We start from the raw sequence: 278,434 nt of genomic DNA on the forward strand, positions 1-278,434 counted from the left end.
GCAACACTGGCCTGCGTGGGTGCCCTCCTGTCAACAACCAGGACACCTGTCATCCCCATCCTTGGTGGGACCTGGACCCCCTGGGAGGTGTGCCAGAACTGAGATGAGACTGGATGGGCCGAATCCACTTATTGTCGGACGAAGGACTGAATTCAGTCACCCAGCACTTAACTTCCTAAGTGATTCTCCTGGGCCAGGTCGGCAGACACTCTCTGGGAATGGATGCTTTCCTGAGTCGTATGCTTTTCAGACAAGGCAGGCAGGGTGACGTTCTAAAGAACGTGTTGAAGGGGGACAGCTGAGGCCTGTCGGAGGAGGCAACATTCGAGTTGAGACCTGATGGAATGAAAGAGCCAGCCAAGCAGATACCTAAGTGAAGAGTATTCCAGGCGCAAGGCTGGCAAGGGCCAGTGCAGACGCCCTAGGGCACGTGCCTGGGTGGCATGTTTGAGGACCAGTTAAGAAGCCAGTGTGACTGAAGCTGGCTGCAGTTGCTTCCACAACGGGCAGAACGTGTATAGAGAGCGGCCAGAGCATTGATGGGGGAGAGGGACCCATCCTGCAGAACCCTGGGCCCCCTGAAGGATTCCTGCTTTGGTTTGCAGTGCCACAGAGTGCCACAGCAGGGTTTGGAACTCAGGGTTGGCCAGATCTCAAGGAAAGGCGTGATCCAGCGGCTCGGGGTTGGGGGTGGGGGGAAGAAGGGGCCAGTCAGAGAGGGTAAGGGTGTAATCAGAGGGCAGGGGAACCCAGCAAAGAGGCTGATGCTGTCCCCACCTGAATGCCCAGCCGGGCTCAGGCCAGGGCTGCTAGAAGCGGCAGTGGCAAGGCTGGGGCGAGGGCGGGAAGCTGTTTTCGGCCAAGTGGCCTGAACGGCCTGTCGGCGGAAAGGACGATAGAGTGGGAGCTCTGAAGGCAGGTGGAGAGCCAAGGGCAACATGTGGGTGAAGAAACTTCTGCATGGCTGCCGCCGGTGGTGGTGCAAAGGCCCTGGGGTTGACCCTGTCAGGTTGCCGGCGGGGGTGGGGCGTGGTGGTTGCTGGAGCCGGCGGGAACCGGCACAAACGACCAAGGAAGGAGGCGGGGGCGGCCGGCGCGGGCCCATTGCCTTACAAGGCGCCCTGCAGGGCCGTGGCCGCGTGCTCGGCCGCCAGCGGGCCGCTGGGCCATGCGCGGAGGGGGCGGGGCTGCCGGGGCGCGGGCAGGGGGCTCGGCGCAGCACAGGGGCGACACTGCGGCTTCGCCCCGGCTCCAGGTGTGTAACGGGCGCGCGCAGGAGAGGGGGCGCGCGCGCGGGGGGGCTCGCGCAGGCGGGGCACGCGCAGGGGCTTGGGCCTTGGCCGGCGCGCGCACATCTGTCATGTTCGACGCGCCCCCGGCCGGCACGCGCGCGGCCCACGCAGCTCCGGACGCTGGAGGCCTGGGCTGCCGAGTCCCTCCCGCCGCGAGGCGCCGCAGGGCTGGGCTGTGCTGCGCGGCCGCGTGGGTGGCGGTGGCGGGCCGCTGTGCGCGGGGGTCGCAGGTGCCTCTCGGGCGGGTCGGAGCCTTCGGCGGGGAGGGGGGCCGTGGGTGGCAGGTCTAGGCCTGGGGGTGAGTGGGAGCGGTGGTGGGGCGGGCGGCCCGGGGGGAAGGGGCACGGAGCCTTCTGGAAGGCGGCCGATCGCGGCTGACTAGGAGGTGCGGGGGAGGAGGGGGGAGTCTGGGCGCTGGTCGCCGTTAGAGGCTGGCCGTGCGCGGGAGCGGGGAGGAGGGTGGGCGTCCACCTGGGCGTGCGGACCCCAACGGTGGGGGAGGGGCGGGCCGGGCCACGCCGGCCTGGGGGAGGGTGTGCGGGACCGGGGTTCCAGACTGAGGCTGTCAGTGAGGGCGCCCTGGGGTCACTGCTGAGTCTGGGATTGGGGGCCGGGGCTGCCCCTCGCCCCGGGGAGCCTCCCCCGACCTCGCCCTGCACCCCCAGACATGCTGCTGCTCAAGAAACAGACGGAGGATATCAGCAGCGTCTATGAGATCCGCGAGAAGCTCGGCTCGTGAGTGTGTGTGTGTCTAAGGGAATTTGTGTGTCTGCATGGGGGGGTGCCATGGGACCGAGAGGGCCTCCCCATCTCCTTCAGCTCAGGGGGTCCTTTCCTGTCCTCTCCCTCCCTGCCTGCCTGCCTCTCTGCCGCAGGGGCGCTTTCTCAGAGGTGGTCCTGGCCCAGGAGCGCGGCTCCTCACACCTTGTCGCTCTCAAGTGCATCCCCAAGAAGGCTCTTCGAGGCAAGGAGGCCTTGGTGGAAAATGAGATCGCGGTGCTCCGCAGGTGTGTTCCCTGCCAGGGCCGGGGAGTATTCTGGGCTCGAGCAACCCCCTCGGTGGCCCCAAGAAAGGCCTGGCCTGGGGCTCTGCCTGGCTGGACTGGGCCAGGCCGGGAGGAAGTAAAGAGGCTGCTGGGCTTCCCAGTGGCAGCCCACAGGGGACTTCTTTGTGCCGTTGCAGGGTCAGCCACCCCAACATCGTGGCTCTGGAAGATGTCCACGAGAGCCCTTCCCACCTCTATCTGGCCATGGAGCTGTGAGGAGGGCAGGGTCAGGCGGGGTGGGGTGGGGGGCACCAGGTTTGGGTGGTAAGCTGGGGCTGGGGGGGCCTGGGTCCACTGAGTCGCTGCTCTCCTCAGGGTGACAGGGGGTGAGCTGTTTGATCGAATCATGGAGCGTGGCTCCTACACGGAGAAGGACGCTAGCCACCTGGTGGGCCAGGTCCTTGGCGCTGTCTCCTACCTGCACAGCCTGGGCATCGTGCACCGAGACCTCAAGGTGCCTGCCCACCTGGGGCTTGCCCGGTGTCCCTGTGCCAGGGATCTGGGGAACCTGAGAGCACCCAGCTCCCAGAGCTGCACTGGGGCTCACCTGCCGTTCTTTCTGCCTTCTGTGCGTCACAGCCTGAAAACCTCCTCTACGCCACCCCCTTCGAGGACTCCAAGATCATGGTCTCTGACTTCGGCCTCTCCAAAATCCAGGCTGGCAACATGCTAGGCACCGCCTGTGGGACCCCAGGCTATGTGGGTGAGTGAGGGGGTGCCCCAGGCTCTGCGGGGAGCCGGAAGAGGGGGCAGGGGACCCTGTGGGCGCTGTGGTGCCCGGGGCAGGGCAGGCGGTGGGTCCACTAGGCCGCACTGAAGGCGCGGTGTGCGTGTGCATGGGTGTGCATCTGTCTATCTCTGGCCTCCAGCCCCGGAGCTCTTGGAGCAGAAACCCTACGGGAAGGCCGTAGATGTGTGGGCCCTGGGTGTCATCTCCTACATCCTGTGAGTGACCACTGGGAAGGTTCTTCTTCTGCCTGTCTGCCCCCGGTTGGGTTGGGGAGGTTTGGACAGCTGGCTGATTGATCTGTGGGCGCCAGGCTGTGTGGGTACCCCCCCTTCTACGACGAGAGCGACCCTGAACTCTTCAGCCAGATCCTGAGGGCCAGCTACGAGTTTGACTCTCCCTTTTGGGATGACATCTCAGAATCAGGTGAACTTGAGGCTGATCCAGAACTCAGGGAGGCGGGTAGGGACGAGGGCCCATGGGGACCTGGGGTGCTGACCCGGCCTGACCTGGCTTCCCGCTTCAGCCAAAGACTTCATCCGGCACCTTCTGGAGCGAGACCCTCAGAAGAGATTCACCTGCCAGCAGGCCTTACAGCATCTTTGGTGAGTGGGACCTGAACTGTCCAGGGGGAACCTTCAGAACCCCCACTGTCACTGACCTCCGGCCGCCCCCTAGGATCTCCGGGGATACAGCCTTTGACAAGGACATCCTGGGCTCCGTCAGTGAGCAGATCCAGAAGAATTTTGCTCGGAATCACTGGAAGGTCAGTGTGGACAGGGACCTGGGGGAACCAGCTCAAGGCTGACTGCTCCTTCCGTCAGCCTCAGGAGGATGGTCTGGGTGGCCGGTGACCTTTGTGGGCCTCCAAGTCTTGGGCCTGCAAGTCTTGGAGGACCTCTTTATGGGCCTCCAAGTCTTGGGGCCGAGACATGGTGGCCTGACGCCCCTCTCTCCTGGCAGCGCGCATTCAATGCTACCTCCTTCCTCCGCCACATCCGCAAGCTGGGGCAGAGCCCAGAGGGTGAGGAGGCCTCTGGACGGAGGGTGATGAGCCGCAGCCACCCAGGTCTCCCGACCGGCCAGCCCCCCGAGTGGTGACAGCCAGGTGCATGCCGGGAGATGGCTCCTTGGCAAACCCCGGAAGTGTCAGGCCCCAGGCAGTCTAGAGCTCAGTGGGCTGAGAGCAGAGAGCGTAGACAGGGGTGGGGGGGAGCCGGGGTCCCCCGAGAAGAGGGTGAGAGAGAGGTGGGGGGGCAGGCCATGCTGCCGGCTTGGATTCTTGAGGGGCCCAGTGGGCACCTCTGCTGAGAGCCTGGGCTGGGGGCCGGGGGCACAGGGCAGGTGATGGGGGGACCTCCTGAGTGTCCACTTTCCTGTGCTTCTCTCTTCCCCTCTCCTCCAGGCAGGTGCCCAGGCTGAGCGCATGGACCCTCAGACCCCCCTGCTCCACACCCTACCCTGCCAGCCCAGGGTGGGTCGCCACGGGGATAGTTCGAGTCCTGTTGGGTGGGGTGCATGGCGCTGGGGTAGGGTGTTTGCAGACTTCCCTTCCCCTGTTGCCACCACATCCTGGCTACGAGCCAAGAAGCCCCACGCGTGTTCTGTACTTCGCTGTGGGTGGTCCTGCTTGTGTCATGGCCCTCCGGATCCCCCACCCGCCTCAGTCTCCCCCAAATCAATAAAGACAGACAGAGCAGTGGGCAGTGGTGAGCTGGAAGGAGGGATGAGGGGTGGCAGGGCGAGGGTGGAGGGGGCTGGGTGTCTTCCAAGGAAAGGAAATCAAGGAGGCAGGTCCACTGCCGCGAGACTTGGCCCATTACCGCCTGAACTCCCGCACATAAGTGCCCGGTGGGCGAAGGACTTCCTGTCCCCACTCTCCAAAGTGCCATCAGGAGGCAGCCCAGCGGGCCAGCGGGGCCACCACTTGGGGTTGGCCTGCGTGTGGCTCTGGGGCCCTGGGAGAGAATGGGCACATCTCCTGCTGGCAGCGGGGTTGGGAGGAGGGGAGGGCTGTCTCCAGACCTCCAGGGATGGGCTGGGCCGGGCTCAGGGGCAACCAGAGTCCTGGGCCGTTTTCTGCCCACTGTCTGTTCCTTCCCCTGCTTCCTGGGGCTCTGGACGAACAGTGCACGCCCTGTGTTTGCGGGCAAAGGCTCTCCAGCCTCGGTATCCAAGGCTGAGGGAGGAGCCTCTGGCCAGTAGAGGGCGCCATGGGGCCCCCACAGTGTGCTGGATCGTGGCTTCGGCGCACCTGGGCTCCAGGCTCCACAGGGCCCTTGCCCTGTTTGTGCTCCTCACGGGAAGACTCTGAGGACCTTGGCCCCATCCGGGGCAGAGGGAGCACCCTGAGTTCTGGGCGAGCGGGCCACCCCTTTGTCCCACCGGCCCGTGCCAGCCTGAATCGCCCTGAGCAGCACCAGGAAAGGCTCTGGGCCCATCAAGGCGGGTCTCTGGAGCTCCGCCCCCTCCAGCCACCGCACAACCTGATGAAGACGCTTCTCCGTGTTGACATTTGGGCCCAGAATGGAGGCAGCGAGAAAGCCCAGAGCAGGGCTGGCCTGGGGCTCAGGGGTGGGGCTGGAACAGGGCATGGCTGCCTGCTGCTTCCCAAACCCCAAGTGCCTTCTCTGGCTTTCTCCTCCCCCTACTCATTACCTTCCATGTATATCTGTCCACGGGCAAGTCCTGTGGGGGGTAGGCAGCTTCGTCCTCTGTCACCACGGGCACTTTTAGGCTGTCGTTTGCTCCAGGCTTCAGGGTCAAACAGAGTTAAACAGTGAGGTCCTACCACACCAGCTGCCAACAGCCCAAGGGACCGTGGCCAGGTCTCCAGAGCTTGTCCTCTTAACCTCCAACAACCTGGCCTGCCTGCCACTTGGGGCCTTGTCAAAAATTATCCTGCCCCCACGGACGTCCACTTCACTGGCTCTCCTTCCCTGATTTCGGTTGTTCAAACCGTCTCCCCAGCGCACCCACGCTGTCTTGTTTTGCCGTCCAAATTGATGGGGCCTTTAATGTGTGCCAAGCGCTGGGCCCACGGGTCAAGGGTGCCCACCCTTACGCAGAAGGCCCTGCAGCAGAGGGAGTGGGCTTCCTCAGATGCAGGAGAGAGTAGCTGCTGGCTGCTTGCTGCTGGAGGTTTGAGCCGGCACACCAGAGCCAGCCTTCCGGAAGGAATGGTGCTCCTTCAGAGACACCCAGCCCAGATTGGTCCTCACTGAGGAGTCAGAGCCCTGGCTCAGGCTGCAGGAAAGTGAGGTGAAGTCACTCAGTCGTGTGCGACTGTTTGTGACCCCATGGACTGTAGCTTACCAGGCTCCTCTGCCCATGGGATTTTCGAGGCAAGAATACTGGAGTGGGTTGCCATTTCCTTCTCCAGGAGATCTTCCCGACCCAGGGATTGAACCCCGGTCTCCCGCAATGTAGGCAGATGCTTTACCGTCTGAGCCACGAGGGAAGTCGGGCCGCAGGGAAATACGGTGCAGTTTGACCTCCTGCCAGCAGGTGGCGCCACGGTCACGTGTTTTGTCTTCCCCCCGTTGATCCTTCAGCACTTGGGGCAGCTGCTCAGAAACACGTCTCCCCCAAATCCTGCCCTCTTCCGAGTCAGGCAGAGGTGGCATCTTTCCCTTCATCCCTCCAAGCCCTTCCCATCTGAGGGGCAGTTTGTGAAAAAAAGAAAGCTTTGGGTCACCCAGGCCTTGGGAGCATTTCTGGGCTCAGGGAACAGCAGGTGCTCAGGCACTGGGGCTGCTACTGGAGGGACCTGTCAGACTGGAGCCTGGCTGGGGGAGTCTTTGGCCAGTGATGAGCCAGCGTTGGGGTGGGAGCCAGACAGCGCCCTTGTCCACACTGGGCAGGTGCTGAGCTTCTGTGAGTTGGGAGTCAGCCAACTTTAGGATTGCCAGTCCATCCTAAAGGAAATCAGTCCTGAATATTCATTGGAAGGACTGAGGCTGAAGCTGAAACTCCAACACTTTGGCACCTGATGTGAAGAACTGACTCATTGGAAAAGACCCTGCTGCTGGGAAAGATTGAAGGCAGGAGGAGAAGGGGACGACAGAGGATGAGATGGTTGGATGGCATCACTGACTCGATGGACATGAGTTTGAGCAAGCCCTTGGAGTTGGTGATGGACAAGGGAGCCCCTGTGGGTGAGATGAGACGAAGCTGTCTCCCTCGTTCTGGGCCGCCCAGAGTGGGTCACATGCTCTGTCCTGGAGCAAACCCCTGGGTGTCAGGAGTTTCAGGGACGCTCAACATGGGGTGCCTCCCTGGGGATGGGGAGACTAGGGCGGTCGTCCTGGGAGCTCTTCAGAAGTCAGTGATGGAAAAAAAAAAAGAAGTCAGTGATGGGTTGAGGGTGGAGAATGAAGGAGAGGAGGTCTGGGGTGGCCCGTGGAACCATTCACCAAGAGGGGTTCAGCTGGGGTGGGTTTGGGGGAGAGACAGCGAGATTGGCTTTGAACATGGTGGTTTGGTGCTGCCTGAAGGGACATAGAAGTAGAACGAAAGAGACATGTTCCTCACCCTTCTCTGATCAGAAGAATTAACTCAGTGGCGAGTCTTTATTGAGCACTTACTGTGTGCCAGGCACCTGGATTAACGCCAGCCTCGACTATGAGGAAGTTATTCTCATGAGCATCACCCCCACTTTTCATACAGGTGGACCAACGCATTAGTTCAGTTCAGTCGCTCAATTGTGTCCAACTCTTTTCGACCCCATGGACTACAGCATGCCAGGCCTCCCTGTCCATCAACAACTCCTCGAGCTTGCTCAAACTCATGTCCATTGAGTCAGTGATGCCATCCAACCATCTCATCCTCTGTTGTCCCCTTCTTCTCCTGCCTTCAATCTTTCCCAGCATCAGGGTCTTTTCCAGTGAGTCAGTTCTTTGCATCAGGTGGCCAAAGTATTAGAGTTTTGGTTTTAGCATCAGTCCTTCCAATGAATATTCAGGGTTGATTTCCTCTAGGATGGACTGGTTTGATCTCCTTTCAGTCCAAGGGATTCTCGAGAGTCTTCTCCAACACCACAGTTCAAAAGCATCAGTTTTTCAGTGCTCAGTCTTCTTTATGGTCCAACTCTCACATCTGTACATGACTATTGGAAAAACCATAGCTTTGACTAGACGGACCTTTGTCGGCAAAGTAATGTCTCTGCTTTTTAATATGCTGTCTAGGTTGGTCATAGCTTTTCTTCCAAGGAGCAAGCGTCTTTTAATTTCATGGCTGCAGTCACCATCTGCAGTGATTTTGGAGCCCCCCCCTCAAATAAAGTCTATCACTATTTCCATTGTTTCCCCATCTATTTGCCATGAAGTAATGGGATCGGATGCCATGATTATTGTTTTTTGAATGCTGAGTTTTAAGCCAGGTTTTTCACTCTCCTCTTTCACTCTCATCAAGAGGCTCTTCAGCTCTTCTTCACCTTCTGCCATAAGGGTGGTGTCATCTGCATATCTGAGGTTATTGATATTTCTGCTGGCAATCTTGATTCCAGCTTGTGCTTCATCCAGCCTGGCATTTCACATGATGTACTCTGCATATAAGTTAAATAAGCAGGGTGACAATATACAGCCTTGACGTACTCCTTTCCCACTTTGGACCCAGTCTGTCGTTCCATGTCCATTTCTAACTGTTGCTTCTTGACTGAGGCATAGAGGCCATAAAACAGAGCTAAGGTCACACAGCCTTGTGCTCAACCTCCTGCCGGCCTCTGGGCAAGGACGATGGCTCCCTGGGAATAGGAAGGCCATATGGGGACTGAGAAGAAGATGGCGGAGCTCTTCCCTACCTTTCCTTTGGTGAGTGCAAATTGTTGGTGTGAGGACAGAGGAAGGACACTGGGCTCAGGGGGCACCCTGGATTGGAGTCTCAGCCTTGCAAGTGGTTCTCTTTCCTTTAACATCCTCTGTGCCTCTATTTCACTGAGTTAATTCAGTGAAATAGGAACCTGGGTAGTGGGGTCAACCCTCGGGGTTCACTGTGAGGGGCTACTGGGCAGTGGGGCAGGGCTGACACTTCTGGGGTACCATGTTGGGGGGCAAGGCAATAAATGGAGGGAGCCTGTGTCAAGGCAACTGAAGAAAGACAGGAAAGATGGAGGTTGGCAGTGGTGGACAGAACAGGGCTCTGTAAGGGAGTCTAGGAGAGAAGCAGACTGGTTGAGGAGATGAAGGGGCCAAGCCAGGCCCTCTGTCAGGACTAGAAGCCTAACTTTCCTGCCAGCCACTGGGTGGGCCCACAGCAGCCATGTTCTCTACCCAACCCCAGCTCTGCCCAGGTATCCTTGTCTCCATGCCTGTCTCCTCAGGTGGGCAAGACATGGAGTATGGAGTGTTTCAGGAAGAAGCAAATAACCCGATTTGATTTCCTGAAGGTGGTTGTGAAAAGTGGTTCAGAGATTGGCCAGAAAAAGTGAACTTTCTCAAGAGGGCACTGTGGAGCCACTGGAGGGCTGTAGGTAGGATAGTGACAAGATTAGATTTTTGCTTGAAGAGAGTTTTCCAGTAATTTTTGACCCTATCCGGCCCCTCTTGATAAATATAAAAATCTCATGTCTAGATTCCACCCCCGCCAGGCCCCATTGAGAGTTCTATAGTTCCCCTCATGCCAGGGAGCCAAGCCTGCCTCACGTGATGTTCCGAGTAGAGGCCCAGTTGCTCTTTCCTCAGTTGAGGCTTGTTTTTCAGTTGCTCAGTCGTGTCCAACTCTGTGACCCCATTGACTGCAGTACTCCTGGCTTTCCTATCCTTCACTGTCTCCTGGAACTTGCTCAAACTCATATCCATCGAGTCAGTGATGCCATCCAACCATCTCATCCTCTGTCGTCTCCATCTCCTCTTGCCTTCAATTTTTCCCAGGATCAGAGTCTTTTCAAATGAGTCAGTTCTTTGCATCAGGTGGCCAAAGTATTGGAGTTTCAGCTTCAGGATCAGTCCTTCCAATGAATATTCAGGGTTGATTTCCTTTAAGATTGACTGGTTGGATCTCCTTGCAGTCCAAGGGACTCTCAAGAGTCTTCTCCAACACCACAGTTCGAAAGCATCAATTCTTCAGCACCCAGCCTTCTTTATGGTCCAACTCTCACATCCGTACACAACTACTGGAAAAACCATAGCTTTGACTACATATGCCTTTCTTAGCAAAGTAACATCTCTGCTTTTTAATATGCTGTCTAGGTTGGTCATAGCTTTTCTTCCAAAGAGCAAGTGTATTTTAATTTCATGGATGCAGTCACAGTCTGCAGTGATTTTGGAGCCCAGGCAAAATAAAGTCTGTCACTGTTTCCATTGTTTCTCCATCTATTTGCCATGAAGTGATGGGACCGGATGCCCTGATCTTCGTTTTTTGAATGTTGAATTTTAAGCCAGCTTTTTTTCACTCTCCTCTTTCACTTTTATCAAGAGGTTCTTTAGTTCCTCTTCACTTTCAGACATAAGAGTGGTGTCATCTTCATATCTGAGTTTATTGATATTTCTTCCAGCAATCTTGATTCCTGCTTGTTCTTCTTCCAGCCCAGCATTTCACATGATGTATGCTGCATGTAAGATAAATAAGCAGGATGACAATATACAGCCTTGACGTACTCCTTTCCCAATTTGGAACCAGTCCATTGTTCCATGTCTGGTTCTAACTGTTGCTTCTTGACCTGCATACAGTTTTCTCAAGAGACACGTCAGGTGGTCTGGTATTCCCATCTCTTGAAGAATTTCCCACAGTTTGTTGTGATTCACACAGTCAAAGGCTTTAATGTTGTCAACGAAGCAGAAGTAGATATTTTTCTGGAATTCTCTTGCTTTTTCTATGACCCAATGGATGTTGGCAATTTAACCTCTGGTTCTTCTGCCTTTTCTGAATCCAGCTTAAACATCTGGAAGTTCTCGGTTCATGTACTGTTGAAGCCTGGCTTGGAGAATTTTGAGCATTACTTTGCTAGCATGTGAGATGAGTTCAACTGTGCAGTAGTTTGAACATTCTTTGACATTGCCCTTCTTTGGGATTGGACTGAAAACTGACCTTTTGCAGTGCTGTGGCCGCTGCTGAGTTTCCCATGTTTGCTGGCATATTGGGTGCAGCACTTTAGCAGCAGCATCTTTTAGGATTTGAAATAGCTCAGCTGGAGGTCTATCACCTCCACCAGCTGCGTTCATAGTGATGCTTAGTCCTAAGGCCCACTTGACTTCACACTCTAGGATGTCTGGCTCTAGGTAAGTGATCACACCATCATGGCTCTCTGGGTCATTAAGACCTTTTTTGTACAGTTCTGTGTGTTCTTGCCACCTCTTCTTAATATCTTCTGCTTCTGTTAGGTCCATACTCTTTCTGTTCTTTATCAAGCCCATCTTTACATGAAATGTTTCCTTGGTATCTCTAATTTTCTTGGAGAGATCTCTAGACTTTCCCATTCTATTGTTTTCCTCTATTTCTTTGCATTGGTCACTTATACATGAACGGGTATACGTATACATATATCCACTCAATTTTCGATTTCCATCCTATTTAGATTGCCACAGAGCACTGAGCAGAATTCCCCGTGCTGTACAGTGGGCTCTCATTAGTCACCTATGTTATGCATGGTAGTGTGTCTGCGTCAACCCCAGTCTCCCAGTTCATCCCGCCTGCGCCTCCTCCCTCAGTGTCCACATGTTTGTTCTCTCTCTCTGTGTGCTTGTGCTTTAGAGTCGACTTATACATCATAGTAACATAGCAACTGTACATTTCTTTTGGTGGATACTTGTCTGGCATATCTTGTTCAGTTCTTTTTCTTTCAAACTTAATTTTTTCTTTACTGAGATATAATTCACATACCATAAAATCCACCCTTTAAAATCAATTTATTATTTTTTAGTATACAGATGGTCCCTGACTTAAAATGGTTTGACTTACGATTTTTTGACTTTTACGCTGGAGCAAAAGCAATATGCATTTAGTAGAAACCATGCTTTGAATTTTCAGTTTTGATGTTTTTCCAGGCTAGCAATATGTGGTGCAATCCCGTCTCATGATGCTGGGCCATGGCAGTAATCTGAAGCTCCCACTCAGCTACTTGATCACGAGGGTAAACAACCGATAACGCTTATCAAAATTCTGTACCCAGATAGCCATTCTGTTTTTCACTTTCAGTTCAGTATTCACTTATATGAGATATTCAACACTTTATTATAAAATGAGCTTTGTGTTAGATGATTTTGTCAAACTGTAGGCTAATATTAGTGTTTTGAGCACGTCGAAGCTAAGCTATGATGTTTGGTAGGTTAGGTGTATTAAATGCATTTTTGACTTAGGATATTTTCAGCTTATGATGAGTTTATTGGGATGTAACCCCATCGGAAATTGTGGAAGACCTGTATTTACAGTTTATATCATCACAATCTAATTCCAGAACATTTTCATCACCCCGGGGGAAAATGCTGTACCCGTTAGTGGTAACTCTCCACTTCCCCTTTCCCAGCCCCTGGCAATGACTGATTCACTTTCTGTCTCTGTGGATTTGCCTGTTCAGATATTTTACATAAATGGAATCCTAACATGTGGCTCTTTGTGTCTGGCTTATTTCACTAAGCATAAGGATTTCAAAGTTCATCCATGTTGCAACATGTATCAGTACTTCATTTATTTTTACAGCTGAACAATGTTCCATTGTATGAATAGATCATGTTCTATTTATCCATGGATCCACTGATGGACATTTGAGTTGTTTACTCCTTTTGGCTATTGTGAATAATGCTGCTATGATCATTTCTGCTCAAGCTTTTGTGTGGACATACATTTTCAGTTGCCTTCTTTGATAGAATTCACCAGTGAAGATTTCTGGAGTTGGATTTTCTTTGTGGGAAGACTTTCAATTACTATTTCAACTTATTTGCTTGTTATAACCCTATTGAGATTTTCTATTTCATTTAAAGTCAGTTTTGGTCATTTGTGTCTTTGTCCATTTCATCTAAATTGTCTTAATTTGATGGCATAACGTTTGCCTTATAATCATTAACATTTTTTAGTTCAGTAGTAATGTCCCTCTTTTCATTCTAGACCTTGGTAACCTATTGTTGTTTTTTTTTTTTTTTTTATCACTGCGTGTTCTATGTTCCCCATCCAGGGATTGAACCTGAGCCTATGGCAGTGAAAGCACCAAGTCCTAACCACTGGACCACCAGGGAATTCCGAGGTAATCTTTTGTCCTTGATCAGTCTAGGTAAGATCAACTGTGTTGGTCATTTCAAAAAACCAACTTTTGTTTTCACTGATTTTCTGTAGTTTTCCTATTTTCTACTTCATTTCTGCACTTATCTTACCTCTGCTTGCTTCGGATTTAGTTTGCTTTTTTTCCCCCCTAGTTTATTAAGATTTACCATTCGGTCATTGATTTGAGACTTTTTTGTTGTTGGTATAGGCATTTAAAGCTCTAAATTTCTCTTGTAAACAATGTATATTCAATAGTTGAATCGTGTTTTTTTGAATCTCTGATTTTTGATTGGGGTGTTTAGACCATGAATATTTAATGTAGTGATTGATATAGCTGAATTTACATTTGCCATTTTGCTATTGGTTTATCTGTATCTTCTGTCTTTTTGTTGCTCTCTCCCTCCTAGACTGCATTCTCTTGTGTCAAATGTTTTTTAGTGTACCTTTTTTTCTTCTGTTGATTTTTAACTGTTTGCTTTTGAATTGCAGTTGCAGTACAATATATATCTTAAGTAATTACAATCTACTTCATATTAATACTCATTTAATTTTTGGTAAAATGTAGAGACTTTTCTCTAACATAGCTCCATTCCTGCCTTCCTCTTTTGTGTTATTAATGTCATATATATTACATCTATATAGATTATCATAGAAACTCAACATGACAGTGTTATAGCTATTGCTTTCTATCAATACAATCTTTCTTTTTATGAAGAAGTTAGGAGAAGAAATGAGGAATAATAAGAGAGATATTTGTATTAGCCCAGATAGTAATCATTTTGGTTCCTCTTCATTTCTTCTTGTGAATTCAACTTACTAACTGGTGTCAGCCTGAAGGACTTTTTAAAGTATTTCTTGTAAAGAAGTATAGTAGCAATGAATTCTCCCAGTCTTTATCAGGAAATGTCTTTTTTTAACCATCAATTTGTTAAGGGATAGTTTTGCTAGATTCAGATTTTTTGATGGATAGTCTTCTTTTCTTTCAACTCTTTGATTATGTCACTTCACTATCTTTTGGCCTCCATTATTTCTAATGAGTAGTTTATCTACCTTTGGTTTTTAACAGTTTGACTGTAAAGTGTCTATGACTATCTCTTTATCTTATTTGGGGTCCATTGAACTTCTTGGATCTGATTAATGTTTCTCATAAAATTTTGGAAGTTTTGGTCTTATTTCTTCAAATACTTATTCTGACCCTGTTCTTCAAAACCCCCCAATACACATATTTTAGAATGTTTGATGTTGTTCCAGAGGTGTCTGAAGTGCTATCATTTTTCTCTCCATTCTCCAGATTGTATAGTGTATATTAGTATTGTTGATTTATTTTCAAGGTCAGTAGTAATTTCTTATGACATCTTGAACCTACTCTTGAACACTTCTAAAGAAGTTATCATTTCAGTTATTGCACTCCTTAAAGCTATTTTCATTTAGATATCATTTCTTACTTTGTGTATCCATATTGAAAATCTCTATTTGTTGATTTGTTGTTGTCGTCATACTTTCCTTTAACTCTTTAAACGTGGCTTCCTTTAGTACTTTGAACCTATTTTCAATATGTGCTTTGAAGTTTTCATCTGCTAATTCTAACATTTGGAAACACTCAGAGACAGTTTCTGTTGACTTCTTTCCCTAATGTGGATCATACTTTACTGTTTCTTTGCATGTTATACAATTCTTTTGTTGAAAATCGAACTTTTTAACAAATATTTATTTATTCAGCTGTGCTGGGTCTTAGTTGTGGCATGTGTGATCTAGTTCTCTGACCAGGGATGGAACCTGAGACCCCAGCATTGGGAGTGTGGAGACTTAGCCACTGGGCAACAAGGGAAGTCCCCCCAAATTGAACATTTTAGACAATAGTTTCCATCAACTCTGGATTGTGATATTCCCTTTACCCCTAGAAGTAGTTTTCGGTGTGTGTGTGTGAACTTGTTTCTTTGTTGTGTAACTTTTTTGGACTGAGTCTGTGAAACTGTACTGCCTCCCATCCCCACCTGCAGTGTGCAGTCAGTGGTGTCTCTGTTGAGTTTAAAAAAAAGTCTAAAATGTAAGCCTGGTTTTCTAGGGGCTGCCGCATATCTGTCCAACTTAGTGGCCAGTCAATGATTGGTCAGAAACTATGTTGAAAGATCTCAGGCCACTAAGGCTTGTGTGCTCTGATGATCAATCTGTGTGTGGGAAGGGGAGTTCTTTCAATATTCAGGTTATTTTCAGGCCTTCCCAGGGTTTTCTTTCCCCTGACGCCTTTGAATCTCCTACATACATGTGTATAGCCTCAGTGTAGTCAGGAAAGCATGATTAGATTGGGACCTCTTCATTCTCCAACTAGTCAGGAACATGCTTGCCCCAACCACATTTACAACCTGTCTAGTAGAGCTGAGCCCTTCCTTGTTGGTCTGCCCCTGAGAAGTTTATTTCCATTGACAATGCCCCTGGGTGTGGATATTCCCCACCAAATTGACTTAGCCCCCTTCAAACATAGGCAGAGAAGCTGTGGTTTTCATGAGCTGCCTTGTACTGGTAGAACCTCCATGCCAAACCGAGCTGGGAAGGATGGGAGCAGCTCTAGGCCAGAATTCCACAGATTCTCAAAGTTCAACTTCTCATTTTATTAGATACCTTTGGTTGAGTTCTAGATCATAAAGGTTCTATTTGTCAGCTTTGTCCAGCCAGCTTTATTGTTTCTTTTTTTGAGGTTATTTGTTGATATCCTCATTTGGCCATACCTAGAAGTCCTGACTTTTCCATCTTTTCCTTTTCTGTTCTGTCATTTAGATGTACCACTTTTTAAATTTCTATTTTTATGTATTCTTCTTATTAGTTTTTTCTTTTACTGGGCTGCATGGCATGGGGGATCTTAGTTCCCCATCCAGGAATTGAGCCCATGCCCCTTGCAGTGGAAGTATGGAGTCTCCACCACTTCACCACCATGGAAGTCTCTAGATGTCCCTCCTGCAAGCCACTTATGGGTGGATTTTTAAAAATCTTGTCTTCAATTGAAGAATTTAGTCGATTTTGTTTAGTGATGTTTGGCCTAATTTCTAAAATCTTATTTTATGCTTTCTACTTATTCCAGTGTTTCTATTTCTTTATTTTCCTCTTTTGACTTCTTTGGAATTGAGATTTTTCTCCTTGTTATTATATGATATTTTCCTCTACTAGCTTGAAAGTAGTATACTCTATTTATATTCTTTTAGTAATTACTCTAGAAAACCTAGCATGCATATTTAACAAAGCTTAAAGTTAATACTGATATGGCCAAGAAGGAATAACATGGTCCAGAATTTCCCTCCCTCCATACATGACTGGTAAACTTGGCAGATATCCAAATCAACCGTTTTACTGTGGTGAAGACCTGGTAGTACCAGAGAGAAAGGAGACAAATGAGGTGAACTCCACCAAGACTTTCTGACTGAGAGAGAAGCATAAAAACGTAATCTGTAATGATAAAGAATCAGCCAATCAAAACAGACCTAGGGAATTTTCAGTCTCTGATCTTGCTTGTGAGGAGCCTGGAAGTCATCACTTGATGCCAACAACAAGAAAATGTTGAACAAACTCAAAAACCAACAACTGTTTTTAGATCCATTAGAGAACAGAGGTCAAATGGCAAAGTATTGCTCACAAAACTGAAGAAACAGACAGGTGGATACAGAAAATCACAATTTACCAGAGCAGAAACTTGTAGTGGGTACAGTGTTGAGGTAGGAAAACCTGAGCTTTAACTAATAATTTGCTGGAGGCTAGTGTGGAGAAGTATGAGAGTTAAAAACGGCAGGGAGCCTATTCTTAGGGAGGCTCTCACCTCCTACACATCTGTGAGTTTTACCTCTAGGAGCCCCATCAGGTTCTCACAATGAAGACTGGAAAACAATCTCCTCATGTTTCTGGTGCGGGGAGGGGGGAAAGTTGACACTTTGAAATACACCAGAGCATTCTGTTCTTAACAAAGTCTGCTCTGAAGACAAACCATTATACCAGAGTCTGATCTATTGGGGTTTTATTAGAATCTAAGGGACTTGGGGGAAGGGAAATATCCAACTTCAGCCCCCGCTAGCCATCCTAGCCCACCTTGGAGAGGGGGGAACTGATAAGCACTTGAAAAGGCCACAACCCAGAAACACAGGCTCACCAAAAGAATGAGAGCTAACCACTGGACTACAGAACGCTTCCCCTCCCACCATACTTCGACACTAGTAAGTAAAGACCTCCTTACTGCAGCTCCTTTACCCAGTACATCGTGCCTGGCTTTCAACCAAAAAACTGCAAGACACACTAACGGGTAAAACCCTCCACAGTTTGAAGAGACAGAGCAGACACCAGAACCAGACTCAGATATGGCAGGGATGTTGGAATTACCAGACCAGTCATTTCAAATACTATGATTAATATGCTAATTAATGGCTTTGATGGAGAAGCAGACATCATGGAAGAACTTGGCCATAATTAGCTACAAGGGAGGATGGGAAATCAAGTTTCTGGTTGGGAACCAAGATTCCCCATGAACCTTTGGAGATTTTACTTCTAAAAGGGGGAAGGTCAGAAATCCAACATAGATTTCACTGAGCTAAAATTGAGGTGTGGGCAGGGCTGCATTCCTTGAAGAGTCTCAAGGAAAGAATCAGTTGTCTTGCCTTTTCCATCTTCTAGAGACCACCCACATTCTTTGGCTGGGGGCCCCTTCATCTTTCTTCAAAGCCAGCAGTGTCGTATCTTCAAATCTCTCTGATTCCGACCCCTTTTCTATCATCACAGCTCATCTCACTCTCCTGCCGCCCTCTTTCCCTTATAAAAATGCAAATAATGGCATTTAGGGCCCACCTGGGTAACCCAGAACAAACTCCCCATCTCAAGATCTGTGACTTAATCACATCTGCAGAGTCCCTTTTTGACATATGAAGAGGATTCCAGGATTCCCGTGAGGCCATCTTGGGGTGGGGGGCAGGATACTGTGCTGAAGACACCTGTTGGGAGCACAGCACCACCCTTCGAAAGTCCTGGCTTTATGTGTGGGCCCAGGCCGTATCTCCCATCCCATGATTGGTGTCTGGAAAGCCATGGAAAGGTGTCCCAGGAGCAAGGATGGGCTCTGGCTCCTGGGTGTAGGTGCCCCTGGCTCAGGTGCTGGCCCCAGAGCTGACTCACTTCTCTGGACTCAAATATCCTCATCATTCCTGATCTTGGAGGCTTTCTATTTCCGTACCAGCTCAGCCATTCATGCAAACAGGTTTTTAGGTTCATTCGACGTTTTAGAGGTTCTGGACCAGGAGGGTGGCTCTGGACATGTGGGCCACATTGCTCATAGTCTCCAGTGCCTTCTCACACTGTGCTTGTTTCTGCCCACCCTCCAGGTCCCTGCCACTTCCTGCCGTGTCTCTGTCACCGGGAATCATGGCTTTAGAATGGCTGCTCCAGCTCCAGTGTGCATAAGGCCCTGGAGGAGGCCAGAGAGGAGCAAGGCCCTGCTGTTGCTTCAGGTGACCCAGTGGCCTCCGCATGCTCCCCCAGCCCCCAGCCCCAGCCTCTGGAGTCCCAACTCCATCCTGTGTCAGCCAGAGAGCTGCATGCCAGGACGGGCAGTCTTCCCACATCCCTCACCAGCTTGGGTCCTCCTGTGGCTCCATCTCCTTGTCCTGGGGCTTGGGTTTGACTCCGTACTGAGTCTTGGGGCTCAAGTGCCCACCCCTCACACCTGGGTCCTTGCTCCCCGTTTTCCACCCTGGGGACCTGACGTCATTTGCTGCGTCACCAGATCTCAGTGCCTCCCTCCCACTCTGGGAAGCTGACCGTGAACAGGAGGCCTCTGACTTGCAGCTGCATGCTAGTCTGCAGCCTGCATCCTAGTCCCGAGCCACGGGGCACAGACTCGGGAGTTGAGTGGCTTGTGAGTGCAGGAGGGGTTCAGCCAGAGGCTGGGCAACGTGGATGCTGGATGGCTCATGACAGTGGTGATGGGGTGTGGTGTGCAAGTCCCCCATGAACCCCCTTCCCAGGCCTCCCTCCCCACCCACCCCCAAACTCTCCAAGGTGCTCAGAATCTCAACAGAAACCATTTATTGAGGAACAATTAAAGAAAGTAACCACGCTGTGGATTCCCCAGGGTGAGATGGCCTTGCCACGGGGACTGCTGGTCCTGGGCTGGATCTGTAAGCCAGGAGGGTGTGTGCGCGAGTGCTGATACATGGACACACAGAAACACATGCACACAGGCTGCCCGTCAGGGAGATGGACTGCAGTGAATGACCATGTGTGTGTGTGAAATGTGGCCCTTTCCCCACCCCCCAATCCAACCAGGGCTGCGTTGGACCCACAACAGCAAATTCCAGGCCGTCTTCTCCCCCTCCCCCACCCAGCTCTTGCTTAGACCCCCATCTCCTCCGGCGGCAGTCTGACCACCCTCAGTCACAAAGAGCCCCAGTGATCCTGTCAAGACATCTGGGGGAAGAGGAAAAAAAAAAACATCTTTTCAAATGTCAAGTGGATAAACAGTCAGGGCGCCAGATGTGCGGCCAGGAACACGCCCAGCAGCTCCTGGCGAGGAGCGCACCCAGACACGGATGGTCCCCGTGGCTGTGGGGTGGCTGCTGAGTCTCTAAGGTCATGTCCCTTGGGAGTCCCCTCACCCTGACCCCCATCCCAAGAGGCCTCAGGCCCCTGTGGAGGAGCAGGGGGTGACTATGCTGGTGGTGGTGGTGGTCCAGCCGCGTGGCAACAGGGATGGAGCTGGGAGCAGGTCCCTGTGGCCATAAGAGGCCCACGCCCTTCCTGAACGGGAGACCCTGGGGAGGCTCAGGAGTTGGCCGAGAAGACATCTCCTGGGCCCTGGGAACCGGCAGCCACCTGGAATCGTCCCTCGGAATGGGAATCCACCCCCCACCCTCAACTACCCCCCCAAAAGAAAAGTAACAGTCGTAGAACAAGCAAGTTCTGGAACAGGGTTCCGCCCCAAAGTGGCGCGGGTCAGGCCGGTGGCCCCAGGCCTGGCCCGTAGGCACGTTTAATAGGATTCCCCGTGGATGTTTCTAGTGGGTAGGACAGGGCTGTCCCCACCGCCACCCTGGAGGGGGGTCCCCAGCCTCTGCCTTGTCCCACAGCCCCGAATGAGGTATTGTGCTCTCCCCCCACCTCCACCCCCCCACTTAGGCCAAGCCCCCTCTAGCCTCCTCCCCAGCATGCGGGTGGCTGGGCTGGGCACACCCACTGGAGGGTGCCCTGGGGCCCTATGTGGCATCCAGCTCGAAGACGCCATCGCTGGTCGGGGTGGTGAAGAAAGAGGGGGGATCAGAGGCGGCCGACTCCTGCCCCCCGCTGCCCCTCTCCCGGGCACGGCGCTCTTCCAGCTGCAGGCTGCGCTCGAAGTCCAGCAGCTGCCCCATGAAGCTGAAGTTGGGCGAGATGTTGGACTTCTTTCTCTTGACCAGATCGTAGGCGTCGTTGAGCGAGAGGTGCAGCTTCTGCATGAGGTAGGCCACGGTGACAGTGACGGATCGGCTGACGCCCGCCAGACAGTGAACGAGCACCCCGCAGTTCTGCGACAAGGCCTCGTCTAGTGGGGGCAGATGGGGGCCCCGTGTGAGATGGCGCATCGTGGGGATCGCATCCTCGGAGCCGCCCACTGGGCCATCCTGGGCTGGGCCCCAGGGGAAGGCAGGCCTGGGGGTGCTGGGGAGGGAGTGGGGAGGGCGGAGTGGACTCACCGATGAACGCGATGGCCTCCGGAAAGAACTGGGACAAGTTCTGGCTCCAGTGGTCTGAGATGGGGATCTGCTTGTAGTGAAAGTCGCCGTTCTTCTCAAAGAGGTTGGGGAGGTTGGGGGTGACATTGAGGATGTAGCGGATGCCCAGCTTGGCCAAGCTCTCCACGTTGGCTGAATCACGGGCACTGCCCAGGTAGAGGTTGGGCAGGATCTGGACGGGGAAGGATGGCAGCAGCCCCGCTGGGGGGGGCGTGGCGCCCTCCGAATCCAGGCCGCAGCTCATGGCATCACGGTCAGGCTCGGAATCCGCATCAGAGCAGTCGGAGCCCAGGCACAGGCCCCCCAGCCCCACCACTGGGCTGGGCAGTGGGGCCATGCTTGGGCCCCCCCGGCGGTCGAGGCTGGTCTCACAGAGGTGAGGGCACTCGGCCTGGAATCTGCTGAAGCCACCTGGGAGAGGGGGCGAGATGAGGGGCCCATTGAGGTGGCCTCCCGGGCAGCTGAGTGCCCTGGTTGGGGTTAGGGATCCAATCCTAGATCCTTCTGATGCCTGAAGAGGTGGGTGGGCAGATGTACCCAAGGGGCGCTCAGGAGTGAGCAGCCTTGACCTACATGATATCCCAAGTGGTGTGCTTAGCCCTGGAGCCGGGCCTCTGGACGGCAAGCCAAAGAGGATCTCACATGCCTGGGGCCAAGCCAAGGCAGGCCTGAGAGCTCAACACGCAGTGCCAGCCTTGGGAAGGACAGCGGGCATCGGTTAAAGACAAGGGAAGGTTCAGATGTGAGTTGTCTGCCTCGGTAATTCCCGAGATCAGGGGCCAGGGTGCAGCCACGTCTGTGCGCTCTTCAGAGAGCCCAGAAGAGAGTGTAGCGTGCCACCTGGATGATCCCAAAATGCCGAGAAGGGAACATCTCCATTTCCAAATAACTACTGTTTTCCCTGGGCGGGGGGGGGGGGGGTCGGCACTAGAAATCCAACATGTTCTATATTTCTATATCCCCACACATTCAGAATTGAGTAAGGGATGACAGTCCAATGACCCTCCTCAATGGGGAGAGGGGTCTAGGTTCCTGGAAATCCTGTCTCTATCCTGGATCTCTGGGGCAGGGGGGTGTGTTTGGCTTGGCAAGGAGCCAACATGCATGTGTCTGTCCATCACCTCCCCCAGCCCTGTGCTGACCATGGCAGGGGGAGAGGAAGCAAGGGAGGTCTCTGCCTTAGTAGCTTCTCTCCCTGTCTTCCCCTCCCCCTTCCAGACCCTTCGGTTAGCAGGGGGGATTTGTCCTGGGGCTCCAGCCTCCTTTACCCATGGCTGAGCAGCTGGGGGAGGAGGCGATAGGGACCCGCTGGGGTCCCAGGAGCCAGGTCAGATCAGATTCTCCCCATTTTCCAGGCTCAGAAACTGGGGCTCCCAAGAGTGAAGGGCTTCCCCAAGGTCACGCTCAGAGGAGGACACTCTCATCTCCACTTTGGACCACAGGAGGTCGGGCTCGCTCACGATCAGATGGATTCGGCTGGCCCTCCGAAGGTGGGGTCCTGCGCTCCCCGGGCAGGGGTCCTCCCCAGATGGGTGCCTGCCCGCCGCCCACCACCAGTACCTACCCTGTAGGTAGTAGGCCAGGTAACCTTCCTCCCGAAGCTTCTGCAGCAGAGTGCCCAGCACCGAGTCGGCCTCCCACTCCTCGGCCTCGGCCTCGGCGCGCCGGTGCCGGCCCCCGCCCTGGTCGTACAGGAGAACCGGGGCGGGCGGTGGTGGCTGCAGCGGCGGCCCGGGCAGAAGCGCTCGCACAGACAGGCTCCCCCGCCGCAGGCGGCGCAGCAGCAGCGCGGGCAGGGCCACGCTCAGCGCCCCGCCGATGCGCGCCGACTCGTAGAGCTCGCGGCTTCGGCAGTCGAGCAGCAGCAGCCGCGGGCGCGGGGGCGATAGCTCCCGGCGCAGCCACAGGCACGAGCGGCCCAGACCCTCCATGGCTTCGCGGCTCCCGGCACGTCGGGCTTCCGGAGCTGCGGAGAGAGGGAAGGCATGAGACGTGAGCCCGCGATCTGCACGTCCAGAAACAGGGAGCCTGGGGTCCCACGGGGGAGCCCCTTTATTGCCAGATCTTCTTCTCCTGCCTCTCCCACGACATGCCCAAAGGCACCCCCGTGAGCCCCAAGCAGCCACTTGAGTGCCCCACCGGAGAAGGGAAATGCGAGAGGTGCCCCAGCCTAGGAAGTCTAGGCGTCCGACGGCCCCCTTTGAAGAGTCGCTAGGGTCCTTCCTGGCCCCTCGCAAGGGCTCAGGCCCCTTCCTGTGTCTCTCACGCCCGCGATCACTTCCCGGTTTCCAGCTTCCGACTGGGGGGTACCGCGTGCGCGGGGTGGGGGGACTCTAGGCCGAGATCGTCCCCACGACCCGCCGGAGCCAGGGAGATAGAGGCGGTGCCCAGGCGCTGGCCCTCGGCAAGCGGGACCTCTAGGGGCTGCCCAACTCCACCCGGAGAAAACAAAAGGAGAGACCTGGAGCGTGATCCCGCGGCGAGCAGTCGCTCGCGGATGTCCCGGACACAGCCACCGCGGCTCAAGGGGCGTCGTTCCCGGGCTGGGTTGCCCCGGCCCCGGTCACTGGGAAGAGGGAAGGATGGCAGAAAGAGCGCCGCACGTGGAGACAAGTCCACCGCCGCCCGCGCGCACCGGCAGCTTCCTGGCACTGAGACCCAGCTTCCCACCTTGGAAGCCAGCTGCCTTTGGACGTGGAGTTGCCTTTGGAGGGGCGGGGCGGCGGGGGCGGGCTCAGGGGGGCCAGCGAGCCAACGGGTGCCCTCGAAAGCCGGTGAGTGGGCCCCCGCAAGTGGCGCGCTGGGCCGGGGCTTCCACCCAAGCGGGACAGGGCCAGGGGCAGAGGCCAAGGGCAGGTCAGGGGCCCAGCAGGGGACCAGCTGCAGCTCCCCTGGCCGGCGCCAGCAAGGCCCCTGGAGGCAGGGGGAGGGGTGTGGACAAGAGCCCTGTGCCCCCGCCCCAGAGGCTACCTCCAGCCAGGCTCACTTGGGGTGCCCCTGGACCATCTCCTCCTGGGACTGGACTTTAGTGGCTTCATCCATATAACAGGCTCATCACCACGGCTGCCAGGGAAATGGTAGAGGGGAAAAGGAAGCAGAACCACAAATCCACTGCTGCCTTCTGGCCAGAACTCGGCCCAGGGCTAGCTGTAAGGCTGGGCAGGCAAAGGGCAGCTTCTGGGCACCCTAGTAGCTTCATTGGCATAAGCCAGGCCAAAGGCTCCAAGATCCCTGCCCTACTGATCCTGGGAGTCAGCCTGGCTCAAGGTGTTTCTACCTAAATGTTTCTCACTTCTGTACTGTCCCCTCCGTCCCCTGTGCTGGCCCAGGTCGCTGTCAGAGCTTTCAAAGCCCTCTCCCCATCTCCAGGCCTGTTTGCCTCAACTCCCCTCAGCCATGCCTTGCATCAAAGGCCCCGTGGTGGCTTCCAGAACCTTCCGTGGACACAGGACGATGAACCAGCAGGACACACTTGGGCCCTTGCTTGCAAGGCACTCCCAGGCCAGTAGGACAGGTCAGTAATAAACCAAGGGATGGAACGAGAGAATACCAGGTGTGATAAATGATGAGACAATGAAATGAGGTGGCGGAGCTTCTGAAAAGTCTGGTCTATGTCCCTTTTTTTTTTTTTTTTTGCTTAAAGCCCTAAAGCAAATAGGCCAGTTGAAGGAAGGTGTACAGCAGATAACAGAAAGCTCATACAAATTAATCAAAAGGTTGAGACTCCTATAGGTACATGGGCAAGGAACCAGAAAAGACGGCATAAAGGAGCACATGCAACTGGTGCAAGGCATTTGGAGAAAGATACAACTTCAGACATGGGAAGGAAAACAAATTTAAAAGCCCAGCTAACAATGACAGAAAACAAGGTAACACTTCCTGCTTGTTACATTAGTAAAATGTTCTCATACTGAGAACACCCAGTGCTGGCATGGCTGCTGTGAGATGGGTGTGCTGCTCTGTTGCTGATTGCTAGAGGTATGCTGGTATGAATTAACTTAGTAATATACATCCAGAGCTGGGAAGAACCCCACACTGGGAATCTACCCCAAGGAACTAAGTAAACAAAGGTAGAGCTATGCACACAGGATGGGTACCATAAGAGAGGTAACTAAGGAGTGAAAGGTGCAAAACTGCTGGAAGGTCACTGATCAGAACATAAAGTAGGATGGGAAAATGCAGGAGGTATTGCTGGGGAGAGGGCAGGTCACAGAGAGCCAGGTTGCCTCAAAGGGGCCTCTGGTTGCCCCTTCCTTCCCTGCCTCCCTTCCCAGCCCAGTGGGCCACCAGGCTGGGATTTGTCTCCAGACACACTCCACCATGTCTTGGTCTCTGGGATGAGTCCCATCACCTGGCTCCAGGGGCCGTGGGCAGCTGGGCTGCCTCCTCTGCAGCCTGTCCTGATTCTATTCCTTCTTCACTCCCTCTCCCCCAGGTTTCTGTCTCCCTCTTCTGTGCTCCAGACCTCAGTTCCCTGAGGTTACCAGCTGGGCTGGAGCTGATTAGGGTGGTGTTGTGTGTGCACTTCGTTTCTCTCACATCCCAGTTCCCACAGGCAGATGTGGGAAGCCACCAGCCCTGGGTTGGTGGGTGGGGCTCCCTCCAGGCCTGCTGCAGCTGTGGGCAGGACCCCGGAGTGGGCCAGGCTTGAAGGCACCCAGGGGTTCCAGGATGTGCCAGCCTGGTGTGTCTGCCTTGGCCAAGTCGCCATAGTCGGGGTGGCCGCCCTGCATGTGGAGGCAGAGAGAGACACGCCTCCTCCGCTCCTGCCCTGTGCTGTGGTCGCAGGGGGTTGGAGAGAGGGTCGCCCACCCCGCGGGAGGCAGGAGCTCCCGCTGTGCCAAGGCCTGCTTTCTGGAGAGGGCTCTCTGGGGGAGGGGACCAGCGTCAGGCCAGGGAGGCAAATTATGCCCCTGGGCGGGGGTCGTGCGGGTCTGCCCCTTGCCCAGATCCCTGCTGGTCAGCCTCACGGGAGTGAACCTTCAGGGGGGGCGTTCAATCACCAAAGTGCTCGCTGCCCACCGCCAGCAGCGCCCGCTGCACCAGCAGCAGGAAGACATCCTGGAACCTGTTGCCACCTCCGCAGTGCAGGGCTGAGTGCCGCCAAGCCCCCCTCCCCCGACCCTCGCCGGGCCCCCCCGCAGCGCCGGCTGGGGTGGGGGCGCTGACCCCGGGCCCCGCACCCACTCGCCAGGCGTGCGCGCACGCGCGCGCGCGCGGGGCGCGCAAGGCCCTCGCCAGGCCCCCTCAAGCGGGCGGAGCTCGGCCGCGCGCTTCCCGTAGGGTGGGCGCTGCGCCCGCCGCCCGCCCCGCTCTCCTGCCGGGCGCCCCTGGCCTCTGCCCAGCCCAAGCAGTGCCCCTCGGAGGCCGCAGAAACGCCGCTGCCCATAGGCCTCGAGCGCGCTGCCCGTGCGCCCCTGAGGCCTGGAGCCTCCGGAGAGCGGCGCCCCGCCTGCCCCCCACACGACCGCCCCCACCCCCAAACACTCGGGTCCGCCGGCCCGGTGGCGGCAATTGGGCCGTCCGGCCTGGTTAGAACTCCCAGCCACAGCGCTCCAGGCAAATCCTGTGTCTTTTCCTCCACATCCACTTTCCACCGGGGATGGCTTTCTGCTTTGCCGGGTCGGCCTCCTGGCGGGACTGGGAGTTCCTCCAAGGCAGGAGCGGGTGTGTTCCCGGCCCGAGCTGGCCCCAGACCCCCAGGGAAGTGCCTGGCACGCGGCGCTCACGGAAGAAATGCTCGTGAACAAAGAAGGCATGAATGAATGAAACCAATTGTTGCACCAGGGAGCCCAGGGGGGTGGCCGCTCCTGCTTTCTCCCTCAGAGGGTCACACACTCACACACAGAAGCACACGTGCGCACGCGGTTCCTCCCCCCACCCCACCCCCCACCACACGGGCAGGCGGGCACACACAGACGGGTGCACACACACGGGCACTCCGACTCTTGCCTCCAGGAAAGCCACCTACTATGTGCGTGCCAACACCTGGGGCCCCTTTGGCCGCAGCTGGGTGGCCTCCATCTCAATTGCCTGCCTCTCCCTTGCCCTCCCCTATCTAAGTACGGTACCTTGCACCCCCAGTGCCTTCCTTATCTCTTAGGGACCAGGCCAAGTCAGTCGGTGAGGAGACTCGGGGCCTGTTTAGGGAGCCACCTGGGGGGGCCTCAGGGTGGCGAGCCGCTGCTGCAAAGGTGAGCCAGAGGCGCCTGGCAGAGATGCCACCAAATGCTGCAGCCTCCAGAACCCGTGTGCCAGGTGTTGGAGGGTGCTTGGTGGGAGGGACTGAGATGTGTTAGAGGACGTGGAGGGCTATGTGCCATGGGGGCGGGCCAGGGTGCCCAAGAGCCAGAATCCCACAGGTGTGCACACATGTTGGGGGTGTACGAAGTGCAGGCCTGGGGAGCCAGCTGGGCTTCAGGAGTGCAGCGTCGGCCTCTGGGTGGGGGTTCCTGTTGGGGCTTCGTCCAGGGGTGGGTGGATGGCAGCGTCTCTGGGCTGGGAACGTGGGTGGGGTGTCTGTGATGAGCATATGGGGAGTTGGAGATGGTGCGGGCCGGCGAGGGGAGCTGTGTTAGTGCAGGGGTGTGTTGGGTATCTATGTGTGTGTGTGCGCGTCTGTGTGTGTGTGTGGTGTGTGAACGCGCGCGCGCACGCTCGCACGCGCCTGGGTGTGTACTGAGGCGTGGCAGCGTCTGGGATGGGTGCTGGCCTGAGTTGGGGACAGTAGTCGATGGTGACTTAGCGGCTGCCGGGGTGTGCACTGCAGGGCCCTGGGTCCGCGGTGCACGGTTTGTTCATGCGCGTGTAAGTGTCAGGGGGTGTGCGTGGCCATGGACACGGGAGGTGCACAGGCGGGCGCACTGAGTGGGTCTCCCAGGGGCGCGTGCGTCGGCCTGGCGGGGTGCGCGCTGGCGAGACTTTGGGGGCGCAAGGCGGAGGCGCACACACGTCGGGGGGGCGGCCAGGCGGGGTGGGGGTGGGGTGGGTCCCCGGGCGCCGCGTGCCCCGCTCACCTCCGTTCCGCTCGGCTTCCTGCGCCGGCTCCGCGCGTCGCGGCCGGGAAGTTTCCGAAAGCCGGGCCGGCGGGAAGCGCTACTGCCGCGGCCGCCGCGCGCCACCGGAGCCTCGGGCGGCGGCCTCGCCTGGAGCCGAGGGACCGCTGCCGCCGCCGCCGCTGCGGAGGGAAACTCCAAATCCCGCCTCCGCCGCCGCCTCCTCCCCTCCCGCCGCCGTCTTCTCCGCCCCCTGCCCAGGAGGGGCAATGTCGCCTGCGGAGGAGCGAGAGGAGGGAGCGGGGAGGGGCCGCGGCCTGCCTGGCGTCTGCTCCCATCTCCCCCGCCCGTCTGCCTCCCACCTGCCGCCCGCGGCCCGGTCTGCCCCCGGCGGCCCCTCTCGGCGGATGCCCCCTGCAGCCCCTGCTCCCAGCCGCCTCGCCGCGGGGTCTCCGAGCCTGGGCCGCCGGAGTCGGGTGGGAGGCCCTGACCTCAGTCGGGCCTGGGCTGGGCTTCCTGAAACAGCCCGCCCTGGCACTCCTGCGGCCATCGAGGACCGGCACAGCTCGGCCTCTGGGCCCACCTCCTGATGCCCCAGGGGCTAAGGTGTAAGGTCCGGATGAGAGCATCCCAAGCGCCCAACCCGCGGTCCCCCGACTCCTCTCTTCTGCCACCCTCACGTATCATATTCTGGCTCCTGGAGCTTTGGGGCCTGAGTGCCTGGAAGGGATGCGGCCAGGACGGTGGGAGTGGGTCAGGGAGGGGGTGCTGTCTGCAGGCCTGGGGTGCTTTCCTCTGGCTCTCGGGCCAGGCCCCCCCCCCATCACGAGCCTCCTTTGGTTTTTGCACCCATCTGGGAGTTGGAGGAGACGGTTCCCCTGCTATAGCTAGGGAAACTGAGGCAGTGGGTTCTTGGGGGTCATGCCGCTGTGTGGTGACAGGGCCAGAGTGGAGGGGGACGTAGGGAGGGCTGGGATGCCAGCGGTAGCCTGAATTCCCCTGAGTCATCACCCCTGGGAAATAGAGGACAGAGGCTGCATGTTTGGGGATGGAGAGGACTTCACCATCTCGAAGGGCCCTCCCCAGCTTTGCAGCAGTCTCTCTCCAGGGTGTGGGAGCTGGGGTAGGGTCCAGATGCCACCAGCCTGGCAGGCCCAGCCCACCCTTTGGCCTCATTCGGCCCTCAGCACGTTCCTGCCCTTACCACCCTCCCTTCTTGAGTGCCTGGGCCTTTTGGGGCTATGCTCGCTGGCAGGTGCAGCTGTGGGCCGGGCTGATCGTTCACCTCCCATTCAGCTGCAGGGCCCCAGGGGCCGGCGTGGAATCAAACTGCCAAGATGATGGCACACAAGCGGACAAACGAAACCGTGGGCGGGTCCTGCCACTCTACCCCGTGCTTCTGTGCCATCCATGCTGCCAGCTGTCCTGGAGTCAGAGGGCCCTTTGCTAAGATATCAACCTGTGCTAAAAGGCATGCCATTTAGCGATAGGACCATTTTGGTCTGTCAAAAGGGCAAAATACATGGAAACCAGAAAAGATGGGGGCCAGCTCCCCTGGGGACCCTCCCATTTGGGGAAGACACATGGCAGCCATGCCCCTGGCCCTGGGCATTCAGCCCCCTGCAAAGGCTTGGTGAGCTGACTCACAGAGGAGTTTCTGGAAAGGTTGGAGAACTACCCCCCACCACCACCAATCCTGTGCTTTAGTGACTCAGGGCTGAACGGCTGGAGAAGGAACATTTGGACTGGATGATGCCACCCTCACCCCTGCAGAGCTGCTATCCCAGCCCTCCCACAGGGCCTCTGCACTCCAGGCAACAAGACCCACCCAGTGCTGGAAGCAAAGAAAGCTGGGCCAGTCCTGGGAGCTCCGAGGACACAGACCTGGTCTGCCTGGGGAAATGGGGCCACCTGCCTCATCTTCAGGGGCTTGGCTAGCCAGGCCTAGCCTGTGACCCTGTTGAGGGGTGAGCTGGAGAACCTTCTCGAAGAGGACTTGAGTGAGAGGCCAGCCATGTCCGAATCGAGGCTGTTTTGAAGGCACAGCTGGGCCTGCCTCTGAAGCAGTCAAGTCTGCATGCTCAGGTCCTAACAGAAACTTCAGGGTGGGTTCTCCTCTGTGGCTTCCCCGCTTCTCCCACTGGGAACCCCCCCAACCCCCACCCGCCCCAGACATGCAGCAGAAATCGCCTGTGCAGGGTGGAGGAGCAGAAAGCTGGGCGGTGGCCGGGATGCTCCCCCATACACCTGTGGCTGAAGGCAGCCGTACCTGTGAATATGCAGCTTTTCCAGGTCCTGATTCTGGGTCACTTTTCAGACAATCGAAGCTTCGAAGAAAGGCCCATCTCACTGGGTCCTTGCATGGAGCCCCTGGCGTCCCCAGAGCACCGGCGGTTGGGTACACGTACACGTGAGCCTTTATTTCTGGGCAACCATTGGGTCCCACCGAGCGCAATATCCTCTGCTGAAGCCATTTGCTCACATGACAACCGCCCCCCAGGCCGCTGCCACCCCTCCATCGCTGGGGAACAGGCTTCACTGCCCCTCCCCCCTCAGAGGCGCATTAGCCAGCATCTTCTGGACGCATCTCGTGCTACCAGTTGCCATGCCTCCGGGAAGCACATCCTAGGCCCTGTTCTGGGGCTCCCCACTTGCCTGCTGCAGCCCCCCTGGCAGGACCATCTGTGGGCATTGGAAACCAAATGACCCAGTGATGGCTCTCAGATTGGCACTTGAAGCCCAGGTGAAAGGGACAGAGGAGACAGGAGGGAGGCAGTGTGTGCAGCACAGCAGTGATTGATCTCTGAGGGGTCAGGACCTCGGGAGCCATTAACATCCCCATTCCGGGAGGGCTCCGGTTCAGGTTCGATAACCTGGTTATCAACCCCCTCTGGCCAGCAGCATGGGCTCCCGGTCCTTGTCTTCCCAAGAAGCTGTGCAGCGCGTGTGGTGGGATGTACATTTCAGATGATATAATTCTTTTACTGGGAGAGAGCCGGACTCCCATGCCCACTGACTGGACAGGCAAAGGGAGGTGGGAGGGAACTGGGGGCCAGTGGTGGGAGGGGATGAGACAGAGGGCTGAATGGGGCCAGGAGAGGGGAACCAGAAAGGTGGAAGGGACAGGCCAGGAGATCCAGCCCCTTTTAGCCCTGTCTCTCATCCCGTGCTGCCGGACCTGTCACCAACCGCTCTGATGGTGGCCTCTGTGAGTGAGGCCATCACCGGGTTCTCTGGCTACATCTCCGTGTCCTCCCGCCAGGAACATGGCTCTTGACTCAGGCCATCACCTCACAGGAAAGAATGTGTGAAACAGAGCAGTGGGTTCAGGCCCCTGGCTCAGTTGTCTTTGGGGAGGCCTGGAGGGGCTCCTGGGGACGCTGTGGGTTTTTTTCATGTCCTCATTCTCAGGGGTCTGCCTCCCTGTATCACAGATCGACCATCTCTCTTCCCAATATGGCAAGACCAGGCTGAGTCCCGGGAGCTCCTTGCACCTAGAGCAAGGCCTGCTAGCAGGCTGGCTGGGTCACTGTTGTCCTGGGGTCAGGGATGCTGAGCACAGCTCTGCACACGTCTCCTCCCGTCGTGGGAGCTTTCCACTCCAGTCCGGTCTGGGAACACCTCAGCAGTGACTGGGATCAATGAAGTCAGGAGGGGGCCAAGGCCCAGGTCAGGGACCTGCCCCTTGGCTATGGCATCAGTGCTGAAGCTGCAAGAGTCAAGGGGAGGGCATTGCACAGGGCAAGCCACTTGGACCCTGGAAGGGAGACTCGGGTGGGCTTTTGCTACGTCAAGTCACACTTGCTGCCCTTTGAAGCCTTGCTGTTACCAAGTTTGGAGCCGGCCCTCCTTGCTGGCCCAGAAAGCCCCCTCGTGGGACCCTTAAATAATGAGAACAGTGGCTTTTTCTGTTCGCTGTGCCAGGAACAAGGGCCACGAAGCTTCCATATGAGGAAACCGAGACCCTGAGAAATGAAGCTGAGGATCCCAGCCTCTGGTGTCAGGGCTCTGGTCCAAGCCCATCTTTCTCACAGATTTCAAGGTTTCACGGTGTCAGGAGGGGACCCAGTGACACAGCCCCAGTGAGGAATGACGGAGCTCCAGGTTGCAGAGAAACTATGGACAGTGGTCCACATGGCCCAAAATAGCGGCGAACGGCCTGTGAGGAGTCCCTGGTCTGCGAGGAGGCCCTGGTCTGCCTGTGAGTTCAGGCCCACCCTGGCCCAGATGAGGACTTCTGTTATTGTCCCTCGGCCTCGTCCCTGTCCCCAAGCACCCCTCCCCACCAACCCTGCTGCCGCCCCCTCCCTACTTTCATACTCAAGTGGCTTGCCACAAGGAAGGCCCAGGGTATCTCTGCCAACTCTGTGGGGATTTTTCCCGTCTAAATTTAGAGAGTAGCTATTACCCTGCCGTACCTGCTTCTCATAAAGAGGAGAGACAGAAGAGCGAGGGGAAGGCCAAGGCCTGATGGCGGCAGGGCCTGGGGAGGCTTGATCTCTCCCCACAGATGCCACCTCAGGCCCTTGAAGCTGTCCCTCTTGGCAGGAGGCTGTGAGGAGTTGGGGGTTCCTCGCAGGGCTCCTCAGAGCTGTCTCCTTCCAACATGGTGTGTTCACCCCTCCTCAGTACCTGCCACCTTCCCCCCGCCGCCCCCCACCCCCAACACCGTTTCACTATCACAGAGAGAAAAGCCAAGGCCCAAGGTTGGTTTCCTAGCCGTGGTGGCCTCTCTTCACCGCACCTCCATTTTAGGAACCCATGTTGGGGCTGGCGTGGGCAGGGACCATGAGTGTAACCTAGAGCCCAATGCGTCAACCTACAGGACTTGGTTCTTGGGACCTGTCTGGAGCCACGGGGACTGTGACTGGGACTTTGGCCTCCCTATGGCATCCCTGGCCTGAGCTGCCTGTTCTCTGCGGCCCCAGAAGAGAAGAGGGAATCAAAGATGGAGTCCCCATGTCTATAAGCCTGAGAGGACTCTTCCTAGTCAACAGAACAAAGTCCCCAAGGTCTTGTACTCTGGCTTTCAGTGACAGCTTGGGATGCTGTCTCTGTCTTACCCAAGCCTCCCCTCCCCACCTCTGTGTTCTCTCCCCCCACTGCTGGCCCTGTCCTTCCAGCACGAGCCTTGCCTCCACCCAAGTCTCTAAATTGCTCTCAAAGGTCCTTCCATGATACTTTGTAATAACATATCAGGAAAAACAATCTGAAAAAGAGTATATGTATATATATCTCTGTGTATATATATGTATCTGAATCACTGGGTTATATACCTGAAGCTAACATAACATTGTAAATCAACTATACTTCAATAAAATAAAGAAATATCTTGTGAAATTAAAAAAAAAAAGCTATGGCAAATAACACAAAATGTCTTAAAAAAAGCACGCCTGCATGTTCTTGCTCACTGCACCTCCCAGAGCCCAAGGTCGGTTGGCATCACCTTTCCTCTCAAAGTGATGGCTTCTAGATGTGACTTGTCCATCTTCCTGTTGAACGCCAGGAGCTTTGAAGCTCTTCTTCTCAATCAACCCACCTCTCACTCCCTGGTTTTGGATTCATTTCTGGGGCCTTGGGTCTGGGCTCCCACCTCTGTCCTGTCCTGTCCATTTGAACTGCTGCATCTCCAGGCTTCTCCCATAACCCTGGTCCCCTCTCCACTTGGTACCCTGAGGATCCCTTACTTTCTCCTGGCCACGTTCCTCTCCTACCATCCTCAGTGGCCAGTCCCAAGCTCCATCAGTCTTCTGGAGCCCAACTGAGGCCTGACACTTCCAGTGGGTACCTTTGCCACCCCTATGACCTGGCATCTTCAGGCCAATTGGGTGAGAGCTCCCTGGACTTCCTGCCCTTCCTGAGTCAAAGCCAGCAGCAGTTGTAGTCCCAGTCCCCTGGCATCCAGGCCCAGAAGGGCTGGGGTCCACTGTCCCATCCCCTCAGCTACTGTCCCAGATGTCACCTGCAGAGGTGCCTTTCTACTTCCCTCCCACCCCTCTCTGCCCTCCAGGTTTGCTTCCCACAACTCTGGCCATTTCTGTCAAGTTTGTCTCAGGCTCTGAGTCCTCTTCTCCCCCTGCGTGTTCCCCTGGGATGGCCTCCATTACTGTTCTGGGTGGGCTTCTCTGGTGGCTCAGACGGTAAAGAATCCTCCTGCAATGCAGGACACCCAGGTTCGATCCCTGGTTCGGGAAGATCCCCTGGAGGAGGGCATGGCAACCCACTCCAGTATTCTTGCCTGAAGAATCCCATGGACAGAGGAGCCTGGTGGGCTACAGTCCATGGAGTTGCAAACAGTTGGACGTGACTGAGAGAATGACCCTTTCATTTCAACATGTTCACCTCTCCTGGGTGATGACACTGTCATCATAGTCTCCATGGCTCCCTGGATGACCCATGGCCCTTCAGATGTGTTCTTTGCCACAGGGAACTCACTGTCTCCCTTCAGTTGCCCAGATCCCAGCCTCGGGGCCGTCATTCAGTTCCCTTTTCTCTCCACGTTTCCCACCTCGAGTTGCCATCTCCTGCTGGGTTCCCACCTAAAGATTGGGCACGTGCTGCCCTCCTGTCCCTGGCCAGACCCTGCCTCAGTCCTGCCCTCATCCCCATGGGGTGGGCGTGGTGACTCTCCTAAAGCAGAGACTCTTGCCACCTCACCCCACAGCATTGTTCAATGGCCCTGAGTGGCCTTGTGGACTTGGGGACAAAGTCCAAGCACTGCAGCTGGCTCACATGGTCCTGTGTGACCTCTTGCCTTCTAGCCCCTCTCTGTCAGGAATCTTCTGCAACCCCACTGCAGTTCCAGTGCTTGCCAGAATGTACCAGCTGTCTCGTGTCCACTGGCCTTATTCAAGATAAGCTGACACTCTGAGGCTCCAGGCACACACATGTTCTGTGGGGCCACTCTTCAGCCCGCTACAGTCAGCCGGCTGCCCCCAGTGCATGTCAGCCCATGTGCAAAATGCATTCTCCCACCCTGTCATCTCCTAAAGACTTCACCTGCCATACCACCGCCACTTAGTGTTGCAGCTCCTCATCGGCCTGGTGAGGGCACATTGTCTTTCTTCCCCTCGCTGGTAGAGAACAGTTGGGGACAGAGGCCACATCGTGTTGGTGTCCCTCTCCAGCATGGAGCACCCAGCCTCGCTCTGGGATGGGGCTCCTGTAGTGTGTGTGGACCCCAGGAGCAAATGGATCCAAGAACCTGTCTATGATTGCTAGACAACTGAACCGGGTCACCAGACCCTGATGATTAAGAAGCAGGAGGACAAAGCCGGCCACCAAGCAAGGGGCCGGGAAACATGGGCGTCACTTCCGGCAACCCCCATCCTGGCCGCAGGGGACCTGAGTGTGGGGCTCTGGTCCTCCTGGCGCCCTTTGGAGTCATGCGTCTGAACTCAGGCTGGCCCTGAACGCAGGTGGACACCACCAAGCCACTGTGGGCCCTTCTTCCTGACTGGCCTGGGCACGTCCTCTGGCCCTGGACCACGGGGCGCTGGGCATCCCGGCACAGCCGTGTGCTGACACCCACCCTGGACCTCCTGGGGGCGAGGCCGGCGGCGGTGGGTTCCGGGCCGAGCCTCTGTGAGACGACCGCTGGGCAGCTCCTGGTGTTGGGACCAGCCTAACCGTGAATGCTCAGTGCCCTCTGCAAGGACTGGCTGGGGGCTCCTGCCTGGGACTCCAGCTCTGGAGGCCCCCAGTCATGGCTGTGACTCTGGGTGGGAAGGGGGCGGCTTGGCCAGGGCCCCCAGCCTCCCTCTTCCGAGTAGGAGGCAGCACTGTCATCTCATTGCAGGGGGTGCCAGGCCTGTCCTCCCAACTCATCCCCCACCATCCAGCCCCTTCCTGGCTCTCAGCCTTAGTGGGCATCTGGCCGGGAGCAAGCCAGGAGGGAGCTCGGGGCACCAGGAAGGAGGAGATTTGGAACCCGGGAAAAGGCTGACCTGCGTCCCTGATGGACTGTGTTGCAGGGCTTCCCTGTCTGTCATCTGCTTCTCTGCCCGGTCAGCTGGTGAGCCCAGCGCCCCCATTGCAGGTGCCTCTGGGCTCCACCTCGCCTGTCATCGGGCCTGGGCACCACAGGCCCTCCACAGATGTCTCCTTAGTGAATGATGTGTAACCCCACATGGACCTTCCCAGCACCCCTGCCCTGGCCCACAACTGTCTGACCATGGGGCTGGCTCCTGCGGCTGTGGCCACTTGCCAGGGCCCCTCCCTGCCCCGGGTTGTCCTCCTCCTCCAGGTGAAGTCTGTGAATTCCTGGGGTTGAGCTCCGATGACTGTCTTGGCTCCCTCCTCTGTGCCTGGCTCTACCCACAGCCTGCAGGCTTGGTCATGGAGTCTGGATGCTTCCGCTGGCCTGGGTATCCCCACACTGCCAACCATCTCTCCCAGAACCCTCCAACTGCCCATGCATCCCTCTTCCAGTCCAGGCAGCTGGCCGGGGCCCCGGGGTGGCTCCTACCCACACCTGAGGGCCTAGCGTGTGCTTGCTGAGGATGGGGTAAGCCACCCCTGCCATGCCTGAAGGCCCTTGCTGGGCATATAATGCAGAAGAAAGGTGGGCAGGGGCCAGAAGGGGGATGAGTAGCCATGCCATCCTGTCTGCATCCCTGGGACACCTCTGCCGCAGGTTCTGTGACCAGTCATCAGCCTTGGTTACTGCAGAAACCGGAGCCTCGTGTGAGTGCTTGTCAGCTGCGTGGAAGCGGACAGGCAGAGTGCATCTCTCCAAGGGATGAGGGCCAGGACGCCCACAAGACTGCATGGAACCCAACCGGGTGTCCACCAAGACTCCGGCTGGCTTCCAGGCTGACAGGGCCCGGAATGGGCTAAGGGAGAAGGTTGGGGCTCCTGAGGCTCCCAGTGTCGATGCTGAAACTCGCTCCATCAGTGGTGCTGTGGTAATACAAACCCGGAACCAGGACAGTCACGTGGTATCCTCATGTGAATGTGCACAAGCCTTTATAGGGCATAAATTCACCTCCCCAGGGAGCCTGCCAAGGTTGAGATGCGTGTGCACATGCACACACTCGTATATAACCAATTAAGATTTAATTGGACCACATAAGGTGTAGCCAACAAAAGGGACAGTGATGCAAAAGACCAAAATGTTCTAATAGGACATTAGTGTAGGGCTTGTTTCAGGTTGAATGGTCCCCCTCCCACCACTCATATGTTGAGTCCTAACCTCCCTGTGCCTGTGAATATGACCGTCTTTGGAAACAGGGCCATCATCAATGTAATTAACATGAGGTCATACCAGAGTGGGGTGAGCCTCTCATTAAATATCAGGGGACCCCAGCCCCTAGGCCACAAACCGGGCCACAGAGGAAGAAGTGAGTGGTTGTCTTCCACAAAACCGGTCCCTGGTGCCAAAAAGGTCGGGGACAGCTGCACTATGACTGACATCCTTATGAAAGGGGGATATTGATTTCTCTGTTGCTGCAGCATGTGGGATCTTAGTTCCTCAACCAGGGATGGAACCCATTTTCCTTGCACTGGAAGCATGGAGTCTTAACCACTGGACAGCTAGGGAAGTCCCAAGAGGGGACATTTAGATACAGACAGTCCCAGGGAAAATGCTGTGTGGAGCTGTAAAACCAAGGGGCATCAAAGGCTGCCAGCACACCAGCAGGAGACAGGGACGGCCCCTGGGGCAGACCCTTCCCTGCTGCCTTCAGAAGGAGCAGAACCCTACACACAACTCGACCTGAGACCTTCGGCCTCCAGAGCTGTGACACAATAAATGTCTTGTTATTTTAAGCTGCCTAGTCTGTGGTGCTTTGTTATGACAGGTGTAGCAGACAAGTGGAGAGCCTTAGAGCTCTGGAAAGGCTTTCTCATCTATTGCATCATTTAAAGCTTAAAGATGCCCTGTGAGGTGAGAAAGTGTTAGGCACTCAGTCGTGTCCTACTCTTTGGGATCCCATGGACTGCAGTGCACCACGCTTCTCTGTCCTTCACCATCTCCCGGAGTTTGCTCAAATTCATGTCCATTGAGTCGGTGATGCTGGACACTCTGAATACATGCTAGTGATGAGGCAGATAGCCTTAGCATTTCTCAGATGAAGAGTTCAAGATTCAGCACACTTGAATGACTTTCCCAGAGTAATTCAGTTGGAAGCAGACCTGGGGCTCAGTGCAACTCTTCTGGTTTAAAATCTAGATCCAGTGATATGTAAAAGCGCTAAAGTCTCCAAGCTTCCTGATATAGTCAGATTTTAATTCTGTTGTAAACGATGAATTTCTGAACTTTTCGGCCTGACAGATACTGTTGATTGAATGAATCAAGACAAATTGTCTATCCTTACTCTATGCACTGTCCTACCTCTGATAAATTGATTCCTTTTAAGGGAGAGAAAGAATCTTTCTTCTTCTTCTTCTTTTTTTTTTTTGCTATAAGTATCCCTCCTCAGCACTGCTTTAGCTGCCTCTCACAAAATTTGCTATATTGGAATTTTATTTTCTTTCATTTTGGTATATTTAAGTTTTTTTCTTTAGACTTCATCTTTGCCCCATGGATTATTTAGATATATGTTTAGTTTCTTAGTGTCTGGAGATCCTTTTTTGCCATCTTTCTGTTACTGGTTTCTAGTTTGATCCTATCATGATTAGGGAATAAACTCTGCACGATCCAGTTCTTTTCAGTTTGTTGGGTTGTTCTATGGCCTGGGATATGGTCTGTATTGGTTCATATTTCATGGTGTTTGTAAAGAATGGGCGTCTGCTATTATTGGGTAGTGGTGGTGTGGTGGTGGTTTAGTCTCTAAGTTGTATCCGACTTTACAACCCCATGGACAGAGGAGCCTAGTGGGCTACAGTCCATGGGATTTTCCAGGCAAGAATACTGGACTGGATTGCCATTTTCTTCTCCAGGGTATCTTCCCGACCCAGTATTCGAACCCAGGTCTCCCGCATTGCAGGCAGATTCTTTACCGACTGAGCTATTATTGGGTAGAGTGTTCCATAAATGTCTATTACATCAGGTTTATTGGTGGTGGTGTTGAGTTCTTTTACATCCTTGTTGATTTTATCTTGTTCTTTTGCCAGCTTTTGAGAGACAAGTGTTGACCTCTCCAACTGTAACTGTGGACTTCTCTGTTCCTCCTTTTGGTTCTAGCAACTTTTGCCTCACGTGTTTTGCAACTCTGTGGTTTGGTGCATGCACATTTAGGAATGCTATGTCTTCTTGGTGGACTGGTCCTTTATCATGATAAGTTTTTATTGTTGTTGAGATGAATTTGTTTATTTTTATGCAGATGATTTTTTTTTTTTACCAGTTACAGTTTTCATGATTTAGGGGATGCAGCAGAATTAGAGGGTTTTGGAAAGCAAGGGAACTCATCTCAGAGGAGGTAGTTTTACTTTGTTGGCTATTCTAGACTGAAATTAAGGAAAAGGAAAGGAAGTCTGCACTCTTTTCTGCCCCTCCCTATGGAAAGGGGAGGCAGCCGTGAGTGGACATTGTCACCTGCTTGGGAATTCCAGCATAGCAGAGGTATGGATGGGGCTGGGCATTTTGATCAGAAATCACAAAGAGGTGTTTGCTTATTTTACCTCTGAGACAGACCCAGCTTTAACAAGCAGGAGCAATTCATAGTTGACATTGAAACAAGGTTCTTAATTTATATTTCTTTAAAAAACTGTGTCCTGTAGCATGCAGGATCTTAGTTCCCCAACCAAGGATCAAACTTCTGCCCTCTGCCGTGGAAGTACAGAGTCTTAATCACTGGCAGGGATGTCTTTTTAGCTTATTCTTAATTAATTGTATTCCTTTAAACCCTGCTCTAAATTATAGCTTTTCCCAAATATGCATCCCAACCTAGTAATTGATAATTAGTTATGTTAGCTAAGAGCTTATCTTTAGGGAGGAAGCATAATTTAGTTGGCATCTAACAAATGCCTGTGGAATAAATGAGTGAGCTGATTCGATTGTTTTCCAGGGATAATCTAGGTCTGGGAATGGTTACTGACACGGCAGCCGAGAAACCAGGAAGAAGTGGACTGCCTTCAACAAGTGGTCAACAAAATCCACAGGCTGGGAAAGAACAGGGAAAGCTCTGTAGAAGGTGGGCCCTGGACCCTAGTCTTGCAGTAGGAGCCCACTGGGTGGAGCAGGGAAGAAAGTGGCACCAGGCTGGAACAGCATGGGCAAGGGCAGGGAGGGAGGAAAATGCTGAACCTCTTCAAGGACTCAGAAAGACTCCCTGTGGCACGTATGCGTGTGTGTCTACTTGGGGTAAAGATGAAGCTGGAGGCATAGAAGAACTGAACGTGCAGAGCCACACAGCTGCCACATCAGAGAAGGGGACTCTGGGGAAAGCGATGCCCAAGACTGCCCCCGCTCCTTTGTTCAAGACCCCGAGGCTGCTTCCCAGATGCTAGCTTGTCTCCCAAAGCCCCTGGGACACACACACACATATTTTTGGGCCTTGATCACTCCCACCCCTCCCACACACTTCTGCCTGAAGTCATGGTACACGCACCCACATGTTCACAGTGTGAGTGCGAGGTCCTGGGTACTGCCTCACCTGCCCTGTACAGCTGCCCGCATGCACACATGCATGTGTACACACACACACACACACACACACACACACACACACACAGAACTCTTTGCCTCCACTGGGCGAAAAGCAGACAGACATGCCTGTCCTTGGGGCTGGACCCTTTAGCTAGCGGCCTCTTGCCGAGCCTTCCCCTTGCCCCCTCTTATGCCAGCTTCTGCTTCTCTATACCCTTCCAGAGGTGGGCAAGGGGAGTCAAGCACCATGCAGCATGACAGATCCCTGCGAGGGAGGCAAGATGTCTTTGCATCCCCGTGAGATGGCGGGCGGGCAGTTCGGTCCACGGATCAGCGGCTTGGCTGCCAGCCTGGGCCAGGCATAATGGGTCGCAGACAGGGGCGGGCAGAGCCCCGGGTGAGCCCGGCTCCCCCATCCGGCCCACCCCTGAGGCTCAAGCTCCAGTCACACCTGAACTTTGTGCTGAGTTGACGCATATTCTCTCTCTTCTGGTGATTCTGCCTCCTTGTGATGCGAACCCCCAGGGTGATGGCTGTCTAGGCTGGCTCCCACCCCAGGACCCTGCTTTCCCCACGCGGCCCTGGCAGCCACCTCGTGCCCTCACCAGCTCTGAGCTGGTCCCCTGGGGGACAAGGGGTTGATCTGTGAACTCAAGGCTCCTGAGTCGCTGCCCAGCCCTGCTGAGGACACTGCGGTGGGCTGCCGGCAGCCCCCAGCCCCAGCCACAATAAGGGCAGGACGGCCCTGTCTGGTGCTGGTTGGTGCATCAGCAGAACCTCCACCCTCCTTTTTTGCCACCAAGCCAGCGTGTCACCAACATCCACTTCCTGCTCCCGACAAAGCTGGCCCATGGCCTCCTTGGGCCTCGACTCCGCGGCCGGCCCATGCTCTCCTTCTTAAGGGGCTCGTCCACTTCCCACCGATGTCGTAGCTTCACCCTGGACCCTTTCTCTAGGTTCCTTCCCCAGTGGTGTCCTAAGGACCTGCTGCTGAGCTCAGTCAGTGCCCCCAGCGCCCCCTCTCCGGGGCCTCAGCTCCCTTGACTGCCCGTCCTGGGCTAGCCTCAGACAAGGGAAGACAGGATGGAGAGAGGGGAGCCCGGGGCAACCTCCCCCCGCCCCTCCCCAGCTCCCTTTCACCGCTGCTCCTTCCTGCCCCTCTGGGCCACCGGCCTATAACGGTCTTGGCCTTTTGGCCTGTGGCCTCCATGCGTCGGTTCGGTTCAGTCGCTCAGTCATGTCCAACTCTTTGCGACCCCATGGACTGCAGCACGCCAGGTCTCCCTGTCCATCACCAACTCCCGGAGTTTACTCAAACTCATGTCCGTCATGTTGGTGATGCCATCCAACCATCTCATCCTCTGTCATCCCCTTCTCCTCCTGCCTTCAGTCTTTAACAGCATCAGGGTCTTTTCCAATTACTCAGTTCTTCGCATCAGGTGGCCAAAGTATTGGAGCTTCAGCTTCAGAATCAGTCCTTCCAATGAACATTCAGGACTGATTTCCTTTAGGAGGGACTGGTTGGATCTCCTTGCTGTCCAAGGAACTCTCAAGAGTCTTCTCCAACACCACAGATCAAAAGCATCAATTTTTTGGCACTCAGCTCTCTTTATGTTCCAACTCTCACATCTATACATGAAACCATAGCCTTGACTAGACAGGCCTCCATGTCTGGTGAGCATTAACTCAGAGGCCAGTGGCCCCAGGCAGGTGGTTCGAGACTCGACTGTGGGGAGGAGACCTGGATCCATGGATGGACAGCAAGGACCCGGAACAGGGTTTTGGTGATGTGTACCCAGGGGCCAGGCTTCGTGGTTTTGAACACCCTCTCCTCCCTGCTCTTGTAGGGTGTGATGGGCCTCTTCATCCATTCATTCATAGTGAAGTACCACTGGCATGTCATGTACTGTGCTAGGAGCTGATAGAACAGGCAACAAAGCCAAGCAACTATTGTTGAGGTGCTGATATTCAAGCAGGGAAGGCAGATGGTGACTCAGATGAAAGGCAAGTTTCCCAAAGCTCAGGGGAAACCTGGGCCCAGGCACCCTCCCAGAGCCCCTTGGAGCCAGCATGGCTGTGCTAGGTCCCCTCTGGTGATGACTAGGCCCTGGGTGGCAGTGGCCTAGCAGCAGTGAGGCTGGGTTCAGGCTAGCACACTGTCCCCTGCAGCCCCCACCCCCATGGGGGAGCCCCTGGAGCCATCCCCTCCTTGTGCATCCAGTGTCTCTCTTGACTATAGCCTTCACTCCTGCCCGCAGTACTGTTTCTGCATTGTTCTCATCTTGGCATGTAAACCCAAGGAGGCCTCAGAGAACTGGCCTGCCTGGCTGCCCTGGGTCTCCACCACTCCCTTGCCCCCCATCAAAGCCAGGGAATACAGAGCTGAGGCTTCAGACAGACAGGCAGACAGGTCGATGGGCCATCAGGCCTGTAGGGAGGAGGGCCATTGTGGAAAGAAAGGAAAGGGCCAAAGTCACTGGCTTTGGTGACATGAGGGCCTTGGCCAGAACAGTGTCAGTAGACACTGGGTGGGTGGCCATCGAATAGGTGGAAGGCTTGGGGCTGGGGGAGATGGCTTGAGGGGTTCCCGTGTGCTGAGTCCCAGCTGCCCAACCTTCATGGTCGGGGGAATGACCTGGGCACCTTGCTGGGTCCAGCACTCTCATTGAGTGATGGCCACCAGCCCTTGCCCATGGTCGGGAGCATCAGTCTTCACCTTCCTGGTGCTTAGAGGGGCTCTTTCCCACACTCCCGTCTCCCCCGGAGGAGTGTCCTGGGGTTGCCCTCAGGGTCCCACGAAGGGGTAACGACCTTCCAGAATGTGCTCATCTCCAGAGCTTAACCTCATCACGTCTTTGTCTGATCAGGCCACATTCATAGGGCCAGGATGTGGACTTGTCTCTCGGTGGGGGGGTGCACACCATTCACCCCATCAGACCCACAGCATGTTACCCTCTCCGCTTCCAAGGGCAGTGACTTGCGGGGGGGGGGGTTCCTGGGTCCTTTCAGCCAGGCTGGAGGACCGGGCCTCCTGGCAGCTCTGCGGGGGGGTGGCCACCCTAGCCGCTGTCCAGCACGTAGCCAGATGGGAGTTCCGTCCCCAGAGGGGCTGCTGTGTTTGCAACTGGGCACGTGCTCAGTGCGTGACAGAGAGCAGGCCAGCAGGGAGGGGCCCAGGGCCCCCGTGGAGGGGCTGGCCTCACAAAGGAGCAAGGACAGGCCATCTGGAGGGCCAGGGGGTGGGGAGCGAAGGGCCATGTGGGTCATGGGGATGGCCAGGGTGGGGAGAAGGAAGAAGCATTTGGGAAGTGGGCCCAACTGTACCTTGAGAATCTTCTTGAAGGCCTCCCTCCATCCTGCCCCCAACCTTGGCTCACGAGGTCCCCTGACCCCTGCCCTTGCAACCCCCCACCCCCCACCCCATGCTTCCGGGCTTCTCTGTAGGACAAGGGTTCAGCTCTCCACCCCCCACTCCGATCCCCCCAGCCTTGAAAATTATGCAGCCACGTAAATGCCATTCACCGTTAAGCCAAGCACGCCATGGTTACTTTTCTCCTCTGCACAGCATTTTGTTTTCCCAGGAGTTAATAATTGTCCTCTGGCTGACTGTTTGCTTAGCTTCCCATGCACTTATCACTAATTCAACCCGAGACTTGTCCCGGTGTGTAAATGTTCTCTCAAGACGTTCAAACACAGCAGGCATTCAAGTGATTTCATCTTGAAGAAAACCTCTCATGGCAGAGCCCTCTGACTGGCCGTCTGGCTGCCCATGGCCCCGTCCCTGGGCACAGTGGGCACCTTGGGTCTCTCTTTGCCATCTCCCAGGGAAGCCTCCCATGCTGCAGCCCTCAGTTTATGGTCAATTTTCCCCTCCTTTTTTTTTTTTTTAATACAAGCATGTGCTTACGTACTGCTTATATAAAGTTCAAAAAATATATATTTTAAGAGAATGCGATTGGAGATCAGAAGTACTGTGATTCCATGTGGCCTTGAGAAGGCCTCCCTGGGTCTTGCTTCCACGATCTATAGAACCTCAGGTTTTGACTGTGGTTATTCATTAATCCTTCATGTATTCATTCAACAGACATTGGTTTAGCAGTGACTCTTAAGAAAACTGTTTATTGCGGAAAATATCAGCCATTAAGCAAAGGTGGAGAGAATCGTTAATGAGGCCCTGGGGACTGACCAGCCAGTGTCAACAGTTATCAACAACTGGCTTGGATTTTTCCTTTTGACCCTTATTTTTATTTCCTGGAGTATTTTTTGGAATTTATTATTTCAAAATAATTAGATTCACAGGAAGTTGCAAAGAAACAGGCAGGAGGCCAAGGCCCCCCTCCCCAGTTTTGTGTTAGTTTCTGCTGTAGAGCAAAGTGACTCAGTTAAACACACACACATATATTCTTTTTTGTGCTCTTTTCCGTTCTGGCCTATGACAGGATGTTGAATGCAGTTCCCCTGGGCTGCACAATGGAAGCTTGCTGTTTACCCGTCCTAGGTGTGCTAGTTTGCATCGTAACCCCATGCCCCACTCCATTCCTTCCCCATTGCTCTCCCCCTTGGCAACCAAAAGTCTGTTCTCTGTGTCTGTGACTCTGTTTCTATTTCATAGACAAGGTCATTCCTGTCATATTGTAGATTCCACACATAAGTGATATCATATGGGATTTGTCTTTGTCTTTCTGACTTACTTTACTTGGTATGATCATCTCTAGTTGCATCTGTCTTACTGCAAATGGCATAATTTCTTTCTTTTTTATGGCTCAGTAATGTTGCATTGGATACATGTGCCACGTCTTCCTTATGCATTCATCTGCTGATGGACATTTAGGTTGCTTTCATGTCTTGGCTATTGTGAATAGTGGTGCTATGAACACAAGGGTGCATATATATTTTTGAATTATAATTTTCTCTGGATATATGTGCAGGGGTGAGATTGCTGGATCATACAGCAGCTCTATTTTTAGTTTTTCAAGGAATCACCCTACTGTTTACATAGGGGCTGCACCAACTTACATTTCTACCTACAGTGTAGGAGGGTCCTCACAAAGTGGGCTTTTGACTGTGGAATAATTTTGTTGTTGTTTAGTTGCCAAATTGGGTCCAACTCTCTTGCAATTCCATAGACTGTAGCCCACCAATCTCCTCTGTCCATGGAATTTTCCAGGCAAGAATACTGGAGTGGGTTGCCATTTCCTTCTCCAGGGGATCTTCCAGACCCAGGGACTGAATCTGCATCTCCTGCTTGGCAGGCAGATTCTTTACCACTGAACCACCTGGGAAGCCCTGGGATAATTTTACATGAAGTTGCAAAGATAGTACAGAAGCTCTTGGGTTCCCCTCACCTACCTAGCTTCTCCTAATGTTAACACCTGGCCTTCCCAAGGTATGTTTGTCAAAAACGAGAAATGAACATTGGTACAATACCAGTAACTAAGCTCCAGACTTCATGTAGATTTCACCAGTTTTTCTACTCATGTTCTTTTCTGTTCCAAGATCTCACATCGTTTCTAGTTTGGATCATTCGAAAATAAATGGTAGACCTCACATCATTTCACACATAAAGACATATCTAGAAAACCCCATGGATGGAGCAGCCTGGTGGGCTGCAGTCCGTGGGGTTGCTGGGGGTCAGACACGACTGAGCGACTTCACTTTCACTTTTCACTTTCACACATTGGAGAAGGAAATGGCAACCCACTCCAGTGTTCTTGCCTGGAGAATCCCAGGGACGGGGGAGCCTGGTGGGCTTCCGTCTATGGGGTCGCACCAAGTCGGACACGACTGAAGTGACTTAGCAGCAGCAGCATGGATTTCTAATAGATCCTGGCTTCTAAAAACAACCTTAAAAATCATGATCACACCTAATGATCGATATTAGACATAGTCCTTAATGTCACTTAATATACATTTTCCTTGTCTGAAAGATGGCTTCTTATAGCTGGTTTGTTTAGATAGGTGCACCAGCAAGGTGATCACCTAGCAGAGAGTTGATTCGCCTCTCATCTCTTATAAGATCTTGAAAAAACCAAGTCCATCCTGAAGCATTCCTCACAGCCTAGATGTGGCTGATGATGGCATCCTTGTGGTGTCTACTGTGTCGTTTGTCTCCTGTATTTCCTATAAACTGGTAGGTAGAGCAAGACGTGTGATCAGATTCAGTTTAAATTTTGTTGGTAAGATGACACGTCAGGTGGGTCTGAGCACTTCACATCCTACGCCAAGAGACACACCTCATCTAGTTGCCCACTTTCAAAGTCAAGACGGACTGGTAGGTGCAGGTGGGGTCAACCTGATACAGCAAATGTCCACCCAGCAGTTTCAGTAGGCATTGATGATCTCCATCTAGGACCATTATTTTGAGCTATGAATGGTGATTTCCTGATTATATAATTCTTCTTGGACCTCCTAGTTGCCTTTTTGGATGTAGCGATTACGGTAGAGATTGTTGGTTGCTTCTGTGGTGACCGATCTTTAGCTGGGCCCATGACAGTCTGAGGATAACGCTATACTTCTGAGCTTCTTTTACAATTGAGTGTGGCCACATGACCAGTTCTGGGCAGTAAGATTAATTAATTAATTAGCTTTCCTTCTTGGAAATTCTTTTCAGAGGTGCTGGTATTCTCCTTGTTCACCCTTTTCTTTATTTTCTTCCTTATCTCTGTCTGGTGTTATGACTGGCTCTCTGGCTGCCATCTTGGATCAAGTCAATGAAGGCCACACTCCAGGGGGTTGGAATGATCTGGAAGGACTGTTGATTGCTAGTGATTTTGTGAAATATCTATACTAGTCATGAGTGTTTTACCTATTTACTTCATTAATACACAAGACAAATAAATGTCTCCCTTAGTTAAGCCACTATTAAGTTTTATCTCATATGTGTTCAGTTCAGTTCAGTTCAGTTCAGTCACTCAGTTGTGTCTGACTCTTTGCGACCCCATGAACCACAGCACGCCAGGCCTCCCGGTCCATCACCAACTCCCGGAGTTCACTCAAACTCATATCCATCGAGTCGGTGATGCCATCCAGCCATCTCATTTTCTGTCGTCCCCTTCTCCTCCCGCCCCCAATCCTTCCCAGCATCAGAATCTTTTCCAGTGAGTCAACTATTCGCATGAGGTGGCCAAAGTATTGGAGTTTCAGCTTTAGCATCAGTCCTTCCAATGAACATCCAGGATTGATCTCCTTTAGAATGGATTGGTTGGATCTCCTTGCAGTCCAAGGGACTTTCAAGAGTCTTCTCCAGCACCACAGTTCAAAAGCATCAATTCTTTGGTGATCAGCTTTCTTCACAGTCCAACTCTCACATCCATATATGACCACTGGAAAAACCATAGCCTTGACTAGACGGACCTTGGTTGGCAAAGTAATGTCTCTGCTTTTTAATAAACTATCTAGGCTGGTCATAACTTTCCTTCCAAGGAGTAAGCGTCTTTTAATTTCATGGCTGCAATCAGCATCCGCAGTGATTTTGGAGCCCCCCAAAATAAAGTCTGACACTGTTTCCACTGTTTCCCCATCTATTTCCCATGAAGCAATGGGACCAGATGCCATGATCTTAGTTTTCTGAATGTTGAGCTTCAAGCCAACCTTTTCACTCTCCTCTTTCACTTTCATCAAGAGGCTCTTTAGTTCCTCTTTACTTGCTGCCATAAGGGTGGTGTCATCTGCATATCTGAGGTTATTTGTATTTCTCCCAGCAATCTTGATTCCAGCTTGTGCTTCTTCCAGCCCAGTGTTCCTCATGATGTACTCTGCATAGAAGTTAAATAAGCTGGGTGACAATATATAGCCTTGACACACTCCTTTTCCTATTTGGAACCAGTCTGTTGTTCCATGTCCAGTTCTGACTGTTGCTTCCTGACCTGCATACAGGTTTCTCAAGAGGCAGGTCAGGTGGTCTGGTATTCCCATCTCTTTCAGAATTTTCCACAGTTTGTTGTGATCCACACAGTCAAAGGCTTTGGCATAGTCAATGAAGCAGAAATAGATGTTTTTCTGGAACTCTCTTGCTTTCTCCATGATCCAGCGGATGTTGGCAATTTGATCTCTGGTGTCTCTGCCTTTTCTAAAACCTGCTTGAACATCTGGGAGTTCACGGTTCACATATTGCTGAAGCCTGGCTTGGAGAATTTTGAGCATGACTTTACTAGCATGTGAGATGAGTGCAATTGTGCAGTAGTTTGAGCATTCTTTGGCATTGCCTTTCTTAGGGATTGGAATGAAGACTGACCTTTTCCAGTGCTGTGGCCACTGCTGAGTTTTCCAAATTTGCTGGCATATAGAGTGCAGCACTTTTACAGCATCATCTTTCAAGACTTGAAATAGCTCAACTGGAATTCCATCACCTCCACTAGCTTTGTTCGTAGTAATGCTTTCTAAGGCCCACTTGACTTCACATTCCAAGATGTCTGGCTCCAGGTGTGTGATCACACCATCGTGACTATCTTGGTCGTGAAGATCTTTTTTGTACAGTTCTTCTGTGTATTCTTGCCACCTCTTCTTAATATCGTCTGCTTCTGTGAGGTCCATACCATTTCTGTCCTTTATCGAGCCCATCTTTGCATGAAATGTTCCCTTGGAATCTCTAATTTTCTTGAAGAGATCTCTTGTTTTTCGTATTCTATTGTTTTCCTCTATTTCTTTGCATTCATCACTGAGGAAGGCTTTCTTATCTCTCCTTGCTAGTCTTTGGAACTCTGCATTCAGATGCTTATATCTTTCCTTTTCTCCTTTGCTTTTTGCTTCTCTTCTTTTCACAGCTATTTGTAAGGCCTCCTCAGACAGCCATTTTGCTTTTTTGCATCTCTTTTCCATGGGGATGGTCTTGGTCCCTGTTTCCTGTATAATGTCACGAACCTTCGTCCAGAGTTCATCAGGCACTCTATCTATCAGATCTAGTCCCTTAAATCTATTTCTCACTTCCACTGTATAATCATAGGGATTTGATTTAGGTCATACCTGAATGGTCTAGTGGTTTTCCCTACTTTCTTCAATTTAAGTCTGAATTTGGCAATAAGGAGTTCACGATCTGAGCCACAGTCAGCCTCTGGTCTTGTTTTTGCTAACTGTATAGCGCTTCTCCATCTTTGGCTGCAAGGAATATAATCAATTTGATTTCGGTGTTGACCATCTGGTGTTGTCCATGTGTAGAGTCTTCTCTTGTGTTTGTTGGAAGAGGGTGTTTGCTATGACCAGTGTGTTCTCTTGGCAAAACTCTATTAGCCTTTGCCCTGCTTCATTCTGTGCTCCAAGGCCAAATTTGCCTGTTACTCCAGGTGTTTCTAGACTTCCTACTTTTGCATTCCAGTCCCCTATAATGAAAAGGACATCATTTTTGGGTGTTAGTTCTAAAAGGTCTTGTAGGTCTTCATAGAACCGTTCAACTTCGGCTTCTTCAGCGTTACTGGTTGGGGCATAGGCCTGGATTACTGTAATATTGAATGGTTTGCCTTGGAAACGAACAGAAATCATGTGTCGTTTTTAAGATTGCATCCAAATACTGCATTTCAGACTCTTTTGTTGACCATGATGGCTACTCCATTTCTTCTAAGGGATTCCTGCCCACAGTAGTAGATATAATGGTCATCTGAGTTAAATTCACCCATTCCAGTCCATTTTAATTCACTGATTCCTAGAATGTCGACGTTCACTCTTGCCATCTCCTGTTTGACCACTTCCAATTTGCCTTGATTCATGGACCTAACCTTCCAGGTTCCTATGCAATATTGCTCTTTACAGCACCGGACCTTGCTTCTATCATCGGTCACATCCACAACTGGGTATTTGTTTTGCTTTTGCTCCATCCCTTCATTCCTTCTGGAGTTATTTCTCCACTGATCTCCAGTAGCATACTGGGCACCTACCGACCTGGGGAATTCCTCATTCAGTATCCTATCATTTTGCCTTTTGATACTGTTCATGGGGTTCTCAAGGCAAGTATACTGAAGTGGTTTGCCATTCCCTTCTCCAGTGGACCATATTCGGCTGTGGTCCACGTGATCAGATCAACTAGTTTTCTGTGATTATGATTTCAGTGTGTTTGCCCTCTGATACCCCCTCACAATACCTACCGTATCCCACGACCAAGGTAAGAGAAACCCATATCTCATATGTGTAACTGAACCTAAATGCTAACTGATGTGTTCCCTGTTATTACCTAGTCTGGAGACAGCCATTTGGTGACATTGTTATTATCATTATTATTATTATTGCAAAACTATCGATTAAAGAAAAACACAAGGCTATCCCTTAATATTCTTGCCTAGAGAATCCCATGGACAGAGGACCCTGGCGGGCTACTGTCTATGGGGTCGCAAGAGCTGGACACGACTTAGCGACTAAACTACTACTACTATCTCTTAACAAAAAAACAAGAATGAGAGAAAGAGAAATTCATCTTAGAAGAATTTATCCAGATTTTTGCATTCAGACTACCAAGAAGGAAGCCATTTTTATGACAGAGTACATGCAAGGTTTGTGATCTTTCAAAAGGTGTAAGTTGATTTCTGTTTTTTTCAGCATTATAAACTAGATGCTCTGTGTGACCTTTCTGATGAAAATAACTAAAGTCACTGAATAAAAGATCTAAAAAATCATCCTTTAAAATGAACCAATTAGATGGCAAAAGAGTAAGGAATCTCAGAGTCCAAAATTTCAATCAAGACAGAAACTCAGAAAGGGAAACAGAATGCTGAGGCCAGTCTTGAGAACATTTGTGGTTCCTAGTGACGTTGAACTTCAGTTTTCATGATGTCATGGATTGTGATTCCACATATTCAAATGATCAAATATAAACTTGAAAATAGCTAAGCATACACTGTTCAAAGATATAATTGACAGTATTGGTAATTATGGCAGGGAACTGGAGCTATAAAAAGAGCTACTTAAAAATTCTAGAACTAAAAATGACAGTAACCAAAAGTGATAAACAAATGGATGGGCATAAGAGCAGACTACGTATAGCTAAAGAGAGTATCAGTGGACTGGAAGGTAAGTCAGAAGGAACTATGCAGAATAAAATAGGGAAAGACAAAGAGATGGAAACTAAAAAAAGAGGGAAAGAGAGACAGGATACAGAGCTAAACAAATGGATAATTAGAAGAGGAGAGAAGAAAAGGGACATGACCAGCATTAAAAGACCTAATGGCTGAGAACTTTCCAAAAATCGGCGAGGGTTACCTCAAACTACAAGTTAAAGAGGGCTTAGAAACTACTTGCAGAATAAATGAAGAGAAATGTTCACCTAGAGATATCTGGGTAAAACAGCTAAAAACCAAATTACTTAATTGTGAAATGTTGAAAGCATTACATTTGAGGTCAGATACAAGATAACACTACTGGCTAATTCCATTTGACATTGTACTTGAGTTCCTGGCCAGTGCTGTAGGGCATTCTAAATTAAAAAAGAAGATTTAGAAATTCTTTGTAGATGCTATGATAGTTTATATAAAAAGCTTGAAGATTCTGCAAATACATTATTCAAATTAATAAGAAAGTTTAGCACAGTTTCTGGATATAAATCAGTATTTTAAAATAAGCAAGGACAGAATTTATAAATAAAAGAAAGATAACATTTACAATAGCATAAAATATCTATGTAGGAGTAAATACAAAAAACGACATGTAAGACCATTATTTAGAAATTTACAGTCATTTGAGAAGACATTGAAGGAAAGATAAAAATAACAATAAAAATATATGCTATGTTCATGGATTGGAACACATACATATTTTTTCTCTTTAACTTTTTTAAGCATAATTTCAAATTTGTGAAAGATTACAAGAATAGTAGAAATAAACGGTGGGGGGGGTACATCTTCAATGTGAAATAGGGCATGTAGGAAAAAACACAATTAACATTGTACTTTATGGTGAAAGACTGAAAACTTTCCCCCTAAGATCAGGAACAAGGCAAAGTTGTCTGCTCTTGTCACTTTCAGGTAACATTGTGCTGGAGCTTCTAGCCAGGGCAATTAGGCAAGAAAAAGAAATGCAAGGCATCCAGATTAGAAAGGAAGAAGTAAAACTATCTCTAGTCACAGATGACATGATTTTGTATTCTAAGGAATCCACTAAAAAACTATTAGAATGAGTAAATGAGCTCAGCTAGTTGTAGGATACAAACTCAAGGTACTAAAATAAATTGTGTTTCAATACACAGCAGTAAACAATCCAAATGAAATTAAGAAAACAGTTTATTTATAAATCACAAAAAGGAATAAAATGCTTAGGAATAAATTTAACAAAAGATGGGCAAGTCTTGTACAACAGTATGTTGTTAAAGGACAATAAATAAGATCTAAATAAGTAGAAAGACATTCTATGTTCACAGATCAAAGAACTGATATTAAAATGGTAGTACTGTCCAAACTGATCTATGGATTCAGTACAATACTTATAAAAATTCTAGCTGGTGTTTTTGCAGAAACTGACAAGCCAATTCTAAAATTCACATGGAAATGGAATGGATTCAGAACAGGCAAAATAATCTTAAAAAAGAAGAAAGTTAGAAGACTCACTTCCTTATTTTAAAACTTCTAACAAAGCTTCAGGAATCAAGACTATATGGTATTGGCATAAGGATAGACTTAAAAATTAATGTAATAGAATTGAGGTCCAGAAATAAACCCTTTCACTTATGGTGAATTAAATTTTTTGAAAATGAAGCCAAGACAATTCAATGGAAGAAAAAATGGTCTTACAACAAACGGTGCTGGGACAACTGGATATGCACCTGCCAAAAAATAAAATTGGATTCCTACCTCACACCACACACAAAAATGGATCAGAGACCTGATTATGAGAGCCAAGACTATAAAGCTTCTAGAAGAAAACATAGGTGTAAATCTTCATGACCTTGGATCAGGCAGTGATTTCTTAGATATGACAGCAGAAGCAGCAGTGACCAAAGATAAAAATAGATAAATTGCACTTCATTTAAATGGTTTTATGCTGCAAATGATACTACCGAGCAAGTAAAAGCACAACCCACAGAATGAGGGGAAATGTTTACAAATCATATACTAGATTAAAGGGGTATAGCTCAGGGGCATATATTGGACAGAGGGCTTGTATCTACAATATAAAAAGAAACCTTACAACTCCATGATAAAGAGACAAAAGATTCAAATCTAATAAGGGCAAAGCATTTGAATAGATATTTCTCCGGAGATGATGTACAAGTGACCAATGAGCACATGAAAGATGCCCAACACCATTAATTGTCAGGAAGATGCAATTTCAAAACATCATGACATACTACTCCATACCCACTAGCATATGTGGAATCAAAAAGATGAACGGGGACTTCCTTGGAGTTTCAGTGGTTAAGACTCCATGCGTACACTGCAGGGGACATGGGTGTAATTGCTGGTCGGGAAACTAAGATCCCAAATGCCATTCAGTGTGGCAAAAAAAAAAAAAAAAAGGACAAAGCATGTTGATGAGAAAGTGGAGAAATTGAAACCCTCATCCATCACTGATAAAAAGGTAAAGTGATGCAGCTGGTTTAGAAGTTTGATAGTTTCTCAAAATGTTGAACATAGAGTTGCCATATGATCCAGAAATTCCACTCCTAAGCATAGTCCCAATAGGTAAATTGCATGGCATATGATTTATATCTCACTATAGTTGTTAAAAAGAATAGTAGATAGATTTTTTCCTATACCTTTCATAAAGAGTTCCCAAATGTTGACATTTTACTCTGTTTTCTTTATTCTTGTCACTTTTATCTATACACACATACACACTCATAAACACATTTTCTGAATCTTTTAAATCTATTAAGACATAATGCTACTTTATCTGTAAATACTTCAGAGTGTATTTCCTAAAAACAAGGAACATTCTCCAATCTCAGCACAGTTCAGTTCAGCTCAGTTCAGTCGCTCAGTAGTGTCTGACTCTTCGCGACCCCACGGACTGCAGCACGCAAGACTTCCCTGTCCATCACCAACTCCCTGAGTTTACTCAAATTCATGTCCATCGAGTCGGTGATGCCATCCAACCATCTCATCCTCTGTCGTCCCCTTCTCCGCCTGCCTTCAATCTTTCCCAGCATCAGGGTCTTTTCCAAGGTGTCAGTTCTTCACATCAGGTGGCCAAAGTTTTGGAGCTTCAGTTTCAGCATCAGTCCTTCCAACAATTATTCAGGACTGATTTCCTTAAAGATTGACTTGTTTGATCTTGCTGTTCAAGGGGCTCTCAAGAGTCTTCTCCAGCACCACAGTTCAAAAGTATAAATTCTTTGGCACTCAGCTTTCATTATGGTCCAACTCTCGCATCCGCACATGATGACTGGAAAAACCATAGCTTTTGAGTATACAGACCTTTGTTGGTAAAGTAATGTTTCTGCTTTTTAATATGCTGTCTAGGTTGATCATAGCTTTTCTTCCAAGGAGCAAGTGTCTTTTACTTTCATTGCTGCAGTCACCATCTGCAGTGATTTTGGAGTCCGAGAAAATAAAGTCTGTCACTGTTTCCATTGTTTCCCCATCTATTTGCCATGATGTGATGGGATCAGATACCATGATCTTTGTTTTTTGAATGCTGAGTTTTAAACCAGTTTTTTCACTCTCATCAAGAGGTTTTTTAGTTCCTCTTCACTTTCAGACATAAAGGTGGTGTCATCTGCACATCTGAGGCTGTTGATATTCTCCCAGCAATCTTGATTCCAGCTTGTGTTTCATCCAGTTTGGCATTTCGCATGATGTACTCTGCATATAAGTTAAATGAGCAGGGTGACAATACACAGCCTTGATGTACTCCTTTCCCAATTTTGAACCAGTCCGTTATTCCATGCATGGCTCTGTTTATTCTTGACTTGCATGTAAATTTCTAAGGAGGCAGGTAAAGTGGTCTGGTATTCCCATCTCTTGAAGAATTTTCCACAGTTTGTTGTGATTTACACAAAGGCTTTAGCATAGCCAATGAAGCAGAAGTAGATGTTTTTCTGGAATTCTCTTGCTTTTTCTATGACCCAAGAGATGTTGGCATTTTGATCTCTGGTTCCTCTGCCTTTTATAAATCCAGCTTGAACATCTGGAAGTTCTTGGTTCATGTACTGTTGAAGCCTGGCTTGGAGAATTTTGAGCATTACTTTGCTAGCGTGTGAGATGAGTGCAATTGTGCAGTAGTCTGAACTTTCTTTGACATTGCCTTTCTTTGGGATTGGAATGAAAACTAACCTTTTCCAGTCCTGTGGCCACTGCTGAGGGTTCCAAATTTGCTGGCATATTGAGTGCAGCACTTTCACAGCATCATCTTTTAGGATTGGAAATAACTCAGCTGGAATTCCATCACCTCCACTAGCTTTGTTGGTAGTAATGCTTCCTAAGGCCCACTTGACTTCGCACTCTAGGATGTCTGGCTCTAGGTGAGTGATCACACTTTTGTGGTTATCTGGGTCATTAAGATCTTTTCTGTATAGTTCTTCTGTGTGCTTTTGCCACCTCTTCTTAATATCTTCTGCTTCTGTTAGGTCCATACCATTTCTGTCTTTTATTGTGCCCATCTTTGCATGAAATGTTCCCTTGGTCTCTCCAATGCTAGGTCCGTGAATCAACGTAAATTGAAAGTGGTCAAACATGAGATGGCAAGGGTGAACATTGACATTTTAGGAATCAGTGAACTAAAATGGACCAGAACGGGTGAATTTAATTCAGATGACTATTCTATCTACTGCTGTGGACAAGAATCCCTTAGAAGAAATGGAATAGCCCTCATAGTCAACAAAAGAATCTAAAATGCAGTATTTAGGTGTAGTTTCAAAAATGACAGAATGATCTCTGTTCATTTCCAAGGCAAACCGTTCAATATCATAGTAATCCAAGTCTATTCCCCAACCACTAATGCAGAAGAAGCTGAAGTTGAACGGTTCTATGAAGACCTACAAGACCTTCTAGAACTAACACCGAAAAAAGATGTCCTTTTCATCATATGGTACTGGAATGCAAAAGTAGGAAGTCAAGAGATACATGGAGTAACAGGCAAGTTTGGCGTTGGAGTACATATGAAGCAGGGCAAAGGCTAACAGAGTTTTGACGAGAGAATGCACTGGTCATAGTAAACACCCTCTTCCAACAACACAAGAGAAGACTCTACACATGAACATCACCAGATGGTCAATACCGAAATCAGATTGATTATATTCTTTGCAGCCAAAGATGGAGAAGCTCTATACAGTCAGCAAAAACAAGACTGGGAGCCGACTGTGGTGGCTCAGATCATGAACGCTTTATTGCCAAATTCAGACTTAAGTTGAAGAAGGTAGGGAAAACCACTAGACCACTCGGGAATGACCTAAATCAAATCCATGACGATTATACAGTGGAAGTGACAGATAGATTGAAGGGATCATATCTGATAGACAGAGTGCCTGAAGAACTATGTACGGAGGTTCATGACATTGTACAGGAGCCAGTGATCCAAACTCTCCCCAAGAAGAAATGCAGAAAGGCAAAATGGTTGTTTGAGGAAGCCTTACAAATAGCTGAGAAAAGAAGAGAAGCAAAAGGCAAAGGAGAAAAGGAAAGATATACCCATCTGAATGCAGAGTTCCAAAGAACAGCGAGGAGAGATAAAGCCTTCTTCAGTGATCAATACAGTACAGTTATCAAAATCACGAAAATAACACTGAAACAATACTATGATCTTACCCTTGCCCAGAGTTTGCCAATTGTCCCAATAATGCCTTTTCTAGAAAAGGAGTGCATTTTATCATGAATTACATTTGGTTGCCATGTCTCTTTAGTCTCGTTTAATCTGGAGTAGTTCTTGGGTCTTTCTGGTTTACAGCATTGGCATTTTTCAAAGGTGTAGGCCAATTATTTGGAAGAGTGTCCTCTGTTTTGGTTGGTCTGACATTTCCTCACCATTAGATTCAGGTTTTACACTTTTGGTAAACATGTCAGAGAAGTGATGTGGTGGCGCATGAGACATGGAGGCACGCAATGGCGGTTTGTCCCATTCCTGGTGAAGATGTAACTTTGATGGCTTAGTTAATGGGATGTCTGCCAGGTTTCTCACATGTTGAGTTGCTATTATTTTCCATTTGTGTGTGGGGGCCACATTTTGAGACTATTTAAACATCCAGTTCTTTGTCAAACTTTCACCCAGCAGTTTTTTCAGTCACTGATCATTTTTGCTTGAGTCAGTCATTGCTCTGATGGTTGCCAAATGGTGCCTTTCCAGTTCTATCATTCCTTCCACACTTATTCTTTGGCTTTACTGTAAGGAAGAACTTCCCTTCACCTCTCCCCATTTACCTGTTTATTTATACCAACACGGAGTCAATGATTCTTTACCTTCTGGAGGAACAGAATGTTCTAAGATTCCTCCAGACCTTCCCTGGCCCCCACTCCTAGGATCTGCCATTTATCCTAGGATCCCTAGTTCACTTTGAGTGGATAATTGTTGCAATTAGAAACCTATTGGAAAATCACAGACACACCACACACGTTTATGTATAACACGTTCATGCATACATGTAGATGTATGTGCTTAGTCTCTCAGTCATGTCCAACTCTGTGCGACCCCATGGACTTTAGCCCACCAGGCTCCTCTGTCCATGGAATTCTCCAGGCAAGAATACTGGAATGGGTTGCCATGCCCTCCTCCAGGGGATCTTCCCAACCCAGGGATTGAACCCAGGTCTCTCACATTGCAGGCAGATTCTTTACTCTCTGAGCCACCAGGAAAGCCCCTGTAGATGTATATCTTTGGATATATATGTACACTTTCACACATCTGTATTATCAATCAGTATTTAATATCTATCTCTCTACCAATGATCTACCTCTCTCTCCACGAGTTCATACTGACATCTCTGATTCCAGGTTCACTCTAGCGTTCTTCCCACTTGCTTACTTGTAGCTTCTTTCCCTCATTGAGAAAGCTGGCTCACATCACCCTCAATTCATGTGTGTATTTGCTCAACCCCAGGACACTCCGAAAGCAGTTTCAGAATTGTCAACTCATGTCTCTGCAAATAAGAAAGCTACTCTCTGGAGTTCAATATTTGTTTGTAGTTCTTTTTCTTTAACTTAAGGGCAGCGAGGCCAAGGACTGTGTTCAAAGGTTACCTGGCTTGGTTCTTTTCTTCCCCTTTGGGGGTGGTTATACATTGATATATGTGTTGCTTCACTTGTTTTTGTTTGTATTTCATTTTAAAAGAGATTTACACCCCATCCTTGTGATTTTATTTATTTTAGGTAATTCGAAATTTGGATGCTATCTATCTTCTGGTTATGCTGAGGGGCATGGGTTTTGTGTGGTTATATTTGTTCTTGTTTTTCTTAATTGATTTTTGGTTTGGAAGCTGTGTTGAGAGTTTCAGATATATGGACCTTGCCACCATTATCTTGGCTACCCAGAAGTCACCAAAAAATCAATGTTTTGAGCATGTTTTGAACATTTCCATTTGATTTATTGATTGGCTACAGTAGCAACCTAAATGCCATTTTAAAAATGGAGCTTGACAAGTTAGTTCTTAAATGTATATGGAAGAGCAAGCAAATGGTCAGGTGGATGGAGCTGCCTTAGCAGATTCTGAGATGGATGCTGAAGGGACAGCATTTAAGCACCTGCGGTGTTAGCAAAAGGAGGGACAAACAGACTAAGGTGGCAGAATAGAGACAGTGGAAGCAGATGAGCCGCATGGAGAAATTTAATGCATGATGAAGTTGGCACTGCAGGTCAGTGGAGGCAGATGTTTTTCAATGAAAAATCCTGGGACAGTTGGCTATCTGTATGGAGGAAAGTCTGACAATATCAGGCTCTCTGGGCAAACCACGAGAAAACTCAAGAGGCTGCAGGCCCGTAAGCTGTGGGAAAGTGATTCATCCGTCCTTAGCAGAGTGGAGGGCTCATGTGACATGTGGCCCAGGGGCCTCCCCCTGCCTGTGATCATTACAGAAACTTGCCTTGAATATCAGGACACCTGTCCACGAGTGTGTCAAGCCACCCTGTTAGTAACAGTACAAAAGATGGACTCGGGCCCACTGTCCATCAAGCTGACCACAGGACTCGGTGTCAGCTCTTAGAGGGGGGCATGGGTGAGTCTCAAGATTCCCATGTTCAATGAGAAAGCAGGTTTGAGAAGAATACACACAGCATAATTCCATTTGCGTACACTTGGAATCTGGCGAATGGAAACATGTTGTTGGGGGATGGACGCATATAAAGGTGGCGAGACTGTAAGGAAAAGTCCAGGAGTGATCAATGCAAAATTCAAGAAAGAGGTCCCGTCTGAAGCAGGGGGGGAAGTGGGGTGGGGTGGACAAGAAGGGACACCCAAGGTCCTTAAAGGCAACGTCACCTTTCTTTTTTCCAAGCTGAGCAGTGAGTAAGCAGGGCCTGCTGGTGTTGATCTTCCTACCCACATACGTTTTGTTGGTACTCTTTTTCTTCAGTTTTTACTTTGAAGTCTTCATTGTTTCCTAAAGTGTTAAACATTTTAAAAGGAAAAGCAAGCTTTCAAAATTTCATGCCCTTCATTTAAGCACCTCCACCAAGCCCAAAATCTTCTTTGCCACCCTAGAAGCAAGACATTCTCAAAGAACCATGTTGGTACTCTTTTGTGCCTTCTCTTTATCTAGTGGACTTTCCTGGTGACTTACAGGGTAAAGCGCCTGCCTGCAGTGCGGGAGACCAGAGTTCGATCCCTGGGTGGGGAAGATCCCTAGGAGAAGGAAATGGCAACCCACTCCAGTATTCTTGCCTGGAGAATTCCATGGACGGAGGAGCCTTGTAGGCTCCAGTCCACAGGGTTGCAAAGAGTTGGACACGACTGAGCCACTTCACTTCCTTTCTTTTTCCTTTATCTAGTAGAAACAATTTTAGAGACTAAGACTTCTGCGGAATTATTTCTGGTGAGGCGCTGGGATCCTGTCCTGGCTGGAAACTTCAGAAGCCAGGCTCTGGCGCCTTCCCAGGGAGGAGGACCCAGTGCTCTGGGCCCAGGGTCGTGATCACAGCAGCTGGAACCCTGGGCAGGGCGGTACCCGCAGTTAAAATGCTGCAGGACTTCTGCACACATCAGTAAATTGCAGCTCAGATGCTCCTGGTCTGTTGCTCCCCTCCCCAATCCTGATCCTCTAACGAGGGTTGTGTGGGGCCCATGAGAGGCCCCCTGAGAACTTCTCTTTTACCCACCCCCCCAGGCCTGGGCCCCCGGTGTTGGCAGCATGGGACATTGGAGCTGCGCCTCCTGGGGCCTCTGGTCTGGGAGGAGGGAAGAGTCAAGGTTATGTCCACTCACTGGGTCCCTTCACCTCCCTGTCCTTAACTAGTTTGTCTAACCACCAGGTCACCTGCAAGCCTGCATTTGGAATTCAAATGAAGGAGTTTATTTCCACCTTTTATTCCAACAGCGGCTCCAGCTTAATCAGTTTTCTAATGATCAATTTGCCTAATTAAAAAAATGAAGCATTTGGAAACCAATTCACTGATGGCCCTTCTGTCTCTGCGGTGTGTTTCCAAGCCTTGCTTTGCGCTGGGTTAGGGGTGACGGCTCTCCTGGGGGATCATTTGCTTCTTTTTGCAAAAGTAGCCATGTCTAGCTGTAAAGCATCTCCTCAAGCAGCCCACTTGGGTCTACACAGAGAAGGGGCAAGTGGGGCGATGAGGTACTGCCCTCGGTACCTGCCTGTCACGTCCAATCCACACAGGAAAACAGGACTGGGAGACACGAAGCGATGCACAAAACCCCTGAACAGTTATTCTTATTCCTGGAGCAAAACAACTGTAGGGGAAGATCTTTATATCAAAACACACACACACACACACACACACACACACACACAAGAAAGTCCTTCAAGCACTCCAGAGATGAGCTGAGGGAAGAAAGGCCGGTCTGGACCCAACAGCTCTGCTGTCCCTGGCCCTTGACCCTGGGCAGGTCACACCAGCCTCCTCCTTCATAAAATGGGGCAACAACGGTGTGTCCTTCACATAGATGAGGAGTTAATCGGGTTAATCCATTTACTGTTTATCGTGGAGCTGGCCTGGAGATCCATTTCAATGGCTGTGGAAACACAGATTAATGCGTGCTGCCCTTAGAGGAATTTTTTTTTTTTTTAACATCTTAAAATGCTGACAACTCGGGAGAAAAAATCAGGCCCCATAGCTGCAGCCCCAGCTTCACAGTACTTTCTGAAAGGACCCTCACCACCTCCCTGGGATTGTTTCTGCCTTTCCCTTTGCCTGGAGAGTTCCACGTAGGTCTCTCCATTAGCACCCTCCCCAGGAAGCCTTCCCTGAGTCCCCTACCCCTCAAGCAACCAAAAGCGTTCACCATCTTTGGGGGACAAAGCCTGTACCCCTCTTTCTGCCCCCTTCCCTCACTCAGAAGCTGTTAATGGTTTAATGGTGGTGGGGGTCATCCCCCACCATTGGACTTGTCACCCCTAGCCTGATGGAAGGGTAACTCAGAGAGCGTCACTCCCCACTCTTCCAGCTGCCTTCCGAGCCTGGAGTGAGGTGTGGGGAGAGCTGGCTCTGTGGCCTTGGGAATGGGGGTACCCACGTCTCCCCGCTGGGGTCTCAGGATGCTTGCTGGAGTGCTCCCCCGCTTGGCCGGGGGCACTGAGAGTGCATGTTGAGAAGGAAATCTTGGGACCCCTGCTCGCCTCTGCCTTGGGGGGCAGGAATCGTGGGTGGCCAGAGGGCCAATGTCCAGAAGGGGGCGCCCACCCGGAGAGGAGGCTGGGCTGTAGACATGGCAGGGGGCAGGAAGACAGGGCTGGCCGGCCACCGAGTCCTTGGTGAGGAGGGGCTGAGCCCACCGTGGGAAAGGGATGACCCTTCAGCAGGAGTCACAGTCAGGGATGGAACAGCCCCCTCCCCCTGACCTTGGGCCGGTGGCACCAGACAAGGCTGGCTGGCCCCAGCCTTAGGAGCCGGGCGGGGGTGGGGGTGATTTGGGAGGGGAAAGGAGGTCACAGCTACTTGTCTCCATTCCGGTCCGTTCCAGTCCTGGGGAGGTGGATGGGGCACTTCAAATGAGATGTGAGTCTGGGCTGAATTTTAATCGCCCCCAAAGACTAGAAAAATGAATGAGTCAGGGGTGAGGGGGTAGGGATGGGGGGAGCTGGTGAGTGGCATAAACAAAGCCTTTTGAGTGAGTTTCACCGGTGGGGAAAGTTCGGGAATGACCAGTAGAGACCCAGGAAGTGCCAGAGGGGCTGCAGGTCCGGGTGTGATTCCTGTTCCAGGCTCTGGGTGCCCAGTTTCCCTGCCAGGCCTTGGGGCAGTCTCCTCACCCCAGCACCCCATGGTGCCCTCCCTATCCCAGGAGACTCTTCCCAGAACTATGGCTGTGGGGACAAGGTAAGGCCCCTGAGTCATCTTGGAAAACTGAGTAGAGAGAGGGTCCCCGAGTTGGCACAGTGGCTGCCTGCAGGTTTGGGGACTGGAGGGACTCCGATTCTTGCCTACTCTCCTGGGAGGGTGCGGGTTACCTACAGGGCATCCTTGGGCCCAAGGAGAACAGACCGGGTCCCAAAGGGAAGCTGCAGCCCCAGGGGCCCCCAGCCCAGAGCTACCAGCAATTTCTACATTCCAAATGGCAGGGTACAGAAGGGTGAGACCCCAGAGTCTGTTGCGCTTGCAGGCTGTGGACACCCAAGACGTCCCTCCCACTCACTGTGTTCTGGCCAAAAGAGAAATGGGCTCCTCTGTGCCAAGAACCCATGCCCAGGGCCCAAACCAGCGGTGCCTTCTGCCCAAGCACGTGTTGGCTCTAGCATTTGGATTTTTTTTCTGTGTAGTCTTTTTTGCAAGGCCTCTTGATCTGTGTGCTCAAGGAGTGTATAATGCCCTGATGTTTACTCTCTGGCCCTGGGGAGAGATCTCTGGGACTAGGTTTTTTTTTTTTTTTTCACCATCTTGCTTGCTTTTGGCCACTGCAGCTGCACACCCAGCCAGCACCAGCATCCCATTGCGGGAAATGGCTTCCACTGCGCCTGCTGCTTGGTAGCAGAGTGGAAACCATGGCAACAGGAAGCAGGGAGGATCTTCCCGTCACCCTGTAGAAAGGGCAGCCTATTTCTGGGACCTGAGCCCAGTTATTCACTAGTTCTGCATTTTGATGTGAATTTCAGTTGTTGAGATCCTGCTAGGAGGGTAGTGGACCTGAGTTTGTGGGGACTGGTTAAGTCGCCTGCTCCCTTCTCTCTCTGAAGGAGACCAAACTCCTGGCCCCAAAGTTATGGCTGTTTGTGCTGCCACAAGACTCAATCTGTAGCACCCAGTCGGATCCCTTCTTTTGCCTGAACCGGGGAGATGGGAGCTTTGGGTGTTGACTAGAGTAACAACCGTATTGCATGAGCTCTTCCTGTTCTGAAAGCCTGTGTCCAGCAGAGAGTAGCCTTTCAGCCACCATGGCAGCACAGAGGAGGCTCTGACATGGTTGGTGAAGAGACTCAACCCAGCAACGAGCATGCCCCCAACACGCCTGTGCACACACTTTGACACATGCACACTCGCACTCTCCAGCTGTGTGGCGTTTGATGTAGTCGACTCTGCCCCCTGGTGGTAGGCTTTGGCCAGCACACTGGGCTCGGGGCAGCAGGCTAGCCCCCAACTCACTGGGATTCCTTCTAGCCTTGACTTAGGAAGATCGTCTTTGGAAATCAAGGAGATAGGAGACTGGTCCTCGGATGCTACATCCAAGGAGAAAACTGCAGGCTAAGGTTGGGGTGGGAGAACTTCTGAGAGCATCTGAAGCTGGCCTCCCCCAGGCCATTCTTTACACCTACCACCTGCCCCCTCTCCTTGGGTGACCGCAGCCCCCCTCATCGCTGTCGAGGCTTTTCCAAACAGAGGACGACTCTTCGATGGCTTCCCTCCTCCTCCCTAACACCTAACACCTAACCCTCACCCTCCTGGGGGTTTACATCCCAGATAGATTTTAAATAACCCACTGTGATAGGCAGAATTTTGACTCTCATGTCCTTGGACCTCTGATGTCGCACCCATGAATATGTTACGCTGCACAGCTGAGGCGACTTTGCAGATGTAATTAACGCTATTAACCAATTGACCTGAACATAGGGAAATTAGCCTTGATTATTGGTTGGGCAGTGTCATCACAGGAGCCCTCAACAAGCAGAGTTTTGCTGGCTGAGGCCACAGGGGAGTCAGAAAGATTAAAAGATATTGAGAAGGACTCCACTCGCCAGCTTGAAGATGAAGGGACCACAGTCAAGGAAGCAGGGAACTTGGTCCTTCAGCCTCAAGGAAATGGATTCTTCCAACAACCTGAATGAAGTTGGATACAGAGCCTTGAGTTAAGAGCCCAGCCCCACCAGACATCTTTTGTTTTTACTTCGAAATTGTTACAGATTCACAGGAAGTTCCAAAGACGGTACAGGGGAGTCTTGCGTGCCTTTCTCCCAGCTTTCTCCATGGTGACATCTTACATAACCACAGCGCAGGAGTCAATTGTTTCTGAGATGAGAGTTTGGGGTCTTCACTTTGCCTTCCAGACAGAGCTGCCCCAGGGCAGCAACAATTTAAGGGTTCCCTTCTGGCTTTCATTTTTAAAAAATAGAGCTTTACTGAAATATCACTTATATACTAATTGACTCATTTAAAGTTTACAGTCACCCTGCTTATTTGACTTATATTCAGAGTACATCATGACGAACGCTGGGCTGAAAGAAGCACAGGCTGGAATCAAGATTGCCGGGAGAAATATCAATAACCTCAGATATGTAGATGATACCATCCTTATGGCAGGAAGTGAAGAGGAACTAAAAAGCCTCTTGATGAAAGTGAAAGAGGAGAGTGAAAAAGTTGGTTTGAAGCTCAACATTCAGAAAACTAAGATCATGGCAGCTGGTCCCATCACTTCATGGGAAATAGATGGGGAAACAGTGTCAGACTTTATTTTTTGGGGCTCCAAAATCACTGCAGATGCTGATTGCAGCCAGGAAATTAAAAGACGCTTACTCCTTGGAAGGAAAGTTATGACCAACCTAGAGAGCATATTAAAAAGCAGAGACATTACTTTGCCAACAAAGGTCCGTCTAATCAAGGCTATGGTTTTCCCCGTGGTCATGTATGGATGTGAGAGTTGGACTGTGAAGAAAGCTGATCGTCGAAGAATTGATGCTTTTGAACTGTGGTGTTGGGAAGACTCTTGAGAGTCCCGTGGACTGCAAGGAGATCCAACCAGTCCATTCTAAAGAAGATCAATCCTGGGTGTTCATTGGAAGGACTGATGCTAAAGCTGAAGCTCCAATACTTTGGCCACCTCATGCGAAGAATTGACTCACTGGGAAAGACTCTGATGCTGGGAGGGATTGGGGGCGGGAGGAGAAGGGGACGACAGAGAATGAGATGGCTGGATGGCATCACCGACTCGATGGAGGTGAGTTTGAGTGAACTCCGGGAGTTGGTGATAGACAGGGAGGCCTGGCGTGCTGTGATTCATGGGGTCGCAAAGAGTCGGACACGACTGAGCAACTGAACTGAACTGAACTGAAAGTGTACAGTTCAATGCTTTTAGAATCTTTACCACCATCACCACATGATTGTGCAAACATCACCACTCTCTTAGGCCAGAACATTTTCATCACTTGCAAAAGGAAATCCATACTCACTGAGTGGTCATTCCCCAGTCCCTCTCCCTCCAGCCCCTGGCAGCCATGAATCTTTTTTTTTTCCCCAGCGCTGGGCGGCCAGTCGGAGCTCAGGAAGCTCTGCCATGCTGCCCTGCTCAAAACTGTTTACTTTTTATGAAGTACAATGTATCTGTGATTGTGGAGCTCCAAAATCTGCAGATGGTGACTGCAGTCATGAAATTAAAAGATGCTTGCTCCTTGGAAGAAAAGCTATGACCAACCTAGATAGCATATTAAAAGCAGAGACATTACTATACCAACAAAGGTATGTCTAGGTCTGTCTAGTCAAAGCTATGGTTTTTCCAGTGGTCATGTATGGATGTGAGAGTTGGACCATAAAGAAAGCTGAGTGCTGACAAATTGATGCTTTTGAACTGTGGTGTTGGTGAAGACTCTTGAGGGTCCCTTGGACTGCAAGGAGATCCAACCAGTCCATTCTAAAGGAGATCAGTCCTGGGTGTTCATTGGAAGGACTGATGCTGAAGCTGAAACTCCAATATTTTGGCCACCTGATGTGAAGAACTTACTCACTGGAAAAGACCCTGATGCTGGGAAAGATTGAAGGCAGGCAGAGAAGGGGATGACAGAGGATGAGATGGTTGGATGGCATCACCGACTCGATGAACATGAGTTTGAGGAAGCCCCAGGAGTTGGTGATGGACAGGGAGGCCTGGAGTACTGCAGTGCATGGGGTGGCAAACAGAAGCGACTGAGCGACTGAACTGAACTGACGATGTATCTACATAGGTTATTTATTGGTATCATATCTAGGAAACCATGAGTTTATCCAAGTTCACGAATATATACGTCTATTTTTTATAAAAGAGTTTTATTGTTTCAGCTGTTACAATACATTTAGGTTTATGATCCATTTTGAGTTGATTTTTCTATATGGTGTGGGGAAGGGGTCCAACTTCATTCTTTTGCATGTGGCTACTATCCTTTTATCCCAACACCATTTGTTGAAGACACTATTCTTTCCTCATTGAATGTCTTGTCACCCTTGTTGACAATCAGCTAACCAAAGCAGTATGGGTTTCTTTCTATTTTGTGGATCTGTATCTCCATCTACATAGTCTTGATTCCTGTAGCTTTGTGGTAAGTTTTAAAATCAGGAAATGTGAGTCCTTCAACTTTGTTCTTTATCAAGATTGTGTTGGCTACTCTGGGTCCTTTGCATTTCGGTATGAATTTAAAGATGGGCTTGTCAATTTCTGCCAAAAAGCCAACTGGAATTTAGATAGCGATTGCATTGAATTTGTAGACCAATTTGAAGAATATTACTATTTAAACAATTAAAACCTTTTAATATGTGAACAGAAGATGTCTTTCTGTTTAGATCTTCTTTAATCTTTTAGTAGTATATTGTTGCACAACTTTTGCCCTCCTTTTGTTATATTTATTGCTGGGTATTTTATTCAGTTGATGCTCTTATGAATAGAACTGTCGATTTCATTTTTGATCGTTCATGGGTATTGTATGGAAATGCGGTAGCTTTCTGTAAACTGCTCCTGTATTTGACAGCATGGATGGACTATTAGCTCTAGGTAGTCTGTGTGTGTGTGTTCCTTAGGATTTTCTTTATATAAGATTGTGTTACCTGTGCATAGAGGTAGTTTTATTTTTCCCTTTCCAGTCTAGATGCACTTTGTCACTATTTCAATGGCTTACCTTCAACATAATACTGTAACTCTTCGGATACTTGCCTGTGCATCACCAGACAACTGGTTTTTTCCCAGCTATTTCTTCATCTAGCAACTTAGACCATCTCTATTGACTGCCTGCCAAGAGAGTTGAGGGCTTTATTTCCTTGTCCAGTGAACAAATAGCAAAGACAAGATCTCTGACTGACCACTGAAAAGGGTGGGTGACGACGCCCTTTTCTCTGAGTCCCTTTCTGGGTGTATGGGGGTGGTGCACGAAGTGTAACACCTGAGGTCGTGGGCTCAGATGCGCTGACACTGACCCTGCCAAATGGGTGTCCTTGGGCTCCTGGGTTGGCATGCTGGTCACTGCTGACCTCCCACACAGCTTCCCTAGGAATGTGTACAGACACTGAGCCCTCCTACCCTGCCACTGATTTGACCAAAGGTGGCTTCCTGTTTCAGAGGTCTGTGTGTTCGTAACGAAGATTCAGTCCATCAGATTCTCCCTGGGGATTTAGACTTTTAGAGACAGATTTGGTCAAGTGATGGTGGGCACACACATGAGGAAAATCTGAGCTGTGTTACTGCCCTATCCCAGTGGAGGGCGGAGACAGCAATAGGTGTGTCCCTGAGCCTTGGCGATTGCAAACACAGGAAGGGCTCTGCTGGCATCGACATTGACAGGGTCTGGTAGAAAGATTGAGATGGCTGGAGCTAGAGAGGCATACAAGACAGTGGCACCTGGCAAGGATGACCAAACTGTTAAGTTCCCTTTCTAAGCTCCTGGAGCTAACAGCCCCGACCCATTTGGGCTGGCATCCACATGCTGGGAGGCTTTGAGAAGCCGCCTGACCTTCTTGGACCTGACTGCTTCATCTGCAGTCGTTTTATCTCTTTTCTTTCCCAGTGCTCTGAGGTAAAGATTATGTCCCCCTCAGGCCTTCTTCCCTCCACTTTCAGAACTTGTGAGGGGCCCACACAACCATCAGAAGCCACATCCGTCTTCTCTACTGTCTCTGTAGTAGATGGCGAGGTGGGGCTTAATCACTCCCTCCCACACCCCTTTGTGTGAGTTTCCTTGGGCTGTGGCAACAGAGGACTGCAAACTAAGTCAACAGAAGTGGATTCCCTCCCATCTGGAGGCTCTAGGGAAGGACCCTTCCGCGTCTCTCCCTTCCGCATCTCTTCCAGCGGTTGCAGGCATTCCTTGGCTTGTGGCCACATCACTCTTAAGCCCTGCCTCTATTGTCACATGGCCTGTGGGTTAAAGTCATTGGTAAGAGGCATTCGGGTCAAGATGTCTCTTTCAGCCCCCATTCAGGCCAGCAGATTCTGGATGAGTGGAAATGTCAGGCCTGGGTGTTTCCCCATCTCCAACAATCCACTCAACTCCCCTCCCCAAGGGGGGAGCAAAGTACCGTGGGCCATTATCTGCCCTATTTCAGGACTTTGAGGGTGGGTCTGTCAGTTCACCAAAGAAGAAAATGGCAACCCATTCCAGTATTTTTGCCTGGAGAATCCCATGGGCAGAGGAGCCTGTTGGGCTGCTGTCCATGGGGTCACACAGAGTCGGTCATGACTGAAGTGACTTAGCATGCATGCATGCATTGGAAAAGGAAATGGCAACCCACTCCAGTATTCTTGCCTGGAGAATCCCAGGGACAGAGGAACCTGGTGGGCTGCCGTCTATGAGGTCGCACAAAGTCGGACATGACTGAAGCAACTTAGCAGCAGCAGCAGCTGTCAGTTCACTTGTCTCTGAAGAGCACAGGAACTTTAAAAATTAACAGCTATGGAGATATGTCAGATACCATAACATTCACTCATCTAAGCTGTATAGTTCAACATGTTATTTTTTTTAACATATTTATCAAGTTATGCACTCATCACCATAATCTAATTCTGGAACATTTCCATCACGCCTTCAAAGAACCCCTGTGCCAGTTACCAGTCCCTCCTGTGGCTCGTTGGTCTCTCGCCCCCACTGATCCACTTTCTGTCTCTGGATCCGTGGCAGCTGTTTGTGCACGTCTGTGGCTGGATTGCATCTTCTGACCCTCATGCTGACTCTCAGCCCTTCTCCTGAGGCCCAACTTGGTCTCATAGATCTCATAGGTGCTCAGAGCTCACTCCATTGTTCTCCGTATTGAGTCTGTCTTCACTCGAAACTTGTGTAGTCCAAAGGAAATAATCCGAGGCAGTAGATAAACCAAGAACTGTAATATCATCAGTGTTCGTGCCTGGGAGGACACTTGCCGGGTAAATAGAGCTGCCTTCTGGCAGCCAGTATGGCTCTTCTGGGGCTCGGACAGGGAAGGGCACTGATTGGACTTCGTTTTTACAAAGGTTGTTCTGTCTGGAGCCAGTGCAAGGCTACTGGAGGCAGACCCTGTCTGGTTTGTCCCAGCACTAGGCCTGAGCCTGACTCACCGGGCACTCAGCTGACCCGGGAGGGAGGAGATGAGCCAGGAGAACAGGCCCGGAACCCAGGAATCCCTGAAGGGAAAGCATTTGGGGCAGGAGGGCATGTGTTGTGGTTACTGTGTGCAAGTGAGACAGACACTCCCCATCCCGAATGTGATTTGGATGTGGAGACTGATGGCCCCACACCCACTAAGAGCTTATGAAAAAAAACCCTGACTTTGAGTCTGAGGCCCCCCAAGGTGCTGGGAAAACAACTCGAGTGCATGGTAGACTCTTTGCTTTGGCTGGGGCTGGGGGGAGAGTATCCTGATCAGCTTGCCCAGACATGGGGGGACAGGGAGCACGAGGCTTCAAAGCTTGCCCAGACATGGGGGGTGGTGCCTGAGGGGACACAGAGCACGAATCTTCAAAGCCGTCCAGGTACAGAGTCAGATCATGTACCAAGCAGTCAACTGCAACGGTTACCACGGGTGGGAGACAGCTCAGACGTGACCCTTGACCTTGGCAAGGGCTATGGTCCAAATAGGCCCTCCCCCAGACTGATTTGGTGAAGTCGGAAGGCCTAAGGTGATGGTGGTACCCAGAGGTGGGCCCTTGGGAAATGATGAAGCAGAGCCCTTGTGGAATTAGTCCCCTTCCAAAAGCATATTAGGAGCTCCCTTGCCTTGTGTCTCCTGTGAGGCCAGAGTGAGAAGCTGGCTGGCTTGTAACCCAGAAGGGGGGTCCTCCCTAGAACCCAACCCTGCTGGCATCCTGCACTTCCAGCCTCCCAGAACTGTGAGAAATCTGTGTCTTTTGTGGTTTTGTTCCAGCAGCCTGATTGGACCAAGAGAATGGAATGGGGGCAGGGTGGGCGACTGAGGGCACAGAGTGGAATCCAGGGACACAAGTAGCTTCAAGGATGCGGCGTTGAGAAGGGTGGGTGGGTGGAAGGCAGTGGGGGTGCGCAGGAAAAGGGACCCACAGGGATGCTTGAGCAGCTGCCTTCACTGGCCCAGAAGGTGCCAATGAGGTGGGGACGGCGGGGGAGGGGGCAGGGAAGAAACAGTGATAGTGTGATAGTAGAGTGAGAAGTTTCCAAGCGAAAGTGGCAGGGCTTCCACTGACTGGTCCTTGGGTGGAGGCCCCTGGGGAGCAGGTGTGCAGGGCAGGCACTTTGGAGGTGAGCCCCACCTTTGAAGAGATGTGGGCTTTCCCGAGGTTCCCGCCTGGGTGCAACTTTCCTTTATGCCCCAAACGCCTCTGCCCTCCTCTGCCTCATCTTTGTAGCTTGAGTGTGACCCCCCTCACTCGCTCATTAGTGGACAGCCCCCTTGTGAGGAGGCTGTGGCTCCCTCGGGGTCATGGAGCACGGTCGGGGTAGATAAGGATTCTTGGCAAATATCAGAGTCCTCTTCCGAGATGATGTCCACCCTGCCTTTATTGACCATCTTCTCTGTGCGGGGCCTGAGGTGATCCCCAGGTGAGGTCAGGGGGGCGGAATGAGGGGGAACAAGGCAGGGAGGGCCTTGATTAGCGGGTATGTCTTGCCTGTGACAGAAGAAACGCTACCACGAGGTTGGCTGGCTCCAACTGGTGGCTAGTGAATGATTCATTTATCAACTGCTGTGCCCAGGCAGCCTGCCAGGAGGGTGCCCTGTGACCCAGCGCTTTCAAAATTAATGTGTTCATTGAGTCATTCCCTTGAGTCACATTCGCAGGCACCTATTACTCGCTGAGCCTAGACTCCTCACACCACAAAAGGTCCAGGGGAGGAGGAATCCCAGGGGTGCTGTTTAACCAGCAAGCCCACCGGGCAAGGAGGTGACAGGCAGGCCAGTGGGCCGTGGGCTAGAGGGAAGAGTGATACAGTTTGGGTGTGTACATGTGCACACCCCAGTGGACGAGGAGGGAGTGTTTGACTCGTGCGAGCGTCTGTGTGAGCATGCATTTCGGGCGGAGGGGGCGTGTGTATCCTACACAGATGTGGGGTGCTGGGAGGGGTCAGGGGGGTACTGCTCCAGGCCCAGGGACAGACAGCAGTGACGGAGTGATCAAGGCATGACTTGATCACCTACCTAGATTGCTGGTCATTTGTTATAGCAGCCCAGGAGGCTGGGGGCCCCAAGCCCCTTCACAAGCATGCACACACATGCACACTCAGAGGTAATCAGCCCAGAGGACCTGCCCCTTGCCTTGGACAGAGGGAGCCAGGGAGAAAATGTGGGGAGCAGTTCCTTCACTGGGCAGAGAGACCATAACCTTCAGGGAGCTTCCCGAGGCATTTGCCATGAGTGACCAGTTAGCAGGGTGACTTCTCCCGGACTAGAAGTTCAGGCAAGGCCTTGGGTTTTCTCCCGAGGTGAAGGGGCCCTGGAGGCTGTTAGGCCAGGCAGGGTCCCCTTAGTCTTGTCCTGCAAGAAACTCACTCTGGTGGCTGCTGTCATGGGCAATGGTAGCACCCCACTCCCACCAGAGATGTGTCCATGTTCTCATTCCTGGAACCATATACACGTGGTCTTATTTGGCAAAAGGATCTATGCCGATATGCAGATGTGATTAAGGACTGCAAGTTGCTACCATCCTGGATTAGTCCATAAATGCAATGACAAGTGGGGCAGAATAAAGAGACAGACACAAGGGAAGAGGCCATGTGACAACAGAGGCAGACACTGGAATGATGCGGCTACAAGCCAAGGGACCTCTGGGGCCACTGGAAGATGGGAGACAAGGAAGGATGCTGCTATAGAACCTCTGGAGGGAGTATGACCCTGTTGACACCTTGATTTAAAGTTCTAATGTTTTAAGTCACCAGCTTTGCTGGTCATTTATTATAGCAGCGCCAAGAAACCAAGCCAGCTGGTGTAAAGAGAGGACCAGGTGGGGGAAACTGACTAGGGAGGGGCTAAAAGATAAAGGTTGGCCTTAAGGTGGTTTTTTTCCTCTCAACCTTCCAAACTCTCTCAAATGATATAACTGTCTGGCTGTATCAGAATGACCAGAGTGCACTGGCTATCAGTAGCTTGGGGGTCCCTTTAGGGTTGTACTTCCCTAATGCCTGATGCAGAATTTCCTACTTGTGGAAGACACGAAGTGTGGGATTGCACTGGGAGCTGGATATTCAATTAACACTCACTGAGCAAACATTTCTTAAGCTCCTCCCTTGCTGCCAGGCTGGAAAGGAGAGCTGCAAGCAGGTCCGCCAGGGATGCTGGGCCCCTGGAAAAGCCTGAGACAAACAGCCCTACTAACTGTCCTCATTTTGTGCACAGCGCTTCCTTCGGGGCTTATCTGTAGGTCTGGGAAACTCTGGCAAAGCCGGATTTGGGTTTTAGGAACACTGAGATTGAACCCCATGTCTTGTCCGGTTGGGAGACACCGTTGCAAGCTCTGGTAAGCGCCGCCTCAGCCCCACACTGGGCCACCAGCCCGGAGCGACACCGTAGGGACTTGTCGCTCAGGCGTTAGAGGAGGTTGTTTTCGCGCCCTGGCCCTAGGACTGTAACCTCCCTGCGCGTTGGAGTAGCCTCCCGCGTTCCCGAGGCCGCCTGTGGGCTCCCAGGGGCGGGGTGTGAGCCTCCGGGGGCGGGGCCTACGCCTCCTGAGGCGGTGCAGGATGACTTCCGGAGTCCAGGCTGAGGGGCGGGGAGCGAGACCGTGGCCTGACAGACGCCTGACAGGGTGGGCCTGTGCGCTTGCGCTTGATCTGGCGCCTGCGCAGTCGGCCGGGCTCGCCTTCAGCACCCTCACCCGGGGGGGTGGTGGGGCCGACCCAGGCAGGGCGGGGCGGCACCTCGGCTCCCGCGGCGAGTACCCCGGGAGCCAGCCGCCACGCGTCTGGGCGCCTCTCCTTCCGGTGAGGGGCTCTGGGTCTGTGGGGCGGGGCCTCATGGAGGCCGGCGGCCCCGGGACCTGTGGAGGAGGGGCTGAGACACTGGGCTCAGAGGGGCGGCTGGCACCTGAGTCGAGGGTACACTTCCGAGTGACAAGGTTCATCATGGAGGCAGGTAACCGCGCCAGGAAGAGGGCGGGACGTGGTGGCCTGAGCCGCAGTGCTGCCCTTGCGTCCAGCCGGCCCCCAGCCTGTCATGGGAGCCGCGAGCGGACGGCCAGGGGCGACTGGAGTAGGGGACCCGCTTCCCGGAGGAGGGGAACCTGCCAGACGCGGAGCTGGCGTGGCTGAATGGAAGGCAGAGACCGGGCCTAACCTGCCCGAGCGGAGGCTCGGCCTGTGGGTTCTGGCCTCAGCCTGGACGCCACGCCCTGCCTCCTGGGCTTTTGGCCATTTCATGACTGGCGCTTAGGCCCCAGGAGAGGATGTGGCTAGGGACTGGCCCTAGCTTAGAAGGTGCCTTCCGACACACCTGGCACTTGGTCACACGGAACCTTCTGGAACACGCCATTGGTGGCGCTCCTGACAGGTCCCATCACAGCGAGGACTCAAGGCGCACCCTCTGTTCTGAACCCTGACACGGTGTCCCCTGTGCTGTTGGGCACCCCTTCTCCCAAGGCTGAGGCTTGGAAGCCAGTTGTATTTCAATGGAAACTTTCTCTGTCAAATGCTAGGTTGTTTCCGGCCTTGGTTACTTTGTGGACATCCTGCGGAAGAGGAGTTTAAGTGTTTCCAATTCTTACTCGGTGTCCACTGTAGTGTTGAGCGCCCCTATTCCCAACAGGCGAGGAAGCCAGTTGCATTTCCGTAGAAACGTTGTTTCTGTCAAAAATGCTACATTGTTTCCAATCTTTGTTACTTTATGTACACTCTGGGGAAGAGCGGTTTGAGTGAGTCTGCTTTCAACTCAACATAAGCAGACTCTGGAGAAATAGTTTAGGACCATTAATCCCAGTGGTTTGTACATTTAATTTTCAAAAAGTTTTGAAAAGTGTATAAAGAAGGATGACAGTGGCCCCTCATATATGTCACACATATACTTGGAAGGTCCATGTAAACCAGGAAAACATGCTACCCTTTGAGGCTCACATTTAGCAATACCACCTCATCTGACATTTCTGAGAATGACAGGTCCTATGTAGGAACTGTCTACATAGAACTTCACTGTCTAAAGTCAAGTTTAAACCTTGAAATGCTAAAACCTAAGTGCTAAATGCTGAAAGCTAATTGTAAAATGTTTACATATGTCCTTCCTCTCATGTTTTGCATATGCCCTTGCCCTCTGTGTGAGGCTGAATACTGGTCCAGAGATTGCCCCATCCTAATCCCCAGAACCTGGGACTGTTACCTCATGTAGCGAAAGAGATTTTGCAGGTGGGATTAAGCATCTTGATGTCAGGGAACTGTCTTAGATGATCTGCTGCACCTGATATAATCACACCCATCCTTAGAGCTAGAGGCAGGAGAAAGACGGCAGAGGAAAAGGCCATGTGATGATGGAAGCACAGTTAGAAGATGCTGCACTGCTGGCTCTGAAGCTGGAGGAAGAGGCCATGAGCCAAAGATTGCAGGCACCTGTAGAAACTGGAAAGGGCAAGGAAATGGATCCCCCCCTGGAACCTCCAGAAGGAACCGGCCCTGTAAGAGAAAAAGTGTTGCTTTTAGCCACTTTGTTTATGGTAATTTGTTCCAGCAGCTCAAGGGAACTGATACATCTTTTTAGGTAGAGAATGTTGAACACAATTTTAATGATTATTGGTGGTTCTCCACCTTCCCTCAGTCTGTGGGGTGTCAAGTTAACCTTCCCTTAACCCTGGTCATTGTGAATTTGTTTTAGTTCTGTGACCCAGTGCAGTGATTTCATTCGTAGCTTTCTGAGGGATTTAGGGCTTTTAAGGCCTAAATCAAACTGTCATGCTCCAGTTTTTGAGTTCTTTCTGTTCCCTTTTCAGTATCTTGTTCTTCTTCCCTCAAGCCTGGCTGTGGCCATCGATGTTGCTTTTCTCCTGCTCGGCCTATGGTTGCCTTTAGCAGTCACCCTGCGTCCTTTGCTTACCTTTTCTGACCCTGTGGACTAGTACCCTAGTGCATCAGGACCTGTAGCATCTGTGTGGCACTCAGAGGCCTTTTTTCCTCTGGTCACCTTGGCAGGGTTTTGGTTACAAGCTGCAGAGGTGGGGGTGACCTCTAGTTAAATGCCTCCTCACATGGAAGCAGACACACAGCTGGTGCTTTCAAGATGTGCAGAAAGGGATATGCCAGGCACTGACTGGGGAGAAGTTTGAAGCCTTGGGGGCTTAGGAGAAGTGAGGAACCTGCAGAGCTGTGAAGGGAAGGCTGCACTTGAGTGTGACCTCCAGGGGCTCATTAGCCTGTCAGAGTCTGACAAGCTTGCCTCTAAATTCCTCAGGTCAAGGACCCTGTGGAAGGGTTGGCAGCCCCTGTCAACTGGGCCCTGGGCTCTCAGTGCTGTCTGAGCAGGCGTGTGCACCCTCAGTGCCCAACTCAGTGGTGCACCTCACACTTCACAGGGGGTGAGCTCTGGATGAAGCTCTCCCCTGCGTGTTTTCTCTTGGTAGGTGTCAAGCTAGGGATGCGGTCCATCCCCATCGCCACCGCCTGTACCATTTACCATAAATTCTTCTGCGAGATCAACCTGGACGCCTACGACCCCTACTTGGTGGCCATGTCTTCCCTTTACTTGGCCGGCAAAGTGGAGGAACAGCATCTGCGCACGCGTGACATCATCAATGTTTCCAACAGGTAGTGGCTTCTGGTGTCTCCCAGGTGCCAGCAGTCAAACTCAGAAGGAGGCACCTGGATGGCCTTGAACTGGGGCTAGGAGCTCCAGCAGCAGGGCAGGAGTGAGCGCAGTGTCAGAAGTCTAGGGGCACCTGTGCAACAGCACCTGGGGCCAGATTTGGGGGAAACCTCAGAGGCCTGATGGCGTGCAGAGAGGAGTGGAAAGAGGCTGTCACAGGCTAGAGCAGACGGAGCTTGCAGAGGGGCACCAAAGAAGATTCTCAAGGTGTCTTGGACAGGACAGATCAAAGCAATTGGGTTCTGGGGCCGTTGTCCTATTTAGATGGTGTGGAAACTGGGTCAGAGTTGCCCAGGAGTGTCTCTCTCAGCCCTGGGCCTGAGTAGCCATGTTTCTGTTGGGGAAGAACGTGGGGGTCCAGCCGGCTGGGTGGGCTGCACCAAGGCCCAGTGGGTCTGGGAGAAAGCAGTTTCTGGAAAGTTACTGACTAGCAGTGCATCATAGCTCTTCCAGGAACTCTGTAATCCTTGAGGAAGAAAGCTATTTTTGTGCTGCTTCTCTTTTAATAAACAGTTAATGGAAAAGCACTCCCCACCCCTTAAACATGACAGGTTTGTGATGTAGTGAGAATGACTAGGAGAAAAAAACCAGAGAGGGCACTGCAGGGGGTCAGCCGGAGTCCACCTGTAATTGCCAGGGCCCAGCAGGGAGGGCGGGTGGGCACGAGGGGAAGTTGTAGGGCTCACTAATTGGATGTCGGCACCCAGGTGGGTTTTGTGGGGAGCTCGGAAGATGAGAGGGGAGCTGGGAACAATGACTCAGTGGCTGAGAGTTCTGATCACTCGAGTGTAAATCCTGTTCCTGTACATCTTAGTGATCTTGCGTAGGTGGGAGTCCTGTAGACAAATAAGGTGTACACAAGGACAGAAAGATCTGGAATGAAAGAAAGACAATCTGGGAAATAGCTGAAATATTTTTATGTTTCTGAGTGTGTGTTTAAATACCTTCCCTGGGCCCAGACTGAGCGCCCTGGGCATTGCCAACCCTGGGTGCAAAGAGCCCATGTCTTGCTGAGTGCCATGGCACAGCCATTGGGGCTAACACTGGAGGCAGCTTCTTTCTTCCCTGGTTCCTGTTTTTAATCCCCTATACAGACATGTAGGTGGACCCTGTGCTGGTCGATGGCAGAGGAGCCCTGGTGTGTGTATCTGGACACCCCGTTTCTCTGTTCAGGTACTTCCACCCGGGCAGTGACCCCTTGGAGCTGGACTCGCGCTTCTGGGAGATCCGGGACAGCATCGTACAGTGCGAGCTGCTCGTGCTACGGGTCCTGCGTTTCCAGGTCTCCTTCCAGCACCCACACAAGGTACGTGTGGGGGCGTTGGTAGGAGGGCAGCAGTCACTTATGGTTCCCAGCAGCATGAAAGTCTTTGCTCTTTATCCGGAAAGTGCAGTCACCTGAGCCTGGAGCCACACAGGGCTCTGAGGAGGCGCAGTGACACTCGGGTGGCCTGTCTCATCCCCACTCCCAGGGTTCTCAGGCAGCTCTGATTTCAGCTTCTGCCTTTCTGCCCACTCGGCTGTGGCTGAAAGCTGGGATCTGTGTGCCCTCTGAAGCCTGTGCCTGTCCCCAGACCCATATAAGTTGTGTGTTCACTGACCCACAAAAGCAGAGGCAAGGCCGGTTTCATGACCTGCTGGAGTCTCTGTTCCTGGGAGTTGCTGCTTCACCTCACAGCTCACACGCAGCTCATCTGTGCAGAAAAACCCTGAGAAAAGCTGGGTCACTGACTTCACTGCTAGGAACACATTCCTCCCAACAGCAGATCTATCGCAGAAAGCAGCCCTGCAATGGACTCCTTTGGGGGCCTGAGGCCTCATGTGGGCAGTTGGCGGGTGGACTGCAGAGAGAAGGAGGAGACACTGTGATGTGGGCCTCTGCACTGTGATTTTGTCTCTTTCCCATTGGAATTTTTGTCGAGTGAGTTGTAGATTTAGAAGGAGTCAGAAGAAATAGCCCAGCCTCCCCAAATGGCATTTTGCAAAACTCAGATAAGTACAAGATAACAGTCAGGGTATGGGCACTGATACAGCACCCCTGCCCAAGTTCTGGGTGTTGCTTGCTTGACACGTGTACTGGTGGCCACTGCCTTGGTTAACATATGAAATAACAACTTGGTCACCATGGATGCCTTTCTATTGCCCCTGTTACCATCTCTCTCTGTCACCACCTCCCTAATCCCAGAACCCACGGTGGAGATGTTCAGCAGTCATGGTTTGTGTCGGTGCGCAGTGCAGGGCTCCTCTGCCCGTGGGCTCAAGGAGAGCATGTGTTCAGGCAGAACAGGAGCTGACAGTTGAGCTGGACGGTGTTCAGAGACTCGAGCCGCGCCCCCCCCCCCCCCAATGTCCTGTCTCTGGCTGGCCTGTGGGGGCTGTGATCTGTTCTGCAGATCAGGCTGCTGTTTCTGGAGCTTTATGTTTGAGCTGGGCCAAGGGGAGGAGCAGAATAATTGCTGATGGTGTCCGGAGCAGGGCCATGTTGACAGAGAGGCCCAGGCAGGTTTCAGGAGCTGGGCTCAGCGGACAAGAGCAGGCGAACCTGTGGGGACCTGGGGCGGGTGGAGGTGGACCTGGTGGCAGGGTGGGGCCACGCCTGTGGAAGGCACTGGGGCTTTTTTCCCCAAGTGACACAGGGAGACGACATCTGATCTGTGATGTTTACACACTGTGGCAGTTTAAGAGAGAGAGGCTGGCAGGGGAGGGCCTGCAGGCTCCTGGTTAAGGAGGCAGGTGATGGTGGGGGGCGGCTGACTGGCATATCTTTACAGTACCTGCTCCACTACCTGGTCTCGCTGAAGAACTGGCTGAACCGTTACAGCTGGCAGCGGACCCCCGTCTCTGTCACCGCCTGGGCCTTGCTACAGGACAGCTACCACGGGGGGCTATGCCTCCGCTTCCGGGCTCAGCACATAGCCGTGGCAGTAATCCACCTGGCCCTGCAAGCCTATGGGGTTGAAGTGCCTGCTGAGGCCGAGGCAGAGAAGCCATGGTGGCAGGTGAGGTGACTGCATTGGCGTGTGTACCCCCCCCACCTTTTCCCTCCCTGAGGACCTTCAGCAGTCCCCACACCAGGTGTCAAGTGTCTTTGTAGTAATTACTTGCAAAGAAAGATACGGGCTAATGGGGAACCTTGAAGTTTGGAAATATCCTGTCGCCATAGCCTATGCTGGGCTCTTCCCCGTTGATATTGTGGATGTTTGTCGGGGGGGGTTATGCTGGGCACTGTTGGGTACAGGGCGGCATCACCAGCCTCCACCCACTGGATGCCGTGACAACCCAAGCAGTGTCCAGACATTGCCAAGTGTCTCGTGGTGGGGAGGGGGTCACCCCTGCTTGAGAACTACTGAGCTCAAGCAAGCACTTTCATTGCATTGAGTGGGAGCTTGCTGTGGATCAGACATCAGTAAGTCTGGCGTCACATCCAAAGTATCGGGGGTACCCTAAAACGACAGTGGCTGGTAGGTAGGCAGATAGGTGGTAGATACAGAGATGAATCAGTGATGGGTGGATGGCTGGATGGATAGATGTTAGAACGGGAATGTTGACGGATGATGGATGGGTGGGTGGATAAATGTATAAACAGGGGAGATAGATAATAGCCCTCCTCCTCAAGACTGGCTGGACCCAGGGAGCAGTTTATTGAGAGCTGGGTCAACTGTGTCTGCCAGAAAGGCTGCATGCAGTCCTAGCAGGTTTCCCTCAGTAGTCCCATCATTGCTTAAAATGGGATTTTGAGATCATTCTCTGTTTTTCCTTTCCCATGCTTGAAATTTGCTGTTCCTTTCTTCATGAAATGAAGCTTCTTGTCCCTCCTCGTCCTGGAATGAGATTCCATGTGAGCAGACTTTGAATTGCTGGAAGTCTCCCCTTCTTTGTGCACTACCCCTCCCCTGTGAACCTGCAGTGGCTGCCTCCCCCTTCCTGAGCGCCCCTTGCCTTCCCCGGGCTGCTCTTCCTCAGAGATAGCAACTTCTCTCTGTGCTTCATTGTCCTTTCCTGCCTGTCTGTCCTTCCCCCTCCCCTGAGGCCAGGGATCTTGTCTGCCTCATCAGCGACCCCAGGCCCAGCGCCTGGGCCTGGCGGATAGTAGGTGTGCAAGTGTCGTTGAACAAAGGCATCTGTGGCCCCAACCTCAGGCTGGATGTAGCCTGATGGCAGCTTGGAGAGGGGACCGGGAAGGGTGACTGAGTGGACAAAAGCATTGCTCTGTGCTGGAGTTCTTGGGGACTTCCAGATCATGTGACCCTCTGCGTCCCCACTCTGTTGAATCAGGTAGTGGGCCTCTTTTCTGGGTGAGCCTACTTCTCTGGGCGGCATAGCCATGCTTCCCTCATTCTTCACTCTCTTTGGGTGGCTCTTGGCTCCGTGTGCCGGAACTCTTGGGCCTCCTCTGGGCGTGTGAGGGCCACTTGCTTGCTGATGAGAGACACCTCCTGCTTGCATGCTCCCAGCTGCTACCTCTCTGTTGCCACTTGTCTGCTCTGGGTGGGCTTTCCACACTGCTCAAGAGACTTGATATCCCCCCTGAAGTCTGTCTGCCCTTGGTTGTGGGGGTGGCGGTGGGGCAGTCCTTGGCACCCAACTGAGTTGGTCCTCTGGGTGGATGATGCTCCAGCTCTAAAGCAGTAGTGAGTTGTAGAAGGACTCGGAATTTCCATCCTTTTTAAGGCTGAGGGCCGTTCCATGGTACAGCTGGTCTGCGTCATGTTGGTTGCTTGGGTTGCTTCCAGATTTTGGCCCTGGGCTACTTTTTAATGGTCATTTCTTGACTTGGGGTCTCCAGAAACATTCAGGTAGTAGATTCTGACAAGCAAGCCCGTGTTTCTGAGATATTAATTTTGCACCCAGAGTGTGGGGGCGGGGGCGGGGAGAGGAATGGCTGGATCTTCCTGAGCTGGATGGGGAGGGTGGGGGTTTTTTCCAGGTCACTGTATCCCACTTGAGATGACAGCTCACGATGGGTTCAAGCTTCCTTGGGTGTCTATGCAGCAGGAGGGGTACTCAGGTCCAGCTTTTGCCCCGGCTCAGCCCCAGACCTGGAGCCCAGGCAGCAACCCCCAGGCCTGGGGGCCACAGCATCCAACCAGGGACTCCTTGTTTTGCCTTTTACTTCTGGTGTCATCAGGGGTCCCCAGGGGCACCCTTAAGCTCCATGTGTCACTGGAAGGATTCCCAGAGTTCAGAAAAGCCATTATACTCATGGTTATGGGTGTCAGGGTTAGTTCCTGGGGAAGGAGGCAGGTTGAAATCAGCCAAGATAAGAGGAATGGAGGTAAGGTCCAGGAGAGAGCAGGTCCAAGCTCCCAGGTCCCCCTCTTATCAGGCAGGGGCTAGCAGTCCCTTCCCAGGAGCAGGGCCAGGGCCAGACCTTACTTGGAAACAGGCAGGATTACCCCTTTCATTTGGGCCCCTGGGGACTCACCTTACAATTTTATAAGCTCTATGGCACAGTCAATGGGCAGTCTGAGCAATTTCCTGGTGGTTCAGTGGTTAGGACTCTGCACTCTCGCTGCTGGGACCTGGGTTCAGTCCTTAGTTGGGAACTAAGATCCCTCAGGCTGAGTGTTGCCACCAAGAAAAAAAAAAAGGTGATCTGGTCCAGGCTAGAGAGCCGGTCCATGTGTTCTTCAGGGACTGGCCTAGGGTGGGATGTGTCCAGTCTGCTTCTGGAAATGGAACCCCCCCAGAAACCATGGAGCTGAGAGCCCATGGGTAGGAGCCTGTGCTCTGGGCCCAGCTCTGTCACCAGCTCCCCACGTACCCAGGACAAGTCCCCTCTTCTGTGTGAGCTGGATGATCACCAAAGCCTCTTCTGTCTGGAATGGTCTCCAATAACAGAGTCCCCATGCCATCCCCACTCCTGTGTACTGTGGTTCTGTGCTTAGTGGCAGGTGCCTTGTTTAACCCAGAGGGAGTCTAATCAGAGCCTGTTTTCCTTCTCCTCCTTTCTAGGTGTTTAGTGAAGACCTTACCAAGCCAACCATTGATAACATTGTGTCTGATCTCATTCAGATTTATACCATGGATACAGAGATCCCCTAAAGCCCTGGTCCAGGCCTCCCCAAAGAGAAGCCCAGGACGCTTGGCGGCCTGGGGATGGCACTGCCAAAGGGCCATAAAGGCCAGCCCTCAGAGGACCACCTGGGAGGGCTGGTGAAGGCGATGACCGTCCCCAGCAGCCGTGGTTGGGACAGTGACGGAGTCACGCCTTCAGCGGGCAGGCTGAGAGTATACCACGTGGGGCGGCTCAAGGCCAGTCGCCATGTCGACATTTGTGCTTTGAGAGGACCTGGCTGCCATTGAAGAATGACGTCATCGGCAGGAAAATCTAAGAAGCTATGGGACTGCACCCCTGGGGATTTTTTAAAAACCAGATTTATAGACAGTATGAACGAATGTTCAACATAGATGGAATTTTATTTTGTGTAATAAAAGATGATAGAAATCAACTGAGATGCCCGGTATTTGCTCTGTAGCCTGTGCTGCCCTCGAGGTCTGTGGGTACCATCCAGACTTGATTTCTCCTCAGAGGCTCTCTAGGTGGAATTGCCCTTCCTACAACCTGAGGTGCCAAGGGCAGGCCCTCCAACACTTCTGGAAGGGCAAGATGACACAACTTGTGTCCATGTCACAATGGCACCCCCTAGAGGAGCCTATGTGACCTTCTTCTGCTGGGATGCTTGCAGGGCTTGGCAGTGATTCTGGTTGGTGAATGAACTTACATTTTGGAAGGAGGGGTTAAGGACTAGCATTTGAGATCAAGAAATCTAGATCTGACCAAAATGTATCTAGAAAGTTACAGATTTTTTTTAAAAAATGCCAAGATGGTGACTCTAGATGCAGAGTCTAGTTAATCTCTGGCCCAAATGTCCTTCTCCCTGGGAGAAAGGGTCCAGGCTCCACGTGTGCTGGTGGGACCGCCCTTCACCATGATAGTATGGGGCCTGGGAGACTGTCCCAGGCACTTAACTGCATTTCCGAGCTTGTCAACCAGGAAATGTGGGCTCTGGACACTGGCCACCGTGCCCTCTGGCACCCAAAGTTGTGGGAGCTGCTTGGCATGCCTGGGGTCCACTGGGTCGGGGGCATGAGGAGTCATACCTGGGTGCTAAATCAGGCAGCGGGGCTCCATTGAGTTATGAAGTGACTGTGTTATTTGGCTTCAGGGTGAAGGATCTGAGCCAAGGTCCCCTTTTCTACTTTGTCCTTCCTTTTGAGGACAGAATTGGTGCCCAAGCCCAGGGCCTGGGCTCTGAGTGTGGATGGTGGAGGGTGAGGGCCTGGCTGGGCTCTGAAGGTGGTTTTGGCTTTCTTGCCAGTCCTTTCCACCTTGTGCTTTCTAAAAAGCACCTTGCCTCCATCACCCCCTTTCTCCCCACAGGCTGGGTATAGCCCCCCATTCTGGGACTTGCCTGGCCTGCATTGACTAGCTCTGTCCTTGGTGTCCCCACTCCAGCTGAGAGCCACAGAGCTGAATTGGGTGAGCTCTGGGCTGCGGGGCTAACAGCAGCCTCTCTGGAGGTTTTGTGGCCCTAAGCTTCCTCTCAACAATTATCAGGTATAAGGCAAGTTCCTTTGTCTCAATGGGACTCAGTTTCCCACTGTGTAAATCAAGCAGGTTAGACCAAAACATTTCAGAATGTGATAGCTATTTTAACTCCCTCAACCCATGTGTGTTATCTGTCACACTGCCCTGGGGACTTAGGCAGTCACTGAGGGGTTGTCTCTGTGTGTTGTCATTGGAACAGAGGTAAGGAATGGTATTGGGACATATGTGATGCTTTTGAGGAATATGTGACATGGCCAGCTCTGCTCTGTAAGGACTGTTCAGTCACACAGTATGAATTAAAATCTGGTGCAGAGTGGTTTTCTTTTGTTTGCTTTGGCTTCCTGTTACTGAGGCTTTGTAAATTATAATAGGGATTAAAGAGATATGGTCTTCTGTCTTTTTTTAGGTTCAAAAAGGTCAATAATGAGAGATGAAGATTTTCTAGAACCCCAGCCCTCTGGGAACTTTTTAGTCCAGAGCACATCTTAATTAAAGTGATAAATCCCTTCTTGGCCTGTCCAGCCAGAGAAAGGAGGGGGCAAACCAGGTCCTCGAAGGGGCTCGGTCCATCTCTTCATCTCTTCTTTTGTAGCTGGGATGGGGTGTCTGGTGTCCCCCAAAGACATGGTCACGTCTAAGCCCCAGAACCTGCGGAGATGGGACCTTATTTGCAAATAGAGCCTTTGCAGTGTCATCAAGGTAAGATGTGATCCTACAGGAGTAGGGTGGCCCTCGTGTAATATGCCTGGTGTCCTTTATAAGAGAGAGAGAAAGACCCATACCAGGTGGAGACACAAGCTCATAGGAACAAGGCCCCATGATGATGCAGGCAGAAACTAGACCTATTTGTCTGTAAGCCAAGGACTGCCAGTGATGCCAGAAACTGGGGAAAGCTAGAATCTGCCTTCTGGCCTCCAGAACCAGGAGAGAAGAAAGGCCTGCTGCTTAGGTCCCCCTGAGTTCATGGCACCCACCCGTGTTCCCAGGCTGCTGGCTGATAAGAATGGCTCCCAGCTTTGTGAAGGGATGGGTGTTGTAGTACTTTCCCTGCCTCAAGGCGTTGGTGAATGACCAGTGTTTTGTTCTTTTTTTTTCTCTTGGCAACCTGAGTCGTATTTGCTCATTGAGGTCCACAGAAAAGAGAACTCAGATATAGATGAGTAATATCTCCCCAGAAGGCACAGATATCTTGATATGGTGTTTGGCCCAACCTCCACTGACTTCGCCTTCTTATTTGAGAGGACCTCGTGTATCAATGAAGCCAGAACTTCTTGCTATTCGTTTCTCTGCGGTTTGCTGCCATTTGCCTTTGGCCTTTTCTGGAAGTACGGCCCCAGGTGGTTGGGAGGGAGCTTAGGAGCCATTTTGCTTGTTTCTTGGCAGTTTCCCTGGAAAATGCTCCCTCTGGCACTTCCAAGTCTACCAGGGTGACGTGCACAGTGGAGGAATAGAAATACGAGGAAACAGGATGCAGGGACTTTCGGACTTGTTTCCACAGGAGTCATTTGCAAATCATGAGCCAGGGTTGCCCTCGTGGCTCTGCTGGTGGGGCAGAGGGGCTGAGCCATGCAGCCCGGCTGTCCCCAGGACAGATGTTTGCACAGCTGGCCCCAGCACAGATGTTCAGTGACACCTGATGTGTGAAGGCATGAATGGTGCAGTGACCCTCAGAGCCAGTGAATGAGGGCAATAATGGGCTTTCTTTCTATGGCTTTGGTTTAAAGTGGAAATCTGTGGTGGCAACCCTTGTACACTGCTGGGGGGAGTGGAAAAGGGTGCCATGGAAAACCGTCTGGCTGTTCCTCCAAAAAGTAAAGAGAAGTTTACCATAGGTGGAGAACAGTGTGGAGATTCCTTAAAAAACTGGAAATAGAACTGCCATACAACCCAGCAATCCCACTGCTGGGCATACACACCAAGGAAACCAGAATTGAAAGAGACACCCATACCCCAGTGTTCATCGCAGCACTGTTTACAATAGCCAGGACATGAAAGCAACCTAGATGTCCATCAGCAGATGCATGGATAAGAAAGCTGTGGTACATATACACAATGGAATGTTACTCAGCTATTAAAAAGAATGCATTTGAATCAGTTCTAATGAGGTGGATGAAACTGGAGCCTATTATATAGAGCGAAGTAAGTCAGAAAGAAAAACACTAATACAGTATACTAACACATACATATGGAATTTAGAAAGATGGTAACGATGACCCTATATGTGAGACAGCAAAAGAGACACAGATGTAAAGAACAGATTTTGGACTCTGTGGGAGAAGGTGAGGGTGGGATGATTTGAGAAAATAGCATTGAAACATGTATATTACCATATGTGAAATAGATTGCCAGTCTGGGATCGATGCATGAGACAGGGCACTCAGGGCTGGTGCACTGGGATGACTCTGAGGGATGGGATGGGGAGGGAGGTGGGAGGGGGGTTTAGGATGGGGGATACATGTGCACCCATGGCTGACTCATGTCAATGTATGGCAAAAACCACTATAGTATTGTAAAGTAATTAGCCTCCAATTAAAATAAATTAATTAAAAAAAAGATTACCAAAGGATCCAGCAATTCCACTTCTGGGTATCTACTGAAAAGCAGTGAACACAGGAGCTCAAACACATATGCGTACGCCCATGTTCACAGGTGCGTGGTTCACAGAAGTTAAAAGGTAGAAGGAACCCGTGTCCATCGATGCATGCCTGGATGAAGACAACATGGTCCAACCCCACAATGGAGTGTGATTCAGCCTTCAAAAGACACCCGCTACAACACGGCTCGACCGACAAGCGTGATGGTCAGTGAGAGAAGCCAGACACAAGGACAGACCCCATATGACTCCACTGGTATGAGGTGCCTAGAGTCGTCAGACCCTAGACAGAGAGTAGGATGGGGGGGCATGGGCTGGGGGAGGAGATGTTGGTGTCTAATGGGGACAGAGTTTCCATGGGGGAAGATGCACAGTTCTGGGGATGGCCACACACCCACGTGAATGTACTTAATGCCACCAACCTGGACACTTAAAAATGGTCAAGATGCTAAATGTGATGTTATTTGTACTTTGCAGCAGTGAAAATAAAAAGACACCATCTGCATGTGTGCCAGGGTTCTGGCATTTGGGTGGTATTCCCCACCCCACCCACCTCTGAGGATGCTAGTCTGGACATTCAGGTGAGGCCCTTCCAGGTCAAGACCATTCAAGCCTGACCACACAGAACAGGTGAGCCAAGCACTCCCTTCCATTAGGATCAGCAAGGTGGCTGCACCCCTGGGAACCCTGCTGTTCCTGGGGCTCACTGCAGCTTGATGAAGGGGAGAACACCACCTCTCTAGCTTCAGAGGAGAATTCACCAAATAATAAATCACACACATTACCCAGAGTGAGATTGTAGGAGCACTGCATTTTTTTTTTAATATACAGAAATTTTGGTCTAGTCTTAAAATTAGGAAATTCAACTACAGACTTTAAATTATGATGCATCTGTGGTCTTCCTCATTAAGTTATTTTTGTTCATCCTTTTTAACAGGCAGATAAAAATGTAAAACAGATTTAATAACTGAACACAGTTGACCAAGCCATTCCATATAAGATAATGCTCTAGAGAGAGGGGCTTCCCAGTGAGACAGGGCCCCCTGGTCTGAAGACGCACAGAAACGAGAGCAGTGGTCTGCACCCCACACGCCGTGGAAAGGCACCCGGGGACTAAACGGTCACCGAGCACAGGAGGTGACTGGATAGCAGCAGTGAGGCTTGCGTGATATGTCACCCATGTGTCCTACCAGTGTGTCTACAACAGAGGATGGAAAGAATCCTGTGAGCGTAGTGTTCTGCGTGCATCTTCTTCCGTTTCAACATTTCCAATTTGAGTTCTTGTTTAAGAACACCCAGACCCGTGACAAATTAAGTTGCCCTGTTTGTTGTTGTTTAAACAAGGACATTGGGGAACAATTTACAAATGGGTAACATTCTCAATGTGCCCTTTGGAAAAAAGGGATGGCTTTAAGTTATCTGTAGCTGGCATTGTAAGTGGGATTTGCCTTTCTAACCAAAATTCCTTGGCCCGAGATATGACTACTCCTGCTCAGGGGTGACATGGCATTATGTTAACAGTGGGGACTTGAGCGTGCTTGGGACGCCACCCATCCAGACGTGCACAGACACAGGTGGAGGTCAGGCCAGCACTGGCCAGGGGCGGTGGGATGGGCCTGGGATGGGCGAACCAGCCTTGCCAGTGGTCTAGCCAATGCCTCTCCGCCTCTCAGCTCCCAGCTCTCCCCCAGCGGCTCAGGTCCCAGGCCCCAGCCACAGGCTGTGGTTGGACCCCAACCTCCATGCAAAATGGGAGACAGAATTTACATATCAGAAATTCGAGGAAAACTGAGGGCATGCTGGGTGCCTACACTGCCAGGAGAGGCCCCCAAGGGAACTGTCCAGGGAACCCAGGCCCAGTTCAGCTTCCCACCTTTGCAATTACAGCCATAGAGACGAGGTACCATCACCCCCAGGGGTTTGGCATCCCCAAGGTCACTGTAGGTGGCTGCAGACCCAAATTCATGCCCTCATGTGTCATAGTTATCCTTGAGCGAGAAGACCAGGGTCAGGAGAGTGCTTTGGCGAGGGGTGACTGAGAACTGATACCAGTCTGTTTAGGGGCACCTCAGCGACTTCTTGGCATTCTCCAAACCAGAGTGGGAGTCCAGCTGGAGGTGCTGATGGGGACTGAGGTCTGCGCTGTGGCCGAGTCAGTTCCTCCTGGGTTTGGTCCCTCTCTGCTTTCTTTCTTACTCTGCATTCAGCCCCACCTGCATCTGCAGACCTGGCTCTCCTGGATTGTCCCCAGGAGGTTGGGCACGTCCAGGGCCGAGCTTCGTGCTTTTGAAGTTGGAGATGCAGACAAAGAAAACCCACCCACTGGCCAGAATTCAGGACTTAGACAATTGGAGTTCGAGCCAAAGGAAACCAAAAGCAAAACTCCCCCTTCTACCTACTGGAGGGGGATCATTCTCAATAATACTTTGGTATTTTCCTTTCAAAGAACAATTTTGACTTTTTTTTCCTCTATAGGCAGGGGTCTCAAAGTGCAAATGTTCCCAGTGTTCTGATTTGCGCCTGCCTTCCTTGACCTTCCTTACTGCTCCCAGGAACTGTGCTGGGAGGATGGGGGATGTAGGGGACTTGCAGGGGAGGAGCAGTGAAGGGGGGTCCCAAGCAACCAAAAGGAGATTCTTGCAGTCTAGTTCCCTGAAAATAACAACCGATCCTGGCACAATAAATAATGAAATTTCAAAATGCAAATACTGGATAAAAGGAATGGAAATATCATGCCGGTAAGTAGTTCCTTATTCTTGAGATATGCATCTGATCCTCTGTGTGCACGCACACGTATATACACACACACGGGGCTATGCACACACGCACATACAGACCAACTGCACCCATCCTGGGGAGGGGGTGCTGGGCTGGTGGGCTGTCTGGGTGAGAGCATCCTTCCTGCAGAGTGGCGCTCCCCTGTTGAAACTGTTGATCCAATTGCTCTGCAGTGAGTGCTCCCCCCAAAAAACGACAAGGAGACCTCTGTCCCACCGCAGGGCCCAAACAGTGAACATCTGGTGGAATGACAGTGTTCATTTAAAAAAGCTTCCATAGAAAAAGAGGGGGACACACAACTCTTCTTACTCTCTGATCTCTCCTTCCTCCTCCTCCCCCTCCTAGAATCGACTGGTTTCAGGCAAGGGTGGTCGGGCATCTTCAACAGTCCTCTCAGCCCGTGACCCCGCCCGTCCGAGTGCGCGTGTGTGCATGGTGCGCGTGCCCAGAGCAGTCCTGCTTAGAGGGACGTCTCCACGCTGTGGAGCGGGCTCCCGGGTCTGGAAGAAAACAGTGACGAGGTAGCTGACTTGGTGCCGCGCGTGGTCAGGTAGACGCCGCTGTCTATGGCATTGTTGTTCTGGTTGGGGGAGGGTGGAGGTGGGGCTCGCAGGCGTTCCTCATTCTCATCCACGTCTGTGTCGTCAATCAGCGGGATGTTGTGGGTGTAGTCATTGATCAGAAACTCGGGCGTCGCCATGAAGTTATGGATGGAGGTCTTGGATTCTGGTTTCTCCAGGCCTTCATAGAGGGAGCTACGGAACGCTTTCACCACCCGAATCTGGAGGGGGACGGGGGAGGGGAGGAAGGAAGAAGGAAGGAGACCATGAGCAGCGGCTGGCGCTGCCAGTCGTGCCCACATCCATGGCAGGGGTCACGCATGACAAACATTGGTCTTTTGGAAGAGAACGGTCAGAGCCCTCTGCCTGGGTGCGCTTACCTCCCATCACCTGACATGCATGCAGGACAAATGGAAGATATTCTGGAACTCAAGAGCAATGGATGCAGTGGACTGCTGGCTACACTGGTGAGGGGGAGGAGGTTGCGGGGGCGGGGAAGGAGACCGGGAATTCCAACATGGGAGCCGAGAAAGTTGACTGGGAAAAGGGAATGTGATGGGCCCTGGGCTCTCTACTTTCTCTTCCTGAAGAATCTGGAACTTTCTGGTGTGAAAAAAGTCCCCAGCCTCTGGGCATATGGCAGGCCTTTCTTGAGTGGGACCCCTCTGGCTTCTCTAGGTCCTCTCCTCTGTCCCCCAGCTCCCATGCCTCAGTGACCGCCCCTCTTTCTGGAAACTTCCATGACACTGCCCCTTTGTGGCCCTCCTACCTCACTAGTTTCTCTGTTTCCCTCTCCTCTCCTCTTCCTTACTCTGTCCCAGGGTGCCTAGAGCGCTGGCCTGTCCCTGTCCACACTGCCAGGCCAATCTCTTGGCCCTGGCCACATCCCAGGGCTCATCTGGGACTGTGGCTCAGGCCCCTGCCAGTCCCCCATCTGGAGGTACCCAAGATGGAAAATGGCTCCACTTTTGATTTCTACCCACCAAGCCTGTCCTGCTCAGATGCCCAGCATTTGACCAGGTCATCACTTCCTTTCACAGACCCTTTGCAGTGTGCTTCTAACCCGCCCCTCTAGCCTTTCTCACCCTCCTTTTCAGTCTCCAAGATACACAACTTCTTTCAGTCCCTGGAATCTGCCATATTTGCCCCGTTCTCAGGTTCTCTGGCCACCCCACTGACATCTGCAGGCCTCAGATCAGCACAAGGGTCCCCAGGAAAGAGCTTCCCACAATGCCTTGCTCCCCTGCTACCACAGCTCCAGATGCATTCAGACAGCCTTGAGACCCACAACTCCTGCAGGCCTAGCCCCTCGGCTTCTGCTGGTGGCCCTGCCTTCACTTCCACACGTGCTCAAGTCTCATCGAGTCTACAAGCTGCAGAGCTGCTGCCTTTCTCTGCTCCTTCCTTGGGCCCCCAGCCTGGCCGCCCTCATGCTTCTAGAAGGCAGAATGGATGGGAAACCCTCAGCCCCCATGCTAACCAGCTGGCCCTGTGCTGAGATTCAGAGGCCAGACCCTTCCTATGTGAGTGAATGGACACATGTCAGCTCTAAAGCTACTTCCAAGTCCAAGCATTTTGTCTGGCTGTGTTGGAGGGCGGAGCCGTGTAGTTTCCACAGGGACTTGGACCACAAGTGAAAAGTACTTGCTCCCTGGCCCTTCACAGGACAACTTCACTGCCCCCTGGTTGTGACCATGAATCCCACTGTTAACAATGAGTCCTTTGCTGCCCTCTAGTGTCTGGACACCAGGGCTGGCATTGCCCAACCAAACTCAGCGCTCCATGATCAAACCAGATTAAACCAGGAGAACCTCACAGTTAAGTGCCAAGAAATGAGCCACACTGCGCCATCAAATTGGAATTTTCTAATTGCATATCTTAAATCCTGTGAGGATTTTCTTGGAATTTGGTGAAAACCCATCTTCTGGCTGCTAGATGGCCATCATTTGTTGTTGTCGGCTCCTTCATTCCCCAGACTGGTTTCTGAGACAGGGCTGACACCAAAATTGAGTGTCATTTTGACCTTTTTAATGAAAAGGAACAGTTCACCTTTTGTAGCCATGGCAGATGTGGCCTCATCATTTGGGGCTTTTCTGGTGCCAGGACTGTGGGAGAACTACGGGCAGCTTCCTGGCTGCATGGTCATGCTGGAGGACTTGGTTTGGCTCTCAGCCACACCCCCAAGCCACAGAAGCAGGAGCAAGTGGCAACCTGCCACCCTCAACCCTGGTGGCCTTTGTGGTATGTTTACCAGCAGTCATCTGGTGCCCTGGCCACCTCCTTTGCCCTCCCTTGGACCTGGGTCGTGTGATCAGGCCAGGCCTCTGCTCAAACTCACCCTCAGTTCTCCCAGTCCACCCTCGCCAGGGCCGTCCTCCTGGCTGTACTCAAAGACTCACTTGAATGCCCGTCACTAGCCTTCTTTGCTGCCTGGTGCCGAAGCCTGGCACAGAGCAGATGCTCAGTCACCAACACGAGGTGCCAGGGCTGCCCACTCAAACATGCGCCTCTGGCTCAAGTCAACCTGAGTGTCTTTACAGCTGACCGTGAGTCAACTTCCCTCCAGCTTCCGTTTCCCTGTATCCCAGTCTTGGGCTCTTAACAAATGGCTTGAGATGGGTCTTACAATGGGGTGTTTTCAGGCCACCTCCCACCAAAGGGCACAGCCAACCTATGGCACATGGGTTTGGTGGGAACTGGGAAGACAGAACCACCCTGGAGGCCTGGGCTCACACCCAGGGGCCTGAGGATGTCCCCATGGTGGAGTTGGTGCCTCCCTGTGAAAGCCCGGTCACAGCCAAGTGTGTTCAGCACCCTGCCCTAGCTCCTCTCCTGTCCTGGGACTGTCCCAGAGGCCAGGGCAAGGCCCTCAGGTCACCTCTCCATCTTGAGAACCCCAAAGGGATGTCACTGTGCTCAAGGCTGCTAGTGTTGCCCACAGCTTACAGCCCAAGTCGATGCCATCAACATCCCCTGTACCACGACCACCTGCAGCCAAAGCCCACCCTTCCTGGCACCTGCTGCCCCTGCACCTCCTGTGGATGGCTAATAGGCCTCTTGAACCGAAGGAGGTCCTGGAGGGACCCCCAGCCTTGCCTCTGCCGACCCTGCCCCTTGCCTCATGTTCCCATCCAGGGGGCAGGGCTCTGGCTGAATCTTAGCGGCACCCAGCACTGTGACCCCGGGGCCGAACATCAGTGTGTCCTCTGGCCCCTAGTTCTCAAAACTTTCCCCAGTGGAGCCCTTCCCATCTCCATGGCTGCAGCTGTTTTCCCCAGGGACGACAGCCCCCAAGCACAGAGATGCCGGGGGCCAGGCCCTTGGATCTTCCCTGGGCCGCCCCAGGGGTCTTCCCTGTCTCCGTCCCTTTCGTCTGACACTGAGTCAGGCCTTGCCCTTGTGTCTAGCAGGTGAGGACTCCACACATCCCAGCAGCTGCTAAGGCAGCTCTGGGTCCTACCATGGTGGCACTCAGCCCAATCTGTGCGGTGTGGGACACCCCCCACAAGTCCAGGTGAAAGAAAGACATGAAAAGCACCAGCCAGAGAAGAGGACTCCTAGGTTAGGGCAGGCCTGGCTGGGGCTGGATGCCATCCTGCAGTTTCTCGCCCCATCTCTCCTGAGACCCTTCGCAACCCCCACCTCCTGGCATCTGAGAACCGCCATTTTTTCTTCATTGCCTGGACATGCCGTCCGGCCATCTCCCTGTCCTTCATCTAGGTTACTCTTTGCCCCCTCTCGGTAGCTGTGGCTACACAGGACCCCAGCTTCATTTGGCTCTGTTCTTTTCCGCCCCTTGCTCTCCATGCCAACCCCTGTTTCCAGGCTGGACACCGGGTCATCCGGGCCTTTTCTCACCCACGTCCATGCATCTCCTGGGTGCTTCTAGCCACTGGTCTGGTAAGGAGGACCCATCTCTATGTCCATACTCAGGGCTCTGCCTGCTTCCTCAATTTTACCTCCCACTCCCACATCTCCTCCCTCGTCTGGCTGTTGCCACTCTTGACCTCCGCTCTCTCTTGGCATGAAAGCCTGAGCCATGTTTTCAAACAAATACAAGTCAGACCGAGTCACACCCTCCAGTGCTCCAGACCCTTCAGTAGCCCTGTCTCCCTCAAAGGAAAAGTACTGCCAAGGCCTGCCTCGGGCCATTGTCTTCCTCTTCCTCCTTTACTTTCAGCAGCCCCCTGGCTCTTCCTCAAGCGGGACACTCCTGCCTTAGGGCCTTTGCACTGGCTGTTCCCTGTGTCAGGAAGGCTCTTCCCCAGGGAGACTTATGGCTCCCCTTTGCGTTTTTCCATGTGTAGCTGCAACATCCACCCATCTTCCTCAGCAGCCCGGCACTTCTTCGGCCTCCTTTCCTCCCCAGCACAGTTCACCTTCAAACACCTCACACATATATTTACTCTGTTTCCTGTCACTGGAACATAAGAGCCCTGAGGGCAGGGGGCCCACACGGACTGGCACATGTCTCCCATCATAGCTCCCCCAACCAGCACTCTCCACCCGTGTTGCTCAGAACAGTTAGCCTGAGTGTTCCACAGGGCCATCACACCTGCCCCCTTTCCCCGCCTAGACTTTTCTTCCACTAGATCATCCCATCAGCCTTGTCTCCTCATTTGGAACTCCACTCACAATCCACCCTCTAAGAGGCTGTCTCTGACAACCTTTATCCCAAACAGCGCCCCTAACGTTTCTCTTGTTCTCCTTCCTTTTGTTCTGAGGCTGGTGAGCATCTGCACTGAGCACAAGCTTACTTCTTTATTGTCTGCCGCCTGGGGCCTGCCTTCTTCTCACCCTGAGCTCCTTGAGCAGGGACGGGCTCCTAACTGGCAGGACCACTGGGGCCACATGGAGGAGGGGTGCCTGTGTCAGACTCTGCCATGGGGCCATGCTGCTGATGAATAGTTGGGGCCTGAGGAGGCAGGGTTTTGATGGTCACAGCTGAAATTGAATTTTAATCACTGGAGTTTGCAATGGAGGTGCTGGTGGAGGCGGGGAAGGGCCATGAAAGCAGACAGGATGGTGAAGGACTGAGGGAACACCTACCCTATTAAAGGAAAAGAAAAGGAGAGAAGAGAAAACTAAAAGCAATGACAACAGTCACAATAGAAACTGGGCCTGACGCCTTCTGTCCTGTGGGATGAACAGGCCCTGGGGGGTTGACATCCTCTCTACCCTCTGCTCCTGTTTCAGCATGAGGCTCACAGAACTCAGAATTCTTCCGGCCAACTCCTGCCCTGTCTTGCTCTACTCCCTGAAAGCCTGTACATGATTGATGGACATGCCTGGCTCTGGACCAACCGCTAATCCAGAACTTTCTGTAGGAGGAAGGAAGCTGGCAGCTTCCCTGGCATTGGGGCTTTGGATTTAGAGCAAATTCTGAACACAGCAGCCGGGGAGAGCCATGAGGCCTCCATGAACTTCAGGTTCTCAGTTCCCAAACCCTCCCCATAGGCATGAAGGTAAATCATGACTTGAAAGCAACACAAAGACATATAAGGTGATGGAACCACAGTTGAGGGGACAGCAAGGGGAAGGTTCCCTTTCCTCAACCATGGAATTAAGAGATGTGAAAATGCAAACTCCAGAGTTGGACCTTTCACCGAGGTACTGAATCTTAAACAAAAGACATGGATTTGTGGGTGTTGGCCAACTGAAAATGCTGGTGGCTGGTGAGGTTGTGAAGATTACCCCCCATTCTGTGGGCATGTGTGTGTGCCCAGGCCTGGGACAGTCCAGCCTCAGTGGCTGGCATCAGCACAACATTGCAGTTAATTGACCCAGGCATGGAGAGTCCTGGGCTTTTTGGGAGCTTGGCCTTGCCTCTCACCCCAGCCATCTCCAGCTTCAGGATCTCAACTAAGTCTCTTGATCTGTCTCAGCCCTGGCTCCCAGCCCCTGGAGTTGGCCTGGAAGTGCCTACTGGGAAGGGCTCCAGAGCAGGGCTTCCAGGATCGGCCATAGGCTTTCAGCTGGTGTGTGCTTTTGGAATTGCCTGCAAGGTCCTTCCACGTGGTAGGGCCCCTAGCTGCATGAAGGCTTGGGCAGGGTTGATACTGTTCCTGGTGTGGAGACAGTGTGCACACTGTCAAAAAGCCAACTGCAAATGCCAATACACTATTCCCAGAAACCCACATGGGCAGAGTTGGCTCGAAACCAATGGATTTCCTGAGAAGAAAGCAAACTCCAGCAAATGAGACAGCTTTCACTTGCAAGACTCCTTCCTCCATCCTCCATGGGGCTGCCTTAACTACTGCTCTGTGAGCGTGTGAGGAGCATGTCTCCCTGCTCTCCAGAAGGGCGTGTCCATGGAAGACCCAAGGCCCCGCCTAGCTGGGCTTTGCCAAGTTGGATGGAATGTTTTCAAGTTGCAAACACCAATTAAAATTAAACAATTGCCATGATATGTTTCTGGCACAGTTGATGAGAACAAAACCGCCCTGAGGCAGTCCTTCTGGCCACATCTGACCAAACTCACAAGCTGCCCCTGCGACAGTAAACATTGGAGTATAGACGGCTGGGCTGATGTGGAATGGGCTTTGCATGTGTGGCTGGGGAGGGCCTGGGGTGTGTCTGTGTGTCCCCCCTCACACCTGGGGACAGTCACCTGGCACCCTGGGCTTGCTGCTTATAAATAAACCTGAGTGAATAGACACTCCCTGTCTGGCTCCACCTTGGGCATCCTGACAGCCAGCATTATTGTGTGAGAGTGTCATCAGGGCAGGAATGGGGGTGACTGACACACTAACAGAGGATAGGATTTCACACCCCTTTCATTTCCAAAAGACTGAAGGTGGTTAGTAAAGGATGCATTTCCCTAAGCTACTCATATGGGTGGCCTCAAGGCCAAGCATGGCTGAAGTCCTGTGAAATGAAGTGGCAGGCCAAGAATGAAATGGCTGTGGTGGGGCAGCCACTGAGCCAGGCAGGAGAAACGGCTGAGTGAGCAAGGAGGAGGCAGCCAAGGCCATTGTGGAGCTGAGAGGTCATTGCCTGTGACCAGGGGTGTGGGGACCGAGTTAGAACTCCTGAATCCAGGAGCAGCAAAGACCCGCATGCACATATGGGTATGAAAAGCCCGGCTGGGGGGGCGGGTCAGAGGTTGACTAGGAAGCATGGGTGGCTGTGAATGTGGGCACGTTGAGCCCCAAGGATCACTGCATCTCTAGCCTCCCCCCAAACACCCTTTGGAAGCATTCTCCTCCCCTTCAGATTCTGAGGACTCTCTGGTCACTTCTTCCATTGATGTTACATGCCAGGACCTGCGCTGGGTGATCTGTGTCATGTTTCATTCTGGCCTTCAGGCTCCTTGTCCACACCCTGAACTGGGCCTTCCACCTAGAGAGCCCGAGGTTCTCCGTAGAAGTGACACTGGGCTGAGACTGGCTGTGGTGCTCAGGACGAGGCGCGGCCTGGTCAAGTGGTGGGCAAGGAGGACAGGAGCCTTCCTGAAAGAGCCAGGTTTTCCCGAGGAAACCTAGTGCCCCGTGACCACTGGTAAGTTCTGAGAGAGAGAGAGAGAGTGAAGGCCTGGGGCTGTCCTTTGCTCCACCAGGCCTTCCCCTGATTTGCATGATGCGGGTGCCAGGCTTGGTGATTTCTCAGGGTCTTTGAAGCGCAGACTGGGAACCAGTTCAGAGTTCCAAGCCAACCTGCCACGCGGTGATGGTGGGAAGAAGAGGTTTTGGTGGTCAGTATCTGGAATCTGGAATGTCCCCTGGTGTCACCTGGTCCTCCATCCAGCATCTTCCTCTGCAGAGGGGTCCTTTCCGAGGTGCTGTGCCTTTGAGGCCGCCCCTTGTGAATCAGAACATCAGAACCCTCCGCAGGCTGAAGGCACTCATCTCCCAGTGGCACAAGGTGTGGAAGGGACAGCGAACCTTCTTCTGGCCAGGAGCTACTTGGGTCCCTCTCAAGTGGCTCCTACTCTGCACTGCTGGGCTCGCAGCAGTGGGAAGGGGGTGTGGCATGTGGCCGCAGAAAGGAGGAAGGTGCTAGGAGCCAAGGAAGACACAAGAGAGACACTGCCCCAAGGGAGGAAGCTGGAAGCACCCAGACAGACAGGCAGATGGACAGACAGACAGAGAGAAAGCACAGAGAGAGATGGCAAAGGAACACATGGAGGAAGTGGGGCAGGGGGAGGGCAGCGGCTGCCCAGTGGGCCCTGGCCAAGCCTCCTGTCAGTCTCCCTGGGTGGAGTGGTGGCAACTCCCCTGTGTGATGAGGCTGGAGCTTTCCAGCTCACCCATGAGGGCCATCAGCTAGTATTTGTGGCTCAGGTGGGTGTCTCAGTGAGCATTCAAGGTAGCCGGACGTATGTGTGGCCTGTTGGATGGAGAATGCATTTGTGCGTGTATGCGTTCACATGTGTGACATTTCCAAAGGGGACAAAGTGACCCCAGTGGGGACCAGTGCAACCCACATCCCTTCCTTAAAGGGCAGAGTGGCCTGAAATGACGGCTTAAGCAAGAGGAGGGACGCCCTCCACTGGGGACCTCTCACCAGTTCCTAAAAAAAGAAAAAAAAAGAAGAAGAAAACAAACAAACAAACCCAAAACCATAAAGAAACTACAAGACAAAAGAAAAAAAGGAAAAGAGAAGAAATCAAGGTAAAATGAAATCCCAGAGTCTGATGGGAAAAGCATAGTTAACGACTCCTGTCTGTGGGGAGTGGTGTGTTCTCAGAGTGAGGGCTGCCAGGCCCCACTGGAAGGAAAGGAAAGAGGCTCATACCTGAGGGTTCATGTTTTGTTTTTTAACATGTCAAGTTTGTTATGAGAAGTAGGTGACCCTGGGTGGGGGGGCATACATGGTTCCTTGCATTGTCGTTCGGGGGACCATGGAGTAGTGGATTCAATGGTCCAATGGCCTTCCCTTTGTCTTTGTAAAGAAATGTGAACAAATGTGGAAGTTTCTACCTCTTCAGGACCGCCCCTGGGTTCCTTTCTAAATGTGATGACATGGCGGGAAGTTTTCAGTGGAATGTATAGCAAGGAATCAATGTCTCCCAACTTCTCGAAGGAAGGAGGACAGAGAGTACGGGCCAGATCAGGTAAAGACCTTCCAATCCTGAAGCCTGCTTGGAAAGAGCAAAGATTCATTGGGGACAAATGGAAATGTGGCTGAGGGTGGATTTGGGGCATGAGAAGGGCTCCTGGGGACACCTCTGATGCCTGGTGGCTCAGGTCTACTGCTTTTGGAAACCACCTCAAGGAGCGTTCTGGAAGCTGTTTCTTTAGTCCCCAGTGGGTGGGCTGGGTTCTTCCACTGTGAAAGACGATGCAAAGGCTTCTCCTTCGAGTCCCGGTGATGGCCCTGAGCCCGTGTACCAGCCCCACAGAACACTGACCAAGTGCCCACCAAGTCCCCAACGCCACCAGAATATGGCCTAAGTTCGTGAAGAACCATCAGCAAAGGCAGACCAGTTCAAGAAAAGAAAACCAATGACAGAAGGAGCACTAAACAAAAATAAAATAAAATAAACCAAACAAAGAAAAGAACGAAGGTCCAGCAGGGCCATGGATTCAATACATTTCATAAGAGGCTATGGCTTTGGAGCGACACACCGTCTGGTGGGAAGGACTGAAGGGGGCAATAAAGAAAGAACGGAAAAGCCACGGTGCGCAGAGGATGCAAGACTGGAAAAAAAAGAGAAGGAAGAGTTGGAGGCTTTTTCCTCCCCAGAGATGCCATTTATGAGAGAAAAGGGGACTCAAGACTCACTCCCAGCGGCACTGGTGGGATTGGCAGCAGAGAGAATTACGTGAGTAGGGGTAGAAAGATTGGTTACGTCATGGAGCTGGCTGAGGACCGAGGACCGCCGGCGCACAGCACCCTGAAATGAACCGCTTCTCTTGAAGGTACTCACTACCTCCATCTGTGGGAGAGAAAATGAGATAAAGGTTGGCTTGCACTGTGGTCCTGGGGACCGCACGGGGGTGGGGCTGGGTGGGGACAGGGACCACGCTGGGTGCATATCGTGACAGCAAAGCCTCATGGGGGTCGCCATGGTGCTTCTGACGGGACCGTGGCCGAGGCCCTTGGCCTCTGTGTCATCCATCAAGAGACGGTTTGCTTAGTGAATGATTCGGGCTCAGAAGACTTGTGGCGCTCGGGGATTAGTGATGGATCGGGTGCACCACAAACGATTTTAGGGAGAGCCATTTGCATTCACGATATGCTCATTGCAAGCCACTTGTCAATAAATACCTGTGTCTGGCAACAGTTTGTTATCCTAGGTCAGTAGTGCTCAACTTTTTTGCTGCCCCAGCACACCTGAGGGATGTGACATGCTCCCATTAGGAATGAGCTTGTGGATGGTGGGGACAGCTGCCCTTCCCCACCCGTCCTTGCTTACATGGCTCTAACATCACTCTGCTTCTGTGGCTCATCCAAGTGACTGAGGGGTACTCAGAGGGAAATCTCAATGGAAGAATGGATTTTACAAGAGGGGGAGGGGTTTTCTCAAAGCCCCCTTTGTCTTATCAGAACACCTACCCGCAGAGCCACAGGCAGGGTGGGAGGAAAATGGAGAGCTAGGTCTGGGGAGCAAAGATGGCTTTGGCTTTGACCCTCACCCTTTAAGCTTCCAGGGAGCCTTTGGGAAAGAAGAGCCATGGGGGTGAACTTGTCAGAGACACAGTGTCTTCGGATTTACCGACCCTGCCTTTGGTTGGCAGGGGGGCTGGGGGTGGAGCAAAGTCAAGCATGGGTTTCCAGGTAACTGTGGGTAGGTGGGCACTATGAATGTCCCGCCATCAGAAATCTATGTGTCTAGATTCTGGGACGCCAGCCTGCTGTGACGCACTTGGGGTGCTTCTTAGGGAATGACCTCTTGGTCGGGCTGTGTGTGTGTGTTTATGGAATTTTTTGGTGTTAGAAAGTGGATCCGATTTCTAGAAAGTGCCTATCTAGAACTATTTCTAGAGAGTTCACTGGATGATGTCAGCAGTATGCATTTTTGGAGCCCAGAGCACACTGGCTGCCTGCTCCCAAGCCCCAGGTGGCTACGTGGTAGCCATCAGGGTCCGTGATGTGTCTGACATAGGGCCAGCCTCTAGGAAGAAGGCAGCTTGACTGCTCGGACTCCCTCCACCCCAACCACAATGAAGACGTCCATCATTTCAACCCTTGGATGAAATAAGACAGACTTATTGTTGTGTGCTCACTGCTGAGTGCCCATGGGGCTGGCACGGTGCTGAGCGCCCCAACGCACTGAAGAAAGATGACCCATGCCATGATGTTGCCGTCTCTTTCTATTTCTTCCCTAGGTTGAGATGTTTCTAAGGTTACAGAGCTAAGTCTGTCTCAAGAGGGGACTCTTACTGTGGAAAAGGCAACAAAGGAAGGAAAAAATGCCTTTCCTGTCTCTGATTTGGCCTCTCCAGGTGGTGTCCCGATGGGATGATGGTATCAGTCAAAATACCACATCATTTTCCCCTTGCACCCAGCCCATCCCAGAAGACCCCACACTGGGCCAGGAACAAGGCACAGTCAGTGCTGAAGTTTCTCTTTGCTTTATAATGGAATGCAAAATAGACCATGTCATGAGTGCTTCAAAAAGCTCCAAGTCCTTAGTTTTGAGGACTCATTCTGGAATGAGGGCTTCCCTGGTAGCTCAGCTGGTAAAGAATCCACCAGCAATGTAGGAGACCCCAGTTCAATTCCTGGGTCAGGAAGATGCCCTGGAGAAGGGGTAGGCTACCCACTCCAGTATTCTTGGGCTTCCCTGGTGGCTCAGATGGTAAAGAATCCGCCTGCAATACGGGAGACCTGGGTTTGATCCCTGGATCAGGAAGATCCCCTGGAGAAGGGAATGGCTACCCACTCCAGTATTCCTGCCTAGAGGATTCCATGGTCAGAGGAGCCTGGCGGGCTACAGTCCATAGGGTTGCAAAGAGTCAGACACGACTGAGTGACTAAGCAGAGCACTACACATTCTTCAATGATGTCCCACCTGGCTGGTGCGCTGCCATTATGGGTGGGCAGAAGGTTAGGAAAGGCCTCCATTTAGCAACATAAAAAGTTGTAGTGGCCTCTGAAATCTTGGGAGCAATTCTGTATTTTTCAAAAGTCAGGAATCTAAGGCTGGCTGCCTGGACAATGGTTCTCTTGGCTTGGGGTGTATACAACCTGAGGGACTTTAATTTTCCTGGGCTTTATTTTCTCATTTCAAGTAGGTATTTTGAATAAAAAAGAACTTTTAAAAAGTGAGTTATAGTAACGTTGGTTCAGCATTCTTGAGAAGCGTGGCAGATTCGATGTGACCAAGTCAAGGGGAGGGAGACTTGGGTGACCTTAGGTAGGTCCTTTCTCTCTGGGTCCTATTTCCCTGTGTGGAAAGCAGGGGTCAGAAGTGTCAGACTCTATCTGAGGGGACACAGCTATCTGGGGCACCAGGGACCTCCACCCAGATACCTCGGATGGGGACAGGGCTGCTGTCTTCAGCTCATTGATGGGATTGAATAAGTTCTGCCACACAACCTGCCTGGCATGACACCCCAGAGCTGGTTGGGCCTGGGACAGGGTAGGTAGGGGCTCACAGATGAGCAGCAGGAGGCCACAGGGGTGAGCTGGACAGCTGGCATCAGAGGCTCTTCCCATTCTACTGGGCACTTGCTGTTTTGGCCGGGCCGAAGACATCCTTCTCTGGCCATGCTGGTGCTTGGGATGCCAGGAGGCATGAGCCAGAGGCCGGGAGAAGCCCCTTGAGACCCCAGGGAGTGCCTTCACATGGTGCTCTTTGGTGCCCCCTCACCCAGCCCTATAGGATCCCAGGCTCTGGGTGACCTGGGACCCTGCAGCTTTGGAACATCCCCCAGGGCATCCTACCCGCCTCTGATGCCAAGTGGAGGCACAGCTGCCCTGAATGTGTGTACCGTGGTGGCGGCAGGGAGTGGACTCTGAGAAGGCTTCATGGGATGAGGAGCTAAGGAGGCCTGGGGCCCAGAGAGCAGCCAGCGTGGAGGCACAGCAGCGTGGGGGAGCAGAGAGGGAAGTCTGAAAAGGCAGCAGGGGTTCTCGGGGCACAGGGCGCATGGGTCAGGAGAGAGGCTGAGAGCTTATGGCCGGGGCTGGGGGAGGAGAAAGGGGCGCCTGGAGGCTAGGATCCCAAGGTCTGTGTGGGAGCAGCCAGTGAGCCGTGGGCACTTTGGGATGAACCCATGGTGATGGGTGAGATGCTGCAGGCAGACGCTGGTGAGAGCAGTGGGCTGAGGTCCCTGTCCAGGCCAAAGGGCCCATGGCAGGAAGTTGCGTAAACAGGGGCTGGGCAGTGTTCTCCCCTCCCGTGGGTCTCCAGGGGAAGAAGCAGCTGGAGCTGGCTCAGGGCAGTGGGGCTGGGGGTACAGACCATGGAGAAACGCATGTGAAAAGCGGGCAATGGTAAGTGTCACAGACTGGTTGACAAAGAGCTGCAGGGGTCCAGGGTGGACACAGGAAACCTCAATCCAGGCAGAGACACGGGTGACTAGGCCCGGAGGAGGCCGGCGGTGGCTGGACTACGGATGCATATTTCAAAGGCAATGGCCACGCACCCAAGTGTTCAAGGACACAGGAAGAGGGCTGGGGGCAGCTCCAGGTTCTTGGCTTGTGCAGAAGTGACGGAGCCATCCATCAGTGGCTGGGGGACTGGGAGAAAGTGGGCTTGGGGTGGTGGGGCCTGTGGTCTGGGCTGAGCAGAGCCCCAGCCCAAGGCTGCAGATGGCCAGGAAGAGGAGGAGGTGGTCATCATCTGGAGGCTGTGCAAGGAGGGCCAGGCCATGGGGAATGGGCGCCTCACCCCTCCCCACCCCACCCACCACCTGTGGGGTTTCCAGCAGCTGGGGTCATAGCCAAGAGGTGGGGGCAGACCAAGATCTCCGCAGGGGGTGGGAGTGACAGGCAAGGAAGAGGGAGAGGGGATAGGAAGTAGCCAGGAGAGCAGGGTGGGCTGCACTTCCGGAAAGGCGCTGGGAAGCAGCAGGAATAATGGAGGGACGGCCCAGCTCCTGAGCCAGGAGGACGTCTCGCAGACCTTGGTGAGGACTGATGTCAGGCCATGATGAAATCACCAGGGAGTGCCAGGAAAGGACCCGGAGAAACAGCAAGTATGGAACATTCTGGCAAGAAGGCTGGCCGGGAAGAGGTGGGGGCAGGAAGTGAGGGTGGCTCTGTCAGGTAGGCTCTCATGAAGCCTTCGCAAGTGCCCCCAGCGGGGTGCCCATCACGACTGTCTGACTTTCTAGAGGACAGCCGCTGATGGCCTAGACCTTGACCGGCACTGACAGTTGGAGATTGGGATGAACAGAATGGACCACCTTGGTGGCCAGAGTGCTTCCCAATGAAGTCTTTCCCTAAAATTAACAATATAACCCAATAAATGGCGAGTTCATCAAAGGCTATTTGAAGTGGGCATCTGCCTCAGCCTAAGAAGGTCCCTTTCCCGTGACCTGGGACCACCCCCAGGAATTAAAACAAGTCCCAGTAGCTATTAGAATAGCAAGTGGCCTGTGCCCTCGCCTCTCCAAGACACAGCTCATGGTCACAGCAAACACTCTTAGCTGCCACATGCACCCACTCTGGGGAGGGCCACCCGGGCTCTGAGGGGGTGTCAGGGAGAGGCCTTCTCGGTGACAGTCTGTCCCTGGGCACTCCAAGAAATTGCCCTTGTGCTCATCGCGACCAGACCCTAGGGCCACCCTGTTGATCTCGGGCTCACCTCACCCATTCTCTACCGCTGGCTTGCTGGCCCCCGTCTCGAGGCGGGAGAGCTGGAGTGGCCGAGCCTCCCAGTGGCTTACCTGTGTCTGGATCCGGTTGAGGCCCCGGAACCAGAGGATCTGGCCTCTGCGGAGCTCCCGCTCAGCGTGGTCAATCTCTTCTTCTCCTTCAGCCAGCTCCTCGTCAGTCATCTCATCCTTCCCGGGCCCGTGTCCTGCTTCCTTCAGGCACGTGAGCTGGCTGGTGGGGATGGTGGCGATGACCTGGATTTCCAGAGGTTAGGGACAGCAGGCAGAAGTGACTGTCAGAAGTGGGAGGGCTGCCGGGGCTGGGAAGGGACCCACACTGCCCACCTCCCTCAGACCCAGGCCAAGGCCGCTCCCCCCGCCTGCCCTGCACCATGCTCGGTTACTTTCTCAAGGCTTCCTCCCAGGGAGGGGGCAGTGTGTGTGCCCAGAGGAGCAATGCATGTCACCTTTCCACACAGTATGTGACATAAGGGACTCGCTTTACCAGACCAAGGTCTGGCTCTGGCCTGGCTCCTGGGAGGAGACCTTTAGGGCCTTGCCTGATGAGTGGGTCTTGGTTTGCCTGGGGCTGAGGGCAGGTAGTCTATGCCACCAGCAATCACGGAAATGCTGGAAATCACGGCAGTGTGATTTCCGGCAGGGCCCTGGACCTCATATACCAGCTTGACCTCGGGGGCCTAGAGATCAAGAAACTGAGGTGAGCCACATGGATGCTCTAGGCCTCCAGGAGTGACTACCCCTCAAGTCCCCAGATGGCACTGCTCAGGGGAACTTCCCTGGTGATGGTACCCATGCATGTTGTCACATGTTGCTGTTGGGAGAAATCGTGCTGCTGGCGGCTCCTGTGGTGGGGACCTGGAAGCCTATGCCTGCCCCCTCCTGGATCTGCCCTATGTAAGCTTGATCTTGGACTTCCAGCCTCCAGACAGTAACATCTGACGTTGAAGCTGCTCAGTCTATGATACTTTGATGTGGTGGCCTGAGACACAGGGTAAAGTACATACTGGACTCAACCTCCTACACCAATGTTCTAGAACTCTGGAGTAATGCTCTTAGGGGCCTCTTGTGTTCCCAGGGCCTGATCTGGCCCCTCCTGGCCTCTGCCCAGCCCCAGTACCCAGGCCCTTTCTTCCTAATGTAACCTTTGGCACTAGGAACTAGCTTTAGCTGCAGCCACAGAGCCGGAAGTGTGAAGACTTGCCCTCTGTCAGCTCAGAGGATTTCCTCATTTCCCTTGAGATGTTCTCTTGTCCTCTTGAAGGTTCAGAGAGGTGCTGTGCAGCTTCAAATATGTGAGCATCTTCCAAGTTACCCAATTCTAAAGCACGATTTTCAACTCCTACTATGGAAAAGGGAGTGGCAGGTGGTTTTGCCAGGGCCTGTCACATCCCGGCCATGGTTGTTTGCATGCCATCACTTGTGGCTTTGCACTTAGGTCATAGCCTGTCCCAGAGGCAAGACAGGAGCCCCTGGGCTGTCTGCACTTACTCAGACAATTGGGAAGGGAGCACAGGGCTGGAAAAGTGGCCGAGGCAGATACTTACCTGTCCCCAGACCAGTTCTCCAACACCAACAAACAGGCACCAGAGCCACTGCTCCATGGACAGCGGGGAACAGCTGAAGGGCTTTCCACCGAACTGGACGATGACAATCTGTGGGAGAGGGGTGGGCAGGAGGTGGGTTCAGCCAGCACCTCTAGCCCTTGGGGCACCCCCTGCCTGTGGGCCCAGCTCAGGGAGTCAGAGGGGCTCCTGATTCACCCAGATAGACAGGCCATTCATGGGAGAATCCCTTGCTCCAGGCTCCTTCCCTTCATCTCCCCCTCAGCCAGTGCTGAAAGAAGCTTCCCAGACCGGCTGACCATAGGCCATGGGTGCCGTGTCAGATGGACTCAGGGCCTTGCTTGTTGCCAGGAGCCTGTGGACCCTGGTGCCCTGGACCGTCCTCTTTCCAGCATGCAGGTGTGGCTTGGCCGTGCTAGCCAAGTCCCAAGCTTCTGTGGACACGGTGTTTGAATGTGCTAGGTGCTGGACACTCTAATGGGCCTCCTGCAGCCTCATCACTGCTCCATTGGAGGTGGCCTCTTCCCAAGGGCGAGCTTTCCAACTCCAGACCAACTGGTCCTGAGCTTGCACCCCAACTCCCTCTGTTCTTGGACTCTCACCCTCTAGGCCAGTGTCCTCCTGCCTTAACCACCCAGGGCCAGGTCTTAGACCATGAGGTAGGCAGCCATACATCCCAGAGCCCAGAAATTATTCATATCATCAGACCCTCAGCCTGCTCCCCCAACCTCACAGGTCCCGCCTCCGTTCCCCACTCTCCCTCTGCCTCCCGAGAAGCCCGGGTGCTTCCCCATGTGTGGCAGGCCTTCCTCTGAAAACTGCAAGAAAAAACTTCCTGGCCTATTGGCCTCGCTCTGCCTCACATTTTCTATCAGTATGCCCTGGTTTTGAATGCTCAGCACCTCCTGGAGAGCTGAGTGACCAGCCTGACACAAGGAGAATCGCCACAGGAGACTTCTGGAGCTAGGGTGGCCTCTTGCCAAGGAATTGAGTGCTAGACATGGGAGTGGCAAATGTGGAGTGACCTGTGAGAAGGTCAGCTCTGGGGAAGATCTACTGAAACCCTCTGGGACTGAACAGGTGAGCCTGGGGCCAGGCCGGGCTTTTGAAGATGAAGATGCTCAGAGGGCTGGGCATCAGGGAATGTGGGCAGGAGGGGAAGAGAAGCCAAGGCTGGTGTGGAGAGTGGGGTGATGGTCCCCTCTCCCCAACCTTTTCCAACAGTGGAGCCGCCCATCCTACCTGGATGGCAAAGGTGCCTAGCACAATGGTGCAGAAGATGGGGTTGCTGAAGATGCCATGGAACACATTGCGCTCGCCGTGGATCTTGCGGGCATTGATCTCGTTGAAGAGCTGCATCATGACGAAGGTGTTGAAGATGATGGTGTAGTGCTCAGAGGGCGGTGAGTGCAGGGGAGCGTTCCGTCCACTGTCAATGTCAAAGAAGAGCTCCCCTGCAAGCCCAGGGCCACATGAGGAGAGTGGGACCCAGGTGGGTGATACCTCCCACTAGGTGACACAGGGGGAAGTCATGAGTCCCCCAGCCCCCCCAGGCCAACCCACATCAGGTCACAGCAAAGGCTGGATCCTGACCAGGGGGGCTGTCACCCAGGACAGGAGTGTCCCCAGGACATGAGTGAAGACATTGAAACCCATTTGCACATTGGCTTCAGCTAGGGAAGGAATGGGAACTGAAGTCTCAGGGCAGGCCTGACCCTCCTCTGCCCTGCCTGTCTTGCCACAAGGACCAACTTTGGCTCAGCCATGAATAGCTTCTGCTCCCAAGATGGCACAGAAAGGTCCCATGAGAGTACCCCCAGGGGCTGTCTTTTGGTGCCCTCAAAAGACGTTTTGCGTGACTATTACCCTTGGCCAGCACCATCCCCGCACTGAGCTTCAAGTCTGCTCCCAGGAATGTGTGCTGAAAGCCGAGCCACCAAGGGTCACCTGACCCATGGAGAGCCCCCTGATGTCAGGCAGAGAGGCCACAAACAGAAGTGACAATCCCACTCCATGTAAATAAAAGAATTGCCTAAAAGTTGCTGATGCCAGACACAGAAGAAAACTCCCAGGACAGCAGTGAGGTGAGGGCTGAGGGGTCCTCACTGGAAATCAGATTCCCAAGTGCCTGTCCATTCCACTGCTACACAGGGCCAGAGCCTATGTGGCCCTGGATCAACCTACCGACGAAGAGCAGGGTGAAGATGATGGTGAGCTGGTAGACGGCATGGCCCAGGATGTTCTTCATCATGGTCCGGGAGATCAGGGGCTTGTCCCGGCCATATGGCTTCCGCAGCAGCAGCGACTCAGTGGGTGGCTCTGTTGCCAGAGCCAGAGAGGCGAATGTGTCCATGATCAAGTTCACCCACAACATCTGCACGGCTTTGAGAGGAGAGTCCTGTGGAGAGCAGCCAGTCACACCAACATGGGCCTGGAACCCTCACTGGCCCCCCCACCCCCTGGGAAGAAACTCAGCTAGGGGTCAATGTCACTGGAATTTAATTCAAGTGAAATTGCAACAAATCCAGCCTTCCTGTAACATTCTGACATTTCTATCCTTATGTTTCCTTAAGGTGAGCTGAGAGTTTTCACTGGCTCTCAGATTGCTGCTCTTAAAATGTTGTTAGTCTCCCTTCTTCTCTAACCTGATGGCATTGATGTAGAAGATGTGGCCCCAATTGTTAGCAGGAGGTTGCCACCCCCTTGTCAGTTTCCCCAGATCATAAAGAGTGTGATGGATGGGCGCTCTCCTGTGCTCCCATGCCCACGGGCCAGAAAGAGGTAGAAACTGCACAGGGCCTTCCTCCTCATCACTTCTGACTTGTTGGTTAAAAATGAACCTCACAGAAGACAGACACCAAGGACATCCTGTAGGAGTCCATTCCTATGAAACTTCCAGAACTGACAGATCCATGGAAACAGAAATCAAATGGGTGGGTGCCAGGGGTAGGGGGAGAGGAGAGTGGAGTGTGGCTGCTTAGTGACAGGTATAGGTAACGGTTGCACGAGATGGAGACAACATCAAAAACCACTGAATTGTACACTTTGGTTCAAACGGCTATTATGGTACAGAGGAAGTTATGAGGATTTTATCTCAATTAAAAAATACCTTTGAAAGAGAGACAAATTCTGAATACTCACTAATGGGGAGAATTGGATGACAGAAAATGGGGAAGAGGCTCCTGCAGAGGTTAACCACAGAGTTCCCAGCAGACCCAGGACAAGACTTGCACACACATGTCCACAGTGGCCACAGGTGGAAACAACCCAAATGCCCACTGATGAAAGGATGCAGAAAAGCTATGTGCTCCATCCATACAATGGAACATCAGACCACCATCCATAGGAATAAAGTACCTGCTACAACATGAATGGACCTTAAGAACACTGTGCTAAGTGAAGGAGCCAGACACAAATGACCACCTATGATTTCCTTCCATGGAGTTGAAATGTCCAGAACTGGTGGAAGGTCAGTGGGGAGAGACTGCTGATGAGGATGGCACTTCCTTTGGAGTGATGAAAACATGATGGAACTAGATAGAGGTGATGACGGCACAATGCTGTGAATGTACTTAAAAGTCACTGAATGGTGAATTTTTTGTTAGGTGAATTCTATCTAAATGGAAAACAAGTCAGCAGTAAAGAAAAACCTGGCTTCCACCACTGGGCCCTGAGGCCCAGGCACACCATGTGGGAGAGCTGTGGTCATGGAAGGGAGAGCCCCAGCACCCACCTGAGTGATGCAGGCGCCCGTGAAGGCCACGATCACAGCCACCACGTTGACTGTCAGCTGGAACTGCAGGAACTTGGAGATACTGTCGTAGACGTTGCGGCCCCACATGACAGCCTTGACAATGCTGGTGAAGTTGTCGTCCGTCAGGATGATGTCTGAGGCCTCCTTGGCCACATCCGTCCCTGCGATGCCCTGGGGGGCACACACATACCGTGTCCACAGTCCCCTTCCCCAGCCCTCCTTGCCCACTCCAAACGTGTCCTCTTACTAGAGAAGTTTTGGTCACAAATGAAGAGGACACCACCCCTGCAGCGGCCGCCCCCTGGTCTTCTGTCAGGTCCCTGCGTAAGGGGCCCCTGGGAGTCCCAGAGAGAAAACACGGCTTCCCAGCCCACACAGGTCACCACGATGCTGCCTAGCTGGGTGCCCTCAGTGCCCGGAGCTGGGGCTGGGCCCACTCTGGATATGGCCCTGGGAAGGACTGCTCTGTGCCCCCGGCGCCTGCACTCCGAGGGCCGTGCCCCTCCTTCAAGGTGGGCTGGGAGAGGCCTTGTTTGGTTTCTGCCTTCGGCAGCCGAGAACAGCCCATTTTGTGCCAAGGCCACCTTGCTCAGCCATTTTTACACAAAGAACCAGCTCTATTTCAGCCACAAGAGAGATGCACAGAGGAAAAGCTCATGTGGGGACTCGGCTCATCACACTTGGGGCTAAGGTTCACTCGGACTGGACCTGGAGATGGTGAGGCAAGTGCTTAGCAGACAAGTCCCCATGACCCCCTAGCAATGCAGCCAGTCCCTCGTCACCTTGGGTACCATCACACCAAATACCTTGGCACAGCAGAAGACCAGGTGGTCAGGATGTGAGAGAAAGAAATGTCTGGCACTTGGAAACTTGCCTCAATGCTAGCTCCCACATTCCTGCCCAAAGCTTACGCATCCTCTATCACAGGGCCCCACCTGGCATGGTGACCCAGACTGGCACAGCAGGTGGCTTACCATGGCGAAGCCCACATCTGCCTTCTTGAGGGCTGGCCCATCATTGGTGCCGTCTCCTGTCACAGCCACCACCTGCCGTTGCTCGCCTGTGTTGCTGTCAATGATCCCTGGAACATAGATCGGGGCAGGGCATGGATCCTGCCATTTGCGGCCTTGGATGACCAGTCCAGGGGCTGTGGGAGGCCAGTTGGCTCTGGAAAGCCTTTGAGATTGCCACCAAGCCCACTGCCTCCAACTCTCTGTGCACTCCATCACCTTTGGGACCAAATCTTGCGCCTTGATTGGCAGCCGCATCCTGCTTCTCCCACCCTGATCCCTCACCCAGTGAGACAATACAGGGCGGTGGGATTTGGTACAAGGCAGGGGCCTGGCACTGGGTGACTTGGAAAAATGTCTCCTTCTCCCAGGCCCCAGTTTACCCATCTGCTCTGATGAGAGGCTGGGCTCTACTGGCATCTTCCATTGATACTGTGAGTGCAGGGGAGTGGAGGGGCGAGCTCTGGCCACTCAGCCCTTGGAGGGAGTCTCCATTATTATCCCCATTTTCCCAATGAGGAAACTGAGGTTCGGGGAGGACCAGTGACTTCCTCTGAGACAAAATCTCCAGGAGCCTTGCGTCCAGAGCTGAGTAGCCTGCTTCTTAGGCAGGGCCCAGACACCCGATTGGAAGCTCAGCATTGGGCATCTGGGAGCAGCTGACTCACAATCAAGGTGACAGCCACCCCCCCCCCCCACCGCATCATGCCACCTGGGTCAGGGGGAAGGCAGGGTAATGAGTGAGCCCATTCCATTACCTTTAACCAGAGTATGTTTGTCGGTGGGAGATGATCGCGCCAGGACCCTCAGCTTAGGCCATACCTTGTCCAGACGCTCCTGCTCTATCTGGGAGGGGAAAGCATGTAGACGCTGCAGAGTGTTGGAGGGACTGAACCGAGGGGCAGAGTGAAGAAAGTGCCAGAACCCTGGACCCGCCGGGGCACTGATGGGTGGAGAACTACCTCGCCTTTCTCGTTTCGGATCCGCCGGTTGAACTCTTTCCCCTCCAGGCACAGGAAGTCCTCCCCAGGCTGGATGATGCCACACTTGGCTGCAATGGCACGGGCTGTGTTGATGTTGTCCCCCGTCACCATGCGAACCGTGATGCCAGCCCGCTGACATTTGCGGATAGCTTCAGGGACCTGAAAGGGATAAGATGGGTGGGTGCAGCTGTCCAGGCCAGATGCACCAGTGCCTGAGCTCTACCCTTTCCTCCATCCAGATCTGCGGTGCCCCTTGTCTCACCACGGGGCCTGGAGGTGGTGGGGGAAGTGGCTTGATCTGCAAGAGCAGGGTCCCCCCATCCCCTGCCAGATGCCTCCTTTCCTGTGCCAGTCCCAGGGAGCAGCAACAACTCAGACCCACGCCCTGACTCCAAGAGCAAGGCCGAGAGAAGCCACGGGAATGCTGTTGAGCAGCACCACTGGGGCCGTGTCCAGCAAGGTGACTGTAGAAATCACCCAGTTTCCACCAGGGAAATGAAGATCCACAGCAGCTGAACCAGGTCCAGCCGCATTAGCAGGCTAGCTGGTGGGGTACCACGTCTGTGAGGTCCGGAAGGATGAGAAAAGAACCTCTGGTCCCAGTTGTCATATCAGTCAGATGGCAGGAGCCATCATGGGCCTCCCCTCCCAGGCCTTGATTCACTTGTCTCTGCATCTCTTCTTAGTTTTATTTTTTAAATAATGTAAAACCTAAGATTTTAACAGCTTCCCTGGTGGCTCAGCTGGTGAAGAATCCGCCTGCAATGTAGGAGACCCGGGTTTGATCCCTGGGTTGGCAAGATCCCCTGGAGAAGGGAAAGGCTACCCACTCCAGTATTCTGGCCTGGAGAATTCCCTGGACTGTATAGTCCATGGGGTTGCAAAGAGTTGGACATGACTGAGTGACTGTCACTTTCACACATATGTATTCACACACACACAGACACATACACACACAGGTGGGCTTCCAGGGGCCTCAGTGGTAAAGAGTCTGCCTGCCAATGCAGGAGATGCAAGAGATGCAGGTTTGATCCCTGGGTCAGGAAGATCCCCTGGAGGAGGAAATGGCCACCCACTCCAGTATGCTTGCCCGGAGACTCCCATGGGCAGAGGAGCCCTGGGGTCTACAGTTCATGGGATCACAGAGTCAGCCACTCCTGAGCAACTAACACAAGACTAACTTTGGTAAAGAATCTTTCTGCAAGGCAGGAGATGTGGCTTTGATCCCTGGGTGTGGAAGAGCCCCTGGAGAAGGAAATGGCCACCCACTCCAGTATGCTTGCCCGGAGACTCCCATCGACAGAGGAGCCTGGCAGGCTAGTCTAGAGGGTCGCAAAGAGTCGGAGACAGCTGAACAATGAACACTTTCACTTTCAAGACTTTTAGAGCCATAGGGTTGACATGATTAAGTGTTCTCAGGGGGCAATGGGCCATCACTGTGGTTCCTCACATCTCCATTTTCCTAACGTAAGAGTAGATTCCAGAAAAGACAGAACAAGAGATCCCTCTGGTGCCGAGGAGAAAATAGGCTGTAGGGAGTGGAGACCAACTGGGAGGTGGTGCCCTTGTCCCAGAGAGTGGAGACACTTCTGTTTTTTCAATGAGGATGGGCTGGTGAGCCCTGAGATGGCAGTGTGGAGGGGGAGCCAGGGTGACTGTGCCTGAGGGCCGGGAGGGGACAGGAGGCTCAGAGCTCAGGGAACTGGATTAGGAGGTGAGACCTAGGCCTGTGACATGCCCAGATGGGGCCCTGGCGTGGGGTGCAGCCTGGGGAGACCCAGCTCCCTGCTGTGTCCACTGGCCCCAGCGCAACCCTCTGTGAGTTCCCAGTGGGCACCACCAGAAGCTTGGGGGACAACATGAGCCTGGGGACAATGTGAGCCTGGGAACAATGTGAGCCTGGGGACAGAGAATGAGAGAGCCCGCCGTGTCCTGGGTGTAGCCTGGCGACCGGGCCTGGGTACTGGGGACAGGGGTGATCGGGGACATACATGTGTGATGGCTGGGGGAGCATGGGCCAGGGGTGGGGGGCAGGGTCCATGAGACCCCAGGGCAGGTGGGTGGTAGGCTGGGCCAGGTGGGCTGTGGGGGAGCCCTGGCCTGGGAGGTTGGGGCACTTGGGAGGCTGGGGGCCCCCCAAACCAGGGGGTAGTGGCTGTGATTTCTGCCATGGAGAGAGTGGGGAGAGGATGGGTACCCAGATCTGGGACAGAGTGACCTTACACATCCTGCCAAGTGGCCTAGAAGCCCCAGCCCCGGGAAGGGGCGTTGCAACCCACCCCCTCCGTAATGTGTCTGTCTCCTCGCTCAGCCTCAATCGAGGACCCTTTCTGCTCTTTGGGGATCCTTGGGAGTTGCCCGGAGACACCCTCCCTTCCAGCAAGTTCCCTCCTGGCTCTGAAGCATCTGGTAGCTGGCTCTCTGCTGCCACCCAGTGGTCATGACGCGCCTGAGCACGCGGAGCTTCGATCTAACCTCTGCTTGTCTCCGCGTGGCTGCGGACCCCGTTGGCTCCCTCTCTGGTCTGAAAGGCCCTTGGCCTCCCAGGCAGGTAGCAGGAAGCTCCCTTCCGTCTGTAGGCATCCTCTCCCTCATCGGGTGACTGTCCTTCCTCACCTGCCTCCCTGCTGTCCCAGTGAACACAGCCCTGGTCCACTGATGCCCGGCGGCTCCATGTCTGCATGAGCCCTCGCACTCCTCTGGCATAAATACAGCATGCCTACAGGGGCCAAGTGATCCCCCAGGGGCAGACATGCCACTGCCTAGCCATCTTTGGGTTGTAGCTGTCCCAGGCCCACAGACATCCTGGCAAGTCTAACAGTGCTATCAGTCTTCCTGCCCGCCACTGGGACCCAGGGTGTCCTCCTTGGCCACCACCTGCTGGCTGGTCCCCATGGTGGGGGGTGGGTCCTGCCTGGCTTCCCTGTCCTGGCTGTGTTGGTGCCACTTGCTGCCTGGCCTCTCACGCAGCCATTCTCCAGTCAGAGGCGAGCCATCTTGCCCCCAGGGCCCCTTTACCAAGGCGATTTCTGGTTCTTAAACAAGCACCCCATTACTTTGCCTTGAGGGCACTCTCCCCTCTGATTCAGCCCACTGGGGCAGCCACTGAGGCTGAGCCTTTGTGGTGACCTTCTTGGAAATTTTATCCAGGTTTTTTCTAAGATGAAGACTTTTTTTTTTAATGTATCTCTGAGAAGAGCACCAACAGGGAAAGGTCTAGGCCTTGCCCCACCCATGTGCTGGCCTTCTGGACTATTCCATCTAGCCCCCACCCTGGTCCCCAGTCTTGAGTCACAGTGGACCTGCCTCTGCAGTTCTGTCTCAGGATGTATGCATACCTCTCAGGCCTCTAACTTGTATCAATGACTAGAGCTTCAGTTTGCAATGAATATTTATGTGGGAAATGAGGGGAAACTGGAAGGGCTCCTTGGCCCAGGGGGCTGAGGTGGAAGGGTCAGACGGCCTGGTTATGATGCTGTGGACAGGGCCTTGGCCATGGCCCTGGGAATCTGAGAACCTCATCTTCCTCTGTCTGTGATAGCTGGGTGGAAAAGTGTAGAGCTGTTGCTGTTGACACTGGGGACAGCAGTGGCGAATGGCTCTGTTCAGAGGGGGAGGCCGTCAGTCTAAGCAAGGGCCACATGGCTTTAGGACTTGGCTTACTGTGTGGACACAGCCCTCCTCTTTGCCTCAAAGTTTCTCCTTGGTCCAGTGAGGGGAAAGGCTCGCTCCCTGGGTCCCCTGGGGTGGCCCTTCCACCCTCAATGGCACCCTCTCACCCTGCTCTCCTGGGCAGCTCCTCCCATTGCCCACCTTCTCTGGGCCCACTCCAGGGCCAGCCTAGTAGGCTTTCTTCCTCCAAGATGGGGTTTCCCATCTTGAAGGACCCACACCTCTCCCCATTGCTCTTCCTCTCTAGGCCCTGATTAGCTTCTGCCCTGTTGGTGTGTTTCCTGTTCAAGAAAGCTCTGAGTGAACTCATCTCTAAGCACTGGCTCCCTGCGCCATCCCACAGGATCTGCTTAGCTGAGGGTAGGGCGGGCCACCCTCCCTCTCGCAATAGCCAACACATTTCCCATGGTTTCACTGCCTGGTCCTTTCCTTTGCAGGATCCTCCCACCGTCTGCTCGCTACCCTCATGACCCTAAGTCACGTAAAGTCACTTCTGGACAATGTCCTCTGGCCAGGACCTTTGCTCTGAGCTTTCCACCTAACCATGTGAACTCTCCATAGGGATGTCCGGGACTCCACTCGGCCCCAATCAAAGCCTCAACTGAGAACTGTCCTCCTCTCTCCCAGTGCTCCCCAAGTACCGTGTACTCAGTTCTCTGACCCAGAACCCAGTCAGGGGTCCCTGGCTTCTCCCTCCCCTCCTCATCATCACCTCTGGTCCATCACTTCTGCTGGCCTTGGCAGCCATCAGGGGTCTACCTGCTGCCCTCTCTCCCCTGGCAGAGGCAGAACCTGAGCCAGGCGTGGATGCCAAGCCAGAGGGGACCTTCCAGAGGGCAGCACAGAGCCTCCCGAAGGGCGCCAGAGCCAGAGGACAAGGGGGCTCCAGCGTGCCTGGGAGGTCTGACGTAGGCCATGGCGGCCACACCCACGAGGCTCTGCCATCATCCACCCTCCTCACCTGGTCCAACTCTGGCCAGCTGCCATGTGTTCTACCTAGAAAGCCTGGCAGGGAGGGGTGTGATGGCCAGGAGGGCAGGAGGAAGGGGCAGTCCCCTCCTTGCATTTGTGTCCCAAGGCCAAGGCCCCGTGCAGACAAAGACAGCTTCCCCAGCCATCCTGACAAGCTACCTCAGGCCGCACAGGGTCCTCAATGCCCACGACGGCTATGCAGGTGAGGTCGCCCACCACCTCATTCTCGTTGTCCCAGTCGGGCTCCTGAGCGGCGGTGAAGTCCCGGTAGGCGATGCAAATGGTGCGGAGCCCATCGCAAGCCATTGGTTCGATGATCTTCTTCACCATGTCATCCCGATCCCGAGGGCGAAAGCAGCGGAGTTCCCCATTGCTGTTCAAGATGTTGTTGCACCTGGGGCGGATGGAGCGGGAGGAGCCGGTATGAGGCAGGGTAGAGGGTTTCTCCGAGGGGGATGGTGGTCTGCTGCTGTGGGGGCTTAAGAGACCCCCCACCTTGTTCTCCCCAGAACCTCAGAATGTGACCTTATTTGGAAAGAGGCTTGTTGCCAAGTTAAGATGAGGTCATCCTGGATGAATGTGGGCCTTCAATCCAATGCCTGCTGTCCTTATAAAGAGGAGAGAACACATAGAGACACAGACACAGGAAAAAGGCTGTGTGATGACGGAGGCAGAGACTGGAGAGATGCAGCTACAAGCCAAGGAAGACCAAGGAGACACGCCAGGGAGCATCCTACCCTGGAGGTCTTCTGGGGAGGGTGACCCCGCCCGCACCTTGACTGAGGACTTCTGGTTCTGGCACCAGGTTGATGGTACTGTTTCCCCGGGAGCCAGGAGCTCAGACACTTGTGCAGCATATCTCTGCACACTCGATGGGACCTGGTTGGGGCAGGGGTGTGTGTGTGTTGCTCTTGCCCTGTTGAGCTTTGGGGCAAGAGCGGGGATGTTAGCAAAAACCCAAGGCCCCAGAAGGGCTGGGACAGGGAGGGCTGATGGGATTTGGGCGCAGAAAAGGAAGGAGCAAAGGAAACCTGAGCCCCGGGGGCTGGCATGGCAACTGGACAAGTGGAGGCCCCGAAAAGAATGGTGAGGAAGGAAATAATGTTGGTTGTGGAGGTTCTGCTCAGGCCTTTGTCCCGAAGGCTCCGGAAGGTGGCAGGGGGCGGGGAGGGGTGAGCACTGAGGTACAATTAGGTCAAGTCTTAGAAGGCGGCTTCTCTGGAGAAGGCAGCTGAGGAGCCAGGTGGGTGGGGCAGGGTGCTTGAGGGCTGCAGAGGTCAAAGCCAAGGGAAGGTGTGAACCCTGAGCGGATTGGGGTGGGCAGGGCACTTGGCAGGGCACCGTCTCAGTCTTCCTAACAGCTCTGTTGAGATCTAATTCACACAGCACACGACTCACCCGTGTAGTGGCTCCTAGTATGTTCATAGTTGTGCTGCTATTACCACTATCATCTTGAGAACATCACTAACCTCTAAAAGGAACCCGGCAAAAGCGACAAAAGGGGAGAGATAAATTGGACTTCCCAATTGAAAGACATTTGTGCATCCAAGGACAAATCAAGATAGGGAACAAGAAACCTATCAAGGGAGTGAAAAGACAGCAGCCCACAGGATGGGAGGAAATGCTTCGAAATCAGATACATGTTAGGACTCTAATATTCAGAATGTTCTAATATTCAGAACTCTCACCGCTCAACAATAAAATTACAAAGAATTCAGATCCAAGATGGGTAAGGGCTGGAATAGACATTCCTCCAAAGGAGCTAAACAAATGACCAATAAGCTCATGAAAAGGCACCAATAACCCTAGTCATCAGCAAAATGCAGGTCAAAACCGCTATGCGATCCCGACAGCTATAGCAATAGCAGCAACAATAATCAGGTAATAACTTGGTGAGGTTGAGAAGCTAGAACCCTTAGGCACTGCTAATGGGAAGGTAAAGTGGGACAGCTGCTGAGGAAAACCATTTGGCATTCGTCAAAAGATGAAACACGGAGTTACCAGTTTTGCTCCCAGGAATATACCCAAGAGAGCTGAAAATAACGTGTTCAAGCAGAGACTCTACGCAAGCATTCAAAGTGGCACAACTCACGGTAGCGAAAAGGTGGAAATAACTCAACAGTCTGCCAACGGGACAACTGGATAAGTAGAAGGTGGTCTGTCCATGCAATGGAATGTTATTCCGTCATAGAAAGGGATGAAGCACTGATAAGGGCTGCAATTCAGATGAACCTTGCAAACCACACTCCGTGAAAGAAGCCAGATACAAAATGACACATCCTGTATGATCCCTTCACATGAAATGTCCGTAATAGGTAAATTCACAAACAAGAAAGCAGATGTTGTTGCTTATTTGTTTGGTTGTTTAGTCACTAAGTCGTGTGCGACTCTTGTGACCCCATGGACTGGAGCCCACAAGGCTCCTCTGTCCATGGGATTTTCCAGGCAAGAATTCTGGAGTGGATTGCCATTTCCTTCTCCAGGGGATCTTCCCAACCCAGGAATTGAACCCGAGTCTCCTGCAAGAACTGGGGGGATGGGGATAGGCACGGGGTTTCCTTTGGGGTGATCAACTTGTTCTGGGACTGAATGCACTTTAAAGTGATTAAAAGGGCCAGTTTTAGGCTACTGTCTATTGCAATAGGAAAACCAGAAACGCCATAGCCTTTGGCTAGCCCCAGTCCCATCCACTCACTTTTTCAGCAGGATCTCTGAGGCGCCCTTGCTGAAGAGGCGGAAGCCGCCGTCAGGTGTGCGGATGACCGTGCTCATGGACTTGCGGACTGAGTTGAAGGTGTACACTTTATAAAGCTTATCTTCAGGAATCTGCTCCCGCACTGGCTGGAAGTCCCGCTTGAGGTCCAGGACGAAGCCAAGCAGAGCGCACTCCGTCTTGTTGCCCACTTGGCGTGGGAGGGCGCCTTCCTTCTCTGGAGGCTGTGAGGTGAGGAGAACCAATGTGGCCCTGGGGGCCCCAAGTCCACCCACCTTACTGTCCTTGGACCCCAGGCCAGCCTTGGCCTCCAATGTGGACTAGATGGGCAGCTTTCCCACTATTCACTGGGCTGTGAAGGGCTTCTAGAACCTGCAGGCCCTGCCCAGGGTCCACAGATGAGGAGGGAGCCCAGCACCCCAGAAATGATTGTGGCCGTGCTCAAAAAAGTCCTTAAGGGTGCCTAACCAGCCCCTGGCGACAGCCCACCCTGCAGCCATGCCTTGCCGCCCCTGCCTGGGCCCACCCTCCGCTGGCTCCCAGCTCACTAGTATTTTGGTGGTGTAGGCACTGTTGATGGAGATGGCGTGGACCAGGAGGTCGAGGATCTTGGGGGTCAGGGCACTGGGGGCTGGAATCTCTTTGTAGTGGGTGTCCCCGAGGTAGGACTGCACCACAGTCATGCGGTTGGTGGTGAGTGTGCCCGTCTTGTCAGAGCAGATGGCCGTGGCATTGCCCATGGTCTCGCAGGCATCCAGGTGGCGGACGAGGTTGTTGTCCCTCATCATTTTCTGTAAAGGGCACAGATGGAGGCTTGGGTAGCCAACTGTCCTGGGGGACGGGGTTGGCCCAGGGGGTAGGGGGGTAAGAAGCACAGCTCAGATGGACCAGGATGATGCCCTTGCCTGGTGCCCCCTCTCAGTCAGGCCTTGTGGGTTCCCCACCCACCATGATCTCTGCTTTCCCCTGCTGTGTCCCAGGGGTCGTCCTTCATCTTCTCCCCCATCTCAACTCCCTGCCCCCCTGGGACCCTGCGCTCATCCGGCAGATGCTGGCTTGTCATGCCCCCAAGCCCAGGAGGCCGGGTTGGGCAAGGATGTCCAAACCCAGCTCTGCATCCCTGCTTGCCAACCCCCCCGCCCCCGTTCTGCCCCTGAGCAATCCCAAACTTTATCCGGTCCTCGCTTATTCAAGCTGCTTAAGGGCTTTGTGCCTCGAGTCCTGGTTCTGTATCCTGGTACCACAGGATTCGTATCCGTGGTGTGTTGATTTTATTACCTTGACGGAGTAAGCTAAGGAGATGGTGACAGCGAGAGGCAGGCCCTCCGGGACAGCCACAACCAGCACGGTGACACCGATGATGAAGAACTTGACGAAGTACTGCACATAGACAGGCGTGCACTCCGCCAGCCACACCCGGCCGTCTATGACGAAGGTCTCGATCACGAAGTAGAGGACGAGGATGATAACAGTGATGGCGGACATCACCAGCCCTGCCACAGGCAGTGGAGGCAGGAAGGGAGAGCAAGACGGAAGAGATAAGGGATGCTGCAGCCTGTCCCTGGACTCTTGGAGGGTCACAGTCCATCCTCACCAGAAGGGGCGGAAGCGGGCCCTGAAGGCCGTCACGTGTCCCTGGCCAGTCCCCTGGCTGATTGGCCCATGGTCCCCATCACTTTTCCCTTGCCGATTTGTTCTCCCTGGCCCAGCCTCAAGCCCAGGAGCCCGGCGTCCTCCCTGCCCACCAGGTGGCCCCCCGGGCCACCCCGTCGACAGCCCCCACCTGCTTTCCCAATCTGCACGGCCAGTTTGGTGAGCTTTCCCTGAAGGACCGACTTCTCCTTCTTGGGCACGTTGGCTTTCTTCTTCTCCCGCTCCTCCATCTCCCCGCCCTCTGCACTCTTCAGGGGCTGCATTTCCATGGCAACGGCCCCATCCTGCTTCTTTGCTGTACAAAGGAGAAGCCCAACGCCAAGGTTAGGACCTGCCTGCTGGGTGATGGCTTCAAGGGGGGCTTTCACAGGGCAAGCGATGGCACGCCAGCCCTCCTCTCATTAGCCCAGGCCCTCCTGAAGTGGGCGCTGTCCAGGGCAGGACCGAGACGCTCCTCTTGGGGCCTCGCAGGGGAAGAGAAGACAGACAGAAGCACTGCTAACTGGGGCATGCACACAGCATGGCTAGTCCTGTGATGCCCAAAATCTCAATACCCGAGAGCGGAGACCTGGGGTCCATGGAATATTCCAGAACCCAGAGCTGACTCTGGCACACTGACGTCTAAGCCATGTCCCCACTCCCCTCAGGGAGGCCCAAGAATCCCCACACTGTCCTCCCCTGCTCTTGGCTCAGGCCTTTGTTCCTCTCCACTAGCTGTCTGTCCACCTCCTCTCTGGAACTAGCAGTCCCGTCACAGCGCCCCTGGTGCGCCCTAACTTAGTGGTGCTGTGTTACTCACCACCCCTTATGGGCCCTCCACCACCAGGAGGGGGCACCCAACGCTGCCACTCATCCTCCTCTCCACTCAACGGTCTCTCAGTGACTCTGCACGCCTCCAGCCACCTTATGGGGTCAGCCAATCCCTGTGGCCCCATCTCCTAGCTCTTCAGCTGTAGCCTCAGTGACACTCAACATCCCACCTAGCTGGACCACTCTAGACTCTGCCCCCAATGCAGTTTGCCACTCCCTGTCCGAGCCTGGGGCCCTGGCCATTGGACTATCCTCCAGTCCCAAGCACCCTCCCAATCGCCAGCAGCCTCTGAACTCTTTGTCTGCTTCATCCGAGAGGGCAGCAGGCCTGAAAGCCTCAGCAGAAAGGCCACTGAGCCGGCAACCCATTGTCCTCACGAGGTCTTGGGTGAGTCCCCCTTCCGGAGCGTCAGATCTTTCACCAGGATGCAGGCTCATGGGCCATCTTTGCGCACTCCTGGCGGGGTCTGCTGATTGGCCACCCGCCCCACTCACCTGGCCTCCAGGCCCTGCCCCTGCAGCGGAGGTGGGTGGCCCCCCACCCCACCTGGCGCCCTCTGCCACCCATCCTGAGTGCAGAGCGCCCATTACCTTTGGTCTGGCTACTCTCCATCGCCCCATCCTGCTGCTTGCCTACAACGGAGAGGAACGACAGACACGGAGACTTGAGAACACCACATGGCCCTGGTAACACACACGCAAACGGGACAGCGGGGCACAAGACACTGCAGCCAGTGTGTGCGGGAGGAGGGGCGGGCATTGAACCCACAGGCCAGAACCAGCACAAGGGGCTTGCCTAGATCAGCGGTCCCCAACCTTGCTAGCCCCAGAGACTGCTTTCATGGAAGACAACGGCTCACGTCCTGCTATGCAGCCCGGGTTCTACATGGAGCAGTATCTATCCGGGGCTCGGAGGGTTGCGGTTCCCTGGCCTAGATGGTTCCTAAGCCCGGTGGCCTAGAGATCAGCTTTCTACACAGCATGGCTGTGGAGGGAGAGGAGTTGGCCAGGGTCAGGACACCCACAGCACTGGAGGGAACATCAGGGCTGGTCCCCAGATGGATCTGTGCGGGGGTCCTTTGATGATGTGCTTTGCCACCATAAAGCCTGAAGCTGGCTGCTAGGAATGGTGGCAGTGACTAGCTTCCCTGTGCCAACGTAAATGGTGCCGGCCATGCCTCTGGTTTGCAAGGTTGGCAAGGACTGTCCCGCTGGGAGGGCTCAGGAGAGCCAGCAGGTGAGGGGCTTCGGGCTTGGGGGTTCAGGTTCTGTACCCCAGCTCCTCTTGCTTCACCTGTACCCAGGAGAGCTCTCCAGAAGCCGCACACGGACAGCCCTATGTCCAAAGACCACTGACCCCAGCCAGGAAGGGCTCGCGTGGGCTGGCTAGTCAGCCCCCACGGAATAGCTCATGGTCACTGGAGATCCTGGGATGCAGACTGCAGGAAACGTAGCTCCCAGGTGCTGGGGTGTGCTCTGGAGGGTTCCAGACAAGCGGGAGAGGCTCCCTCCCCACCCTCATGGGGGGTTGGTTGGGCCCCATGGGGGCGTTCAGAGGCGAAGGGGTGGGTGACAATCCAGGACAAGGAAAGGGTGTCACCCTGTGATTGGGGGAGCCTTCTGGAAGAGGTAGGGAGGTTTGAGATGAGCACAGCCAGAAGACGAGGGCTGGACCTGGCCTGCAGAGCAGGCAGGAACCAAGGGAGGGGAGGAGGAAGAAAGACAAGTCAGCCCAAAGAGGACCATGAGGAGTCAGGCCAGAAGGCAAGAAACAGCTTTTGGTGGTCAGGAAGCACTGAGCCTGCAGGCAGGATGGATCGCATCGGAGGTAGGGAGAGGGTGAGACTCCACCTGCCAGTCTCCAGTGCGCAGGAGTGGGTGCAACACCCCCTCCCAGAGCCTGGCCAGGTCGGCTTCCCCTTGGGGCTCCCTTCCTCTAGAAAGCCAGGTACTGGAGATACCTCCTACCTGACGTAGCAAGCGGGAGACAGGAGCCGGGGCTGTGGGGACCCAGGGGGCTGGAGGTCAACTATAAGGGGCCTAGGACAGAGGCCTTCAGGCCTCTGACATTGAAGGGACCCAGCGGGAGGGGAGGAGCCCAGGAAGGAACGTGGAGGGGGGCGACCTGGGGTCCTGGGTCCTGGGAAGCCTCTAGGCAACAGAAGCTCACCCATCTCCTCCAAGGAACACAGTGGCCCAGGGAGGGGGACATGAGGAGGTCTTTCATTATGTTGACCCGTCCCCGTGTTCCTGGGCTGGCAGACTGATCCCACCTGCGCTCAAGGCCCAGTGGCCTTGATTGACTGGGGTGGAGCTGGTGACTGGCGACCCGCTGTCCCTGTCCGCAGAACCCTGGCTGCAGGCGTCTGGTACACGGTCCTCCCTGTACCAGTGTGTGTCTTTGTACTTCTAGTGGGACCAGGGGGCTTCACTCAGAGGTAGGGTGCACATGGAGCAAACGCCATTCCTCACCTGCTTTGTCACAGGAGTGTCCTGAAGGGAGATCCAGGTCAGTGCAAGGTGAATTGTGAGCAGATGTTATGAGGACTGCAGGGGGCACCTGCCATGTCTGGGGCTTAGGATGGTGGCAAGGGGAGGCAGCTGGGTAGGCATGTGCCAGGGTGGATACAGAGCTGGGATCTCTGAAGACATCTGTCCCTCGACAGTGCTTTCTCTCAGGGTGAGGGTCCCGGCCCCCTCTTAGCTTCCTTTGCCGTTATGGCCTTTAGGGTGCCCAGGCCATCCTACTTGGGAGCACTCCACCTCGGCTGTATTTCCCTAGCTGAGATGGTGGCCTGGGACCCTTAGCACCTCACCATGGGGTCTGAACATCCCCCCAAAGATGGCCCCGAAGTGCTCTCCCAAGCCACGGTGGCTGGTCTCTGCCCTCCAACTCCCTTCCTACTCAAGCAGGGACCTCCCCACACCCTAGCACACCTGCACCCGGGCACACATGCCCCAAAGCCTTCAGGGTACAGCCATCCAAAGGAAATTGCCTCGCATAAGACTGGAGGCCCCAACCTGCTGGCTATAGGGCAAAGACCTCAGAAGAGGGGCATCCAAAAGGAATTCCAGGAGACAGGGTATGGGCCCCACACGCTGAGGGCTGGTTCTCATCAGTGCCAGAGCAGGGACGGGTTGAGTGAGGGACCACCAGCAGGCTGGCTCAGAAGATAGAGCAGGCTTCATACAACGGTTAGTGCTGCCTTACCTTTCTTATCCTTCTTCTCTTCCTCCTCTCCACCAGCTCCAAGCAAGGTAAAGATGATGCCCGTCTGGGAGTTCACACCCACGGCCGTCACCACCATTCTTCCAGAACCTTCCATGACATGAGTGCCTGGCATAGCAACACAGAGAGGCTGAGACAGACATCTGTACCGTGGGCTGGGAGGCACGCTCAGCACCTTCAGGTCTTGTCCCAGGCCTCCCAGGACCAGGAGCCCTGCTTCCCCTGGAGGCTCACCTGACAACAGCATGGGGTCCTTGTCTGTCGACTTGCGCACATGGTCCGACTCGCCCGTCAGGGAGCTCTCATCGATCTTGAGGTCGTTGCCCTGGATGAGCACGCCGTCGGCGGGCAGCAGGTCTCCTAAGGCCGGCCAGGCAGCCAGAACCACAGACCGTCCGTGTATCTGAGCAGCGTTCCTCCCCACTGCCTCCCACCACTCCCAGAGGACGTCCCCTTGGGCCTGGGTAGCCACCCATCCCCAGTCCTGTCGTCCAGCTTCCAGGGAACCGGGCCCACAGAAGCACCCAGCCGAGTGTGCTGGAGGGGCTACCCTGAGCGAACTCACCATACTTAACCTGGGCGATGTCCCCCACCACGAGCGTGGCCACGGGCACCTGGAGGAGCTGTCCGTTCCTGATGACGGTGAATTTCTGCTCCTGCTCGATGCGACTCTGCAGGCCTCGGAACTGCTTTTCTTTGCTCCAATCGTTGAAGGCCGTGACCAGGACCACGCAGATGACAGACAGCAGGATGGCAGCCCCCTCGATCCAGCCCGCCTCGGCTTCCCCTTCGTCTTCGGCCCCAGCCGACACGTTCCCACAGGCTGCGCCCGCCCGAGGACAGAAGGGAAGGACGGAGGCGGCAGATGAATTCCTTCACTGACTCCTTCCTGCTGCCGGTACCTCCTGGGACCCTCCCCTCCTCCGGCCCCTAGGTGGTGCCGCCCTCGGCCCGCCGTGCGCCTCCACGCCCCGCCCCTTCGTGCCCCTCCCCTCCACGCCCCGCCCCTTCGTGCCCCTCCCCTCCACACCCCGCCCTGCCCCTCACCTTCGCTCTCCTCCCCGGGCGGTGCATAGAATGAGAGGCCCAGGGATACGATGGCAGCCACCTCCAGGATGATGAGAGTCACATCCTGCAGGGCCTCCCACACCAGCTGTAGGAAGGTCTTGGGCTGCTTGGGTGGGATGAAGTTCTGCCCGTAGATCTGCCTGCGCTTCTCCAGGTCGTTGGCGTTATCAGCCAGGCCTGCGCAGTGCCGGGATGCGGAGCAGAGGCACAGAAGGAGACGATGGCAAAGGCCAGCCCCGCACCCCCGCTCCCTTCTCCACATCCGCCCGTCTCTCCCTCTAGACTGAAAGCTCCCAGTAAGTGGAACCGCAGTGGCCGAGAGCCTGGAGCCCTTCTCTGCAAAGCCTCGGGGGCACATAGGGGGCGCAGGCAGCATCTCCAGCTGCCTGGATGGCACAGGTGTGCGAGCACGCTATAGCGCGGAGACCCCAGAATGAGGAAGGGCTGGACCACCCTTCCATACGCCTGGGTGGGGCCAGGAGCTAACACCCGCCTCTGCATCCTCGAAAGCTGCTGTGTGTGGGGGGTGGCAGGGAGGGAACGCAGGGTGCAAAATCCACACCCACAAAGGGGCTGGCCCCAGGCACTCATTTAAGAATCTGTGGCCTGATTTCTCATTCTTGGGACAATCCACTTCCTACCCAAGTCAGCACCAAGGCCTCTGGATATCTGCTTTCACAGGGTGAGTCTCCTCAGGCCCATTCCTGAAGGCAGTGAAAGATTCCATGTGGGACTGGCATTCAGGTTGCTGCCTCCCAAGGCCAGACATTGGCTTGGCCATCTTCCCCAGGGGCAGACACAGTGCCCTGGTCTCACCCTCGGCCCTTGGGCTTCGGCTTCCTTCCAGACCCTTCCACAGGACCCCTCCACCCCAAAACTTTCTGGCTTTTCGGCGCTCCCAAGTGCCTGGCTCCACACTGACACCTCATGGACTCCGTGGCTTGCAGTTGCCAGCCCTGAGGAGCTACAACTCTCAAGGCCTCCAGTGCGGAGGGGTGGCAGTCGGGGTGGGGCAACCGGAAGGGCTGGGGTCCCAGCCCATGGGGTGCTCCTTGTCTGCTTAGAAAGCCACACAAGATGTGGTCCCAGATGACTCGAGAAGATGAATATGCTGAGGGTGATATGCTGCTGCTGCTGCTGCTAAGTCACTTCAGTCGTGTCCGACTCTGTGTGACCCCATAGACGGAAGCCCACCAGGCTCCCCCATCCCTGGGATTCTCCAGGCAAGAACACCAGAGCGGGCTGCCATTTCCTTCTCCAGTGTGTGAAAGTGAAAAGTGAAAGTGAAGTCGCTCAGTCGTGTCCGACCCTTAGCGACCCCACGGACTGCAGCCTACCAGGCTCCTCCAGGTGGTATAGAGGAGTCCAAAAGAAGGAGGGTGGGCATGTGCTGGGTAGGGAAAGTTGGTTTCTGGGGAGGGGACGATGGAGGCCCTCAGGGTGGAAGGACTGACAAGAACACACCCTCTGAACTAGGCTGTGACTGCACACTGTCTCCCCCACCCAGCAGCAGCCACAGCTGTCTCTGCCCTTCTCTGCTGGCCTCACTGTGCCTGGGCCCGGCCGCGGGTCAAGTTTTTGGAGGCTGTGGTCTCCCACTGGAAGAAACTGAGAACCTCAGCTCCTAAGGGCCTGGGGACCCAACTGAGGGCTTGTGTCCCACTCCCCTGACCTACAGAAGATATGAAAAGTGGGCTTACTACTCAGAAGGTTCTTGAACCCTGAATCTCCCAGATACCCAGGGTCTCCACTACCCCCACTCTGGGAAAGGGTGTTGACTTGGAGCCACCAAGAACCACAGAGGCCCAACCCACTGTCTAGAGAGCCCCTGGGCCCCCGTCACGCCTCAAGAATCTGCACACTGCTTGACCGGCCCCATCTGCCCAGCCGCGCCCTCAGGGCCCCTTTCCCAGGAGTTTCCTCTCTCCCTCCCTTGGCCTGTCTGTTGGCCTTGGTTTGCCCTTGATGCTGCCGCAATGCTTCTCTCTCCCTTGCCCTAGATCAGCCCAAGGCCTTGGCCTTCCTGTTGGTGCTGGGGTCTGGAGAAGTGCTCGTGGGGGCGACTCAAGACAGCCAAGAGCAGCCCCTCTGGTTTGGAGCACGCACTGGTCCAGCCCGGGTCCAGGCTGCAGGGGCAGTGGCCAGCGGTTGGCATGGACACAGATGGGCACCCTGCCCGGACCAGAGGCCAGATGCCGTCAGAATTGGATTAGGACCACATCGTGCGGCTCTCCACTCATCTGCCCCTCCTTTCCATGAGTGTCAGCGGAGGCCAGCCAGGGGAAGGGCCGCTCACCCTAACCTGGCCTAGGCTCCCAGCTTCTGGAATTTTCTTGGATGCACTTATTGCCGGGAGGAAACCCAAAGTCCCATCCTCCAATATAGCATGCACCTGCCTGGCCTGCTGCCCCCCCCACCTTTCCAGGGGGTGTGCAGGGGCTCTGGGGCTCAGCTAAGCTGCACCCCGACCCCCGCCCCATCCTGGAGCTCAGGTCACTGTGTCTGAATGGCAGTGGGAGCATCTAGGGGGGCTTGGACCCGCTCCTTCTTCCAGATGCAGAGTGGACTGGCTGGCTCCCTTTGCTGTGGCCAGGCCACCCACCTGGGCACCTGCTCTTCTCTAGGCCTGCCCCTCCACCGGGTGAGCACCAGAGACACTGGCAGAATCGGGCACGTTCCCAGGGGCCTTGACATTTTAAATATTTAACAAGGCCTGACAGGCAGAGGAAGGAGCTGCCAGCTGAAGCCCATCTGCTTCCTTTTATCTGGGAGAGGCCAGGGCCCTGGTGGCTAAATGGCCCTCTACCCCGGGCCTCCCCACACCCAGCCCCAAGTTGGGGGTGGGGGGACGGGCCAGGAGGAGGGGAAGATAGAGATCCTCTGGCTCTGAGCCAAGTCATCTGCCCCTGATCGATCGCACACCCGCACCAGGCTGGGGCCCTTGAGAGCACAAAGCAGGAGGGACCCAGGTGGGCTGTCAGTGCTCCTGACCTGGCCAGGTGGGCGTGCTCTCACCTGGCCTCAGGCCCACCTCCTCTGGGGGGAGCAGGGGCACATCTCTACCCCCTGTTGCAGCCCTGGTGTCACCTGCAGACAGATGGAGCCAGGGAGCAGGAGACAAGGGTGGCACTGTTGGACGAAGGTGTGCCAGCCGAGACAGGGCTGACAGGATCCATCTGCGCTGGCCGGGGCCCGTCCTGGCACCGGCCTGGGGTAGCCCCAATAGCCCTGCCAGGGAGGTGGCAGCTAGGCCAGAAATGCTCCAGGTGGTGGAATCTGGGGCCAAGCCTGGTTCCCCCCACCAGGGGGTCCTGGCCTCCCAGCAGACCCATAAGGCCTTCATGCTCAGAACCTTCTGGAGGACACAGAAGGGGGACAGCACGTGGGGAACACTTGGTCAAGGGCTGCCCTGCTAATCTCTTGCTGAGGTTTCAGTTTAGGGCCCATCCCGCCAGCATGTGCCATTCGGTGCCAGCTTCCTCCCTTACTCGACTTGGGTACTCCATTGCTATTTCATCCAGAGACGAGATGCGAGTGGGAACCACTGGTGATGGAGGCAGGGGGGCAGGTTGCCCCATGCAGAGCACCTCCCACTCTAGGGGAAAATGGTTGCCCAGGGAGGGCACAAGGGCACAATTGTGGTCATGGTTTAGTGAAGAGTGCCTCTGGGAAGCGGCTGCAAGCCTGGGCTGCCCTGGGGCTACGGAGCCTCTTCAGGGAGGAGCGTGGGGAGGTAATGGCCCTGCACCACTGGCGTACCCGCTCTGCTGGCAGACTTACCCTCAGTGGGTGAGGTCTTCAGCCTCCTGCAGAGCCCGCCCACGTCCCCATAGGCCTCCTGGACTTTCTGCAGCGCCTCGGACCCCCGGAGCTCCATGAGGGAGCGCAGCTCGGCCAGCGTGCACCCGAAGCCGCCTGCATGTGGGGCCTCCCGCTGCTGCTGGGGTTTGGGGTGGAACTCGATGGAACTGTTGGCCACGTCGCCCATCCTGCCTGTGGCACGGGAGGGGGGGTGTTCTCGCAAGTGCAGCCTCCGCAGGGGGTAGGCGGCCCCCTGAGGTCCCAGCACCGGGGTGAGGTGTAACTGGGGTGGCCAAGTGCAGACACCTGGGGAGAAGGTGAGAAGCGCAGTTGAAATGAAACCAAGGTCCCCTCTCTGGAACGTTCTCTGCAAATGTGCACTCAGGTTGAGCCACGACTCACTGGGTGCAAAATTCCCCTGCTCCCCCGCCCCCACCCCCAGGCCGGGCCAGGCCCTCATGCCCACCAGGCCTGCCTGCCAGGTCACCCCTCCGTCCTGCCCACCACAAGTGCACAAGCTGGCAGGGCTTGCCACTGGGGGCAGGAGGCAGAGTGAGAGCCTCCCGGTGGGGACCTGCAGCTGCCAGCACTAGGCAACCTGGGACATGGGGGCTCTCGCTGTCCCCCCAAGTCCACCTGGGCCCCCACACTGGAGCAGGCATGACATGTTGGGATGAAACGAAGAGTGGGTGGTCCTGCCCCGGCATAGGCACTCCATCACACTCCCTCGCTTGCCTGATTTAAGACTCTCCCCGCGCAGCCGGCATGCCGTAAGTCCCTGGCGGCAGTGGTCTTCAGGCGGGGCCCCTGCAGCTCAAGGTTTCAGGCCCGCGGGGGTCCAGGGAACAGGGAAAGCCATGGACAGAGCCAGCTGGGTGCTAGGTCAGGGCTTAGCGCACAGAGTGTTTCTGCTGCCCTGGAGGCACCTGGGGTCCAGGGCTAGGAAGGGAGAGGGTGGGGTGGGAAGGAGAAAAGGAGGGGAGAAGGTCAGAGGGAAGGGGAAGCAGGCAGGGAGAGAGGGAGTGGAAGGGGAGGGCGGAGGAAAAAGAGGAATACAGCCACAGGTCATGGGTGAATTCTCTGTCGCCCTGCCCCACAACACAGCACCACCCCGTTCCCCACACCCTGCGGCCCTCCAGATGGCAAAATGAAGAGCTGGGGTCTCCCCCAAATTAACAACAGCAGGCTAAGTCCCGGGCCACCCACCTTCCTCCTCCATGGAGCATCCTGAAACTTGCCTGAGGAACTCCGGTACCCTTGGCTGCCCCGTTCACAGCCCTCACTGGGTCTGGTGGTGCGGACCACAGGGGCCACTGGGCTGCCTGGTCCCTGGTCCCGAGCTTCTCCAGCTAGTCTCTCCCCTCCTCTCATCCCGGCTGGTGGCCTGCGGGGAGTGGCGGCATCGCCAAGGCCACGCACTAAGCTCCCGGGACTGAATGAGTCTCAGCACACATGGCCTTGGCCTTCACACCAGCGCTGATGCCTCCTGGCAACGTGGCTGAGTTGGGCTGGATCCCTCACCTTTGGGGAAGCTCCCGGCTCACAAGGATCCTCTTGGAAGCAGCTCTTGGCTACCCACCCAGGTTTCTGATCTAGAACTGCCCATGGAAACACAATGGCCCAGAGGCGTGTGGCCTCTGATCTCAGGAGAGCCATGGCTGCTCTCAGAAGCCGGCCAACGCCAGGACTGGGACTTGCCCCAGTCCTCAGGGGCTGAGACCAAGGTCTCTGGGAAACAAGGTTCATTTCCTTCATTGCCCACAAGCCCAAGGGGGCTTGGAACACAGAGGGGCTCTCGGTTCCTCTGGACACTGAGGCGGTCCCTGCCACAGAGGTGTAGCCCGAGAGGTATCTCAGCCAATGGCCATCTAAAATGAGCCAGGTTGTCAAAGTTTGGGCACTTAAGTGTTAACACTCTAGACAGTTTCTGTATGAAGCAGCCTTCCCTGCCGGAAGACGTGGGAACAAGATGGCAGACTCGCGAATGCACGGTCCTCTCCGGCTCCCACGCATCTCCCCACCGCCTGTCCCTCCTGTTCGCCATCTGACTGATCTTTCCTGAGCACCTACTCTGTGCCCATGCTGGCCATCCCTGCTGGCTATGGAGGGGTGGGCAGGACTGAACAGGTCCTTGCACTCTCTAGCCAGGAGGTGGGTACCTAGCGGGTCCTGCTACTGAGACACATGGCCATAACAGCTTCGGAGTGTTGGGAGGGGGCACAGTTTCAGCTGGGGGTTGGGATGGAGGAGTGAACATTTCTTTCTGGAGGGAAGAGTATTCTGAGACCAGGACAGGAAAGCGGGCTGCTGATCCCATGGGACCAAGAGTGGCAGAGGCCACCACCAAGCAGATGGCTGCTGGTCGATGACAGATGATAGGGGAGGGAGGCAGGAGATGAGGGCTGGGGCTGCAGGAGACAGGGGAGTGGGGACCCCAGGGTGTGCCTGGAGCTCAGGGGATTTGAAGGAAGCGAGGCTTCCAGGCATTAGTCTGTGGCCGGGTGGGCTCCTTCTGGGATGCTCTGTGAAGGTGCCACCCACCCAGGCAGGCATGGCAGGAATCTCCCTCCCATTTGTCACTTGGCCAGGTGAAGGGGCAGAGACACAGGGACACCCAGGTCTCCTGCTTCTGACTGCAGGCTCGCTCTGGAAGTGCTGGAAGCCGAGATGGCAGCTTCTGACTGTCAGTCACACTCCTGAGTTCTCTGCAGACGCCCCGAAGTGTCACCTCCCCTCTCCAGCCTCCTTCCCCACCTTCACTTAGGTGCTGCACGTTCTGGGATACCTGTCTGCCCTGCTTTCTCTACCTTGAGCTCTGTGCCCCTGCCTCGACACTCCCCTGGATGAAACTGGCCAGGTTGGGCTCAGTCGCCCAGCCCCTTTGCCTGTTGGTTGCTGGAGGGGAGAGGGGGGTCTCGTCCATCCGCGGAGGCCCCGGCTTCGGCTTTGATCAGCCCTGGGACCACAGACAGGGCACCGATGCCCTCAGGAGTCCGATCCCGGGGCTCAGACAGGCAGGTTGATCAACCTGGGAGTACTATGAGTTCGGGAGGCTGGGGGGCATCCGGCAAATATGTGAGTCACTTGTCCCTGAGCAGAGTCCCCAGCTCTGGCCGGCACTCACCCCGGGCTGTGATGCCCTTGGCAGGCAGGCCACTGGCCTGCATTCCAAGATCTTGTGAGTTCGACCCCGGGGTCCCAAGGACAAGCTGGGTGCCTTCGTGGCCCCCCACTGAGCCACCTCCCCAGTGCTTTGTTCTAAAAGGGAAGCCAGGTGAACAATCTATTCCTTTTATCGTTTTGGCCTCTACACTCACTCAGACAAGACTCGGTTGGAAGGCACCCAGGCCCGCCCACATGAGTCAGGTGGGCTCATCCAGGTGAAGGCTGCACCCTTCTAGGGCACAGCACCCTCCCTCCTGGCCCTGACAACCAGGGCTCACCCAAGGGTGCCTTCATCCTCCTCCATTAAGTAACAATGGTTGCCCAGACCCAGCCACAGTGGGGCTCTGAGCTGCTCCTCACTGTCTTTGCTGTGGCCTTACTGGCTCCAAAGGCCTGGCCTTCTTTGAGGGCACAGAGTTCTCCTAGCTCCTCACTGCGGTCCCTTGACTGGATTTGCCATTGCTCCACGCTGCGGCCTGGCCTCCTGCCTGCATCTGTGGCCCGCTCCTTGGCCCTCAGCGCCTGCCAGGTAGGCCCCAGGGGTCTCCCCATCTATCACCCCACAGGTCTCCCTCCAGCTGGGTGACTGGTCACTACGTGGCCTGGTTCAGAAGTTGACAGTCTGTGTCTCCAAGCTGCACTGCCCAAAAGCATGCCCCAGCATCAGTCCTACTGCTGCTGCTGCTAAGTCACTTCAGTCGTGTCCGACTCTGTGTGACCCCATAGACGGAAGCCCACCAGGCTCCCCTGTCCCTGGGATTCTCCAGGCAAGAACACTGGAGTGGGTTGTCATTTCCTTCTCCAATGTGTGAAAGTGAAAAGTGAAAGTGAAGTCGCTCAGTCGTGTCCGACCCCTAGCGACCCCATGGACTGCAGCCCACCAGGCTCCTCCATCCATGGGATTTTCCAGGCAAGAGTACTGGAGTGGCTTGCCATTGCCTTCTCCGATCAGTCCTCCTAGCCCTCCCCTTTTGCACATTTCTTCAAAGGCCCCCTTGGCTCCTGTCCTGCACTGGTTGGTCAGCTCCATCCTATAGCCCAGTCAGCACACTGTCCAGTCCGCCTCTCCCCCGATGGCCTCTGATGCACCTGAGCGGCAATTCACATGGACGGTTCTCCACACAGTTCTGCCCAAACCGACTGCCACTGAGTCTAGAATCCCATGGCCAAATCCTTATTTCACTCTGTTTGCCAGGGCGCCAACCTGAGAGTGGGTCTGTCCTGTGCTTGGGTCATCATCTCTTTGAGACACGTGGTTACTGAGTGGGTGGGGAGCCCACTTCATGGTGGTCTGTGGCTGGGGACAGGGACCTAGACGAGTGAGTGAGTGGAGGCCTGGGTGGTCTGACAGAAGCCAGGTGCCTTGGGAGGTGGGATGCAGGGATGATAAGTTGACCCCCCAAGATGGAGAGTGTGCTCTTGAGAATGTTCCTCTTCATCAACTCCACAGGCTACCGGGTACAGGAGTCATCAGTAAGATCAAAACCAAACAGCATATCCTTTGGTTTCCCTGTAAGCCTGGGGGATGGCCTCCCTCTGCCTGAAAAAAAGGACAGCAGTCATCCCGAAATGGCCAAGAGCAGAAGTGATCAGGCCTATCAGGGCTGCAGGCCTGACAGAGACTTCCTGGTCTGGGTTGGCTGCCTAGAATGGTTTATAGGCACCAAAAGGGCAGGGAACATACCATTTCTGTACACTTCCATCTCTCAAACCTTAATTGGCTTAAGTGAATTGTAAACCTTCATGGAGAGGGGACTCGGACTTTCTGGCCTTTGCTCCATCCTGGCCCAAACTGGCCAGCACTGGTGGGGTGGCAGGAGCTGACCTGCTGGGTGCTTCCTGACCTACCTCCCCCGGTTGTGTGACTTTTGACAGGCTGCTACCCGGGGGGGGGTGGTGGGGTGGGGGGGTGTCGCATGGGGCACAGCCGGAGATTGCTCAAGTTTGCACTTGGATTTTCCGATGCCTCTTGCCCCTGGGCCCTGTGACTCATGCCCACCCAAGCAGAAACCCAGGAGTCTTCTCCGCCTTGAGCCGGCCCTCCCTGGCCACCGCTGACCAGCTTTGGGAGCTGTCCCAGCACCTCTGATTTAATCTGCCTGGGTCCCCTACTTCGCCTCCTGTGAACCCCCTTCCCCCAGGGCCCTGGGCAGCTAGAGCTTTCTGAATGAGATGGGGGTGCTTCCGTTTCCAAGCCCTGGCTCCAGAGGCTTCCCTCACTGCCTCCTCACAGACACTCCATGAGGGCGAAGAGATGCCTTCGCTCCATTTCAGAGAAGGCAAAACTGAGGCTCAGACCTCCAGGCCTTGCCTTCCATGTCCCCAAAGGGAGGGTCATACCACCCTGGGCGGCCAGGAGAGATAGCCCTTCTGATTCCTCAGCACCTTTGTGGAGGAGACGAGGGGTGGAGGACATCTGCGCCCACAGGGCTGACCAGGCATTTGTGACTGGCACCGCCACCTCCCTGGGGTGGATGGATCGTGGCTGGTAGCACCAGCTAGAAGTCCCTTGGCCCTCCTGGCAGTAAGCTGGGGCCGAGAACACCCCCGCCAGGGAGCAGAACCCCCACGGTAGAGTCCCCAGTCCCATCTGAGTGCCATGCGAGGCACAGTCCCAGGGCACCAGATGCCACCTGACACCCGCCCCGTGTGTGCCCTCCTGGCTGACCCAGCTGTGCGGGGGCCAGGGGGCTGAGCATCCAGACTCGCCATGGGGATTTTTTGAAATAACAGTCCCCTCCTTTCACTATGTCCACGCACCTGGAACCTGCAGATGGGCTTGGGGCCAGGAGCCCTTGGAGACTCAGGGGAGCGGGCGTCCTTCCCTCGTCCTGCCCAGGAGACCCCTGTGATCCCAGGCAAGTGGGCCGGGGAGCCCAGCAGCCCTTCCCCCTTGACTTCACCCACCCCTCCCCCCCCAGGCCCTCGCCCTCCTTCTGGCTCCACCCCCACTTCTGCACGATGCACCTTGGCGACCACGACCATGACCACCGGGGCAGGGGAAAGGAGGGATCCAAGGGCCAGGCCTGCTTTCAGCCAGGGAGGGAGGGAGGGAGGCTGGGGGGAAGGCGCTGAAGCAGAGAACAGCCTCATTAATATTTCAGAGGCACCATCACTGCAGCTCCTGGGCCCTCACAGCTCCGACACTTGTGCTAGTGGAGGGAGGAGGATGGGATAAAAGAAGGAACTAAAACAGAGAAAACAGATGTAAAGGGACAGCCCAGCTCCCTTCCCCCACCTCCATACCTTCCCTCCCCCCCAACCTTGTTCCTGGTACAATCTGTGCACCCGCCAAGTGGCTCTCCCAGGGAACAGCTTTGGGCAAAAACAATAACAGCAGAAAAGGGTCAATCCTCTCCCTAAACTCATGTGCAGCACCCGTTCCCGTCTCCGCCCACGTGGGGCTGCCCCTTTTGTGCTGTGACCAGGACACCCAGGCCGCCCCAGGGACAGACTCAAAGGACCATGTGAGGTCAACCGAACCACAGATGCATGGACTCCGGACATTGGAGGTCCCCACTGAGCACAGTCCACTCCAGAAGGATTCTAGAACCCAGAGAAATACAAGTCTGGATTCCTAGAGGTGGCAGGGATTGGGCTCTCCCTGATTCAGTTCTTGCCTTCGGGTGGGTCTCAAAAATGTAGACATACAGTTACCATAGGATCCAGCATCCTACTTGAAGGCGATCTCCCCAACAGAAGGGAAAGCAGGGCCTTGAAGTGATACTCGTTGCCCTGTGTTCACAGCAGCCTTATTCGCAATAACTAAAACATTTAAAACCACCCAAGACTCCATCGATGCATGCCTGGATATAGAGAACGTGGTCCAGCCCCACAATGGAGTGTGATTCAGCCTTCCAAAGACACCCACTACAACACGGCTGGACCAACAAGGTGTGATGATCAGTAAAAGAAGCCAGACACAATGACAGACCCCCATATGACTCCACTGGTATGAGGCGCCTAGAGTCGTCAGACCCTAGACAGAGAGAAGAGGATGGGGAGGGGGCATGGGCTGGGGGAGGGGGAGTTAGAGTCTAATGGCGGTAGAGTTTTCATTGGGGAAAACAGACCGTTCTGGGGATGGCTGCACACCCACGTGAATGTACTTAATGCTGCCAACCTGGACACTTAAAAATGGTCAAGATGCTAAACTGGAAGTTCTGTGTGCTTTCCCACAATTAAGAAACCTGAGGCCATGTGGCCCCTTTGCTCTGTATCCAGATTAGCTTCCTGTGGTGCCCCAGGCCATACAGTCATCACAGAATTTCCACTGCCTTGACCGGCAGATCAGCTGACCATTTGGCCCATGTGAATGTTAACTTCCTGGAGCAGCACCTGCCTGCATAGAAACCTAAGCAGACCTTCCTGCACCCCAACCCTGTGGCCTCAGGGGCTTTCAGCACCACCCACAGCCTGCCTCAGCTGGGTGACTGCCTCAATACATGGCAGAGAAGCAGATGAGCTGAGAGGCCAGGCTTGCTGGCAGCCACTGCCACCACTCTTGTCCCCTTCTGGAAAGCCATGTGGCCCCCAGGGTCTCCGTGGGTGCCCCGTCTCTCCCTGCTGTGCATGTGCACTTCCTCAGAGGTGCTGACCCCACCCTGTCCTCCGAAGGAACCAGAAGGTGGTATGGCCAGAGCAGACAATCCAGCCTTAGGAGCTGCTCATGAATCCCCAGGAGCTCGTGGCAGAGAGTCGCTAGACTTTCCCTGATTTCTATTCTTGTCTTCCCACGTCGTATTTTAATCTTTAGCTAGGAGTCTAGTCATCCAGCTAACGACTATCCTCCCCCAACTCCAGTGTGGCTACGGAGGACCATGTGACTAGATCCCGGCCAATGTGAGCAAAAGGGACATGGAACTGCGTTACTCTCGGGCAGCACATGGGACAGAGCCAACTTCAGGGTTGTGTCCTTAAAGAGAAGGATGTGTTCTCCCCTGCCCCTCTCCTCCTTCCTGCCAGCTGGAATGCTGATGTGAAGACTGGAGCAGAGGCAGTTTTCTTGCTCCATCTGGCATGTGGAATCCATATGTCAAGGATGGCAATGCCATGCAAGGAAGCCAGACCCCTGATGGCCAAGTAGCCCAAGGTTGCCTCCCTAGACTTTTACGCACAGAAGAAATCCTCTCTCCCTTTGACTTTTATGTCCATTAAGCTAGGTCTCTGTTACAGAGCTTAAGCCTCTCTCTTGGGTAATTCAGGTATGTAGGGAGGAACTCAGCCATCAGGTAAGATGCCTGCCTTCCCTCCCTGACCAAAGTCAGCCCTGGTTCTTGGTGAGCCAGGAGGGCTCCCTGAATTTCCATGACCTGCTACCCTGTGACATTTCCATGGGTTCCCTGGAACATGCGGTGGCTCCGAACTGGGCTCCCTCTCATCTCATTTGATATTGTCCTAGAAGTTCTAGGCAAAGGAGAAGACAGAACCAGCAGAGTACTGGAGAGAGAGACACAGACAAGCCATCAGGTCACAGGCAATACCAAGCACCCTTCTGTGTTGTGGCGGAATTACACATTCCATCTGTGCCCCAAGCCTTGAAGGCGGGAGGAGTCATTATCCCCACATTAGGACTGAGCTGATGAGGCACAGAGAGGTTAAAAAACTCACTCAAGATCACACAGCCAGGGACTTCCCCTGGTGCTCCAGTGACTGGGACTCTGCACTCTCAAGGCAGGGGGCCTGGGTTTGGTCCCCGGTTGGGGAACTGGGAGGTCACATGCCGAAACTGCAGCTCCTACATGTCTCAGAGAGGATCAAGGACCCTGCAGACTGCAATGAAAGTCTGCTGCAGTCAATAAATCATTCTTAAAACAGAAAAGGATCATACAGCGAGCAATGAGCAGAGGCCAATGTGGACTCAAGTAGTCTGATTCCGGAGAACTCTACATTGCTCATCTGCCAAGTGACGGCCCAGAGAGGCCCAGAAAAGTGATGAACACGTGGTTCAAACCAATTCAAAGAGTTCACCAAAGTGACCAGACAGGAAATCTATTTCCGTATACCTCAGAGATTGGGGGTGCTGGGGCCAGAGTGAGGCCCAGGACAAATCTCTCAACCTCTCTTGGTCTCCACTTCGGAATCAGGGAAAGGTGCCCTTGCTCCTCCTGGTGGCATTGCTGTGAACTCTGCTGTGAACTCACCACCATCACACACTGCCCCCCTAGCAAGGGCCCCAGGGGCCTGTTTCCCTGGAGGGTTTTCTCAAGCCCAGCAGCCACACCCAGAATTCATGGGTCGGGACCAGGCTCCACCAGGGAGGCCAGACAATTCTGCTTGGCCAGCGGCTGACGCCTGGGGGAGCCTTTCACATGCTCCCCCATTTCTGGAGCCATCCTCAAGCAGACCCAGGCCCCAAATCCCTCCTGGGGACCATGAGGCCCGGGTGGGGGTCCTGGAGTGGAACTGAGTCCTTAGGATGTTTCTGGGGGAAGTCCACACTCCTACCTGGGTGGCCTCACATTGCCGGGTACCCCTCCATCCTCGAGGGAAGTGGAAAGCCCTTTTACTTACTGGGGCCTTGCAGCATCATGGGGGTCATGACTCTACCCTGGGGGTGGGGGGGCGGTCGTTTGTTTCCTGCCAGGGAAGGTGACAGCATGAGTGAGCAGGAGCGGAGAAGCCCATGGGCAGGAAGCATAGTGACACTAATTATCCAATTACGGCTGCCGTGCCAGGAGAGCGCTGCATTGCAGCAGGGAGCCTGGGCCAGCCGCCCCACCCCTGCATGCCAGGCTGCCACACTCTGCCCTCCTGCTTTACCCTACAAGCAGGTGGCAGCCACTGAGGTCCTGGGCCTGTTCCACGGAGCGGGGCCTGGCTGGCGGACTCAGGAATGGTAGGCTTAAGGGGGAGACCCAGAAGCACTAGGGCCTGGCCCCTGGGGTATGCCTCTGGCCCCCGAAGGGGCAGAGAACACACACGTGGGGCTTGCGGAGCCTTGACCTCCAGGCTTTCATCACCGAGAACACGTGGATAGAATGAGGGGCCCTTAATCTTGATCCCCCCACCCCCAACAACAAAAAGCTCCCTGGCTCTGTCCATGGTACCACAGTGCCTATCCCACCAGCTTCCAACCCCCGGAGCCAGCTCCAAGCCACCAGAAGCAGCCAAGTCCTAAGCAGGTAATTAAGGAAATTACAGACAGCTGGAGACCATGGGATGCTGCAGGCCCAGGAGGACTAGATAAGGAGGCTGTCAGGACACACACTTCCTCCTAGGGACAGCCTCTGTGGGGGCCCCATTATGGGTCCTCGTGGGGAAGGGTCTGCTTTAAGTTTCCCCTTGGGAAGGCAGGCTTGGAAGGACTCTTCGAGTCAAGGTCAGGGGCTGGGGGACCATCAGGGAAGAACCCCAACTTCCCCTTGACCAACAGAAGAGTCCAGAAGGCCAGGCTGCAGATGAGGGACCCGAGATGCGTGGGCTAACTTGGGCCCCACCTAGGGGGTCTCTGAGTGATGGCAAAGCAGGTCTCTTTGGGTCCCTCATAGGACCCAGCTTGCCTGGAGGTTGGAGGTAGGTTTAACAGCCAGGAGAAAGAAGTGATGAGGATCATTACCATATAGGGACCCTGGGCACAGGCCACACCAAGTGTGTAGCAAAGACCTTGGTCATGGGCACCCCACTGGGAAGGGTGAATGGCAAGGATGCTGGGTGGGGCAGAGGAGATGCGTTCAGACTGAATGTGGGAGTCCAGTCCAGCTGACCTTCTGTGACCCACACACGAAAAGCTAGCATGCCGGAGTGTTCTGGCCACTTTTCCAGGCTGACCTGCTGCCAAGAGCATGGACAGAGGAGGAGAGAGTGGCCAGTAGTGCCACCCCAGAGAACAGCTCAGAAACTGCGGCCCAGGGAGGGGCATCTGCATGACTCCCAGGCTCTGCTCCAGCATCCTTACCAACCCCAGCTGGCAGCCATGGCAGGATCTGAAGGTCATCAGGGCACCAGATGGCAGGGGCATGGCTGCCATCTGAATCATGGACCCTGTGCCCTCCTGGGTCCTGAAAGCTATCTCTGATGGAGGACCCAACACACAAATGCAGAAGCCTCTCCAGTGAAGCCCTGCAGCCCTGGGGGGGGTGCGTGGGAGGGAGTAGGGGGTTGCACAGAGCCAGGAGGGCCCCCATCACAACAATACAGGGTCAAAGAGCCCCCCACTGGGCTGATCATGGCACACTAAAGCCGAGAGCCAGGAAGGGGCTGGTGGATGGTGGGGGATGAATTGGGGTGACAAGTCTAGTACCGCCTGCAATCAGATAACAGTGGCACCTCCTCCTCAGAAGAGGAAGGCTGGGGGCCCTGACCAAGCCTCCCCCTTCCTACCCAGAGCCTCAGCCACGTGGGCCTCTCTGGGGATGCCAGGGCTGGGGTCCTGGGCAGCAGCCCCCAGTCAGTCCTTGCCTTCCGGCCCTGTGGGTGGATGGGGGCACTGGGGGCACCCTCGCTCTGCTGTGCTCCCTAGGACAGAGGAGGGGAGCACACCCAGGGACCTCCCACCAGGCCCTGGGAGGAAGGGCCTGGTCAGCGGCCCAGGAGGGAGGGATCAGGTAGGGTGGGGGGCCCCTAGGACAGCTGGAACCCCAGCACTGAGGGGCCTGGACCCCTGGCCCTGGCTCACGAGCCTCCCTCCCAGGCCCCTGGCTCCAAACTAACACGGGACACTTCGTCCAGGCTATTCCAGTAGGAACGGAGCTGAGGCCCAGGGCTGGGGAGCAGGTGTCAGGGAAGGTTCCCCTGGACCCACCTGGCAGCTGGACGCCCGGATGAGGCAGGGAAGCGGGTGCCCCGACTGAGGGCACCGAGTGTTCATGGTCAGGCTGGTCCCAACACCACGAGCTGCCCAGCGGTCGTCTCGCAGAGGCTCGGCCCGGAGCCCACCGCCGCCGGCCTCGCCCCCAGGGGGTCCAGGGTGGGTGTCAGCACACGGCTGTGCTGGGATGCCCAGCGCCCCGTGGTCCAGGGCCAGAGGACATGCCCAGGCCAGTCAGGAAGAAGGGCCCATGGTGGCTTGGTGGCATCCACCTGCGTTCAGGGCCAGCCTGAGTTCAGACGCATGACTCCAAAGGGCGCCAGGAGGACCAGAGCCCCACACTCAAGTCCCCTGCGGCCAGGATGGGGGTTGCGGCAGTGACGCCCGCGTTTCCCGGCCCCTTGCTTGGTGGCCGGCTTTGTCTTCCCGCTTCTTAATCAGCAGGGTCTGGTGACACTGGGCTGTCTGGCCATCCTCACTGTAGGGCTTTGCTTCTAATCACGCTCTCCCACCCACCCCTGCCTCCCCTGTGTCCCTCTGTGAGGAAAACCCAGTGTCTGTGGAGAGCCAGAGTCCAGCCAAGTGTGCAGGGAAGGGAAATAGATGGGGAAACAGTGGAAACAGTGTTAGACTTTATTTTTTTGGGCTCCAAAATCACTGCAGATGCTGATTGCAGCCAGGAAATTCAAAGACGCTTACTTCTTGGAAGGAAAGTTATGACCAACCTAGATAGCATATTAAAAAGCAGAGACATTACTTTGCCAACCAAGGTCCGTCTAGTCAAGGCTATGGTTTTTCCCGTGGTCATGTATGGACGTGAGAGATGGACTGTGAAGAAAGCTGATCGCCGAAGAATTGATGCTTTTGAACTGTGGTGTTGGAGAAGACTCTTGAGAGTCCCTTGGACTGCAATGAGATCCAACCAGTCCATTCTAGAGGAGATCAATCCTGGGTGTTCATTGGAAGGACTGATGCTAAAGCTGAAACTCCAATACTTTGGCCACCTCATGCGAAGAGTTGACTCACTGGAAAAGACTCTGATGCTGGGAGGGATTAGGGGCAGGAAGAGAAGGGGACAAAAGAGAATGAGATGGCTGGATGGCATCACCGACTCGATGGAGGTGAGTTTGAGTGAACTCCGGGAGTTGGTGATGGACAGGGAGGCCTGGCGTGCTGTGATTCATGGGATCGCAAAGAGTCAGACACGACTGAGTGACTGAACGGAACTGAACTGAACTGATCCTTGCTCCAGAGGCTGAAGAGACCCAGACAACAAGAGCTTGATTTGAGGGACTGGACAAACAGCTCTAAAGGTCAGGAGACAAAGAGGCAAGCAAGAAGAGCAAAGAAGTTTTGCTTTCAGAAAACTGACGTGGGACCTGTAGGTCAAGTATCAAAGGATACAGGGTGTGGGCAGAAGACCAGGGATAGGCCCTACCAGACATCAAGGTCACACATTAGCCAGGGAACAAAAGAAATGGGGATGATGGTTTACCACTCGGGAACCTCACCTTGTACTATTCCCCAACACGCCTTTTTATATTATTATTAAACTGGATTTGGCAAATACCGGTCTCAAAGCCAAATCTGGCTGTGAAATGTTTTTGTGAATAAAGTTTTATTGGTACACAGCCACAGTCAGGACAGAGACATTGTGACTTTCCAGGTGGAAAATATTTACTCAGACTCTTCGAAAAAAAAGTTTGCCCAATCCTGGATGAAAGAGACATCTTAAAAATGCAGCTACACATAGGCTCACTCACACACACACACATTGTGTGTGTGTGTTAGTCACTTAGTCGTGTCCAACTCTTTGCGACCCCATGGACTATAGGCCACCAGGCTCCTCTGTCCATGGAATTCTCCAGGCAAGGATACTGTGGTTTGCCATTTCCTCCTCCACACACACACACACAGACATAGCGCCAACCCAGATAGCTCTGGACAGTTCTCAGGTTTCTGTAAGGGATTCTGTAAGCCTAGAAGCAATGGAAGGAATCACACACACAAAATTGTGGGACAGAGATCGTTAACCTTTTGCACAAAAACATGAAAAGGCAAAGAACAAAGGGGATTTAAAACTGTTTGCAACCAGGATGCTACACTGTCAGTATCTTTCACAGATCAAATTTACCCAGAACCACGAGAGGAAACACTTGGTCCTTCATAAATAAAGGTGAGGAAGAAACAAATCACTCAACAAGAAGAGAGACAATCAATAAACGTGGAAAAATGCTCACCCTCGGGAATAATTCAAGACATAGAAACTGAAGTAGATATTTTGGACCTAGATATTTGTGCCAGGTTGTTTGATTATAAAGCTTAACGCTGGCAAGGCTGCAGTGAGCCAGCCCTTCAGACGCCCAGAAAAGCCCTTTGGAGCAGAATTTGGCAGAACGAGCTTCCGTCTGGGCACTCTCTCCTTGGGATAGAGGGAGTCACCCGCCGAGATGCTCAACAGAGCCTCACGGAGGAGAGTGAAACAAATCTGACCGCCTGAATCTCCACAAATAGCCAAATAATTAAGCAAATTGCAATCTCCTGAGAGAATATTATTCAGCCATTAAAAATTGTAATTACAGCCCTGAGGAGCACCCAGATACATCCTGGGTGCTTGGGAAATTGCTGTCGAATGAGCGAACCATCATGTGTCGTTCCTTCTTTGCCTTGTTCAAGTACTTTATTTGTGTGATAAGTACTGACTGCTTTCATAATCTTAAAAAAATTAAACTGTATCCATTTTGGAAAAAAATCATTTAGAAAGGAATTACATTAATAAAGAAATTGCTTGTGTGAAATAAATGCTTGTGTGAAGTAAAAAATAGATTCCACAATGGTGCCCATGGTATAATTACAATAATGTGAAAATAAATAGCCCATGCAAAGAAAACGGCACAGAAATGTGTCCAATGAAATGGGAAACACTGGCTGGCATTTTGGTGATAGGATGGGGAGGGCTGTTTCTACATCTTCTACTTCTCAGCGTTGCATGAATTTTCTGTTAAGAGCATGCATGTTAAGAGCATTATTTTAAAATGAAAGACATAAGCATTATTAAAAAAAAACCCACCCAAGAGCCTCCCCCATCTGCAGAGCTGCCCGGGTGCCTCCAGCATGCCCAGTGAGAGATCCCGAGCCCAGGGCAGGAGACAGATCCAGTTTGCCCAGTTCTGTGGGCGCATCTGGGCTGGCCCTTGTAAGTGTGGGAGTAGACTCAGGGTCCCTATGAGGATCGGTCTGCATTGGCTCTAAAGTGGCATGGGGTGACACAACGTCCTGGACTGATGGAAATGTTCTCTGTACATGACTTCTGAGCACTTGAAACATGGTGTGTGGCCAGGGCCTGGAATTTTCAACTGCAATTTTCATCCACTTGCACTTGTGGCCAGTGGCTACCACACTGAACCTTGGCCACTATAGGAAGAGCACTTCCCATCTGAAGACAATGGTTCCCCTTTACTGAGGAGCCACCTACAGAACACCGAGTCAGGCTCAGGACCGCATTATGTAAGGCGATTCCCAAGGACACTGCCCACAGCACCCACTTCACACAACTCCAATGTGGACCTCAGTTACCTTGGACTTGGGACTCAGTAGAAACCTCCGGCTCTGTCCCCCAGCCGCACCGGTCCCCCTTGCCCTGTGGTTCTGGGTGTTGGTTCTGCCACCTCCTAGCCATGTGACCTTGGCCTCATCCCCTTCACAAACTTGGGCAGTCTGATGATACCCAGCCCCGACTCCTCCGGTGGGGAGCCTCTTTCCTCTGTCCTGGGGATGTTTGGGCTCAGATCCTGCTCTCCAAGCAGCGCTCCCAGGCCCACTTCCAGCACCTCCCACCTAACAGAAGGTGCATAGGCAGGGGAGGGCTTTGCAACCAGGCACCACTTGGCCTGTCTTCTGCCAGCTTAACCAGGGCAGGGAGAAACAGCCAGCAGTTGGGGTACCAGCTAAAGAACTGGCCTTCTGGGGAAGCACAGGGGGTGAGGCAGCATCTGTGCGGTGCAAGGGTCTGCCTGCTGTTCCCAGTAAAGTCATTGCTGAGCCCGGCCCCCTGAGCCCATCTCACAGGCGGCACACCCTGGGTCAGACCAAACTGCATTCGCTGCTAGAGCCCGGGTCTCCATGTATCAGCAGACACCTACCCACTTTTGTAGAGGTGCCCTAGAGGGGTCCCAGGGAAGAACACCGAAGGGCAGACAGTCCCCCCAACTTGTTCTGGACTCATATAACCCCACAGTTGGTCCATTTTCCTCAGCGGGTAGCTGGGGTCCAGCTACTGGATCATTCTGCAGACTCAGTGAGTTGTGAGGTGTAGGGTCTTCCCAGGACTGGAAGCACCCTTGACCCGAATTGGCTCATGCATCCAATGCTCCATTCTGCTGCGTTCCACCCAGACTCCCAGAGGCGACGGAACCAGTGGCGACATGCACGAACCAGACTTGGGAATCTAACTGGCCTGCCTTCCAATCCTGCTTTGAGCACCTCCTCCTGGCTATGTGACCTTGGGCAACTTGCTTAACCACTCTGGGCCTCACTGGCCTCATCTGCAAAATGGGGACAGCAACAGTCGCTGCTTAATTCGGTTGAGAGAATGTCTGGGAAGCCCTGACCACCGTGTCTGGCACAAATTATCATCACTGTCAGGGCTGATATTAGTTGACATGCTGGTGACCTCTGACAGAGACAGCAGCCATCAGTTAAATACACACAGCCTCAGTTTACGAACCAAAGGGAGTGCAGCAGGCCAAGTCCACATGTATGCTGACAACTCTGTAAGGTGGTAGGAGGAAGCTGGGCCTGGCTTTGCCCAGCGGGGAGAGTCCCAGCTGGAGTTGAGCTCTCAAAGTCCCCAGGGGCCCAGGACCCTCTGATCTCACCCACCACACAGGTGAGGGTCTCTCTCTAAAAGCCACACTGGAGGAGGGGCAGAGACATTGTCGCTGACCCCAGCACTCTTCGCTGCCTCCTCGCGCGCTGCGAGAGGCTGCTCTGGACTGGACGGAGAGCATACCCTGAGTCACGGCTGGCCTCCCCACACTCCCAAATGATTCAGCCTCTGAAGCTCCAGCTCTGAAGCCTCAAATGTCAGCGCAGTCCACCAAGGCCCACCCCCGGGCTCCCCGGGCCTGCAGTGGGAAGAGACTTAGCCAAGGTCACAAAGACCAGCAGGCCCAGAGCTAGCACCAAAGTGGGGCGCTTCTGTCCACCTACTTTGTCCCCTCGGGGCCTGCTGCAAAGTCCCCGCCTGCCAGCCGCCAGCGCTCTTAGCCTCTGGGACTTCCTTCCCCGGAGGACTGGCTTCCCTTCTGGCTCTGCACAAAGCCCCCTCCCACGCCACCCCGGTTCCATCTGCCTGCGTTACTCCCCCAGCCCCCAACTTCTGTGCCAGAGATGCCTGCCCCTTCGCTCAGACCACCTGGTGGCGCTAGGCATGGACCAGGTTGGCCTGATCCAGACTGCCTGTGTCCTTGGACCTCCTCCTTGAGGCTAGCAGCGGGGAACAATCCCTCAGATCACAGCTTCCCAGCCCCCTCCAAACGACTAGCTCTCCAGGGACTGGCTCCACCCTCAGACCTTCTGCTGAGCCTCAACTGAGACCCTCAGGGACCTGGGCAGCAACCCCCAGCCCTTCCCTCCATGGGCCAGGGCAGCCTGGGGGTTCCCACTGCCCAGGTCTGCACCCCAGTTCCCCTCTCAGGAGCCACGTGGCCTTGACATCCCCAGCTGGGAAAGGGGGCGATGGCAACAGTGGCGATGCTCACTGAGACGCAGCCGGAGAGTCCAGACGCCCTGTGAGAACCGCGCCAGGACCTCTGGGGTTGCTCCCCCACCGGCCACCTGCCCATCCAAGCAAACGCAAGCCCGAGTCCCTTCCCCTCTTGGGACCTCGATCATCCCGTTGGGAAAATGGGGACAAGAATGTGGGCCTGGCTTCCCTTCCTGGGTGATTCTGCAGATTCTGTGAGGTCAAGGTCGCAAACGTGCCATGCAGAAACCCATGCCCACTCTGAGGCAGGCCTCCTGTGCTGGGCACCCGAGCACCCTGTGTAGATTACTACCCAGTCCCTGCCTGAAGACACTCACCGACAAGTGAGGGGTGACGCCAGTGGGTTGGGAGGGGACAGAGCTGGGGGGAAAAGGAGGGGACTGCCTCCCAGGCTGGCGCTCAACTCCTTGGGGCAGCCAAGGGAGATTGGAATGGTTGGGGTCAGGCTAGACCTGACTCCGTGGCTGGCAGGGATGTGCCTGAGGTTGGGGGCCCAACAGGCTCAGCTTTGATCCACCAAGTGGCCCCACTCCCCCACCCCGAGGAGTGTCAAGTGCTGGGTTCCGGGGCGCAGGCCCTGCCCTGTACTTTCACAGAGCATCGCCACAGTCTCTCCCAGCTCCTCACCAGACCCCCACCCTGGGCTCCCCAAGGCTGCCTTTGGTCCTGCCAGCCCCATGCCGGGCCCCCACCCATCCACAGCTGACCAGGCCGCTAAGCCCTAAAAGGGCCAGTGGCAGGAAGGAGACCAAGTCTGCCAGAGAGCAAAGAGGAGACCCAGGGCTCCCAGCCTCGGGGGCGGGGGGGGGGGGGCGTGCCACACCAGTGCTCCAAATGCCAGAATCCAAAACCTCAGAAAACGCGGCAGGACCCCGTGGGGAGAAGCCATCTGGCCAAGGTCACTCAGGTGAGGAAGGGGAGGACGGCGGTGCAACGAGTGATGGAGGAGTTAGCCAAGTGTGGCCGGGGCTGCTTGCCCGTTGGCATTGCCAGGGCCGGCGGCGGGGTCGGCCCAGCAGCTGTGTGGGTGTGCGGGGAGACAGTGTGGGAGCGTATGAGGGTTTCTCAGACTGTGGGTCCGGGAAGGATGATACAGTGTGAGGGCGCGGGGTGCAGGGGGTGGGTGGGGGAGGGGGTGCCTAGAGGCTCCGAGAAGGTGAGTGTGCATGCTGCGGCTCCAGCCCGGCCCGGCGCCCCTCCTCAGGCTGTGCGACCCCCTCCCTTTCCTGGACCCGCCCGCAGCCCCCAGCGGTCTTTCTCACCAGACGCAGATGCGCGTGCGTGCAGGATGCGGGGCGCCGGGCGCAGGTTGCGAGGCGCTGCCTGCCCGCCCGGCCTCCCAGGGCCCCCGGGGGTGACGCGCGGCCGCGGTGCCGCAAGGACACGCAGGCCAGACGCGGGGCGCAGGTGGATCCAGGCGGGAACTGGGTCCCCCCACCTGCGGGTCCGGCCACACCTGCCGGGCCGCCCGCTCCGCCCGCGCCCGCGCCCACCCCGGCGGCGGCCGCGCGTCTAGGGCACCACTTACTCGGTCATGGGCACGGCCGCTCCTGCGGCCTCGGTTCAGGCGGGCGCTGTATCTGGTCTCTGCGGGTGGGCGGCCTGGCGGGCCACGATCGGCTCCGGGGACCGCAAGGCCCGGGCACGGGGCGGCCTGGCCGGCGGCGCGGGCACGACCCTCCGCGGCGGCCGAGGGCTGCGGCCGAGTGCTCCCCACGCTCTGCACCGGCAGCGGCAGCGGCCGGCGACGCGGCGCGCTCGGCTCCAGCCGCAGCTCTGAGCGCGGAGGGAGGGAGGAGGGAGGGAACGGGAGGGGGGAGGAGAACGGAGGGAGGAGGGAGCCGGCGCGGGGGGCGGCGCGCGGCTCGGGGGCCGCGGGGAGCGAGCCATGGGACTCCGGAGCTCCGTACCCAGTGTGCGCCCAGGACGCGCGGGGGTGCCTACCTTTCTCGGTTTGGCAGTGACCCCCGGAGGGCGGCTGCCAAGGATGGGGGTGGGCGCAGTCTGGGTACTGGGGGACCCTGGCACCCGGGAGCTCAGAGAAAGGGCGCCGAGAGCAGCAGGCTGCCTCTCCCTCTCCAGGGCACCGCCTGGAGTCTGTCTCCTTGGCAGTCGAATGGGGCGTGAAGCTGAGTTGCTGACTTGTAATGTGGGGATCTTTGCTCTTCTCTGGCCCCCGACCCCCACCCCGCAACTTCAGAGGTGTTGGTAATTCTCAGGAAACTACCTGCTAACTGTTGGAAGTTAAGACATCTAAACAGTTTTCCGGGAGGGTGGCCAGAGCTTGGGACAGGGTTTCAAAGTCAATGACCCCAAAGGTTATCACACAAACACCATCATGCAGGACCCAGGGTGATCCGGCACACAGGTGAACCCAGAGGCATACACAAGAGCACACCTTCACAGACCTGTGGAAACAGACACACAGACCAAACTCTAGCGCGGAGAAGAACCACCCCCCCCATCACCATTGTATGGCCAAATGCACATAGTGACATCTGCAGACAGATTCAAGTGTGTGCCCATGGCCACCCAGCGGCCAGGTGGGAGCTGGCCAGCCCTGCCCCCTGGTCCTTAAAACCCCAAGCTGCCCAACCCCACGGGCAGTCAGTGCCTCCACACCCCGATTGGGCCTTTGCCACCATCTGTGAGCAGTGAGCAAAGTGCCACAGGGTGGGGGTGACACAGGACGGGGGCTGAGTATGTGGAAGACAAGTGCCAGGCCCCAGTGAGCATCACCACCCCCGAGCAGGCAGGGAGACAAGGCCCAGACACAGCCACTAATTCTTTCTTGCCTCAGACAAACAGGGTATCCTGCATGCCAGGCTGAGGCTGGGCACCGAGGGTGTAGCTGGGACCCTGACACAGGGAACTGGTGGGCAGAGCTTGAACTCAAGGCATGGCACTTGCGGTTAAGGCCACAGGAGATGTAAGATGATGCTGGGAGCTCGGGGAGGAGGTGCCAGGGTGGCAGGACCTAAAGGCCACAAAGGCATTGCAGGAGGTCTTCCCCAGGTCAGGGAACAGTCCCACCTTGTCACAGTCTGTCTCTCCTGCAAGAAGCAACTGTTTCGGACAGCCCTTGAGATCTGGTACATTTCAGACGTTACACGTGGCTGCACGTGCGCGCACACACACACATGCACTCTGACTTACACATGCTGACATACATCCTCTTGCATGAGGACACACTGGTACATGATGACATTGTCACACACACTGCCACTCACAGAAGCTGACACACTCACAGACAGTGACACACATGCTCCTGCATGCTGACATTCCTACATGCTCGCTCAGAACACACGCACACTTATGCATGCACATTCACACCAAAGCTCACCCATGGCCACAGCCTCATATGTGCATGCTTACAACTGCTCAGCCACAATTCCTCATAGCCACACTCGCTCCCTCACAGGGCTCACTCACACTCACTCACCCACACGCACACATGCTGTTATTCTCACACCTTTACCCTCTCATCTCCAATTATTCACACAGAGTCACATACTCGTGCACAGTTGTATGTACTCAGTTATTCACACACACACACACACTCAGAGCACCCGGGGCTCATCTTCCCTGGTGTGGATGCCTGGGTCAGGCTTGTGCCCCATCACCCATCTCAATGAAAACCCAGCTTGACCACCAGCTCTGGGTACGAACAGGTGCCCCCAGGACCCAGATGCAGGGGTGGCCAGGACAACCAGGCAGAGAAGACCCCAGGCTGCAGGGGCCATACCATCTAGAGCTGTGGGCCCTACCTGTTGTGATAAGTGTCCCTTTAAGAGGGAGGCAGGAGTGAGTTTTTGCGGCCCTCCTGATACCCTGATTTTGGACTCCTGTGTTCAGGAACACGAGAGCCTGGATCTGTGTTTGAAGCCCCCATGTGGTCTTTTGTCATGCTGGTGGCCCCGGGCAGCTTGTACCAGCCCTGACCTGGCAGTCCACACTGGGTCCCTTCAGTGCTGGAGCTGCCTGGGCCCTCTGGGGTGGCAGAGGCCCTGTGTCACCCCTGGCAACAAGGCTCTGCCCCAAGGGTCTGGCGTGGAACTGCCTTCGCCTCTTCCTGAAAACCCTGCCTTCCTGAGACTGGAGCCCACGGAGGTGGGGCCAGCGATGGATGAATACTGCCCCCCTCAGGTTCTCAGAGTGGGGCCCCTCCACCCCTTGGGCCCTTCGGGGGGGCTGTCCCTTTTGGTGCCCTGGCCCCCGCCCTCAGACACCTGGCTGACTGCCCCTTGAACAAGCCCCAACTTGTCTAAACCCCAGCGGTGGATTGAGCTTAGGCTCCAGCTGGGCCCGGCCATATCCAGAAGGCACCTGACCTGCCAGGAGGACTGGGAAATGTCCCCGGCCCCAGCCCTGGGTCACTCAGGCAGCCCCTTGGAGGCCTCTCCGTTCACGGGACTACCCGCCCCTAGTGAGCTGCTGCCATGACTTTCATTGCCCTGTGTGTGCATGTGTGTGTGTGTGCCGGCCCCAGCTCACTCTCAGGGTCAGACCCCTCCTGCAAGTCACACCTGTGTGCCCAGAGCTCCCCAGGGGGCCCCACGCCGCCCCCTGCCCCCTCTACAGCTCTCACCCCCTGTCCAGTCTGTACCCAAGGGCAGGCTGGACCCGGTCCAACTCAAGGTCGGCTGGACCTGGTCCCTCCCCCCTCTTTCCCTGGGGGTTACTGTGGCTTTGGAACTGGACTCCCCTCCACCCATCCATCACTCCCCACCCCAGCTCACAGCCCAGTATCCCAGCCCTCTGTACCCAGCAGGCTGTGGGCTGCCAGAGATGTGGCCTTAGGCTTTTCTCAAAGGCCGGTCACTCTCCACTTTCGCATTCTTCTTGCTGTCATCTCAGACCTTGCCATTCACCCTGTAGCGGACTGACGCTAAGAGCACTGTTGGTCTTGGACCTGGGGCTCTGGCTATGGAGACCTCCCTTCCAACCGGTCTCCGAACCTGCAGTGAGGAGGTGGGATGGTGGGGTGGCCTGGGTGGTCCCCTGGGTCCCTGAGAGCCACACTCTGGTCCTGCCTGTGGGGTGTTGGTGCCTCTCGTGCAGGGTGACCCACCAGGCCCATGGGCCATGTTCCCAGGGGCCGTACCCCAGGGGTTGGCTCTGTACCTCCCAGCATTATGACACGGGTCCCACTGGCTTGTCAAGGCACTCGTGTCCCCGAGGGAGATGGAGGTGGGGAGGGAAGGAAGGGCAGGGCAGCCGGGAGAGAAGACAGGAATCCAGGATTCCCAGCAGGGGGTGGGGGTTGTGTTGAATTGAACCCGTGCCCCAGGATCTGGTGCCCCGAGCTCCCACCACCGAGGGGACTTGATCAAGGCCCTGACTCCTGGCCCCCCACCAGTGCCCTTGCCCCAAGCCTGCCCAGCTTAGCAGAGATCACCAGGGCCATGGAACACATGGCCCAGAATAGTGCTATGATGACAACAAGTGGCATTCTATCGTGGGGCCAACCACACTGAACAGCACCTCCCGTCCCCCAAAGGAAAAACCTGCCTCCTGAAGGGCCCAAAGGGTGGAGGGGCCCCACTCTGAGAACCTGAGGGGGGCGGTATTCATCCATCGCTGGCCCCCACCTCCGTGGGCTCCGGTCTCAGGAAGGCAGGGCTTTCAGGAAGAGGCGAAGGCAGTTCCACGCCAGACCCCTGGGGCAGAGCGTCGTCGCCAGGGGTGACACAGGGTCCCTGCCACCCCAGAGGGCCCGGTCAGCTCCAGCACTGAAGGGACCCAGTGTGGACTGCCAGGTCAGGGCTGGTACAAGCTGCCCGGGGCCACCAGCATGACAAAAGACCACATGGGGGCTTCAAACACAGATCCAGGCTCTTGTGTTGTCGGCGGCCCATGGCCACTCAGGGAAGCCATGGCTCCCATCACCCAGTGCGCAGGACCCTGGTGTGGGACGAGGGCAGAGACGTCATGCTAGAGGTAGCCTGCCTCCTGCTTAGCCTGACGGGCTTGCAACCCAAGGGGCATTTCTCTGAGGACTGTCCTCCCTTCGTCCTCTCTAGGGCAGATCTATGTCCCCCGGCTTCACCGGCTGTGTCCGTGATCCTTCCTAGCTAGCCTAAGCCTGTGTGCTATGACCTGGGCATGGCTCTGCTGGCATACAGGGGGACCTACTGGGAGGACGCGCCGCTGGGAGCCTAGGCCAAACCAGCACAGGTGGGTGTACATGGCACTGGATCCTGTCCCCATGAGGCCTGAACCTCCTAGGAGTGCGCCCCCTGGTGCTCACATGGGTGTGGCACATGACTCTGCCCACAGCTGACATCCCATACCGTTCTGAGTCCCCAGACTCCAAGACCAGCTCCCTCTGGTGGTCTGCAGCCAGCTCTGCTTCAGGGATAGCCGAGGCAACAGAGGGGACTAGAAGGGAGAGAAAGGGGGCAGCCTGGGGCCTTCTGCCTGGTTGCCCGCGTCCTCTAGGTCCAGCCTCCAACATGAGGGTGCTCAGGACCCTTCCTCGAAGGCAGGGAAAGCAGCGAGTAGGCAACTCAAGGCTGGTCGTGGGCACAGAGAGGCAAAACCTGGGAGCCAGCCGCAGTAGCCCAGTGTGGCTCCCCCTTCTGCTGGGTCCCCAGGCGCCCTGAGAGGTGGCACACACACAGCCGTATTGCACAGTGTTTCTTTAATTGAAAGACAACAACCGACCTCAGAAGCCCCTCCTCAAGATGGGTGTGATGGTTTGAAACCCCCACCAGACCAGAGGCCGGAAGGCAATGGGAGGAGAGACTGAGCCGTCATAGGGGGAAGGGGGACAGTGAGAAGCGTGACGGGAACTCCGGTGGTACAGACCCTCAGGGTCTGGCTGAGCCCAGGGCTCCCCTCTTGGCTGTGGAGGAGGGGGTGCAGCACCTCCCTGTCTGCTGGCCTCCAGAAGGATCACCCAGGTTTCGGGTGAACCTGGGTAGGGTAGGAGGGCAGCTGTCCCCCACTCCTGCCTGCCTGGGTAACGGCTGGGCAGAGCCCAGAGAAACAGAAAGCAGACCTAGCCCAAGGATGTCAGAAACGAGAAGCTGGACAAGACTGGTCCAGGGGCCAGGAGACCCAGGAGGCTGCCCTGGGGGGCCATGAACTTGCAGATGGATGGTGAGGGGCTGAGAATGACAAAGGTAGCCGGCTGGGCTGAGGAGGGATGTGTGTCTGGAAGGTGGGGTGGGCTTAGTGGGGTCTCCATCCTTGAGCCTCCAGACCCAGGCACCATTTACCTTGGACTGGAGACTCAGATCATTTGCTTTTGGGGTGAATGGGAAGAAAGCTTGGTGGGGGGCGCCTCTGAATGGGTGTGATGCGAGTGGGCAGGGGCAGCTCTGAAGCCAAGGGGCATGTGATGGGGGCCAGGCGTCATGCCCCACCTGCACACTTGGGAGCCAGGGTGGGGGCGTCAAGGGGCCGTGAGTGGAGGGTGGGGGTCGAAGGCGGGGCTTGGATCCCTTGCTTTGCCGCCCCTTCAGGACACGTACCATGCACCCCAAGAGACCCTTCCCAGGCCGCCACCGCAGCAGCTGCCACAGCCTCTACTTTTTATAGTTGCCAAACTGGATGGCCAGGCGGTCAGTGACGCAGCGAAAGGTGGCCGGCTGCACCTCCCAGTAGGGCACAGGGTTGTTGAAGAGGCTGATGCCGTTGTAGTAGGCCCGCTTGACCCCGAAGCCCACTGGGCAGAAGTCGTTGACGCCCACCTTGGTGATGTTGTTGGTGTGCAGATAGACCACCTGGGGACAGAGAGGCGTGGCTCAGGGCAGCGGGCCCCATTGCCCCACCAAATCCCATCCCTGAGTTTGCCCTGCTTGGGGAGCCCAAGTAGTGGGCAGAACCCGTAAGGCTGGTGCCCTCTGTGCCAGCCCAGTCCTGCCTGGCCGCCTAGGGGTTCATGCGCTGCATCTATACGACCCTTTGAGGGCCTAGAGATTCCATTGTCTGGAGGAGTACAACCAGGCTTGCGTATGGTTGTTGGGCAGCTGTTGAGCAGTGTTCAGGCACTGGTGTGTGACCGGGTGCTGGGATGGGGGGTTAGTGGGGTGGGTGTGAATGGGGCTGTTGATGTGGGAAGGATGCCACTCTGAGTTCACACAGTCCCTGGCCCTTCCTCTGGGTTCCATGGACTTAGGGTCTCCTCCTCCTAATCCTCAGGAGCACTTGCCCCCTCCACCCCCCAACTCCCCGAAGCCTCTCTCTATGGGACTGTAGGGTGTTGGGCGTGAGGACTGTCTGATGGGGCGTGGAGGGCTGCAACAGTGCCTTCTAGAGGTGGCGGGATACGGCCGCTAGAGGGCACTGCCGCTGTAGGTTGGCAATCCTCTTGCAGGGCTGGGTGATGGACTCGCCCCAACTGGACAGACTGCAAGAATGGCCAGTCTCCTGGCATGTAGGCAGAGACTGAGGTCCAGAGCAGGGCCGAAGAAGACCTTGAGAGGACACCTTGATCCCCTCATCAAGCCACTTCTTGCCCAATTGTTCCCCAAGCCCCTGGGCTTGTGGCACCTTTGTGGGGTCCCACCCACCCAAGAAACTCAATATGTTGGCCACCTGATGCGAAGAGCTAACTCATTGGAAAAGACCCTGATGCTGGGAAAGATTGAAGGCAGGAGGAGAAGGGGACGACAGAGGATGAGATGGTTGGATGGCATCACCCACTCAATGGACATGAGTTTGAGTAAACTCTGGGAGTTGGTGAAGGACAGGGAAGCCTGGTATGTTGTGGTCCATAGGGTCGCAAAGAGTCAGACACGACTGAGTGACTGAACTGAACTGAACCCACCCAAGAGACCTTGAGCTCAAGTATCTACCAGGCTGGCTCTGGCGCATCCTGCCACCTCGCCACCTCTGTACCCAGCCTCCTCGCTGTCCACAGTGGGGTCCCTACTCTCCCCTTTTGCTTTCTCAGCGCCTTTCCAGATAAGGAGCTGGAGTTACCGGCCAGAGCACACATCTGACCAGCTGCACAGCGAGCTCCCGTTCTGCTCCACGGTGGGTCCAAGCACTGACAGCAAGGGTCTCAGCAGCTGCCCCGGGGACATTGACTGTTCCCTTCCCTCACCGCGTGTTAGAAAAACCAAGCTCTCACCTGGAGGAGCTTGAGGTCTGGAAGACCAGCCGGCACCCTGGACAGCTTGTTGTTGTCCAAGTGCAGCTCCCGTAGCGTGGGCAGAAAACTCAGGCTCCCGTTCTCAATCATGCGGATCTGGTTGTGGCCCAGGCCCAGCCTGGTAAGGGATAGATGAATAAATGATGATGTGATGGGGTCCATGGGCCACAGGGCACTGGGCGGACTCAGGGTCCCCTGAGACCCTACCTCTGCAGCCTACCTGTACAACTTGGAGTAGCGGAGCAGATCCTCTAGCTCGATTGCCTGGATTTTGTTGTGGTCCAGGTGGAGTTCATTGAGGGTCTCAGGGAGGTCTACCAGGAACAAAGGATGCTCTGAGCTGAATCCAGGAGGGGAGACTGTGGGGTTGGGGAGGGCTGGTCCTGTGTGTGTGTGTGTGTGTGTGTGCACGATTTCACTCTTGGTGGAGCAGAGAGCCGAGCTCTGCCCCAGGTGGGGAGAGGGGCGACCAAAGCCCTCCCTGAGTACACTGGGTGGCTCCAGATGGCTCCGGGCTCCCTACCTGTGCCCCCCAAAACATGGGAAAGAAGGGCTGCCTCCCTACCTTTGGGGATGCCAGTGAGCTTGGCCTCGGAGATGCGAAGGTAGTTGAGCTTCAGGCCATCAAAGGCTCCAGGTTCAAAGCCACTATTCTCCAGGGGGTTCCCACCCATCTCTAGGAAAGAGGCTCTCTCAGCCCTGAAGCCAAGGCTAAGCATCTGTCCCCACACCCTCGGGGCCTGTCGCTTCCTAAGGGGCCCTTGCTAAGCACACACTACCCCATCTCCCCCTGAAAGCAGTGCCACTAATTTATTGGACGAGCTGCAAAGTCCTTGCTGTTGAACACCACGAACTACCAAGGGCCCTGGGCCTGGCATGGGCCCTTGGGGACAAGGGGAGTCCGCTCAGCTTCTCCCACCTGGCCCCTGGCTGGCAGGCTGTGCCACCTCTGTACTTGTCCTTTCCTTATGGGCCTGGGTTTCTCTTCACCTGGCCTTGGCAGCTCTGGGGTGTGACCCTAGGCAAGCCTCCAGAACGTTCTGTGAGGCCAGTCGGCTTGTCCATGGCACCCGGCTGCTGTGGCCGGCAGAGCCCCCCTCCTTGACCCTCCCCCTTCCCTGTCCACCCTCACCACTGTGGGGGAGGGGTGAGGACCACCACAGGGCGGGCCTGGCTCACCAATGCAGTTCATGTTGCGAAGCCCACTGAACACGCCCTTGGGCACCTTGCGGATGCGGTTGTCATGGATTCGAAGTTCCACCAGGGAGCTGGGCAGGTTGGGAGGGATCTCCACCAGATGGTTCTTGGAGATGTAGAGCTTCTGCAGCTTCCGCAGGGGGCTGAAGGCCTTCTCGTGGATCTTGGAGATCTTGTTGTTCACAAGGACCAAGGCCTGAGGTGGCACAGAAGGCCTCAGTTCCCAGCCTGCCTGCCTTCTCCTCTCCCCTCTACCCTGCCCTTGAGCTAGTGATTCACGTTGTTGGGGCTTCACAGATGCTGGAGCCCCAGCTCAGCCTCCAGGAGATCTACCTTTGCTTGTGGGCAGAGTGCAGAGCGGGAGCCGGCACTCAGGTCCAGCAAGGCCGCTGCAGCTCGTGCTCTGGTTGCCCTACTTGCACCCTGGTTGCAATGCAACCTTTCCTTACTGTGTTTCTGGGAGGAGTCAATAAGATGCAAAGGTAACAGTCAACAGAGAGAATTGGGCAGGGTAATCCTATCCTTCCCTGGTGGCTCAGAGAGAAAAGCGTCTGCTTACAATGTGGGGAGACCCAGGTTTGATCCCTGGGTGGGGAAGGTCTGCTGGAGAAGGAAATGGCCACCCACTCCAGTGCCCTTACCTGGAAAATCCCATGGATGGAGGAGCCTGGTAGGCTACAGGCCATGGGGTTGCAAACAGAAGCAACTTCACTTTCCTTTTATCGTGTCCTGACATTGCACATGTGCTCATGACCCTGGGTGCTCCCACTGCAGCCACCTCTTAACCTCTCTCAGGACTCCCTGGGTCCCTGGTCCCCTCCCATATTGCACAAGTGCGTGCCCACACCCATCGGGACCCCACCCCTCCACACACCCGCTGGCCTGCAGGCCTACTGCTTCTTCCCAGCTCCTTGGAAGAGCCAGGGTGGGCTTACATAGAGGTGCTGGAGGCCTTTGAAGTCATCTTTTCGGAGCTCAGAGATGTCATTGTTCTGCAGGTCCAGTAGGGTGGTGTCAGGTGAGATCTCCTTGGGCACGGCCTTCAGACCTGGGGGCCGGTGCCACAGTCAGCAGTGTGAGTCACAGCCACGGCCACGGCCACAGCCCCAGAGGGGTGCTCATGCGGACCCGCACATGGAGACTCCGCGGCCACAAGTGGGTGCAGCTCCAAGGTCAGGGCTGGACACTCTTCTCCCTCCCCATGTGCTTTCAAGCAGACCCAGGGACACCCTCCCACAGTGAAATCAGGATCCCTGAGCCAGCTCCAGGTTACCCCCCTGCCCACCCTCAGCCTTCCATGTCCGTCCCCCCCAGACTGACCCAGGTCGGAGCACTGAACGACCCGCAGGTGGCAGTGGCAGCCAAAAGGGCACATGGCGCTGTAGGTGGGTGGGAGGGAGTCCAGGTCTGGGATGCCCGAGGTTGTTTCTGCACCCGAAGCTTCCTCATCGTTCAGCATGGGCAGCCCATCGTCCAGGGTGAAGTCCCAGAAGGCTTTTTGCTCAAAGGGCAGGGCCTGGCTCAGGGCCAGCAGGGCCGCAAGAGGCCACAGGGGCCACATGGTGGGCATGCCTGCAAAGCCAGGGTGAGGAGGGGCCATCAGGGGAGCCCAGCTGATGGCCACATCTGGGGGGCTGGGGTTCTGTGTGTGTGCTGGCCTCATGTCCGTCACACCTCCCCAGGGCAGCCAGACCCTGGGCTGGAGTGGCCAGGAGGGAGGTGTGGGTGGGCAGAAGGCCCTGGGCAGGGTGGGGACGCGTCTGGCTTCCTTCTGCCCTGCTCCGTTTCCAGGCAGGACTTGGCCACCGTGGGCTATGCCATGTCTTTCCAGTTAGCGTGTCTGCACCCCTTCAGTGCACGAGCACACACACACATGCATCACCCCCCTCCCCGCACAGGACACTAAGTCAGCCTCAGCCTGCGTGTGGGGGATCGGGGAGGCTAGTGGAGGTGGCGGAGAGGGAAACCCAGCCCTCTGCCCCCACAAACCTTGAAGAATTAAGATTGAAAGAAAACCACGGGGGCCGGGGCCAATCCTTTCCTGCCTGAGCCCCCTTTGCAGTGCACCCACGTTTTTCTAGGAAAGTCAAGAGGCCAAGGCACCAGGGTGGGCATGCTGGGTAGAGCTGTGCTAGCCCTGGAGCAAAGTGGAGGAGGGGGCATCTTCCCAGCCCATGTGTAGAATGCCAGAGAAGGAGGGGGAACCATGGTGTCCCCACCATCCTTGCTGCTCTCGGGGGGCCTTGGCTTCCTCCTCTGGCCCACGAAGCCTTCCCCTGCCTTCTGTCTATAGCCCAGTCCCCTGGAAAGGCCACCGGAGGGGAACAGGCTACTGCCAGGGTGGTGGGCAGGGTCAGGCTTGTCTGGAGGCCCCCAGGCTGGGAAGGAGGCTGGGGGTGGGGGTGGGGGGAAAACTGCCCTGCCCAAACCTGCCCCTGGTGCCCACATCTGCCTGCCTTCTCCTCCTCCAGTAGAGGCTGCCCCCATCCAGACAGGCTCCTCTATCAGAAAACCTTGTCCATGAAGAGGCTGCCCCCTCACCCTGATTTCCTGGGCAAGCCCCAGCCTCATTTTCCCAAGTGTGACACAGGGATACATGTGCCCACCTTGCTTGTTTCCCAAGCACAGGGTGTCTGGGGTTGCCCTGCGTGCAGACCTCAGCCCTATACTGCAGAGGCCCTCACTTGGGGCCCATCTTGGCCAGGGGAGGGGCTCTTTGGGACTTCAGCGGTGTTGGGGTGAGCCCCCTTGAGCCTGATGGCTGGCTGCAAAGTGGGGAGAGGCCCCGGGCAGGCCCAGTGGATGTGGGGCTGGGCTGGTGGCCTGGGGGGCTGCTGCCTTGGAGCCCTGCCACCCTCAGGTGGTGGGAGGGCCTGTGGCCACTTGCAGACCTGTGGGCACAACAGCTCTGCCCCTGGGCTTCCCATTGATCGCCATCTGGCCGCCCTCTTTCGCACCCCTCCTGCCCCTCAGAGCTGGTCACGTGACCTGTCCTGGCTCCCACCTTCGCAGCAGCTTGGGCGGGCAGTACGCTTGGCAGGCAGATGCTGGAGGTGGGGGGCGGGGTGCCCAGGCCAGGGTTCAGCAGCCTCAGCCTCAGAGCCAGCCCCAGAGCGCCCCCAGCAGGTCGACAACCCTCTTGAGCGTGCAGCCCCCACTGATAGAAAAGCTGCCTTGCCTCCCAGGTCACACAGCAAAGTGAGGGTCCCTCCTGGCTGGGGGAGTCTCTGGCCTTCCTGGCTCCTTTGGGCCTTGAGCACCCGTGGTCACACTCAAGGTCCCACCATCCCTATGCTGGTCCCATAGGACTGGGGGAGTCCCCACCCGACTCCATCCCCAGCCCCGAGGGTCTCGGCACAGAGTGGGGAGAAGACCCTGGCTTGGCCTACCTGGACCACGAGTCCGTTTTCCTTCCCACAGGTTTTCAAAGCACAGGGCAAGGTATGGTGGGCCCAGGCTTCCCAGGCATGGCTGGACAACCAGGGCTGAGACGAGGAAACGAAGGGGAGGATGAAGGCAGAAGGGCGAGATGGAGCAGGAGGCGGAGGAGACTGCTCCTCCCTCGCCTGGCACCCCTGCCAAAGCCGCTACCTCACAGGGGGAATGAGTCAGGGTTAGAACACCCTGCTGGAGCCTTGGGAGGCTCTGGGATCCACTGTCCACCTGGGTTGCTGGGGTGGGGTTCGGTGGTCTGGCCAGGCCTGGGGGACCGGGAAGGCCTGGGGGCCTCCACGGGGAGCCTTGGCCTGCGTCTGGGCCCTCCACATGGAGCGCCCGGGCAGGACTAGCCACCAAGGCCCTGCGTGGGCTCGTGGGACCCTCCCTGGGGGGCAACAGGAGGCTCCAGAGGAGTCGAACCAGGTTCCAAGGTACATCTGCGGCCCCCGCAAAGAGGCTGAGGGGGCATACCGGGTGGGGAAGGGCGGGCTCCATTGGAAGCTCACTCTGAGGGAGAGGGAGGCTGAGGTCTTGAAGGCCCCCAGAGCCCTCAGGGCAGAGGACAAGGTTTGGCTGGTTCTCCCTGGCTCCTGGCCGGGCCCAGGCAGTGGGCAGGCTGGCAGGCTTTCCACCACAGCCCTCCTTTCCCCACAGAGAACTGGCAAGAGACTCAGCGGCCAGAACTCTGCAGAGGGGAGGGGGGCCGGCTGGACACCAAGCCTGCCAGAGACCACGAAAGACACCCCCAGCCCTCAGGGCCAGAAGGAGCCAGGGAGGGGTCTGGAGGGGGCGCCCAGGACTGAAGTTCCATTTGATGGAAAGGAAAATGGAGACCTAGAGAAAGAACCCAACTCAGGCGACGCCAGGCCCCCAGGCTTTCACTATCGACACAGAGGGTGAGAAACATAGCCGGTTCCCCCAGCCTAGTCAGGTCTCCGGGCCTCAGTTTCCCTTCATCATCCTCCCTGAGTATGTCCCTGAGGACTTTAGGCAGCCTCGGGCCCTATCAGGGGGTTCTCTGAGCTCAAAGAGCTCCACCTCCTCAGAGCAATGGAAAGAACTGGTGATGGCGGTGAGGCCTCAGGCCAGATGCCCACAGGTGGGAGTGAGGACCGCCCCCCTCCCCCAATAGGGCTCTCCTTGTCTGGCCCTCTGAAAGGCTGCGCAGTCCTCTGACTGGGATGGCTCCAGGTCCCAGTCAAACAAGACGCACTGGCAGCCACTGAGAACACGGAGGGACCATGCCAGGCATTCACTCCAGGCCAAGGGTGGCAGGAGTGGGCCCTGAGGTCTGGCAGACCCTGGGAACTCACTTACAGATGTGTGGCCCACAGCTGCCAAGTCACAGATGCTGGACGCCTAAGCCCAGCGTCTGGCCCCACTGAGCAACCCGACCTGAACTCGGACACGCGTGCCATCTTCCACTCAGCCATGCTGGTGCCCACTTTTCTGCCCATTCCCTCTCAGACTCCAACCCATCGCCCCCCGCACCCTCCAGCTCTAGTCTGCCCTTAGGTGGCACCCAGACAGAGGGCACGGATGCCATCCTTGGGTCTTCCTGAAGCTGACGTGTGTGCGTGCATGTTGGGATGACTGTGTGAGGGGCTGGTGGCTGCAGTGTGGATTAGGGTGAGCCCTGCCCTGCTTGTGTCTACACCCCAGCCACCCCTGAACCCATCCCCGTGGCCTCAGCACGCCTTCCAGCTATGAGGGGAGTGGGCATCCTAGCATGGCTGGTCAGGGCAGCTCTTTCCTGCTGGGTCCTGTGCCCCCACAGCCTTTAGGCACAGACTCGACCTGGATGTGGGCGTCAGAGACCTACAGGGAGCCAGCCCATCTGCTGCAAGGAGCTGGCCCCGAGCCAGTGGCTGGTGCTACCTAGGCCACACCTCTCTCCACACAGCCCTGAAGATACCCATCACACCCCCATCCTGCTGGGAAACCTCTGGAAGGTGGGAAGGTCTAAGGGCTGGCCTTCCATTGTGCCAGGAATCAGGCAGGAGATGAGCCAGGTCACCTGGTCTTTCCACCCCAGAGCCTTCCTTCTCCCACTCTGTGAAGAAAGCCCAAGGGAGAGCAAGGGTGCTGTCGCTTCCCAGGGGTGCTACAGGAGACCCAAGTGATTTCCTAACTCAGCCTTCCCCAGGGCCAGCAGGAAGTGCTGTCTCTCCCATCGCCTCTCCCCGACTCAGGCTGGAGGTGACACTGATGGAAAACAGGGCTCTGTCCTGTGTTTCTGGAGCCCCCAGGCTTGCATCACGCAGCTTCTGGAAACATGGCATCTCTCAGGCCGCCACCATCAATAGCTCCCCTCGGCCCACAGGGACAGATGGCCCTGCCCCACCTCCAGCTGCAGGGAAGTGGCCTGGGGAAGCCATCACACCACCCTGGCCTGGAGGATCCCCCAAGCCTTTAGGTCCCAGCAGGCGCCAGACCCCACAGGGAGATGTTCTCAGCCTGGCTCCCAGAACCTGAGGCCCTTGGCTGCCTTGCTCCTTTGTGGGGCTGGGGGCTCAGCTTGGGGTGGAGCTTACCCTCTGCAGCCAGCCTAGGAGGTCTTGCTGGACCTGTGACCTTCAGCCCCTCCCAGGGTTCCCCCTCTGTGTGGCGGGGTGGCCTGTAAATCCCTAGGACCACCATCGAGGCCAAGCTGGAACTGAGACTGTGAGAGGATGGAGGTGGCACCCAGCTCCCAGCTGCCCCTGTCTCTGGAGACAGGGCTCCCAGAGCCAGTCTCTCTCTGCCCTCTGTCTGGCTCCTTCAGGTCCCAGTTTTGTTGCCCAAATCCGTGATCCCTTGGACATTCGGGCCTCTGACTGTTGCATCCCTTTTGGTCCATCTGATTCTTCTAGAGGCTGCTGGTGGATGAGACGCGGGGGCAGGTTCGCTATTGCATGGAGCCTGGGATCTCTCCCAGCCCACTGCCCCGTGTCCTGCAGCTCTGCCCCGCATTGCGGTTTCTGCTGACTTGGGCCTTCACGCCATGGACCAGGAGAGCTGGTGTGAGCTGGCCGGGTGGAGCCCCAGGCCCCTAAACCCCGAGATTGGATGTGTTACCCAGGAAGAGGTAGGGGGGAGTCGTCAGAGTCCCTGGCACCTTCGGTGGGCTTGGGATGTCAGAAATCCCAGCCCACCAAGGAGCACAACCTGGGGGACAAGCCAAAGAGGGCCGAACTGTGGCTGGCACTCCAGGAGCCTGGGGCAGGGGTCCCAGAGGCGGTGAAGAAGATCCTGGGGGACCCTGGGGCTGATGCTCCATGTGCGGGAGGGCTTTCACCCCAGGACCTCTTATCTAGAAAGTTCATCTTATCTATATGAACCGCAGCCCCAGTGAGCAAGACTAAGCAGACCCCTTCCCCATTTCCCCCCAGGCTGTCTCCCACTGGCTTCCTTGAAGATGGGATTCACCAAAAGGTTTTGTACGTGATCGAAGTGTGGGTGGGACCAGTACATGAGCAGAGAGGACAGAGGGGATGGGAGGGCACTGTCTGGCCTGGGAACCAGCCGACAGGAGGAGGGTGGAGATGGCAGGATCCTGTGTGCCCGCCTTCAGGAGCCCATGCCCATCTCCCTCCCCCCCCTGTGGCTCATAGCAAGGGGCCCCAGGAGGGCCACTGTCACCCTCCAGCCCCTTGAGTGGAGCTAAACCCTTGGGCTGGTGTGTCCTGTCCCACCAGCAGGGCGGAGAGGCTCAGGGAGGGGTGCCCAGCTCAAGGCAGAGATCTCCCACCCTGGGGTAACTGATGAGGACGACTGGGAGGCTGTCATGGTGGGAGTGGGAAGACCTTTTCTAACAATCCAGGGTGTTGGCACATGGGCAAGGAAGGGGAGAGCCCAGACATGCTAGCCAAAGGACCAGCGGCTCAGTGGCCTAGCCGGTGGAGCTTTGGAGACCCTGGACCTGGGGCTGGGGTCCTGCCTGGGGGCAGGGGGCACGCACCAGACAGCGTCTGGCCCTATGCGCACTTGGGGCGTTGGGCTGTGCCTGCTGTTCATGTGCTCCTGGGCGGCCCTGGGGGCCGGTCACTGTCCCAGGCTATGTCCCAGGTGACCAAGGACAAGTGACTGCTGGGACGGGCCTGTCTCCTTGGGGCTTCTCCAGGGAGTGGGGGAGGACTGGCGGTGGGTACCTCTGGGAAGTAGGTTCATGACTGATTCCTCCTCTGGGACTTAATGCCGATGCTGGAAGGGACCCTCTGCGGTCCTGAGTGACCAAAGAATATCGCTAAAGAGAGGAGATGCTTTCTTGTCTTTTGAATACCCCCTCTGCTCCAGTCCTTCCCTGTTCACCCTTCTGTGATGAGCCAGGGCCACTGATGGGATTGGGGAGAAATTCAGGCCAAGGCTTGTATGTCATCCTGTGCAATGGTGAGAGGGCTAGCACCCCACGTTTCGGGGCCCCTAAAATCAGCTGGCAAAGAACTGCCGCCAGACCTGTAGTTGAAGGGGCTGGACCTTGGACTCCCCATCAACACAGTGAGGCCCCTGCTCCAGGGCAGGGCTTTAAAAGCAATAGGCTAGTTAATGCCTTCTGTGACCTGGGTCCTTGGGACATGAAGGTGGGCCAGTGGGTGAGCCAGCCAGAGTTGTGGGGCGGCCACTCAGCTGCTGGCTACATGGAGACTGGAGCCCTCCCTGATGCCAGCCTCTTTCCATGGCCTGGCCCTTGTGGCTGCGAGACAGCTGTTTGCCTTCTTTTCGATGCGCCTATGGCAGCTGGTCATGGGGCATTCTGCACAAAAGCGCCTCTACCCAACCACCAGGGTGCGGATGGCATAGGTGGTTGCAGGTGGCCAGGAGGCACTCAACTGTGTGCACACAGGGGCGGCCACTTGTTATCCCTCCTCATGAATCCAAGAGCCTGGATGCACATTCCAGAGCATCTCCAGCTTCTCTCAATTCCAACCAGTCTCCACAGGGTAGCTGGCCAGGGAGGGGAGTGGGCACAGGAGCAGGAGACCCCAGGGCACAGGACTGGCCACATCGGTGACCTGAGCGGCCCTTAAGAAGACTTCAACTGTAAGAGCAATCTCCTAGGCCTGAGCAAGGTCTGCTCCATGCCCCCCACCAGCACCCTGCCTCAGAGGACCCTGGGCCTTCTGCTCCACTGAGCAGAGTCAACTCAGGAAGCTCTTGCCAAACCGTGCCTAGGCCCAGACCCATCCACAGAGTGATGAGGTGGGGCTCCCACCACCCCCCCCCCAGTCTTCCAGGGCACTCTGCTGGGTTCTTTGGCAGGTCCCTTGGCATGCCAGCCATCTTGGGAGCTTGCTAGGACAGGGGCCTGGGGCCCGGCCGCCTCCCACACCAATCCGCACACCCTGCAGTTGACCATAAGCTATCACGATCAACACTCGAGTGCCTCTAACGCTTCCTGGATGCTATGGGATCAATAGCCAGGGTCTGTCGATCAGGAGCCCTGACCCCTGGCCCCAGCTCTGCCCCTGACTGGCTGGGCCAATGTTGGCAGTTTCCTGCCGCTCTCTGGGCCTCTGTTGCCCCCTCTGTGCAATGGATGGGATAGGGGGTCCCACGGGACCAGCTCTGGAGGGCAACCTTGTTAACACTGTTTGGTTTCAGAGCTGGGATACTCTCTTCATTCTAGAGGTGCCCCCAGGTACCCACGGGGTGCGGCTTTTGGGGAACAGAGCACCTAGCCTGGGATCTCTTGAACCCCACTCCACCCTAAAGGTGCCCATCCTGGAATGATGATGTCCTGGAATTGACCCATGGAGCCCTCTGGGGCCCCAGGCCAAGTCGGCCTGGCTAACACGGCACAGTGGCCTGGGTTTCCTTCTGCACCCCTCTTTGGAGCCTCAATTCAAGGAGGTTCTGGGGACAGAGAGGCCTGAGCCACTCAGGCAGCCCCACCCAGGCCCCCCACCCCCAACCCCTAGCTACGGCACTGTGGACCCATGACTTACCAAGGAGGAGGTGAACGCAGAACACTCGCCTGCGAGTAAGCAAGGAATATCTGGGCAGGGTGCCTGGGGCGTGCCTGGGAAACCAAGTCACCCGAGCCCACGCTGTGGTCTAGCCCCAGGCTCTGGGGATCGCTCCCCAGCACTGAGTTCAGGCCGGCACCAGGAGGTCTATCCTAACCAGGGGCCGGAGCCAGGCCAGTTGGGGGTGCAGGGCACACCTGGGATTTGATGATGTTCTGGGGTGACAGCCAAGGGGCAGAAGCCCAGGGGGATGTGGAATGTGAAGCAGGGCTGAGCAAGGGGAGAAGGAAGGGGATGGAGAAGGTGCCTGGAGGACCCAGGGGGGAAAAGAGGCCAGATGGGACTGGGACCAAGGAGGGACCGCAGGATGGCCACGAAGGGGTGCGCTGGGATCCTGCAGCGGGGGTAGGGGCAGATGGGAATCTGCAAGCAGCCTCGGGGGCGGGGGGTGGTGGGGGGGTGTGAGACGGCGGTGAGGGAGCCGCGGGGGCAGGGGTAAGGACAAAGAGAGTGAGTTTGGGGGGCACAGGGTCGGGGTATCTGGAGGATGAGACAGTGAGGGCGAGGGCAGTTCCAGGCCAGCAGTAGGAACGGTGGGGGACAGGATAGCGCTTGTGGGGGTGGGGGCCTTACCTGAGGAGGGCAAGCGGTGGGCACACGCTGGCTGGTGGGAAGCCCGAGGCGTCAGCCAGTCCCTGCGTCCGTGTGTTGTGTCGTCTGAAAGCAGCTGCTCACTCCTGGGCAGTTCGGGGAGAGAGAGAAAGGGAGGCGATGGGAGGGAGGCTAAAGGCTGGGCGGGCTGACTGGGAGGGAACGGCGGGGAGGGGGCGGGGAGGGAGGGAGGGAGGAAGGGAAGGAGGGGGCAGGCTTCTCGGCCCCCCTGGCAGCTTCAAAGGGAGTAATTTTCTTGTAGACGGCTGGCTGGACTAGCTGCATCCCTCCCCCTTATGCCCCCCACCCCGAGGACGACTGCCCCCATTCCAAGGCCACAACCCCCCGCCCCATCCCCCCATCCCCCGGGGAGGCATACTGTCTCACTCAGACAAGGCCCCTTGGCGTCTCCGGGTCAACGAAGACGCAGCCTCAGAGATTCAAAGTTTCCACCTTCCTGATGGGGACACTGAGGCCCAATGACGGGGGCGGGAGCCGGCTGGCTGGCCGGCGCTCGGCCTGGCAGAGGAAGGCGAGAGGGCAGAAATGGAAGGGGGACAAGGGGGTGGTGGCCTCCAAGTGCTAGTCCAGCGAGGGGCCCCTGGAATCCTGTCCTGAGCCTTCCCAGAACGAACGTGTGGCAGCCGCAGCCTGGGGAGGAGGTGGTTGTCTGGGATCAGGAAGGGAGCCGTGGTGGATTGCTGGAAGGGCTGGATCCACCTCCAGGCCCACTCCAGCCTTTTTGTCCCCGTGACCTCAGAAGGGGGTTCAGCTGGGAACTGGCAGGGGGCAGCACAGATTCTGGGGGTCCTCCTCCCTGGTTTGCCTGCCCTGAGCTGAGGCTCGCAGAAGCTGATTCAGAGAGGTGGAGCCGACCAGTCATCCTTCTTGCTCCATCCGAGCAGGTCCCCCAGGGTGCAGGAACCGTGGTGAGGTTGGCCACTTCCTCAGCGCTAAGGCTGGTGCTGGCCACTTCTTGGGGTAACCGGGTCAGCCCACCAAGCATCCCAGAAAGAGGCTGTCAGCAGCCATGACACCCACGCCATCCCTGGTAGCTCAGCCACTTCCTGAGAGACAAGCCCACTCCTCCTCCCTGTCCCGTGGGGTCCCAATTCCTCCACCCAACCCCGGCCCTTTTTGCCCAGCCTTGGCCCCAGGGAGTCTCCTGCAAGAGCAGCTTTGGGGAGACAGAAGTGAGGGTTTAGATGGGACAAGAATCTGAGGCAAGGAGTGCTGCTGAGATCTGTAAAGGAGAAATGAAGGCCAGACAGAACTCCAGAGCCCAAAGGAGGAAAGAAAAAAACTCAACCTGGCAGGGGCCGAGGGCAGGTCAGGGAGAGGCGGAGCCAATGAAAGGAGAACAGGGGTGAGGCCTCAGGGTCCCGCACACCTAGCCAGCAGGTAGGTTCTAGAAGGTTCTACCAGAGCAGTGGTTGGGCCCAGATCCCTTTTCCGTGTGGAAGCATCCATTCAGGCATGGCCAGCTGGACCTGGGACACAGCCTTGACAAAACTGTGGTGGCTCCCTCTTGTTCTCATGGGTGAGGTAGTGACACTTGGTTGGAAACATGTGCCCTTCCGGACACGGGTGTTGATTTCGCTTATTTGTTTGTGTGCTTTTTTTTTTTCTGTTTATTGGTGACATATTCAAGTATCTCTGGCAGTAGAAGGACTCATACCATGAAGCCCGGGTCACCCCATGGAGAAGCAACTCTCTTTCACAGCTGGGAAGGAGGAGAAAGAGGGTCCAAAACACATATAAGATCTTGTGCTCACATTGTGTGAGCCTGCAGGAAATGTCTAGAATTGGTACATGGACAGGGACAAAAAGTAGATTTGTGGTTTCTTGGGGTGTGGTGTGGTTTATAGAGTGGTGACAGACAAAGGTATGAATTTTCTTTAAGACTTGATGAAAATGTTCTAAAATTGACTATGATGACGTTGGACCCTCTGTGAAGATACTAAACAAAACCCATTGTACACATTAAATGGGTGAATTAATTGTATGCTATAGAACCTTTCCAAAATATATTATGGAAAAATCTGGACAAGCTTTTTGGTCAATGCAATATAGCTCCATAAAGTTATTGAAACATTTTTTTAAATGAAAAAAAAAAAAAGGCACAAGGCATGCCTACTGTCTAAGGAGCCAAGTCGCTTTACTGAGTCAGTTCCCAACTGGCCTGGTGCCCCCAGCCACCCTCTGTTGAGCCTTGCACTGCTCTGGGGACTCTGCGGCCAGGCTCTGAGCTCTGCGGGGAGGGGACTGGAGCAGGCCATGGCCACACATAGCACCAGAGGCACTCAGGAAGGCTTCCTGGAGAAGAGGACTTAGAGCAGACAAGTAGAGAAGAGGGACATTGTTGGCAGAAGGAAGACCATGGGGGAGCAGGAAGGCAGTTAGATGGAAAAGCTTAGTGGTGGGTCAGGCAGGCTCCTGGAGGGAACTTGGGGCAGCAGTGAGGCGACACCCTGCATCTTGGAGCTCTTCCCCGCAACTGGAGGTGCGTCTGGGGCAATATGTCCGTAAATATGGTTCTTGCTCCTGGAAGGCTTTTCTGTCTGTGGTTTGCAGTCTGCAATAAGCCATAACTGCACGCCCGGCCCAAGGCCCACTGAGTCACTGGGCCTGGCCCTCTAATTTGGGGGCCACTCCCAGACCAGCCAGGCTGCACCTCAGTCCTGGGCATACCCTGCTCCCTCCCTCTCCTCTGCAGCCGAGGAACAACCGGGACCCCAGTCAAAGCAGCCGCTGAGTACAGCACGTCGTGCTGGCCACGGCCTCCTGGCCTCTGGCCTCCCGGGGCTGGGAGGAGGCAGTAGGAGGCAGGGGAGGGCAGGCATGGGGGCAAGGCAGGAAGGAAGAGCAGACATTTCCTGAGGCCCCCGGGCCCTCAGAGGACGCTGATGCACAGCTGTCTTAGCTCCACAAGAACCAGTGCAGAGAGGGCTGGCTGAGGGACTGGAGGTGGGGGTGGGTGGACCGGGAGGCAGAGGTCGGCCTCTGCCAGCAGGAGCCCAGGGGTGACTAACACCCTTTCCCAGCATGCTCTGTACCTCTGGGACATCACTGCACAGGCCCCCAAAGCCCCGGTCTGGACACTAGCCCCAAGGGACTAAAGAAGACTGGGTGATCCTGCTAGCAGCCCCCTGCCCCTCAGCCAGGATACACTAGCAGCCTCCACTTGTTAGAAGGCCCTTGTGCCAGGAGTCAAGAACACAGCCCGCTCAAGCTGCCTTTGTTGCGCATCCCTCAAGGGCAGAGCTTGGTAGCCTGGGAGGTGGCCCAGTGGGCTGTGCTCCCAGAGGCTCAGAGAGTGCCTGCCCCAGCCTGAGCGCCAGCCCACCCAGATGCTCACCCCCATCCTGTGTGCTTCTAGGGCCTGGAGAGATTAGCCTGACCCTGACCTTCAGGGGCCTTGGGCCAGCCCCTTCTCAGGGCCTTCCTGGCCTCCCTGCCTTGCTGTGTCTGGCTGGTGCTCCCCTCTGCCTCTGCTAATCATTCCCCTTCTCTGTTCTTCTGGGCTCCCTGGTCATTTTTCAGGTCTCTCTTCTGCATCTCTGTCACTTCCCAGTCAGCCTCAACTTCCATTGGTCCCCCTCACCCGCCTGGAGCTCACTGGATTGGGCACAGAGAGGACTTCCGGGGAGAGGGGGCATAGGGAGGACTTCCGGGAGGAGATGGCTCCCAGCAGTGTCCTGGGGCTGCCTTCCAGCTCCTCCTTGGAGTGCTCCCATGGGTTCTTGCAGAGCCAGCCCAGTTGGGGGCATCACCCACAGGAGCCCCATTACCAGGCAGGGACCTGTCACACACACACATTAGGGTCACTTCCTGAGCACGCCACCCTGCCTAGAACTAAGCCAAGATCTTGGAGAGGGCCCTCGAGGTTCCTAGGCACTGCAGCCCCTGCACCCAAGCCGACATCCCCAAGTTCACAGCCTTGCCTGCCGTCACTCTCAGCCTGCTGGTTTTATCCACTCCCCTCATCCACACTGCCCAAATCTCTGCACTCTCATGGGCTGGGCAGGGGCAGGGCAGGGGCTAGGCCCACAGTCACTAGGAGCAGTCCCTACCACCTCATTGGTTCCTTGGCATTCCGGAGCCCCCAGGGCCAGCAGGTGTAACGTGCCCAGGGGACCCTTTGGATGCCGGGGGCCGGTCCCGCTCCTTAAGAGTGGGCCAAACCTCCACTTTCTGGAAGGTTCCCAGCACTGATGGCTGAGGTGTGGTCGGTGAAAGCTGGCACTCTCTATGCCAGAGCTTTTTTTGACCTTCCCTTGAGGACATAATCACACAGTGGCTCTGTGTCCCAGGCCACCAGGGCTGTAATTTCAGGGCTTGAAGGGGGCTCCTTGGGGGCCTGGCCCATGTCTAGCTATCTTTAGAGAGGCACGCTCTGGGTGTGGCTAGAGGAGGCAGCTGGACAAAGGACTGTGCCACAGGGCTGTATCTGTGGCCGCTTGCAAAGCCAGGGAGACCCCGGAAGGCCATGAAACAGGGCGGGGTCCTCCCTTGGTGAATGCCAGCCCCCAGGAGCGGGCCCTGGATCTGCCTGCTGCCCTGGGGCCAGCAGGCTTTGGTGGGGGCTGTAGCTGAGAGCAGGTGCAGGGCAGGGGGCCAGGCAGCCAGCCTTGCTGGACTGGCCCTGCGTGCCCGCCATGGTGCCACTGCTCACAGGTCAGGGTCGGGGGAGGCACAGGCCTGGGAGTACAGCATGTCTGCCACATCCTTTGCCCTCTTCGCTCTCTAACGCCCCTTCCTCAGCCTGCCTTTCCTAAAGACCACCACATGGGTTTATGAGGCAGGAAGAAGCCTTGGAACCCACTGGGGGAAGGCCCTTGAAGGGCTGGGCGGTGGGCCCTTGGGTTGGAGCCCTGGGGAGGAGGAAGAGGTGGCTGGAAGAACGTCGGTGGGCAGGACTCTGGGATTGTGCATGAGTTGAGGCCCTCGAGGTTCCTGGAAGGAGTGCCCCCCGGCTCCCTGTCCCCCTTCTCTGCTCCTAGCGGCCATTAACTTCTGTGACTCGTTCCTGGTTCCTGCTGTCCCCACTGGTCTCATCCTCAGTCATATCCTTACTGTCGGAGGACCTCAGCTGCCTTGGTCCAAGGACTGATGAATGCCTTGGTTTTCACCACCTAAATGTGGTCACCCCTGCCCTATTATCACCACCATCACCATGAGGACCATGAGGAACCCTCTGATGCCCAATATTTCTGGTTACTCACTGGGTCATGCCCACTGCTGGGCACCACAGCCAGCAGGCACCAGTGAGCAGAGGGTACAGGGTGGACTTGGTCCTGCCACCAGGTATTGGCCACAGTGCTTGCTCCCCTGGCTCGGGTTCTGTCTGGGGTTGTCACCCTCCTTGGTGTCATCACCCTCCTTGGGGTCATGCCGCCATGGGCATCACCCAGATAGGACTGAAGGCCCTGACATCCCAGCCCTCTTGGGGAGTTGCCTGAGCTGAACAGAGGGTCTTTGACCCGGTCACCCCCTCCTTTGCTGGGAAGGCCTACCTAATGATGACAGGGTGTATAAAAGTCCTGTGCCCTTGTTCCAGCTCCTGACCAGCTTGGGTCCAGGGCAGTGGGCCTTGGCTTGTCTTGCATTGTGGGTCACATGCCAGCTTCTCCCTGGGCCCACTCTTATCCTCCCCTCCCCTCAAGAGCCTCCGAGGAGACTTCCTCACACTTCTCCTCGCCTCCAAGTCGGCTTCCAGGGAACTCAATGGTGGATACCCACTCGGGGCTGAGGAGGGTCATGGGATTGCCCAGGCACTGTTGGGTTCGGTCCACCTGACAGAAGCCCCAAGGGCCAAGTGTTATCTGTGTGAAGTGGAGTTAGCCCGGAGGGTCTGCTCAGTAGGGAGGTAAGAGCAGTTGGGGGTTAGTGTTGCCCAGCCTGAACTTCCTGTGCCTGCTGGGGGCCAGAACTCTGAGTCTGGGGAGGGGACTGGGGGCTGACAGAACTGGAGCTGGAGGGGTTGGGCGGGGCAGGCAGCCAGACTGGGGAGGAGGGGTTGTGAGAGCTGGGAAAGCAAGGGGGGTCTCCCCACAGGGCCAGCGCCTCAAGGGCTGCTGACCTCTGACCCAGTCCAAACAGGAAGTGCCGTATCTGTGGGCCCAGGCCCAAGAAGAGAAAGAATGCAAGGATGAGTCCAAAGCAAACACTCCGCCAGCTTCCCATGCCTCTCCCTGCCCCCTGCCAGAGTCTGGCCTTTTCTCTGCTCAGAACTCAGGGCTGAGGCGTGTGGGGGCTGACTACAGAATGGGACTAAAGCAGGACTCCCAGCTCCCAGGCCCAGACCTCAGACCAAGGCACTGACAGGGCAAGGTCTTGACAGTGGGCACTTCTTCCTTCACATCCAGCAGCTGCACTGCATCCTCAGTGCCTGTCATGTGCTCTCTCTCTCTCTGGCCACCATATTGCCACGAGCTCCCCATGCCCCGGTGGAGGGGCTGTGAACTGTTCCAATGACCTCCAACAGGTTCTCAGCACAGTTGAAGGGCCTGGCAGGGCTGAGCGCTCAGCTAGCTGCTGTGTCCCCTACCAGGAGGACAGTCAGCACTTGTGTGTGTCCACTTCCAAGATAGGGACGCTTCCTGGACAAGAGAGTAGTGATGCTTCCCTGAACAGTGAAGGTGAGCTGGGCCTCTAGATGGCTTTGGGCCAAGTTGCAAGGGGACTTCAGGACCCTGGCCAGAGTGGGTGGGCGTGGGGAGGCTGTTGGAGAAGATTCTAGAATCAGGCCCTTTTAACCTCCTGCTGATGAAACCATGTCCAGGATGTGGGCTCTGAGGGCTCCATGCACCCTGGAGTGCCAGCATGTACAGGCAGCCGAGATCCAGGAGGGAGGGAAGTAGGCCGGTGGAGGCGAGTGGGATTGAATGAGATGTATTTATTATGTTCAAGTCCAAACCAGCACTGTACCAGGCTGGGCCATCTACTGAGTGAAGGGGCCTCGGCAGTCAATGGGACGTGGGCACATCTGAAGCAGCAGGGTCTTCTAGAACTTTCATCCAGTGGTGCATCAATCCGTCGGAGCTGGGCCTAGGCTCCTGCCACCTCCAGGCCCCCGAGAGAAGGGGGCGGGGAAGGCTGGCAGTGGGACTAGGCAGACTCCCCCTCCCCCTGCTGGGGCTCGAGGACCACGCTATGGTAGGCCCGGATGCAGGAGAAGGCAGTGGGTGGGATGCGGCGCCGGTCAATAAGGTTGTTCTCCAGGTGCGTAGAGATGAGGTTGGAGTCCTGGGCCACACGTGTGTCACAGATGGAATTCAGGGGCACATGTCTGTGGAGGAGGGGATGCAGGAGGAGCTGAGACCCCAGAAAGGAGAGTCAGGCATCAGGCAAAAGGAGAGAAAGCGTGGTCCGACAGTGGATGGTGGGGACACCAAGGCACAGACACCAGGCCCAGGGTGAAGGGTCACCTGGCCACTCCCAACCTCTCCCGCCCTCCCCTGGCCCAGATTCTTCTACCAGCCACCGGGCATGGCCTTCAATCACAGCAATCAAGATGGGCCCATGGAGGCAGGGAAGGATGACCCCACAGTCCTGCCGCTGGCCTCTGGGGCCCCTGGGTGATGAGTCCACAGGCCAGAACATCTGGCCAGCCTTCCAGGCGGGGTCTCTTGGTCTCAGTGGCGCTGCCTCCCTCCCGGACTGGAGGTGGGGACAGGCTGGGGTGGGGTGGGGTGAGGGAACAGCAGGATGCAGCCCTACCTGATCTTGTTATGGCTCAGACGCAGCACCTGCAGTGCCCGGAGGCCCAGGAGACCCCTTGGGATGGCTTGCAGCTGGTTGTGGTCCAGGAGCAGCTCGGCCAGGGAGGCCTGCAGGCCCAGGAAGGACATGCCGTTGATGCCATCCTCGCGCAGGCTGTTGTGGGCCAGGTGCAGGGTCTCCAGGCCAGGCTTCATGTGCGCGAACACATAGCCGGGGATGCACTCGATGCGGTTGTGGTGCAGTGTCAGGTGGCGGAGGCCCCGGGGCAGGAAGGAGGGCACGTGCACCAGCCGATTGTAGGACAGGTCGAGGGCCTCCAGCTTCCTGGGGTGTGGTAGGGGAGCTATAGTCGGGGGCTCCTGGTCCACGCCCCAGAGGAAGGTAGGGACTTGCTTCAAGATGGCAGCAGCCACCAAGGCTCGCAACGGCTGGGGAAGGCCAGACCCTGTCTGGCTTGTGTGCCCTCTGTCCATGGATGCTGGGAAAAGGTCTGTGCAGTCCTCCCTTGCTCACCGCAGAGTTAGCAAGGCTGGCCTTCGGGGCAGAGATGGAAGACCTGCTCCCTTTCCTTTCCCTCGCTCCTAAGCCTGAGCAGAGAGGCAAGTGGTCTGGGCCGAGAGCTATCTCCCTGGCGGTCCCCATGCTGCACTTTCTTGACCTCTTGGCCCTACCCAGGCTGAAGGTAAGCCAAAGACTGATGGAGAGGGAAACCAGGAGCACACGGTGGTGATGCTTCTAGAACAGTTTGGGGCAAGGCAAGTGGCTTGTCTCACTGATATCCCCGCCCCAGCCCCTGTGGGTGGGGTCAGCTCTTTGGCCTTGGGGTGGATGCCATCCTCCGTCCAAAGCAGGTGGGTCTCTGGTGCCTCCCAAGCCTGCTGAGCCAGCAGCCCCCTCTCTGTCTACAAGCTGGAGAAAAACTGGCCGGCGCCAGCCTAGGCTTGACTGGCCGCCAGCCCCCTGCCCAGGCCCCGTGGCGGGAGTGGAACATGGCTGGGCGGCCCCTCCCTAGGCTGCTGTCTGTTTTCCTTTGCCCCCTTGGCAAGAGGGGGAGAGGAAAAAGGAATAATTAAACCCAAACGTCCTGGTAACTTTTTCCTGGAACACAAGGGCGCAGGGCGGGAGGCTCTGTTCCCTGGAATGGCGGTCCTGACTCTAAACCCCTCCCTCACCCCACCCCTGCCCTACCTCAGTTGTCTTCAGACCCCAAGGATTGTCCCTCCCCAGCCCTTTGTCCAGTCCTGGGGTCACATCCTGACTCCTTAGGCAGTGCCTGTAAGGGCCCTATCTGCTCCCCAGCCCCTCCTGATGGTGACCTGACTCAGCCATCCAAATGAGATCATGGAGACTCATCCTGGACCCTTCTTCCTATAGTGGGGTGACTGTTGCTGCTAAGTCACGTCAGTCGTGTCCAACTCTGTGAAACCCCATAGATGGCAGCCTACCAGGCTCCCCCATCCCTGGGATTCTCCAAGCAAGAACAATGGAGTGGGTTGCCAGTGCTTTCTCCAATGCATGAAAGTGAAAAGTGAAAGTGAAGTCGCTCAGTCGTGTCCAACTCTTTGCGACCCCATGGACTGCAGCCTACCAGGCTCCTCCGTCCCCCAAAGATATGGCTGCCCAGAACCTGTGTATGTGACCTGATTTGGCAAAAAGGTCTTTGTAGATGTGAGTGAATGAAGGATCTTGGGATGACATCATCCTGCTTTAGGATGGGCAGGAAATGCAATGGGAGGTGGTCTTATAAAACAGAAGAGGAGAGATACAGACACAGAGGGGAAGCCAGGTGAAAAATGCAGAGACTACAGTGATGCGGCCACAAGCCAAGTGGGACCTGGAGCCCCCAGAAACTGGAAGAGGCAGAAGAGATCCTACCCTGGAGGGAACACAGCTCTGCCACACCTTGATTTTGGATCTCTAACCTCCAGAACTGTGAGAATAGAGCTCTTTGTTGTTTTAAGCTGCCCTCTTTGTGGTACTTTATTATGGCTGCCCCAGGAAGGTCACAGGCCTTTTTCCTGTGACTGCCATCTCTTCCAGGTCCCTTCCTGCTCCCTTTGCTTCCTAGCTAAACCCAGCATGGTGACAGCTTCCTGCACCTAGACTTCCCTCCCTCCGGGCACAGGCAGAGGAGGGATTTTGTGGCCTTGGGAGTTCTGTCGGGTGGGAGGGCCAGAGGGAAATCTTGGAGGAGCAGGTGGTGACTGAAGGCCCAGGCCACCCTGAACCCTGGGCAGGGACGCAGGTGACCCAGGTGACCCACCAGGCCCTGTGAAGTCTCTCTGCCTTCCCTCCCAACTCTCTGTTTCCTTTGTGAGCATCCTCTATCTCTGTGACCATGGGGGCAGAGCTTGGGCGGTGCCAGGGAGACCACAGTACTCACGGAAGATCGATCCAAGCACGGGGTGCCAGTCGGTCCTCCTGGAGTCTGTTGTTGCTGAGAACCAGCACGCTGAGGCTGCGGCTGTGGTTCAGTGTGCCCTCTCTCACTTCCTCAATGACGTTTGTGCCCAAGTGCAGCTCCTAGGGCCAGGATTCAGGGTAAGCAGTCCACCCACCACTCAGTGGTGGCCTAGCCCAGCTCCTTGCCCCCTTCCACTGAGTCCCACTGTCTCTGCCCCTCTCAGGGCTGTGGCCAGCTGTGCAAAAGATCCCAGTTGACACCTGCAAGCTGTAACCATGACTCTTCAGAGTCCTGCAAGACACAGGCTCAGAGAGCATTGCCAAGCACGGGAGATCATGCGGCCCAGAGAGGGCATGAGCCTTGTTCAGGGACACCTGGCAGGTCCACAATGGTCCTTGAGGCTCAATTTTGGGCTCCAAGAAGATTTTGTTAGGTGGAGGAAAGGCCCTTTGGTGCTGAGGCCTCGTGGGTTTAGCATCAAAATTGCCCCCACAGGCAGCTGGCCCAGCTGTTGTGGGCAGACACTCCAGTCTTTTGGCCACAGCTTTACCCTTGTGGCTCAGTTGGTAAGGAATCAACGTGCAATGTGGGAGACCTGGGTTCGATCCCTGGGTTGGGAAGATCCTCTGGAGTAGAAAAAGACTACCCACTCCAGTATTCTGGCTTGGAGAATTCCATGGACTGTATAGTCCATGGGGTCGCAAAGAGTCGGACACGACTGAGTGACTCTCATTTCCAGGGATTCCCTGGTGGCTCAGAGAGTAAAGCGTCTTCCCACAATGCAGGAGACCCAGGTTCGATCCCTGGGTCGGTAAGATCCCCTGGAGAAGGAAATGGTAACCCCCTCCAGTACTCTTTGCCTAGACAATTCCATGGATGGAGGAACCTGGTGGGCTACAGTCCCTGGGGTCGCAAAGAGTTGGACACAACTGAGTGACTTCACTTTGCTTTGCCTCTCATGGCCTTGGGGCTTTTAGTTACCTGCAGGGAGGCTGGCAGGCCGGGCGGGATGGCCTGAAGCTGGTTCCGGTCCAGTCTCAGGTACAGCAGGCTGCGCAGGGGCTGGAAGGCCAGAGGGGAGATGTTTCCGTCATGTAGCCGGTTCCCTTCTACCTCCAGCGTCAGCAGCTGGCTGAGACCTGTGGCAGCAGGCCAAGGGGGCAGGTGAGCTGACTGCTGAGCTCAGAAGGCCGGCTGGGAGCTGCCCACCTTAGCTCCAGAGACCCACCCCCCAGCCAGCCCTCGAAGCCAGGGCCACCTTTCTGGTTTGATGCTCCCCGTCTGCCCCCCAGGAAGCTGCCTTGGGTGGAGCCTCCTCTTGGCCCCTCCCCCTGGGGCCTGTTCGCACCCCGGAAGCTGCTGTGCTCCAGGCCCTGAAGAAGGTTGTCATTGAGTTTGAGCTCCTGAAGGGAGGCGGGCAAGGCTGGCACTGTGGACAGCAAGTTCCCATCCAGGTTCAGCCGCTTCAGCCGCGTCAGATTCTAGGAGGTTGGAGGAGAAGACCAAGCTGGAGACTGGGGTGCCGCTGGCTGGGGCTGGGCCTTCCAGGTGTGGCCTTGGGCTCGTCCTGCCCACAGACACCCTGGTTGGGTTGCATCATGGCTTCCTGGTTCCCTCTTGGACTAGGCTTTTCTGGCTATTTCTGGAACTCTCCTCAGGTTCTCCCAAGACTGCTGATCCCTTGGGGGACCTCAGGATCTGTGTGGGCCTCCATGCTCCCAGCTGTGGACCATGTCACCCTACATCACTGACACCCCTGGCGCTGGACCCCCAGGAGACCAAGATGAGGGGCTGCTGTGTACCTTGAAGGCGTGGGGGTGTAGGCCAAGGGCATCCAGCTTATTCTTGCTCAAGTCGAGCCACTCCAGGTTGGGTAGTCCCAGGAAAGTGCGGGCCGGGATCTTGGCAATTTCATTCTCTGCGCACACACAGGGCAGCCATTTTCCCAGCCCCTCCGTCCCCCTCCCTTCTGCCACTCCGTACCTCCTCCACACAGCCCAGAGGCCACAGTGACAGACTCCTTGAAGGAACTGACTCTTCTGATTGACCTGGTCAGAGCCTCTCAGGTCAGAGGGGAGGTGAGTCGTCCCCAGGCATGGCGGGGCGGCAGCCACGGGGACCAAAGACCAACTGTGGAGGAAACCCAGGTATATGTCCTTCTACCCCTGCCATGGGAGTGACTGTGGGAAAGCGGGGCCACCCACCTGCCAGGTAAAGAGTGGTCAGGCCGGGGTCAGACAGGGCAGGGACACGTTTCATCTTGACATTGCCGCAGGCAATGGCCGCCTGGACCAGGAGGCAGGAGGCTGGCAGGGAGGGCATCACCTGCTCCGCAGTGCCTGGGCCTATAGGCCCAGGGCTCTGCCCTCTCCTGCTTCCAGTTCTTTTCCGCCCACGACCTGTGGTCTCTGAGGTGTTGCTGACCCCTTCGTCTCGGCTATGATCCTTCTTCTCACGCCAGCCTGCAGGCCTGGGTTGCTGGGGGCCCCCTGGAGGATGAAAGATGAGGCCTCAGCCTGCTCACATAGCAACGGGGGCCCGAGGCAGAGCAGGGTCTTTCCTGGGGCTCCCCAGACCTGCTGGTGACTCAGCCAGTTGTACCAGAAAAACAGGCCACTGGGCCTCCTGCCCTCGGCACCAAGGGCAAAGGCCCAAATTGGGGCCCTGAGGCTGGGGTAGAAGATATGTCTTGGGAGGGTTGCCCTCCTGCCTTGCCGATGGGGGCACTCAGCTTGGGCACTCTGAGAGCAGGTGGGAGTCTCAGTGGATGGGGAATCAGTGTGATTGGGCTATGTGTCTGAAGCCAGTCCTCACCTTTGGGAGACCTCTTGGGCTTTGGGTCCCTTTTCTTGGCTTCCCGGCCTCTGACCTGCCTACCTTGGCCCTTCTTGGCAGCCATGGCACCCTCTTGAACTTGAGGGGTCCTTGCCACCCCAGGCCTGGTTGTATCTGTGGCCTGGGGGTGGAACTGCACGGTGCCGGCTGCATGGTTGTGGCCCTGTTTGTACTCCCAGGCTGCTGGCTGTGTCGACTTCCTCTGGGTCAGCCCGGGTCTGGCGAGGACCTTCCAGCGAGGGGCTGTGGGCCGGGTAGGGGCTCCAGGGGTCCCTTCCTTGGAGGTAGGCCGCTGCCGTGGCCTGTCCAGCTGCCTGTCTTCAGGCCTGTCTGGGCTGCCATTCCTGAGCATGGGTTGCACTTGACCTGCAGAAGGAGCCAGTGTGGGGGGGGGGAGGTGGCTGGGACCCCTGTGTGCCTGGGACCCCTGCATGCCTGGGAGGCAGCACCTCCTTCCCGAGGAAGGAGATCAGCCATTGGCCTACCTGCCTGTCTCCTGTATTTGCCCAGGCTTCAATTCTGCCTTTTTCTTCTCTCCTCAGGAGCTCTCGGCCTTCTGTCACCAACCCAAAGCCACCAAGTGTCAGGGATTCCCTGATCTCCAACCCACATTTTCACGGTGTCAGAGTGGGGGACCCCGAATAGGAGAGAGGTTCTCAATGTGATAAGCAGGCTGCGTCACCCTGCCTACTTCTCAGAACTCCCAGGGATCCTTCAGGGACAAGGCACCAGCAGGTCCTTGGCACCAGCAGGTCCTTGACGGTGGGCCCAGGAGACCTTCAGTTGCCCTATTCAGAGAGGCGGGGCCTGCCCCTGTGTCTTCAGTTCCCTGTGGCTTCTTCCTGGGCAGGGAAGGGTAGGGACCCCCTCTGGGAAGATGAAGGGTTGCTGCCACATGGCACAGTTTGCTCCTGGATGTGGAGGCCCCAGTGCCTACTTGGAGAGGAGGTGTTGAGGGTGAGGAGAGCCTACAGGCCACTCTGAGGGGCTGTCAGCCATTGCAAAATGAGGATAATAGTCTCCCACCCCAGGCCTCCCCTCCACTGCATGGTGCATGCTGAGTCACTCAGTCATGTCCAACTCTGTGTGACCCCATGCACTCTAGCCTGCCAGGCTCCTCTGTCCATAGACTTCTCCAGCCAAGAATACTGGAGTGGGTTGCCATGCCCTTCTCCAGGGGGATCTTCCCCACCAGGGATCGAACCCAGGTCTCCTGCATTGCAGGTGGATTCTTTACTGCTGAGCCACCCGGGGAAGCCCCTCACTGCATGGTAGCCCCTCTTCAACCAGCACTGACCATGGGCCTCTCCTGCAAGTCCTGCTGTTTGCAGTTGGTAGGGGACTGGGTCCCCTCACGGGCCCCTCCCATCCCACTTCTGGGCCTGGGCGAGGCCTCGGCTTCCAGCCTCCCGTGCTTCTCCCGATCCCCTCGGTAGGCGTTAGGGCAGCCAACTGTACTCTCCAACCAGAAAACCTGGGTCCATTCTTCCAGATCCAGCTGCAGCGGCCTCTCTTGGCGAGGGGGTGTCTTCTCTCCCCTGTCCCCACCATGGGCAATCAGCACAAGGGCCTCTCAGAGTCCACCATGCCCCCTTGCCCTCCAGGAACGGGTTCCGTGAGGCTCATGGGTCCCTAGTGGCCCTGAATGGAACACTCATGGGGGGCGGGGCATGAGGTGGGCAGCCTCAGGGTGAATCTGCTTGCTCTCCCTCTGCACCAGCCCTGGAGGTGGGGGGTCTCAGAAGTGGGGGAGAGTGCCATCCTGCCAGCCTCCCTGCTAGTGCCACTTACTCACCGTCTGGGGGCCCAGATGCGCTGGGTGATGGCGGCTGCAGGGTGGGCAGCCCTGTGGGAGTTGGCCGGGCCCCGGGCCCTCTCGGGCCCAGGACTTGCTTGGCCAAGGCCCCTCCAGGGCAGCACCCCACCCAAAGAGCCAGGACGGGAAGCAGCACCCTCTTCATGGCCGCCGGGGCTGGCGAAAGAGATGAAATGCTGGGGAGGATGGAACACCAGTGGGGCGGTAGGCGACAGTCTGGCTCTCAGAGCTACAGAGCTTTGAGCCTCCCCTACCTGGCCCGGCCCTCCTCTAGGAAGGCTGCCCCCCAATAAACGCCTCCCCAGGCCTGGCCCCCGGCTTCCTGCAAAGTCCACTGCTCTCATCTGAGGAGAAAGAGAGATTGATTTTTTTCTCTTGGACCTGAGCGCTCTTACTCCTTTTCTGAGAAGCCTGCGTTCATTCTCCACTGGCCTTGACCCAGTGGCCCCCGTGAATAGGGCTTCTGTCTCTGCATACAGGGGGACCTGTGAGGCCCACCACAGATGGGGCTGCCCACCATGGGCTGCCAGGTCCTACCTCAGTGGCTGGGAAAAGAGAGGCTCCGGGCCTTGAGAGCCAGCAACACAGCACAGGGCCTCCAAGATCCTTGGGAGCCAGGGCAGGTTCCCAGGCCACCTGAACCATGGTGGCTCCGGCCCCTCTGTCGCAGTTGCCGATGCTGAGGCCTCCCAATTCCAGGGGAGACAGAACCCGTTGGCAGAGCTGGGATGGGGCCCCAGTGCCCCCCACCTCTGGGCAGCTCCCTTTCCTCCAGGCCTCCACCTCCTCCTCTGTAAAACAGAGAGTGGGTATACATACACCCTGCAGGCCACCTCTCCCCCATGCCCTCACCCCCACATGCGAGTTTGTGTGGACCAGGGCAGCCGGGTTCTTTGGGAAACCTTGGCCTGGGGCAACCTGGCAGCTGCCTGGGTGAGGCCATCTCACAGGTCCTCACAGACTTCTTGGCTAACAGTTTCCAGGCCCCATTGGGACTGCTGACATCAGGCAGATGGGTCTCTCTGGGTCGGGATTGGGTCTGAAAGCAGGGGCAAAGAAGGGGTGTCTTGACCACAAGCTCCCTGGCCCGCCCTCAGAGGGCCCCAGCTCTAGGCCCAGCTGTGGTAGTGGGCGGGGGCTGGCAAGGCGGCCGGGTCTCACCACATGGCTCTTTGGGGCCAGCCTTGAGGAAGCTTTTCCTACAGCTCTGTCCAGCATTGACTTATGTTTGGAAGCGATTTTAAAAAAATGAGTTAATTGTGGGCAAGGCTTGGGTGGAGGGGAGAGGGGGAGGGGGTGAGGAACACGGCCAGGAAGGCTTGTGGAGGAGTGTCCTGTAGCCATCTGGTGCTCAAGGTATTTGTCCGGGGCCAGGAAGGAATGTGTGAGACCTAGGATGGGGTGGGGGCCCAGATTTCCCCCCACAAGCGAGTCTTCCTTTGTGCCTGGGGAGCAGCCTGAGTCCCGATTTCCATATGTGGTGAGGACACAGCAGTCACTGCCTTACCAGAGCCCTTGGGCCACCTAACAGTCCCACTTGAGCCACACAGGGTCCCCTGTCCTATCCGGGACTCTGGGTTAAGAACTGAATTTGGGACCATGGGACAGACAGTCTGGGGATTGTGATCAAGCGCCCTGGGAGCCAAGAATGAAGCCACCATCTGCTTGTGTGCTCATAGGTGACACAGGATATCCTGGGCTAACATTTTGCTAAAGCTGGGGGAGGGGGAGAACATAGGCACAGGAGGCCAGGGTTTGCCCAGGGACCCTGGACCACTGAGCCCAATCCCTCCCTGCTCAGTACAGAGAAGGAACCGAGAGGGGGTAGGGTTGGCCCAAGTCTGATGCTGGAGACCGGGTCTCCTGCCTCCCGATCTGGGCATTGCTTGAGGACGTGGTAGGACCCAGATGGGCCCCTGGAGACGGACGGACTGGTGGGAGCCCCAGCTCTGACCCTCCCCCTGCCTATGGATGGATTCTGGAATCCTGGCCCCCAACCCATTTCCCCTGTTCGCGCCGCTCCCCAGGCGCTGACTAAACATCCTGCCATCTGGTTCCCATTAGCTGGGCTGGAGGTGGGGGAAGCCTGTTCCCAGGTTTCTCTGGCACAGTGGCCTGGAGGAGGGAGGCCTAAGCTCCTACCCACCTAGGCAGGAAGGGGCGAGGCCTGGAGCACTCTCAGCCCCCAAGGTCCCATGGAGTCCTGTCCTTGCTGCCCTTCTTCCACCGGGGGCTCATCGGCCACTTGGCCACCTACTCTGTCCAGTATTGAGGCGCCTGGCCATCGTGGGGACCTTGCAACCACCCTCACAGAGCACAGCCTGCACACAGAGTTTGCTCGTGGACTGGGCTGAGACAGGCAGGGCCCCAGGCCAACACTAACCCTGAGCCTGGTGTCTGGATTTTCCAGGAACCAGAGTTGTAGCCTGAGGGTTTTTGGAAGGGTTTTGGTCTCCCAGCTCTGCCCGGACGGCTCAGCCATGTGATGTCAGGAGGAAGCCTCCCTGCTCAGGGCCTTGGTCTCCCCATTTCATTGTGGTGGATATGGTCTCTTTAGAAAGTTCTAGGATCTGAGAACTGGAAGGGACCTATAGAAACTGGATGTGATGATCACAATTGCTTCTGGTTGCACAATCTCAAGGTTCTGAGGGCTAGGAAGGGAGTCTTGCTTCTTCTCCTTTGGTTCTTCCCTTCCACATGGCCAACTGTCTACATGCAATTGCCCCCTAAGAACACACATACCCTCATGAGTCAGGACTCACTCAAATTGGCAGCCTAGAGGATGACAAAGCAATGCTCTTTATCCCTCAGGCCTCCTTAGAACTGCACAGCGGAAAGCTCCTGTCCTGTCAAGGGAGGATTGGAGAACAGATCTTTGCTCACAGAACATTCCTGAGCCCCTGTGGTGGGCCAGACACCATGCCTGGCATGGTGTGTGGTACGCTAGTGAACCACATGGTCAGCTTTCCTGTGCTCACAGAGTGTGCTGTCTAGTGGGGTATATGAGGACCCCATCAGAAGGAAAGGGGCTGGCCACAGTGACTGTAGGAAGAAACACTTTCGACAGGATGAGGACTGTGAGAAACTGACGTTTGGGCTGAGATGTGAGTAAAAAGGAGATATCCATGCACAAAGGGCTCCAGTAAGGAAGCCCCTGAGGAGGATGGACAGCAGTGCGAAGGCTCTGAGGCAGGAAAGGCTTTGGTTCACTTTGAGAACCAGCAAGGAGACCAGTGTGGTGGAGCAGGCTGAGTGAGGGGTGAGGTTGGGGAAGGGTCGCAGGGCTAGCTTGATAGCGCATCAAAGTGTGGCCAGTGGACTTTGCCTTTGACCCTGAAGGAAGCAGGGAACTGCTGTGGATTTCTGAGCAGAGGAGCTACACGTGATCTGACTTTTTAAAAAAAATTTACTGAAGTATAAATTAGCACAGTATTGATTTACAATGCTGTGCTAATGTCTACTGTACAGCAAAATGTACAGTTATACACACACAGACACACACACACACACATATATATACACACATATATATAGTTTTTCTTTTTCATATTCTTTTCCATTATGGTCTATCACAGGATATCGAATACAGTTCCCTGTGGATATAGTACAGAAAAGGAAATGGCAACCCACTCCAGCGTTCTTGCCTGGAGAATCCCAGGGACAGAGGAGCCTGGTGGGCTGCTGTCTATGGGGTCGCACAGAGTTGGACAGGACTGAGCGACTTTCTAGCAGCAGCAGCTATACACTATGATCTTGTTGATTATCCATCCTATACATAATAGTTTGCAGCTACTAATCCCAAACTCCCAATGCTTCCCTCTCCCTCCCTCCTCCTCCTTGGGTAACCACAAGTCTGTTCTCTATGTCTGTGAGTCTGTTTATGTTTCAGAGATAGGTTCATTTGTTTCGTATTTTAGATTCCGCATATAAGTGATATCATATGGTATTTGTCTTTCTCTTTCTGACTTATTTCACTTAGTATGAAAATCTCTAAGGCCATGCACGTTTGCAAATCCATGTTGCTGCAAAGAATTTCATTCTTTTTAATGGCTGAGTTATATATATATGCTGCATCTCCTTTATTCATTCATCTGTCGATGGACATTTAGGTTGTTTCCATGTTTTGGCTATTGTGAATAGTGCTGCTATGAATATAGGGGTATGTGTATCTTTTTGAATTAGAGTTTTATCTGGGTATATGCCCAGGAGTGGGATTGCTGGATCATATAGCAACTCTGTTTTTAGTTTTTTTGAGGAACTTCCATACTATTTCCCATAGTGGTTGCACCAATTTACTTTCCCACCAACAGTGTGTGTGGGGGGGTCCCTTTTCTCCACACTCTCTCCAGCATTTATTATGTGTAGACGTCTTAACGATGGTCATTCTGACTGGTGTGAGTTGGTAACTCATTGTAGTTTGTATTTGCATTTGTCTAATAATTAGCAACATGGAGCATCTTTCCATGTGCCTATTGCCCATCTGTAGGTCTTCTTTGGAGATTTCTCGATTTAAGGCTTCTGCCAAGTTTTTGATTGTGCTGTTTATATTTTTGTTATTGAATTATATGAGCTTCTGTATATTTTTGAAAGTAAGCCCTTGGGCACATCATTTGCAAATATTTTCTCCCAGTTCATAGGTTGTGATCTGAGTTATATTGTAAAAGAATCCTTTGGACTGTAGGATGGAGCACAGACTTGTTGAGGGCACAAGGGCAGAAGGAGGGAGCCAGTGTGGAGGCAGCTGCACCCTCCATCGGAGATGTCTTTGAGTCTGGCCCAGGGTGGAGGGGGCTAGTGGGAGAAGTCGGTGGAGCCAGAATAGTGAAGGCTGAGTCCGAGTGAGCCCGGGGCAGAAACTTGGGAGGCCAGCTCATGACCTGTCAAGTGTAAAGTGGGTAATCAGACAGCCAAGTGGTCAAATCTGTAAGGCAGTTCTGTGTATGCATCTGGAGCTCAGGGCCAAGGTATGGGCTACCAGTCCTGCCCTCCCGCTGCCTGTCATTAGGCGAGTTCATTGAGACCCAACTATGTACCAGGCCTTCTGCCAGGACCCAGTACCAAGAATAATGGCTCTGCAGCCAAAGACACACTCCTGGGGTGACACCCAGAGCAAGCAGACAGGCCTGTTCTTGTGCCTTCCACAATGTGTCCCAGTAACATCAAAGCTTGTCTGCGCATGTGCGCGTGCGTGCTTGTGTGGGCATCTATCATATATAAACAAAGGTACAGTGGCCTTTTCCCTCTTCAAACTTTGAGAAGAAAAAAGGCAAACTTTCCATGCCCTCTTCCTGTTGCCAGCCATTTCTTCCCTAGAGAAAACCCATCTTGTTTTAATGCCATGAAAACCCCAGAGGATCTGGTCCCAATTAAACAACTTTTCTTGCAGATGCTTTTGTGAGAACCAAATACATCAGGAGGTCCAGATTCCTGCGTCGTACTTCCTTCCTTGAGACCTGGTGTTCCTGAGCGAGCAAGCCACGGAGGGAGAGCGAGAGAGAGAAAGAGAAGAGAGGCACATAGACAGACTAAACGAAAGACAGAAGGGAGGGAAAGGGAAAACAGAATCCGGATGATGGCTGAGGATGCAGTGATGGGTAGTAAGAAGCACTGGCAGTCAGGAGAAAGAACCGTGGGCATCCTCTGGACTGTGGGCATCCCTGGGGAAGGTGCCAGTGGAAGGTGGGCCAGAGGGGGTGGAAAGCAGCAAGCATGGCTTGGGGACAAAAAGGTCCCAGGTGGCCGATGTGGCTGAGTCGAGGGAGCAAGGTTAGGGGCAGGTGGGGGCCACTCTTCCAGCCTCCTTCCCGTCTGAAATTCCAGATTGTTCTTGCCAATAATGTGGGCCCTGCTTGACTCTCCATGGAAGCTGCCCCTCCCCTCCAGGTGGGCATCGAGGGGCCCCACACGTGGGGCAGAGGCTAGCGTGGGCCTGGGGGCGAGCGAGCGGGAACGCGAGGTCGAGCCTCCCCCCCCAGCCCCCACCTCCCCGGCCCTCCGGAGTGGGCAAGTTCACGTTCCAGTCCTGGCGCCCGCATCTCCAGCTCCAGACGCATGTGACTCAGCCCCGCTGGCCTTGCCAAGCTGTCTAGACCCAAGTGTCTTCCCGTGGAGGGGGCCGTCCCGCCCGCCACTTCCTCTGCCGCCGCCCCGGAGTGGGTGTGGGGGGACGCTGTGGCGCCCCAGTGCACGTGCAAGGGCGTCCCCGCCTCGCCCGAGCCGCGTGTGCGCGCTCCTGCCCCATCAGCCTTCGGGGGGCGCCAGGCGCGTGCGCGGAACCCCCAGAGACCCGCCCTCACCCCCCAGAGAGAGGGCGCGAGCGCGGGGCGCCCCAACGCCCGCGGAGGCCTGGCTCACCTCCTTGGAGCCCAACCCCTCCCCGCGTGTCTCCCCCAGAGGCCTGGGAGCGCACTTGTGGGGACATCCCCGCCCATGCACCCTGGCTTCCTCCCGCACCCCCTCAAGCGCCTCGGGCCTCCAAGCGGACTGCAGGCCCTCACAGGCCCTGGGGGTGGGGCCTTAAAGCAGGAGGTTCGAGGCCTGGCCTGGGTGTCCCAGGAGCAGAGAGCCAAGGGCTCTCTCAAGCCCCTCTCAAGGGCTGGCTCTCCAGCTGCCCCTGCCTGTGCCCCCTACCTCCCGATCCCTGTCCCAGCATAGGGATCAGAAGGGACAGAAAGATGAGGCCAAGGTCCCAGGGAAACTACTTCATCCTCTTGCACCATCAGACACTCTCAATGTGCACACAGGCCGAGAATGAGAACGTTCCTGATGGTTCTCGTCAGGCAGCTCCTAGGCTGACATTCCTAGCCAGCTAGGGCTAGGACCAGAGACCCCAAGACTCCCCCAAGCCTCCCCTCCAGGCAGTCCCATGTCTGTCAGGCCCATAGACACAGCTCTGGGGTCCTCCAGACTTATGCCACCCCAGTGCGTGGCCAGGCCAGTCTCCAGAGCCTCTGGGTGGGTGATTGGCAGCCCCCGAAAGGAAAGCTGGTGTCATTCTTGTTCCCAGAACCCTTCTGGTCTGTTGCTCATGACAAAGTTTGGGGTCCCTGCAGCCTTGAGGCTCTTCCCAATCTCATTGGTAAGGGTCCCCTGTGTTCATGTCCTCTACCCCTCCTCCCATCCGTGTGAAGATGATTTGTTTTGGAGTGGGTTTCTGGCTGTCACAGATGGCGTGGGCTGGCTGCAAGCCCTGGGCACCTGGGTAGATGGGTGACCAACAGTCCAGCCTGCTAGCTCATTCAGGAGCAGATGAGAGAGGTCCAGGAAGAGAGTGGGCAGGGAAGACAGAGAGAGGGAGACAGCCCTCTCACTTTGCCTCTCCTGGAGAACCTTGAACTCAGACCTTCCTCAGCCTGGCCTCATCACCCTGTGTCATTTCTCCCCCAGATCCAATGCCAGGCCCAGCCACTTACTTCTACAAAGCGCCTCAACTCATAACTAATGGAATTTTTCTCCTGCAATCTCTCTCTCTCTCTCTCTCACACACACACACACACACACACACACAGACATGTGCCCTTTTCTCAGGAGCCTGCACTTGGTGCTCACAAGAGGATGTGATGAGGAGTTCTTTGATCTCATTTTCTTACTGGGGAATCTCAGGGGTATGGGGAGTGGGCACTGGGAGGAGCCTCCATCCCACAAAAGCTCCCCTTTCTTGGAACAAGGCCTTTCAGGCTGTCTCAGAGGCAGCTGAAGCAAATCTGCCTTCTCTTCCTTGTGTGTGTGCGTTAGTCTCTGTCCAAGTCTTTGCGACAACTCTTTGTGACCCCGTGGACTGTAGCCTGCCAGGCTTCTCTGTCCATGGAATTCTCCAGGCAAGGATACTGGAGCGGATTGCCGTTAACTTCTCCAGAGGAGATTTCCCTGGTGGCTCAGTTGGTAAAGTGTCTGCCCACAATGTGGGAGAGACCCAGGTTCGATCCCTGGGTCAGGAAGATCCCCTGGAGAAGGAAATAGCACCCCACTCCAGTACTCTTGCCTGGAAAATCCCATGGATGGAGGAGCCTGGTAGGCTACAGTCCATGGGGTTGCAAAGAGTCTGACATGACTGAGCGACTTCACTCACTCTCTAGAGGAACTTCCCAACCTAGGGATTGAACCCTCACAGGCAGATTCTTTACCATTTGAGCTACAGGGAAGTCTCTTCCTTACTGGAGAGGTAAACCTTGAACTTCCGCTTTCTTTGATTGGCTGTTGAGGGGGGGACCCGGTTCAGATTCCCCCAGCACCCTGGGGTCTGCTGCTAATGGCAGCTGCAACTTTGGGGCCGAGATGCTCTCGAGGCTTTTCCTGTCACCCGATGCCCTGTACAGCTCCTGCCAGCAGCCCACTGCTCCAGGGCAGGGAGGCCATGGGGCAAAGCCACCTGGTTGACTATACATTTCTGTGCCCAAGGCACAGGCAAGGTGCGTCACGTGGCTGGCTTGCTGCCAGCCCATCCCTGACACAGTGAGGCCAGTACCTGTCAACTGGTCTCATTTCCAGCACTGACACATGGCCAAGTTTCCCCCATGATCAGAAGTTTGGTTCAGTTCTCAGGTCTGCGCAGGGCCCTGTGGTCTCTGCTGACATCCGTGCCCCCCACACCCAGCCCCATCCCCTCTCAGGCAGACATTATCCTTCAGCTCTTGACCTGCCCAGGCCTCCTGCACAGAAGCCAGGAGCAGGCATGCCCTCTAATAGAGTTGTCTACATCCCTCCCTGCCTCCCTGAGCTTGCATACCTCCCAAGAAAAAGAGCTCCCTCCCTTTTTCCAGGTAGCCAAGCTAGTGTTTTTGATAGTGCCCTCTGAGAGAAGTGCTTCCTTGTATTGAGTTTGTGTCCACATTTCCAGAGGCGTCTACCACTCTGCAGTCCTTTCTGCCTCACCCAGAGAGGCCCAGTAGTCTGTTCCCATCCCAGTCTCCAGTCTTTCCAGTGGATGAGGCTTGGGAGGAACCATGATTCAGGGGTGGTGTGGGAGGGGAAGCTGAGGCCTGCTGCTGCCATCTCTATGAGCTGAGGGCTGGCCAGTGGGCTCTCCATGCAGGGGACGGACCCGAATGACCCTTTGAGATGGTCTTCTCCCATCAAGGCCCTGAAAATCCTACCACATCTTATCCTGTGCCATAGACAGAGCTGCTGAGTTGGGGAAGGGCTGTTTAGACTACTGGCTCCATAGAGCTGGGTGGAGAAGGGGAATTTTCTTCCAGAATACACAGGGGCTGGTTTCTTCTTGATCTTCAGGAGCAGAGGATATGGGGAGGGTGGGGAGGCCACCACACTGCCATAGTTTCTCCCGCCAAATTCCCTAGTCCTAGAAAAGATCCACAGAAAAACCCACAAGAATTTGAATGTCTGAGCTGGGGCTGTGATGGAAATGAATTTTTTTTAAAAAGAAAGAAAAACAAAAACAGAAAAAGAGGGGGAAAAAAACCCCAAAGTCCCCTACAGCCTTCAGCGGTGAGAAGAGCCCAGGTCAGCAGCCACATTGGAGGGGGAAGGGATCTTCTGCAAATCTCTGAGTCCCTGGGTCCCTAGGCTGGAGCATCCTTCAGCTCAAGTTTAGAGGCTCTATGTTCTCAGAATAGCTTGGAATTCCAAACCATTCACTAGGGAATCAGGCCCTGCTCCACAAGGCCAGGCTGGGGTCCCTTCCTCTTAGCCCAGTCTCCTGCCCATCCCTTCCTTCCAGGACACGGCTGAGCCCTCTCCTGTCACTCAGAGGACTGAAGTCGCCTCCTGCCAGGTCCCTATGTCTCCTGGCCTGTAGCCCTGCCCCCTGATGCCACCCTCCAGGAGATGGCAGGATGGGGCACTGAGCAGGAACAGCCTCTGGAGAGAATCAAGGAGGGCTGGCAGCAGCTCCTTGCTGCTGGTTTCCCACTCCCTGAGCATCAGCCAGCCTCCAGCTCCTTCGTACCTCATCTGATCAGCAGGTCCCTGGGATGCGGGCGTTCACTGAGCTGGGGGTTTTGGAGGTGTGGCAGAGGACAGGCTGACAAATGTCATTTCAGACTCATTGAGTTTGAGGGGCCTGGGAGGTGCAAAGACATTTGTAAGTGGCCAGGGCAGGAAGGAGATACAGAACCTTCCAGAAGGTCAAAGACAAACCGGAGGAGGCGTAGGTGAAAGGAGCATAATAATAGTAAACATGTACATAATGCTTTTCACATGCCAGGTATTGCCCTGGGTATTTTATATAAATTATTACCACATTCCACCCTCATAGCAACCCAATGAGGTAAGTGCTCTCAGTATCCACATTAGGTGCGTGCAAGGAAGCACAAAGAGGTTAGGTAACCTGCCCAGAAACACACAGCTTGGGCCAAATTCGAATCCACGAAACCTCTTTCTAACTACAGCTGTGAGTGTGGGCAAAGGGAGACAGAGAGCCGCGCTGGGACGTGGGATGCTGAAGTCATCCAGGTTCTGTCCCGTCACCCAGGTTCCCCCTTCATCTTCCCTCGGAGAAACCGCGGGAAGAAGGCAGGAGTGCCCTCTCCTGGAGGATGCTCTTCCTGCCGCGTCTTCCGCCCCGGGCCGGCTGGCTGGCTGGAGCCTAGCGCGAAACCCTGGGACCGAGCGCCAGCCCCGGCTCCTCCCGCTTTCCTCGAGGTCAGCCTCCTGGGCGGAGCCGCTGCCCAATGGGAAGGCACGGTGGAGGAGGGGGCGGGATGCGTCTCTGCGCAATGCCCCGGCTACGGCGCAGGCGGGTAGGCGGGAGGGACACTAGGCTCGCGATTGATTGGTAGTTGGGCCGGCCAGTCATCCGGGGGCGTGGACAGGGCGCGGCCCGAGCGGGAAACATGTCTGAGTTGGGTCATGGCGGTGGCGGCTGCGGTGGCTATGAGGGTGAGAGTGACGACGACAGCTCGTTCCAGGCGGCTGTAGAGGTCTTCGCGAAGCTGAAGGTGCCGCGAGCCCCCGGGAGCTGACCCGGGGGGGCGGGGGTCTGGGCGGCGGGGCTGCAGAAGTTGGTGGCTCCTCGCGCAAGGCCCGGATCGCCGCTGCCGGGGGGAGTCTCGTAGGCCGTCCGTCTCCGCTCCCTGGGCGGCCCCAGGCTTTCACTTTGCTGTCTCCGTGGCCCGTGCCTGGGAGTTCAGGCGCCTGAACTTTTGTCCCGCCGATGCTTTAAGGCCTGGCGTGCAGAAGGAGTGCAGGGGCGGGCGGCGGGGGTATGGGGCCACAGATCCTGTTCTAGGAGGAGGTCGCAGGGTCTGGGGGAGACAGTTAGGCGGAGTGCATGCCTCCCGCTTTAAGTTTTCTGCAGCAAATACCGGTGACAGCGGTGGTGAAGACGCCCTCCCCGCGAGGTCAGGCGGCGGCCCCGGGGCTGCGACCCGCTCTCCCCTCATCCCCTCTCCTTTTCCCCTCTGGGACACCTCTCCCCTCGCCCACCCCCTCTCCCCGTCCGTGATCGGCCCTGTGGGCCCTTTCCCGGTTCCCTTTGCTCCACGGCCGATATCGGAATCTCGCCGTAACCCCTAGTTGCTACCAAGTCAAACTACCGCTTCTGCCTCGGGGGGGCCTCCGAAAAGGACGCGAAGTGGTGGGCACCGGGAGCTGCAGATGATGGGGACTGAACTCTGGGCGTGATCAAGACCGATACCCGTGGTCCGGGGCCAGGGGTCTGTGTCACCTGCCTGGTGGCTGCTCGGCATCCTGAAATGTGCATGAATGGAGGTGCACTGAGAGCGTGATGACTGCTCTGCGTTTCAATTCTTTCGCTGATGTTGCCTTTCTAAAACTTCCTGGCTTTCCCTTTCCTTGTTTAGGACCTCAACTGCCCTTTCCTTGACGGTCTTTATATCACAGAACCAAAGACCATTCAGGAACTGCTGTGTAGCCCATCGAAGTACCGCTTGGAAATCTTGGAGTGGATGTGCACACGGTAACAACCTGCTTTCTTTCTCCCCGACTCTTGGGGTACACAGACACCACTCAACCCAGAAGGGAAGATGGAGTTTCTTCTTTATATGAGAAGGTGCCCACCGTCTTTAGTCACCTGCTTAGATAAGAAATGAAGCCGTGCTCGGATCTGGGGAGAAAGTTCCCTGGAGAGCACTTCAACTTGTCTCTTCACAGCCATGCTGTAGCTGAGCTTGGCTTCTGAGCGTTTTTCTGGCTGTAACTACTACTTTCAGAGCTGGCAGGGATCTGGGAAATGATGTACTTCAGGCCTTTCATTTTCAGATTGAGAAGCTGAGGTTCAGAGTGGAGTCGAGAACTATCTGCGGTCTTACTACCGAGGAGTGGCAAGCCAGGGCCAAAACCCCATTTCCCAGTCCTTTGGGTCATGGTACCATTCCTCAGACACTGATGGGTGTCTCCAAGGAACTGGGGGTGCAGAATGCTCAGGCAGCTCTGGAGAGCCAGACAGGGCAGCAGGTCAAGACAAAGCCAACAGGCTGAGGGCTCTGGCAGGGGTGTGTTCAGGAGTCTATAAGTGTCCAAGGTAAAGATGGACACATTTTTCCCTGGGACCTGGAGATTTTCTTTAAAAGGAGACAGGATGTGTGAGCCAGGTCTTTGAAGGCTGTATAGGATCCTGTATGTGTGCCATGCAGGGATCTGGGCAGACTTGGCTTCCCATGCATGGTGCCTGTCACACACAAACACACACACAGCTACACCATGTGTCCAGCCAGTAGCCTCAGGCTGCAGTATGGTGTTGCACATACTTGAGATGTGCTCTAGGGTCTGAGGTGACAAGTGGGCACACAGACACATGCTCACTAGGGTACCATTCCTCAGACACTGATGGGTGTCTCCAAGGAACTGGGGGTGCAGAAGGCTCAGGCACCAATCCCAGTGTTGGGCACACCTCTGTTGTCTGAGTGCTACAGTGTTGGCATGGAGGAGGTCGCGTTTGATCTGGGAAGGAACAGGTCATGGTGGACACTGGTTTCCATAGGAGCGGGGAGTCAAGGTGTGAGAGAGAGAACCAGGCAGGACTGGCTTGAATGGCAGAAAGAACCTGGGACCAGGGGAGTGACATGTGAAACTGGCATTTTTGGTAGGGTGACTTGGGAGTTCTGTGGCAGATGGGTTTGGAGGGGAGAGGCTAGAGGTAGGGAAAAGACTGGAGCCTGGCTTGGAATGGCAGTGGTTCACGTGACAAGCACTGTTGGTCCTGGAAGGACTAGTGCCTGGTCCAGGAACCTGGGATAGAAGTGAGGATGGCCTGGGCTAGTTTGGAGATCTTGAACACAGGAGGGAGGTCAAAGTCAGGCCTTAGAGAGGCTCTTGTGGGAGGGAGCCCAAAGTTGCCTGGCCCAGGTGGAAACTGGGGACCAAGTCTCTCTGCTGGCCAGAGGGGTGAGGGATGAGAGTCTGGCTGTGGCCCTCAGATGCTTTTAGTGCTTTTTTAAATATAAGAAACAATCCTTTTAAGAAGCAACCAAGGAATGTTCAATTGATTTTTATGATCCCAAGCTGGCAGAAGTGCTGTAGGCCTCTCGATGGCCAAAGAGGATTTCACACAGTCCAGTTTCTCCCAATTTCCTCTTGGCTTCTTTGTACATGGCTTCACCATTTCAGCCTCCTTTAGGGCCACCTATTCACCTTTCTCCAGGTAGAACCTGGGAACTGCATGCAGCATTGACTGGGGGTGGGGTTGGGCATGGTGGTCTTGGTGGCTTGTATGCCAGCCTGGCCCTCAGCATGGGCACGACAGAGCCACGGGGCCTCTGGATCGCTGAGTTCAACTCTAGTGGGTTTCCTTGGCACCTGAGGAGCTTTACTTGCTTTCGAGGCCTTGAGCACCGTTAGTTTCTGCCCTGCTCCCTGCTGCTTTAGGAAAAACAACTTTAATGAAAGTCCTTTCTGAGTGAGGTCACTTAGACTTTTGGGGATTTATTCTTAAGTGTGTTGAAGTGGTTTGCTGTGGTCCAGCCTAATGGATCAGTGAGGGCTCCCAGCTCTCTGGCGCTTTGTGAGTGGGAATGTTGCCTGGCAACCAGGCCCAGGGCCAGCCTCCCAGTTTTTCACTTGGTGGCACTTCCCTCTCCTGCCCCTTCTGGCCCAGCCCTCTTTGACAGAAGGAATGGGTGCCTTAATGAGTAATTTAAGACAGGTGGCACAGCTGAGGCTGTTGTCCTGCCCCCCTCTTCCCTGCAGTCCTGAGGTGGGGGGGTCTGGGCGGCCCCCACTAGCTGCCAGGGCACCCCCCCAGCCTGGTTGGGGCAGGTATGGCCACAGGGAAAGAACAGTGAGCCTTTTCCACTGAACACCTGCACCATCCTCTCCCACCATGATGATGAGACAGTCAGCAGGTCCCCAGGGTGAGGCCTGGGCCCCGACTGTGCTAGAGCTGGGCGGGTTCCTGGCTCCAGTCATCCTGGGGCTCCCTGGCCAGCAGCTGGAGCGCCCTTCACATGGCCTGACTGCTGCACCAGGCCTGGACCTTGGGGCTGGGGTTGCCATGCTCAGACTGCCCCCTCGTGGTGGAGACCCAGTGGGAGACTTGGGCTGTGTGTTGCTTGTGACCCCTGCCGGTGTATTGCTTGTGGTCTGTGTCTGGAAACGGTTCTGCCCATCAGCTTGGCATCTTCTTTTTAAAAATTAATTTACTTATTTTAATTGGAGGTTAATTGCTTTAAAAAATTGGAGTGGTTTTTGCCATACATTGACATGAATCAGCCATGGGTGTACATCCTAAACCCCCATCCTGAACCCCCTTCCCACCTCCCTCCCCATCCCATCCCTCAGGGTCATTGCAGTGCACCGGCTTTGAGTGCCCTGTCTCATGCATTGAACTTGGACTGGTGATCTATTTCACATATGGTAATAGACATGTTTTAATGGTATTCTCTCAAATTATCCCACCCTTCACCTTGGCATCTTAAGGCAAGATGCTTACCAGTGGCCACTCTCCTGTTTATCTGTGCAGTATTGTCAAGGCTGGGGCTCCACCAGGCCAAAAGGACAGGTGGGATGGCTGTCTCCCCATCTGGGAGGCTGGGACTGTGATCCCAGAGCCTACCACGCTAGGAGCCCTCAAATGGCTCAGAGCTGTGACCTTGAGTAGCATCATTGCCTGTTGACTTACATTAGTTGAAGAACAGAAAACGCCCTTCTGTTGAAAGAGATAGGCATGGGCCTTTACTCATGGTGGATTAGTCTGTGATGAGAGGCTGTGGTCATTCATTCGTTAATGCTCACCAGCCGCCTTTTCAGTGCTGGCTGCTGTGTTTGTTAGGTCCTAGAAGTACACAGCAGAAAGTTGGCTCCTGGCTTCGGTGAGCCCAAAGTCTGGGAGGTGAGAGCCCAGTGGAAGGACCATGTCCAGGACCCGCAGTGATGAAGGGATGCCAACATGGCTTCAGGCGGATCCAGCCTTCCTGTGGCTTCCCTGAGGCAATGCATGTCAGCCAGCGATGGGCTTCGCCAGATCAGCTGGAACCAACTCAGTGTGCTTGGCTTGGGTGGGAAGAAAGCCCTGCAGGTGGAGAGGGGCAGTCAGCCACATGCAAGGAGAGGGGCCCAGGCCTGGCCTGTGAGGATGCCAGACCAGGGAGATTCTTTTTGCACATTCTCCAAACAGACCTGCACTGTGATTGCAAGCAAAGCCAGCCCCTGGGTTCCTCCTGGAAAGGTGTCAGAATTCAGTTTTCTTTCCTCTTGAGCAGTCCTTTCATGTTTTTATTGTGAGAATTTTAATGTCAGTACTCAAATTCACGTTTCCGAGGTGAACTTTCAGAAGTAGTTTGGTTTTGTGTTTCGCTAATTTATGGAGTTGAAATCACATAAGATCATCCATTTTAAAGTGAGTTTTCCAGTGCCATTTAGCACCTGGATATGAAGATTCCCTTTTGAGAGCATCTGTAAGGACAGGTGTGAGGGCCCCCTGCAGCCCACTCAGGCCTGACTGCTTTTGCTCTTTGCCTGCAGGGTGTGTCCCTCCTGGCTCGACAGGTTCAGCTCGCTGAAGGGGGCATCAGCCGAAGTGAAGATCCAAGGTGGGTCTCCTCCGTTATGGGAATTTCATGTTGAATGGTGGATTCTGGCCGTTCTGACCTGGTGCATGGCCTCCTTAGCAGATTGGTGGATCCCAGTGGACTGGTGTTTTCAGTGGATGTCCCCAGAGCCTGCTGGGATCCGCCCTCCCTTGTGCCTGTGAAGGATACCCCGCCAGCCCATCCACTAGGGTGCTGAGGGGCAGGGACAGCCGTTCTTGCTGATGTCACCAGTGATCAGGCCACATTGTGCTTGGATGTGTGTGCGTGCCTATGACATGAGGCATTCCTGGGCAGGTCTCCGTGGGGGCTTATCTCATAACTGCTTCTTTTCAATCCGTTTTTGGCAGAAACTGTCCTTAAGCCAGCAACGAGCACTAGGTAAAGGGGAGCAAATTGCAGTCCTGAAAGTGCTGGCTAGCTCTTCACCCACACAGCAGTGTTTTCGAAGGTCCATCCTTCTGCGAGTCTGTGTTTGCCCCACCCCCGCCCCAGGGTGGGTGAGCCAGACCCCAGATTCCTGATCCGTGCCCCTGCTGGTCCTGCCACATTAGTTATCTGGGGCCTGTCCCGAGGCTGACATGGGTTGTGTCTCGGAGCCCGTTGAGGCTGGGCCAGCCTGGTCAGCGGGTCACAAGTGAATCCTTGAACATGCACGCACAGGTACCTACCGTGGTGTTACCATTCCCAGCCTCAGTTTCCTCTTTGGTAACGTGTGGGTGAGCAACTCAGCCTGGCCCACGGTGTGGGGGCGGGCCCTGGGTGGCAGAGCAGGTGGTAGATGTGAATGCTTGAGCAAGAGTGTAATTGGGAGAAACCGTGACACGCGGAGGGGGGGATTAGAAGTCAGCCGTTCACATTTAAGGAGCATCTGCTCTGCACCCAGCACTGCTCTTGCAGAGCTTGCTTGCTAGGTAGGAGACAGGTGATACACAGTAGGTGGCGACATTTCTTAGTGTATCAGATGCTGAGAAGCACCATAAACAAAGGCAGGTGAAGGCAGGGTGGTGCTCAGGTGGGCTGGGAGAAGTAAAGGCCTCCCTTTTAAATAACAAAAGTCACGTGGGAAGGAAGGAAGTGAGGCAGGCAGATCTTAGGAAGAATAGAGTTTGGGGGGAGAGAAAAACAAGCACCCAAGCAGGAGGTAGGAAGAGCCAGGAGGCCAGGGTGGCTGCGGTAGAGGGCAGAGCAAGGGGCCAGGGCTGGGGCAAGGTCCGAGGGGCGACAGGGCCAGGCCAGGCCTGGTGAACTGCAGAAGGATGGGGGCCTATATTCCAAGGAAGACCATATAATCATGACTGTGGGCTCAACAGGGTCCCTGGCCTGCTGTGCTGAGATGGGTGTGGGGCGCTGGAAGAGGGGAACACTGCCCAGATCCTGGATTTCTTGTGAAGGGACTGTTTCCTGGACTTGATGAGACTCAGATGTAGGCATTTGCAGGGATTTGGGGTCAGGGGCTGCAGGGCTGGGTGGGACATACAGCTTGCACTGGCCCCCGGCTTTGTGACTCCAAGTCGTGGCCTACCAGCTGGTTCCTCAGAAAACGCCCAGGGTTCCCTGGAAGATGTGACCAAGGATTCCTTGCACCATACAGGGCCTCAGTTTCCTGATCTGTGAAATGGAAGAGTAGTCACCTGCTAGGGTTGCCTGCAAGAGGAAGGGGTGTGATGGCGTGAAGGGTCTGTATGAAACCAACAAATGTGAGGTTCCTTGTGCTGTGGCTTGGCGAGGTGTCTGAAAGGGTGGCACGCAGCTTCTTTGGAAGGTGCCCTGGCTCTGTGGGCTCCTCAGGCAGCTGGCGGGCTTCTGCTGGAAGCCAGTGTTCCCTGTACGGAAGAGCACTGAATGCAACCTCTCATCGCAGGTGAGGAACCTAGCCTCCAGGGAAGGGCAGTGACCAGGTGTAGGTCACACAGCAGGAGGCCCTGCTGGCACCCCAGGGTGTCCGCCACCTGCCTCCTTGTTGACATCCTTTAGCAGGGAAGCCCTTGGCACTTGGCCAGGGTGCCTGGCATCCCCCTGTTTGGGTGGCTGTCTGCGGTAACTGGACCCTTGTGTTCCAGCAGAGATGGTGAAACTGGGCCATGAACTGATGTTGTGTGGGCTGAATGACCAGGAGCTCCTGAAGGTAAGAGAGAGCCCCCCCTCCCTGTGGGCCAGGGGCCTCCATGATGCTGGGGTGATTCTGGGAAGGCTCCTTCCCTAGGAGCCAGCATCCTTAGCCCCTGGGGCAGGAACCCGTAGGATTCCTTTGGGTGGACCCCTGTCATTCTTAGGACAAGGTGAGGGGCTGGTTGAGGAGGTCGAGGAGGCTCTCTGGCTTACGTGCCAGTAACTGTCATCCCCTTCCTCCCCCAGACAGCAGGTCCTTGTCATATTCCATCTCCCTGGGAAGGTGACAAATAGTTCTCTCAAGGTTGCTCTGTAACAGAGCCTGGCCCCTTGAACCCAACCTTCTGGCTTCTGAGTTCATGTACTTTCCTCCACGTGTTGCCTACCATGGGTTTCCATACAAAGGCAGCCACCCTTAAACCTACTCTGAAACCCTGCTACCTCCTCTTAAAATTTAAGAAGCATATTTGAAATAATTTTTTTCATATTTTGGCTCTTAAAAATAACAATGCTCCGACTGCCTTATACATTTTTGACAGAAGACATGTTTCCAGTTCTCTTCAGTATATACGAATACCTAAGAGTGGAATTATGTAACTTTCAGAATTCTTTGAATATGTTAAATTTTTTGAGGAACCCCAAAGTGTTTTCCAAAGTGGCTGTACCATTTCACATTCTCACCAGCATTGTGTGAGGGTTCCAGTTTCTCAAGTCAACCAACACTTGTTATTGTTCATCTTTTTGATACGAGCCATCCTGGTGGGTGTGAAGGGCTCTCATTGTGGTTTTGATTTGCATTTCCCTGATGACTAATGGTGTTGAACATCTTTTCCTGTGCCTATTAGTCATTTGTGGATCTTCTTTGGAGTAATGTCTTTTGTCCACTTTTTAATTGGGTTGTCTTTTTATTTTTGAGATGTAAGAATTCTTTATATATTCTGGATACAAGTCACATCAGATCTTTGATTTATAAATATGTTCTCCCATTCTGTGGTTTGTCTTTTCACTTTCTCGATGTGTCCTTTGGAGTACAAAAGTTTTGAGCTTTGTTGAAAAAAAGTTTTGTATTTTTAGCTCTTATATTTAGATCTTTGACCCATTTTGAGTTAGTTTTATGTATGGGTGTAAGGTGTGTATCCAACTTCATTCTTTTGTATGTGGCTGTCCAGTTTTTCTAGTTAATCAACTATTGATTGAAAAGACCATTCTTTCCTCATTGGACTGTTTGGGCATCTTTGTTGAAAATCGATGAATGTAAAAGTGAGGCTTTATTTCTGAATTCTCCATTCTATTCCATTGATCTGTTTTCCTGTCCTTATGCCAGTAGCAGAATGCCTTGATGACTATAGCTTTGCAGTAAATTGTGGACATGTCAGTCCTCCAACTTTACTCTTTTTCAGATTGTTTTGACTTTTAGGGGTACCTCAAATTTCCATATGAATTTTAAAATCAGTTTGTCAATTTGTGTAAAACTGAGCTTTTGATGGAGATTGTGTTGAATCTGTAGATCACTTTGGCGAGTATTACTATCACCCCTAATGAGTCTATCCTTGAACATGGGCTGTCGTTCCATGTAGCTCGGTTTTCTTCAATTTCTCTTGGAGACGTTTTGTAGCTTTCAGTGTACAGGCTGTGAGGGGTGGCTTACCTTTTCCTGGGCTGGTGGGGCTCCTGGAGCCGGTCTGCTGCAGAGGGGCTGGCGGGCAGCCTGGGCTGCTGGTCAAGGCTTTGTGAGATCCTGAGTGACACTTGGTCTCACGTTTCTGCCCAGGCTTTCCTCTGTCTAGACAGTGTCCCACGCCCTATCTCCTACTCGCAGGGTGCCCTTCGGGTGTATCATTCCGGCTCAGTGTTGTTTGGGGCCGGTTGGGAGAAGGAGGTAACACGAGGTAGTGGTGCCCCCAGTGGCAGGCTGGGGGCATGGAGGTGGAGATGCCAAGAGCTTGCAGAGGCACCAGGCCTGTCCCTGTGGCTACGCAGGTGAGAGCCAGGCTCGCAGGGAGTGCCAGGCAGCTGCAACCATGATGCTTGTGGATGGGAACTGAGCTGCAAATAAGAGCAGAATGTGACCGTGTTCCCGTCTGCTACCTTCCCGGGGCTGCCTGGGCCCCCTCGGCATGCCCCTTCTCATCCCACCCTAAACACTGCTGCTCACAGGGTTCTCGGAGCAGGCTGTGTTTACAGCCCGTATTCACACAGGCTCTCCCAGATTGAATTTGCTTTCCGGGTCTCGGTCTCGGGCCTCTTCCCCTTTCCGGAAGGAGTTGAGCTCTCAATTGGACTGCTCCCGGCTGGGCATCCCAGCTGCTTTTGGGGTGGGGGGATGACTCAGCTGCCGCTCAGGGACTCTGGCTGTAAGGCTTGACTGCGTGTCACCTATGGGGGAATGAGTCCCCGTTGGCCACGAATTAGCAGATGCGACGTGGCCACATCCACCGCCTGTCTTGTTGTGTTGGGGGCCTTGAGCCCGTCCACAAGCCTGTCAGGTGGAAGCCTGGGGGGCTGCTGGCCCGTTGGGTCAGCAGGGGGCCCCTGGCACATCTGGCTAGTGAGTGCATGTGCCCTTCCCTGCCCAGGGCCGGGCCTGCACCCAGAAGCAGTTGCACTTCATGGACCAGCTGCTGGACGTGGTCCGCAGCCTGAGTGTCGGTGGCTCCAACTGTCCCAGGTAAAGGTTGGCACAGGCCCTGCTCGAATTGGCCGCCGGGTGCCCTTGCTCCTCCAAGCCCGCTGGGCACGTCTTCCCAGCAGGAACCCCCCCACGCTCCACCCCAGGGGAACGCAGGCTCACCCCACCGAGGATGGATACCTGGGCTGTCCTTGCAGGTGGGTGGGCTCTCAGAGACTGGAGGAGATGCCTTCTCCTGGCCCCTTCGCTGGTCTAGGCTGGTCTCTGGCATTGACAGCGTGGCCCTGGGGCTGCCTTTGCAGTGTGGAGGAGTGCTTCGAGGACACCAGGGAGAAGACTGAGGGGCTGCTGGGGGAGCTCTTCTCCAGCCCTTGCCTGCAGACGCTCCTGAGACCCGAGTGTAAACCATGGCCCGTGGATGTGCAGCCCCTTCTCGACAAGCAGAGTGACGACAGGCAGGGGTAGGTGGCCCGTTGGCCAAGACGGAGCCTCCTGTGCGTGGTCCACAGGTGCCCTGATGCCCGTGATGGCACCAGGCAGAAATGACCCCTTGTCTCCCTGCAGGGCCAGCCCCTCGGTCAAGCCAGAGAAGAAGGTGGCAGAACTGGCCCGGCAGCTGCAGGAGAGTGCCTCAAAGCTTCAGGCACTCCAGATGGAGGTGAGGCGCCAGCTGTGGGGTGCTGCAGAGGGTCCCTGCCGGGTGTCCCGAAGCCTCAGACAGCCCTGTCTCTCCGACGAGCGTGTCAGGAGGCCTGAGTGAGGTGGTGCACGTGCCGGACAGCCCAGCTTCTAGAATGTGATGGCCGGAGAGGGGAGGCTTTTCCAGGAGTGGAAAGGACTGGCTTTGAGGGGGAGCCCTGTGCCAGGCCTGGCACCCTGGGCTTTTCCTGGGCTTTCTCCCGCGGCCCTCCCTGCAGCCCTGGACCTGTCCTCATTGCTGCTAAGGTCCTCAGGAGGACGTTGAGGTCACTGCAGGCCTCCGGTCTTCTGTTCGTCTCCCAGTTTCTGGAAGCATGGAGTGATCAGCAGACCCCCACCTCTCTAAGGGGCTTAGGGCCCTGCCTGGTGCCCTGTGGCAGGTGGGACAGCCTCCACCCCTGACTTTGCAGTGCTTTGTGCAGCAAGGAGCCACTGTGGGCAGCGCCCACGCCAGCACCCTGGACCAGAAGCTGCGCCTGGTCATCTCTGACTTCCATCAGCTCGTCATGGCTTTCCTGCAAGTCTACGATGGCGAGCTGGGCGAGTACTGCCAGCGCTCAGGCCCCTACCTCCACCCATGCGGCCCCATCGTCCAGGCCGTGTATAAGACCCTGACATCGTGCAGCCAAGTAAGCATTGCCGTTCCCCTGTCCTCTCCCAGGGGCCACTTTCTCCCCAGCGAGGCACCTGAGGGCGGGGACCGGCTGAGCTCTGGGCTCCAGGCCTCAGGCTGAAACTTAAAGGCAGGTTTTGGCTATTGAGGGGAGGAGGGGTGCTGGGGATGTCCTGCTGTGAGTCCCCCTGCCCTTTAGGAGGGTGCCCACCAAGCCACAACCGCAGGCACAGAAGAGGTGTGTGTACTGTCTATGCTGGGCCCCAGCTGACCGTGGGAGACTCTCGTGCCAGCCTACAGCTTCCGTCCTGGTGTCAGCCTCAGCCTGTCTGCACAGAAGGCTCAAGTGTTTCACAGTGTGTTCGTCCTTGTGTGGCTGAGAGCGGTGCCAGACAGACAGACAGATGCTTGCCCGTCTGGGCCCTTGACCCAGTTCGGACAGACAAGAAAAGGTGGCCTTACACGGCTGAGCTGATGGCCTCAGGACTGACTCTGAGCCCCGGAGCCCCGACTGCTAGCTTTGGTTATGATTATGTGCACACTTGCCACACATGACACTCTGCCATCGACTCAGGGCTCCCATGGTGCTGGCCTTGGTGTTTTCACAAGAAAGCTCCCAGACTTCCAAACGTCTGACCAGCTTGTCCTTTGCTATTCTGCCAACAGGCTGAGTTAGGGCACAGTCCTCACCCATCAGAAAGGCCCTTTGACCTTGGGACATTGACTTTTGCACTGTCCGCTTGTCTTCCCCACCCCAGCTTTGCGTGGCCCCAGTGTGAGGTGGGATCCAAGATAGTGTGGCATCCCCGCAGGGCCAGGAGGAAGGGAATTACACTGGGGAGCTCTGGTGGGTGACTGTCCTTGCAGCTGGAGGCAGGTGTTCAGTGTCCACTGGGGCGGGGAGCAGGAGACGCCTCTTGTGGGTCAGACCGCTGGCGTTCAAGCCTACACGTCCTCACCCTCTGTTCCTCTGTCGCAGCTGTTGAAGGCGGTTGTGGAAGTCACTAGCACCTCGGCAAAAGTTGTGCAGATGGCGAACCAGCAGCAGGAGGAGCTGATATGCTGGGGCAACAACAGCTCTGTCTTGAGTCTAGGTATGTGGTCACCCCTTGCTGTGTCCGTGGCCACCCGATTGGTGGTCAGGGCCGTCTTAGGGCACCTCGGCCTGCATTTGGGGACTGGTCCCTTCCTGTTCTCTTCTTTTTCTGATGCTTAAGGTTTTCCTTCCCTTTAAAAATGCTTTTGACAGATCAGAAAAGAAAACCATGAGTGGTAGTAAATGGGGATTCTCTAAAGCCATGAAGAGGGAAACTAAAAGCACTGCATAACACAGTGGCCCAGAGGCGGTCAGCGTTCATGTTTTGGTTTGTTTCCCTCTATTCTGTTTCCTCTTATCATTTTTTAAAATTCATTAATTTATTTTAATTGGAGGCTAATTACTTTACAGTATTGTAGTGGCTTTTGCCATACATTGACATGAATCAGCCATGGGTATACACCTCTCATCATTTTTTATTCCTTTGTATAAGTTGAATCTAATCACCTCATGCCGCACTATTATATTCTTTCCCTTGGACCTCATTTTAAGCATTGATCCAGGTTCTCAAAGTCATATTTCCAGTCGTCAGACACTTCCTTTTAGACATGAGCTAAAATTTGTTGAATGTTTTCTATTACTGAGCCTGTAGGTCACTTTCGATTATTTATTGTTATACTGTTCCAGCATTTACAATACTGACAAATGGGAATAATTCAAGGTGTTATTCTTGGGTAAAGCTTGGGTAGATACTGGTTATATGTATAATATTGGACAGTATTTGTTGTTTCAAAACTTGGTTACAATGACATGAGGAAATGCATACTGTATAATGTTAAAAGGAAAATGCAGGTTGAAAATGAAATACACAGTATGATCTTACTTTTCTAAAGGGAAAAAATGCAGAGGAATCTGTTGTGGGAGTTGAGCTACCACATGGATGTTGATTTTCTCTGTGTCAGAGTCAGAGGTGATTTAGATCATTTGTTATTCAGTCGCTAAGTTGTGTCAATCCCATGGACTGCAGCATGCTGGGGTTCTGTATCTTTCACCATCTCCCGGAGCTTGCTCAAACTCTTGTCCATTGAGTCGATCATGCCATCCAAGCATCTGATCGTCTGCAACCCCTTCTCCTCCTGCCTTCAATCTTTCCCAGCATCAGGGTCTTTTCTAATGAGTTGGCTCTTTGCATCAGGTAGCAAAAGTATGGGAGCTTCAGCATCAGTCCTTCCAATGAGTATTTCCTTTAGGATGGACTGGTTGAATCTCCTTGCAGTCCAAGGGACTCTCAAGAGTCTTCTCCAGCACCACAGTTCAAAAGCATCAATTCTTCGGCGATCAGCTTTCTTCACAGTCCAACTCACATCCATACATGACCAGGGGAAAAACCATAGCCTTGACTAGACGAACCTTTGTTGGCAAAGTAATGTCTCTGCTTTTTAATATGCTGTCTAGGTTGGTCATAGGTTTTCTTCCAAGGGGCAAGCATTTTTAATTTCATAGCTGCAGTCACCATCTGCAGTGATTTTGGAGCCCAAGTATAAACTTGTCAAGAAAGTAAATTCTGTCACAGTTTCCATTGTTTCCCCATCTATTTGCCATGAAGTGATGGGACCAGATGCCATGATCTTAGTTTTCTGAATGTTGAGTTTTAAGCCAACTTTTTCACTCTCCTCTTCCACTTTCATCAAGAGGTTCTTTAGTTCTTCTTCACTTTCTGCCATAAGGGTGGTGTCATCTGCATATCTGAAGTTATTGATATTTCTCCCAACAATCTTGATTCTAGCTTGTGCTTCATCCAGCCTGACATTTCGCATGACGTACTCTGCATATAAATTAAATAAGCAGGGTGACAATATACAGTCTTGAAGTACTCCTTTCCCAATTTGGAACCAGTCTGTTGTTCCATGTCCAGTTCTAACTGTTGCTTCTTGACCTGCATACAGATTTCTCAGGAGGCAGGTACGGTGGTCTAGTATTCTTGTCTCTTGAAGAATTTTCCAGTTTGTTGTGATCGTTTAGTTCGTTTCCTGTTTCTTTATCCTGTTCTGCAGCCTTCACATATTCCGCAGTGAACATGTTATCACTCAGGGAATTTCCCTCTGATTGTCAACCTTTAAGAAAGGTTGCAGTGAACTCGTTTCAACTGTTGAGGTTCCACGTGGAGGTGAGGTTCTGCTGTCATGGCGGTGAGGCCAGCTCCTCCCGTTTGTGGGGCTAGCTTTGCTGTTTCCCACCTTCCTGCTATTGGGTAAGGTCAAAATTGTGTCTGCGTTTAATTTTAAACTTTGTTTCTGAGTAAGTTTCTTCTTCTTAAGGAAAATACACTGGGAGAATGTTTTCCGTTGTTGTTATTTGTTAGAAAAAAGCAGCCTTTAGGGAGGTGTCTTAACTCAGGGTTAGCCAAGTGAAAAGTTGCCTCTGTCCCCTGGGCTGTGGCAAACCCACTTCGGTCCATTGCCACTGACTTTAAAGTAGATAGTTGTATGACCACAGACCAGGCTAAGAGATGGAACATGCCTCGCACACTAGCGACTCCATCAGCCGCTTCCTGCCTGCAGCTGAACATTGGCCCGGCTTGGTGAGGATTCTCTCCAGGTGCCTGCACCTCCCAAGTGAGGGTCTGTGATCGCTCACGTTCATTGACATGAAATGGAGGCCCTGGTGTAGTCTCTTCCGTCTTCTGTTCTCAGATCTGTCTTGCCCTTTGGCTCTTTTTGACAGTCTTGGTGTGGGGTCACTTTTGAGTTTCTCCCATTTGGAGTTGTGTGAGCTACTTGGGTGTGTAGCTTCATGGTTTTCCTCCACACTCAGCCAGATGGCTGATGTTTCCTTCCTCTGCACCTCTGTTGGTCCTACCTTAAGGTCAAGTAGAGTCATGGGCTCAGGGCCTTTGCAGGTCTCTCCCAGACGCCTGCACGGCCCCAGGCATGCGTGTGGACTTCCACATTCCCAGGACTCTTGCAGCTCTTCAGAGCCCTTGTGGGCCTCTCCTGCCCTATTGTCTCCTTCTGCACTTGCTTCTTTGTCTGTGTTTGCCCTAACCCTTTTCCACCACCAGAGGCAGTGGTCATTCAGAGAAGAGAACTCCAGCCAACTTGAATGAACATACTCAGCATCTTGTCCACACATACTGAGGAAACTGGGAAGAACCAGCAAGAAGAAATGCAAGCAGACACTCTTAGGTGTTAAGCATGGTTGTCAAAGTGTTCGGAACAATCCATGGAGAGAGTTAGGCAGATCTTGAGTAGAAAACATCTTGAGACTCAAGAGAGGGGAAGATAAACAAGGGCAAACAAAAACCGCACAGAGAAGGGCTGAGATCTCTGATGCTGAGGAAGGAAGGAAGGAGGAGGGAGGCAGTTGCAGAATTGAAGGCTGAGTCCACTCCAGAGGGAGCCCTAGGATGCACTCCAAACCCAGCCTCCCATAATCCATGGTAGCAGGGACGCAGCATTGGGGGCCCAGGCTTCCAGAGACAGCACAGCTTGGCCAAACCCTGAGCCAAGAGAAGGCCACATAGCACTGAGGGTCCGGGACAGAGGGGTGACATGTGAGCTGAGGATACGCCCAGATCTGGGGGAGCCAAGGAGCAGGGCTGGGGCATCTGGAGATTGGGAGAATCTGAGGACTTGGTAAAGGGAAATGACACCCCCGAATCCTATCTATATGTAAAAGAAATGTGAGTGCCCTCAGAGGGAGTGGCGGTGAGTGGGAAGGCTCATTGGGGCCAGACCTGTCTCCTTTCTGTGAGATGCCCACCCAGCCATCACCCTGAGGCCCACCCTGTGATGCCCAGGCTCTGCACTCACCCTTGGGATGGGAGGACCGAACACCACTTGCCAACCTTGTGGGAGGGTAGAGGACAGGCCAGGGAGATGAGCTCCTGGAGGATGGACTCGGACGAGCTGAAGGAAGGGCTGATCAAAATCCATACAGCATCCAAATCATGAATCTCCGTGACTCCTGGGCTCTGCGGAGAATGGTGGGGAGGAACCCGGCCAAGCTGGTGAATCCCAGCCTGGAGGCTCTGCCTGGAGCCCCCAGGGGCTTCCATTGGCGCTCCCCAGGCCCTGGCTCTCTCGGGGGCTCCTGGCTCAGCCCATTGTTGGGTGCCCTGGGCCCGAGGACAGCTGGACTGACTGACCTTGCTATTTGCCGTTCTCTTTCATTGGCAGCCACCAAAATGGAAGAGCTAACCCAGCAATATAAGACCTTCAGCAACTGTCTGCACAAAGGCCCACAGTAGCCTGTGAGCAGGGAACTCCGCCGTGAAGAGCCAGGCAGCAGCAGTCAGTCCCCTTGCTGCGTAGACACGGCCTCTAGCTGCTCAGCACCTTCAGCTCTTTGGCTGGGGGGGTTGGCGAGTGAGGGGAGGGTAACGTGGGGATGGTGGGGGGTGGAGGTGGGGTGGAATGGGGTGGGTTTGGGCAGTGTGAGCTGGGGAGAAAAGAAAGCCCAGGTTTTAAGAAGTTGCCTCCAGCCTGCTTTTTTGCTTCTGTGGCTCTGCCTGACAGCCTCCCTGCCCATCCTGCCTGCCCCGTGTTCAGCGCCCGTTAAGCCTGGTGGTGTCTTGTCATGACTCCTGGCTGAATGTGACCATGGCCTCTCCCAGGCCCTGATCTGCTGCTTCCTCCCCAACACCCCAGGCTGGCCTTGGGGGTGCTGGCACCCACTGCATCTGGGGTGTGGCCGGTGGGGGTGTGTGCTTCCTTCTCCTGCCTCCCCAGGCCACCCAGCACTGACCTGGGGAATTCTTGCTGGTGGCCTGACTGGTTGGCCAGGAAGCAGCTGTCGGGGCTTTCCAGGGCCACCCAGTATCTGCCTGAGTTGTGTCATAGTCACCTCCCTCCTTGCAAGCCCAGGGACAGGTACACCTTTTGGGGTCCCCTGCCCCCCTCAGCTCAGCATCAGGCTGAAGGGTGCTGGGGGAAATACCCCTGCCCCATCTAAGCATTTGGTTGCCAGTCTCACTTGCACCTTTATTTCCCTGATTCCCCTGTGGCTATTCCAGACCAGGAAGCTCCAGGGAGCTGGTCCCCTGCCATCGGTGGAGGTGGGAGCACAGGCAGACCCTTGGGCACTGTGGTCCAGGTTCCCTGACAGCTTTACAGCCCAGGAGACTGGAGGGCCCGCTGCGGGCAGGCTGCCCCTGGCATCTCGGCTGCCTCCCTGTGCCCCAGTGGGAGACCAGGCTTGTGAGCACCCGCTGCCGGAGGGTGGCACGGCTTACCCAGGGATGAGGTCCTGGGGATGGTGCCATCCGCTCTCTTGGAGCAGGGAGGGCCTTTTCTCTTACCTCCAACGTTGACTGTGCCCTTCACCCTGGCCTGAGCCACTTGGGCCGGGCAGGACCTGGGAGCCTCTGGCTCTCATGGCACTCAGTGGCGGGCTGCTCCCATATGCCACACCTCCCTTGCTCCTTCCCTGGCAGCCTCTGCTCCAGGCCTCTGAGATACTCTAGAGGAAGAGGAGCCCCCCAAAGTCGGGGGCTGCTGCTCTGATGCACCCCAGCTGCTGTCAGTGGGGCAACACCATGGCCTGTCCTCCTAGCTCATTTTGGTTGCCCCTGGTGACGGACCTGTGCCCTGGAGATGCCCCTGTGGGAGGGCGCCAGTCCGGGGCTGGGTGTTGAACCCAAGGCAGCAGGCCCAGCTGCTGCCACCAGCCCTGATCAGTCGTTAAGGCAGGGCAGAGGGCTTGGGTTTCCTCTTAATGCCTGTGACACACCTGTGATGACACGTTCTTCCAGTCCAGGCTGCACTCCGCCTGTGGGGAGCCCGTCTGCGGCCCAGGAGCCAGCTTTTCGGCCTGTAAAAACATGGGGTGTGTGTCCCAGCAGCTGTGAGCAAGCGAGGGGGTGGCAAGCCGGCCACACAGGTCCCGTGGCCTCGGATCGCCTCCTACCCAGCGGGCGTCTGGGGGTGGGCCACAGCCACAGATTAAAGGCCGCCCAGAGCAGCCTGTGTGAGACAGGTGTCCAGTAGCCCAAGAACCCGGCCAGCAGCTGCTGCAGGTAAGCCAGTGTGGCCAGCTGCTGGGGCCCAGAGGCAGAATGGGAGCTGGAATGGGTCAGATCTGGATTGGATCCATCTGTGTGCTGGGAGGCCAAGCCAGGGAGGCTGGGAATTCCCAGGAGAGCTGTCTTGGGTGCCTGCTTGTCTGCTTCCCAGCAGCTGATCCCAGGGGCACGTTTGTTGGGCACTGGGCCTGAGGCTAGTGGCCACCGTGTGTTGGTGATGGTGCCATCCTGGGCTGCACTCCCCGGTGACATGGGCCTGGCAAACTGCCTGTCCATGTCCTTGGGGTCCAGAGGCAGAGGCCCCAGGCCAGGGTCTGGGCACATCAGGCCTGCCTTTTGCTGTTTACTAGATGGTAGAGGGGGGGATGGTCAGAGAGGGACTGAGGGACACCATGGAGGGGGGTGACAAGACCCTAGGACAGAAGTAACAGATCCCTGTCACTGGATCCCAGTTTGGATGGCCCCATAGCAGTCTCTCTGGATCTGGGTCTTAGAAATGGCTCCTAGAGCCTAAAGGCCCATGAGGTAGCCAGAAGGGTCAGGACCTTGGCCACGGGCAAAGCTGTGACTGGCTGAGGCCAGGCATCCCCATCTCTTTGGCCCCTATGTCTTTTGCCTCTTATTTCGGCAGCTGTAGGCTTCCCTGTCTCTGTGAAAACCATCACCATGTCCAAGGGACCTAGGGCCGAGACCTTTGTCTTTCTGGACCTGGAAGCCACCGGGCTCCCCAGCGTGGACCCTGAGATTGCCGAGCTCTCCCTGTTTGCAGTCCACCGATCCTCCCTGGAGGACCCTGAGCTCAATGAGTCTGGGGCCCCCCTGCCACCCCGGGTCATGGACAAGCTCACACTGTGCATTAGCCCGGAGCGCCCCTTCACCGCCAAGGCCAGTGAGATTACCGGCCTGAGCTGCGAGGCCCTGGGCAGGTGCGGGAAGGCTGGCTTTGACGGCACCGTGGTGCGGACGCTGCAGGCCTTCCTGAGCCGCCAGGAGGGCCCCATGTGTCTGGTGGCCCACAACGGCTTTGATTACGACTTCCCCCTGCTCTGCACGGAGCTGCGGCGCCTGGGCGCCCACCTGCCCCAGGACACCGTCTGCCTGGACACGCTTGCAGCACTGCAGGGCCTGGATCGTGCCCATAGCCATGGCACTCGGGCCCAGGGTGGTAGGAGCTACAGCCTGGGCAGCCTCTTCCGCCGCTACTTTCAGGCAGAGCCGAGCGCGGCCCACTCTGCTGAGGGTGACGTGCATACCCTGCTCATGGTCTTCCTGCACCGCGCCGCCGAGCTGCTTGCCTGGGCCGACGAGCAGGCCCTCAGCTGGGCCCACGTGGAGCCCATGTACGTGCCACCCGATGGCCCGAGGCTCGAGGCCTGAGCCAGGGGCTTGGTGATGCTGCCACCCAGGGCGACAAGGCCCCAGTCCCTGCAGCAGGGCAGCACCAGCATCTGGGCCATTCAGCCGGGCCCAGATACCTGCCAGGCTTTACTCCGTTCTGGCCCAACCAGCCTCGCAGCCCTAAAGCCTTCTCCTGGTCTCTTCCCTGGCCTTGACGCCAGGGGAGTTGGTTGCTGCCTGTACCCACCTGTCACCCCGTCTTTCAATAAACATTGACCACTGCTCACCAGCTGGCTTTTGGTTCCCCTCCTCCCCACACCCTGCCCAGAGAGGGCAGCCTGGGAGCAAGGCCCAGGGCAGGAGCTGAGCCGTCCCCCACCCGCCCCCCAGGGCAGCCCCCTGTGACCTGTCTGTGGTGAGTTTGCTGGGTGATACATCCGTGCCCAGAGCCTAGTCCAAAGGGTTGACAGGCTGGGGCTGTGGACCTCAAGCCTTGGGCCTCTGCCTTGGCTGGTCTCCTCCCGTGGCCTTCATTATCACCCTCCAGAGACCCCCAAAAATCAGTGAGCAGGACCTAAGGAACCTCTGTGGGGCCTGAATGTGTATCGGCAAAGCCCCACTGCCTCCTTCCCAGAGCCCTGTCCCTACTCTTGAGTGGGCAGCAGGCTGAAAGGATAGAGTCGGGAGGTGGGTACGCAGAGTGCCGAGCGGAGTGGGGTGGGGGCTGCTGGTGTGGGAGGAGGGCCGTAGATGTGCACATCGAGCGTGCAGGGAGGGTGCTGTTGGGGCTTCAGCTGTGCTGCATAGGTGCTCATTGAGGGAGACAGCTTGGAAGGAGTCTGTCCTAAGCCCCGCGAGCCTGAGAAGGGCCAGGAGTCATCTCAGGGCAGAGGGCACCTTCTCAGCCATCGGCTTGGCGGGGGCGTCGGCTGGCCCACCTGCCACTGGGGCCCTGCTGGCGGCACCAAAGGATGAGGCAGGGTAGGGGCGGGATGTCCAGGAGACGGAGCAGGTGAGAAGGGGCTGGAAGGTGGGGCGACCATGCCCAGGAGTGACTCACATGAGCCACGCTTCAAGCCTTGAGCCAGCTGGGCCACCCCGAAACACGAAAGTAGGTCAGAGTGACTGGGGCCACGACAGTGGGCAGGGTGGCAGATGGAAGAGGCCAGGACCCAGGCAGTGGCTGCCTCAGGTCAGCCTCATTCCCCAGCTAGGGTCCGGAGGGCCCTGACAGCACCGGGAGCCACACAAGGCTATAAGCAGGGGAGAGGAAAAGTCGACTTCTGTTTTTACAACACCTCTCAGGCTGTGCTGTGGGAAAGACCTGAGGGGAACAGTCTGGGAGGGTGGTTCACGCCCTGCCACCTGCCCCAGGGAGAACACCCACCTGGGAGAGGGCCAGGGTTAGGGCCTTGGTTCAGGAGCCTGTGACAGGCAGAGCTGAGTCTCAGGGGTACCCAGGGCCCCCCCAGATCCCTGGTGTCTGGGCACAGCTGGGTCCCTTTATCTCATTAGCCAGGCTCTGGGCCATCGACTCACCAACTCACTGAGTGGGTGAGGCCAACAGCTCCCCCTCCAGACCACAGTGGGTGGATCAACAGCTGGCCCTTTGTGAGCCCGAGTGCTTCTCCCTACCCAGTGCCAGCTTGCCGGGCCTTACAGCAGCTGGAGCACAGGCGCCCTCCCTGAGCCCATGCTCAAACTGGCCAGGCGATGCTATGTACCTGCTGCATGGAGCAGACAGGCTGGGGCTGCTCCCCTTGTGTGTCCTTGTGTCTGCAAGCTGTGATGTGCTGATCCACAGTGACAAGTAAATGTAAGCCTATTTGTGTGTGTATGTGTGCACCTCTGTGTTGGGGGAGTGTATATATTTCTCTATGTCTGTCTATATATACACAGAGACACACACAGACGTGTAAGTTAATTATAAATTTTACTGTTATAAAAGATGTAAACACACAACGTACAAATAAACCTACAATATATATACAATAAAACACGATACACTATTTCTCAATTCCATATGACCCAATGATTCTCACCAAAACCTCTTCCGTTGACTTGCCAAACTTTTGGATCGGTACCTGACCCATGGTTGCAACTGAAGGCTGACTGTGGTTCCCACATAAACGTTGGTTGATATTTCCACTGATCTTACCAAGACAAAAGCGAAACAGCAAAGGTGAGTGTTGGAACCTCATTTGTTCATTGGTGACATGAACAAAATCTCTGCTGATTTGGATAGTAGTTTTTGATATTGGAAGTTTTTTATTTTTCTTCTTATTATTCACAATGTAATTACTACAGACTCAAGTCTTCACACGGAAAAGGCACTGGCGACCCACTCCAGTACTCTTGCCTGGAAAATCCCATGGATGGAGGAGCCTGGTAGACTGCAGTCCATGGGGTCGCAGTGTCAGACACAACTGACGCGACTTAGCGGCAGCGAGTCTACACAATCAACCAAACAATAACCAGTCTAGTCCCGGTTTGTAAGCAGTGCTGATTCCTGTGGGGTAAATACTCCCACCAGGCCAAACTGTTGTAAAAACACGGCTACCCACATGACGTCATTGAACGTGTGGCTCAGAAGAGATCCTGGGTGGTGCACTGTGCTGAGATACAGGGGTGAAATAAGACATGATGCATTTTGAGTATCTCCTTTGTTTCTTTAATACAATTTAAGTGGAAGTTTATACAATTGAGTTTTTAAAATAATGGTGTTTGACAATAAACTCTCAAAATTCCTGAACTTTACAAAATGTGTTTATGTATTTATTTGGCTGTGCCAGGTCTTCATTGCAGCATGTGGGATCTAGTTTCCTAGCCAGGGATAGAGCCTGGGCCTTCAGCATTGGGAGCGAGGAGTCCTTAGCCCCTGGACCACCAGGGAAGTACCCTGAACTTTTAACATCCACTAGATGGAGGAGCCTGGTGGGCTGCAGTCCACGGGGTTGCTAAGAGTTGGACACGACTTCACTTTCACTTTTCACTTTCATGCATTGGAGAAGGAAATGGCAACCCACTCCAGTGTTCTTGCCTGGAGAGTTCCAGGGACGGGGGAGCCTGGTGGGTTGCCGTCTATGGGGTCGCACAGAGTCGGACACGACTGAAGCGACTTAGCAGCAGCAGCAGCAGCAGCAGAATGGCTACAACACAAAATGGCTACAACACATCCTGAGTGTTGACAAGGACGGGGAAGAACTGGGAGGCTCAGGCACCACTGGTGGGGGTGGGAGATGGGACAGACACTTTGGAAAGCAGTTTGGCCGCATATTAAGATATTAAACACCTACCATAATGACCTGATGATTCCACTCCTGAGTATCTATATTTACCCAAGAGAAATGAATGCGTGTGCACACACAAAGACTTGCACACCTCTGCTCGTGGCAGCTCTAGTCATTACTGCCCCAGGTTCCTGGGCTGGTGAGTGGTTGCAGAGACTGTGTGCATCCACAGGGCTGAACTCGGGACTCACAGCAACCATGTCGAGCAGCAGGGCCAGACCTGAAGAACCAACTCCGCTGCTCCAACTCACCCTGGCCGGCCACCTGCCCCTTGTCAAAAAGTGTCGGTCACTCCCAAGCTATGTCCATGTCTGCCAGTGTGGATGCAGCTGTGATCAGGAGCATACCTGATTGAAACAGAACTATCCATGCAGCGGGACGAGGAGATGAGGACAGAAGACTGGAGCAGCGGGCTGGAGATGTCTTTCCATGGAGAGTCCACAGGCTATGGGGCACCATGTGCACAGGACTTCAGCTTATATCTTTACGAATCCCATCTGTATATCTTCTTTTGGCTCAGTTTTTGTTCTTCTTCTTTTCTTTTTCTCCCTAATTTCTTAAGAGGAATACTAACCTCCTTTGTCAGCTTCCATCTTGAAACAGTAAGGCACTCAAAGTCTGCAATTTTGCCCTGAATGAGATTTTCCTGTGTCTTGTTTGTTTGTCACTAAATAGTCCTCTTTGCTTTGCGTTGGGAGATGCTTTCAAATTTCAGTTTTCATTTCTTCACCCGTCTACTGCTTGCATAGCAGAGTTTGTCTTGGTTTCCAAGTTGTTGAGACTGTGGTCATATTTTATATGTGTATTTTGAATTGTACTGGATAGTGGTCTGAAGATATATTGTTTAAGATTTTGGGGTAGGAGCTTTATTAGCCTTCTCAGTTTTAACAAAGTACCACAAATTGAAATGTCTCCTTTTTATAAAGGCCCAGTCCTGTTGGAGTAGGACCCACCCTACTGACCTCATCTGTACTTGAACATCTCTGTGAATCCTGGTCTCCAATGGTCATGTGCTAAGGTTCTGGGGGTTAGGACTCTTAACAGAATTCAACCAATAATAGAGGTCAAATGCATGCAACATTTAAAATGCCCAACAGACCGAAAAAAATTAACGTACCTCAGAGATGTGTGCTTTCCACTATTTCTCTATAATCTAGTTTGATAATTGCACTATTGAATTTTTCCTTGGTTTTTTTTGTCCACTAGATCAGCCCAACCCCGTGATACTGTATTAACATACTCCATTATCATTGTATTTTACTGACATCATCCCACCTGTCTAGTAGTTTTTCTCTGAGCATTTAGTTGCCGTGTATTCATATGGCTTTATGACTGTAGCAGTCAGGGTGCTTCTGAGAAACAGGACAAGTTGGAGAGCTCTAGATACGTGTACATATGGAATCGGATTCTATAGTTCTGGGGGCTGGCAACTCTGAAGTCTGCAGAATGAGCCATCGGGCCAGAGACTCAGGGAGGAGTAGCAGCTTGGTCCAAAGGCCATTTGGAGGCTGAATCCCTTCCTCTTTGGATGACCTCGGTGTTTTTGTCATCAGGCTTTCAGCTGATTGCATGCAGCCCATCCACATTATGTAGAGTGACCTGCTTTGCTCAGTTGCTAACTGTGTTTCCCTGTTAATCTCATCTCAAAAATCCCTTCACAGTGCCATCTAGACGGATGCCTTGACTGAACACTGGGAACCCTAGCCTAGCCAACTTGACACAGAAAGCTGCCGGCACAATACTGCTCCGCAGCCTTGTTCTATGTGCTTTACCTTGTCTGTGGAGACGGACCCACATGGTTTGCAAAGTGACCACCCACCACTGATTCCTTTATCTCCTCTTCTTTCCTGAGGCTTCTGCCCTGTGTGCTGTGTAGACAGCTTCTGGGTCCTCATTCTTCTTCCCCTGCTGGGTGAGTGGCTGTGGCTGGGACAGGAACCCCTGGCCTGCGTGTGGCCCCAGATTCCAGGTTCCAGAGTTGCCTGCCATCTCAGTAAACAAGCAATTATGCCAGTGATCAAGGCATCAGCCACTGCAGCTGCCCCAGTACTGTGTACCGTGAGAGGAATTCAGAATGGAGAAAAATAGGATACTGATCCTAGATAGTTAATGTGTGTATCAAGGGGATGATATCAATGAGCCCAGACCCTTGAATCTCCCCCACACATAGAAAAGCATGAAATTCATTTCTGTGATTAGCAGCAATTTTTTGGTGTTTGACTACCATTTTGTTGTTTTGAAGCAAAATCTGGCTTCTCCTTGACCTCTCTGGAACAGTTTCTCAGAGCTCTCTGAAAGGCTTTCTCCTGGACTATAGTCCTCAGTAATGCCCCAAATACAACATAATTCTCAACTTTTAGGTTTTGCTTTTTTTCAGTCAACAATCCATTTCTATTGTCACTGGTTCCTTATATTATGAAGCTTCTAAGAGGTTTTTCTGGGATTTCAGGAATGTTCAATAGGCAATGCCCTGATTTGTGGTAATCAATCTGTTTTCGAACTTGGGGAGCCCACCCACTGTGTAGACGAATCATCACAGTCCCAGGGAGGCCAGGAGGGGAGGATGGACCCAAGATCTCAGATCCACGTCCTCCCACTTTAGGTTCCCTGCCCCTGGACCCTGCCCACCCAGACTCCTCTCCACAAAAGTGGAAATGAAAGCAAACAACTTCACTCCTCAGTTAAGTTCAGTTGCTCAGTCGTGTCTGACTCTTTGTGACTCTATGGACTGCAGCACGCCGGGCTTCCCTGTCCATCACCAATTCCCGGAGCTTGCTCAAACTCATGTCCATCGAGTTAGTGATGCCATCCAACTATCTCATCCTCTGTTGTCCCCTTCTCCTCTTGCCTTCAATCTTCCCTAGCATTAGGGTCTTTTCCGATAAGTCAGTTCTTCACATCAGGTGGCCAAAGTACTGGAGTTTTAGCTTCAGCATCAGTCCTTCCAATGTATATTCAGGACTGATTTCCTTTAGGATGGACTGGTTGGATCTCCTTGAAGTCCAAGGGACCCTCAAGAGTCTTCTCCAACACCACAGTTCAAAAGCATCCATTCTTCAGCGCTCAACTTTCTTTATAGTCCAGCTCTCACATCCATACATAACTGCTGAAAAAACCATAGCTTTGACTAGATGGACCTTTGTCGACAAAGTAATGTCTCTGCTTTTCAATATGCCGTCTAGGTTGGTCATAGGTTTTCTTCCAAGGAGCAAGCGTCTTTTAATTTCATGGCTGCAGTCACCATCTGCAGTGATTTTGTAACCCCCCAAAATAAACCCTGTCACTGTTTTCATTGTTTCCCCATCACAAAGACAGAAGGAATCCTCAGTCTTTTAAGTCAGGCAGTCCTGCCCAAGATCACCCATCCTGGCTCACGGCAATTTCTCCTGGTGATCTGGGTGGCCCTCTGTGCTGGGAACTGCCTTTATCCTCAGGGCCAGAAAGCTTTCTCTCTGCCAGGCAGGGCGGAGGGTAACTTCCTGGAGATTTGCATTTCAAAGAGGCGACTCCAGGGCCCTTAAGAAGAGCTTTCCTGAGTGGTAAGGCTGGCAGGAGGCGGGCCAGCTCCAGGGTTCACAAAGGGGAGGGGGATCTCCGTAGTGCTCTTAAGAAAGGGAGGGCAGAAAGGTTTCTTTCCAGCAGCTTGGCTGAGGCTTTCCCACAGTCTTTCCACTGCAAATCTCAGCTTGCAGGCCTCCCACAGCCCTGCCTGCCGCCCTCGGGCTGCATTGTGGCTTCCCAGCTACTGCCCCACACGACTCGCCTCTCTGGGGACACTCAGGTGTCTGATGAGTTGCGTGGACTCCGCTCATGGGGCCACTCTCTGCTGAATAAAGGGTTCAGCACATGACCTCCCAAAGGCCCACCCATGGGGGATTGTCCCTTCTCCGGCCGGCTTCCCTGCCATTTTCCCACCTCGGCCACCAATCTGGGCACAACCTGGGCTTGTGGGTAAAGGGAGTGCTCTGGGCAATGCCAGCTGGTAGGCCTTCTCAAGGCGAGATGGTGTGTCTTTACAAAGGCCTAGTTCGGGCTGTCATCCACAGTGGTCAGCGGACCCCATCAGCGTTGGCAGGAGCCTGGGGTAGGGTTGGGGGCCTAGCCCGTAACCAGGTGAGGAAGAGCCTGCGGGGAGGGTACGCATGAGGAGTTGGCAGCCCCGCAGAAGGCTGGCCACTGACCGTGGCAGGTGAGAGGCTACACAGGGTCAGGGAAGCTGTATAACCTTCCATTTAACTTGGATTAAAAAAACAGAAGTGAAAGTGAAGTCGCTCAGTCATGTCCAACTCTTTGCGACACCATGGACTGTAGCATACAAGGCTCCTCCATCCATGGAATTTTCCAGGCAGGAGTACTAGAGTGGCTTGCCATTTCCAAAAAACAAAGGAGATACTGAAAACTCATCACATCTTATTTCATCCCCGACCCCGTGGAGCCTGTCACCTGCCTGCCAGGGCACATCAGGTTGAGAAGCTGGAAATCCTGCTCATGGAGAAAGAGCGAGCAATGAATTGTTGACCTTTCCCCTACATGTGGTTACCCTGGAGGTGGTGAGAGGTACGTAGCAGTCGGGAGAGAGCCTTGACTCTTGGTGATGTGCATGGACTTTGCCAAGGGGAACAGACTGGGTGCTGGGCCCTGCCCCTATCCACCCTGTTCCCCAACTCTGTGACCAGCAGACGGGACCTCACAGGGCGGCCTCAGTTTCCTCCTCTGCAAAATGGACACAGTACAGTTGTGCCAGGAGGATGGACTGAACCCAGGGCAAGGGCACACATCAGCTGGGTGGTGAGAGTCAGTGACGATCCAGCTCCTGCTCCTTGGAACCCTGGCCTAGAGGCTTGGCATGTTTGAGATTCTCATTATGACCTCTGCGCCCTACCTGCGGTCCCTGCCCATTGCCCTCATCCCTCCCCCAGCTCCCTGGGTTCCACAATATTCCTGTCTGGGCTCCACGGGGACCTCGATGTGCCAATTCTTAGACTCGGTGGATGTGACCTTATTTGGAGAAAGGGTCTCTGCAGATATAATTATATGACAAATCTTGAGATGAGGTCATCCTGGATTAGCCAGGTGGGTCTCAAATCCAATGACAGGTGTCTAGAAAATGGATCTGAAAAAACTAGACATCTATATAGAAAAAATGAATTGTGAATTGACCTCACACCATACACGAAGTTAATGAAATGGATAATAGACCTAAACGTAAAAACTAAGACTGTGAAACTTCTACACCAAAAGTGCATCAAGGCTGTATATTGTCACCCTGCTTATTTAACTTATATGCAGAGTACATCATGAGAAATGCCGGGCTGGATGAAGCACAAGCTGGAATCAAGATTGCCAGGAGAAATATCTATAACCTCAGATATGCACATGTCACCACCCTAATGGCAGAAAGCAAAAAGGAGCTAAGGAAAGAGCCTCTTGAGGAAAGTGAAAGAAGAGAGTGAAAAAGCTGACTTAAAACTCAACATTCAAAAAACTAAAATCATGGCATCTGGTCCCAACACTTCATGGCAAATGGGGAAACCACGGAAATAGTGACAGACTTTATTTTCTTGGGCTCCAAGATCACCTCGGAGGGTGACTGCAGTCATGAAATTAAAAGACACTTACTCCTTGGAAGAAAAGCTATGACAAACTTAGGCAGTGTATTAAAAAAGAGAGACATTACTTTGCTGACAAAGGTCCATATAATCAAAGCTATGGTTTTTCCAGTAGTTATGTATGTATGGATGTCAGAGTTGGACCGTAAAGAAGGCTAAGTGCCAAAGAATTGATGCTTTTAAACAGTGGTGTTGAAGAAGACTCTTGAGAATCCCTTGTACAGCAAGGAGATCAAGCCAGTCAATCCTAAAGGAAATCAACACTGAATATTCATAGGAAGGACTGATGCTGAAGTTCCAATACTTTGGCCACCTGATGCGAAGAACTGGCTCATTTGAAAAGACCCTGATGCTGGGAAAGACTGTGGGCACGAGGAGAAGGGGACAACAGAGGATGAAATGGTTGGACGGCATCACTGACTCGATAGACATAAGTTTGAGCAAGCTCTGGGAGATGGTGAAGGACAGGGAGGTGTGGCGTGCTGCAGTCCATGGGGTTGCAGAGTCGGACATGACTGAGCGACTGACAACAAAACTATGCAACTTTTTAAGAAAATTGAAAAAAAAAAAGAAAATTGAGGATCAAATCTTAGTGGCTCAAGTTTTGAAAAGATTTCTTCACTGTGATATGAAGAGTGCAAGCTATAAAATTTAAAAATTCATGAATTTTACTTCATCAAGATAAAATCACTCCTTCTCATCAAAGAACAGCTATGAAAATGAAAAGGGACACCACCATCTGGGAGAAATATCTTCAAAATATGTATCTGACAAAGGACTTGTATCTAGAACTTTTACATTAAATAACAAGACAACGCAAGTTAAAAAAAAATGGGGAATTACCTGGTGGTCCAGCAGTTAGGACAAACTGCTTTCACTGTGGAAAGCCTGGGTTCAATCCCTGGTCAAGGATCTGAGATTCTGTAAGCCCCACAGTGCAGCCAAAAGTAAAAAAGTAAAATGATTTAAACACACACATCACCCAGTTAAGATATCTGACTGGCTGATGAGGTTGTAAAAAGGTGCTCAACATCATTAATCATCAGGAAAATGCAAATCAGAACTACAATGTGATCCCACTTCAACCCACCAGGATGTCTGGAATCACAAAGATGGACAAAAACAAGTGTTGGGATGACGTGCAAAGTTGGACCCTTCATACACTGCTGATGGGAAGGTAGCATGGTAGAACTGCTTTGGAAAACACTTTGGCAGTTCCTCAAACAGTTAAACATAGACTTACTATGTGACCCAGCAATTCCACTCCTAGCTATATACGCGGGAGAAAGGAAAACATCTGTCCACACAAAAAATTGCACACAAAACTTCACAGCAGGTTTATTTGTCAAGGCCAAAGCCTGGAAAACCCAAGAATGTACCAAAATCATTTTGATCCATTCACACAATAAGAATGTACTTAGTAATTAAAAAATGAACTTACAAACACACAACAACTTGGATGAACTTCAAAGTCATTATGCTGAGAGGTCAGGCAAGGCCAGTGCATGCTGCATCATTTCAATTACACAGAATTCTAGAAAAGGCAAACCAATGTGAAGTGACAGGAAGAACAATTGCTGTGGGAAGGGGGAGGGCAAGAAGGGGTAGGAAGGAGTGAGCACTGGGGCAGACAAGGTAACTTTTTGGGGTGATGGGCACACATTAACCATCTTCATTGCTGTGATGGTTTTACAGGTGGATACACATCAAAACTCATCCAATTGTACACTCTGAATATGTGCAGGTTTTGGAAGATGAGCCAGCAACCTTCAAACCCCAGAGGACCCTTGTGTTGTGATGTCATGGACACACTGGGGCTAGCCCAAGAGGAAACCATCTAAGCGCAGGTACAAGTGGGAACTGACCTGAGGGAATAAATGGCAGCAAGCCACCACCCGGGGTGCTTTGCAATTTTGAGCACCTCCAATTGCCCTTGACTCCCTCCCCCCAGTACTCTGTCCTTTCGTCCCCTTCCTGCATGGAAAATTCTTCAGAACTGTCTAGATGACTCCAGTGTACACTTAGTGGTCTTCAATGTGTAAATTCACAAATTCTAGCAGTTATCTGCAACATTTTTCTTCCTTGATCTTAGAATAATTCTCTCGTTACAAAAAATTGCTCTTCAGGAGCCAGCTAGAGACCAAACTTCTTCGTGTGACACTCCCAGCTGTTTGTGCTCTGGTTCTAATGACCCTTTACCCCATGTCTGCCTAAAAGCCCTCCATCCTCCCAGAAATCCCATGATCTCTACTTCTCGTTTTCAAAGTTCACCTGGTACTAAGTTCTACCCTGACCTCCACACAGCACTTTGCTACCTAACCAGGCAAAGACTCAGCATCCTGAGCTGAAAGCTGCTCTGTCCCCCTACCGAGCCAGGGACAGCAAAAGCAGGGTCCTGGACCCTCTGGAACTGTTCACAGGGAGTTGCCTCCAGTCTGGGCATCCTTCTTCCCCTAGGCTGCCACAGCATGGGCCAGAACTAGCCCCAGGAGTGAGGGGAAAGCCATCCAGTAAAGAGTTACAAATTAAAGACATTCAACAACAATGGCAACAGAATTCTGAGCCCCCTTCTCAGGCACCAGGCAGCTTCGCAAAGGGGAACAAACCTTGCAGGCAATGTAAGCAAAAGGTCTAAGACACCAGGTCACTGATGGGGTGCTCTGCCCTCCTGCTCTAGGAGTCCCAGTGGCCCTGGGTGGCTACCCTTGGTCTCTGTGCAGCTCCGCTTGGAGGGGTCCTGGCTTCCCTTCATGCCCAGACACACTGTCTCGGCTACCCCTCCCCCAATCTAGGTCAGCACCCTTTCCTGAGACCTTTCACCAAACTGCTGTTACTTCAAACCAACACCCAGACCTTCCTTATTTGTTTACACCCAAAGTCAAAGAATTCAGATGGGACAGTTTATCAGTTATGAGAAGATACTGCTTCAGCACTTAAACAGCTCTTGAAAAGTGTCCTAAGTTTGAAAGAGCAAATCATGTGCTACAGGCTGATCCAGAGTCTGACAGGGTCGTCTCTGGAGCCGAAGCCCAGTCCAGACTTGTGGAGTGTGAATTTTGTTGGGGGGCAGGTGGTGAAAAGCAGGCAAGACATTCCTCAACAGTCTCAGCCTTTACACTCTAGTCGTCATCAGAAAGCAAGTGTGGGCCACAATCGCAGTTCCCCACCTAGCCTGGGGGTAGCCCGATTTCAAGGCATGGTAGAAGGCAAATCACAAGCATCCTCTCTGGACACTCTCTGGATGATTCCATGTGATACCCGTTTAGTTCCTGATGAACACCCCACTGATTACCACATGTGCTAATGAAGAGGAGTGAGATGAGATGGAGAAATGTCAAACCAAAGATGCATCACTTATACATGTCACATATCTAGGTAAGCACTTAGAGACCCTGGAGCCTTTCAGGGCACTGAGACCAGAGCACACGTGCCTGGAATCTCTGCTCGCATCTCTCCAGGCAAGTCCACTTTCTGTTGAAAAATCAGGCATCACCACCTGTACCCCCAGTATCTAGTCATCTCTAGGTGGGTCCCAAGGTAAAGAAAGGTGCTCACATTCAAAATCTAGTCAGTTTATCCAGTGGAACCAATGGGATGATGCTGTACTGGGGAGATACACCTTTATTAAAAGTTGGTTACTGACCCATAGGAGTGAAGCCATTCACTTCCTAGAACTATGGAAATGGATAGCATTGTGCATGGATTTACGCTCCTTCCGGGCCCATCATGCAGCAATTGTTGCCCCAATCTTGGGTCGCCTCAGCTGAACAAAAAGGGACCAGAGCCCAAGCATATGGCCTCAGGTCCCTGTCCCCTGCCCTTTGTGGGGATGGGCTTCCTGAAGCCCTGCTGCCTTAAGAAAGACTGTCTGGCACCTCAGACGAACAACACGCTTCCCAGTGACCTCACCACAGAGTCCAAAGATAACGCTCCTTTAAAAAATGTCTTTTTCTAGTGGAAAACCCAAAGCTGCAAATACTTTCCACTGCCAAAAGGTAAGGTTGGAGCCAACTTGGTCTAAAACCTGAGGTCAATGCTAAGGGGACAAGATTCATTTCACAAATATTTACTAAACCCTGGGCTCAAAGACAAAACGTGACACACAGAGCAAAAAGAGGCTGAAATAAAAGCAAGTTACAACAACTAAAGAACTTTTCCTAAGTCACAAATGTGCACAAGTGACGGTCATATAACTGTATGAAACGACTTGATCTCTGTCTCCTTCTCTCCCTCTCACTTCCAGAGTCGTCCAAGCAGTGGGCACTGCAAGCATCATGTGCAGAAGGAGCCCTGCACTTCCAAGCCCAGTTTCTGGCAGGGGAAGTGCGTGCTTGTCAAAGGCCAAGTGGGGGATATCTGCAGCACATGCACCACCTGCCTGCCCTCTGGCAGCCTGTGTGATTGAGCCAAAGACCCTGGCGGGTGGTGAAGGGGGCTGGCAGGTGGCGAGCCAACTGAGATGCAGGGTTGAGAAGGGCAAGGGGCAGAACTTCTGGTCCCAGGTCTGGGGACAGTGTGGGCAGAACAATCCAGACCTGCCAGCAGCTTCCCCCCAGGCAGCACGAACTCTCCCCTGCAGAGTCTCTGCGGGTAGGGTGGGCAGGGGGTGGCCTGCGGTAAAGTGCCATTTGAAGGCTTCATCCTATCTCTGCAGGGATAGGGCAGGGAGTGAGAAGACGGGCCAGGTTTGCCAGCAAACTAAGTGGCCGTCAGGCCTGAGGTAGGCCCCTTTCTCCTTCCTGAGGTCTTCTGAGAGGGTTGGAAGGATTCTTATTTAAGGGGCGATTCCCTGACACTCCCCTCTAGCAAAAATTCCTACTATGACTTACATTACACCTGAATGCAGAAAACTGAAAGCAACTGAACCTCTAACACTGTAACAAACATGATGGGAAAGCGAGAGCCATTACTGGGTTTGCTCTGTGCAAATGCCTAACCCAGCCTGCTCTCCTCCTGACCAGCACCAGGCATGAGGGGCTGCTGTTTCGGGGGAGAAGCAACTTAAGTTGGGTGCTTTAGGCACTGAAGGTGGGGAGGAGGAGCAGACACACCAGCCCAGCCCTTGCAGGCCGAATCTGAAGGCAGTGGGTGGGGTGAGCCAGGCTGCGGGTAGGAGATGAAAGGCAGCAGGGCAGCTGGTGGCAGCTGGGAGGAACCTGAGCCCCAGGGCTCCTCTCTCTGGGAGGGGAAGCCGAGAGTCCCCAGGCCTCATCCTCTTGAAGGGCCCAGGGAAGCCATCCCCTCAAATCCCCTGAGCTCTGAAAAGATGGGTCCTGGGTGCTGCTTCTCCTGGAAGCAGCTGGCAGTGCCCGTGGGAGGCTGTGACTTTCAGGCACAAAGTCAAATGGCCTGGAAAAAGTATGGGCCACTGCTCAGCACAAAAGCAAGGTGTCCTGTGCCTTACCCCCCCAGGGAGACACCACTCTCCGTGGGCTGACGTGTGGGCACACAAAGTGGGCACGAGCAGTTCACTGTTGCAGTCCCTGAGTCCTTTCTCAGACCATTTCTGATAAATTTTAGGTGATGTCACAGTTCAGCCACAGCCTCGGTGTGGAGCCCACAATTTTGAGTGCTGTCAAATCCCTCCCACTAAGCTTTTAAAGGATTAAAGTGCTCTTAGTATCTTCTACCTGAAAACACTAACAAGTCTTGGAATGAAGTGAAGGCCCCCATGAGATGATATGGGTCACTACTTAAAGCACTCAGTCCCTCCCGCCCACAGCATGCAGGCCCCAGGCATGAGGGGCAAGAGCACTTTCAGCTGCTCCAGTGAGGAATACAAATGTGTGAAGGGGCCAGTCTGCGGTGTAGTCTCTGGGCTGCAATTGCATCATCAACGAGGGAAGGGAGGGAGACTAGGAGGGCTCATCTTAAAGCCAGCCCTCCTGCAGAGCACCCAGTCAGATGGCGGCGCTGGGGGCAGTGGCACAGCTGGAGTCTTGAAGGTGATTCTCATTCTCTGGGTGGGACTCTCCAGTGGCTCTTTGGAGGCCCAGGCAGGCCAGTTCCATCGCTGAGTTGTTCTCCTCCAAGAGGTTCTGGTGAATTCTCGGCTGTTGGTCAGGCTGTGGTTTCTCCTTGGAGGCCTGGTTGCACTCATCACAGTGGCCGCAGGCACAAGGCTGTGGGCGGCTATGGGTGGTGCGCCAGTGCTGCAGGAATTCAGAACAGTGGCGGAACGCCTTCCCACACTCTTGACACCCGTAGGGTCTCTTCTCAATGTGCACAATCTGGTGCTTGAAGAGGTTGGATCGCCGGCTAAAGGTCTTCCCACACTCACTGCACTCATACGGCTTCTCACCGGTGTGTACCTGGTGGTGCTGGCTGAGGCCTGAGCGCCCCCGAAAGGCCTTTCCACACTCCTTGCACACGAATGGCTTCTCTCCCCTGTGAACACGCTGGTGGTGAATGAGCTGGGAGATGCCCTTGAAGGCTTTTGGGCACTGGCTGCACGTGAAGGGTTTCTCACTGCTGTGCGTGCGTTGGTGCTCAGTGAGGTTGCAGATCCTGCTGAAGGCCTTACCGCACACATCACAGGAGTAGGGCCGCTCACCGCTGTGGATGCGCTGGTGCTCTATGAGTGTGAAGTTGCGCCCGAAGCATTTCCCACACTCATCACACTCATAGGGCTTCTCGCCAGTGTGGATGATCTGGTGCTTGATGAGGTTGGAGCCACGTGTGAAAGTCTTTCCACACTCGCCACATGCATAGGGCTTCTCACCACTGTGGATGCGCTGGTGCTCCAGGAGTGAGTAGTTGCGCCGAAACAGTTTCCCACACTCACCACACTTAAAGGGCTTCTCGGCACTATGGCTGACTCGGTGCTTGATGAGGTTGGAGTTCTGGTTAAAGGATTTCCCACACTGCTGCCATATGAACCGCCTCTCCGTGTCTTTGAAACTAGCCTGCTTTACAACCGAATCCTGCTTATCTCCACAGCTGCTTCCCTGCATCTCTCTTCCCTCACCTGGGGAGCTGCCTTGGCCTTTCTCCCCAGGAGGGTTACCCCTGCTGGAACCTGTTGGTGGACAACAGGCATGTTTCTGTCTGTGCTCAAGTGTTTCCTCTGACTGCCCAGCTACCTGGCCCATGTTGCCAACCTGAAGATTGGCCCCTGGGAGTTCTTTTGGACATTTTTTCTCCTTTGAAATTGTCAGCTTGCTATTCATCCTGTCACCTGGAAAGACATAGAGAGCACCAACCAGTGTCACTACCTTCCTCAATTTAGGTTTGTTCTTTACCCTCACCCTCACTCCAAGGCTGAGGATAGCTGAATCAGGAGTTGAGGACATGGGAGAGAAAGCAAGATGACCATCATCCGACAGGAAGGCAAGCGGGGAGGAGATAGCAGAGAGCTAGAAATAGAAGAGCTGTTGTGAGACAGAGGATTCCATGGCAGATTTAAAACTGCCACGAAAGAGAATGTCCAACCCAAAGTGACCATGCCACCCTCCATCAACTGCTGCTTTTTGCCAATGGCTCAGGCAAGCCAGTAGAGCTCCCCTCACTCACCTGCCTGCATCCCTGTGGTGATCTTCGTCCTGTGGACATCTGCTACCCATGGTTTCTCTCCTTGCTCTAGCTGGATGACCAGCTGAGGCTTGGAGAACGAAAATCCTGTCCATGGAGAGGAAGCAGGTTAATCACTCCTAGACTCAGTCCAGCATTAGTATCTTCAGGACCAGAGAATGAAGAACTTTCTAGAAAGTGTCACTGGGAAGGTACTGAGAAAAGGCACAGTCCCTCTAGGGACAAAGAGGTCTGAGTGTATGAAGAGGCTTGGTGTGTATGAAGAGTCTTAAGTAGGTGGTGATTTGGGCCAAGAGAATAACCATGTTGTTATTTGGCCTGCAAGATGGGCAGTCTTGTGGGAAATGGGGAGTTAGCGTGGAGACACTGAAGGACAGACAGAGGGCTGGAGGAAAGCTGCAGGGAGTATCAAGAAGTGAACAGAACTGAAAGGCTGCCTGTTTCACTATGTAAGATGTGTCTGTTCCTTACACTAAACCTCACTGCCTAGTGAGGGGCAGAAACAACCAAGGGGGGCACAGTGGAAGAGTCTGTGCTAGCTCTTTCCAGATTTCTCCAGACTGGAAAACCAAGTCCTGGGCCTCTATGCCCTGGGCTCTATATGGCTTGATGCAAGGAACAGATGCTTCTAAACTCTATAATATGAAATGTACCTAAAAGGCAACCTTGGTAAAAATAAGTATAAATTAATGCATATAAATATTCAAGGATAATTTGCATTTATCTTTTGGGTAGAAGAGGTTTAGTTAACCCCTGGTTTTATATCAAAATACCTATGGGCCTAAAACCATTTAGATAAAACTGCCTTTGAGGTAAAAGCTGGGCATCAGTGGATTACTAACCTGATGGGGAAATGCATTTATTCTTGGAATCATAGTAACCAACAAGAAAAGGAATTCAGAAATAAACTGAGTTCTGAGACAGGATGGGGGCCTGACTGTGTGCAGGATCCTTACCCACTGACACCAAATTGTGGTAATTCTCTAGCATCACTTGCTTGTACAGCTTCCTTTCTCTGTGATTCAGAAGCTTCCATTCTGCCTTGGTGAAGTATATGGCAACATCCTCAAAAGATACTGGCACCTAAAACAAGCCATCACTGTGGTTTCAGGGCAATTCACCCCCATGGGCCCCAGGATGAGCTGGCAGCAACAAAAACATGGGTCGTGGTGGGGCCCAGAGACCTCCGCAAGAGCTGTGACAATGGGACAGGTAAACACAACAGATGGAGGCTGATGGGGGGATGCTGGACTGAGGGGCTTCCCACAGTCAGGGAGCCGCACTCACCTTGGGTCTGGCTGTCAGCATGGCTGCCATCTTGGGGGCACAGGAATGCTAAGGGAGTGGAGAGAGACTGAAGTGAGCTGAGCCTATACACTGTATGACCTTGTCCAGATAAGGCCCCAATCAGAGCTGCTAACAAAATTCAACCTATAACACTTTCCAAAGCTGAGCTTCTGTCCCCTGTCCTCAGAAGACAAGAATTCCATCTCTCCTCACGCTGGGTCCGCCTAGCCAGGCTGCCAGACTGTTAAGGGAGTGTCTTTCTTCTTTCCTTTTCTTACTTCCTTCCTCTTTCAGCCCTCATACCACATGACTAGCCCCTCAATCCTGACTTTCAAGCTGTCCCTGGAAGCCCCACTGCCACTCCCTTGCCCCTGAGGTCAGGATTCTTTATATGTACATATATATGTATATATATACACAATTTTATTGGTTTATTTTTGGCTCCTCTGGGTCTTTGCTGCTGCATGGGCTTTTCTCTAGTTGTAACCCCATGGACTGTAGCCCACCAGGCTCCTCTGTCCATAGAATCCTCTAGGCAATAATACTGGAGTGGGTTTGCATTCCCTTCTCCAGGGGATCTTCCTGACCCAGGGATCGAACCCAGGTCTCCTGCATTGCAAGCAGATTCTTTACTTTATGAGCCACCAGGAAGCCTATATATATATATATATATATATGTATATATATATATATACATATATATATATTTATTTTTGGCTATGCTGGGTCTCTGTTGCTGCATGGGCTTTTCCCTAGTTACAGAGAGTAGGGACTACTCTCCAGTTGCAGTGCAAGGGCTTCTCACTGAAGTGGCTTCTCTTCGGTAGTTGCAGCATGTGGCCTCAGTAGTTGCAGCTCCTGGCCTCTAGAGCACAGGCTCAGTAGTTGCGGTGCATGGGCTCAGTTGCTCTGTACTATGTGGGTTGTTCCCACCCCAGGGATTGAACCCATGTCTCCTGCAGTGGCAGGCACATTCTTTACCCCTGAGCCACCAGGGAAACCCCGCAGAAGGAGATCGAGCTCAGGGTTCTTAAAGAAAAACTCCAAATACATGTCACTTTCACTTGTAAACAGACTTGCTCTCAGAGAAAGAGAAAGACCAAGCTGGTGGAATGCATGATGGAGCACCCCCCTCCAATGCTGGGAGAGAGGGTGCTTTCTGAGAGCACAGGCTGAGAGCTGTGGACTGGGGGTGAGCAAAGAGAGTAGCAGGCCAAGGGCATGGCCCATACCCAGCCCAAAGATGGGCCCCAGCTGGGAGGTGGGGGTATGAGTGGATGTCACAGCCTGTTTGTGCCCCGAGAGAGGGCAAGGGGACAGGGTCCCTGGAGCAATTTAAATCGTCCCAAATTTCCTTATCACCCACAATGAGCTGTCAGTTAACAGTGTGCTGTGTTTAGTCACGTCCCACTCTCTGCGACTCCCATGGACTGTAGCCTGCCAGTCTCCTCCATCTATGGGGACTCTCCATATAAGAATACTGGAGTGGGTTGCCATGCCCTCCTCCAGGGGATCTTCCCAACCTAGTGATTGAACCCGGGTCTCCCGCATTGCTGGCAGATTCTTTACCATCTGAGCCACCAGGGAAGCAGAAATAGTAGAATGATGGGGGAAAAATATCTTGACAAGTGACAAAAAAAGTCAACTTGAAATGTCCTTGCACCAATTAAAGGAGTACATTTTTATTTTAAAGAAACACTATCAACTGTCAGTGACTAGAGCAAAATTAATACTAAATCACTTGCAAGTAGCTATGTAACTAACCTCCAAGTTGGGACAAAAAGCTTATAACAAACCAATAATTCCTCCCAAAACTTGCAAAGCCAGATGAATACAAAATAATGTCTTAGAAGTCACCTAAGAGTTGCCCAAGCAGTGAGAACATGAGGGACTAAAGTTTAGGAGATAACCATGGAGAATTAATTTAATGCTGTTTTCTTGGACAACTCAAGGCACAGGGAACAGGCTGAGAATTACAGTTTGTCTTGAGCAGAAGTTTACAGCAGTCTGAGAAAGCTGTAGTAACAAAATCAGAGACATGAGAGGTCTTAAGCATATGGTTGTCTTTTCCTCTCATGGTGTGTATGAACTTATGAAGCTAAAAAGGCCCAAAAACTAAACTGAAAATCTGAAAAGCACAGCTCAGGGAACTGATGATATAAAACCTAAGAGTTAAGGAAACTTTAAGGGAAGAAGTCTGGTGAACAAACTAGGTTTTCAGATAAAAGCCAAGAAATAATCAAAGGCAGCTGATAACCTCACTAAAACAAAACCCAACCTGCACTCCATTCAGTACCTGCCTGAGTTAAGGGGTCCAACTCCCACTTTATCAACCTAGTGAAGAAAAGGTGAAACTTTTCCAGGGGAAGATATAATCTTCAGGAGTATCTATAATTTTAAAGATTCTAAAATATGAATTAAATTAACATTTAATTGTAAATACTGCAGGATTGTTTACACTTCTGGCATTTAGCTAAAAATAACTATGTTACCAAGAAATAGGACCATTAAGAACAAACCTCAAAAAGAAGAAAAACAACACAAAACAGAACCAAATAAGCAATCTACATATTTGAATTAACAAACTAAAACATTAAAGTATAATTAATATGTTAAAGAAAATGGTGGAAAAGATGGAAAAAATACATGAAAAGATGGCATATTTCCCTAGACAATTAATATCTGTATCAGAAAAGAATCAAAAGGATACTCTTTAACTGAAACATCTAAAGTGAGCTCAATAAATGGTGTTAACAGGAGATAGGGCTTCCCTCATAGCACAGTTGGTAAAGAATCCGCCTGCAATGCAGGAGACCAGGGTTCCATCTCTGGGTCGGGAAGATCCCCTGGAGAAGGGAATGGCAACCCACTCCAGTATTCTTGCCGGGAGAATCCCATGGACAGAGAAGCCTGGCGGGCTACAGATCATGGGGTCACAAAGAGTTGGACACGACTTAGCAACTAAACCACCACCAAGAGGAGATTAACACAAAAGTCAGAATTTTGAATTGGATGACATGTAGATACAAAATACCATAAATAAAAGCCCAGACATGAAAAAACAAAAAACGTGGAAAATATAGAAAAGACCAATAAGAGACATACGAAACACTATAACTGAAGATCTATGAAGAGAACATATCTGAACAAACGTTTACAAGATTTTCTAAATATAAGAGAAAGGTATTAACCAACAGATTTAAGAAGCTCTAAGAATATCAAGCAAGAGAAATTAAAAAAAAATGAATCACTAGTTCAGGGTCAATGCATATTATAGGATGCTCGGGGCTGGCATGCGGGGATGACCCAGAGGGAGGATAAAGGGAAGAGGGAGGGGGGAGGGGGGTTCAGGAGGGGGAACTTATGTAAACCCGGGCCGAATTCATGTCAATGTATGGCAAAACCAACCAATATAATATTGTAAAATAATTTGCCTCCAATAAAAAATTAATTAATTACAAAAAAAATGATTAATTATACGAAGGCACAACACAGTTCCACTGATGAAGACCGAAGAAAAGGAGAAAACTTTACAACCAGCATGGGGGAGAAAGAGTAAGGAGGAGATACAGTACCTTCAAAGGAGCAGTAAGACGAGTTCGAACTAGAGCTAACTTCAAGGAAAAAAAATGGCAGAAACTGGAAAAATAGGATAAAAATCTTAGGCACCACAATAACCATTTGAGTTATTTTATGACAGGAGGTCCTGGTAAGGAACACAGAACCAGCAAGCCACCACCAACCAGAAGAGTTCGGAAAAGGCCAAAAGGAGATGTCACATGTCCCAGGATCCTCTTTGTAGGAATCCATTTTGGCTAAACAATGCATGTGCCACCAGGAAGGGCCCTGAGTCAGAATGACTGGCCAAAGACAACCCGGAAGCTAATCCCACCCATAAAAGCCGAGATTGCAAGCCATGTGGCTGAGCAGTTCTCCTGGGTTCCCTTACCCTACGGCTCTCTGCCTGGGTGCCCCTTCTCAGTAAAGTCTCAGGATGTGTGTCTCCTTGGACAATTCATTTCCGAGTGTCAGACAAGAGCCCACTCTTGGGCTCTGGAAGGGGTCCCCCTTCCTGCAACAAAACCATGAGGTGAAATGCCGAGGGCTGCTGGCCACATGATGTCAGAATGTCTTCCCTATTTACTTCTGGTTACAAGAGATGAAGTGAACCTAATGGTGGGACAGAGCTGGGATGTCCCCCAGAGGTGGGATGGCTTCTCCCTTGGCAGAAGTGCTCAGTAGGGCTCCTGCCAAAGCTTGACCTGATTCTATGCCACCTTGGGACTCAGCCTCTGGTTTACAGAGGACCTTGGGACAGAGGGACTGGTTAAAGGCACCACAATGGAGCAGCCAGCGCTGATCCAGAAGGTGGGCTGTTTCCTGGTTTCCTCTGCAAATCAGTGTCACAGGGGAAAGAGGAGGCTGGGGAGGGAGATTGTTCTGGATGAAAAAACAGTTAAGTGGCCAACAGCCAAGTGCAGTGGGAGTCCCTGATGACATGCTAGCATGAACAAAAGAGGAATCAAACGGGGAGTGGGGGGTGAGGGTGGGGCGACTGCTGCCCACATGGTGAGTGAATCGTGGCCCCCGGGTCAGGGAAGAAAATGTCTTTCTCAAGAGATGCACAGTGAACCATTTGGGGAGAAGAGGGTTTGTGAAGTAACTCTCAAGTATTTTAATGAAAACAAAAGAAAGAGAAGGAAAGAGGGGGAGGGAAAAAGAGAGAGTGAAGGAGGGAAACAAGCACATAAGGCAAGCTGGAGGCCATTGCTGACCCTTGGAGGTGGGTACTGGGCTTGGTTAGACTATTCTACTTGCCCATTTGCTTGACAGTGTTCAAAGTTAAAAGGGAAAACAGTCTGGTAGTTCCTTAGTAAGTAAACATAGTTATCATCAGGCCCAGTAGTTCCACTCCTGAGTATATGCCCAAAAGAATTGAAAACGTGTTTTCACAAAAACTTGTCCACCAAAAGAAAAAGAAAAACTTGTCCACCCATGTGAATTCAGTGCAGAACAATTCATAATCTCCAAAAGGTGGAAATAACCCAAGTGTCTATCAACAGAAGAGTGGAAAACCAACCATGGTCTAGACACACATGGAACATTATTTGGCCGCAAAGGGGAATGAAATACTGATCCACCATGTGGGTGAACCTGGTGTCATGATGCTAACTGAAAAAAAACCAGACAGACACAAAAGGCCACATACTGCATGATCAACCCTGAATATTCACTGGAGGGACTGATGCTGAAGCTCCAATATTTTGGCCACCTGATGCAAAGAGCTGTCTCACTGGGAAAGACCCTGATGCTGGGAAAGATTGAGGGCAAGAGGAGAAGGGGGCGACAGATGGTTGGATGGCACCACCATCCAATGGACATGAGTTTGAGCACACTCCAGGAGATGGTAAAAGGCATGGAAGCCTGGTGTGCTGCAGTTGATGGGGTCGCAGAGTCGGACACGACTGAACAACTGAACAACAACTACTGCATGATTCTATTTATATGATGCAAGGTAAGATTTCACAAGAGCTTTCTCGATCGAGCTTTGAGATTATGACTAAAAACTTTTCCTCCAATTAAAATAAATAAATTAAAAAATATTTAAAGTAAATATTGTGAAAAAAAAAAAGAAAAACTCTGCCTTTCGCCTTCTCAGGCTGTTTGCTAAACTCCCACCCCACCAACCTCCCATATCAGGGCTTCTCTATCCTGGGCCACTAAACCCATGGTCCAAGTCCCACTTATTGAGGTCTCACACTCTGGGGCCAGGTACCAGACAGCTAGGACAGCCCCTGTGTCCTGGAGTCTGAGAAACCTTTCAAACTAGCCAACACCTAGGGATCCTGTGGACACTAGCTACCCCTATCAGGTGTGCCTTCCCGCAGCACTCACCCCTTCTTCTGCCTGTCATCTCTCCAGAGTGTCACTGTTCTGTAGCTCACTAAAAAAAATCTTTAAGTCTTATAAAACATATGACATATCCAGAGACTCATAGGTGGATCCAGGGAGTCAGAGAGCCAGGGGCTGGGATTGGGTGGGGTGGGGTGACTGCTTCATGAGGACGGAGTTTCTTTTCGGGGTGATCAAAGTGTGGAAGTCGCTGCTGGTGGTGGTTGCACAGTGTTGCCAACACCCTTAACGTCACTGCCAAGGGACCTCTGTTACCCTCTTTCACCCATGTTCACTGGGAAACCACCACCATTCACCAAGAGGCCTGCACAAGCTGAAGGGTGTGTGTGTGTGGAACACTGATATTAGCAAGGATTTTCAGACTACTGTCAAATTGTTTTCAAACACATCACAAGCTTATATTTTTCTCTATCATGACGGTACCGCCAGGTCACCATTCATTTTGAAAGACACAGAAAAACTGAAAGGAAGAGGTGTTTTCTCTAATCCTGTATCCCAAGTTGTGCTGCAAGCCCTCAAGAGAGAAGACACTTAAACTGTGACTGCCCAAGAGAAACACGTCATGGACAGAGTTCACTGGTGGACGGAGACCGACGCTTAAGTTCAGTATCACAAGGTGCATCAGAGGTGCCAGCCAGCAAGCTCGTTACACACAGCAGTGTCTATCCCTGGGACCCAGCACTCCACTGGCAGCATAGTTTCAAATCCTGGAAAGAAACATGACAAGCCCTGTGCTCATAGATCCTGTGTGTGTGTGTGTGTTAGTCGCTAAGCCGTGTCCGACCCTGCCACCCCATGAACTATAGCCCACCACCTCTATCCATGGAATTCTCCAGGCAAGAACACTGGAGTGGATTGCCATTCCCTTCTCCAGAGGATCTTCCCTACCCAGGGATTGAACCAGGGTCTCCTGCATCACAGGCAGATTTTTTACCGTTTGAGCTACAGGAAAGTCTTTTCAGAGACCCTAATGCCCTAAAAGCCCCGCGTAGGAACAGTGCGACTTTCTCAAGCAGGAATGGAAGAAAAGATATGGAGGGAGCATGCAGAACTGGAGGGTGGCTTCTCCCGAGACACTTTGGCCTTGGTGGGTCTCCAGAGTAGGGGAAAAGCTGAAGGATGATTCTAGGCCCCGGGGCTCGGGTTTCCCTGAGACAGGACACCAGGTACGCAGGTGAGGGCCCCTTAGATAGCAGCATTTGGGGCAAGGAGCTGGGAAGGTCCCAGGAGTCTGGGGAACCCGGTAGCCCCTTCCAGTCTGGTCCACCCCACAGAGGGGAGGCAGACCCCCCGTCGCTGGCTGAGCTTGGCTGAGGGCGGCGGGATGGAGAGAGGTGGAAACGTGGGCCCCAGAGGGAGAAGTAGAGGGCTTCAGTGCTGACATCTTCTAAAGACCACGAGATGGGGCTATTTCCCCAGAAAAAGAAAACGGAAAACAACAGGGAAGGCATGCAGCAGTCCCACTGAGGGCGGGGTCAGGGAATTGGGGCTTTGTCATCCACCGAAAGGGACACAAGGGGCCACTAGGGTTGGCCGCCTTCTGCCCTGCTGGAACTTCCTCTGGGCTTTGGTAATTCAAGATCCCAAGTGTCTCCGCTCAGCGCCAGGCAGCCTTCCCAGAGACCCGTGTCACCTGCCAGCCACCCAGGGGAAAGGCCTGAGGTCCAGTCTGAGAGCTGCTCGGGGCCAGCAAAGGCCTCTGGGAGCCACCTCGCAACTCGGGTCTCCAGGCTCTGCTCTTTGCAGAGGGTGGGGGTGGGGAACAGTGAGATGCCACCTGCTCCCAGCCCTTCATGGGGTGCCTATCTCACTCATGTGAAGGAGCTTCTGGACCTTGCCCTCTTCTGCTCCACACTAGCCCAGAGTGGCTCCTGCCTTAGCACTGGCTGTTGCCTCTGGCCCCAACGGTCTTTCACCTCCGTTAAGTTTTTCCGAAAGGTTGTCTTCTAACCACACTGCTTAAACCCGCACCCGACCTCTCTTCTCTATTTCTGCCCCGCAGCACTTAGTACTGGTTAACATACTGATTCTTTTTTGTTTGCTTATTTTTTAAATTAATTAATTTACTTTAATTGGCGGCTAATTATTTTGCAATAGTGTAGTGGTTTTGGCCATACATTGACTCTGTGACTCTTAATTTCAAACGCTGACTGTTTTTTGCCCGTTTCTTGCCACTAGAATCGGACCCCCCCCCCAGCAGGAATTTGCGGGTTTTGTTCCCCAAGGCAGATCCAGCAGTGACTGCTGCAGCCTGGCCCCCAGGAGTGCTTGGCCACTGTCTGGGGGCCGGAGGGCTGGCACCGCTACTTCTGTCCGGAGCCCGGCACGCTTTGCCGCTCGGCCCCTGGCTTCCTCTTGAGAAGAGGTGTGAGACACCTTCTCTGGGCGTGCTCGGCCCCGCTAACATCCCTCACCACTCAGGGACACTACGCCCCACCCCCCGAGAGTCGCAGGGAGCCCGTCCGGGGACCCTCGGGGGGCTCACGGTCGCGGACGGTTGGCTGGGTGCCCCTGGGCGGGAGTGCCGCGACCTGACGCAGAGGCGCAAAATACAAACTTACCCGCGTCGCGACGCTCTCAGGGCAGCCCTAGAGTCAGCGGCGAACCGCAGTCGGAGGAAAGAAACCGACAAACACCCGCTGCCTTTTCCCAGCGCGAGGAAGGGGGAGGGAAGCCCCGAGGGCTTGTTCGGCAGCTCTCCGCTCTCGCCACCTCCCAGGGCGTCCCTAACCACCTGCCGAGACCTGGCTCGCGGGCTTCTGAGCCGTCCTTCCGTCTCCCCGCCCCCGGCCCCCCGCCCCCCGCGCCCCCGTCCCTGCCTCGGAGAAAGCCCGAGGACAAAGCCACCACCTCCGAAAAGCCCTCCAGAGCACCATCCTCAGGGGGTGACTGGGCTTGACTTTACCCCTGGGTGCCCTGCGGGTGGCGCGTCCTACACAGCCGTCCGTCTGTTCAGTGCCAACGAGCCGAGGCCGGGGCACTAGCAGGGCCGGGGCGGCGGTGGCGTGAGGAGGGGGCACGGAGCATGCGCGGCACAGCAGGAGGGAGGCCCGGCCCCGCATCCGCCCTTGGCGCGCACCGCGGGGGGTCTGGCTTGGCTCCCTGCGTCCCCCGGGGCACTTCCGCGTTCATTCTGGGCTGCTTAGAGACCCTGGGGGTCGCAGCCAGTCCAAGACCATCCTCCAGGGGGCAGGGGAGGGGCAGTGTTAGCTGCGCACCTCCCACGTCTCAAGACTGCGGGGCTTTACTTTTTGTCCGTCTGTCCATCCGTCCATCAGCCCATCCATCTGGGTCTCACAGAATCCCTGGTGGGGGCAGTCAGCACCAAGTGGCTCAGCCACGGCACCCCAGTAAGGGACCAGCCCATTTGAGGCAGAAGGTTGAAGCTAAGAAAGCGGGGGGCAGTGGGAGAGGATTTGGGGAGACCGGTGGGCAGACAGACGGAAGAGTACTGAAGAGCTACTGCGTGCTTTGGTCTTTCCCTGGGTCCCCCCAGGGCCTTGGAATCTGCGTTTTCCCACAGGACTGGGATTGGAATCCAGGGCTGAATGCACATGCCCGCCCTTGGTCATGATGAGTTCCTCGCAAAGTTAGGAAAAAGGCTGTGGAAGAAAATCCACAACAAAAAACACCAGCACTGCGTGTTCTTTCTCTCCCATCCCTGGTTGTTGGGAATTAAGCATGAGGTGGGGACCCTTCCTTCCACAAGCAGAGCACAGGACTGCAGCGAGAAGCTCTCCCCATGCTGATGCTTCCAGGACAGCAGCTGCCTAACCCTGGCTTAGGGGGAAAGCTGGGAACCTCCACTCGTGTGCTTCTGGCCTCGGGGAACAGGGTTCTCAGGAGGCCAAATGCAGCATAGCTTCAGGGCCCCGTCCCTGGATCAGAGGCAGGGAGGTCCCCTGTGGCCCCTGGTTGAAGATTCTGATGCCCACTCTTGTCTTCTCACCAGCAGTCTGGCTAGATAAGCCTGGACCTGGACTTTAGAGGTATAATGGGGTGAACAGTAGCCCCTTAAATGATATGTGCACTCCCTAACTTCCAGAACCTGTGATTGTGAGTTTTCTGGGAAATGGGTCTTTGCAGAGGTGATGAAATTAAGACTCTCAACATGAGATCATTCTAGATGATTCAGGTGAGCCCTAAATCCAATGACAAGTGTCCTTAGAAGAGGAGAGAGAGACACACACAGAAGAGAAGCCACATGAAGACAAACGCAGAGCTGGAGGGATGTGACCACAAGCCAAGGGATGCCTGGAGCCCCCAAAATGAAAGAGGCAAGGAAGTGTCTACTCCTGGAGCCTTTGGACGGAGCACGGCCCTGCTGACACCTTGATTTGGGGCTTCTGGCCTCAAGAGCCAGGAGAATAAATTCCTTTTGTTTTAAGCCACCTGATTTGTGGTTATTTATTGCTGCATCCATAGGATGCATCCACTAGGGAATGGATTGAGCCAGTTGACGCAAGGGGCTGGACCTTTGAATCCCACATTAGCAACTAGTAATGGGATGTCTGCTAAGGGCAACCTTGGGGAAGACAGCTTTTGTGGTTTTGGGCAATTCTTAGAGAGCCTTGGCATCCAACCTTCACAGAAGGAGGGAGTGAAAGCCTGAGGTGGGGCAGGGGCCTCTTGGAGTGCACCCCACATCCGCCACACTGCGGAATGGCTGAGTGTCCTCAGCATGTATCAGGAGATTCATTTCCCTCTGGAAGTTTTCCAGTTTTTGTTTTTTTTGAGGTTTTTAAATTTTTTTTCTTACTCAAAAATGCTTAATTTTTTAAAATAGAGAATCTTATAGTAATTGTCTTTGTATTAAAAAAATCTTTCTGCAAAGAAAACTCAGGTCCACAAAGAGGATACTACAAGAAAGGAAAATTATGAGCCAATCTCTCTTATAAACACAAAACAAAAATTCTAAATAAAATATTAGCAAACTGAATCCATAAACCATTTGAGATCATTTAAGTTTAGAAAAAGTAGGAAATCAATCAATAAAATCAGCCATATTAATAAAATAAAGGAGAAAAACCATGTGATCATTATTTTGCCAAATGCAAAATAAAAGAGATTTTGATAGAATTTAATAACCATTCATTTTTTAAAAGAAACTTTTCAGGGTGGGGAGTAATCCAACAATAGAAGAGACTTCCTTAATGTCCTATTTAGCTTTCTGACTCTGTTCTTGTGCTTTCAACACTTTCACAACAATCTTGTACTCCTCAATAGGGAAAGCGCGCTTGATTCTGTCATGGACACATTTAGCACGCATGGACCCACCGTAGGCTCGGCTGACATGTTTCTTTGTTTTAGACAACCTCATGAGAACTTTAGGTCTCACAGCACGAATGCCCCTAAGTCTGCCTGGGCAAACACCACACGCGGATTTTGGTGCTTTCCCAACCCACTCCAGTGTTCTTGCCTGGAGAATCCCAGGGACGGGGGAGCCTGGTGGGCTGCCATCTATGGGGTCGCACAGAGTCAGACATGACTGAAGCGACTTAGCAGCAGCAGCAGCAACCTTCTTAGTATAAAGATAAGCAATTCAATTACCAGGGTTTGGGACAGCCTGGTTTTGTTAGAGGCTGTATTGTAGGCACTATCATGAATGCCTCTAGATGCCGTCTCCAGAAGAGTTTCCCAGTTTTTTTAATGAAGAATTTCAAACAGATGCCCAGCCTAAAGAAAGTCATGTAATAGAAATCTGTGGATGCACCTGGCAGCTCCAGCAGCAATCCACCCAGGCCCATCCCACTCCGTCTCTCCTCTATCCACCTCTCCTTATTGTGGCAGGAGTGAGGATGGGGCGGGTGCAGGCAGAGACAGTGCCCTGAAGGCAGCAAGCCCTGATTCAGGCAATCTGCAGTGAGTCCCAGGGATACCAGCGGGGAAGGGATCTGGAAAAGTGGTCCAGGGCCAAAGCCAAGCCTCAGGAAGGAGGGAGGGTCCAAGCCAGTGGTGGGAGGTGGCCTGGGGTGTATGTAGAGCCTTGAGTGGTGTCCTCCCAACTCCAGACACTAAGGGAGTGACAGATGGAGCCCAAAGCTGATGGCAAGCCATTACATTTAGAATGCATAAGCAACAAGGAGAAAAGGGAACCCTCTTACACTGTTGGTGGGAATGCAAACTAGTACAGCCACTATGGAGAACAGTGTGGAGATTCCTTAAAAAAATGGAAATAGAACTGCCATACAACCCAGCAACTCCACTGCTGGGCACACACACCGAGGAAACCAGAATTGAAAGGGACACGTGTACCCCAATGTTCATCGCAGCACTGTTTACAATAGCTAGGACATGGAAGCAACCCAGATGTCCGTCAGCAGACGAATGGATAAGAAAGCTGTGGTACATATACACAATGGAATGTTACTCAGCTATTAAAAAGAACGCATTTGAATCAGTTCTAATGAGGTGGATGAAACTGGAACCTATTATACAGAGTGAAGTAAGTCAGAAAGAAAAACACCAATACAGTATATTAACGCATATATATGGAATTTATACGTCCATGGAGTCACAGATTTGGACACATCTGAGCGACTGAACTGATGGAATTTAGAAAGATGGTAACGATGATCCTATATGAGAGACAGCAAAAGAGACACAGATATAAAGAACAGACTCTATTCTTTTTGGACTCTGTGGGAGAAAGCAGGGGTGGGACGATTTAAGAGGATAGCATTGAAACATGTATATTACCATATGTGATAATTTATGTGATATTACCATATGTGATAAAGGAAATGGCAACCCACTCCAGTATTCTTGCCTAGGAAATCCCATGGACAAAGTCTGAGCCTGATGGGTGACAGTCCATGGGGTCGCAGAGTCGGACACAACTTAGCAACTGAGGACACGCCATATGTGAAATAGATGACCAGTCCAAGTTTGATGCATAAAACAGGGCACTCAAAGCCGGTGCACTGGGACAACCCAGAAGGATGGATGGGGAGGGAGGTGGTAGGGGGGTTTGGGATGGGGAACACATGTACACCCATGGCTAATTCCTGTCAATGTACGGCAAAAAGCACCACAATATTGTAAAGTAATTAGCCTCCAATACATAAATTAATTAAAAAAAAAGGTCCTACTGTGGAGCACAGAGAACTATACTCAATATCCTGTGATAGATCATAATGGAAAAGAATATAAAAAAGAATGCATATATGTGTATAACTGAGTCACTTTGCTGGACAGCACAGATTGGTACAACATTGTAAATCAGCTATGCTTCAATAAAAAATTTAAAAATAAAGCGGAAAAAAACAATGAAGGTGAAATGAGTACCTTTTGAGACAGATGAAAGCTAAGAAAATTCACCAATAGATCTGTACTAAAAGAATGCTAAAGAACATCTTTCCACATGAAGAAATATGATAGTAGAGGGAAATCTTGATCTTTGGGTAGAGATGAGGAACACCAGAAATGGTAAATATGGTTGTAAACATTCAAACACGGACATGAATTTGAGCAAATTCCGGGAGATAGTGGAGGACAGAGGAGCCTGGCATGCTGCAGGCCATGGGGCCGCCAAGAGTTGGAAACGACAGCAACTAAACAGCAACAACAGACATTTAAACGTTAAAAAATACTTGTTTGCTCTTAATTTCTTTATTATACATATGACTATTAAAAGTTGTAATAGCAAGTATATTGTAAGGTTTATAATCCATGTAGATATAATATACATGGAAACTACAGTATAAAAGATGGGGTAGAGAGGGAATGAGGGCTCAGGATGGAGGGGACACCTATGGCCGATTCATATTTATGCATGGCAGAAAAAAATCACAATATTGTAAATTATATTGTAGAAATGTTCATACATTTATGTGAAGTGGTACATTGTTAACCACAATCAGGCAGTGAAAAATTAAAGATATCCAGTAAGTTCCCTACATAAGAGCATTCAAGTGGGGAACTTTCAAAGATGTGAATGCATATTCACATGTCCAATCATGTAAGTTAGCTCACGTTTCTGGTGTACATTGTCACGTGTGAGCACCCTCTACAAGTGGATGTACTTTAGTGTACTTTACTGTACAGTACTGTATGGAGTATTTCAAGTATTACAGTATTTCAAGCCCAGGATGCCCAGACTCAATCATAAAAGCAGTGGCAATGTAGCCGGTATTGAGAAGAGGTGCCAAGCAATAACGATGGAAACAAAAGTGAAAATAATCGAGAGAGGGAGCAAAGTGAAAGGTGATAGATGTCACTAGTTCTTATAACATGCCTCATTCAACCACTGGCATGATTCTAAAGCATTATGACAAAATCATGGAACATGTGAAGTCGGCTGTGCCGATGATGTGAACAGTAATATGGCAGAAGTGTGAAAAAGTGATGGAGGGACTAGAGAGAGAAATGTCTCAGTGTGTGAATGTAAGATCAGCATCAGTGTCAAGTCCACTCAGCTTACTGCTGATTCAAGAGAAAGATGACAGCCTGGAAGGATAGGGTGGGGAGGTGGGAGGAGATTTCAGAATGGAGGGGACACATGTATACCTATGGCCAATTCATATTTATGCATGGCAAAAACCATCACAATACTGAAAAGTAATTATCCTCCAATTAAAATAAATAAATAAAAAGAGAAAGCTAAAAGCCTTCATGAAATTATTACCTCAGGCAGGAAAAAGGGAACACAGGGACAAAAATAGATGGACAAGCAGTGCTATGTACTGAATGTTTGTAAATGCCCCACCAATTCACCTGTTAAATTCTAACCCCCAAAGCAATGAGATTTGGAGGTGGGGCCTTTGGGAAGTGATTAGCCCACGAGGGTGGAACCCTAAGCAAAGAGATTAGTGACTTTATAAAAGGGACACCGGAGAGTTCCCTCATCCTCTTTCCGCCATGAGAGAAGATGGCTAGTTGATAAAACTAGACAAAAAATCAGTAAATATACAGAACAGCATTATGAAATTATCAGTCACAGTATAAGATGAACTATAACAGGCTTCCCAGGTGGCACTAGTGGTAAAGAACCTGTCTGCCAATGCAGGAGACTAAGAGATGCAGGTTCGATCCCTGGGTCGGGAAGATTCCCTGGAGAAGGGCATAGGAGCCCACTGCAGTATTCTTGCCTGGAGAATCCCCAGGGACACAGGAGCCTGGCGGGCTATAGTCCATAGGGTTGCAAAGACCCAGACACGACTGAAGCGACTTAGCATGCACATAAAGAGAAACTGACCAATTTGCCAGCGATGGGTTTTCCATCTGCAAATTTATTTTTGCAACTCAGCTGCCTTGCAGGGAGACCTTTTGATTGGTGGAAAGCAAATGAAGTGACATGAAAGTCGCTCAGTTGTGTCCTTCTCTAGGGGATCTTCCCAACCCAGGGATCGAACCCAGGTCTCCCACATTGCGGGCAGTTTTTTTTTTTACCATCTGCGCCATCAGGGAAGCCATCTTTGCTTCCCCGGGGCGCCAAGCGTTGGAACATCAAGTCCTTAGTGCTCACCGCTTGTTGATACAGTAGCAAAGAGCCTCCTCTCGTGCGTTTCTCATCCAATCATTTTCCTTGTAAACAGCTGCCTAGAACTTTCTCCCCCATCTTCCTGGAACTTCCGGGAGCACAGAGGAAACGCAGGTGGCATTCGCACAGAGGGCTCGGGATAGTGCGCTGCACAGTTCCTGGCTGCGCTGCTGAGCCGAGTTCTTCAGGCCCTTCTGACCGGGATTCGAGAGTCATTTACAGAGTCGGAGAAAGTAAGTAGACAGGCGAAGACTTTGCTGGGGTCTGGACTCCGCAGTTACCAGGGGTACAGGGTGGGCTGGCCCAGCAAGGAGTGGAGGTGGGGGGAGGGCCAACATCTACTAGATTGGGAATCCGGGTGAGGCCGCAGACAGCGGCGGGCTTCAGAGGGGCTGAGGGAAGGGTTTCCTCACTGTAGGGGTTCTGAGGGGAGGACCACTGACTGCCACGGTGGCTTCTGGGGGAGCGTTCTGACTTGGGGGAGCAGAGCGGGTGGCTAATGGTTAAACTTGTGGGGGTCTCAGAAGGAATGGCTTCCTGCTGAGCGGGTGAGGCCTGCTTTGGGGGCCATAAGAGAGTACTACTGACTGAGGGAGTGGGGACGACGTGAGAGGGGGTTCCCCCATGCCGAGACATGAGGGGAACATGAGGAAAGGGCTAATGTCTTCCCCCTGTGGTGGAAGGAAGGGGCTGAGGGGAGGGAGGGGTTGATGGGGTGGACTCGTGAATGCGGTTTGGAAACCGTTAGGGGAGGTACCAGCTCTGCAGGGGGTGGGGCGGGGGCAGAGGACGTTGGTGGCCGGAAGGGGGCTCTGGCTCCCTTCTAGGGCGGAGGCAAGAGGGGCAGTCTCTACATTGGTGAGATAGTGTGAGACAGTGCTTGTGGGAGGACTCCTCGGTGTGGGGAGGTGAGAGGGGAAGTCTGTTCTCTAAACATGTGGGGGCGCCCAGCTTCTAGGGCCTAGAGGAGAGCGCCACCAAGTGGCGGGGTAGGGGACTGGAGTTGAAGCGGGTGAGGAGGAGCCGCCTGGCCTCGTCGGGTGAGTGAGGCCGAGACTGGCGGCGCTGGAGCTGCTGTGATCTGGTGGAGGCTGTTTGCCATTGCAAATGGATTTGTGGGGGTTCTAGGTGGGGGCGCGGGCTCTGGCACACCGTATTAGGAACGGAGAGGTTCCAGGTTGCCTCTGAAGGAGTGGCACAGGAATTGCAGTGGTGGGAGGGGCGGGGCCCTGGTCTCCACACAAAATACAGATTCTTCACGAGGGTGCTTCGTACATTCACTGGGATACACCACATCTAAATTTAAAGGTATTGCAATTTTTCATGATAAGTTCTCTTACCACAGGGGAATATTATTTGATGTTAATAATGAAAATATATCTTTAAATACTGGGAAATCCATGGATTGAAGAAAAAAAATCACAAAGGGACTTAGAAAATATTTCAAACTGAATAATGAAAAAAACACAACTTACCCAACTTACCCAAATTAGTGGGAGGCAGCTAAAGAAGCAATAGGAAGAAAATGTATTGTTCTAAATGCTTATGTTAGAAAAGAGTGAGGGCATAAAATTAGTCACCTAACAGTCCCTACAGAGATGCTAGACAAAGAAGAAGAGCGAAAGAAGCATAAAATGAGTTGACTGAAGTAATAATTGGGCTAAGAGAGGAAGTTGGTGATAGAAAGCAAATCCTGGACACGATGAACCAAGCCATATGTTTGTTTTTTTTTTAAAAAAGGGCAACAAAACTGAGAAAGCCCTAGGAAGACGAATCAAGGAAAAATACAAAGAATGCTAAACACCAATATTAGGAATGAAAGAGGGCTAACACTCCAGGTCAGATGTACATTAAAAAGAGAATATAGGGCTATGATAGAAAAAATTAACCTAAAAAACTTGAAAAATTCCTTGGGAAAAAGGCAACTTCCTAAAACTGATGCCAGAAATGTAGAAAATGTTTTGTTTTGTAAATATATATTGAAGGATAATTGTTTTACAGAATTTTGTGGCTTGTTTTGTAAATGCATTTAATTTATCAGAAAAGTTTCCTAAACCCAAACAAACAAAATAGGTTGGGGCAGTGCTCTAAGTTGCTGCTGTGAAGGGCAGTGGGGTGGGCTGTGTGGCCCAAACATTATTCTCTCCCCTTCATACCCACAAGCCTGTTCCCACACTTCAGCAGTCTGTGCACACCCCTTTGATCACTTTCTCCATCCTCAGGTCCTCAAAAATGGTGATGCCACTGGCGCTGCTGCGAGACTGGTGCAGGTGGATGGGCGTGAATGAGGAGCGCTCTCTGCTCCTCCTGGGCATCCCAGATGACTGTGAAGACCAAGAATTCAAGGATGCCGTGCAGGCTGCCTTGGGCCCCCTGGGCAGATACCGAGTGCTGGGCAAGGTCTTCAGAAAGGAGCTGGGGTCGAAGGTTGCTTTGGTCGAGTTTGCCGAGTATTTAAGCCGAAGCTTGATCCCCCGACAAATACCAGGCAAAGGGGGACCCTGGGATGTTGTCTGCCTGCCCCAGGCCCCTGATGCTGAGTCACAGGATAGACCCAATTTCCTTGCACAGCCCCAGAGACGAGCAATGGTTGGTAGGATAGGTGAGGCAAGAGCCACAGGTGATGTTGGAGGAATAGGTGAGATGGGAGTCTCAGGTGAGGAGGAAGCCACAGGTGATGTTGGAGGAACAGGTGAGGTAGGAGCAGCAGGTGAGGAGGGAACTGCAGGAGATGTTGGAGAAACAGGTGAGGAGGGAGCTGCAGGTGATGTTGGAGGAACAGGTGAGGTGAGACCAGCAGGTGAGGAGGGAGCCACAGGTGATGTTGGAGGAACAGGTGAGGTGAGAGCAGCAGGTGAGGAGGGAGCCACAGGTGATGTTGGAGGAACAGGTGAGGTGAGAGCAGCAGGTGAGGAGGGAGCCACAGGTGATGTTGGAGGAACAGGTGAGGTGAGAGCAGCAGGTGAGGAGGGAGCCACAGGTGATGTTGGAGGAACAGGTGAAGTGGGAGTCTCAGGTGAGGAGGGAGCCGCAGGTGATGTTGGAGAAATAGGTGAAGTGAGAGCAGCAGGTGAAGAGGAAGCCGCAGGTGATGTTGGAGGAACAGGTGAGGTGAGAGCAGCAGGTGAGGAGGGAGCCACAGGTGATGTTGGAGGAACAGGTGAAGTGGGAGTCTCAGGTGAGGAGGGAGCCGCAGGTGATGTTGGAGAAATAGGTGAAGTGAGAGCAGCAGGTGAAGAGGAAGCCGCAGGTGATGTTGGAGGAACAGGTGAGGTGAGAGCAGCAGGTGAGGAGGGAGCCACAGGTGATGTTGGAGGAACAGGTGAAGTGGGAGTCTCAGGTGAGGAGGGAGCCGCAGGTGATGTTGGAGAAATAGGTGAAGTGAGAGCAGCAGGTGAAGAGGAAGCCGCAGGTGATGTTGGAGGAACAGGTGAGGTGGGAGCAGCAGGTGAGGAGGGCACCTCAAGCGAGGAGGGAACCTCAAGTGAGAATGGACCTGCAGGGGAGGAGGGAGCTGCAGGTATGGAGGGAGCCACAGGTGAGATGGGAGCCGCAGGTGAGGCAGGAGCCTCAAGTGAGAATGGGCCCGCCTGTGAGGAGGGAGCCACAGATGAGGAGGGAGCTGCAGGAGCTGCAGGGGAGGCAGGAGCTGCAGGGGAGGCAGGAGCTGGCTTCGAGGGACGAGCTATCTGTGAGGCAGAAGCTACCAGTGAGGCAGGTGGTACAGGTGAGGCAGGCACTGCAGATGAGGAAGGGGCTGCAGGTGAGGCAGGAGCTGGCGTTGAGGCAGAACTTGCACGTGAGGCAGGAGCTCCAGGTGAGGCAGGTGCTCCAGGTGGGGCACGCACTGCAGATGAGGCCGGGGCAGCTGGTGAGGCAGGAGCTGAGGATGAGGCCAGAGCTGAAGACGAAGCAGGAACATCCGATGAGGAGGGAGCGGCAGGTGATATGGGAGTTGCAGGTGTGGCCGGATCTCTGAGCATGGCAGGAGCGGCCGGGGAGGCAGGAGTTCCCATGGAGGCTGCAGCTGCAGGCATCGCCGGAGCCATGGATGAGCCAAGGGCCCAGTCCCCTCAGTGGCGGCTGGCCTTGGAGCCCGTGCTAGAGAATATGGGCTACCAGGAGCTGAGAACTTTCTCCGGGATGGAAGAGCCGGGCGAAGGGGAAGAGTCCTTTGAGAGCTGGCTGGATCATGCCAACGACATGCTGTACCTGTGGCGCCACGTGACCGAGATGGAGCGTAGAAGGAGGCTGGTGGAGAGCTTGGGGGGTCCGGCGCTGGATCTCCTGTGCACCCTCCTGGCGGAAGATCCCAACCTGGCGGCCCAGGACTGCCTGATGGCGCTGGTGGAGGCATTTGGGAGCAAGGATCCCCGGGTGACCGCTCGGCTGAAGTTCATGACATGTGCCCAGCGGCCCCAGGAGAGCCTCTTTGCCTTTGTGATGCGCCTGGAAGGCCTGCTGCAGTTGGCCCTGGGCAGGGGGGCCATGCACCCAGCCATCGCAGATCAGCTGCGTGCCCGGCAGGTGCTCATGCGGGCCCGGCCCAACAACCTGATGCGGAACAAGCTGAAGAGGATGCGGATGGAGAGAAGACCCCCCAGCTTCGTGGCGATGCTGCAGCTCATCCGGGAGACTGAAGCCTGGGAGACCGACCCAGCGATGGGTGAGCAGTTGCCAATGGAGGAGGAGGCGGCCCACGGGGTCCTCGGAGACCTGGCCGCTGCCCTGGCCCATATGATCGTCACCGAGGGCACAGCTGCAGGTGGAAGTGAGGCCTCCCCAGCCAGTGGAGATACATCTACCCAGGTTGCCCTTTCCAAGGAAGGTGACGTCGAGGCCCTCCTAGCACATGAAGAGGCCAGTAAGGCAATTGGCAGCAGCGCCGAGGTTGCCCAGGCTGCTCCTGAAGGTCGTGATGCTGCCAGGGCAGCCTCTGCCCCTGGGGAGACCACTCAGGAAGATGGAAGGGCTCCTGGCCCCCCGGGCCTAGGTCAGGAGGCAACCTCAGAGGTCCCTTGGGGCCTCACCACTGCCTGGATGGGCGGGGCTTCCCCGATGGTCCCAGGAAGTCCTGGCTCAGAACCAGAGGGTCTCCCCGAAGCAGGAGACCAGGAGGCTGAGGAGCCCCCCAAGAAGGGGCTCAAGCCCATCCCAGAGGAGCCCAGAGATGAGGAAGGGGCTGTGGAGATGAGCCCCCCAGGGTTCTCCTTTGATCAATAGGCTCAGCAGGTCCCAGGCCCCTGGCCTGGAAGGAGGGAGAGGCCAGGTCAAGCAGCCTCCTGGCCCCACGTTAGGGGCCATGTCATGGTGCCTGGGCCTCCCCACCCCCCAAAGAGGGGACCCCTATTCAGCATCCCCTGGGACAGGCTGCTCCTTGTCCTGGGAAGTCCAGATGTGCCCCTGTAGGCCCCCTAGTGAAACAGATCTCAAGGAACGCCTCCCTGGCCCAGCCCCTCTCCCCTCCCGGTCGACACACATCCCTGAGCTGTCATCAACTCCCCTCCCACCCCCTGCAGAGCCCTGAGATGCCTGTGAACCCAGGCCGGGTGTCCCCACCTACCTGGTCAGCCACCCCTGGGCCCTGCCATGTGCCCTGAGCTTCAGCACCAGCCAAGGCCTGGTCCTTAGCTCAGCATGTGCTTCCCCATTGTGGATTCAGGCCAAGTTCTGCTTGGTCTCCTGGAGATGTGCATGTGTTCTTCTCTGAGCAGTTCCCCCCACCGTGGCGCAGAGACACCCCAGCCCACTCCCAGGAACCGGCAGGAAGGAGGGGACGGACGAGGGCTTGACCGGCTACCACCCCGGGACCTCGGGAAGGAAGATCTCCATCAGGGGGCTTTGAGAGGCCCCCTGGGACCTGTACTTTGCTGGGCCACTCCATACTTGCTTGGGACTCTGCGTTCTCGGCTTGGTGCAGCATACCCTGCTGTGTGACTGTCCTGTGCTGGCCATAGGGCATGTGGGTCCAAGTGGGAGGGGCTGCCCTGGGGGGATCGGGCATTGCCAGTGCCCACTGTCCTGGCAAGACACTGCCAGCGAGGCCCTCAGAAAGGGAGAGGGTGGGGGAGGGAGGGATGCTGCATTGGGGGAGGGGCACCTTGTTAGGGACCCTGGGATGCGGGGGTGGGGTGGGGTGGGGGTGGGACTGTGATCTCTAGCAGCCATCAGAAGTTCCCTGTGTTGTCATTCCCTGTCTTCAATAGTTTTAGCCTGTGTTGCGCTTCAATAAAATTTGCTGAATGTTTCAGCTGAGCCTCATTTTTGCTCTGGACAGTGGAGGGGAGGGGCTGCTGGGGGTGGGGCCGGGGGTGGGGGGAGCAACAGTGGCCTGGTATCCCTAGTGAGCACTGTGGTGTGGTCCCAGCAGGGTCGGGGTCGGGGGGCCCAAATATGTTCCTGCTTAGCACCCATGGCAATGAGAGGGTAAGGTAGGTACTTTGAAGATCCAGACATGGTGAGGGTTTTTCTTCCATCTGATAGGTGAACCGTAACATTTTGAGGTTATATTTGTTCTCATTTTGGGATAGTTGTGTCTTTTGAACACAACCATAGTTGACAGAGACAGAGTAGTCCTCTGTCTTTTGAAAATGGATGGCGGTGATCCTGGTTTTCTTTTTCACTGGGGGCAGGTGCCCCTGGCATCCAAGTGCCTGAGACCCAGGGCTGCTCAAGAGGTGGGATGCAGAGTGGGGCTCCAAAACAAGGAACTGGCATGTCCGGAGATCTCTAGCCTCCTTGGTGAGAAAGCTAGTATTAGTCTGATAGAGTTTAAAAAAAAACAACCCAAATGTATTTTAAGCTGAGGGATTGTAAAATGCGAAAAACCGCACTGTGGAACAACAGTTACAGCACTTAGCAGTGGAAAATCAGGCCTGGACACTTGTAGGGTTTCTGGGAGTGTGGGCGCAAACATACCCACACCACCTCCGCCTGCAAACAAATTTGCTCTTGAAGAGAAGACAGGACCAGCCCACTGAGACCTGCAAGGGTGAAGGCCCAGTCATGTGAGGCAGAGGGCCAGGGGTGCTCTCTGAAGGGGTAATGTTCAGGGATGGGGGAAACTGGCCTGACACTAAGGGCACTGGGAAACTGTCGGACCCAGGGACCATACCTGCATCTCTCGTGCCTCCTGCATTGGCAGGCAGATTCTTTACCACTAGCGCCACCTGGGAAGTGGTGGGAGGGAGGGGGTCAGAGGGGTGTCCTCGCCTGTCCAGCACTGTTGCATGATTTAGAGCCTTGTTCCTTTCTGCAAAGCCTCTGGGCCTGGCTCTCCAGCCCTCCCCGAATGCCGATGGGACCCCAGGGATCCTTTGGCTAATTCCCTTTGTGCTCCCACTGGCCACAATGAGATGTGATGTCTAAAGTCTGTCAGTGGTACGAGGGCCGCCCAGTGACACTCACTGAAAGGATCCCAGACCTCAGCAGGCGCCTGCCAGGTGGCCGGGAGTTGGAAAGCTGGGGCTAATGCCCCAAGGGCAAGTCTAGGGCAAACCAGGCAGAGGTACAGAGGGTGGGTCTTCACCTCTTGTCTCGGAACTGAAATCTGAGGGGGAGCTGGGCTGATGGCAAGAGCAGAGCCCACAGTCTGTGGTCAGTGGCAGGGCACACATGCGTGCACGTCCAGCTGGTGCCTCCTGCTGGCTGGGAGGGCTGTTGCCAGTGATGAGGAGCCTGTGAGCCCCTGGGGGAGTCTCTGGGATTAGAAATCTCCAGGCAAAGCTTCAGTATGTGTGTGCATTTGTGTGGTGCATATGTGGGTATATGTGACTGTGTGTGGAGTTTTTGTGAGTGTGCGTGATTGTGTAGTGTGAGTTTGTGATTGTGTAGTGTGAGTGTGTAGGGTTGATGTGAACATGTTTGAGCGTGTGTGAGTGTGTGTGTAGCTACATATATGTGTGAGTGAGTGTGGGCACAGAAGGGCTTATCTCTCAGGCCACATCACCTTTGCTGACTGGAGCCCATGAGCTGGAGGAAGAAGATGTCAGCTGACTCCAGCCAACTGAGGGTGCCAAGCAGACTGACTGCAGGGGGCGCCCCTGTCCCCAGTGTACCACCCTGTCCCCATTCCCCAAAGCTTTGGGTACTTTACTCAAGTCTCAAATGGGGTGGCAGGAGACATCTCTACAAACCTTGACATTGCCTTTCACATTTCCTTCTCTGTCTCCCTCCACCCTCCATTTGCCCTGCAGTCCAAGCCCATGTTGATGTAGCCCCTTCTGGCCCTGCCGGGACCTGGGCAGCTGGTGGAGACCTGTGGGGTGGCATGCCCTCCACTCCCTGACACACCCTTTCTAGTGGGCAGGGCCACATCCATGGCTCTGCTGCCAAGGGGTGGCAGCTCACCGTGTGGACACCCTCCCTAAGCCCTGGCGAGATCCTGCTGGTGCCCCCTGCAGTCCCCTGGCCCATCTCTGTCCCAGCCCAGTCCCTGTGTGCAGAGGGGGAGACTGTATTCAGCCAATAGCCCCTGAGACTCAGCTATAACTGGATGCTTGGCAGGGTACAACTTAGTACCGGACCCTTGGAGGGCACTGAGGAACTGACCTTGAGCAGCTCCTCCACAGGGGCCTTGGTGTGGGGGCCTGATTCTTGCTCTGTGGACACATCCCAGTAGCCACGTTGGGCTTTGGGGGACAAGTTCAGAGCAGGGCTCCAGGGACTCTGCCAGCAGCCAGGTCCCACAGGGAGTCAACAACTTCCGGGTGAGCAGGAATCCGGGCTCAGGGTGGCGTGGAGGGAGCTTGTAAGCCTGTGTCCCGGTGGCCGTCTGGCAGGTCCCAAAGTCCTGGCTTTCTGAAGGCTTCAGGCTGGAGACCGTGTCCATCATCTTCACGTAAGCTGCCAATCTTAACATCTGGTGCGTTCTGCAATCTTGGACTGCCTGAGAATCTTGCCACAGCTGTAGGGTGACACTTCTCCGCTGGGTCCCCAAGAGGCCGGGCTCCAGATCCCTGCAGTGATCCCCTCACTCAGTCCTGCCCTCTGGTGCCCATGGAGACAGGTGCCCTCAGGGCTGGGGAGGGGCCTTGGGGACCCGAGTGCACATGTGTGCTTCTGAGGTAGAAGGCCGATGTTTGCAGGTGCGTATAGAGGGGCAGTGGGGAGGGGTGGAGGAAACAGTGAGGCATCTACAGTGGGGAGACAGCACTTGTCAAGTGTACCGTGCCCCCTGGGCTGAACTGAAACTAGTTTTCCCCTCTTTAGGGTCCCAGGTTCGGGTTGACCACAGGCTTGCTGGCTCTTTGTTGCGTCTTGCTCCACTCTGTCTTCCTGGGCAACTTGAAGTCTGTCTTTGCCTTTCAGCAGTTACTTCAGGCCACTTTTTCTTTAACTTCTTTCTGGATGGCTGAGAAAGTCAGCCACCTAATGTCCTGGGTCCCAGTATAAGGAACTGCTCGGACTTGGGACTTCCCAAGAGTCTCAACTTGCTCATCAAAGTGCTAGAGCCCTTTCTCCACATCCAGCCGTGTTGAGACAGCTGATATCTTCTGTGCTTGTCTTCAGCTCCCTTCTGGGGCCCCCGAGAGGCAGCCAGCTGACGGCTGCCTCCCGGCCATGACACATCTCCCAGGGACCCAGTGTGACGTTAACAGACACATTGCATGTGATCTCACAAGTATGATGGCTGGCAGAGGGCAGGGCAGGCAGTCGTCTCCACCCATATTCTTCCCCACACAACAGCTCTCAGCTTGGATAGGCTAGGCCTTTCCAGCCTGGGCTCTTCCCCAGTCCAGAGTCAGGGAGCTGGTGGAGCCAGGTGCTTTGTGCTCCTGCCTGGGTCTTAGCTGCCTGTGGTAGATACAAACCTATGAAAGGAAATTCTTCCAAACATTGGTTTTCCCACCCCTCCACCTAGTTTCACAGAAAAACGATAGGCTAGCTTGGCTTAAAAGAGAAAAACAGCTACATCCCCAGGTCATAAATTAGGAAGCTCTCCAGCCAAACACTGCTATGTCTGCACAGGGATAGGGAGCAAATGGGAAATGGGGCCAGCAATGCCTTCTCAGAAGTGGAGGAAGAATCAGACTGCCCCAAAGTCCAGGGTCAGTCTGGAAGATCTTGTTAGATCAAGGAAAATTAAGGACACAGAGCACTAGAGCCATGGAATGTCACTGTGGAAACCCAGGGAGATGATGTGGACATGTTGGCAAAAGCCAGGGCATTCACAGCCCAACATGAGTCCTATTTGTAACATGGAAACAGCACCAATTACAAAAATAATAGGAGGAAAGGAATGGGAGCAAACAGAAGAAAAGCACATCATAAAGGGAATCATTTATACCTGAAAAATACAGGGAAACTCTAGACAAAAGCAGAAAACACCCCCTCCCAAAAAAAAACTCAAAGAAGTTTCAGAAAACATGATTTCTCAAAATAAAATTTGAAGAAGAGATGTAGAGTTCAAAGAAGGGATGATTAGAAAGCAGAAGGAAATGAAAGCAAGGTAGCAGAGCTCATCAAAGAATGGAAAGAAAAAATAAAAATATTGCTGAGATGAAAGCCACAGTGAGAGCAATTCAGGTCAGTGTGACCAAGGTGACCACATGCATAGTGATGATGTGGGTACAGAGCGCTAAGGTTTGCAGAAGCCACATGATATAAAATGGGAGAGAGGAGAAGACTGGAGAGCAGACGGCAGTCTGGGAGGCAGCAAAGGAGATGCAGCACATATATAATGGGTTTTCTAGAAAAGATAGCAATCAAGAGAAGAATATCTTCCTGGGAGAAGTCACGCTGGCCTTAGACATCTCGTAATCAGTTCTCAATGCTAGATGCCAGTGGGGAAAGTTTTCTAAACTTTTGAGGAAAAGGCAGTTTGCTCTGAGAACGTTCCATTTGTCCAACTCGTCCTTCAAGTCTAAAAGCAGAAAGTTGAAATTACCACTAAACAATAAAGGCTAGACAACTAAAAGATAAACTGAAATCAAGACCTTGGAGATGGAAGGAACTATCTTGATCACTGAATCCATTTATATGCAGAGCCAATATTCCATAATTGTGGAATTATGCATTAATCATTGTCCTACTAAAGGACAGAATGAAAATTTTTGAAACGTTGACAATGTAAAAGTAATAATCTAACCAAAACCGGAAGTGGAGAACTGAGAGTTCAGGAGGAAGAAGGTCAAATGATTTCTTTATCTATTAGAGCCGAGAGTCATTGGATACTGTGTTGGAAGATATCATTAAACATAATCCTTCAAATATCTCAGAAAACTTAGCATTCTTCAGATTTTTACTCTTTAACTTTTGTGAGATCTTTTAGGAACTAATACTCCTTGGAAAGAAGCATTTAGTACAATTTCAAGGGTCTCGCCATTTCTTTTTCTTTGCCCCCAGTCAAATGAGTGTAATACAGGCATACCTCAGAGATGTCTCAGGTTTGGTTCCGGACTACAGCTATAAAGTGGATATCTCAGTAAAGCGAGGCCTCCTCAGTTATGTATTTGAGAAGTTTGATGGTACCCGTCCTGTGTGCAGTTGTCAGGTGATGGAGGATGGGACCTGGGCTGGGAGTGATTGTCAGGGAGAGTGGAGAGGGAGGGATGGCTGGACTGGGGGACCCAAGGAGGGGCTGAGAGAACAGGAATTCCTGACTGCCTGGAGAGGGGCGTGGGCTCCTGGTTGAGGAAGAAGAGGAGTCAAGGATGATGGGGAGGTTTTCAGCCTGGGCAACTGATGGGGGTTCGTGATCAGCACCCAGGGGCGGGGGATGTGCTCCTAACCTGGCTGCTCCTTGGTTGGGTTGGGAGAGGGGAAGGTGCTGGGGTGGAGGAGGCCTTGCCCCCCACAGGCAGCCTCTTCTGGGTTCTCACTCAGTGTGCCCTGCTGGAAACTGCCTCCCCTGCCACACTGGCATCTGTGCCCATAGGCGGGTAGCAGCCCACTTCCAAGTCTCCTTTCTAGGTCAAGGCGGCTTTCATAGCTGCCCTGGGAAGCCATTTCTGAGACCATGTGCAGTTCAGCTGCATCCATCTGCCCTGGGTGTGCTGGGTGCGCTGTGTGTGTGTGTGTGTGTGTGTATGAACTTCTCACAGGTAGAACCAGACACCCTCGATGGGAAGCAGTAATGTCCCAGAGCCTGGGGTGACTTCCCAGTTCTGGAGCTCTGTTGAGTGATAGCAAATGGGCAGGAGGTCAAAAGCATTGAGGAACGTCACTCCCCTCCCCAGCAGCATCACAGTCAGAGATGGGAGAGGACGCTGCAAGCCCCTTCACTTGTAACCACAGCTGGAGAGGCTTCTAGTGGCTTGAAATTTCCTGGGGGGCAGAGGCAGGCTAGCTCTCTCCCCTTTCTGTGTTGCTCCCCACCCCCCTCCCTCTCTCTGTGTCACATACAGAAACACGAAGACGAGAGGACCCTCAAGGAAAGCTGAGACGCCCCTGGGTACAAGGTAACCCTGTGTGGCTTCCAGTCAAAGTCCCAAATGATCTAGCCCTTCCTGTTCTCAGAACTGTGCTGTTTCCTAGACAACCAGTTTTGTGTAATCACGGTCAAGGCAACGTACATTTTTGCTCAGAATCAAGGTCACAGTATAATACCAATTCACCACGGCAACAGCAGACTACTCATCTGACACAGGAGATGGGATTTACAAGGAAAACCACATGCAGCGTGCTAGGGCTCTGCCTGCCGAGCTAAGCTTCCTTGTTGCCGCGGCATGGTGATTCTGCATCATGAAATAGGATTTAATCCCGGTGGAGTCTGGAACCCATGTCCTTAAGAGGCACAAAGTCCATCGTAAGTTTGACATAAGTTATTTGCCACACAGAGCCAGCCAGGCACATGGTAGTGGTGATTTAGTTGCTAGGTGGGGTCTGACTCTTGCACCTCCTTGGACTGGAGCCCTCAAGTCTCCTCTGTCTGTGGAATTTTTCAGGCCAGAAAATGGAGCAGGTTGCCATTTTCTTCTCAAGAGGGATCTTCCCGACCCAGGCATCGAACCTGGGTCTCCTGCATTGCAGATGGATTCTTTACTGACTGAGCCACTAGGGAAGCCCCCAGGCACACGGTGCCACTGGTAAAGCCATGTGTCACAAGAGGACCATCCAACTTGACCTTCCTGCAGGAGCTTAGTTCAGCCTGCAAACACACAAGCCACTCTGCCCTTTGTAAACAAGCTCTGCACGCTCCAAGTCAGGCTCACCGTGGGAGCCAGGTGGCCGCCTGCCACGGGTGGGTCTCAGATAGAACAGCTCTGGTGAAAGGAGGTTGTGGAACAGAACCTTATAGCTTGAGATTTGATCATGTTTCTAATTTCTAAGCCCAAGGCCAAATGTCAGTTGCCTCCTACCTCGTGGGTGTCATCTCTGGCTCCCTGAAATCTGAGTGGAGTAGCATGGCCCTCTCTGATTTGGTAAGCATGGGCCTGGGACTACCATGCAGTCAGTGGGTCTCAGCTCAGCTCCAGAGTCATAGGGCCCCACAAGCCCATGGGCTGTGGTCTTCAAGAAGTGAACATCACCTTGCACTATCTGGGTATGCCCCCTGCTCCACCCCTGGCCCCATTGAGGGGACAGGCTGTTGGCCTCTGGGAGAAAAGGGTGGAAAGAGAATACAAGCAGCAAGGAGGGCCAGAAGACTGCCTGGTCACAGTCAGGGAGGGCTTGGGGACTGGGGTGGTTGTGTGCATGTGTGGTCCACGTTAGGAGGGCTGGTACTGGGGAGGGGGTGGACTTCACACCCTCTTACTATTGCTCTTGATGTCAGAACTCGGGATGGCAGCTTCACATCGCTCCTGGTGTCTATCCCAAGGCAGTGCCATGTGTTTGAACTTGGGAAATGGGATCCCACAGCAGTGACATTTTTAAAAAAATTAATCTATTTTAATTGGAAGCTAATTACTTTACAATATTGTAGTGGTTTCTGCCATACATTGACATGAATCAGTCATGGGTGTACATATGTTCCCCATCCTGAACCCCCCTCCCACCTCCCTCCCCATCCGATCCCTCAGGGTCATCCCAGTGCACAGGCCCTGAGTGCCCTGTCTCATGCCTCGAGCCTGAACTGGCAATCTATTTCACATATGGTAATATACATGTTTCAATGCTATTCTCTTAAATCATCCCACCCTCACCTTCTCCCACAGAGTCCAGAAGTCTGTTCTTTACATCTGTGTCTCTTTTGCTGTCTCATATATAGGGTCATCGTTACCATCTTCCTAAATTCCATATATATTTATTAGTATACTGTATTGGTGTTTTTCTTTCTGACTTACTTCATTCACTCTGTATAATAGGCTCCAGTTTCATCCACCTCATTAGAACAGATTCAAATGCATTTTTTAATAGCTGAGTAATATTCCATTGTGTATATGTACCACAGCTTTCTTATCCATTTGTCAGGCGATGGACATCTTGGTTGCTTCCATGTCCTAGCTATTGTAAACAGCGAGAAGTGACATTTTTAAAAAAGGCCACCAGGACAAAAGGAAACACAAATTGTAACGCCAGGTTCTGGGTGACTTCCCATCCATCATGATCAGTAAGAACACACAGGTAACCATGCTGGGTTAGTGAGTCCTCAAAAATATATGCTCCCTACAGCCCTCAAATGTCATGGGGCCTTCCCTGGCCCTAATTCAATTTAGGGTGCATGATTGGGTGCGGGGTGTGGCCATTTCTCTGGTACCTAATGCAGGACGTGTTTGTGAAGATGATGTGAAATGTAGAGAGTGGCAAGCCCCAAGCTGTAGCTCCAGGAAAGACAGACTGTGAGAGGGGCCTCCTCCGGGCTTCTGGGGCCAAGGGTCCTGCCTGAGGCCTTGAACTGGTGCTCAGTCAGTATGCAGAGCTCCAGGGGCAGAGGCTGGGAGGGTGGCCAGGGGCGACAAGGTCTGTCCTTGATCAGCAGCTCTGCTGATGGGAACATGTGTTCTAACTTAGGGATTCCCATGACTCAGGCCAGGGATGCCCAGGAAGGGCTGGAGGCAACCTCTGGAGCCACGTGGTCAAGTGATCAAAGCCTGCCTGATGGGAAACACTCTTAACTCCACTGCTGTGGTTACCAACTTTCTGAAACTGACATTCCGCTCGGATCTCATGGTTCAAGGAAATGCCAAAAGCACTTTCTAGCAGATGCGGCGCTGGGCATTTTTCCACCCCTCACCTCATTTCATCTTTACAAACCCTCCCTTCACTTAGTCTGCCAGCACTCACCGAGGCTTGGCCCATGCCAGCCTGGGTTGTGGGGTACCTGAGAGCCCAGAGGATGGGCTCAGGGACCTGGAAGTTCATGGAAGGTCCTATTCACATGCTGGAAAAAAATGGACAGGGTGGAGTGCTCCAAAGTGAACAGACAGGATAGAGATGAATGGGGCAGGGGCAGGGGAATTCAAGGAAGGCACTCTGAGCAGATGACCTTGAATCTGTCACCTGAAGGACCAGCAGCAAGGGGCAGGAAAGGGGGTTCCATGGAAGTGGGACTCATGTGCCAAGGCCTTGTGTGGTACTCGTGACCCAAACTGAGGCTCCCTTCACCAAAACTACATCATGACCCCACTTCCTTCCTGGAGAGATGCCCATTGCCGTTTCATGACAATGAGCTCCGTGAGACCAGGGAATACGTTGCCACCACCAAACACCGCAGTTCCTAGCCCTTGGCCTACACACAGCAGGTGCTGTTTTAGGTCACCCATGTCCATGGAGCACACACTCTGGCCTGCCTGGGAACCCAGAATTTGATGGGGGAGAGTGAGAGCTCCCTTTGGTCCCTACCGTCCCTACCTGGATCCCCGAGGTCCATTTGGAAATCTTGGCTACAACTGAACCCACAAGCCTCACGTGCCATTCTTGCTGGTTGGCACTACAATGCCAGCTCCCTGGGCCTCGTGCTCCTACCCTGCATTACCCTTCATACTCTCCTTCGGGCTCCTCCCCAGCCCTTCTGCCATGGCCTCCTCTGGCCCTCACCCTCCTCTCCTCCACCTCCTGCTTCAGCCAAGGTGTGCTTCCAGGGACTGCCATCTTACACTCCTGTCCCCCCATCTTTTTTGCCCTTCAGAGTCACTCCATGTACCTTCATGCCTCTGCCTGTGTATACAGTCTGACCCTTCCAGTCAGACGCGTCTCAACTATCCCTGTTGTCTGTGCCCCTCGCCCCCTTGGTTCTCTGCTCTTGTGGGCACACCCTGGGTCTGCCCACGCCTCCCCCAACAGCCAAGCACCCTCACTGGGCCCATACCTCCTCATTTTGTCCTCCCCACCAGCCCCTTTTGTGACACTGATGGGAGAGAACACAAGCCCAGCCCCTTCCGGGCTCCTATTCTCCACTGCCTGGAATACAGGGGCTGCCCCTGACTACCTCCTCAACACCCCTGCCTCCCATGTGGCTGCTGATCCACCCCATTTATTGAGTACCAACTGTGGGCCTGCTAGCTGCTGAGACACAGCTCACTGCCCTCATGGATGTCACAGCCCAGACATGGGAAAGTCACCTCACAGTTAAACGGTCACTTACAAATGGAGACAAAGAGCTGTGTAGGAAAGTGCCAGGCTCCCTGAGTACAGAACAGTGTCCAAATATAGTCTAGGAGAAGGGCAGAAAACTTACCCGGAGAAAGTAACTTTTGTGCTACAATCTACAGGAAGAGAAGGAGCAGTGTCTCTTCTTTTGAATGTTAGCCTGCCACAGGCATGTGTTTCAGCCAGGTGCCACATCATGAGTGACAAGTATATTAGTTAGCTATGACTGTGTAACAAATTACCACAAACTTAGTGACCTTTACCAATACCGCCTACTTATCAGCTCACAGCCCTATCGGTCAGAAGCTCTAGGAATGATGTGTTTGGGTTCTCAGGTTGCACTGAAGGTACATAAAGAACATTAAATTACAACTACCAGGCCACCTTCTACTCTGCAGTCTCATCAAAGCCATTGGCATGTTCAGCTCCTTGTGGCTATAGGAATGAGGTCCCTGTTCCCTCACTGGCTATCAGCTGGGAACTGCTCTCAGCTCGCCAAGGCCTCCTCCATCTCCAAAGCCAGCAGAAGAATTTCCTTCTTATTGAATCCCTTTTGTGCTTTGAATCTTTAAATTCCTGGTCTCTGGCTGCTGGGCCCAGATTTAAGGGGTTCATGGGAGTAAGTTAGGCCCACTGGGGATAATTTCTCTTTCTTGAAGTCACCTGTGATCTAGAACATAACCCAGCCATGGGCATGGTGGCCCATCAACTTTGCAGGCTGGAGCATCACACAGGGAGGATACCCCAGGGGCTGGGTTGGTCAGAGAAAACCAAAGCCTAACCCTAGTTGAAGTGGCAAAAGAACAGATGCTAATTAGTCATCTACTACTGCAGGGGGGGAAAGAGCCCAGCATGAACTCAATGCAACTCCAATCCATACAGAGTGGGCATTTTAAGGAGAGGCTGGTCCACATTAAGCCTGCATGGGTTCTCTAACTGGTGCTTCTCAAAGTTAGGCTCCTGCCCTCCCACACAGGCTGGGAAATAAGGATACATCTTCAGGCACAGGCTGGAGCAAATTGCAAGTTCTTTGGCCAGCCTTGAGTTTTCTCAGGCAGGCACTTTAAGGAGGCTAGAGTCATCCCAGGGAGGCAGATTCGAGCTGTTCAAAACTATGTCAGTGTTTTATTCAAGTCTTTCTCAGCCAAGATTGAGGCCTCATGCAGAAGGGGGCTCAGAGGAAGAATTCTGCCAACCACAGCTAGCCATTTATGAGGGTTTCATTCCAAGTGCCAGTGGGTGCTTGGCCACAAGTGGATCCAAGGTTTGTGGAGCTTAAAGCTCATGCAGTTGGAGGGCCATCATCTTTAAGAAACGTGAAACATGAAAGTTGCTCAATTGTGTCCGACTCTTTGTGACCCTATGGACTATACAATCCATGGAATTCTCCAGGCCAGAATACTGGAGTGAGAAGTCTTTCCCTTGTCGAGGGGATCTTCCCAACCCAGGGATCGAATCCAGGTCTCCTGCATTGCAGGCGGATTCTTTACCAGCTGAGCCACAAGGGAAAGAACATAAAATTACAACTACAATATTGCTAGCGCCCCTCTCAGGACTTGAAGAGGAGCCTGTGCCCAAGGAGTTTATACAGTCATCTGGGGGGTGGGGGTGGGCATCAGAAAAACAAACTCAGTTTCATTGGGTCAAAATCAAGGTGTCAGAAAGGCTGTGCTCCCTCTGGAAGCTCTAGGGGAGAATCCACTTCATGATCTTTTCCAGCCTGCACTCCTTGTCTTGTGGCTCCTTCTCCCATCATCAGTGCCATCAGGAGAGCAGTTTCAACTCTCTCTCTGCTGCCATCACATTGCCTTCTCACTTCTGTCATTCAGATCCTTTTTATAAGGATACAGAAGATTGCAGTTAAGGTGCACCCAGATCACCCAGAGTCTTCTCCCCATCTCAAGGTCCTGAGCTCAAGCATGTCTGCAAAGTGCTCCATCCACAGGATCCAGGGGTTAGAATGTGGACATCTCCTAGGGGCCACCACATGTTCACTGGCCTTGGCTACAGGGGCCTGAGAAGTTACAGGAGGTGCAGAAGCCCTGGGAGCATACCGGGACAGAGACTGCCCTCTCTGGAAAATTCTACAGTCTGCTGGGGATTTTTCAGCACAATCCATAAGGAATGTAAGATGTGGGAAGCTGGCCTAGAAGACTAAACTCCTGTAACAGCTGAGTCCCTCATACCTAGAATTCCAATATGCTTACTCAGGAACTGGGAAGGACTGGAAAGGCCCTGGCCCAGCTGGGGTCTAATGAGCTCAGAATCAGCGTACAGAGGAAAGGACCACTGCAGTCACCTAAGAGGGACAAGTTGATGGATTGATCGGTCCATTGAGGACCACCTGATGATTCAGACAGTTGGGGGACCAGGGGCACTCCCATAACCACCTGATTTTCTGCTGTGGTTACGCTTCCCACATCCTTTGGGTTATTGAGCATGGAGCAAGGTCTACCTCACTGTGAAACCGAGACCCTTCTTTGATCTCAAAGAGGCTCTGTGTTCACTCCGATTTTGTCTCTCCTGCCAGCCTTACCTTCTCTCGGTCTCACTGACTCCATCCTCGAGGGTCCTCTTTCCCACCTCCTTCCTTTTTACTCTGTCCTCTGGACAATGGGGACTGTCCCCTCTGACTCTCCAGGCCTCCAGGTTGGTCTCCTCCACCCAGCAGCACATGCCACTCACATCTTGCCCTCAGCTGCTTAAAGCCACTGGGTGGCCTCCCTGCAGCCCTCATCAGAGAGGCCCACACCAGCAGCAGAATCAGTCTCAGCTCTTCAATGTCTCCTCAGCCTTCTGCACACAAAAGTCACCAGAGCCAACACTGCCCCTCAGACAGACACAGCCCACCCTCTGTATTCTCTCACGCATCTCCTCTGTGTTCAAAGCCTTCCTTTTCCTTAGGATCAAGCCGGATTCCACTCCCACCCCCACTGGACTCTGGAACTCCGTCACTTTCTTCCCTGAGCACTGCTGCTTGGCACACTCACAGGGGTATGGCTTTCATTGGGCTGCCATAACAAAGGGCCACGAACTGGGGGTGGGGTGGGCTTACAACAATGGAAATGCATTCTCTCCCTGTTCTGGAGGGAGAAGTCTGAGATCAGGTGTGGGCAGACTTGGTTCCCTCTAGAGGCCTTGAGGGAGAATCCGTCTCAGGCCCATCTGCCAGCTTGTGGCTGTGTCACTTCCATCCCTCCATGTGGCTTCTCGTCTGTGTCTGTCTTCTTTTCTGTGAACTCAGTCATTGGATTTAGGGTCTGCCTTCATCTGGAATGATCACACACTGAGATCATTCATGTCATCACCCTTGTAAAGGCCCTTTCATCCAAATAAGCTCACGTTCCCAGGTTCCATGTGCATATGTCTTTTTTGGGGGAGGAGCACACAAATCAGCTCTCTACAACAGGTGTGTGTTTTCATTCTCAAAAAATTTATTTATTTACATTTATTTTTGGCTGTGTTGGGTCTTTGTTGCTGTGAAGACTATGGGCTACTGTCTAGTTGGGCTGATGCAGGTTTCTCATTGCGATGGCTTCTCTTGTTGTAGAGCACAGGCTCTAGGGCACAGGGACTTCAGTTGTTGTGTCATGTGGCCTCAGTAGTTGTGGCTCCTGGGCTCTAGAGCACAGACTCAGCATGGCTTATTATTGTGGCGCATGGGCTTAGCTGCTCTGCGGTATGTGGGATCTTCCTGGATAAAGGATGGAACCCCTGTTGCCTGCATTGGCTGGCAGATTCTTTACCACTGAGCCACCAAGGAAGCCCTCTTTTCCTTTTTTTAAAGTATTTATTGAATTGGTTATCATCTCGTTTCTGTTTTATGCTTTTTTGGCCCCAAGTAATGTGGGATGTTAGTTCCTCAACCAGGGATCCAATCCACACTCCTTGCATTGGAAATATGAATTCTTAACAACTGTACCGCCAGGGAAGTCCCCAGGTATCTGTTTTCCATTGCTCCATAACAGATGACTAAAAACTTTGCAGCTTAAAACAGCACATGTTTGTTATCTCCCAGTCACTGGGTTTCCCTGGTGGCTCAGATGGTAGAGTCTGCCTGTAGTGCAGGAGACCTGGGTTCGAACCCTGGGTCAGGAAGATCCCATGGAGGAGGGAATGGCAACCCAATCCAGTATTCTTGCCTGGAAAGTCCCATGGAAAGAGGAGCCTGGCATGCTGCAGTGTATGGGGTTGCAAAGAGTCAGACATGACTGAGCGACTTCACTCAGTCCCTGGGTTAGGTATTTGGGCTTGGCTGGTCCTCTGCTCAGGATCCTACCAGGCTGTGATCAAGGGGCTGGCTGGAGGTGCGAGGGTCAATGCTCCTGAAAGCAGCCGTCAGGCGATGACAGATGGGAGCTGGAGGATAAATACCTCAACTGTCTTGCATCTCAGGCTTGCAATCCCCTTGCCCACAGTGCTGACGTCCTTCCTTCCTTGCTTCACTTCCCCATTCTCCCAGTGGCCTTCCTGGGATGACTTCCCGAATAAACCACTTTCACTTAAATCCTCACGTTAGGGTCTGCTCTGGGAAATGTAGTCTAAGATATGAGATATGTGGCTGTGTGGGAGAAGAGTGTTCCAGGCAGAGGAAACAGTGCAAAGGCCATGTGGCGAGAATAGAAAGGAGGCTGGTAAGACCAGAATGGCGTGAACATGGGGGAGAATGTTAAGAAGATAAAGCTTAAAGTACAACTGGGAGTGTGTGGTGTCACAGAAGCCAAGAGAATAGTGCTTCCAGGAGGGAAAGTTTCCACTGGTGTTGAATTCTGCTAAGACACTGACTGAAAAAGGACATAAATGTGTCTATTGGATTTAATACCTTGGAGGCCATTGATGACCTGGGGATGGAAGCCAAAAGAGAATAGTTTAGAAAGGGAGTACTGAATGCCCAGCCAGCACCATCTGTGATGGACAGCGGGGCTAAGCATCACCTGCAAGTGGGGAGGTACCCTCTTGAGCCAAGAGACTAACAAAGCAACTGACAGACCAGGCAAGCATCAGCCATGCTCAGAACTCCTGTCGAGATGATTCTCTCTAAGGATGAACTCCCAGACTGAAACCATAAACCAGACCAAGAAGCTCAAAGCCCTGCCAGAGAGTCCTCCATCATGTCAAAGAGATAAAGGAAGAAACAGCACCCTTAGGACAAGCTCAGGATGTCATAAAGCAAAGGCAGGAAGGCATAGAAGTAAGACTAAGGTAAGAGCTTAGAAATTTAAAATGGCTACTGGAAGAAAATCTCATTTGTCGAGTCAAGTAGTGGAGCAGACAGAGTTGAAGAGAACTGTTGTTTTGGGATAAGTTTGCGGGGCTGCTAGAACAGAGTACCACAAACTGGGTAGTTTTAAGCCACAGAAACATATTGTCTCCCAGTTGTGGAGGCCAGAAGTCCACGATCCAGGAGTGGGCAGGGTCGGTTCCTCCTTGATGGCCATGAGGGAGGGTTTGTTACAGGCCTCTCTTCTGGGATTGGAGAGGCCATCTGCGCCCTGTGTCTTCATGTTGTCTTTCCTCTGTATGTGTTTGCATCTCCAAGTGTCCCCTTTTATAAATGTGCCTGTCATATTATATTAGGGCTATCCCAAGGACCTTATTTTAACTGGATTACCTCTGTAAAGACCCTGTCTCCAAATAGGGTTACCTTCTTAGGTATTGAACACTAGGACTCCAACATAGGAATTTTGAGGCGGGGGCCACTTCAGTCCATAACAGAGAAATATTAATATAACAAGAAACTTCTTGCCCCTAAAACATAACACAGGGAGACAATGAGGCATGGATCATAATCAGTCAAGGCCCTCCAAAATTAAATAAGATATCCAATTAGAAAGACCAGTGAATATGAGAGATCAAATATTCTAGGAGCCAGTGGTTAAACATTTTCCAGATTTGAATCAAAATACAAGTCCTCAAATTTCAACAGCTTACCAACAGTCAAGCAAGGTTTAAGAAAAAAGAAAACACATCCTCAACCACTCTACACTGTGGTAAAAGTGTAGACCATCAAAGGTAAAGATAAAATCCTAAAATTCACTCAAGAGAAAAAACAAGAGTTATGCTTAAGTGGAAAAAGGAAAGTACAAAGAGAATATAGAGTATGGTGCCTTTTGTATAATAAGGAATGGGAAATAAGGAAATATATATATACATCTACTAATCATTACAAAAAGAAACAAGGAAAGGATAATACAGAAAACAAAGAAGTTGGTTATCTATAAGGAGTGGGGAAATGGAGCAGAAGAGGTGTGTGAGGAAGGTGTAGATATATTTTTCTGAGTATGCCTTTTTGATTACCTTTCACTTTTATGATCATGCTAATGTTCTTCATATTCAGAAAACAAAATCAGTAAGGATAAGAAAGGGGGAAAACCCTAGAACTGAAAAAAAATGAACCTGATTGGATATCATCTGAATACCATAACCACAATGAGGAGGAAATAAAACACTAAGCATTATTTTTAAAAATTATTTTAAGCTTATTTGACTATTTACCTTCACTCTTGGGAAAGGTTGCAGAACCAAGGGGGACTGCCTAGAGGCCCAAGCTCCTACAGGTTTGTTTATGTTGCTGGGAAGTATGAAGGAAGTATGCTATATTATAGGCTGGGGCAAATGACTGAATGTGTCATTGTTGGGAGTCATGGTTCTCACTGTGGAAGAAGAGAGGTACAGATTAAGGAATAGAGGAAGAAGAAGCCAGGGGAGGGGGATGAATGTGGAATGAAGGTATAGATGTGTACGCATGCACATGTGCACATGTATCTGTATGTTGTTGTTCAGTAGCTCAGTTGTGTCCTACTCTTTGTGACCTCATGGACTGCAGGAAACCAGGCTTCCCTGTCCTTCACTGTCTCCCAGAGTTTTGCCCAAACTCATGTCTATTGAGTCAATGATGCCAGTCAACCATCTCATCCTCTGTTGTCCCCTTCTCCTCTTGCCCTCAATCTTTCCCAGCATCAGGGTCTTTTCCAATGAGTCAACTCTTTGCATCAGGTGGCCAAAGTATTGCAGCTTCAGTTTTGGCATCAGTCTTTCTAATGGATATTCAGGACTGAGTTCCTTCAGGATTGACTGATTTGATCTCCTTACTATCCAAGGGACTCTCAGAAGTCTTCTCCACCTACCTCTTAGAGTAATGGAAATAAAAACAAAAGTAAACAAGTGGGACCTAATTAAACTTAAAAGCTTTTACACAGCAAAAGAAAATATAAACAAGGTGAAAAGACAACCCTAAGAATGGAGAGAATAATAGCAAATGAAACAACTGACAAAGGATTAATTTCCAAAATATACAAGCAGCTCATACACATTAATACCAGAAAAACAAACAATCCAGTCAAAAAGTGGGCAAAAGACAAAAACAGACATTTCTCCAAAGAAGACATACAGATGACTAATAAACACATGAGAAAATGCTCAACATAGCTTATTATTAGAGAAATGCAAATCAAAACTGCAATGAGATATCACCTTACACTGGTCAGAATGGCCATCATCAATAAGTCTACAAACAATAAATGCTGAAGATGGTGTGAAGAAAAAGGAACTCTCTTGCACTGTTGGTGGGAATGTAAATTGATACAGCCACTATGAGACGGCATGGAGATTCCTTAAAAAACTAGGAATAAAAGCATCATATGACCCACCAATCCCACTTCCAGGCATTCATCCTAAGGAAACCAAAATTGCAAAAGACACATGTACCCCATTGTTCATTGCAACACTAGTTACAATACCTAGAACATGAAAGCAACCTAGGTGTCCATCAACAGATGAATGGATAAAGAAGATGTGGTACATATATGTAATGGAATATTATTCGGTCAAGTAAAGGAATGCGTCGGAGTCAATTTTAATGAGGAGGATGAACCTAGAGCCTATTATACAGAGTGAAGTAAGAAAGAAAAAGAAAAACAAATATCATATACTAATGCATATACACGGAATCTAGAAATATGGTACCAATGAAATTATTTGCAGGGCAGCAACGGAGACACAAACATAGAGAACAGACTTATGGACATAGGGGTGTGGGAGGGGGGAGGGGGAGGAAGGAGAGGGTGGGATGTATGGAGGGAGTAACATGGAAACTTACATTATCATATGTAAAATAGATAGCCAATGGGAATTTTCTGTATGACTCAGGGAACTCAAACTGGGGCTCTGTAACAACCTAGAGGGGTGGGATGGGCAGGGAGGTGGGAGGGAGGTTCAAGAGGGAGGGGGCATATGTATACCTATGGCTGACTCATGTTAATGTTTAGCAGAAACCAACCTGATGTTGTAAAGCAATTATCCTTCAATCAAAAATAAATGATTTTTTTTTTAAAGAGTCTTCTCCAGCACAATTCAAATGCATCGATTCTTTGGCACTCAGCCTTCTTTATAGTCCAACAACTCTCACATCCATGTATGACTACTGGAAAAATCATAGCTTTGACTATACAGACTTTTGTTGGCAAAGTGATATCTCTGTTTTTTAATACGCTTTCTATGTGTGTCATAGCTTTTCTTCCAAGGAGCCAGCGTCTTTTGATTTTGTGGCTGCAGTCACTGCAGTGACTGGAACAACTTTCTCCCCTTCTATTTGCCATGAAGTGATGGGACTGGTTGCCATGATCTGTTTTTTGAATGTTGAGTTTTAGGCCAGCTTTTTCACTTGTAAATGTATATGTGTATTAAATATGTGTGTATACTAATAGGTGCATACATGTATTTCTTAGATCCTTTCAGGGAAAAATGTCCAGTAGCAACTAACACACTCAACACTCAGATCTTGGTCCCTAGTACCGTTCCTCACTGAAAGAAACTAGGGTTCCTTGAAGAAATAGTTGGTATCAGAATTGGGGTTGGAAGTAAAGAAGTGCTCAAATACCTAAGGAGGGTAACAAATCATAAGCCACTGTAAGACGGAAACCTGTGAGTCCAAACCCATAATACAGAGATAAATAGATGAATAAACTAATGGGGGAGAAGATACAACTCTTGATTTTAGTAGAAAAGATAGAGACAAGGACAATGATAAAGTAAATGGGGCAAAATATTAAGAGTAGGTGAATCTGGTTAAAATGTGTGTGTTTTTATTCTAATCTGGATATTTTTCAGTAAGTTTGAAATGATTTCCAAATAAAAATAGAAAACATTTAATTTATAATAGCATCAAGATTATAAAATATTTTGATGTAGCAAAGGTAATGGATTGTCACATGCAATTTAAAGTATGTAATTTTAAAAGATGGATTCTTTATTAATTAAGGTAATTTGCCTCCAATAAAATAAATTAAAAAAATAAATAAAATTTCCTTTGGCAAAAAAAATAATAAAATATGGAGTCTTTAATAACATAACTACAACACTATTATCACACTACAAATCAACAGCAATTGTTTACTACTGTCAAATATCCAGGTCTGTGTTCAAATTCTCCATTTTCACATCTTTTTCTTTATAGGTAGTTTGTTTAAATTAGGAACCAATTGAGGTCCATAGTGGAATGATATATTTTCAAGTGTCTTTAAATCTATAGGTTCTTCCTTTATCTTTTTTTAATCTTGTAATTTATTTGCTGAGAAAATTGTGTTGTTTGTACTGTAGAGTTCCCACAGTCTGTATGTTGATGATTGTATCCCTGTGGGGTAGTTTAACAAGTTCCTCTGAGCTTATTCTGTCCGTCCGTCCGTTCCGTCGCTCAGTCGTGTCCGACTCTTTGCGACCCCGTGGACTGTAGCCTACCAGGCTTCTCTGTCCATGGGATTCTCCAGGCAAGAATACTGGAGTGGGTTACCATTTCCTTCTCCAGGGGATCTTCCCGACCCAGGGATCGAACCCGGGTCTCCCGCATTGGAGGCAGATGCTTTAACCTCTGAGCCACCAATTACTTCCTGTAAATTATGAGTTGAATCTAGAGGGCTGACCAAATTTGGGTTCAGATTTTTTTTAGCAAGAGCAATTCATACATGGAGCTTGGAGATTTTAACAGCCCTCTCCAAGTAATTGACAGATCAAGCAGACAAAATTATCAGTAAGGATATGGATTTGAAACCATGGCAGCTTTCTCTAGTGAACATGTATAGAACACTGCACCTAACATCACATTGCACATTCTTTTGTACAAAACTAACCACATACTGGAACTAAAGCAAGTCTTAACATGTTTCAGAGGATCAAAATTATTCATAGCATGATCTATGAAAACTAAGCCAGAAGCCCATGAGCAAACAAGAACAGAACAGCAGCTCCTGACATTTGCAAGCTGGCCTGGCTCTCATTTTACTGGATGTAAAGTCTCTCACAGAATACCAATCTCAGATAAGGTTAATCCGGGGCCATGATAAAATGAGATGAAACAAAGCCATTTCATGATTTTTTCCTAAGCCCAGACAAAATCGAGGTCAATATGCAACCTGCAGATACCAAACATCCCCTCTTACTTGACTTTCCCAATCAAAACTTTCACTTGCTATATTGATCTCCCTATAGAGAAGATTTATTGACATCTTCAGAATTGCCCTTGCTTTCTGATTGCATCTAAAGCAAACCTTCGATTCCTTGGACTCTCCCCAAAATCACTCCGCTAAAGCCCAAATGTTACAATAGGTTCTTTCTTTCTTTTAAACTTTATTTATTTATTTTTGTTTGTGCTGGGTCTTCATTACCACAGGCAGGCTTCCTCTGGTTGTGGTGGGTGGGGGCTACTCCCTAGTTGCAGTGCACAGGCTCGTCATTGCAGTGGCTACTCTTGTACAACAGACTGGTTCCAAATAGGAAAAGGTGTACGTCAAGGTTGTATATTGTCACCTTGCTTATTTAACTTATATGCAGAGTACATCATGAGGAACGCTGGGCTGGAAGAAGCACAAGCTGGAGTCAGGATTGCTGGGAGAAATATCAATAACCTCAGATATGCAGATGACACTACCCTTATGGCAGAAAGTGAAGAGGAACTCAAAAGCCTCTTGATGAAAGTGAAAGAGGAGAGTGAAAAGGTTGGTTTGAAGCTCAACATTCAGAAAACAAAGATCATGGCATCTGGTCCCATCACTTCATGGGAAATAGATGGAAAAACAGTGGAAACAGTGTCAGACTTTGTTTTTTTTGGGCTCCAAAATCACTGCAGATGCTGATTGCAGCCATGAAATTAAAAGACGCTTGCTCCTTGGAAGGAAAGTTATGACCAACCTTGATAGTATATTAAAAAGCAGAGACATTACTTTGCCAACCAAGGTCCGTCTAGTCAAGGCAATGGTTTTTCCCGTGGTCATGTATGGTTGTGAGAGTTGGACTGTGAAGAAGGCTGATCGCCGAAGAATCGATGCTTTTGAACTGTGGTGTTGGAGAAGACTCTTGAGAGTCCCTTATACTGCAAGGAGATCCAACCAGTCCATTCTAAAGGAGATCAATCCTGGATGTTCATTGGAGGGACTGATGCTAAAGCTGAAACTGCAATACTTTGGCCATCTCATGCGACGAGTTGACTCACTGGAAAAGACTCTGATGCTGGGAAAGGTTGGGGGCGGGAGGAGAAGGGGACGACGGAGAATGAGATGGCTGGATGGCATCACCGACTCTGTGGACATGAGTTTGAGTGTACTCCGGGAGTTGGTGATGGACAGGGAGGCCTGGCGTGCTGTGATTCATGGGGTCGCGGAGAGTCGGACACGACTGAGCGACTGAACTGAACTGAACTGAACTGAACTGAACTCTTGTGGAGCACAGGCTCTAAGCACACTGGATTCAGGAGTTGTGGTTTATGGGCTTAGGTGCCCGTGGCACGTGGAATCTTCTTGGACCAGGGATCAAACCCGTGTCATCTGCATCGGCAGGCAAATTCTTAACCACTGGACCATGAGGAAGGTCATAGGTTCTTTCTAACACTCTCATTTTCAGACCCCTCACAGTTCCCCATGGCATGCACTTCCCTCACTGCCAAGAGTAATAGGCTCATCTTGCTCACCTACAGATGTGTTCCTGGGTGTGTTGACACTCATAAAAAAAAAGATCACTAGGAAAACCCCCACGTGTTTAGAAATGAAGAAATACACATTTAAATACCCAGGGTTCCATGACAACAACATGATGGACATTACATAATGTTTCATTGAATGGTTAAAAATATACTACACATTTGAATCAAGTCAGTGGCCCAACAGGAAACAGATGGCACATGCAAGCTAAGTAATTTGTGGAGAGTTAAATAAAAGTTTCGTGGCTCAGATGGTAAAGTGTCTGCCTGCCGTGTGGGAGACTCAGGTTCGATCTCTGGGTTGGGACGATCCCCTGGAGAAGGAAATAGCAACCCACTCCAGTACCCTTGCCTGGAAAATCCCATGTACAGAAGAGCCTGGTAGGCTACAGTCCATGGTGTCGCAAAGAGTTGGACATGACTGAGAGACTTCACTTTCTTTTCGCTTTCAATAAAAAGTACGTTCACTTTTTTTTCCTCAGTATGCCACTCGGCATGCGGGATCTTAGTTCTGCAACTAGGTGTCAAACCCATGCCCCCTGCAGTGGAAGCATGGAGTCTTAACCACTTGACCAGCAGGGAAGTCCCTGAAAGTGTGTCCACTTCATTTAAAGGGCAGGAAAGGCATGTAAAACATATGATTACTTCTCTGCCATTGATGTTGTGCATCACAATTCGAAAGGTTAAGGCATTACAAAGCAGAATTGAAATGATGACTATTTACAGAGGATGCATGTGCGTGCGTGCATGCTAAGTTGCTCAGTCGCGACTGACTCTTTGAGACCCAGTGGAGCATAGGCAGCTAGGTTCCTCTGTCTGTGGGGTTCTCCAGGCAAGAATACTGGAGTGGGTTGCCATTTCCTTCTCCAGGGGATCTTCCCAACCCAGGGATTGAACCCATGTCTCTTACGTCTCCTGCATTGGCAGATGGGTTTTTGTTTTTTTTTTACCACTAGCACCACCTGGGAAGCCTATTTGCAGAGGAAATGCCTCAATATATGGAAAATCCAAGAGAATCTACTTTAAAAATGTTACAGAGAGTTAAGGAGAATGCAGCAAGTTGGCTGGGTACAAAATTATTTAGACAAGTGACAAACTAGAAGACGTAATGAAAGAAAAAATTTCATTCAACAAAAAAGATAAAATATCTAGAAATAAACTAAGCAAGAAATATGCAAGACTTATGTAAAGAAACTTTAAAATGTTGCTTTGGGACATAAAAAAATCTGAATGAATGTAAAGGTCTACCATGTTCTCAGACAGGAAAATTTAACTTCATAAAGATATAATATCTCCCTACATCAATCTATAAATTAAACATTATCTAAAAATACAATGGTAGCAATGATAGAATTTGTTGGAACTTGACAAGGTGATTCTCATATATTATTATGGAAAACTAAAAAAGTGAAAATAGCCATAAATAGTCTTAAAGGAAGACTAATGAGAGGAGGACTTCCCAGGTGGCACTAGTGGTAAAGAATCCACCTGCCAATGCAGGAGATGTAAGAGATGCGAGTTTGATTCCTGGGTCAGGAAGATCCCCTGGAGGATGGCATGGCAACCCACTCCAGTATTCTCGTCCAGAATCCTATGGACAGAGGAGCCTGGCGAGCTACAGTCCATGGGGTCGCAAAGAGTGGACACAACTGAGCATCTGAGCACACACAAATGAGAGGAGTACTAGTTCCATCAGATTTTAAAACATAATAAACATACAGTAATTTTTAGAAGTATGGTACTGGTGTATGATAGAATGACAGAATAGAAAAAAATGAAAGTCTAAAATATACCAAAATAGAAATAAGAATTTAGTGTATGATAAAAATATTTCAGGGGAAAATGAGTTACTCAATAAATGGTGTTGGGACACCTAGGTGGCCATGTGAAAAAAATATAACAGTGAATCCCTACTTCACAACATTTGTTGTTGTTGTTCAGTTGCTAAGTCATGTGCAACTCTTTGTGACCCCATGGACTCCAGGAAGCCAGGTTCCTTTGTCCTTCACTATCTCCAGGAGTTTGGTTAAACTCATCTCCATCGAGTTGGTGATGCTATCCAACCATCTCATCCTCTGTCATCCCCCTCTCCTCCTGCCTTTAATCTTTCCCAGCATCACGGTCTTTTCCAATGAGTCAGCTCTTCACATCAGGTGGCCAAAGTATTGGAGCTTCAGCTTCAGCATCAGTCTTTCCAATGAATATTCAGGGTTGGTTTCTTTTAGGATTGACTGGTTTAATCTCCTTTCTGTCCAAGGGACTCTCAAGAGTCTTCTCCAGCTCCGGTTAGAAAGCATGAATTCTTCAGCACTCAGCCTTCTTTATCCAAATCTCACATCTGTGCATGAATACTGGAAAAGCCATAACTTTGACTATAAGGACCTTTCTCGGTAAAGCAATGTCTGTTTTTTTAATACACTGTCTAGGTTTGTTATAGCTTTCCTTCCAAGGAGCAAGCATCTTTTAATTTCATGACTGCACTCACTGTCCACAGTGATTTTGGAACCCAAGATAAGAAAATCTGTCACTACTTCCACTTTCTCCCCTTCTATTTGCCCTGAGGTGATGGGACAGTATACCATGATCTTCGTTTTTTGAATGTTGATTTTTAAGCCAGCTTTTTCACTCTCAAGAAGCTCTTTAGCTCCTCTTCACTTTCTGCCATAAGGGTGGTGTTATCTGCATAACTGAAGTTATTGATATTTTTCCTGGCAATCTTGATTCCAGCTTGTGCTTCATCCAGTCCAGTGTTTCTCATGATGTACTCTGCATAGAAGTTAAATAATCAGGGTGACAATACACAGCCTTGATGTACTCCTTTCCCAATTTTGAACCAATCTGTTGTTCCATGTCTTTTTCTGTTGCTTCTTGTCCTGCATATAGGCATATACAATATACAGCAAACTACATTTCAGATGGATCAGATTTAAAGATTAAAAAAGCAAAACCATGAAACTACTAGAAGAAACCATGGTAGATTTAAAACATAATGTTAGAGGAGGAAAGAACTGTTAAGGTATGACTTAGACCTGAGAAGCCAGAAAAGAAAAGAAGATAAGAGATAAGAGACTAGCTTTTGCATTAAACAATGCATACAAAATAGGGATAAAAATGGCAATAACTCAATAGAAAAAATGGGCAAAATCTATGAATACAGCTTATATTAAAGAAATACAAATGATGACTTCTAAATAAGAAAAATTAAATGACAGTGAGCTACCTTTCTCCACTTACCAGTTTGGCAGCAGTAGAAAATTGCCAGCACACCATGTTGGCTTTCTCTTGCGTGGCTGATGGGAGTTGGAGCTGGCACAATTTCTAGGCAGGTACTCTGGTGACATTTCTCAAAATTG

General features: G+C 53.5%; 10 protein-coding genes across 17 annotated transcripts; 5 read left to right on the forward strand and 5 right to left on the reverse strand.

Moving 5' to 3' along the window:
- Positions 1-1,167: 1,167 nt before the first annotated feature.
- Positions 1,168-4,756, forward strand: PNCK (pregnancy up-regulated nonubiquitous CaM kinase). Its single transcript, XM_055438463.2, has 12 exons — positions 1,168-1,255; positions 1,958-2,027; positions 2,168-2,299; positions 2,476-2,550; positions 2,654-2,792; positions 2,918-3,041; positions 3,208-3,283; positions 3,379-3,491; positions 3,592-3,670; positions 3,744-3,831; positions 4,029-4,173; positions 4,471-4,756. The coding sequence occupies exons 2-11, from the start codon at positions 1,960-1,962 to the stop codon at positions 4,164-4,166; spliced, it is 1,032 nt and encodes a 343-aa protein (XP_055294438.1). The 5' UTR covers positions 1,168-1,255; positions 1,958-1,959; the 3' UTR covers positions 4,167-4,173; positions 4,471-4,756.
- Positions 4,757-20,444: 15,688 nt separating this feature from the next.
- DUSP9 (dual specificity phosphatase 9) lies at positions 20,445-28,150 on the reverse strand. Its single transcript, XM_055393254.1, has 4 exons — positions 28,009-28,150; positions 22,557-22,958; positions 20,954-21,403; positions 20,445-20,802 (listed from the first exon to the last, which is right to left on the reverse strand). The coding sequence occupies exons 2-4, from the start codon at positions 22,921-22,923 to the stop codon at positions 20,477-20,479; spliced, it is 1,143 nt and encodes a 380-aa protein (XP_055249229.1). The 5' UTR covers positions 22,924-22,958; positions 28,009-28,150; the 3' UTR covers positions 20,445-20,476.
- Positions 28,151-73,908: 45,758 nt separating this feature from the next.
- Positions 73,909-83,358, forward strand: CCNQ (cyclin Q). Of its 5 annotated transcripts, none has more exons than XM_088833783.1 (6): positions 73,909-74,200; positions 75,537-75,725; positions 76,665-76,848; positions 78,080-78,212; positions 79,678-79,905; positions 82,862-83,358. In XM_088833783.1, the coding sequence occupies exons 1-6, from the start codon at positions 74,083-74,085 to the stop codon at positions 82,949-82,951; spliced, it is 942 nt and encodes a 313-aa protein (XP_088689909.1). In that variant the 5' UTR covers positions 73,909-74,082; the 3' UTR covers positions 82,952-83,358. The 5 variants fall into 5 exon arrangements, with proteins under 5 accessions (XP_088689909.1, XP_088689910.1, XP_055249535.1 ...); XM_088833784.1 differs by having other exon boundaries at positions 82,922-83,358; XM_055393560.2 differs by lacking the exon at positions 75,537-75,725 and having other exon boundaries at positions 73,913-74,200.
- A 6,620-nt stretch (positions 83,359-89,978) lies between these two features.
- Positions 89,979-155,510, reverse strand: ATP2B3 (ATPase plasma membrane Ca2+ transporting 3). The gene is made up of 40 exons (XM_088834326.1): positions 155,408-155,510; positions 154,280-154,410; positions 153,621-153,728; positions 149,974-150,007; positions 149,292-149,805; positions 149,007-149,048; positions 147,144-147,256; positions 142,257-142,444; positions 141,836-141,970; positions 136,274-136,570; positions 133,894-134,035; positions 133,156-133,243; positions 131,587-131,732; positions 130,751-130,882; positions 130,328-130,654; positions 130,036-130,142; positions 129,850-129,902; positions 129,678-129,775; positions 129,563-129,634; positions 128,654-128,719; positions 126,527-126,724; positions 126,045-126,356; positions 125,714-125,839; positions 125,462-125,587; positions 122,842-122,883; positions 121,571-121,735; positions 121,066-121,280; positions 120,336-120,578; positions 119,770-120,011; positions 117,234-117,468; positions 112,410-112,589; positions 112,206-112,293; positions 111,412-111,518; positions 110,417-110,608; positions 108,868-109,081; positions 107,926-108,137; positions 106,666-106,773; positions 105,173-105,355; positions 100,183-100,269; positions 89,979-90,610 (listed from the first exon to the last, which is right to left on the reverse strand). Exons 1-40 carry the CDS (start codon positions 155,508-155,510, stop codon positions 90,290-90,292), a joined length of 6,492 nt encoding a protein of 2,163 aa, XP_088690452.1. The 3' UTR covers positions 89,979-90,289.
- BGN (biglycan) lies at positions 154,656-168,501 on the reverse strand. 2 transcript variants are annotated; one of them, XM_055393463.2, is made up of 9 exons: positions 168,346-168,478; positions 161,719-161,814; positions 159,650-159,901; positions 159,265-159,377; positions 158,312-158,525; positions 157,698-157,808; positions 157,353-157,446; positions 157,112-157,250; positions 154,656-155,759 (listed from the first exon to the last, which is right to left on the reverse strand). In XM_055393463.2, the coding sequence occupies exons 3-9, from the start codon at positions 159,897-159,899 to the stop codon at positions 155,562-155,564; spliced, it is 1,119 nt and encodes a 372-aa protein (XP_055249438.1). In that variant the 5' UTR covers positions 159,900-159,901; positions 161,719-161,814; positions 168,346-168,478; the 3' UTR covers positions 154,656-155,561. The 2 variants fall into 2 exon arrangements, with proteins under 2 accessions (XP_055249438.1, XP_055249437.1); XM_055393462.2 differs by lacking the exon at positions 161,719-161,814 and having other exon boundaries at positions 168,346-168,501.
- Positions 168,502-175,473: 6,972 nt separating this feature from the next.
- LOC129564088 (extracellular matrix protein 2-like) lies at positions 175,474-183,288 on the reverse strand. Its single transcript, XM_088834123.1, has 9 exons — positions 183,123-183,288; positions 181,307-181,693; positions 180,697-180,981; positions 180,295-180,410; positions 179,841-179,973; positions 179,474-179,631; positions 178,472-178,611; positions 176,086-176,412; positions 175,474-175,654 (listed from the first exon to the last, which is right to left on the reverse strand). The coding sequence occupies exons 1-9, from the start codon at positions 183,286-183,288 to the stop codon at positions 175,474-175,476; spliced, it is 1,893 nt and encodes a 630-aa protein (XP_088690249.1).
- A 10,617-nt stretch (positions 183,289-193,905) lies between these two features.
- On the forward strand, positions 193,906-210,556 carry HAUS7 (HAUS augmin like complex subunit 7). Of its 3 annotated transcripts, none has more exons than XM_055438662.2 (10): positions 193,906-194,038; positions 194,903-195,018; positions 199,020-199,087; positions 201,148-201,212; positions 203,773-203,864; positions 204,128-204,286; positions 204,390-204,483; positions 204,935-205,153; positions 206,117-206,231; positions 210,352-210,556. In XM_055438662.2, the coding sequence occupies exons 1-10, from the start codon at positions 193,934-193,936 to the stop codon at positions 210,420-210,422; spliced, it is 1,104 nt and encodes a 367-aa protein (XP_055294637.1). In that variant the 5' UTR covers positions 193,906-193,933; the 3' UTR covers positions 210,423-210,556. The 3 variants fall into 3 exon arrangements, with proteins under 3 accessions (XP_055294637.1, XP_055294639.1, XP_055294638.1); XM_055438664.2 differs by having other exon boundaries at positions 204,947-205,153; XM_055438663.2 differs by having other exon boundaries at positions 201,151-201,212.
- A 46-nt stretch (positions 210,557-210,602) lies between these two features.
- On the forward strand, positions 210,603-216,287 carry TREX2 (three prime repair exonuclease 2). Its single transcript, XM_055438665.2, has 3 exons — positions 210,603-212,189; positions 212,827-215,715; positions 215,841-216,287. Exon 2 carries the CDS (start codon positions 212,862-212,864, stop codon positions 213,570-213,572), a length of 711 nt encoding a protein of 236 aa, XP_055294640.1. The 5' UTR covers positions 210,603-212,189; positions 212,827-212,861; the 3' UTR covers positions 213,573-215,715; positions 215,841-216,287.
- Positions 216,288-228,332: 12,045 nt separating this feature from the next.
- ZFP92 (ZFP92 zinc finger protein) lies at positions 228,333-231,279 on the reverse strand. The gene is made up of 4 exons (XM_088834106.1): positions 231,250-231,279; positions 230,919-231,045; positions 229,945-230,049; positions 228,333-229,609 (listed from the first exon to the last, which is right to left on the reverse strand). Exons 1-4 carry the CDS (start codon positions 231,277-231,279, stop codon positions 228,333-228,335), a joined length of 1,539 nt encoding a protein of 512 aa, XP_088690232.1.
- A 17,596-nt stretch (positions 231,280-248,875) lies between these two features.
- Positions 248,876-251,866, forward strand: PNMA6E (PNMA family member 6E). The gene is made up of 6 exons (XM_088833947.1): positions 248,876-249,263; positions 249,318-249,353; positions 249,390-249,839; positions 249,894-250,055; positions 250,146-250,406; positions 250,461-251,866. The coding sequence occupies exons 1-6, from the start codon at positions 248,876-248,878 to the stop codon at positions 251,864-251,866; spliced, it is 2,703 nt and encodes a 900-aa protein (XP_088690073.1).
- The last annotated feature ends 26,568 nt before the right edge of the window (positions 251,867-278,434 follow it).

The sequence above is a fragment of the Moschus berezovskii genome, chromosome X (assembly GCF_049115385.1).
Source record: "Moschus berezovskii isolate FMDL1 chromosome X, NW_MosBer_1.0, whole genome shotgun sequence".
Classification (NCBI taxonomy): Eukaryota; Metazoa; Chordata; class Mammalia; order Artiodactyla; family Moschidae; genus Moschus; species Moschus berezovskii.

Excerpts from the sequence above, each read along its gene's own strand:
- PNCK (XM_055438463.2), top strand. The coding sequence starts at position 1,960 with ATGCTGCTGCTCAAGAAACAGACGGAGGATATCAGCAGCGTCTATGAG. Across the intron at positions 2,300-2,475 it reads GAGATCGCGGTGCTCCGCAG|GGTCAGCCACCCCAACATCG; the intron begins GTGTGTTCCCTG and ends GTGCCGTTGCAG. Across the intron at positions 3,492-3,591 it reads GGATGACATCTCAGAATCAG|CCAAAGACTTCATCCGGCAC; the intron begins GTGAACTTGAGG and ends TTCCCGCTTCAG.
- DUSP9 (XM_055393254.1), bottom strand. The coding sequence starts at position 22,923 with ATGGAGGGTCTGGGCCGCTCGTGCCTGTGGCTGCGCCGGGAGCTATCG. Across the intron at positions 21,404-22,556 it reads CCTGGCCTACTACCTACAGG|GTGGCTTCAGCAGATTCCAG; the intron begins GTAGGTACTGGT and ends CCCCTCTCCCAG. Across the intron at positions 20,803-20,953 it reads GGAGGCCATCGCGTTCATCG|ACGAGGCCTTGTCGCAGAAC; the intron begins GTGAGTCCACTC and ends TGCCCCCACTAG.
- CCNQ (XM_088833783.1), top strand. The coding sequence starts at position 74,083 with ATGGAGGCCGGCGGCCCCGGGACCTGTGGAGGAGGGGCTGAGACACTG. Across the intron at positions 74,201-75,536 it reads AAGGTTCATCATGGAGGCAG|AGCTAGAGGCAGGAGAAAGA; the intron begins GTAACCGCGCCA and ends ACCCATCCTTAG. Across the intron at positions 78,213-79,677 it reads CCTTCCAGCACCCACACAAG|TACCTGCTCCACTACCTGGT; the intron begins GTACGTGTGGGG and ends ATATCTTTACAG.
- ATP2B3 (XM_088834326.1), bottom strand. The coding sequence starts at position 155,510 with ATGGTACGTGTCCTGAAGGGGCGGCAAAGCAAGGGATCCAAGCCCCGC. Across the intron at positions 129,903-130,035 it reads CAATGGAGTACCCAAGTCGA|AAGGTTCTGAGCATGAAGGC; the intron begins GTAAGGGAGGAA and ends TGTGTCCTCCAG. Across the intron at positions 105,356-106,665 it reads GAGAACTGGTCTGGGGACAG|GTCATCGCCACCATCCCCAC; the intron begins GTAAGTATCTGC and ends CTGGAAATCCAG.
- BGN (XM_055393462.2), bottom strand. The coding sequence starts at position 159,899 with ATGCCCACCATGTGGCCCCTGTGGCCTCTTGCGGCCCTGCTGGCCCTG. Across the intron at positions 157,809-158,311 it reads TCGCAACATGAACTGCATTG|AGATGGGTGGGAACCCCCTG; the intron begins GTGAGCCAGGCC and ends CCTCTTTCCTAG. Across the intron at positions 157,447-157,697 it reads GCTCACTGGCATCCCCAAAG|ACCTCCCTGAGACCCTCAAT; the intron begins GTAGGGAGGCAG and ends TGTTCCTGGTAG.
- LOC129564088 (XM_088834123.1), bottom strand. The coding sequence starts at position 183,288 with ATGAAGAGGGTGCTGCTTCCCGTCCTGGCTCTTTGGGTGGGGTGCTGC. Across the intron at positions 180,411-180,696 it reads GACCACTCTTTACCTGGCAG|AGAATGAAATTGCCAAGATC; the intron begins GTGGGTGGCCCC and ends GTGTGTGCGCAG. Across the intron at positions 179,632-179,840 it reads GGAGCACAGCAGCTTCCGGG|GTCTCAGCCAGCTGCTGACG; the intron begins GTGCGAACAGGC and ends CTGCTGCCACAG.
- HAUS7 (XM_055438662.2), top strand. The coding sequence starts at position 193,934 with ATGTCTGAGTTGGGTCATGGCGGTGGCGGCTGCGGTGGCTATGAGGGT. Across the intron at positions 204,287-204,389 it reads CAGAGTGACGACAGGCAGGG|GGCCAGCCCCTCGGTCAAGC; the intron begins GTAGGTGGCCCG and ends GTCTCCCTGCAG. Across the intron at positions 206,232-210,351 it reads CAGCTCTGTCTTGAGTCTAG|CCACCAAAATGGAAGAGCTA; the intron begins GTATGTGGTCAC and ends TTTCATTGGCAG.
- TREX2 (XM_055438665.2), top strand. The coding sequence starts at position 212,862 with ATGTCCAAGGGACCTAGGGCCGAGACCTTTGTCTTTCTGGACCTGGAA.
- ZFP92 (XM_088834106.1), bottom strand. The coding sequence starts at position 231,279 with ATGGCAGCCATGCTGACAGCCAGACCCAAG. Across the intron at positions 231,046-231,249 it reads TGCTGACAGCCAGACCCAAG|GTGCCAGTATCTTTTGAGGA; the intron begins GTGAGTGCGGCT and ends GGCTTGTTTTAG. Across the intron at positions 229,610-229,944 it reads CACCACAGGGATGCAGGCAG|GTGACAGGATGAATAGCAAG; the intron begins GTGAGTGAGGGG and ends ATGTCTTTCCAG.
- PNMA6E (XM_088833947.1), top strand. The coding sequence starts at position 248,876 with ATGGTGATGCCACTGGCGCTGCTGCGAGACTGGTGCAGGTGGATGGGC. Across the intron at positions 249,354-249,389 it reads AGGTGAGGTAGGAGCAGCAG|GTGAGGAGGGAGCTGCAGGT; the intron begins GTGAGGAGGGAA and ends TTGGAGAAACAG. Across the intron at positions 250,056-250,145 it reads AGGTGAAGAGGAAGCCGCAG|GGGAGGAGGGAGCTGCAGGT; the intron begins GTGATGTTGGAG and ends ATGGACCTGCAG.